Genomic DNA, 213,928 nt, shown 5'->3' with positions numbered 1-213,928 from the left:
CTCTCTCTCTCTCTGTGACTATCATAAATTAAAAAAAAAAATGCAATAATAAATATTGCAAACATTTATCAGTTTTAATTTCTAACATGGTAAATATCAATAGACATAACCCCCAGAAATAATAGCCCTGTGGGGTCCTTCATAATTTTAAGAATGTGAAGGCTTAAGAGCTGCTGCTTTTTGTCTATATGTATGTCCCAGGCACAAGAAAATCATTCATTCATTCATTCATTCATTCACCGTGTCACAGTAAAAACTGAAATACACGTCACTGTCGGGAGAAAGTAACGTGAAACTGAAGCCCCCTGGGAGTCAGCCAGAGGAAAGGAGAGGGAACAGTGTGTTTGGACAGAGGGAACTGTGCATGCAGAGAGGAAGGTAGGAGGTGGTTGTTGATGGGGTTGAAGTGAGAATGAGTAGTTAATTTGCTGTCCTCATGGGCCAGGCACTGATGCTCACCCATCTGCACGGAAACCTGCCTAGGGTGAGGTGGCCACTGGGCAAATGGTCACTCAACTCTAAACTGTGCTAAATGCAGGGCACCTGCTGGCTCAGTGGTTGAGCATCTGCCTTCTGCTCAGGGCGTGATCCTGGAGTCCCAGGATCCAGTCCCTCATCAGGCTCCCGGCAGGGAGCCTGCTTCTCCCTCTGCCTGTGTCTCTGCCTCTCTCTGTGTGTCTCTCATGAATAAATAAATAAAATCTAAAAACAAAAAACAAAAAAACCTGTTAAATGCATCAGGGGAGAGGATGAAGGTGTGTGATTTAGGCTGGGGAAGAGTCGGGAGGCTTTTCTAGGAAGGTGATGGTAAAGCCCAGATCTGAGAGGGGAAGGAAAGAGTTGGGGAGGGAGCAGAGCGAAGAGTACTGGGGCAGAGGGAATAGCACGGGGGTGAGGGGGTGGGGGGTGGCTGTGAGACAGCCCTTGGGGCCTCAAGAAGTGCATAGGAGGCTGGCGTGGCTGGGACTGAATGGGGAGGGAAGTAGGGACAGGAGTAACGTCAGAGAGGTGAACAGGAACCAGTCACTGGGCCAGAGGGTGAGGATTTGGGCTTTATTCTCAGCCAATGGGGAGATTTGGAAGAGTCCTGAGCTGAGGAGGGACAGGATCCGACCTCAGAGCTAACAGGTTCCCTCTGATCAACGGTAGGAGGAAAGAGGAAAGACGAGGAAGGACGAGGTGGGAACTGGAAGCCCAGGGACTTCCAAGTGCAGGTGAGAGACGGTGGCAGCCCCAGCCCGCTAACTGGCAGTGGGCGCCGAGGGGAACAAGTGGCTGCAGGACAATCACAGGCGTCTGTGAGGACGTGGGGAGGTCGGAGCCCTCACACAGCTGGTGGAAACCATGCAGTCGCTTTAGACGGTGGTCTGGCGGCGCCTCAACAGTGAAATCAGAATTCCTCCGAGGTCCAGCAAGGCCCCTGCTGGGTATCCACCCGTGGGCGGTGACAACACACGTCCACACAAGCACCTGTGCCTGCGTGTTCCCAGCAGCACGATTCGATTCGGAGCAGCCTGAACCCAAATGTCCATCAGCTGAGAGGCGGGCGGAGGAAGCTCGGTAGATCCAGAAGATGGAGCATCTTCCAGCCACACAAGGGGGTGAATTTGTGATGGGCGCCACTACAGGAAGGAACGTGGAAACCTCTGTGCCCAGTGAAAGAGGCCAGACACCAATGGCCACTTCTTGTAGGATTCCATTTATTTTTATTTTTTTTTAAAGATTTTATGTATTTATTCGTGAGAGACACAGAGAGAGGCAGAGACACAGGCAGAGGGAGAAGCAGGCTCTCCATGGGGAGCACAATGTGGGACTTGATCCCAGGACCCCCGGACCACACCCTGAGCAGAAGGTAGATGCTCAATCACGAGCCACCCAGGCGTCCCAAGGACTTTGATTTGTTCACTGCTATACCCTCAGTGCCTAGCCCAGTGCTGGGTGCAAGAAGATCTTAATACATACTTATTGGATGAATGTCTTTTTTTTTTTTTAAGTTTATTTATCTAAGTAATCTCTACACCAACGTGGGACTCGAACTCATGACCCTGAGATCAAGAGTTACATGGTCTCTAACTGAGCCACCCAGGCACCCTTAGGATTCCATTTAGAGGAAAATGTCCAGAATAGCCAAATCTGATAGAAAGTAAGTTAGGGGTTGCCTTGGGGTGAGAGGAACTAAAGGATTTCTCACTGGGGATGGTGAGCGCAGGCTAAAATTGATGATGGTGGTGATGGTTGCACAACCTGCTGAATCTACTAAAACCCACTGAATTTACTGTGTGTTTTTTTTTTAAGATTTTATTTATTCATTCATGAGAGACACGGAGAGAGAGAGAGGCGCAGAGACACAGGCAGAGGGAGAAGCAGGCTCCACACAGGTAGCCTGACATGGGACTCGATCCCGGGACTCCAGGATCACGTCCTGGGCCGAAGGCAGATGCTTAACCGCTGAGCCACCCAGAAATCCCCGTGAGCCACCCAGGGATCCCCTGAATTTACTGTTTAAGGGGGCCGGTCGTGTGGTGAGTGAATTCTATCTCAATCCAGCTGTTGAAAAACTGGGCAGGAGACTGTACCATCTTGGTAATGGTTCGGGCGCAGGGCCTGAGGGAGAAGGAAGTGTCTACATGGCTCAGACAACTGGATAGATGGATGGAGCTTCTGCCGACATCATTGGTACAAAGCACTTCACACATCTCTTGGTTAGTAGGAAGTGCTCACCAAATGTCAATTATTATTGCTGCAATCATGGAGATCCTGTTGAAACTTGAATCAGATCCCGTCCCTCCTCTGCTCAGAACCCTTCCATGGCTCCCACTCACTCAGAGTAAAAGCAAAGTCTTCACACTGGTCCTCAACTCCCTCCATTCCCTCTGAACCTCAGGTCCTACTCTCTTTGCACATCTCATGTACTCTGGCCAGATGAACTTCCAGGGGCCTCCCATATTCTACGTCAGTCCTACCCCAGGGCCTTTGCACTTGCTGTTCCCTCTTCCCTGCTATCCGCTGGTCTCCTCCTTCACCTCCTTTCAGTTTGTGCTCAAATGTCACCTCCTCAGGAAGCCCTCCCTGACCACCTTATTAATAACTGCATCCTCTTCATCTTATCTGTGGAATCCCTCTTTCTTTCTCCTTCACCATTTGACCCACTAGATCTTTGATTCTTTGCTTTGGTTATTGTCATCTCTCCCAGTAGAGCCCCATGGGGGCAGGGGACCCATCTTTCCTGTTCCCTGCTCTTTTCCTATTGCCTGCTAGAGTTTCTGGCACAATAAATAACTGCCAAAGAAAGAAAAGAATTCGAGGTCATTTCCTGTTGATGCATTTGCTGCTGGATTAAAGCCACGGCCCCTGCCCAGCCACTCGAGAGTCACCCACTCGGCGCTGCGCCAGGGTTTCTGAAAGAGAAGCTTCAGGAGAGGGTGGTATTTGGGCTCAGGTGTAACAGGAGCAGGGGCGAGGCTGAGAATGGGGTGGGAAATCGAGAAGGGAGGGCATTCCAGGCCGAGGGGATAGAGTGCACAAAGGTCTGGAGGTGTGAGACAGCTTGAAACATTTAGGAGACTTCCACCCGCCCCACCCACTGCTTCCCCCAGGTCAGTGGCTCGCACCCAAACCTCACAGTCATTGTCAAATCCTGCCTTTTTCTCACACCCCCACACCCGATCCGTCAGCTGGCTCTGCTTTCAAAATATTCCCAGAGCCTGACCACCTCTCACCACCTCTGCTCCTACCATCACAGTTTGCTAGGACTGGTGCAGTAGCCTGCCTAGGGGCCTCCTTCCTCTGGCCCCAGGCACGTACACAGTGTCTTCTTGCTACAGCAGCCAGGAAAGCCTGCTAATGCCTAAGTCAGGTCACGTCCCCCTCTGCTCCCAACTGTCCTAGAGCTCGCATCCCACTCAGAGTAAAAGCCCTTTGGCTCCTAACCCCACGGCCCCTAACCCAAGGCCCTAAATGGTCTGCCCCTCAATAGTTCTCTGCTCTCATCTTTGGCCTGGTTCCCCTCCCTCCCCTCCTCCAGCCACACAGGCCTCGTTCCTGTTCCTTGAATCACAGAGTGTAAGTAGGAAACTGCCCCAGGGCTTTTGCACTGGCTCTTTTTCTCTAGGGAATGTCCTTTCCCTAGATCTCCACTTGGCTGAGCTCCTTGCTTCAGCTCTGCCCACGTGTGACCTTCCTGGAGGGCATCCCTACCCAGCCACCAAAGCTGCAGCCCCAATTCTGGCCTTCTCCAAACCTTGGCCTTTTTTTTTTTTTTTCCACCGTGCATAGCTCTGCCTGGTTTCAGGCTGCACATTTGTTTATGGAACCCATTAGGGCAGGGTCTTCGCTTATCTTGTTTCCAGCTCTCGCCCTGATGTCTGTGTGCAGGAGGTGCTCAGGAATTGTGTGTGGTGATTGGAGGGTGATCCTGGGGTGACAAGGGGAAGGGCCCAAGCAGGCAGCAGGAGTGAGGTTGCCAGGAGGTCTTGTCTGCTGAGCCAAGTGGCTGAGCATCCATGGGGTGGGGAGGGGCCCTTGCCCAGGGTGACCAGGATCTGGCATACAGCTGCCTCCTCCTTTTTGGAATCAGAGGGCCACAGGGCTGTGAGGGACTCAGGGAGGGATATTCCATGAGCCACTATGCTGCCTCAAGCCAAATTTACCCCCTCCTTCCCTCATCCATTTACTCATTCTGCGACTACAGGCCTCCATCCCAGCAAGCCAGTTGGTGGGGACACAGGAAAGAAGCAGCAAGGAAAGCAGTATTACTGCCACTATTTTACTTCATTTAAAAAAAAATATTTTGTTTATTTATGTGAGAGAGAGATAGGGAGAGTAGAGGGGAAGGGGCAGAGGCAGAGGGAGAAGCAGGCTCTCCACTGAGTAGGGAGCTCAATGCTGGGCTCAATTCCAGGACCCCGGCATCATGACCTGAGCTGAAGGCAGACACTCAACTGACTAAACTACCCAGGCACCCAGCTTGAGTGTTTCTACCAAGCTGACCACTCACCAGGCCTTAGATGTTGTCCTAAAAGCCCTCAAAGGCAGGTATTGTTATCAGCCCATTTTACACAAGAGAAAACAGAGGCTCAGAGAGCTCATGAACCTGGCCCACAGCCACAAACACAGGAAGAGACAGGGCTGGGGCTTGACCCTAGGCCTGAAGGCGGTGCACCCATGGGCTATGCCACCAAATCCAGACATGCCTGCTGGATTTTATCTAGCAAGAGAGAGAGAGATTTGTGTGGGTTTGTCTATAGAATCTGAAGCCACACCTCCACTTCCCAGGTCCTCTCTCTGTCATTTGTCTTTGACTATCATTGATGTAAAAGCCAAAAAAATTGGAAGCTACCTCAATGATCATTGGTAGGGAGTGGGGCTCCTGGCATGGAGCCTGCTTCTCCCTCTGCCTGTGTCTCTGCCTCTCTTTCTCTCTCTCTCTCTGTATCTCTCATGAATAAATAAATAAAATCTTTTTTAAAAATGAGAAGGAGCTGTGGACTGACAGAAAGAGTTCTAAGATGTATTGTCAACTGAAAAACCCAAGTTACAGAACATTTAGTGCAGTGTGATGCTATTTATAAAAGAAAAAAACAACAGAACATTTAGTGCAGTGTGATGCTATTTATAAAAGAAAAAAACAACAGAACATTTAGTGCAGTGTGATGCTATTTATAAAAGAAAAAAACAACAACAAAAGATTGCAACAAGAATCCAAAGCTACTTTTTGAGGCACATACATAGACATGCTGAGAAAAAAAGTATTCAAGGATATAAAACAAACAAAGAAATTTGGGGATGGGCATGAAATGTGAGGCCTGTATCATTTGAATTTTGTCTTCTGTTCTGGTATATGTAACCCACTCAAGTTTCCCCATCTTTCTTGACATATAACTGGTATACAAAAACTTCACATAATGTGTACAATTTGGTAAGTTTGAACATACATATAGACTCATGTTACCATCACTACAGTCCAGGTCATAATATCATCACCTCCAAGGCTTTCCTCATGTCCCTTTATGTATGTGGTTTGTCTTTGTTTTTATTTTTATTTTTAAAATATTTTATTTATTTATTCATGAGGGACACACACAGAGAGAGAGAGAGAGAGAGAGAGAGAGAGAGAGGCAGAGACACAGGCAGACGGAGAAGCAGGCTCCATGCAGGGAACCCGATGCGGGACTCAATCCTGGGACTCCAGGATCACACCCTGGACTAAAGGGAGGTGCTCAACTGCTTAGCCACCCAGGGATCCCCTCTTTGTTTTTATTTTTATTTTTATTTCTATTTGTGTTTTTGTGGTGAGGATACTTAACAAAAGATCTACACTTTTATCAAAATTGTAAATACACAATACCATATTGTCAACTACAAGTACTATGTTGTACAATAGATATCCGGAACATTTTAAAGAGGGAAGTGTTCATACACACTGTGTTTAGATAGATAGATAGAGAAATAGATGATAGATAGATAGATAGATAGATAGATAGATAGATGATAGATAGATAGAGAGATAGATGATAGATAGATAGAGAGAGAGATAGATGATAGATAGATAGATAGATAGATAGAGAGATAGATGATAGATAGATAGATAGATAGATGATAGATATATAGATAGAGAGATAGATGATAGATAGAGAGATAGATGATAGATAGATAGATAGATAGATAGAGAGATAGATGATAGATAGATAGATAGATAGATAGATAGATAGATAGATAGATAGATTTTAGTCTTATTTATTTGAGAGAGAGTGAGAGCAAGAGATATCACAGAGGAAGAGGGAAGAAGCAGACTCCCTGCTGAGCAGAGATCTCTGATGTGGCCTCCATCCCAGGATCCCAAGATCATGACCTGAGCCAAAAACAGATGCTTAACTAATAAGCCACCCAGGTGCTCCTATTTCTCTATATTTTTATTGTCAATTTAAAAACTTAGATAATGCAAAAAATAAATAAATAAAAAATAAATACTTAGATAACGCTTAGGATGCAAACAAAAGTTTATGCCAGTGTTGTGGACAGAGGTGGGAGCAAATGTTTCTACCAGAGCAGGAGTTGTGCATCATTAAGGGAAACAGAGAAGATGACACTTGGGCTTTGAGGAGGCCAGGTATTTCTCAGGTGGATATGAAGACAGATGGGAGGGCTTTCCAGAATGAGAGCTCAACAGATATGAAGGCAAGGAGGTGTGAGAGGTCAGGGAGCAGTTTGGAGCATCCAGAGTACAAGACACAGGTATGTGCGTGTGCCTTGTGTGGAGTGAGGGGGTAATGAGCCAGAGCCACAGCTACCCATTAGAAATTGGGTAGCTACTGGTAGCCCAGAAAGAGCAGTGGCTTAAATAAGATGGAAGCTTATTTCACACTCACATTAAAGAAGTCTGGAAGGCAACGGTCTGGGGATGTTGTGGGGAGTCCGCAGAGCCATCAGAACCAACGTCTAACTTTCTGCTCCACTGTCTTATGTATGTGGCCTCCCACCTCCATCCACTGTACACACCAGGCAAGCAGGGGCTGTGTTGGTTTTGACTGTAATCGTCTCCCCAGAAACTAGCTCAATAAATATTTGTTGAACAAATGAATGACATATGCCAGAACTGTTGTTTATAAGATAACACCTCATCTACCCTCCTTGAAGTTTTCATGCCTGAACTCACCAACCTTGGGCTCAAGGGTTCTTAGTGTGGGGTCCAAAGACCCACTGAAGGTTTGTAGATCAAATTTACGGAGTCCACAAACTTGGACAAGAAAAAAGAATTACATCCTTCTCTTTAGGAAGCTCCTGCTGAAATCTAGCATTTTTGTGAAAGATTGTATTTCCCAAAGATGACCTCAAAGGTACCTCCCATTTCACAAGCTCTTCCAGAACTTTCTGCTGCCCCTTCCCTATTGGGAGACAAACTCTGTGTCCTACCCTTGAACCTGGGTGACTACCTCAGTCATCAGAGCTCAAAGGAAGGGATGCCATGCAATTTCTGAAGCTAGATGATAAAGGTGCCGGGCACTCTGCCTTGCTCTCTTGGGGCAATCTCTTAGAATTCAGCCTCTACTGTGAGGAAGCCCAAGGGTATCTGGGGAGGCTCACATGAAGAGGACCTGAGGACCCCTAACCCCCACCCCCATCTGAGCTGCTAGCCAACAGCCTGTGCCAACTTGCCAGCCACGTGAGAGAGCCATCTTGAAAATGGGCCCCCCCCAGTTTCTGGAAGAGTTGTCACATGGTTCGATGATGAGCTGTCTCCATTGAGCACCATCTAAGGGGCAGATTCAAGAGCAAAATAAATGATCACTATTTGTTCTTGTTGTTTTGATCGCTATTGTTTTGAGCTCTGAGTTTTGCAGGGGCTTGTTACGCAGCAGCGGATAACATACAATTGCAAATGTAGGAAACAAGTCACAGTACCAAGGTACCTGGGTGGCTCAGGGGTTGAGACTCTGCCTTTGGCTCAGGTCGTGATCCTGGGGTCCTGGGATCCAGTCCTGCATCAGGTTCCCTGCAGGGAGCCTGCATCTCCCTCTGCCTATGTCTCTGCTTCTCTCTGTGTGTCTCTCATGAAAAAATAAATAAAATATTTTAAAAAAAAGAATAAATAGTCAAGAAAAGGTATATTCTTGTAGAGTAGGTTAGCAAATTATGGCCCACTGGCCAAACTCAGCCCATTGCTTGTTATTATAAATAAAGATTTATTGGAACACAGCCATGCCTATTCATTTACGCATTGTCTATGGCTCCCTTTGCACTACAACAGCAGAGGTGAGTAGTTGTGACAGAGACCATGTGACCGCAAAGCCTCAAATATTCATCTGGCCCTTTACAGTAAAAAACTTCATCTGCCCGTACCTAGATTGTCAGGTGACCCTTAGGTGGGCTTGTTAGTGCCCTAGAACTGCCATCAGTCACTTAGTTATTTAAATTTAATGCAATTGTGTAGGAGAGGACACAGACATGAACGCTAGGCGGTGGAGGTTATTGGGGGTGTCTCAGAGGTTGCCTGTTGCTATCTGGGATCCATATCACAAGTGGTTAAAATAACTGATTATCACCCAGCCCCATTTGTCTGTGACACTCGACGTAGCTTCCAAAGTTGTGGTGGAAATGTTCCCCACTGGCTGATGACAGCCTCAAGGGGACCATGCTGCTCTGCTGCTGGTGAACTTGGTGCCATTTATACATCTGTCCAGGCATCCCCAGGTCACTGTCTGGCTTCATGCTTGTGTGTTTGTACATCTGCTTTTAATTTAAATGAGACCAAGAGGCTACGGTCTGAATGCAAGAATAAAAAGGTGTGGGTTTTGTTGTACAATTTAGCATAAAGGAAAAAGAGGAGTATCAGTGCTGATGATCCTCCACTGACTTGACAAAGCATCTTGTAAGTATGCCTTTTAGTAATCCAGAGCTGGCAATTAAAATATGATTACCAGATATGAGGAGTCATGGGCATGATTAGCTTGGCAAGGACACTGCAGGGCATAAAAGCCAGGATTCTTTTTGTTTCTTGATCAGGGTGCTGGATAATTGGTGTGTCCACTTAGAATTAATTCACCATGCTGTCCACTACTGAACCATGTTCTCTTTTCTATGTACATTGTAGCCTAATTAAAAACTTTAAAAAAGGGATGCCTGGGTGGCTCAGTGGTTGAGCGTCTGCCTTCAGCTCAGGGTGTGATCAAGTCCCACATCGGGCTCCCTGCGTGGAGCCTGCTTCTCCTTCTGCCTGTGTCTCTGCCTCTGTGTGTGTGTGTGTCTCATGAATAAATAAATAAAATCTTAAAAAAAAAAAAAAACCTTAAAAAAAGTTACTGTTGCCAGGGAAGCAAATTATCAAACAAGATAACTTGTATCTCAGGCTTTTTAGGAACAAAATTGCCCAGTGAGGAGGAGCCTGGGCTGCCTGTGTTTGAATCCCAGCTGTGCCACCAAAGCTATGTGGCTTTGGGAGAGTTGCTTAACCTCTATGCACCTCGACTTGTATCTATGAAGTGAAGGGGACACCAACCCGGCAAAATTGCCTGAGATAAAGAGGGTAAGACATTTAGTAGAATCATTGTCACGGAGCAGATGTTCAATACAGGATACCACCATTGTTTTTGCCCTAGGTGTGATGAAGTGTGAAGAAATAGAAAATGCTGAGCGTGGGGGAAGGGAGGGAAAAAAGGGAATAGGATATGAAGCACTGCTATGCTGATAAAAATGGGCTAAGGATGGAAACCGGTAAGTCAAAAGGCAGGACTATGGTGGATTACAAACTTGTGATAACACGTTTATTTTCATTGTGAGCTCTCTTAAAGGTACGTATCGCTCTCTGAGATGCCCTAGTCCAGTTATTTATTAATTTGTTGGCTGCCCATCACCCCTTTCCACACCCCCTAGAACATGAGTCTATTTTGTTTCCCTGCATCTAGAGCAGAGCTAGCCATGCAGCAGGTGCTCAATAACTATTTTTTAGCTCATTGAGTGGGTATATAATATATATTATATGTATATTATGTATAGATTATATATATATATAAATATATGAAAACAAGACTCAACCATTCACTTATGCATGAGCAAAGCTCTAATAGAATGATAGCATTCAATGATAGCAAAATCTGGGGACACAGATCCTGCCATACCGCGCTTATTATGAACGCATGGAGATTATTTCAATCTTTCTAGAAGCTGACCTGGCACTCTTATCCAGTATTCCATTCCTGGGACTCTCTTCTAGGAAAATAACATAAGATCTACCCAAAAGTTTAAGCACAAAGATTTTTCCTCTTGCATTATTTGTAACAGCCTTTTTTTTTTTTTTTTTGGATATAACACAATTTCCACAGAATTGGATATAACACATTTATAAGAATAAACTTTATAGGCTGTGTAAATTATGAAACAGTATTGTTATGGAATATCATGCACTCATTTTAAATGAAATGGGAAAATGTTTTTATGTTATATTAAGTAAAAATAAGCAGGATACAGAAGTGCTGTATAATATGCTTCTGTTTCCATTCTGTTTGAATGGAAAACCATTCATAATTTTTATTTTTTATTTTTTTAAAGATTTTATTTATTTATTCATGATAGACATAGAGAGAGAGAGAGGCAGACACAGGCAGAGAGAGAAGCAGGATCCATGCAGGGAGCCCAACGTGGGACTCGATCCCTGGACTCCAGAATCATGCCCTGGGCCGAAGGCAGGCACTAAACCGCTGAGCCACCCAGGGATTCCCCCCATTCATAATTTTTAAACTATTGGAAAAGGCTATAGAAAAAAATGGCGGCAGGAATGCCTAGGTGGCTCGGAGGTTTAGCGCCTGCCTTTGGCCCAGGATGTGATCCTGGAGACCCGGGATCGAGTCCCACGTTGGGCTCCCTGCATGGAGCCTGCTTCTCCCTCTGCCTGTGTCTCTGCCTCTCTCTCTCTCTCTCTCTCTCTCTCTCTCTTTCTCTCTCTCTGTGCGTGTGTGTGTGTCTCTCATGAATAAATAAATAAAATCTTAAAACACACACACACACACACACACAAAAACAAAAAAACAAGGGGCAGCCCCGGTGACGCAGCGGTTTAGCGCCGCCTTCAGCCCAGGGTGTGATCCTGAAGACCACGGATGAGTCCCATGTCAGGCTCCCTGCATGGAGCCTGCTTCTCCCTCTGCCTGTGTCTCTGCCTCTCTCTGTCTCTCTCTCTGCGTGTGTGTGTGTCTCTATAAATAAATAAATAAATAATCTTTTTTTAAAATTAAAAAATAAATTTAAAAAAGCAAATTTCAGAAAGAATGCTAAGCACAAACAAAATTATCCCAGTGAAAACTTGGGAATGAACCAAATGGCCAACAACAGGATATCGGGAAGTGAATTATAATCTACCCATAGACTCTTAAGCAGGCATTAAAAGTTGTGTTTATGAAGAGCTTGAAGCACCACGGCAAATGCTTATTATGCTTAAAATAATGTGTAAAACAGTGAGATATGAAAACGACATATGCAGTATTATCCTGCTAGAGAGGACTAGCAGTGTGTGTGTGTGTGTGTGTGTGTGTGTGTGTGTGTAGTCCATATTATATATATGTGTGTATATAAAAGTACTATATATAGTATATTTTATATATATACACAGATAACATAAAGAGGATTATATATACTGAGGATTATATATACTGTGGATTATATATGTATATATAATATGTACATTTATATATATATATACATATATATATGAAATTGGAGACAAGAAGAGAATGCTAATAACACAGTTTTACAAAGATAAAGCCTGGAAATGAATGCGTCTCAGTGGGCTGCCTGGGTGGCTCAGCCAGCTGGGCATCTGCCTTTAGCTCAGTCATGGGCCTGGGGTCCTGGGATCGAGCCCCACATCTGACTCCCCGCTCAGCAGAGAATCTGCTTCTGCCTCTGCTCTTCCTCCTACTCATGCTCTGTCTTTCTATCTCTATCTCAAATAAATAAATAAAATCTTTAAAAAATAAAAAATAAATGTGTCTCAGTGTGTTACTCCTGGTTATTTCTTGATGGAGGACCAGACCCCTAGAGGTTAATCCTGCCCCTTCAACTTCATAGAAGAAGTGCCCTTGGCCACTCAACCCCTTTCCTGGGGACCCGCTCTTTTCTATTGGATGTGTCCCCTTGCAGGTTTCATCCCTATATATTTCCCATACATTTGAACCTTCACAAACATAGACTTCTGCAGATTTTTTTCATCTAAGCATCGCATGATGTAGAAAAAGATGTTAGGTTTTGAAGCCAAAGGCCAAGAAAGAATTCTTGAGACATCTCTGATACAAAAAGGTGGTTTTATTAAAGCAGGGGGACAGGACCAGTGGGTAGAAGGAGCACCCTGGGGTCATGAGCAGTGGCCCATTACATACTGTCAGTCTGGGAGGGGGTTAGGGACAGCACAGCCTCCCAAGCATTTGGAAGCAAGGTTTCCAGGACCTTAAGGGGACTAGCTGTTGTTGGGAAAGGGTCATTTATAACTGTCTAATAAAACCTGAGTCATGAGACCCTTCAGATGTAGATCGGTGGGTCATACGCTTGGGGGATGATCGTCAACAGGTATCTTAGGGTGTTTAGAGATAAAGGAAACTTTTTTTTTTGAAGATTTTAATTATTTATTCATGAGAGACACCAAGAGAGACACAAAGGCATAGGCAGTGGGACTTGATCCCAGGACCCCAGGATCACCACCTGAGCCAAAGGTGGATGCTCAACCACTGAGCCACCCAGGTGCCCCGATAAAGGAGATTTATAAAGGAATTTTTATTTTATTTTAATTTTTAAAATTTTATTTATTTATTCATGAGAGACACACACACAGAGAGGCAGAGACACAGGCGGAGGGAGAAGCAGGCTCCATGCAGGGAGCCCGACATGGGACTCGACCCCGGGACTCCAGGATCACGCCCTGGGCCAAAGGCAGATGCTAAACCACTGAACCACCCAGGATGCCCTATAAAGGAATTTTTATATGTTAAAGTAGACTTACAGGATCCTGAGAGTTGGGCTAAGATAGACTTTTGCCCTTAGCAAAGTATGAACATCGAGTTCCTAGAGGAAGATCACTCTGCCTGTTTCAAGGACTTGCCAATGGGCTGTGGGTAGTAAGGAAATTTCATAAATTCCCTTCTGCCTCTGTTTCCCACATCATCGGACATTGTGCTGTATGAATTGTACCCTCACTTGCTTTTGTTCAGACGCCTCCCAGGGCTGACTCTATCACTAGCACCTGCTTTGCTTTTTGAATCACATGCCATGCCACACTCACAAAGTCCTGGCTTATTTAATCATTTTCTTACTGATAGCATCTGGATCATTTCCAATCTTCTGCCATGATAAGAATACGGTGATGAGCATCCCTGAAAGTCCTGCCTGGGGTTCTGTGCCCATGCTTCTCTGGGGGAGATCCAGAAAAGTTGGCATTCTGAAGGAAGAGAGCACATATTTAAATGTTAACAGACCCTGCCACATGGCCCTCCATGACCACTGAGCTCTCTTCCTCCTCCACAATTGTTGGGTGTTCCATTTTGAGGCTGTGTTTGCATGAACACGAAAATAAGGTGTGATTTCTTTTTTTTTTTTAATTTTATGTATTTAGTCATGAGAGACACAGAGAGACAGAGACAAAGGCAGAGGGAGAAGCAGGCTCCCTGCAGGGAGTCTGATGTGGGACTCGATCCCAGGACCCCGGGATCACACCTTGAGCCAAAGGCAGATGCTCAACCGTTGAGCCACCCACGTGTCCCTAAGGTGTGAATTCTAAGGATGCAACTTGCACCCCATTTTTCTGGAAATCAAGTTGGGACAGCCCTGGTCTGATAGACTAAATGCCTCTGTCCCCCCTCTGGCGAGCCCCTGGTGTGTTAAGGGTGACCTGGTCTTGTCTTGGGATTCCCACCTGCAGGTCTGAGGATGAGGATACAGGTCACTGATGCCCTGTTCCTCCATCCTGCCAGGGACTCTATGCAGTGAGAGACACCGAGTGGAGTTTTGGGAATCTGAGACAAGACTGGAACTGTGTCTCTAGGTTCCAGAACCATAGTCCCTTGATTTTACTGAAGAGGAGCAAAAAATAGGTGAGGGGACAGGGTCCCTGATGCCAGAGGCTTGGAGCGTCACAATTAACTGTGGCTTGTCCCATCCCAGGCATGTCCCTATCGCTGGTTTCCTCCTTCTCATTCAACGCTGAAATAGACCAACTGTATTAGTTTCCTACAGCTGCTGCAACAAGTTGCCACAAACTAAGTGACTTAAAACAACACACATTTATTCTCTTAGAGTTCTGGAGCCGGGAAGTCTGAAATGAGTCTTAGGGTGTTAAATGGAGGTGGGCGGGTTCCCACTACAGGCTCTGGGGAAGAATCCATTTCCTTGACTCTTGCAGCTTCTAGGACAATCACTGTTTCTGTCTTCACCACACCACCCCCTCCTCTTCTGTGTGTGTCAAGTCTACCTGTGCCTCCCTCTTACAAGGACCCTTGTGATTATGTTGAACCCCCTGGATAATCCAGGATAATCTCTATCTCGAGATCCTTAGTTTAACCACACCTGCAAAGTCCCTTTTGCTATGCAAGAGAACACATTTATAAGCATATTAATCACTTAAATATGTTTTTGTATCTTGTGTTGACATTTTGGGGTGCCTTACAGATCCCCCCACCGAGGCTTGCTCACCCTTAAAGATAACAACCTGTCTACTAGCATATCTTCCAGATGCAAACCCACCAACCCTGAGCCCATAGCCCCCAAAACACCCTCTTTAGCCAACCGTCACACTGATCCACTATTTCCCCTGCCTAAGATCACCCAGAACCAGGAACCAGGTGACTAGAGACCACTCCTGTATCCCAAAGCCCACCAGAATTGGAAGAACTTAGCCAATCCTAAACTGTTCAGCCTGCCCTGTCTTGCCTTCCCTGAATAAATCCCAGTAAAGGCTTTGGCTTAGGCTTCCCGCTGCACCTGGACCCTCTGGACCTCGCCCCATGCTCCTCTTCATCTGGCTGTTCAGCTGGATCATTTATAAAATCCTTTGCGATGAACGGATACATACAAGAAAAGGGTTTCCCTGAGGTCTGTGAGAGGCCATAGCAAGTTATCGAACCTAAGGAGACAGGCGAGGGAAGCTTCGGTTTGTAGCTGGTTGAGCTACAGGTGATAGACCTGGGGACCTGGGAGTGGCATCTGAAGTGGGGGGCCAGTCTTGAGGGGAGGGACTGAGCCCTTGATCTGTGGTGTCTGTGGTGACTCCAGGTGGTTAGTGTCAGAACTGAATTGAAGTGTTGGACACCCAGCTGGTGTCCCTCCAGAGAGACGGGGAATTGGTGGGTACAGGGAGAGGAGAGGATAGCCCACACCTCTGGTGTGTCAGCGTGCTGTAAGTAGAGAAAGTTTTCCTTTATCTTCTTTATCCCACATCTTATTTTTTATTGATTGATTTTTAAAGATTTTGGATTTTTAAATAATCTTTACACCCAATGTGAGGCTCGAACCCACAACCCCAAGATTGAGAGTCACCTGCTCTACCAACTGATCTAGCCAGGCGCCCTTCACCCACATTTTATTTTATTATTATTTTTTAAAGATTTTTATTTATTTATTTGACAGAGAGAGAGAGTGAGACAGAGAGTAGCTGGGAAAGAGCCGGAGGAAGAGAGAGAAGCAGACTCTGCTGAGCAGGGAGCCTGATGGGGGCTCTATCCCAGGACCCTGAGATCATGACCTGAGCCAAAGGCAGATGCATAAGACTGAACCGCCCAGGCGCTCCTCACCCATATTTTAATATAAAATATTTCAAATGTGCAGAAAAATCAAAAGGATTAGACACTGAGTGCCCCACACCACTCAACCCTTAGGTTCAGTGTAGAATGTTTCATTCTGTTTGCTTTATGGTCCATCTGTCCATCCATTTGTTAAATTGAGATACAATTGACATCTAACATTGTGTAAGCTGAAGGTGTACCTGTGCATTGATTTGCTTCATCTTTATCTAACACCTCTATCATGTCACATTATTATCATTTCTTTTTCATGGTAAGTACAATAAAAATCTAGTCTCTTAGCAACTTTGAAGTTTGTAGCACAGTGTGATGCTTAAAAAGAAAAAAGTACCAGGCTCAATTTTTAAAGTACACAGGTCATTGAATGGTTTTTATTTATTGATTTACGGCTTTACTGAGACAATAAACAATAAACTATACATGTTTGAAAGTGCACAATTTGGTAAGTTTTGACCTATGTGTACCCCTGTGAAGCCGTGATTGCTCCATATCCTTAGTCTTTTGTTTGTTTTATTCATTTCTTATTTTTAAAATTTTAAAAAGATTTTATTTATTTATTCACGAGAGACACACGGAGAGAGGCAGAGACACAGGCAGAGGAAGAAGCAGGCTCCATGCAGGGAGTACAATGTGGGACTTGATTCTGAGTCTCCAGGATCAAGCTCAGGGCCGAAGGTAGGTGCTAAACCGCTAAGCCACCCAGGCGTCCCTTTTAAAAAATTTTAAAAAATATTTTATTTATTTATTCATGAGAGATACAGAGAGAGAGACAGAGACATAGGCAGAGGGAGGAGGCTCCCTGCTGGGAGTTTGATACGGGACTTGATCCCAGGACCCCGGAAACAAGGCTGAGCCACCCAGGCATCCCTAAGATTTTTTTTTTTAATTTTTATTTATGATAGTCACAGAGAGAGAGAGAGGCAGAGACACAGGCAGAGGGAGAAGCAAGCTCCATGCACCGGGAGCCCGACGTGGGATTCGATCCCGGGTCTCCAGGACCGCGCCCTGGGCCAAAGGCAGGCGCCAAACCGCTGCGCCACCCAGGGATCCCCTTAAGATTTTATTTTTAAGCGATTTCCACACCTAACGCAGGACTCAAACTCACGACTGGGAGATCAAGAGTCACATGCTCTTCCCACCAGGCCAGCCAGGCGCCCCACGCATATTTCTTATTAGAAACTACAACATCACAGTAGGCATCTAATCTTTTGATTCATTTAAGTGAGTTGCAGAAAGCAGCGCATTTCACCCCAAGCCTTCAGCAAGTATATCATTCACTCCGCTCAGTGTTTGTTCACAGTTGTAGCTTTTTAAATGGGGTGAAGTTTACATGGTGTGAAATGCAAAAGTCTTAATTCAGACAGTCTTGAGAAATGCATAACTCATGCGGCCCTTCCCTTTAGCTGCTCCCCATCTGAGGAGCTGAAGAGCCTGGTGCGGTGTCCTGAGTGGAATGCCCCATCTTCTGGATTCATCCCTTTCTCTGTGGATTCCCTTAGCTTGGACTACCCACCTGCCTCCGTGTTTCCCAAAAATTGGAAGATATGTCTTCAGGAGGTCTTCTCTCCTGGGCACTGCTGACATTTGTGACCGGATGGCTCTGTCGTGAGCCCCCTTGTGTGCTGTGGGATGTTGAGCCCCATCTTGGCTTCCACCCACTATTCCCAGTAGAATCTCCAACCCCTCAGTAGGAGTCCCTGGTAGTGAAGCAAGTGGACACTATCCCTCCTCCAGGGACCATCAAGCAACAGAGACAGTCTGTTACACCTGGACATCCCCCCCACCCCCAGGGGTTCCGACTTCCTTGACCTAGGGATTGGCTTTAAAAAGCCCCCCAAAGGGATTCTGATGGGCAGCTAGGATGACAATTGGCGACCCCAAGCCACTGTTAATTAAGCATTTATTGTGGGCCAGGCAATGTGCAAACCTTTTTTTCTTTGAGGGGCGACTGGCTGATTCAGCCAGTGGAGCATGTGATGCTTAATCTCCCGGGTTGTGAGTTTGAGCCCCACGTTGGGGATACAGATGACTTTAAAAAGTAATTTACATGTTTTAAAAATTAAACAAAAGGTGGCTCAGTGGTTGAGCCACTGCCTTTGGCTCAGGTTGTGATCCCAGGGTCCTGGGATCGAGTCCCGCATTGGGTTCCCCACAGGGAGCCTGCTTCTCTTTCTGCCTATGTCTCTGCCTCTCTCTCTGTGTCTCCCATGCATAAATAAATAAATCTTAAAAAAATTAAAATTAAACACACACACACACACACACACGCACACACCCATGCAATCTTTTCTTCTTCTAGCCAAGCTGACGCTGGGTTCAAATCCATGCTGGACAAGTCACATTAGCTTTCCATGCCTCAGTTCCTTCATCTGTCAAAAATGGGGATGATGATAATGGTGCAGGCCATCTAAGGTCATCACGAGGATTAAGTGAGCAGCTGTGCAGCTCTCTGGGCAGCGTGTGGGGCACTGAGTGCTACGTAAGTGTTTGACAAATACAATAAAACTATGACTAGATCTCTTGGTATGACTAGAGTATCCCTAGGGTTGTGTTTGTGCATTGTGCAAGGTGTGTCAGTTTCCCTGGGCTGGGAGGGAGCCTGAGGAGCAGTCCTGGGTCCCAGAGGAAAACTGGGATCGCATCCAGCTCTTGCCATCCTTCCATTCTGCCCATTGGCAGGCAGGGTCTCACCTCCTACCTTTTGCTTTTTTGTTCCTGCTGACCCTTCTGCCCTTCCTTCCCTCACCCTCTTCAACAGCTTGCTCAGATTGTCACCACCTCGGGTTAAAATTGCAATTCAGGGGCGCCTGGCTGACTCAGTCAGTGGAACACGCCACGCTTGATCTCGGGGTCATGAATTTGAACCCCACGTTGGGTGTGGAGGTTACTTTTTAAAAAAAAAATGCAATTTAACTCAAGGCCGAGTCCCCGTCTCCTCATACTTCACCCTGCCTACTTTCCTCCCTGGCACAATCTTTGCATGTTTATCTGGAAAACTCCCTGGAGGGCAGCCACATGCCACGATGAAGGCAATGTGATGATACACAAATACTTTAACAAATTCACTCAAGGAAGAAGGTTCTTTTTCTAACTGACACAGAGGCACTGTATAGACCACCAGCTCCCCCCTCAAACCCTCTGCTCCAAACACAGTGGCCTCTTCCACGTGGCCATCACATGAGGCACACTCCTACCACAGGTCTTTGCATGGGCTCTTCTCTCCACCACACTCCCCCAGAGGTAGCCACCCAGCTAGCTCCCTTCCTCCTTCGGGCCTCTGCAGAACCTCACCTCCTCTGAGAGGCCAGCCCTGACCACCTGCCTAAGACAGCCCCTGGTCCGTGTTCCTCCTCCTCCTCCTCCTCTCCTCCTCCTCCTCCTCCTCCTCCTCCTCCTCCTCCTCCTCCTCCTCCTTCTTCTTCTTCTTCTTCTTCTTCTTCTTCTTCTTCTTCTTCTTCTTCTTCTTCTTCTTCTTGATTTTATTTATTTATTCATGAGAGACACAGAGAGAGGGAGGCAGAGACACAGGCAGAGGGAGAAGCAGGCTCCATGCAGGGAGCCCAATGTGGGACTCGATCCTGGGTCTCCAGGATCAGGCCCTGGGCTGGAGGCAGCGCTAAACCGCTGAGTCACCTGGGGATCCCCTCCAGCGTCTTCTTCTGACTTAAGTTTTTTCCTAATGTTTCTCACTCCTTGCCATTTATATAATTTTTAGCTGCTCCTTATCCTCCTTCCCTAGTACAGCAGTTCCTTATTGCTGCTGTAGCAAAAGACAATAGATCTAGTGGTTTAAAACAACACAAATTGGGGTGCCTGGATGGCTCAGTGGTTGGGCATCTGCCTTTGGCTCAGGTTGTGATCCCAGGGTCCTTGGATCGAGTCCCGCATCGGGCTCCCTCTGCCTATGTCTCTGCCTCTCTGTATGTCTCATGAATAAATAAATAAAATCTAAAAAACATAAATAAAATAGAAAATAAAACAACACAAATTTATTATCTTGAAGTTCTGGAGATCAGAAATCCAAAGTAGTTGTTACTAAGCTGAAAGCAAAATGTGTCCAGGGCTGTGTTTCTGCTAGAAGCTGCAGAGGCTGATTTGTTTCTGTGCCTTTTCCAGGTCCTAGAGGCACCTGCATCGCTTGGCTCACGGCCCCTTCCTCCATCTCCACAACTAGCAGCGGAACATCTCAAAATCTCTCTCTGACTCTGACCCTCTTGCTTCCCTCTTTCACTTGCTAGGACCCTTGTGATGACATCAAACCCTCCCAAAGAACCCAGGGTCATCCTCCCCATCTGAATACCCTTAACTTGATCACCTCTGCAAAGTCCCTTATGCTGTGTGAGGTCACGTATCTGTCCTGGGATTGAGGGTGTGGAGTCATCACTGAGCCCACCATGACGCGTTCTCGGGTTTGGTTCACCACTCTACCCCTGGCACCTAGGACAGTGCTTGGCATGGAACAGGCACTCCGTAGGAGTTGCTGAATGAACCAATGGAACACAATAGCAGGAAGGACAGGATAGATGCTTGGTGGAGCAGGTTTTGGGGGACGGAGGGCCAGAGAGGAAGTGTCATCCGCAGAAGGAAGTGGAGGCGCCGCCCCTTGCCCAAGGCAGGAGGATGATGGAAGGAGCAGGGATGAGAGGGATGAGCAGGACAGGTCTGGCAGGCGAGAGGATGAAGCAGCAATTGGGGCATCCTGTTCTCCTACATGAGCCCGCCTCCCACCCACCTACTCACAGCCCTGGGCCTCGGGCTGGGCTCAGGTCTTCCTGGAGTCACCGCAGGGAAGGGGGGGGTCACAGGGATGCCCAACTGGCACAGCTGGTTTGGCTGGTCCTGGCATCTTGGCAGTGGAGAGCCCTGGGGACAGGTGAGGATGTTGCTGGGAGCACCTGAGAGGATTGGGAGACGCAGGTGCCTGTGGAGCCGACACTCCCATATCCAATACCCCCACCCCAGAAGGCTCTGTGTGTCCCAGCCCTGGGGGCTAAACTCCCATGCCCAATCTCCTCCCAGATCAAGGACTCCAGGCCTCCAGCCCCTCAGACCCAGGGCCAGGGACTTTAATATTTTTTAAAAGATTTTATTTATTTATCCATGAGAGACACACACATAGAGACGCAGAGACACAGGCAGAGGGAGAAGCAGGCTTCTTGAGGGGAGCCTGATACGGGACTCGATCCTGACCCCAGTATCACGACCTGAGTTGAAGGCAGATGCTCAACCACTGAGCCACCCAGGTGCCCAGAGTCAGGGACTTTAGTGCCTCCTCCGTCAGACCCAGGAGTCCAGGCCCCCAAGCCTTGGGCTCTCACACATTGTCATCACCCGGCTTGACCTCTGGGGGTCCCGGATCTCTGCACACCTGGGCCCCTTCACTTTTGTGGTCGGGCAGCCAGGAAAGACTGCTTCTCAGCGCCCCCTCCCCGCCAGCGGCCCCCTGTCCCCCGCCAGCTCCAGGCCCCTGCCGGACCGGGTGTGGCCGCCCCCACCCAGCGCAGCCCCGGCCCCGCCCCAGGAGCAGGTGGGCGGGGCGCCTGGGTGAGTGTGCGGGGTGGGGCCGGGCCTGCAGTATCGGCCCTGGGGCAGGCTCCTCCACCGGGATGGAGTAATCGGGGTGGAGAGCAGAGAGTGAGGTTTCTGCAACGCTGCACACCCCGAGATGGACCCACTGATTAGAGGGGAAAGCTGGTGGGAGGGCACAGGCTGCCTTTGAGGTGTCAGCTGTCCTCCGCCCACCCCACCCTGTGTGATGTCTTCTTCTCCCTCTCAAAGGGCCCATCCAGAGCCGTGGGGCCAAAGGCATCCCTGGCCCTGGCCCACCCATTCCCTAGGTCCAGGTGTATAGGTGTCCCAGTTTCGTGTCTGTCTAGGTCACGGGAGTCCTAGCCTCCAGCACCCTCCTCCCTCAGACGCAGAAGTCCGGGACCCCCAGCTCCAGTCCTGTCCCCCTCGGTGCCTCATTCAGAGTCTATTCCTGACTCCAGGATCTGGAAGCCCTGCCCCCAGCCTCCGCCCTCTTGGGAACCCAGCCTCTAAGCAGCCAGAGCTGGTCTGGTCCTCAGCTCTCCCAGAATTCCTGGCAATTACTAGCTTTTAATGGAAAGGTCAGGCTCTGGAGGTGACAATGGCCCCGATTCTGTGGAAACGTGCCCTCATGACCCAGTGACCTCCCTTTGCCCATGTCTGAGCTCCAAGAGCAAAGTGGCACAACCTGGGGCTTCCCGGGGCCCCAGTGGAGGCCTGGGGAAACACCAAGGAATTAATATGTGGGGTGGGGAGGGGGGGCAGCCCAGAACAGGGAGGGCACGTTTAAGACCTTCCTTGATGTCTGAGGCCTCAGGGGCTCCCGCTCATGGTCAGTGGTGCACACTGGTGACACGTGTCCATCCTGGGGGTGGGGGGTTGCTGTCGAGGCAGAGGGGGCATGTCCTAGCCAGCCTAGCATATCCTTACATAGCACTGGTCCCTGCTACCCTGAAGCCCCAGGGATAGGTATGAGCTTCCACCCCAGGGCCCAGAGGTACCCCCCTTGGTCCCCAGATGCTTCCTCCTTGGACAAGAAACGTCCCTTCTGGGTGTCTCTCCAGCATCTGGCCCTTTGTCCTGCTCACCTGGAGAGTTTCCCCTAGTGGGGCACCCTTGTCCCCGGAAAGCCATCCCTGACCCCCCCCAAGAGGCCCAGTATCTGCAGGCAGGACACCAACCAGACCGCATTTGCCCCAGGACAGCGGAGTCAAGTCGGCTAGTATGCTAGCCACGCGTGTTATTTTAAACCTTCTAGTAGCCACATTAAAAAAAAAAAAAAAAGGCAAAGAGAAATCGATAAGATTAATTTGAGGAATACGTTTTACATGACCCATCATATCTGAAAAATCATTGTTTCAACATGTAATCGATATAAAGATCACTGCAGAGATATTCTGCATGTTTTATCTCAATTGCAATGCTCGGCTTCGAAGGGTTAGATTGGAATGTAATCTTACCAACACATTAATGTTGCATTTAAGAGGAAAGTATTTGATGCTGTTTCTGTTTTTAAAGTTACATGTAAGTTAATTAAAATTCAATGTAACTGAAAATGTTCACTTTCTCGGTCACCCAAGCCACATTTCTAGTGCCCAATAGCCGCATGTGGAAGGTGGCTCCAGCACTGACAGTGCAGCTTTAAGCCATGTTTACTTACCTGTCTTGTTTGTAGATGCAATGTCAGGTCCCACAGAGGCGGCCCCCCTGAAATGTTAGTTGAAGGGATGAAGGCTGGATGGTTGGAGGATGGGTGATGAATGGATGGAGGGATGAAGCATGGATGGTCGGAGGATGGATTGATGGATGTATGTTTGGGGGTTGGGTAAATGGATGGAGAGATGATGGATGGATGGTTGAAGAATGGATAGATGGATGGGTGTTTTGGGGATGGATGACGAATGGATGGAGGGATGATGGATAGATGGTTGGAGGATGAGTGATAAATGGATGGAGGGATGAAGGGATGGATGGTCGGAGGATGGATTGATGGATGGATGTTTGGAGGTTGGATGATGAATGGATGGAGGATGTTGGATGGGTGGTTGGAGGATGGATAGATAGTTGGGGATGGATGATGAATGGTTGGAGGAATGATGGATGGATGGTTGGAGGCTAGATGGAGGGATGATGGATAATCCTCACTCCTCCCAGGGACCACCAGCTGACACTGGCTTTTCCACTTTCTTCTTCCCACCCCCACCTCCAACTATCTTTCCTGTCCCTCATACACCTTGGCCCCCCAGATCCACGGTGGTGGGGTCAGTGATTCCCATTACTGTCCCTTCCCTCCTGTCATTGGGTAAGAAGCCACTCTGTCTTCCAGTTGCCCTTGCCACCTCCTCGAGATCCTGGGTCCATCGCCCTCCACAACCAGGCCTTGCATCTCCCCATCCCCACTCCCATCTTTTGAAGAGATTCAAAAGTTTCTCCAGGCACCACCATCACCAGTTGCTCACTCCCCATCACCCCATGATGATTCACTCACAGCATTTACTGAGCAGCCCATAAGTCCCAGCAACTTTTCCAGGCGTTTCCTTTGGGATACAAAAGGGGACAAACATAACAAGCCCTGTCTTTGTAGGGTTGACAGTCCAATGAGGAGAAAAACAGTCAGCATTTAGGATAAAGTAAGACATTGAGGATGTAAAACATTTAGGATATCAGAAGGGAATGAGTGCTATGGAATAAAGAAAAAAAATAAGGTTAGAGACCTTGATGGGAGAGGTCAGGGAGGAGAAGCAGGGCCAACTCTGGTGAAGAGAGGCCCTGAAGCATCCAACTCTTTGGGAAAGAGCACACCAGCCAGGGAAATGGCAAGTGCAAAGGCCCTGAGGTGCAAACATTTCTATATCTCCGGGCTACCTTGTCTAGCTGGTCTCTTGGCCTCTCAGGCACAGCCTCCAGGTCCTCCTTCTCCCATCAGCATTCTCCTCTAAATTCTCCCTGGGTTTTCCCAGATGTCCTTGCCCCCCAAGGAGAACTCCCCAAATTTCCTTTCCAGTCTCCTTCAAGGATCTGAGTGTTCTGGTCCCCTTAGATTCTCCTTCTCCTCTGGAACATGAGGGTGGCACAGGTAGGTGGGCTTCTCTGGCTCTGACAGTGCTGTGGGGGGACCTGGTGACAGGGTTCAGGGGAGGTTCCCATGGGAGGGGCAGGACAGGATTGTCACCTCCTCAGAGCCAGAAACAGTCATTAAAGGCAGAGCAGCCGAGCCCAGAGGGCCAGGAAAGTGTCCCAGCTCAGCCCCCTCTCCCCCTAACATCAGGGGAGTCCATCAGCCCCAGACAGGGAGAGCTCACCCTCTCGATTTCCCCCACTCCCTTCGAGGGACCCCTTTGCACAGATGGGCACATCGAGGCTAAGTCTGAAAGTAGCCAAGGTAAGATTCAAACTAATCGGGGCGGGGTGGGGGGGTTGGGGGAGGCTCCACAAACCACAGCACATAGTCCTGGGCCTTTGGGTAGATGAACTGGGGGGGGGGGTGCATTGGCCCAGGACGTTTGTCTCCTGCCCGCCAACAGAATGAAAGTAGGTAACGCTGTGTGACCCTGGGCAGCTCATCCCACCTCTCTGAGCTCCCTTTGTGCATCTGCTATGTGAGTCTGACATGCCCTATCCCTCCCACTGTGCAACAACACATGGCCAGGAAATAAATTTTATTTTATTTTATTTTTTTAAAGATTTTATGTATTTATTTGAGATAGAGAGAGAGAGAGAAAGAGCACACAAGCAAGGGGAGAAGGGCAGAGGCAGAGGGAGCCGACTCCCCACTGAGCAGGGAGCCCAATGTGGGGCTCATCCCAGGACTCCGGGATCATGGCCTGAGCTGAAGGCAGACGCTTAACCCACTGAACCACCAGGTGCCCCTTGGGAATCAAATTTTAAATGACAGTAATTTTTTTAAAAGATTTTATTTATTTATTCATAAGAGACACAGAGAGAGAGGCAGAGACACAAACAGAGGGAGAAGCCTGATGCGGGACTTGATCCCAGGACCCAGGGATCACGACCTGAGGCAAAGGCAGATGCTCAACCACGGAGCCACCCAGGCGCCCCAGTAGTTTTGTATTTATTCATCCAACAAAAATTTCTCTGGAACATACCAGAAAAATGACAAAAAGTTTCTAGGAAGATGCCACCAAACTGTCATCGGTGGTTCTCTCCGTGGATAGAAGGGGGGATTATGGGGATCTTTGTTTTCTATCTGCACTTACCTGCTCAGACATTTCCTCCTCCTCCCCTTTTTTAAAACAGGGTGCCCATATTCCTTCTGTGCTATAAAGATAAGTCGTCTCAGGTGAGAAAATTGGGCTTCGTGGCCAGATTCCAGGTGTCTGAGGGATCAGGAGACCAGCAATTGGGAAGAGGACTGGGGGTTGGACAAGCAGAGTGAGGTGTGGCCAGGGAATGGAAGTCCCAGGATACATGGAATACAGGCAGGAGGCCAGACCATCAGGCCACCACCACTTGGGACTGGAGGGAGGGGAGGGACAGCTCTGGGAAGGACTAGAAGCAGGGAGGCCTGGGGTGAGGCTGGGGGGAGGCAGAGAGAGGAGGCCTAGGGGGACAGGCAGGGTGAGGGCATGGGATGGAGAGTCCCAGGAGGGGAGGGGGAAAGGGGCAGTGCCTGGGGGTGACCCAGGGACCCATGATGGGGCCATCCCCGAGATGGCAACACAAGAGGATGGAAGATTCAGGGGAGCCACTGAGCTCCCACTCCAGCTGGGCATGGTGTGCTTGTCTGAACTGCCTTGAGGTGGGGGGCGGGCAGGGTGCTGAGGCCCCTCGGGAGGGGCATCCTTCTGGGTCCAGGGCTTCCAGAAGCTCCTGGAGAAGAAAGGTTGAGGTCCGAAGGGCACCACCCAGGGGCCTACAGACATTCAGGCCTAGGGCTGCTTACAGGGGAGGGCTATTCACCCCCACATTCCAGATGGAGAGACTGAGGCTCAAGAGGGCACGTGCCTGCATCAAGGTCATGCGCTGAGCAAGGGCTGGGGACCTGCTGGCCCCTGGGTGTGAGGGAGCAGAGAGGAGGGGGGCTCCAGCTGCCTGGGTCCGGGGGAGTGGATGAGGCCTTCCCAGAGGTGGACCAGCAAGGGGCCCATTTATCTCTGGAGGGAGAAATTGCAGGTCCCAGGGGCCAGGAGACCAGGAGAGAGTAATGCTGGGTGGAGGGTGCTGGGACTGTCCTGAAGCAGAGCTGGCACAGCCTGGTGACACCCTCAGCCCCAGAGCCCCAGCGCCCCCGGGAGGCTGGTCTCCATCACACAGCAATCAGAATTCAACCCCCATGCACCCTGGTTCCTGGGTGAGAGACGGACCCACACACTACAGCCTGGGCGGGGGTGGGGAGGCCGGTGGGGAGACCCTCCTGGCAGAGCATAAGCCACTGGGGGTCAGAGATCATCTAAGCAGCTCGCTGTGTGACCCGGGACAGTCCACCTGCCCTCTCTGGGCCTCCACTTGCTCATCTGAAAAGGCAGCCACGGGGAGGGGGGCTCGCCAAGGCTGTCGAGGACAGGGGAGGCCACAGACTCCGGGGGCAGACAGATCGGGCTGGGATCTGCTTTGGGCTGCGTGATCACGCTCAAGGCACTTTCCCTCTCGGCCTCAGTTTCCTCATCGGGAAAGCGGGTACAATAAAGGTGTCTGACTCATCCCCAGGAACAAAGGGGTCACACTCAGGAGGTGGGGAGTGCTGTGCCCTGACCTCTCTCTCCTGTGAGGACTGATGAAGCCAGGGCCCGTCCTCCTGTCCTCCAAGCCCCCTGGGGACGCAGCCTCGGCTTGGGCCCCAGATGCACCCCAGCCCTACCCACCCTGCTCCCCCATCCTCCCGCGAACACAGCAGGTGGTTCTAGCAGGATCCCAGCACTTCGAGCAGCGCCTGGCAGACCCGAGGCACTCAATAAATATTTCTTGAATGAATAGATGAGCGCGTGAGTGAATGAACTCTCTGAGATGAGATTAGCTTTCTGTCACATTGGCAAACTGAGACTCCAGGTGGGTATGGCCAGAACCACTAGCCTGGAAGGTTCCAGTACGGAGCTGGAGTTGCCCCCTGGACTCTGGCCCACAGCCACTGGGGAGATTCCTGAGATGTGCCCATCAGCCCTCCTCCCCTTCCCACCCTCGGAGAAGGGTGGCTCCCTCCCAGCCTCTCCCGCTGTTGGAGGCGTGGGTAGCAGCTGGGAGAACCGGCTGGGTGCTGCCCCTCCCCTTGGGCGCGGAGGTAGGCACCTGGCGGGCTCCTCGGGTGGCAGACGCCGCGGCACATAGCTGGCCCCCGTGCCTCCTGCTCCTGAGCGTCCTCCCATCCCTGCCCTCACCGGCCCGCCATGGACGGGCCCGCCGAGCCCCGGATCCCGGCCCTGTGGGACTCGCACGAAAACAACATCTCGGAAATCAGGTGAGGCCCGGGCCTGGGCACCAGCCAGGAGATCCCCCCTCCTCCTCCTCCTCCTCCTCCTCCCTGTCCCCGGAGGAGGTGGCCTGCAGGAAGAGCCATGAGCCTCTGCATTGGTGGCCTCCAGCCTCCTGCTGCCTCAAACTTGACCCAGACCAGGACCTGGCTGGCTTGTGCTCTGGGTGCAGGTCCCTCCTGGAAGGGAGTGGGGCACGAGGCTGTGCTGAGTGACTTGCTGGGATGCCTGAGGTGTCCCCGACTGTCGCGGGGTCTTGGTTTCTCTGTCTTCCAAAGGCATCTTCCTGATAAAGGGCTGGATGAGGGCAGGAGTCGGGCTCACAGTAACTGCTCAGGAAACATAAGGGCCTGGGGGCCCCTTTTCTTGCTGGATGCCCCAGAGCACCCCCAGATGGGGATGCTTTCCCTCTCAAGGGCTCGGAATGTGATGCCTGCTGTGTTGGCAGGAGGATGGGGGAGCAGGGGTGGGCAGGGCTGGGGTGCAGCTGGGGCCCAAGCCGAGGCTGCATCCCCCGGGGGCTTGGAGGACAGGAGGACAGGCCCTGGCTTCATCAGTCCTCACAGGAGAGAGAGGTCAGGGCACAGCACTCCCCACCTCCTGAGCGTGACCCCTTTGTTCCTGGGGATGAGTCAGACACCTTTATTGTACCCGCTTTCCCGATGAGGAAACTGAGGCCGAGAGGGAAAGTGCCCTGAGTGTGATCACGCAGCCCAAAGCAGATCCCAGCCTGATCTGTCTGCCCCCGGAGTCTGTGGCCTCCCCTGTCCTCGACAGCCTTGGCGAGCCCCCCTCCCCGTGGCTGCCTTTTCAGATGAGCAAGTGGAGGCCCAGAGAGGGCGGGTGGCCTGCCCTGGGTCACACAGCGAGCTGCTTAGATGATCTCTGACCCCCAGTGGCTTATGCTCTGCCAGGAGGGTCTCCCCACCGGCCTCCCCACCCCCGCCCAGGCTGTAGTGTGTGGGTCCGTCTCTCACCCAGGAACCAGGGTGCATGGGGGTTGAATTCTGATTGCTGTGTGATGGAGACCAGCCTCCCGGGGGCGCTGGGGCTCTGGGGCTGAGGGTGTCACCAGGCTGTGCCAGCTCTGCTTCAGGACAGTCCCAGCACCCTCCACCCAGCATTACTCTCTCCTGGTCTCCTGGCCCCTGGGACCTGCAATTTCTCCCTCCAGAGATAAATGGGCCCCTTGCTGGTCCACCTCTGGGAAGGCCTCATCCACTCCCCCGGACCCAGGCAGCTGGAGCCCCCCTCCTCTCTGCTCCCTCACACCCAGGGGCCAGCAGGTCCCCAGCCCTTGCTCAGCGCATGACCTTGATGCAGGCACGTGCCCTCTTGAGCCTCAGTCTCTCCATCTGGAATGTGGGGGTGAATAGCCCTCCCCTGTAAGCAGCCCTAGGCCTGAATGTCTGTAGGCCCCTGGGTGGTGCCCTTCGGACCTCAACCTTTCTTCTCCAGGAGCTTCTGGAAGCCCTGGACCCAGAAGGATGCCCCTCCGGAGGGGCCTCAGCACCCTGCCCGCCCCCCACCTCAAGGCAGCTCAGACAAGCACACCATGCCCAGCTGGAGTGGGAGCTCAGTGGCTCCCCTGAATCTTCCATCCTCTTGAGTTGCCATCTCGGGGATGGCCCCATCATGGGTCCCCGGGTCACCCCCAGGCACTGCCCCTTTCCCCCTCCCCTCCTGGGACTCTCCATCCCATGCCCTCACCCTGCCTGTCCCCCTAGGCCTCCTCTCTCTGCCTCCCCCCAGCCTCACCGCAGCCTCCCTGTTTCTAGTCCTTCCCAGAGCTGTCCCTCCCCTCCCTCTAGTCCCAAGTGGTGGTGGCCTGATGGTCTGGCCTCCTGCCTGTATTCCATGTATCCTGGGACTTCCATTCCTGGGTCACACCTCACTGTTCTCTGCCCCAGTGCCTTTGCATAGTCATTTCCTCCGTGAGGATTCCCAGAGAAGTCTTTTCTAATATCCAAATCTACGTCTGGGTCAGGTTCCTTCTGTGGCTCACTAGCACCCATGGTGATGGTTTGTTTCTAGAACCTTTTGAGACAGAGATTTCTTTGTTCCAGACCAATCTTACTCTGGAGGAGAAGCCCATAATAGAGTTCAAGACAGAGCTGCTCTGGTTTAAAACGGGAGTGGGGCTGAGGTCCCGCCGCTCACCCTGCTGCATCTGTGGGAGCACTTGTCTTCCCACAGTCCCCACCTTCCTCAATGCCAGGGCCCCACCTGGTTGCCTCCACACCCACTGCAGCCTGGATCTCACACCTTGGGGCCTGTGCCTGCGAACATTCCTCTGCCTGGGATGACCTCTCTCCCTCTTCTGGCAAACTCCCTCTCGCAAAATGCCAGATTCTTGTGGGTCCCTGAGCACACTTCCAGCTTCAGACTCATCCCACACACCAAACGGGGGACTATTCACCAACAGGGACAGAGTCAGGCCACCTTGGGGCCCTGAGGAGTCTCTGAGAATGATGTCAAGGAATGAATGGAGATTAGGCAAGCCGGGAGCCAGGGCTTGCAGGATGAGTCAGGGCTGGAAGGCAGGTGAGCAAGGGCAGGGCAGGCAGGGAGAGGGGAGCGGAGGGGACCAGGGGCCAGTGGGAAATTCTCACAGGGACCAGTATTAGGCACAGCCACATGTGTGACTCTTAATGTCCAGCCAAAGAATTCGCAGGATATCTTCTGCAGCCTCGTTCCACTTTTTACACTCCCCCTTCCCCCCCCCCCCCCCCCCCCGCAGCAAACAAGAAAAGCTCATGTATTGCTTTGAGGATACAGGCACACAGGACAAAACTCTCTTGAGCAAACCAAGAGACTGGCAAGGATTGCACTGAGTTAGCGGTTGCAGGGAGGAGGAACCAGAGACGCCCGCAAGACACGGGCGAATGTTCTCGTTCCTCGTTCGCGGGGCTCGTGATGCATCATGCTTTATGAATTTTGTGCATGTTCCCCGGTAGCCGTGCATGTATCCACTGTACAAACGGGGGAGGGTAAGGGCAGAAACAAAATTTGAAAAGGGAAACATGAAGAGCAGGAGGCAGGCGGGACAGGGACAGTCGTGTTCAGAGCCCCTGGTGGCGGTGGAGGCTGTGGGGAGGCAGGCCCAGGCGACATTGATACACCGCCCCCCACCCCCCCGCCCCGTGCTCCTTTCTCCTGTGCTTGTGGGTTGCCTCGTAGCAACTGTCTGAGATTTACCAGCACAAATGATTAGCTATTGTCACCCTGTTTGCAGCTGAGATGGTTGAGGCCCAGAGAATTTGAGGGACTTGCCCAAGGTCACACCACTGAGCAAGTGGGGCGCAGCCAGGATTTGAACGAGGGCTGCCTGACTCGGGGGCCCTGGCTGGGGGTGCGCGAGGGGAGGGAGGGGAGGTAGCTCCAGCCCGACTGGAAGGCTTTGTAGGTAGTCTGGGCTTTGCTGCATTTCCTAGAGGGTCTGCATGCTGGGTTGCGCCACCACCGGCCCCTGAGAGACAGAGACAGAGAGACAGAGACAGAGAGAGACAGAGAGAGTCGAGGCCAGAGGAAGCCAAGCAGGCATTTGGACCTGCGGTTGCCACCCCTCCCTGCCTCCCTCTAATCTTGGAGAACCTCCTGCAAGGCCCGGTCTCATCTCCGCCTGTTTATGGCTGAGGTCTCTCTCCAGCCCTGCTTTTACAACACGGGCCCCTTCCTTCCTTGGGGAGGGCTGAGCCACTCAAAGGTTTTATTGGCTAGAGCCCTGCCAGTCACAGAGCTGCTGCTTTGCCCAAAGAAAAGGGGGGGCGCTAATAAAAAGGTTCTAAGAAATAAACAAATAATAAGACATTGGACCTCCTCGCCTGGGTGGAATTTGGGCTGGGAGAGGGGAGAAACTCTGGGCTGCCTGCTAGTAAATAAAGTGCCTTGGGAGATGCTTACAGCCACCCCCTCCCCAGTGACCCAGGTTTGCAGAGCCAAGGGGCAAGGGGCAGGTCACATGTTCTTTCGGGGGTCTTGGGAGTGGGGAGGTGGGATGTGTGCCTGGAGGTCCTACAAAGGGCCTGTGGAGTGGGAATATCCAGGAACCACTTGGAAAGAACTGAGCAGTGCAGTTGGCTGGAGAGAGGCTCTGGGAGGGAGAGTGGCACCTGGCGGACCCTCTAGTAGCATCGAATGCCAGGGCAAGAAGGGAGCCGCTGATGCTGCTGGGGAGGCCTGGATCAGAAGCCAGATGTTGGGACCAGTCCCCACCCCCCCGCCCAGACTTTGCCACTGTGGCAAGAATGCCTGAGTCACAAAGGTCGAAGGTCGCAAGCAGGCAACCCTGGGCTAAGATCTTGCCCACATCGTTCGCTGGCTGGGACCCGGGGGGGCAGACAGAGGTGCCAGGAGCCACGAGTCTGTGAAATGGGTGCAGTAGGTGATGCCTGGGAACGGGCCAGACCTGGCGCTCTCTGCTGAGTCAGGGTTTGTGAGGTCTTTCCTGCTTCCTTCTCCAAATCCCGTGATCCCTCCTGAGCCAGGAACTCAGGTGCCAGGAAGGGTGGGGACGGGGTGAAGAATGGTGATAATTAGAACCTTCCTGAGCATTCGGCATGCACCAGGCTCCTCCAGGGCTTTGCGTGGATTAGCTCCTTGGATCCTCAAAACAGCCCTGGGAGGCTGCCCAGGTTAGGGTTCCTGTTCCAGATGGACACACTGAGGCCTGGAGAGGACCACACATCTGAGATGTGCTCCAAGGAGCTCGTTCTAAACCCCATAGACAGGGGTGCCTGGGTGGCTCAGTTGGTTAAGCGTCTGCCTTCAGCTCAGGTCATGAGCCCCGGGTCCTGGGATTGAGTCCTGTATGGGGCTCCCTGCTCAGTGGGAGTCTGCTTCTCCTTCTCCCTTTGCCGCTCCCCCTGCTTGTGCTCTCTCGCTCTCTCTCTCTCTCTTTCTTTCTCAAATAAATAAAAATCTTAAAAAAAAAAAAAAAAACACCCTTAGAGAAAGGGATCAGACAGGGCCTCAAACTGCAATACAGGGCTGTCCCTCTGCAGCCATCACCTTCACAAGGAGCTTGTCACTCACATGGGACCAGTGAGTCTGTGGTCTGTCCATCCTCCCGACCAACGCTGTCCCCCAGATGCACACTGTGAGCCCCTTGGGTAAACATTTTCTAACGGCCACATTAAAAAAAGAGAGAGAAAAAAAAAAGAGAGACAGCAAAAGACACAGGCAAAAAATCATTTTAATCAAAGATTTTATTTAACCTGCTATTTGTGAAATATTCCTATTTCCACTTGTAACCAATAGAAAAATTATCAATGAAACATTTTCCATTCTTGGTACGCGAAGCCGCTGTGACCGAGTGGGTTTTTTCTTCAATGAGACACCACCTTCCATCAGGAAGGCTTGATCTGCATCTAGATCTCATGGCCTCACAGCTCAAAAAGTCAATTCCCAGGCTTGAGTTGTTCCAAACCTGCCTACAAAGTGTTCCAGTGGCTGGAACTGAGTGTCAGGTTACAGCTGAAACCAATAATAAGCAAATTCAATTAAAATTGCCTCCTGTTGCTACGGCTACATTTTGAGGGCTCACTGGCCACACGGGGCCAGCAGCTGTCATCTGGGGCGGTGCAAAATGGACTCTTCCATCATTCTGGGGAGTTCTGTTGGCTGGTATGGCTCCAGGCTGTGAGTGACCCAAGGGCCAGGGGAGGTAGAGTAGGAGCTTAATAAATGCACGTTGGAAGGGAGAGAGAGAGAGGAAGCATTAGAGAGAAAGGAAAGTCAGGAAGGGTGCCTGGGTGGCTCAGTGGGTTAAGCATCTGCCTTCAACTCATGATTTTAGGGTCCTGGGATCAAGCCCCAGGTCCGGCTCCCTGCTCAGTGGGAAGCGTGCTGCCCCCCTCTGCATGCTGCTTCCCTTGCTTCCCTGCTCTCTCTCTCTCTCTCTCTGTGTGTGTGTGTCAAGTAAATAAAATCTTTAAAAAGAGAGAGAGAGAGAGAGAGAAAAGTCACAAAGAGCCTCAGGCTAAAGGCACACGCAGAGATCTGAGGTGTGGTGGAGCATAGCGTATGCAGGGAACAAGGAGAACCGGGTGGTGGGAACGGAACAGCACTGGCCGCGCTGGCACGGGGGCCTCGGAGGAGTGGGGGCCCACGGGGGCACAAGGAATCTGCTGGCCTTTGACAGACAAAGCCTGGGGCCTCAGTACAAAGAAAGAACTCAGAATTTGAAGAGAGTGATTAATTTCTTTAGCTAAGCTTTCCTCCAGGACTATGATTATTATGAAAGTAATACATTGAAGTAATGTAGCTCAAATGTTTTTTAAAAGTTTTTTCAAAGTTTGTGTGGATTGGAAATGCGCAGGAATTACCAGTGAGGGTGGGGGCAGGGGAAGAAAGGAGGGAAGGGAATTTACCCCGTCAGAACTTAAACTGCACAGTTACTATAGTCCAAACAGTATGACTCTCACCCTGTGACCGAGCAATTCCAACCTCTGGTTATTTGCCCAAGGAAATGAGAATGTAGGGTGACACAAACACCTGGGTGATTGCAGCGGCTTTAGGCATCCTAGCCTGATCTGGAAAGAGCCATGAACAGGGGAGTGGATACGCACACTGTGATTTATTCACACAGTGGAATTCGACTCAGCCGCAAAAAGGAAAAAAACTCTAATATACACACGAACACCTGTGAATGTCAAGAATGTTATGCTGAGCAAAAGAAGCCAGATGCCAGGGTGCATTCTATAAGATAAGAGTTCTAGAACAACCAAGACCAGGGGGATCCCTGGGTGGCTCAGCAGTTTAGTGCTTGCCTTTGGCCCATGACGTGATCCTGGGGATCCAGGATCAAGTCCTGCATGGGGCTCCCTGCATGGAGCCTGCTTCTCCCTCTGCCTATGTCTCTGCCTCTCTCTCTGTCTCTCTCTCTCTGTGTCTCTCATGAATAAATAAATAAAATATTAAAAAAAAATAGAACACCTAAGACCAGACAACTCCATTTCTGGGGGGCATTCGGGACAGAGGTCACCTCCCCGGCAAGGGCGGGGACAGATAACGAGGAGGCACCAGGAAACTTTCTGGGGGCGCTGGGCTCTTCTGTATCTTGACAGGAGTTCGGATTGCAGGAGGAGATGCGCTTGTCAAAACTCACTTAAGATGAATACAGCTCTTCAAAAGGAAAATAATTTTAAAAGGATGCAAGTGGGATATCTTGCAGCTATTTTTAAACAGAATGAGACGGCTGTGGATTGACCTAAAAAATAAGCAAGGTGCAGAGTAAGGTGCAAGGTATGAAATCAATATTTTTTAGAAGGAAGAGGGGAAGAGGGAGAGGAGGAGGGGGTGGAGGAGAGGGAGGAGGAAGGGGGTGTAGGAGGGGGGAGGAGGGAGAAGGGGATAAGGAGGAGGGGGAGGAGGGGGGAGGAGAAGAGGAATCGGAGCACTCTCACTGTGAACATTTGCATGTGCTTCTATAAGCAGTTAGCTTACTCACCAAACTGGTAGTACTGGGATCCCCTAGGGCTGGCATGGCATTGTTGGAAGAGACCATTAACTTATTAATAAACCCAGATGATCAAAAGATACAGAGATATGATCCAAGAATTTGTTATTTTCCTAATTAGATTTTCTAAAGAGAAAGAAAAAATACGCATGCGCCCTACTAAGGAAGTCTGGGAGACTTAAACATCCTCCCACTCGAGGTGCTGAAAGCAGTAGAAATTCATTGAGGGCTCATATCCCAGCCATTAAGTATTTTGAGTCATGTGGCCACGTGTTTGAGGGCCCGGGCTCTTCCACGGGTGGCTCCCACATCGCCCCCCCAGACATCTCTGGTCCCACCTGCTGAAAGCAGGGGGTGAGCACAGTCACTGCCACTGTGCTTGCAATTCAGAATTCAAGGGGCGCCTGGGGGGGGGCTCAGTGATTGAGCACCTGCCTTAGGCTCAGGTCTTAATCCCAGGGTCCTGGGATCGAGTCCCACATCGGGCTCCCTGCAGGAAGCCTGCTTCTCCCTCTCTCTGCCTCTCTCTGTGTGTCTCTCATGAATAAATAAACTAAAATCTTTTTAAAAATTCAGAACTCAAGACGTAGGGGGTCATGAAATGCAGAATTCTAGTCTCCCAACTACCCCAGACCCATCCCTGGAGTTAACCACTTTTAAGGGTTACCTGCCAGAAATTTGTCTTCATGGGTGTACCTCATCTCAGTTCTCTCTTTTGAAAACAGAATCAAGGTACTACTTTATGCCTTTTAACCTTTTGTAATATCTGGGACATCTTGACAAATAAATGCCACCTCCTTATCCCTCCAGTCTTTCAATGTGAAAATGTCAAAACATATTTAAAAAAACCTTGGAAGAATTATCCACGAACATCCCTGTGCCTACCACCACTAAAATTTTATTATATATGCCTTAGCATGTATGTCTGCATCCATCCTCATTTGTGATACGTTTTCAAAGTAAGCTGCAGACACCAGAACATTGCATCATAAACATTCCCCTGTTTATGGGATTTTCTTTTCTTTCTTTCTTTTTTCTTTTGTGTGTGTGTGTGTGGGGGGGGGTAAGATTTTGTTTAAGACAGTGAGCAACCAAGAGCACAAGTAGGGGGCAGAGGGCAGAAGGCAGAGGGAGAGCTGAGCAGGGAGCCCAACACAGGGCTCGACCCTAGGACCCTGAGACTATGACCAGAGCCCAAGGCAGGCGCCTAACCCGCTGAGCCACCCAGGTGCCCCTGGGATTACCTTTTAATAGAGGATATATAGACACAGTATAGTGCACAAATCTGAAGTGCACTGGGTTTGAGAAATACACCTGTGACCCCCATCCCTCTCAATAAATAAACACCTCCTTATGAATGGTGGGATTCCAATATTTATGAGGCCCTGATGTATTTATCTAGTCCTGTGTTGTTTCAAGTCTTGTAAATGATCCTGTAGTAAACATCCCGGTATATAGTGAATTGGGCACGTCCTCAAGGCCACCTGTCTATTCCATACATTTCTAGGGATCCCATTATTTGTACCTCCAACAGACAGAATGGAGGAGCCAGGCACTGATTCTTGGAGGCGGGACACAGGGGGACAATTTCCGCTGCCTCCTCACTCCCCAACTAGTGGGGCTGACTGATTATAAGATGTCAATGGCCAGGGGCACCTGCGTGGCTCACTCGGTTAAATGTCTGCCTTCAGCTCAGGTCACGATCTCAGGGTCCTGGGCTCAAGTCCCGAGTGGGGCTCCCTGCCCATCTGGGAGCCTGCTTCTCCCTCTCCCTCTGCCTGCCGCTCCCTGTTTGTGCTCTTTCTCCCTCTCTGTCAAATAAATAAATAAAATCTTTTTTTAAAAAAGTGAATAACCAAAGAAATTCGTTACCAAGTATTAAAAGGGCTGCAAAAGAAGCAAACAGGATGCGGAGATGAGTAACAATGCAGACACAGGGGGTGTCTCCCGCTTTAGCGGAGGTGGTCTCCATAATTAAAATGTTGCCAAGTGATCTCCCAAAGAGGTTACTCTAATTGCTCTCCTGCCAAGAGCCAGCAAGTGAAAAGAGCCTGTTTGTCTGTACTCTGGCCAAGGCATGAGTCATCCCCCTTGGAGATGGAGCGGCCCAGAGATGGGGATGCTGGCCCAGATGGGCTGTGAGCGGAATTTCAGGAGGTGAGGAGAGGTCCTCCCGGCACCGAGAACCACCCAGACGGAGGCATGGGGTGGCTGGACCGGACGCTGCACAGTGTGTCCTGGGAATGAGGCACACTGAACCCAGCACAGGCCCAGGGACTCTTGGCACTGTTCCCTAGAGGGAGGCAGGTTGACCACAGGCACCCGGCGTGAGTCAGCAGGATGGCCCAGTTGGGCTGCTAAGAGACGTCCTGCAGCCTCATCACATTCCAGAAGGATAGGGCCGCTCACAGGGAGGGGGCATTCCAGCCCCCTGCAGACCCCAAAATCCCTGCAGCTGATCCTGTCACCTCCTTTGCACACACACACCTTCCCTAGCCTCCTTCAGGTCACCTCTTCAGAGGACCCTCCCTTAAAACCCACACCCTCCCCCAGATGCTCCCTATCCACCCCCCCTCCGACCCTGCTCTGTTTTTCCCCCATCACCATCCACATACCACGTTTAAAATGTTTGGGATTCAGGGGTGCCTGGCTGGCTCAGTTGGTGGTACATGCGATGACTCTTGATCCCAGACTTGTGAGTTCGAGCTCCATGTCGAGTGTAGAGATTAGTTAAAAACACATCTTTAAAGAACACACTCGCACACACATGAAAACATTTGGGGTTCATTTTTGTCCTTTGAAACACAAACTGCAATAGGGTTTTTGATCACTTAGTTTTGCTGTTCTGTCTCCCAGCGCCTGGCACATAGTAGGAGCTCAGTAAATATTTGTGGGCTGAATGAATCAATTTGCCCCATCTCAGGCAAAAAGGCCTAAAGCTCCCAGGGTTAGAGAGCTCTCCTTGGACATATGTCCCTAGAAAAGACGTCCCTATAGCCTCTGCCACTGCTTATTCTTTAAATGAGACCAGAGAGGGCTTGTAGGTGGCCTCAGGTCACAAAGCAAATCCAAGGCAGGCCTGTAACCTAGGCAAGCGTCACTTCTCTGCACATCCCTGGGCAGCCCAGAGGCTCTCTGGCCAACAGGATGTTTTGTTATAATCATAGCTAATGAGCATTAAGCATGTATTTGAAAATCACACAGTAAAGTTGATGGGGGGGGGAGTGCAGAGTTTTATGAATTTTAGCACATGTGTAGATTGGTGTAACCATCACCACCATTAGAGCAGTTCCCATCATCCCTCTGTGGTCAGGCCCCCTCATCCCTGACTGCCCCCCCAACCGTGGATCTAGTCCTAGTCTCTGTCCATCCAGCTTTGTCTTACCGAAAATGTTATGTTCCCTATTGTAGCTGCAACAAATGACCACATGCCAAGTGGCCTCAAACTACACAAATCCATGTCCGTACCCTTGTGGAGGTCAGAAGCCTGAAATCGGTGTCAATGAGCTAAGATCTAAGTGGCAGCAGGGCCACATCCCTCCCGGAGGGTGTCGGGAGAATCGGGTCCTCCTGTGCCTTCCTAGAAGCTCCTAGAAGCTGCCTGTGTTCCTTGGCTTGTGGCTCCTTTGTCTCCAAAGCCAGGGGCTTGCATCTTCCAAACTCTCTGTTCTCTGACCTCTGCTCCTGTAATCACAGCTCCTGTCGTCCCCCCTCCTTCTCAGAAGGACCTTTGTGATTAAATTTAGGGCCACCCGCTAATCTCCCCATCTCAAAATTCTTACCATAATCAGAGCCCCAAAAAATCCCCTTTTGCAGTGTTACATACTCACAGGCTCTGGGGATTGGGAAGTGGATGTCTGTCGGGGCCAACGTCATATGGATAGGATTTTTTTTCAAAGATTTTATTTATTTATTCATGAGAGACACAGAGAGGGAGGCGGAGATATAGGCAGAGGGAGAAGCAGGCTCCATGCAGGGAGCCCGATGGGGGACTCGATCCCGGGGCCCCAGGATCACGCCCTGAGCTGAAGGCAGACTCTCAGCCACTGAGCCACCCAGGCACCCGGACGGTTGGGATTACACAGATTGTGGCTTCCCAAGTCCGGCTTCTCTCGCTCAGCGTTGCGCCTTCGAGATGCATCCATGTGATTGGAGGTCTCAGGGATTTGTTTCTCATCCTGGTGGAGTAGTGTCACGTGGTGTGGATGCACCATTGTTTTACCTGCTCACTGAGGGATTTCTGGAGTGTTCCCGGTTTGGGGCGGTGACGAACAGTTGCTATCAACATGTGAGTACAGATGTTTGTGTGAACATGAGCATTCACTGCTCTTGGGTGAACACGCAGGACGGAGAGAGACTCTGGTTTAAAATCTGCTCATATGAAGATAATTCAGGGGCACCTGGGTAGTGCGGTCGGTTGAACATCCTACTCTTGGTTTCGGGTCAGGGGATGATCTCTGGGTGGTGAGATCGAGCCCTGTGTCAGGCTCCACGCTCAGCACAGAACCAGCTTGGGATTCTCTCTCTCCCTCTGCCCCCACCACTGCTGGCTCTTTCTCTGAAATAAATAAATAAATCTAAAAAATATATATATAATATATTAATATATATAAAATATTATATATTTATAATATATAATTATAATATATAATTAATATATAATATAATATTATATATTAATATCTATAATATTAATATATATATTAAATACTCCATGCCCCAGGGGAGGGAGGTGGAGACAGACTCAAAGAGGTTACATGAGGTTTCTGAGGGCAAACCTATGTCTCCTTGACCACCCCCCACAACCCCTGCCCAGAAAGGAGCACCCTTGGGGAGAGCCGAATGCAGGGGCCCAGAGGCACTACCCCCGTGGCCCTGGGGGTTAGGGGTCACACTGCGAGGTCACACTGCTTGGGTTCAAATCCCAGCTCTGCCCTCTGTGTGTGTGTGTGTCAGCTGACTTTGCCTCTCTGTGACTTCATTTTGCATTTGTACCAGGGGCTGGTACTACCAGCCACCTCCTGGGTTGTTGAGGGAATGAATGAATTCGGGCACATAACATAGTGGGGAGTACTGTGCCCAGTGGTGGCTCTCAGCATTCATTTGATTTCTTCCGCAAATACTGATCGGAGATCTTCCAGTGTTTTGGATGCATTGGCAATTGAGATGGAAAATAAATAAATAAATAAATAAATAAATAAATAAATAGAATCCCTGGTCTCACGGAGCTTACATGCAACCGGAGAAGGAAGGCAATAAACAAAGAAATAGTAAGCCGTGAGAGCAGCTCAGAAGGGCCCAGGGCGTTTGGGTAAACAAAGCAGGGTGAGCGGCTGGGGCAGCGAGGGCTCAAGTATAAATAGGGTGTCGGGTGAGGCCTCACCAACACGATGCAGAAGTGATGTCGGAGCAAAGGCAGGAGGTGAGGGTGTTAATCACAGGCCCCGAATGGAAGACAGAGAGAATAGTCAGTGCAAAGGCCCTGTGGCAGGCCTCGGCCCGAAGGGTTGGAGGACCAGCGAGGAGACCAGTATGAGGAGCCCAGCGGAGTAAGCAATGGGAGAGAGTGAAAATTAAGGCAGGCGGGTCAGGGAGGGGGGATCAGGGCGGAGTTTTCAGGGCCTGGTATTCACAGTGAAGACTTTGCTTTTCATCTGGGTGAGACAGATGGATTTTGAGCCTAGGAGAGACAAGAGCCTACTAGTTTCTCAGAGTGCGGAGAACGGCCCCTAGGGTGCAGGGGTGGAAGCAGGGAGATAAGCAAGGAGCTGACAGCAAAGTCCAGACCCAAGTTCCCTCAAGGGAGGCCTTCCTACCCTCCTTACCCTGAGGCCCAGAGAGGTTAAGCCATATATTCAAGGTCATGGAGCTCATTGGTAGCAGAGCTGGAGTTCAAATCGGAGTTCAAATCGAAGTCTACCCAACCTCCGCCTGCCTTCTTTCCCCACTGTGGACTGGGCTGCCTCTGGAGGTGGTGACAGAGGCCCCACCACCAGGGGATCTGAACTGGGGATGGATTTGTTTATTGCACACCTGTCGTGTGCCAGGCACTAGATATAAGACACTGAACGTTACAGACACACCGTGCCCTAGCAGCAGAGGAAGGGGTGGAAGTGCGTGGACAGGTGCTTCCTGAGATCTCCTAGCAAGACTGCTGTGTGACCTTAGGAAAATATATTAACCTCTCTGGACCTCCACTTCTGGCATGAAGCAGTGCTCTCCATATCCATTTCATGGATTTCTGGGGAAAGTCTGATAATCTATGGCCTCGGTGTAGAATTTCTTTATGGGTGGCTCCCCTGTACCTCCTCCCCTGCGGGGACCAGAGGGGAAGTCAGACATGGTCTTTCAGGTCTGAGGAGGCCAGAGGAATGGGTAGGTCCAGGCTACAAAGGGCTTTGAGTTCTGGGCTGAGGGGCTGTGACCATGTGCAGGGTGGACAGGTGGGAGGAACTGGAGGCCGTGAGATGCAGGGGTGGCTGGCTGGAGGGCCCCAAGGGCAAGGAGGAGACCAGAGCTGGATGGAGGCAGTGGGGACATAGTAGGAGAGGGCCAGGGCCTGGTGCATCATGGGGTAGGAGGCTGGAGGATCCATGCATTGGGCTAGCCTTAGAGCCTCACATCCTGGGGTGTCCCCAGCAGTGCTGGCCAGGCCAGGCATCTTCTAGGAGCCTAAGTATGTCCTCAGCCAGGTGCCCCTCTCATCGGCCGGAGCGTGGCCTGCTGCTCCTCCTGCTGCTCCTCCTGCTGCTCCTCCTGCTGCCGGACTCCAACCCGGCTCACTCGTCCTCTTCATTCCTCTGCTCCAGTCGAGCGATAGCTAAATGCCAGGCTCAAGATACGGGGTGGGAACAGACCAGGCTTGTCACCCAGGGAGAGGAAAGTCACCCTGGGGCCAGATTCAATTTACGAGGTGGGGAGTGAAGGCACAGAGCACCTGTTTCAGGACACACAGTGAGATTCAGCCGAGCAGGAATTGGGTGGGGGCTCCCCGGCCTCCACACTCAAGCACAGATGAGCGCAGGGCACTGCATTCCTGGCAGGAGGATGAGCAGATACAAAGGCCTGGAGGTGGGAATAGCGCTCAGGGCACTGGGGAGCTTTGGCTGGCATGTGTGCGTGGGCGAGACATGGGAAAGGCGGTTCCCGGACTGAAACTCCCTACGGGGCTAGGGTTCAAATCTCAGCTCTGCCTGGACCTTGCAGTGTGTGTGGCCTGGGCCAGATCACTCCCCCTTCCTTCCAGGCTCCCATCTGTTGCATTGGCAGGTGCAGGGAGATCCCAGCCTCACTGCCTTCACGCCTCGATTGGTTATTTATTTATTTATTTATTTATTTTTAATTTTATGTATTTATTCATGAGAGACACAGAGAGAGAGAGGCAGAGAACAGGCAGAAGGAGAGGCAGGCTCCCTGCAGGGATCCCGACGTGGGACTCGATCCCGGGTCTCCAGGATCACACCCTGGGCTGAAGGCGGCGCTAAACCGCTGAGCCACCCGGTCTGCCCTGGATTGGTTATTTAATGAGCAACTGGTTATCCTGGGTTCGGAGGGCACAGTGGTAAGGGTTGGGCACTGCTGGCCTGGAAGGGGGCAGGCCATGGGCATCACTATAGGGCCAGGCAGGGGATTCTGAAGTGCTGGGGCTGAGAATGGCAGGTAAAAGGACATCACAAAAACTCTGACTTTCCCCCACTTTCTTGGTCAATGCGTCCACTCACTCTCACATGCGTGCATTCATTGACCAGGAGCCAGGCGCTCAATATAGATGATTCCTTTTAATCCTCAGGTAGGACTAAAACCCCGAGGTAGAGATTACTATCACCCTCATGTGACAGATAAGGAAACTGAGATGAGGAGACGCGAGATCCGCTGCCTAAAGCTCAGAGAGATCCAAGACCCAGGCACTTGGCGGCCAGTCTAATGGGAACCCATGGCCTCCAAGCGCTCCCTCCCTGGGCTAATCTGCCTGGCAACCAGTGACATCACTAATTCCACACCCGCACGTCATCACTGAAGAGTGAAGTCACTACAGGGGGCTGAGGGCTTGCTGTGTGCCAAATGGGGTGCTAAGCAGCCCCTCCTCTGGCTGCCCGCTGTTGCCTCTATTAATGTGTATAATAACAATAACTGTAGGGGCGCCTGGCTGGCTCAGTGCAATCAACAGTATGCGACGCTTGATCTCGGGGTTCTGAGTTCGAGCCCCACGCTGGGTGTAGAGATTACTTAAAAATAAAATCTAAAACAACCCCAAAACAATCATTGTAGCCCAAATTTACTGAATGCAGAATATGAACCGGGCTCCATTTGAATCAATTTTAGGTCTGTCGACACACTACACTCTGCAACTACCCTTCTTTATTTTTTTTCAGATTTTTAAAATTCTTTTTAAGATTTTATTTATGTATTTATTCATGAGAGACACAGAAAGAGAGAGAGAGGCAGAGACACAGGCAGAGGGAGAAGCAGGCTCCATGCAGGGAGCCCGAAGTGGGACTCGATCCTGAGTCCAGGATCACACCCTGGGCTGAAGGCGGTGCTAAGCCACTGAGCCACCGGGGCTGCCAACTACCCTTCTTTAAAAAGAAAAAAAATTAGCAGACATTTATATGGTGGTTACTGCATGCCAGGCACGGTTCAAGTACTTTTTAGGTGTTCCCAGTAACCTTAGGTAATGATTCTTACTACCCCCATTTTATGGATAAAAAACTGAGGAGGCACAGAGAGGTCGATGGATTTGCCCAAAGCCACACAGCCGTTGGGACACAGAATTCAAATCCATATATTTTGGCTTCAGAGTCTATGCCCTTTAATCAAGACTCTCCCACTTCTCCCGCTTCTCCCGTCTCTCTTTCACCGTTGAAGAAACTGAGGCACGGGGAGATGAAGTATCAGGTCTCAGCTCGATTAGGAAGTGCCTCGCCTGTACCACCGTGGTTACTTGGGGCCTCAAAGCCTCCTCCCACAACCTGTGAGGTGACCAACCCTCCCTCCCTCCTCCGGTCAGGACAAAGGAGCCTTTGCCAGCAGGCCAGGGCCCACATGCCAGCCCCTTTCTGGCGCTTCGGGACACTGCCCCCAGGAGACCCTGGCTGGCTGAGCCTCCCCTGAGCTCCCCAGAGCCCTCCTGTGACCCCAGGCAGAGCACACACAGTTCTCTAGCTGCTGTTGCTGCTGTTCCTGCTTCTTCTTCTTCTTCTTCTTCTTCTTCTTCTTCTTCTTCTTCTTTTAAGATTTTAATTTGTTTATTCATGAGACACACACAGAGAGAAATAGAGACACAGGCAGAGGGAGAAGCAGGCTCCATGCAGGAAGCCTGATGCAGGACTCGATCCCAGGACCCTGGGCTCAACCACTGAGCCACCCAGGCATCCCAGAAACAGTTGTTTTAGTGGGAAGGTTTTTGGGTTTTCTCTCCTTTAATGCTTTATCCATTCATTCACTGAATATTTTGTAAAGGTAAAACTCACAGGAGTGCTGTCCACCGAGCTTTGGTCAATAACTCAAGGAATTTTGCAAAGTAGGCACACCATGTAACCAGCCCGCACCCCACAGTCCCCCAACCTGTCCAAAGGATAACTGCCGGCCCGCCTTCTAGAACCTTCTAGCACCCTCTGGCACCTTTCCTGTACTTGAACTTCCCATAATTGAAATCACGGGGCCTGGACCCTCTTGTGGCCCGTCTTTAACTCCACAGTGTGTTTCTGAGTTTCATCTGTGTGGTCCCCGACCCTCTTCAGATAACAGAATATTTGTAAGAGCCTCCTCAGCATCCCAAAGTGAAACCCACAGACAATATAACCTACTTACACACATACTTTTTTTTTTCCCAGTTTAATGAGTTGTCCTCGGTGTACTATAAGGAGACACAAATGGAAAGTAGCGCAGCGTGGCGGCTCAGAATGGGCGGATCGAATTCTGTGGGGCCTGAAGCTTGCACCCCAGTGATGGGGTTCTCCTTAAGGAGAAGAAGCAATGTGTTTGACTCCAGCCCTAGGCAGAGGGGATGTTTACTTAGGATGAGAAAGGAAATTATAGCAACTTGCCTCATTTTCAAAGCTCACAAACCCTCCAAACATTCCAGAAAAATGACACAGCCTAGCTTCTGGCTTCCTACACTTCAGACCTGCGTCTCCTCCTCCACCGCATACTTTCCATGCCAGGTGCCCTAGGACAAGTGATGCTGTGATGTGACTTCTGCGAATTCCTGCAGCCAGCCAGCTAGCAGGAATGCCGCTGTGCATGGACAGGTGTGACCACAGACCTCATAAATCGCCCGAGGAAGCTCAGTAAAATATCTCTCCACCTCCACTTCACCCCAGCCAGGTCCCCCCGGTACCCACCCCCTCTCACGCCAGGGGCAGGAGATCCCTGGGGGGAGGCCATGATAGAAGGATACAACAGAGGGACCCCTGGGTGGCTCAGCGGTAAAGTGCCCGCCCTCAGCTTAGGGTATGATCCTGGAGTCCCGGGATCGAGTCCCACATCCCACATGCATGGAGCCTGCTTCTCCTTCTGCCTATGTCTCTGCCTCTCCCTCTTTGTGTCTCTCATAAACAAATAAATAAAAAATTTTAAAAAAAAGGATACAGCAGATTGAATGGATTGCTCTTAAAACATCTCACTTTGGAAAATTTTACTTGCGTGTATGGCTTTGTCAGCCCACTGGGGGGGTTGGGAAAGGCAGCTCACATGAGCTTGGGCTTGAAACTTAAGACTATTTCAGCTTCAGGACTCTTGGCTGGCTCTGTTGGTAGAGCTCACGACTCTTGATCTTAGGGTTTGAGTTCAAACCCCACGTTGGGTGTAGAGATTACTTAAAATCTAAGATTTTATTTATTCTTTATGAGAGAGAGTCAGAGACACAGGCAGAGGGAGAAGTAGGCTTCCTGCAGGGAGCCCGATGTGGGAACTCGATCCCAGGACTCTGGGATCACGACCTGAGCCGAAGGCAGATGCCCAACCGCTGAGCCACCCAGCTGTTCCACTTAAAAATAAAATCTTAAAAAACAACAATACAAAACTGTTTCAGCTTCATGGTGACACCTGGACTGTGTTTCATGGGTGGGCTCTGCCACACATGACTTCTGTGGCTTCCATTTCCTTGTAGGTAAAATGGGGTGTTGACTTAGCCTCTTCCTCAAGAGTTGGGGTAATGAGAAGAAAGCATGTAGCCCCTCTTTGCAGATGTGAAGTGCTCCGTGTCCCACCAGCTGTGTGGCTTTGGGAAAGTCACTCGACCTCTCTGTGCCTCGCTTTCTTCATTCATAAAAGGGGGCTAATAATCATTGCTACCTTATAGGATTGTTGTGGGGTTTTGGTAAACCGTTCCCACCTTGCAGATGAAGAAATGAGACTCAGGGAAAGTTTGTTGCCGGGGATCCACCAGCAAGTGGGGGTGACCCTCACCCATCTCCTTGCTCATTCCCACCCTGAGCTTCCTCTGCCCCGCCCATGCACCCTCCGGGGCTGACTCCTGTCCTCACCTCCTCCCCAGTCCTCACGGTGTCTCCCCCACACTCCTACAGCCAGAAGTTGTCAGGCGAATACTTCAGGTACAAGGGCATCCCCTTCCCGGTCGGCATCTACTCACCCGAGAGCATCCGCATGGTAGAGAACGCTGATGTGCAGGATGACGACATCTTCATCATCACCTACCCCAAGTCAGGTACCTGTTGGGCAGGGCGGCTGGGGTGGTGGCCACAGAGCCTGAGAAAGGCTGACCCAGGGGAAAGGAAGCAGAAAGAACCGGGGGTGGGGGGGAGGCTCGAAGGGTGATGGGGCCCGGTGTCTGCATCTGCTCAGAACCTGGGTGAGCTTGGCCTTTGCACCCTCCCCTCTGCCCAGTGTCACTCCTTCCTCCCCACAGGTGGGCTCCCTGACCTCCCTACTAAAGCAGCGTCCCCGTCCTGTCCCTCCCCATCCCCCTAACTGGCCTCTACATGTCTTCACAGCACCTGTCCCCACCAGCCACCATGGTGTGTTTTCGTTTGTTGATTTATTCTCTGGTTTCCCCCCACTAGCGCGTGAGCCCTTTGAGGGCAGCTAGGTTAGCGTGTCCGGATCACCACTGCATTCTTTGAGTGTAAAACAGTGCCTGGCACATAATAAGTATTCAGTAAATATTTGCAGAAGGAAGGAGGTGGGGAGGGAGGGAGGAAGGGATGCTCTTCATTTTTTCCATTCCGTCACTGAAATGCCACTTATAGATCATCTGCCATGTGTGGAGAGACAGCTGTGGATAAGGGAGACATTTGCCAGTTTCTTGGGAGAGACAGACTTTATCTCAATATGCAATCACCTATGTTACTATATAATTAGAGTTGGGGTTGGTGGGTGCCCCCAAGGAAAGGTGCTGAGAGCATCGAATGTAGGTAACAAGAGGTCTGGGGGATGGGCGCAGGTTTCATGGGGGACAAGATGTCCATGTCAAGACCTGGAAGCTGCAGAAGGCTTTGAGTGGGAAAGTGTGTCCCGCACAGAGGAGCGGCACGTGCAAAAGCCCTGGGGTCGGGGAGGCTTGGTGGGGGTTGAAGGAACAACCAAGTGAGGTTGGGCCTAAGGCTGGGGGCACACGGGCTGATGAAGCATCCCTTAGGAGCCAAGGTAAGGCTCTTGTGGTGACTTTACTCAAAGTCCCTCAGGGAGCTTATAGCGGCGAGAGAAGGGGCAGATTTCTACAATGATGGGGACTGACCACTTTATTTCTTTTTCAAAACATTTTTGAAAGTTTTCAAAATATGATACGTGCCCTTTTCAGCATAGAGTTCTGTGAGGGCTATTTTGGGGGATATAATTCACATGCCACACGATTTACCCACTTTAAAGCATACGATTGTGTGGTAGTAGCGCGTTCAGGGTTGTGCAGCCATCACCACAATCCATTTTAGAACGTTGTCACGAGGGGATCCCTGGGTGGCTCAGCGGTTTAGTGCCTGCCTTTGGCCCAGGGCGCGATCCTGGAGTCCTGGGATCGAGTCCCACATCAGGCTCTCGGCATGGAGCCTGCTTCTCCTTCCTCCTGTGTCTTTGTCTCTCTCTTTGTCTCTCTCTCTCTCTCTGTCTCGCATAAATAAATAAATAAATCTTAAAAAAAAAAAAAAAAGAACGTTTTCACCATCCCAACAAGAAACCCTGTGCCCATTAGCCATCACTGCCCAAACCCCACATCCCCGACCCCAAGCCTTAAGGGAACCATTAATCTGTTTTCTGACTTTATGGATTTGCCTATTCTGGGCCTTTCGTATAAATGGAACCCTGTAAGACGTGGTCTTTTGCGTCTGGCTTCCTTCACTTAGCATGTCGTATTGGGGACCATGTTGTAGCACGCATCGATGCTTCTCTCCCTTTTCGGGCCAAATACCGCTCCGTGGTAGGGCATACTATTTTTTTTTTCTGCTTATTCATTTATCAGTTGATAAACACTCAAGTTGCCTGCACTCTTTGATGTCATGGGCAATGTTTCTAGGAACATTGGCATACTGTACGTGGACATATGTTTTTATTTCCCTCCAAGTTCTGAGCTTTGAGAGATACATCCAGTCATATAACCACCATCGCAACCAAGATACAGAACAGTTCCATCACCCCCAAATCCCTTTACACCTTTTCGTGGTCAGCTGCTTCCTCACCCCCAGCCCCACCTCCACAACCATTGCTGTGTGCGACCCCTAGAATTTTGCCTTTTCCAGAATATCACAGAAATGGACTCATGCCATGTGTAGCCTTTGAGATTGACTTCTTTCACTCAGCATAATATACGTTAGATTCACCCAAGCTGGGTTGTTTGTATGCGTGTGTTTTAAGATTTTATTTGTTTATTCATGAGAGACACAGAGAGAGAGGCAAAGACATAGGCAGAGGGAGAAGCAGGCTCCCCAAGGAGAGCCCAGTGTGGGACTTGATCCCAGGACCCTGTGATCATGACCTGAGCTGAAGGCAGATGCTCAACCACTGAGCCACCCAGGCGTCTCATGTTTTTTGTGTTTTTTTTATTTTTGTTTTGTTTTTCACTGCTGAAGAGCATTCCACCCTATGGATGGACCGTGGTTTATCCACTCATCTGTCAAAAGACATTTTAGTTGTTTTCAGATTGGGTGGGTATGAATGCAGCTGCTATGAAGCTTTGCATGCAAGTCCATGCATGGAAACAGGTTTTCATTTTTCTTGGAGAAATACTTAGAAGTGAGGTTGCTGAGTCTACGGGAAGTATGTTTGCTTAACTTTTTGAGAAACGGCCAAGCTCTTTTCCAAAGTGGCTTTACCATTTTGTGTCCTTACCAGCTACACAGGTGAGCTTGCCAACTAAGTGTTCCATGCCAACACTTGATATTGACAGGGTCTGTAGTAGTAGTAGTAGTAGTAGTTGCTGTTGTTGTTGATGATGATTTGTTTTTTTTAAGCCTTTCTAACAGGTATGCATCGATATCTTACTGTGGTCTTGATTTGCATTTCCCTGGTATCCAATGACCTAGAGCATCTTTCTATATGCTCATTGGCTATCACGTATCTTCTCTGGTAAAGCATCTGTTCAAGTCTTTTCCCCATTTTTTTTAAAGATTTTTTAAAAAATTTTATTTATTTATGATAGTCACACAGAGAGAGAGAGAGAGAGAGGCAGAGACACAGGCAGAGGGAGAAGCAGGCTCCATGCACCGGGAGCCCGACGTGGGATTCGATCCCGGGTCTCCAGGATCGCGCCCTGGGCCAAAGGCAGGCGCCAAACCGCTGTGCCACCCAGGGATCCCTGCGCCACCCAGGGATCCCTTTTTCCCCATTTTAAAATTAAAATAATTTGTTTTCTCATTATTGAGTTTCGAGAATTTTTTTTAAGTAGACTCCAGCCCAATGTGGGACTTAAACTCATGACCCTGAGATCAAAAGTTGGATGCTCTACCGACTGAGTCAGCCAAGGGCCCTGAGAGTTCTTAATATAATCTGAGAAAAACCCTTTATCAGATATGCCTTTTGCAAATACTTTATCCCCCTCCCCATCTGTGACTTACCTCTTTGGTGTCTTCTCAAAGCAGAAGTTTCTAATTTTGATGAAATCAAGTTTGTCCATGTGTTCTTGAATGGGTCAGATTTTGATGTCATAGCTAAGAAATATTTGGAATGTCTTTTGTGTTTCCCTGTAGAAATTTTATAGTTTTAGATTTTATGCTTAAATCTATTATCTATTTTAAGATAATTTTAGAATATGGGATGAGGTGTGGACTGAGGTTCTTTGCCCACGGATGTCCAACTGGTCCAGCTTCTTTCTTTAATTTGATATGTATTAATTTTTTTCTTAAGAAGTCATGCATTCATAGTTCAAAAGCTCGAGAGGGATGAAGGGTTTGTACCGGAAGATCTCTCTCCCTTCCTGTAGACACCAAAAGCCCCTGTGCATCCTCTCAGAATTTGCACGTACAGAGCAGAAATGTGCATAAATGTATTTTCACTTTTCCCCATCAAAGTTAACACACTAACCACACCATTCTGTAATGTGGTTTTATTTGTATTTTTGCTTTCTTTTCTCTTGTATTTTTTAGAGGGGTAGGGGCAGAGGGAGAGGGCAGGAGGAAATCATAAGTCCCCAATATGGGGCTGGATCCCACCACCCCGAGATCATGACCTGAGCCAAAATCAAGAGTCAGATGCTTAACTGACTGAGCCATTCATTCAGGTGCCCCTCTTTTTCCTGGTATTTTGACATCATCCCATCTTCAGACTGTAGACAAAGGACTTCCTTGTTTGTTTATTTGTCTGTTTGCAGTTCCATAGTATTCCATAATGTTGGAATTCTTGTTTAGGGCAGCCCGGGTGGCTTCAGCAGTTTAGCGCCGCCTTCAGCCCAGGGCGTGATCCCGGATCGAGTCCCACATCAGGCTCCCTGCATGGAGCCTGCTTCTCCCTCTGCCTGTGTCTCTGCCTCTTTCTGTCTCTCTCATGAATAAATAAATAAAATCTTAAAAAAAAAAGGAATTCTTGTTTAAGCAGTTCCTTAATAAATTAGTATTTAACCAGTATTTACTGGTTTTCAACCTTTTGCCTTTATGCATAATGTAAGCTTTGTACACCATGCAAGCTTTGTACACAACGTTGCATCTGGCGCAAAAGGATTTGCACACAAATGCATTTATCTGTAGAAAAAACTCCTAGATGTGGAACTGGTTGGTCAAAGGGTCTGTGAACAGGCGATTTTGATGGCCATAGCCAAATTTCCCTTCGCCAAAGTTGTAGAAATCTGTGCCGTGAACAGCAGGCTTTGTCCAGAAGAGCTTTGAGACCGACGGTGATGGGCGCGCAACAACCTGAATGCGCTTCAGGCCACTGAACTGTACCCTTTAAAAATGGCTACATTGGGGATCCCTGGGTGGCGCAGCGGTTTAGCGCCTGCCTTTGGCCCAGGGCGCGATCCTGGAGACCCGGGATCGAATCCCACGTCGGGCTCCCGGTGCATGGAACCTGCTTCTCCCTCTGCCTGTGTCTCTGCCTCTCTCTCTCTCTCTCTCTCTGACTATCATAAATAAAAAAAATAAAAATAAAATAAAATAAAAATGGCTACATTGGTAAGTTTTACATTATGTGGGGTTTACCACACACCCACAAAAAAAATGGATGAACTAGTCACAGAGGATTAAACCACCAAGGGGGGGATGGTTGGGTGGCTGCCTTTGGTTCGAGTCATGATCCCGGGATCTGAGATCCAGTCCCACATTGGGCTCCGGGGAGGAGCCTGCTTTTCTCTCTGCCTGTGTCTTTGTCTCTCTTTCTCTCTCCGTGTCTCTCATGAATAAATAAATAAATCTTAAAAAAAAAAAAACCACCAAGGGGTAAGGAGAAACCCCAATGGATACAGGAAGAGCCAACACAGGGATCCACCAATCATTCCCCCGGAGCAGAAGCAGAGGCCCAAGGAAATCTGCTGGGGGCGCAGGGGCTCTGGGCGTCCATGGCACTGCCACCGCCGGCCACTGTCCATCACAGGACCCAGCTAGGAGGAGCACCCAGGAGCCAGGAAGAGAACCCCATCCTCCTGCAGGGCTCCTCCCACGCCCTCTACCGGCAGAGTTTGCCAGTGCGCTAGGCGCGGGAGGAGAAACGTTCGCAGGGTCGGGCTCTAATATCGCAGAACAGGGCAACCGAGAGTGGTGAGAGTGGTTCAGAGGCCAGAGGCAGTACCTTAAGAACGGGGACAGGGTTACTGTTAGAATCCAGGGATATAGGGGCGCCCGACTGGCTCACTTGGTGGAACGTGTGACTTGATCTCAGGGTCGTGGGTTCAAGTCCCATGTTGGTCGCAGAGATTACTTAAAAACAGACAAACAGGGCACCTGGGTGGCTCAGTAGGTGAGCCTCTGCCTTGGGTTCAGGTCATGATCCCAGGACCCTGCATCGGGCACCCTGCATCGGGCCCCCCGCTGGGAGCTTGCTTCTCCCTCTGCCTGTGTCTCTGCCTCTCTCTGTATCTCTCGTGAATAAATAAGATCTTTAAAAAATAATAATAATAAAATAAATAAAAGCAGACAACAACAAAACAGACAATCCAAGGCAATAGAATACTCCTAAAGGTGATTGTTAGCATTATTATTATTATTGCTATTATTATTTCTCATCTGACTTGCCTATACTGTAGTCACCTGTAATTCAGACCTGAGAACGAGGTCCCTGACAAGGTCCCTTCCTGCTACATGACATTTGTGGCTTCCCACAGCCATCAAAGGGTTACTTCTGAGAAGGGACAGTGAAAGGAGCTGAGACCTTTAAGTCCAGACGCCTGGATTTAATTCCAGCTTCCTGTATGTATTAACAGAATGCTTCTGCCTCATACATAAGCCTCGGAATCCCAGACATGGAGCCTACTAGAAGCTTATTTATCGTTCCTTTAAACTCCAGTTGGTGCAAGATGCATGGAGGGAAGTGGGGAGAAATCCACGCAGTCTCAAGCATTCTGGCTCTTTTCATCTTATGGCTCTGCCATCCCCGGGAGCCCCAGTTTCCAATGGCGTCCCCACATCCAGCCAGCAGAGAGGGAAGGGGGGGCATGTGGGAGGTGTTTATGGGCCAGGCCTGGAAATGGCTGCACATCGCTGCCACCTGCACTTACTTGGCCAGAACTCAGTCACATGGCCCCACATGTAGCTGCAGGGGAGGCTAGAAAAATGTGGTCCCCTCAATATTCCTGGTAGGGAAATGAAAAGGGGTCGGGTGGACGGCAAGCCAGTCTCTGCCTCACGCCACTTCCCAGCTTCTCCACCTTGGCCACCAGAGTCTGTTTCTTTGAGCCTTGAGTTCCTGCTCTGAAATGCAGGATAAGCAGCCCCAGCTTCTCCACTGGCCCAGGAGGCATCTGTGCAGCCAAATATGTAGCAAATTGTGCAAATAATGCACCGTGAGAAATGCAACTCTGCTTCCTTCTGTCCTCCCCTCCGCCCCACCCCCATCTTTGATTAATTTGCCCAATATCATCCGGACAGGCACCAACTGGATGATCGAGATCCTCAGCTTAATCCTAAAGGACGGGGACCCATCCTGGATCCGCTCAGTGCCCATCTGGAAGCGGGCACCCTGGTGTGAGACTATCATGGGTGCCTTCAGCCTCTCGGACCAGCCCAGGCCCCGCCTCATGAGTTCCCACCTCCCCATCCAGCTCTTCACCAAAGCCTTCTTCAACTCGAAAGCGAAGGTGGGAGAGGAGGGAGGGGTATCGGGGTGGAGGAGAGCATAGGTAAAGGATGGATGCAGCACATACTTCTTGAATACCTACTATGTGCTGCCTGGCCCTGATCGAGAACAGTAGTAAATAATGTTCTCGCTCACACAGCAATGCCTGTGGGTAACAGGCAGAGGATAGATAAGGAGAATCTTCAATAGGCCAAGATGATAAGTTCACAGCAGAAAGGAGCAGAGCGTGGGGATGTCTGGGGGAAGAACATTCCAGGCACAAGGAAGAGCAGGTGCAAAGGCCCTGGGGGTGGGGGTGGCATGCCTGAAGCTGGTAAGGAAGCCTGTGTGGCCAGAGCCAACTGAACGAGAGGAAGAGGAGTAGAGATGAGGTCAGGGAGGTAACAGGGTCCAAACTGTGCAGGGCTGCGTGGGCTGTGGTGGGAACTTTGCTTGTACCGCAGGGAGAAGGAAGAGCCAGGGCAGAGCTCAGAGCAGAGAACCAGGTGCCGACTGAGGGTCTCACGGGCGCCCTCTGGAGGGAAGGCGGGGAACAGACACGGGGGGGGGGTGAGGACAGAGTCCAGGTGGGAGGTGACGGTGGCCCAGACCAGGGTGGTGGCCACGCCGGTGAAGGAAAAGGACTGAGTTTGGGGTGTATTTCGAAGGTGGAACCAGTAATAGGATTTGCTGACAGATTGGGTGTGGGTGTCAGACAGATGAGTCAAGGGTGACTCCTCGGCGTTTGGCTTAAGCAGCTTGGGAGGATGTGGCTGCTGTCACCTCGGATGGGGGGACGGCAGGGGAGGCTCGGGGGAAGATGGGAGCTCTGTTGTGGCCGATGGACCTCCGGGGGGAGGTTGCCAGTGGGCAGTGAGATAACTGAATCAGGACTTGATGCAATGGCTCTGGGCTGGGCATGCAAATCTATAATTGGCGGGTGGGTACAGAGAAGGGGAGTAATTAAAGCCAGGCGACTGGTGGGATCACCAAGGAAGTGAGTGGCTGGCCGCAGACCTGGGAAAGGAGACAGTTGCCAGTGAAGGACGCATCCGATGGGGCTGGAGGGGGCTCGGTTGTGAAACATGAAGCTGATAAACAGAGTGGAACCAGGTGACCAGGGCCTTGAATGCCAGGCCCAGGGGCTGGGACTCTTCCCCAGAGCGCTGGAGAGTCGAGGAGGATGGGGTGAGCTCTGGGTGTAGAAGGACCCTCTGGGGCCATGTGGAGGTTGGGAGGCTGGGAAGGAGGCTGAGGTGAGGAATCAGACAGGAACGGATCAGCTGGGGCCTTGGCTATGGGACTAGGAAGGAGGCTCAATGCCTCTCACTCCGATCTCCTGCATCCTGAGCCCTACTCCTTCCTCCTCCAGTGTTTATTCCCTGAAGCCAAACTGTCACTCTGTCTGGTCCAGGAACAGTCCTTCTGTCCTCCTAGAATGTGTTTGCATCCTCTGGGATGAGGGGAGCTGAGCTAAGCTTAGAGGGGCAGTCCCCCAAGAAGTCTACCCTGAGTCCTTCCTGCAGAGGGCTCAGAAGAGAGAAGGCCTGGGGGCAGCATGCAGTCTTTGGGGCTGGGGTCCTGCCCGTGTCTGACCCCTTCTCACTTCTCCCCGACACCCACACGCACAGGTGATCTACATGGGCCGGAACCCCCGGGACGTGGTGGTCTCGCTCTATCATTACTCCAAGATTGCTGGGCAGTTGAAAGACCCCGGCACGCCTGACCAGTTCCTGCAGAACTTTCTCAAAGGCGAAGGTGAGGACTGGGAGCCAAGTGAGGTGGGGAGGGCGCCCTTTGGGTTTCCAGGCAGGAAGGGGGCGGAGGAGGGACATGGAGGAGAGAGAGGCAGAGACACAGGGCATGACTCACAGTGAAGGAGACAGGAGCACAAGAGAGCAAGAGATAGCACCAGACACGACGATGGGGAGAAAGAACCAGAGAGACAGAGACACAGAGCAAGCAGGAGACAGAGGGAAACAGAGACAGACAGACACAGAGACAGATACAGAGAGACAGAGAAGGAGAGAAATAAAAAGAGAGACAGAGATGCAGAGAAGGGACAGAAACAGAGAGATGGGGAGACAAGGATTCTTGGGGTGCCAGGTGTGGGGGCGTGGGGGAGGCGTCCAGCTCTGAGGGACCAGGCAGAGGGCTACATGGGGCTAGTGAGGCCCCCCGCCAAACCCCAGCGGGGGTGCTCCTGCTGCCCGGCCCTCATCCACCTGCCCCTCCGCCCGCAGTGCAGTTTGGCTCCTGGTTCGACCACATTAAGGGCTGGATTCGGATGCAGGGCAAAGAGAACTTCCTGTTTATCACCTACGAGGAGCTGCACCAGGTGATTCCTCCCACCCCACTCCAGCCCCCCCCCACCCCTCCTCGCACCCACTTCCCTTCCCACAAGGCCTGCTCTGTGACCCTGACGCACCAGGTACTGGGGCAAAGCAGTGAACGGAGCAGAGTCCTGAGCTGGAGAGGGGCGCAGACAGATAAATAAAATAGATGGCAGCTTGGAGAGCAGAGCTAAGGAGAAAAGGCAAGCGGAGGAGGAGGAATGTGTGCGGAATGCAATTTTTAAATGGGGTGGTCGGGGAGGGGTGCCTCTGGGAGAGAAGATAACACTTAAGCAAAGATCTGAAGGAGAAGAAGGAGCCATGGAGGTATGGGGGGGAGGGGGGAGCCTGGGGCAGAGGGAACCAACTGCCTGTGCAAAGGCCCTGAGGTGAGAGCCTGCTTGATGTGTTCCTAGGGGAGCAAAGAAGCCCCGTGGCCAGAGCCATCTGAGTTGGGGAGGGGGTGGGAAATGTGGGCAGAGAGGGGGCAGGAGGCACAGGCAGGACCTTGACTTTTCTCTGAGGAGGTGGAAGCCAGGGGTGGGCCCCGAGCAGGGGAGGTGATGGGATAGATGAAGTCATGCGAAACGCTGGCGCGTAGGAAGTGAGCTTCAATGATGGTTGTGACCTGAAAGCCAGAGGGGAGCAGAGGAAAGAAACAGCCTTTGGAATTAGATGGGGATCCTGTCTGGACCCCATCAAATGTCCCTGGAGCAGGCACTTGGGATAAAAAAAAATGCCTTCTGGCTGGGGCAGTCAGGGAGAGCTCCCTGGAAGAGGGTGCCATGCGGAATGCCCACTGCTCTGCTCGGCTGCTGGGACGGTGCTGCAGGCTTCTAGGGGAACAAGTCACAGTGAATATAACCAACCATTCTAGATTTGTTATTTTTTAGCAAACACTTTAAAATTTTTATTCATTCATGCATTCATTCATTCATTCATTCGAGACAGAGAGAGAGAGCAAGAGAGCACACATGCACAAGTGAGGGGAGGGGCAGAGAGAGAAGGAGAGGCAGACTATCTACTGAGCAGGAGGCTGATGCAGGGCTCGATCCCAGGCCCCAGGACCCTTGAATCATGACCTGAGCAGGCGCTGAAACAACGGAGCCACCCAGGAGCTCCATTCTAGATTCTTTTTTTTTTTTTTTTTAAGATTTTATTTATTTATTCATGAGAGACACACACAGAGAGAGAGGCAGAGACACAGGCAGAGGGAGAAGCAGGCTCCATGCAGGGAGCCCCATATGGGACTCGATCCCGGGTCTCCAGGATCGCGCCCTGGGCTAAAGGTGACGCTAAACCGCTGAGCCACCCGGGCTGACCCCCTTTTTAGATTCTTAACAAAGATGTTCCCAGAGGCTGGGTACCCAACAAGCTCCCATTAGATGCTCCAACACTAAGCTCCCCAGACATGCTTTCTTCTTGTAGGTGCGTTTCAGGTATGTTTTGTATTCTTTCTCCCACTCACTCTGGAGTGGGAAACACCTGAATTTTTGTGTCCAATAAAACTTGGGGCACCTGGGTGGCTCAGTCAGTTGGACATCCGACTCTTGATCTCAGCTCAGGTCTTGATCTCAGGGTTGTGAGTTAGAACCCCACTTTGGGGTCCATGCTGGGTGTGGAGTCTACTTAAAAAAAACCCTAAAATCTCTCAAAGCCTCAGACATCCCATCCCCCCCCCTTTTTTTTAATGATAGACAGAGAGAGAGAAAGAGGCAGAGACACAGGCAGAGGAAGGAGCAGGTTCCATGACGCGAGCCCGATGCGGGACGCAATCCTGGGACTCCAGGATCACACTCTGGGCCAAAGGCAGGCGCTAAACCGCTGAGCCACCCAGGGATCCCCAACATCCCATCCTTAAAATGGGTGGGAAAACCTGGACTCACGGGGTTGCCACAATACCTGACACTGGCATATTATTACCATCTGACAAGGAATGCCACCATGTTAATATAGTGTGTAAACTAAAAGTTATTAGGTTCCAAGCAAGTGCTTATCTGATCAGTAGTAACAATAGCAGCAAATGTCCCCTGAGGGTAACAGAGGCCATGCACCAAATACTGCACATGGCTTATCACATTTAATCCTCACCCAGTATGGACAGGTGAGTTACCTGTTAGAGCGAACCACATAAAATTGCCAGCATTTGGCCAGTTTTGGTCCACAAAATAGGAACATTTTATATGGTTCACCCCAAAACTATTATTACCCTTATTTTATAGAGGAGGAGCCTCAGGATTTGTGACCTAGAGAGAGTTGACAATCTGCCTGGGCTTTTTTTTCCCCCACCCTGGTAAATCTTTTGATGTTAGAAGATCCAGAAAAGATTTTGGCATTACCACACCGCAACCGCCCCCCCCCCACACACACACACACTTTTTTTTTTTCATCTAGCTTTATTCTCCAAACCAAAAACTGGGCCATGCGGCCTGACAGAGCTTCTGGGCTGCCCCTGGGTGTGAGGAACTGCCAACATGTTAGAATTTCTGGGACACGCCAGTGGTTCAAGTTGATAAAGGGATGGAGGGTTATGAAACCAGGAATGACCTGGAAAATCGGAGCGGTGAGCTTGGTGGAGCTGACCAGAAGGCTGATTGCATTTCAGGGAAGGCAGTGAGATAGAGGGGGGTGGGGAGGGTGGGGCTTCAGGCACTCGAATCTGAGCTCCTCCCTCGCTGTGTGACCCTGGACAAGTGTCTTCCCCTCTCTGAGCCTCCATTTACGGATTGGGGTAATGACGCCCCTCTGTGGGACAACTGGCACGCTTGGCACAAATACACATGAGGGGCTTGGACCAGAGCTTGGCACACAGTAGGTGTTCAATCCCCAGGGACTTGAACCATCGTTGTCAGGAGGGGGTTGATATTTGAAGTGCATCTGGTTGGGGAAGTCTGCCAGGTGGAGGAGGGCGGCACAGGGCATTCTTGGTAGCCCCACGCCAAGGTGCAGGGAGGGAAGTGTAGGGAATGGTAAGTTCTGGAAAGATAGGATGAGGGAGGCCAGACCACTTCTGTCCTTGAAAGCAAGGCCTGGGGGGCTGGGACTCCCGTCCCTGGGGCACCAGGGAGCCACAGGAGGGCTGGGAGCAGAGAGGAGTAGGGTCAGTTCTGGGTGTGGGGGCCTGGAGGCAGGGAGGCCAGGGAGGAGGCTGGAGCTAAGGTCCATAGGAAAAGGACAAGAGCTGACCAGTGCTAGGGCTGAGAGCCCAGAGGAGGGGACGAACAGAGAGAGACTGACAGGGGTTTGGGGGCAGGGGGAGAAGGAAGGGGGAGGCTAGTCTGTGGGTCTGGCCTGGGACTGAGTCAAGGAGGCCGCTGTGGTGGGGTGGGGACCTGGGAAAGGTGCAGATCTGCGGCCCAGACAGGCTGATTCCACCTCTAACCCGAGTGAGGGTGATTCTGCAGAAGATTCACAGGGAGCACCCCCCAGACCTCACGAGGGGCGTCATGTAATATGTGGGGTGTACACTCCAACTAACCTCTGCCCCTTGCAGTGACCTCCGCCCGGCCTCTGCCCTTTCCCTCCCACCCATGGAAGCTTCCAAACCCCCAACCTGCAAAAGCCATAGCCCAACCCCAGGGCTTGGAGGTGGGGAAACGGAGGCAAAGAAGCTGAGTCACCCAGACAGGTCTGCGTTGGGACTCAGCCAGCCAGATTCTGGCTCTGGCTGATGCTCCTTCCTTGCCCCCGGGGGTCCCCCACCCCACCCCCCACCTGGCCTCCCTGACCCCCCTCCTCTGCCTGCAGGATCTCCACGGCTCCGTGCAGCGCGTGTGCGAGTTTCTGGGCCGGCCGCTGGGTGAGGAGGCGCTGGGTTCCGTGGTGGCGCACTCAGCTTTCGGTGCTATGAAGGCCAACGCCATGTCCAACTTCACCCTCCTGCCCCCCACCCTGCTGGACCAGCGCCGTGGTGCCTTCCTCCGGAAAGGTGCGGGGGTTCTGGGGTTCCAGGCCACACTCGGGCCACCACCTGGCTGTGCAGCTTGGGTGACTTATGTAGCCTCTCTGGGCCTCAGTTTCCCTGGCTGAAACACGCGGTTGTTCCAAACAGAACTGCCTTCACAGAGTCACTGTGGTCCTAGGCACACAGCAGGCGCTTAGCACTGCCACCCGGGCAGCTCCAAAGGGGGAACAAAATGCCCGCATGCACTGCCATGGCCAGCACTAGGAGGCTATGTGGGGTCTCCTCGAACCTTTTTTTATTTTTATTTTATTTATTCATGAGAGACACACAGAAAGAGGCAGAGACACAGGCAGAGGGAGAAGGCTCCCCTTGGGGATCCTGATGCGGGACTCAGTCCCAGGACCCCAGGATCATGACCTGAGCCAAAGGCAGACCCTCAACTGCTGAGCCAACCACCCAGGCGTCCCTTCTTAAACCTTTCTTAGCATCAAGTTTCACCCCAGAAATATTCAAGTATTAGATTATGGGGTGAGGGTGGGAGTGCGTTAGCTTCCATTCCTTCCAGAATACCACACATCTAGCAGCTTCACACAATCCACATTTATTATTCTTTTACAGCTCTGGTCAGAAGTTTCAAATTAGTGTCACTGGGTTAAAACCAAAGAGTCAGAAGGACTGTTCCTTCCGGAGGCTCTGGGGGGTGGAATATATTCGTTGCCTTTTGGGTTTCTAGTGCCATGTGCATTGCCTGGTTCGTGGCTCCCATTTGTCCCCAAAGCGCCGTTGGAGTAAAAGTCCCTTTTGCTGTGTAAGGTCACATAGTCACAAGTTCTTTTAAAGACTAGGACATGACCTCTGGAGCGGGGGTGATTATTCAGCCTACATGGGGAGCCCCCCAGACCTCACAAGACGTGTTATATACTATGTTGGGTGTACACTCAAGACTCAAAATACCACAATCCAAATGCCATTGGCCCCAGGATTCCAGGTAAGGGGTGGTGCCCCAGGTGGGCATGGGGCTCACTTCACCCCATGACAAAGTGAGAAATGAGAGGCTCAGAGGGATCCCCGCACCTGCCGGGGTACACGGAAGGGGGCAGAGTTCATTGTGCCCTTTGCCTGCTAGGCTGCTGCGAGGGTTATGGAGTGAACCCCATGAATCCAGGGCAGCCCTTTGGCATGTTCCCTGGCACCGGGTGTGGGAAAGCATTCATTCCCACTGTCAGAGCCATAATGGAGGTAGTGTAGCGTGTGGCAGGAGCCCTGGGGTGAGGAAGCCCTGTTCTAGCCAGGGAGGTTAGGGACGGGTCATAGTGACACGGTCACACAGGTGGCACTGAGGCAGGAATGCAGGATGGGGAGGTGGATGTTCTGGGTGGACAGATTTAAGGGGCCAAGTGGGTAAATTAGAGAAAGGTAACAGGTCTACTGGAGGTTCAGGTAGGGGAGGGGGGGGCCTAGGGAAGAAGGGGGGAAAATGATGCCCAGGGGTCTGGCCAGGTGACTGGGGACAGAAGCGGCCACCATTGGCGGTGAAGCGGCAACACAGAGATGAAGGGGGGGTGGGGAGGTGCTTCTGGGCAAGCCTGGAGGTGGGAAAGGGGGGCGGGGAATGCTCCGCTGTTCCTCACCTGGCCGTCCCCCCCCCTTTTCCCCCCAGGGGTGTGCGGTGACTGGAAGAACCACTTCACGGTGGCGCAGAGCGAAGCCTTCGACCGCGTCTACCGGGAGCAGATGCGGGGGATGCCCACCTTCCCCTGGGACGTCCCCGAGGACGCCAGCCCGGACCCCGATCCCAGCCCCAGCCCCCCCCAGGCTGGATCCGAGCCCCTCCACCCGTGACGCTGAGAATAAACGCTTCGCTCCTGCCCCGACTCGGATGCGCTCTGGAGGTGGCTGGCGTGGGCGGCCGGCAGGGGGCGCGCGAGGGAGGCGGCGGCCGGGGTGGGGACCCGCACCCAGGGCCCCGGAGGGGACGAGGTCTTCTTCCCCGCTGCGCACACCAGTGGGGTGGATGACTGCAGGGAGGCAAGCGCCGGGCACCTGACCCCCACCCCCCAGGCCAGGGGTGCTGTGGCCGCGGAGGAGGGGGCGGGGACTGCGTTCCTGGGTCCTCTACTAGGCTGTGCAAATGCAAGATTCTGGCATAAAGCAGCTTTATTCTGAGCAGAGGTAAAGGGAGCCCCAACAGCTCACCCCTTAGCACCCACAAAACAGTCCCAGCGCCCATAGCCCTGATCCATTACCCAGCAAGTGTGTTATTCAGGTTATTCAGCCCCAGTCCCTGGATGGGATTCCGTCTGCTTCTCTGCCAAGCTGTTTACCCACAGCTCCTGAGCATGGTGGGTGCTGGAAGCTCCCCCACTTTGTCCCAGGGACGCCCCACCTTCACCCCGCACAATGCCGGCACCGGGGCCACTCAGCCAGGCCTGTCCTCAGAGGAGTTCTGACCTGGCCCCAGTAGGATATGCACTCTTCTAGGATTCCAGCTAGTCGAGACTTTCTGCCCGTTTTCTAAGCTGTGACACTGGCATCTAGAGCGAGCACTGGGCCTGCCCAAGTTCTAGAACAAAGAGAAAAAAAAAATCCCTTCCACTTTCCAGAGACCCAGGCCAGAAGCCTTGTCCAAGTCACCGCATGGAGGCAGGGGGCTTGGAGCTGCCAGTCAACAGGCAGGCTCAGTGACGTTTCGGCTCCGGTCAGCGAGGCCCCCTGAGTCCTGCCTGGGCACCCCGATCTGGCTGCTGGACTCCTCGGGGTTCCAGGAGTTTGGAGGCAGCATCTTCACCAAACCTCCTTCTGGTTGGGGACAGATAGCGCAGGCGGCGAGCTGGGAGGAGGGGCAGGGGGCCGCTCCAGGGCTGGGACCGGCCCACAGGACGGGGTTCTATCTCCCCCCGGGGAGCCCCTCCGGTGCCCCGCTGCCTCATCAGGGCCTTGGCCGGGGTGTCCTTGGAGCCCCAAGACATCTTGAGCTGCAAAGGGTAAGTAAGAAAGAAAGGTGAGAGAAGGCTCCGGGGCCTGAGTCCCTGGAAAGGGGTGTGTGTGTGTGTGTGTGTGTGTGTGTGTGTGTGTGTGTGTGTGTGAAACTGTCAGGGAAGGTGAGAAGCCTCCAGAATGGGGAAGGGAAGTGAACTAAGAGGCCTGGTGCCCCCGACCCCCAGGAGGCCAGCTGCTGTGTTCCCCCTGCAGCTTTGCAGTTGGGGAGGAACAGGAAGCTGCCAACAGCTGCCCCAGGGGGGAGCAAATATTTGCCAAAGGAGGTGATGGTGGGTGAGGGTGGCTCTGGACAGGGGTGGAGGTGAGGACCTTGCCCCCACCCTGCCCAACCCCCTCTCCCCTGGACTGGAATCAAGGGAAGAGATTCCTGGGACATTTCTCCCTCACCCTTGGAAACAGATCCATGACCTGTTCCCATTTAGCTGATGGGAAACTGAGCCTGAGAGGGGCACGACCCCCAGAGCAGCTGCACCCCGGGTCTGCTGGCATGAGGGCGAGTCTGCCCACTTGTCCCACAGGGCTCTTTGCTCTCGCCCTTGCGGCAGCCCACTTTACAGCTGAGGGCACTGAGGCTCCATCCAGGGCCCCAGAGGATTAAGGCAGGCTTTGTGGGAACCCCAGGGTCTCAGCAGCTGAGGGGAGGGGCAGAGACCCCTCCCCAACACGCTGACAACACTTGAATCCAGGAAGCCAGAGGCAGAGCATTTTAAAAGCTGCCCTGGGGAGGGGGGTGGGGTGGGGCGTGGGGGTGGGGTGGGGGGCACCTGGGTGGCTCAGTGGTTGAGCATCTGCCTTTGGCTCAGGTGTGATCCTGGGGTCCTGGGATCAAGTCCCACATTGGGCTCCCCGCGGGGAGCCTGCTTCTCCCTCTGCCTCTCTCTCTCTCTCTCTCTCTTTTTTCTTTTTTTTTAAGATTTATTTATTTATTTATTTATTTATTTATTTGCCTCTCTCTCTCTCTCTGTCTCTCATGAATAAATAAATAAATCTTTAAAAAATTAAATAAATAAATAAATAAATAATAAATAATAAATAAATAAAAAATAATAGCTGCCCCAGGGAGGCCACTGGGGCTGAGTTCCAATCGCTCCCTCATGACTCAGTCTCCCAAAACTGAAACGGGTGGGCGGATGAAATGGTTGAGCTGTAATAACATCCACCTCAGAAGGTCATGGCAAAGGTCCACTTTCACCACCTCTGTGAAAGCGCCTGCAGGTGGCACAGTACCCACAGAGAGATGGTTGTTTTGACCTTGGACAAGTCACTTGACCTCTCTGAACCTCTTTTCCATCTCTAACCATGAGCCTGAGCAGAGTATCACCTCACTGACCTGGGATGAGGGTCTCATGAAATAAATATAAATATATCCCACCGTGGGGACTTATCGCAGTGCTTATCAATATTCTACTTCAACCTCCCCTCGCTGACTCCTCCTTCCCACCACACCGAGACTGCGGACATTGCTGCACCCATTAGCTGGATGAGAACACCGAGGGTTCAGAGAAGGCACATCTCTGCCCGGCTCTCACTGGTCAGGCCAGGATTTGCACCCACGGGGGCTCACGGGGTCCCTGGCCCAAGCCACTCAGAGTGCCTCTGCCCAACACACAGTAGGGCTGCAGGAAAGGGTCCCTGGGATCGTGAACTCAAGTGGGCACTTTCCCCGCACCCCCCCGTACCCCAGCTCTGGTCTGGGGCCTGGCACATAGTCAGCTCTCAGCTGCCCCATCCTCTTCCAGCTATTGTTTTGCTCAGGCCGGCCACCAGGTCTCACCTCGCTGTCACCATCACTGGAGCCCGACAGCTGGGACAGGCGGCTCAGGTCCCATAGAGAGCGGCTGGGCCGGGCCGGGGGGCCGCTGGGGGCCCGGGCACGCTGGACACTCCTCAGGATGTCACTCAGCGCCGGCCCTGGGGTGGCCGGGGTCTCCTGCCTGTCACCCTCAAATACTCGGCAGGCAGCCAAGCGTTGGGCCAACGGGCCGTCGGGTGGCGGCGGGGACATGGGGGCCACAGAGCGGCGGCGGACCACACGGTGGGGGTTGGGAGCCAGCTGCAGCCCCCCCACGGTGCTGACGAAGGGGCCCAGGGTGGGTGCAGGCGGGAGCGGCCAGGAGGCCGCATAGAGTGTCCGGAACTCTCGGCTGAAGGCATCGGCAATCTCACCGGTCAGCAGGGTCACCAGGCCGCGATGCAGGCGTGAGTCACTCCATGTGAAGCTGGGGGGCACGCAGGGAGGGGTCAGATCTCTGTGCAGCCGGAGGGGGGGGCGCCCCAGCCTGGACACTATTACTGATCCCCCACTTGGTCCCAGGGCAGGCTGTGTGACCTTAGGCAAGTCCTACAACCTCTCTGGCTTTAACACCCGCCAGCACCACCACCACCCCGGAGAATGGGAACAGCCCACGCACCTACCCAGAGGGTTGATGTGACAAGAGTTAAGCTACTTTAAGTACCATCTGGAAGCTGGCCTGAGCTTAAACCTGGACTCTGCCCCATCCCCAGCAAAGGAGGCACCAGTGCCTCAGTTTCCCTCTCTGAGAGGTAGGATTAGTTTGCTGACCCCCACGAGGCCTGCTGCTTTGACTGTGCCTGCCTCAGTTTGCTCATCTGCAATATGGAGCAAAGAAGTAGGAAGATTGGAAGGAGCAAACAAAGGGTTGAGCTCCCTGCGTGGTGCCCCGCTGGCTGTGGTGCGCAGTGCTCCTAGGGTCCTTGTCGTCAGTGTCATCACAGTGGTGGTATTTAAAGCATCCAGCATGAGTCTTGGCACACAACAGGTGCTCGGTAAATGCCCTCTTGGGAATTAAATGAATCTGGATTCTAATCCCAGCTCTGGGGACCTTGGCCATGGCACCTTCCCTTCCTGAGCCTTGGTTTACCCATCTGAAAAACGGGCTCCCCACTGGTTGTGCACTTCTGCAGGCTCAGCGCCCAGAGGACCGATGAGTCAGTGACCAGGAGAGCGAGCGTTGGTCCGATCGTCCTTACCTTGGTGGAGTGGCAGTGTCCTCAGGCCCTGGCAGGTTGGTGGGCCCGTCTGCCCGCAGATTGTGACACCCCTCCCCCCACCTGTGACCTCACCCCTGGAGGGGCCAGTGGGAGCCCTGAGGGGTCTGTGAGGTCACCCCATTCCGCTCCATATAGACTCCCATCAGGTAGTGGCCGCTGGCTTGTCTCCGTCCTGGGGAAGCTTCTGAGACCCGAGGACTCTCAAGCAGTGGTCACAACGGAGTTCCCAAGAGGGACGCGGAGCGTTGGGACCCAAGGACCCTCCAAGCGCTGACCCTGGGAGGCCAGACCAGGGGCAAAAGTCTCGTAGGCCTCAGGAGCGTCATTCAGCAGTTCCGGGAGGCCCAGGAAGCCCACGGCCTGGCTTGGGCACCGTCACCGCCGCCAGGCCACCATGGTCCTCGGCTGGCTGCTGCTTCTGGCAATGGCTCTGCCCCCGGGCACCACAGGCGCCAAGGACTGTGTGTTCTGTGAGCTGACCGATTCCAAGCAGTGTCCCGGCATCCACATGCAGTGTGGCGACGATGAGGACTGCTTCACAGGCCATGGCGTGGCCCCAGGCCTCGGCCCTATCATCAACAAAGGTTGCCTGCTGTCCACTTCTTGCGGCCATGAGGAGCCGGTCACCTACATGGGTGTCACCTACACGCTTACCACCACGTGCTGCTACGGCCACATGTGTAACAGGGCCCCCAGTCCCGCCAGATGGGAGGGGCGGGCCGCAGGCCTGGCGCTGGGTGTGCTGCTGCTGCTGCTTCCACGTTTGCTGTGACCAACCTGAAGGGCAGGACATGGGACTGGTGTCCCGGCTCCGCTGCTCCCCGAGTCCCCTGCCTCCACCCCTTCTCCCCATTAAATGGCCAGAGGCCCTGGACAACCTCTTGTGGCCCCGGCTTCATCCATTCTAGGGCTGTCCACCCGGAGCCCAGTGCTCGGCGAAGCATCCTCAGGCCTGATTCAGTGGTGGGGAGCCATGCTCGGTGGGTTTGGCTGTACCCCTACTGTATTTCATTGGTTCTAAGACGCGTATCTTTTCACATTTCGATCAGGATGCTTCTTTTCATTGGTGGCACCTCAGAGTCGATGAAATATGGTTAAAACGAACAATGACAATAATAAATGACAGCTGATGTTTACGGAGCACTGCTTATGTTACATGCCAGGGCACCGTGATCTCGCTGAATCCCCAAGCAAAGCCAGGAAGGTAAATGCTTTCCAGGGCAGCCCAGTCTCTGCAGTAGCGATTCTCCAAATGGGGTCCCCGGATCGTCCGGGAGTTAGCTAGGGATGCCAATTCTCAGACCCCATCCCCAGCCAGCTGAATGGGGGCAGAGGGCGGGTGGTGCAGAGAGGCTCCCAAAGTCTGTGTTTTTAACGGGTCCTCCAGGTGATTCTGATGCAGGCAGGCCCGAGATGGAAAACCACCAGTGGGGAGCACTGGTAAAAATAGGGCACCTCTGCCCCCCTCCAAGGGACAGTGGCAATGTCTGCAGACACTTTTGGTTGCCATAATAGGGGAAGGGGGGTCGCTACTGACATCTACAAGGTGGAGACCAGAGAATTGGGTGCAGCTTCCTACGACCTGTATCATCCCATCCTGTAGAAGGGGAAGTGAAGCACAGAGAGGTGAAGTCAGTTGCCCAAAGTCACACAGCTAGTAGCCAGCAGAGCTACAGTTCAAAGCCAGGAAAAGAGACCCCAACATCCAGGCACCCCACACCCTCCCCCACTGTGACCCTATGAGGCAGGTGCTGTTATTATTCACACTTTCCAGATGGGGAAAGTGAGGCGCAGAGCAGGGAAGGCACCGGCCCAGAGTCAAGGTTGGTCAGACCCCAGAGAAAGGAGAGGAGGGATGTGGGCCACCGGGTCATTTGCATACCAACTCTTCTATTTTTTTAGAGATGCTCAGAGAGGTGGAGTTAACTCAAGGCAGAGCTAGGACTCCAATCCATGTCCTCCTGGTTCTGAAACCCACACACAAATTCTGTTTCCCAGATAAGGGGCAAAGACACAGGGTCAAAGAGATGACTCTCCTCCTCCCCGCAGGCAGGCCTGGCTCCACCCCAAGGAGGTTCGGCCCGATGGTACCTCCTCTACCAGTGAGAGGGAGGGCTTAGACCCGTTTCACAGACCAGGAAAGAGATGCTGGTAAGGGGGATGCCAATTGCTCCCCGTGGGTTGGGGACAGACGCTGGGAGGTGTGGTGAGGGGCAGGCGCACCTGTAGGATCCGGAGATGACCCTGTGGCCGTCCAGCAGCACAAACTTCTCTCGCACGTTGCCGCTTACCTGCTGTCGCCAGCGGCTCTGGAAACTGCAGCCCCGCACAACACGGATATCTAGGTTCTGGAGTGGAGGGGGCACACCGTAGCTCAGGCCAACCCCATGCACCTCCGCCCATTGCCCAGGGCTTGGGTGTCCCTCCAGGCTGGTTAGGAAAGGTCTGTCCCAGCTTCCCCAGAGCCACCAATATTGGTCTCTCTTGGAAATACCCCTAACTCAAAGGGACCCCGTGGGAAGATCCACCTTTAATTCCCCCAATGCCAGGGGCATCAGATCTCAGAGGACCCTCTAGGCTGGCATCTACCTTGATGAGCTAGGACGCAGTGGAAGGGCCTGCCCCCACTGGCCCCAGTGTCAGGGGAATGGGGACTTGGGTCCCTCCTGCCAGGCTCCTACCTCAGTGGCCCAGGGGTTCACTCCCAGCTGGTGGGCCAGGGTCAGGAAGGCAGGCAGTTGCTGGTGGTCCAGGAGGAGGTAGACAGGCACCCAGCGGCGTGTGGCAGCATTTACCAGGTCCAAAAGCAGGTCTGGGTCAGTGAAGATGTCCATGACCACGGCCACTAGCTGGGGGGTGTGGGTAGAGGGGCTGTGGATAGAGCCCGGAGACCTGGGGGGGCATCCAGGGGGTGGAGCCCTGGGAGTGAGGGACTCTGAGGGTAGGAGTTTAAAGGCCCGGCCTTGATGGGGTGTTCAGGGGGCGCTGCGAGAGAGACCCCCAGACACAGACTATTGCTCAATACGGCGCCTACATGTGAAAGAGGCAGACTGTCCTTCCTGGAGACCAAGGCCTCTGCTGCTGGAAAACTCATCATGATGACGTCTGCACCGGCAAGTGGCGTCCCGTGAGCTGTGACACTATGTGGTGGCCCTGCTCCAGGGCTCAGTGGGCCAGATGCCCTGGCAGGGCAATGTGGGCAACTGCACAGCTGGGCACTTGGGGGTGCCATGGATACCAGGGCGGGGGGGAGGATGACCTGCTCAGCCACCCAGGGGAGCTCTGGGGACTCAGGGGCTGAGGGCCTGGGTCTTACAGGCAGAAAAATGCAGCAGTGATGACTCTTGACCCACTGGCCAGACAGCCTTGGTTCAAATCCCCACTTGGCCACTTACCATTGAGAGACTTAAGCTCCTGTGCCTCAGTTTCCCCAACTCTCCTCAATTGGTATAATAAGTACCAACCTCACAGGACCCTCTTAACAATTATAAATGTTAAGTCATGTAGAGCACTTAGCGTGGGAGCTGGCAGGCATAAAGCTGTTATATAAAGAACAGGGCACCTGGGAGGCTCAGGGGTTGAGCATCTATCTGCCTTTGGCCCAGGTCATGATCCCAGGGTCTTGGGATGGAGCCCCATGTCGGGCTCCCTGTTGGGGGCCTGCTTCTCCCTCTGTCTATGTCTCTGCCTTTCTGTGTCTCTCATGAATAAATAAAATCTTTAAAAAAAAAAAAAAAAGATAGAACAGGCTATCCAGGGGGCCATAGGGGAGACATCTGGGCCCTCTATGGGAGGAAGGATGGAGACACTTACCCTAGTGGTAGGGTGGGGTGCTGGGGGGTAGATGATTCGGTCCAAGGGGCATGGATGCCTAGGGGGACCCAGGCCTTGGAGAGAGGGTGAGGATGAGGCTGGGGGATGTGGACACCTGTGTCCCCCCTCCTGAGAGGTGTCCCAGGAGGGCATGGGTGAGATCCCCAGGCCTCAGGGGATGCACCACTCCCAGGTCCGGGAGCTGGCATGCGAGGATGTCTGGGTCTGGGGAATGGACACCGGGCCCCTGAGACCCCCACCTTGCAGGCGGCCTGGATTTCCTGGCGCACCAGCTCCTTGAGGGGCGGGTGGCCCTCGTCGGGTGGCTGGGTATACAGCTGTGCCCGGGTGATTCCCTTCCAGGTCGGGTCCTCCGGCCAGCCCAACCGCAGCGTGGGCACCTGCTCCTCTGACTGTCCGGGCCAGTAAGTCAGGCTGCCGGAGTCCCCATCGGTGGCAGTGGCTCCCTCTGCTGCCCTGCCGGGTGGCTGCTTGCATGTGGTCCAGTTCTCAGCGGCCGCCGCCAGGCTCCGGAGCTCTTCCCCGCTCAGGAAGGGCCGCAGCCCCTCGCGCTGCACACAGGCCTGGAACGCCTCTTCGCCCTTGCTCAGCAGAGCCTCAAGAGCCAGGCGCTGGCCCTCGGAATACAGGAAGCTGGGGCTGGCCTCAGTCAAGGGCAGCCCCTCGGGCCCTGACCCCACTCCTTCCAGCGCTGCCAGCTGGGAGGCTGCCATTGGGCTGCTTAGGTGGGAGGACCGTGCAGCTGGGTGTCTGAAGGTTTGGCCGTCTCTGGGGGACTGACCATCTGGGGTGTGGGTGGGGGTCTCCTGCCAAGCAGAGTCTATGCAGCGGTGCCAAGGCTTCCAGGGCAGCTCTGTGAGTGGCACCCTGTGTCCCTGGATCACCGTCGTGACAATCAGACTGCTTAGGGTGTGGGCTGCTCAGACTGACCACCCACCTGCCTCCAGCCACCACTGTGGCAGGCTGGCCATCTGATGGTCAGGCTGACCACCTGACACCGTCCCCAGCTGTGTGACCCATGAGCTGCTCCTCTGTGCTCCCACCACACGACAATTTCCAGTCTCCTGGCCACTCAATAACCCCAACTGACCCGTTTGCTGGTTCAGTCTTGGTCAGGCTGAGGGCCTGGCTGTCCTGGTCAAAGGTCCGGCTGACTGCCCGACCATCTCCAGGCAACAGCAACAGGCTGTCTGCCTGTCGCCTACCACCCAAATGTCCCTAACCAAAGGCAAAGTGGACTGCCTATCTGTCCCCGACCTATAGCACATCTAACTGGCCCTCCCCAGCCATCTTTTGGATCATTTGGCAAACATCGATTGCTTCCAACTAACAATGTCACTATCTGACCACCCGGTGGAGCACCCAGATGGGTCCAGCAGAATGTTCTTCCTGACGACTGGTGGCTAGCTCACCCCACCGGCTCTCACTGATTGACCATCCCAGGCATTTCCCCTTTGGACCTGCTCTCTGCTTGGGAATGGGCTCCAGCCCTAAGTCTGGGCATCACCCTCCCCCAGCCAGGGAATGAGGTCTCAGTCTCTGTGGACTGGGGACTCTGCTCCTGGGCTTTCACACCCACTTGGGCTGCTACAGTGGAGGATACACTCAACAGGAGCTTTCGTCACCATGGAAGTGGCAACAGCCCATCTCACTGGAGGGCATGACCAGCCAGTTGCTTGGATTGGCTGCCCGTCTCCCAGCCAGAATGGTCTTGGGCTGCCCTCTGATCTGTGCTGATCCCTGGCCAAGCTGACCTGTCTGGGTTCCTGCCTGAATCCACCTATCTCTTGCTAGCTGACTGTCCACCTATTCTTGGCCAAGGACCACCCTTTGAGGCTTCTGACCCAATCTCTGGACACTGGACCCCCGATTCCTGCAAACCAGCAGCCCTTCCTTCCAATCACACACCCAGACGCTTCCTTCCTGCACACCACAGCGACAGGGGCTACGAAGAGGAATAAAACCAGGACTCCCTCTCACCCCATCCAGCTCCCCCAACGTGTCCAAATCCCCATCCCTCCTTGTCTTGCCTTTTCGGAGGTCAGAATAGGGGCCTGGAGACCTCCTGCATTTATTTCTGCCGTTCTTCCGGCCGTCTGGCCTCATTCATCAGGTTTTAGCCTGGGATCCGGGGAACCCAGCCCCTTATGTAAACAGAGGAGGGCCCACAGCAGATCCTGGGAAAGGCCCTCGAGTGCCGGTAGGGGAAGGCGCTAGCCCAGGGCACACACTCACTGCCCCAGGGCCCAATGGCCCGCCAGATTCAGCTTTTTGAAAGGGCTAACAACTCACCTGTTCCCACATACCCCTCCCCCACTGCGGGCCCGCCCCCTCCTGCACTTCCCGGTCCACACACCGCCCACTGTCCCCAGCCCGGAGGAGCAGGTGTGGCTAATCCGGGGAATTGAGCAGCTGCGGAAACACCTGTCATCCGGCCCACTAGGGGGGCGGGGCTTTGGCCGTAGTGGGCCCGTAAGGGTCCAACAGCACAGGATCGACAGGCACGAGTCGGAACCGCCAGAGGGCGCCTTCAGGTAGAGCTGACTCCGCCCTCCGCTGGGGGAAGGTCCCGTCCCAGGCTGGTCTCCAAGGAGATGGGCACCGCGTCCTGTCCTACTCCCCAACTCACCCTAAGGCTCCAATCCGCTCTCGTCGTCTCCCGCCCCCCCCACCACAGTAATACACAGAGGACCATCAGCATTCAAAATCTTTTTAATAATAAGGCAGGATCTGGGGTTAGTTTTTGTAGCCTCGGCTGGCCCTGCGGCCTCTGGCACGCTCGAACTTCCGGCCCTTGGATCTCACGTAGGGTCTGCGGGGAGGGAGAAGAAGGTGAGAGTATGCCTCTCAGGGGCAAGGATAGGGCCTGCCTGCTCTAATAGACCAGCAGGGGGACATCAAAAGGGAAGGGGGGGGGCAGCCCGGGTGGCTCAGTGGTTTAGCGCCACCTTCAGCCCAGGCCTGCTCCTGGAAATCCCTGCATGGAGCCTACTTCTCCCTCTGCCTGTGTCTCTGCCTCTCTCTCTCTGTGTCTCTCATGAATAAATAAAATCTTAAAAAAAGGAGGGGGGTAAGGGGGGGTGACACCTAGTAGACTGCTGGAAAAGCCAGGCAAGGGCACTGAGCACCTGCGCTTGGCAAGTATTGATGCGAACTGCCCCAAAGTGGGGTAAGACATAGGCTCCACCTGGGAGATGCAGCCTCAGGCCCTGAACACTGCACTTACAGGGCTGGCTATGCAGAGATCTCAGCAAAAGGGAATAATAGCTTTAAGCCACGTCTTGAGGAAAAGCAGGTAAGATGAGGGGAGGAGTTCTAGGGGGCTGAGGCTGGACTGGTGTGAGGAACAGAAGAGGCTGGAAGTGTGCCCAAGGCCCAGATCCACAGGGTGGGGTCCAGGGGAAAACCAGGTACAGATGGCAAGGCTGGGCATACTCACTTGGTGTGGCTGTGTGGGGTTCCTGGGGCCTTGCCAAAGTGTCTGTACACCTCTCGGCCCTTGCGTGGACCTGGGAAGGGGAAGATGGGTTCAGGTAGGGACCAAGCTCCCCGAAGTCGCCACAGGAGCCACTAAACACTCACCAGAGAGTAAGACAGTGCCACAACCCTTAGGGGAGTCCAGGGCCAACTGATCGAAGGTGAGGATCTTGCCTCCAGCTTTGAGGATGCGGCTCCGGGCACGGCTACTCACGCGCAGTGCACACACCTAGGGAACACACGGGACAGATGTGGTCAGACCCCATGCATGGCCACCCAAGGGCTGCTGGGCCTTCCTCTTCATGGCCCTGGTCCAGCAGAGGCACCCAGCTGCTTGCGGAGACTAGTGACACCACTGTTACAGAGAGCTTCTCGACCTGATGATAGCTAATTTATGTCCAAGACCACCTTTAAGGCTGCAACAACTTCAAGTTACTACAGATAAGAAAATGGAGATTTTTTTTTTTTTTTAAAGATTTGAGAGCGGCACGCCTGAGAGAGAGCACAAGCAAGGGGAAAGGCAAAGGGAGAGGGAGAGGTAGAAGCAGGCTCCCCACTGAGCTGGGAGCCTGACACAGGGCCGGATCCCAGGACCCTGAGATCATGACCTGAGCCGAAGGCAGACACTTAACAAACTGAGCCACCCAAGCGCCCCGGAAATGGAAATATTAAAGAGACCCATGACTTTGTCCACAGGCCACAGACTGGCAGAGAAATCTAGACTTGAAGCTAACCTGTAAATTCAAGAACCAGCACCGACAACAGAGAGGGACCCAGAAGGGGCTGGGGGCTGCCTGGGGACACCCAGCATCACTAATGCAAAGGACAATCCCCCTTCAGCCCTAAAAGCCATGCAGACAGGGAGGTGCGATGCCTGCCTCACCCAGAGAAGAGACCAGGAATGCATCACAAGCCTCAAGGCACCCCGACAGAGGGTCATCAGCAGTGAGCAAGGATGAGCCAGGTCAGCAGACTCTACTGCAAGTCTGGGCTCTGGCCCACCCACCACACTCCTGAGCCCCCTCCACATACCTTCAGCTTGGGCACCTCCTGGACACGCACATCATCCGTTATGGTTCCTACAACCACAGCTGTTTTGTTTTCCCGGCCAGGCAGTTTCATCTTTCGGATCTTTGGGAGAAGGATTAATTCCACATTAAGGAAGTTCCTTCTGGCATTTCACTCCAACCTCACCGCTTCAGGCATCCCAAGGCCTGAGACAGCTGGGCCCCAAAGGGGTTGAACCCACCCATGCCACAAGCTTTTCAATCAGCATAGGCTGAACCTCCAGTCCAGGTGGGAAAAACACCAGAGACAAAATGCAGACCTTTCAACAGATCTCTCCTTCAGGAGAGCTTATGACACCTGAGACCAGTGTCATGTGACAGCAGGCCACCTGAAGCCACTACAACCACCCCAACTTCACGACAACAAGATGAGCCCAAGCTGCTCAAATACCCACTGCTGCTTAACTACAAGCCCCAGGGTCAAGGGTTGGAGCTCTGCACACACCAAGGGGTGAAGGAAACCAGCTGATGGCCAGGCTCTGAGCGCCCCCAACCTTGCCCCAAGCCAGGCTCTAAGACACAATCCAGTCACCCACGGAATCAGCTCCTCACCATCCGGGAAAGGGACAGAGGTGGCCGGTTGGTGCGACTCATGAACAACCTCTTCAACACAACCTGGTTAAAGGTAGAGTTGGTTCGTCTGGCCAGAAACCTGTACAGCTGTAGGTCAGAGAAAAGTCAGAATAGAAACCCAGGGTAGGTAGCCCACACCATTCTTCCAACCTTCAACTTAACAAAAAACCGGTTTGGGCTGCCAAGGTTTTTATGGCTTCCCATCCCCCGGCCCCCCCAATTCCCCTCCCCACTCCCCAGCTGTATAAGCCCTGAGGCTGAGGACACTGAACCTCCAGGAGCCCTGGGCAGAACCACAGACAGGAGCCTGCCCTGCAGGCCCCTGAAGAAGCCCGATACTAGAAAGGAGGTTCTAGAAGCTGCAGTTCTAGGTGGCACCTAAGGGGCTCCGGCCTCAACCTCACCTTGACCAAGAGTCTCAGGTAGATGTCCTGGCTCTTGGGCTCCTTGCGCCGAACCTTTCGGTCCTTGTTGTGGCGGATGTCGACTCCCTGCAGAGATAAGAATAGACCGTAGGCCCAACTCTCTCTGGCAGCTCACCCCCAGAACTCTTCCTCTCTGAGAAAGAGAGAGGGCCTCATTTGTTGAAGAGACAACAAATCCCAAGTCCACCCTTAGAAGACCTGGGACTCCAACAACCCCAACATATGAAAAGTATTAAATCCACACACAAAACCTTCAGCACATGGCACCTTAAAAAGCTTTAACAGGACTTACAACCACTAACAAATTTTAATTCTTCAGAAGCTGTATTTTTTTAAAAAATGTTATTTGACAAAGAAAGAGAGAGCACAAGAGAGAGAAGCAGACTCCTCATTGAGGAGGGAGCCCTGATGGGGCTCAACCTGGGGCTCCATCCAAGGACCCCAGCATCACGACCTGAGCCAAAGGCAGATGATTAACCAACTGAGCCACCCAGGCATCCCCCCAAAGTGGTATTTTTCAAAAACATGACCCAAGGGCAGACTCTACCTAATAATACAGCAAAGAACCTTTGTTAGGAACTTACTCCACACAGAACCAGTACTAGAATCTCCCATGCACTACCTCCTTGAATCCAACAGCCCGAGGAGACAAGTTTGCCCTCTTCAGCTAAGAAAACTGAAGGAAGCCACAACTTCCACCACTTCCGGCTGCTGTCCTGAGATTCCTTAACAGGCCGTGTCAGGCGCTGTAGAGAACTACATGGCTATTCGTAGCTCCTTTCCTCCAGCACTTCAGTATGCAAGATCTCCGATGTGTAGCTTCTACAGCTTCTTCCCAAACTCGCGTCTCTGACGCATGATTACTGTGTTCCCAATGCACAGACGAAGAAACTGGGGTTACAGGCGGGGAAAGCCAAGACTGAAGGCTGGACAGGGAGCTGAGACTTCAGAGGTCCGCCTGGCCGCAAAAGCCGGGCATCGGACGGTGGAGACCTCCCTCACCCCCAGAACCCAAGGTTCCAGGTCGGGGGAGTGACAGGTCCAGGTAGGGGAGGCAAAGATAAGAGACCAAGCGCGGACGTGAGGTTAGCACCCGGGTCCGAATCCCGGCTCTGCCACTTCTTTGCAATGTGGCGAAGAACGCAATGTGCAACGTGGCCCCGGTCACAACGTTTAACTTCCTTGCACTTCAATTGGGTTATCTGCTCAACTGGAACTAGACTAATAAAAGGGGACGAGAGTGGCCATAGGCTGATAGAACTGACCCACCCTTGGTCTTCGAATCCACCAAAACAGTCCCCTCACTGCGGGAGTCGCCCCCTTCGAACCCCCCCGACATCCCTGCTCCCCTCCAGCACTCCCCCAGCCCAAAACCGCGGCGGATGGCGGCGGATAATCGAGCCCGGAGCGCCTCAAAGCACGCTCACCATGATGGCGCCTCCTGCTCAGCCAGGTCCGGAAAGAGAGAACAGTGCCGGAGGGGGCGGGGAAAGCCTTCAGCGAGGGGCGCTTGTGTGACGTCACGCCGGCGCGACGCGGCGCTCTACTCGAGTCGGGCCTCTCTATGGCGAATCGCAGAGCGTCCGAATGGGCGATTCCGGAATAAGTGGAGGAACCACCACCCACGGAGAACAGCGCTGCGTCAAGGGTGGAGGGGCGGCGACCACGTCGGGGGCCTCTCTGGCCCTTCCTAGTTCTCGATAGTCTTCCGGAAGAAAGGGAATTGGCAGCGAGAGAGATGTGCGGCGCTAGGAGGTCGCGTCGCACGGTGACGCTCTGGCCCGACGCCGACGGCCTCTCCGTGGCTCCTTGGAGGACCCGGCGGGCCGAGTATTGGAGGTGAGGAGGCGGAGCTGGCAGGGCCTGTCAGGACCTCGGGAAACCACTAACCCCACGCTTCAGGCGTTTCCTTATCGGGCTCACCTCTCTTATCTCGTGCGGTGCTTCCCAGGCGCCGCCGCAGCTCGGGAAGTCCTACTTGAGATCTAACCCGAGATCTTCTTGCTGCAGCCCAGTCTATAGCATCCTGTATTTCCAATTTTTATATTCCTCTCCTCCCCCTGCCCATTCTCTGAGCCCCGCCTCAGCCTCTACCCCTTGGGGGCCGCTTTTCCCTGCCGGAGATTCGAGTGGCCCCGCGGGCTCCGTGTCAGGGCTTTACACGGTACTGGAATGCCAAGGAGGCACACCGAAGCCCCAGCCTTAGGGTTTGGGGGTGGAGAGGGAATGGTTAAAAGGCTCCTGAAAGAGAAGGGAAGACCTGGGGGATAAAGATTCAGAGGGAAGGAGGACTGGAGGCCCAGAGCGGGAGTGGACAGAGACGCGAGGGATGCCCCCCAACCCCCGCCGGAGATGGAGACCCAGGGCACGACAGGGAGACCTAGAAAGAGAGGGAACCTGGAGATTCGGGTGATAAGCACTGACATAGAAAGATGGTGAGATGGGGGTCTTGTCAGCTGTATCCAGATCCCAAACCCGGCCATGCTAATTACTAACAAGAGCGTGACCTTGGGCAAGTCATTTAATCTCTGTGTGCCTTACTTTCCTTATCTGCCAAAAGGGGATAACAGGCTTGACACTTGTTTTCCAGCATTACATAAGTTAGTAAGGGTGCTTTGAACAATGCTTTGCACATAAAGTGCTCAAAACAAGGTAGCCTCCGCTCCTGTTGTTTTAGCCCTTCTTGGGTAGGACCAGATGGACTGGCCAGGGCAGTGACGAAGCTGACCTGTCCCCTCTTTTCTCCTTCCTCAGAGAAGCCCTGCCCCTTTGGCCTCCAGCACATCCAGCCGGGCCTGCAGCCTTCCCCTGATGCTGCTACTTACTCACCTGTCCTCCACAGAGCCAAAGGCTGGGCCCGACTGTGAGGCCTGACTCCTTGCCCATACGGCCCTCCCACGGCCTCCCGCCCAGGACCAGTGTCCTGCTCATGCCAGAGCACAGCAGAGGGCCAGCAGATGAATGGACGCCTTGAAGCAGAGGAGCAGCGGAATCAGGTAAGGGTCCATCGAAAGCTAAGATCACTGCACCACGGGACACAGTTTCCTCCTCCTCTCTTCCCTTGCCTTGGTGACTTGGTCTCTGTCTCTGAATCCCAGCCTCTTTGCCCGCCTTTCTCCCAAATGTAAGGTGTGCATTTCCCTGTTTTCTCCCGTCTTCCTGGGTTTCTGTCCCCACTCCCACCCCCACCCCCTGCTCTGGGTCTTTCTTTGGCATATATTATTCGGTGCTGTTGTACATTGTTTGACGATCAAAGAACTTCCACCAGTCATCCCTTTCTAGCAAATACTGTCCCTGTCTCCTCCTGAATGTATCTCTTTACGGTTCTGTTTCTTGCTCTCCAGATATTATTCTTGCCTTGCTTTCTTTGCACTTTACCGTGTCTTTGCCTCTCTCTGTCTCTCTCTGCCCACATTTTTGCATTCTCTTGGGCTCACTTCCTCTTAGCCTCTGCTCCTCCAGCATTGTCTTCCTTCCCTACCCCTGCCTTGAAGTCCCTCCAGATACCGTTCCTCCCCATCTTGCTCCTTGTTTCTGTTTTGCCATGTTACTGGGTCATTCACTGGGCAGATGTCCATGTCATGCTGCCTCCACTCTGGGTTGAGTCCAAGGTAAATAGTTGGTGAATTAATGAGCCTCTCCTCCCCAGTTTTCCTGTCAGAAATATCTGTCCCTGTGTCTGTGTCCATCATTTTCTGGGTTTTCTTGAATCCTTAACCTTGCATATTCTCAATTCTATTGTCTTTGTGTCTTTGCATACGTATCTCTGTTTTTCTTAGGGCTTTCTATAACTATCCAAAAAACAGGCAGCACTCTCTCTAAGTCTCTTACTGCCTCTGATTCTGCTTTTCTGGGTCTCTTTTACTAACTCCCTTTGCATAGCTCTGGGCCTTGGTTACCTGTGTTAGGGTCAGTATCTGCAGGTGATGATCTCCTCCCTCCTGCTTCTTCTCTTTCAAAAACTCAATGGATCGGGCCCACCTACCGCCTGCCCTCCACAAAGATGGCGTCAGCGGCGCTGGCTTGTGGGGTCGTGACGCCGCCTCTGCTGCTCGTGTGCCCTCACTTACTATGGCAGCTGATCTCGCGAAGCGCGTTGCCCCGCCCAGTTCTCAAGCTCTCCCTCGGCTGGCCCCTGCGCCACGCTCGCGAGCTGCTGGCCCCGCCCCCCGCGCGCCCTCACTGGCGCGGCTCAGGCCGGCCGCGCAGCCATTGGCTGAGCGGACTCACACCCTCCCCCTCCCCCCGGGTCTGATGGGGGCGGTTGGTGCTGACTTGAGGGGCCGCCTGGAGGAGGACTTGGCGTGTGAGGAGGGTGCGGGGGTAGGGTCAGGGACCCGAGTCTGGGGGACCGCGGGACCAAGAGGAACGGAGACGCAGGCCGGGACTGGGGTACCAGGGGTGTGGGATGGAGATGGAGAACCAGAACCGGGACTGAGGGATCCAGGAATGGAAACCCAGGTCTGGGACTGGGTTCTGGAAATGGGATGGGGATGGAGGACCGGGACCCGAGGAACCGGAGACAGAGACTCAGGCCTATGGACTGGGAGCGGTGGGGAGGGGGATCTTTGGCGAACCAGGCCCAGTTCTGGGGGACCAGGCCAGAGACTTGCGGACCTAGGGGACAGAGCCTCAGGCCCAGGACTGGAGGAGATCTAGGACTCTATCTAAGCCTGATTCCAGCTCAGGGATGGGGGCGCTGCTCAGTGCAAGTTTAGGGGCGGGGCCGAGGGAGCTGCCCAGGGCAGGGGGCAGAGGTGACTCCCGAGGGTGAGTCCACAGATGGAGGTGCGTCTGGGGCAGCTCTAGGCCGGGGAAGGTGAGGGGCAGGACTGGCAGGCAGCTGGGTGGGCGGGGCGGTGGGGAACAAAGGTGAGCAGGGAGGAGGCAGAAGCTGGGCAGAGGGCAGGGGGATGGCCTCTGGGGAGGGGACCTCAGGCCCGGCTCCCATCCCCTCCCTGGAGAGCAGGCGGCCAGACGCCCAGGTCAGTGCTCCGGGTCCAGTGTCGGCCCCTGTCCCTTGCAGGCGCCTGCATGCGGCTCCTTTAGCTCTGTGACTCCTTAGTTCCTTTCATCCTATCCCTTTCTTGGTCTCTCCAGCTGTCTACACCTCCTCCCTCCTGCCCCTCCTCTCTGTTCAGTCCTTTGTCTTCCTGACCCTCAGAGGACCTTCTGGCGCCCCTAAACTCTTACTCTCCTGAGTATCTCTCATCATCCTGGGTTTCATCTCATCAAAGCTGTTGTCTCCTTTTTGAGTTTTTCTGGCTCTTAGACTCCATCCTTCTCTTTCTTTGTGTCTGGGTGTCTCTCTGGTGTCACTTTCTCCATCTGGAGATGACCTCCCATGTGTGTGTGTGTGTGTGTGTGTGTGTGTGTGTTGTGTTCTTGGTCTTTCCATATTTCCACCATCCAGATCTCCTCTGCCTCATTCTCCTCTGAAGCCCTAATTATCCAACACACTGTATATTTTACTAATTTCTTTTGTTTCTCTGTCCTCCCATGAGAATACAAACTCTACAAAGGCAGGGATTTTTTTGTCTTTTTTGTTCTCTGCTGTCTTTGCTGGTCCTGGTACTGTGATTGGCACGTAGAAGGTCCTGAGTGATTATTTGGGGAATAAATGAATGAACGTTTGCATGCCTGGCTGTCCACCCTCCAGGATGCTGGCCTTCCTATACAAAAGACTTATACCCTGTGTCCCCAGGATCTCCCCACACTCGTCTGAGCCTTCTGTCTCTGACACTCCCATCTCGCCTGTCACCACCCCTCGTTATCTCCTGTCCACTGGCCCTGCCCCTGCTTTTCTCTACCTGCCGCAGGGGTCCTGGACTCTGACTCCTGCCCTCCTCCCTCCCCACAGAGGCCAGACCAGGAGCTGACCTGGAGCTGGGGCCACAGGCCTAGAAGCGCCCTGGACAGGGCCGAGGCCATGGCCCCCCCACCGCCGCCACCATTGGCCGCCAGCACCCCGCTCCTGCATGGCGAGTTTGGCTCCTACCCAGCCCGCGGCTCCCGCTTCGCCCTCACTCTCACACCACAGGCCCTGCACATACAGCGGCTGCGTCCGAAGCCTGAAGCCCGGCCCCGGGGCGGCTTGGTCCTGTTGGCCGAGGTGTCTGGCTGCTGCACCCTTCGGAGCCGCAGCCTCTCAGACTCAGCAGCCTACTTCTGCATCTACACCTACCCGCAGGGCCGGCGCGGGGGCCGGCTTGGGGGCCGGCGCAGAGCCCCTCGCACCTTTCGGGCCGACGGGGCAGCCACCTACGAGGAGAACCGCGCTGAGGCCCAGCGCTGGGCCACTGCCCTCATGTGTCTGCTCCGTGGAGTGCCACTGCCTGGGGATGGGGGTGAGGCACTATGCAGCCACTCTGTCCTAGGGCCACCTTGGTGTCTCTGTGGATTTTCCTCTGTGGACATCTCTGTCTCTACTGTGTGTTTGTCTGTGATGTGTCTCTCTTGGTCTGTACTGAAAGAGTGATATACACACAGGGATGGGCTACAGAAGGAAGAAAAACCACAGGCAGAGAAAAATGATTTGTGTCTGCTCTCATAGATTTTTGTCTGTGTCCCCTCCCCCCTTCCATGGGCCCTGACCACAGATGAGTCAGAGGCTCCCTGTCTGGTGAGAGCAGCAGACAGACATGATTAGTCACCACCCAGAGTGACAGGCACTCAGAGGTCCCCTAGGGCGTCCCAGGATCCCAGAGGTGGCACCTAATCCAGCTTCTTGGCCGGGGCGGGGGGGATGGGGGCGGTGGGCAGAGAAGGCTTTGGGGGCAGAGGCTCCCCCACTCAGGCTCCTCAGTTGTCACAGGAAGGTAAAAGTTCAAGGGTCCCCATCTGGTGAGCCTCCCTTGGTCTTCCAGGATCCTGCTGGCTGGCTGGGGGCCCTAAGGGATGGTGATAATGAGGGAGCCTTGCACAGTGGAGTAACCTGATTCTGAATTCCAGGTGTTTGAGAATAAAGTGGAAACCACAGCTCTCCTTCCTCCTCCCACACGGGGGTCCAAAGGGCATTGGGATTAGATACCCAAGCCCTGCCTTGGTCTCTGGCCCCTGGGAGGGAGGGGCGGGGCTGCACACCTGAGCCCCAACGCCTGAAGGCTAGGAGGAAAAAAAAACCCTGTGAATTCCCAGCAGGCCCCAGTGCCAGCCCCCCACCAGCTCCATTAGGGGCTGTTTGCAGTTGCTGCTCTGAGGTGAGGAGCCTGGGTCGGTGGCCTCTATACTCCTTGCCCTCTCTTTGCAGAAATAACCCCTGAGCTTCTGCCAAGGCCACCTCGATTGCTCCTACTGGTCAATCCCTTCGGGGGGCGGGGTCTGGCCTGGCAGTGGTGTAAGAACCACGTGCTGCCCATGATCTCTGAAGCCGGGCTGTCCTTCAACCTCATCCAGACAGGTAAGTTCCAGGTCAAGATGGAAGGAGGGGATAGGGGGGTGGGGCAGTGAGGGGCTAGGACTCCTGAGTTCTGAGTCTTGGGGAGTGGTGGTGGGGCAGAGGGGAACAGCCTGGCTCACCTGCTGTTTCCCCACATTAGAACGGCAGAACCACGCCCGGGAGCTGGTTCAGGGACTGAACCTGAGTGAATGGGACGGCATCGTGACAGTCTCAGGAGACGGGCTGCTGTTTGAGGTAGGGCAGGGGCAACCTGCCTATCCTGGGGGACTCTGGAGGCTGGCACTGGGACCAGGACCCAGGTGGCTGGTGTCCCGCCCTGCAGGTGCTGAACGGGCTCCTAGGCCGCCCTGATTGGGAAGAAGCTGTGAAGACACCTGTGGGCATTCTCCCCTGTGGCTCAGGCAATGCCCTGGCTGGAGCTGTGAACCAGCATGGGGGGTAGGTGGGAGTCCCTTCTCGGGGAACCTGGTACTGTAAGGGGAAGGGTGAGCCCTCCTGCTACGTGGCACTTCTGTCCCCACATGTCCCCCAGGCAGTCTGCAGTCCCACATTCCAGTCCAAGTGGATCTGTCTTGACTGGGATGCTCCCCACACCGCACCCCCCTCCCCGTTTTGCCTATCCGTTTCCAGCTATATCCCTAGTACCTAGAACTGTGCCTGGCACACAGGTGGCAAAATGCTTATAGATGAAAGAACTGACAGGGAACCTGGCTTGGTAAGAAGGGTCCATTCGGAGGTGGCCAAATTGCTGTGGGTGGGCCCCAGACCGTGGGCGGCCTGGTCCCCTTGCTGTCTGCAGCCCCACCTTTCCGTGTCTTCTGCCACCTTGCACTGTGTCTCTCACGTGACCCCGTTTACTCTTTCCCACTGTGTCCATCCGTCTCTGGCTATGAAGGTTTGAACCTGCCCTGGGTGTCGACCTGCTGCTCAACTGCTCACTGCTCCTCTGCCGGGGTGGCAGCCGCCCGCTGGACCTGCTCTCTGTGACACTGGCCTCGGGTTCCCGCTGTTTCTCCTTCCTGTCCGTGGCCTGGGGCTTCGTGTCAGATGTGGACATCCAGAGCGAGCGCTTCAGGGCCCTGGGCAGTGCCCGCTTCACACTGGGCACGGTGCTGGGCCTTGCCAACCTGCACACATACCGCGGACGCCTCTCCTACCTCCCTGCCACTGTGGAACCTGCCTCACCCACCCCTGCTCACGGCCTGCCCCGTGCCAAGTCAGAGCTGACTCTGGCCCCAGCCCCGGCCCCAGCCCCACCCGTAGCACACTCACCCCTGCATCGCTCGGTATCTGACCTGCCCCTGCCACTGCCCATGCCCCAGCCTGCCCTGACCTCCCCTGGCTCACCTGAGCCCCTGCCCATCCTGTCTCTCAACGGTGGGGGCCCAGAGTTGGCCGGGGACTGGGGTGGGGCTGGGGATGCCCCACTGTCCCCAGACCCACTGCTGCCCTCACCACCTAGCTCCCCTAAGGCAGCTTTATTGTCCCCCATCACTGAGGGGGTTCCAGAAATGCCAGCCTCCTCTGGGCTCCCACCTCCCAACCCTGATGCCCCGGAAGCGATCTCTACTGGGGGCCCACCTGACCACCTGCTCCCTCCTCTGGGCACCCCACTCCCCCCAGGCTGGGTAACGTTGGAGGGGGACTTTGTGCTTATGTTGGCCATCTCACCCAGCCACCTGGGGGCTGACCTGGTGGCAGCACCCCACGCGCGCTTTGACGACGGCCTGGTGCACCTGTGCTGGGTGCGGGGTGGCATCTCGCGGGCTGCGCTGCTGCGCCTTTTTCTGGCCATGGAGCGAGGGAGCCACTTCAACCTGGGCTGTCCGCAGCTGGGCTATGCCGCGGCCCGTGCCTTCCGCCTCGAGCCTCTCACGCCTCGGGGCGTGCTCACTGTGGACGGAGAGCAGGTGGAGTATGGGCCACTGCAGGCGCAGATGCATCCAGGCCTGGGTACACTGCTCACCGGGCCTCCAGGCTGCCCAGCTCGGGAGCCTTGAACCTCTCAAAGCTTGCAGCCCGCCAGGGGCGGGGCCTACATTCCAAGGAGGCGGAGCCTGACCTAGGGGCGGAGGCCTAGTTGCTAGGAGTTAGGACGAAGGCCCCACACGCAGGGACCCGTCTCAGGATTGTGCCCGCTCCCAAGGGACCATAGATAATGTTGGTTGGAGTGTGGCCCGAATTCCTGGGGGTCGGGGTCATCCCGATCACCGACAAATGGGCCGGCCCCGAGGGTAGTGCCTGACCAATGAGGGCGGGACTCGGTCTAGACCCTCGCTTCTGGCTCTTGGGAGGCCAGGTCCGCTGAGGGCGGAGGCTGCCTTACGCGCTGTCCGATGACGGGCCCTGGCATGTACGGGCTGGGGAAGCCTTAGTTAATTGGCCAGTCAGGACCCGGGACTCGCCCTATCCACTCCGGTGCCTCCACTTAACTGGCCAATCAGCCCAGGAGGGGCAGGTTCCCCGGGGCCGACGCTCGGTTTTGCACTAATGTCCCTCCACCTCCCCCCCGCACCAGTGGGGGCGGGGAAACTCGTTTCTCTTGTCTTCTGTCTCTTGTGCGTCCCCTGACCCCAATCTTCAAAGCAATTGAAAAGGTCTATGCAATAAAGGCAGTCGCTTCATTCCTCTCAGACCGTCGCCCCTTCTGCATCTGGCAGCCCGTGGGAGGGGATCCAATTCTGGCCGCTTCCAGTGGCTCCTGCCTTTTATGGACCAAAGCCCAGACCTGCCCACAGACCGCGGCCAGCGTGACCCAATGGCCTTGAACTGGGGCCAGGGAGCTGCCTCCTCCCCCACAACAGCTGGCTCTGGGGTTCTCAAGATTTATTCAGGACGCGTTAACGGAGGCGGTGGGAGGATGGGGTCCCCGAAGTGGCAGGGGCACACACACAGGACCCTCCCCGCCCCCGCGAGGGAGGGGGGAAGCTCGCTTTTTCTTAAAAATATAAATGTATTTATCTGCATCATCACGTTCCTGGGGCACTCAGCTGGCCGGCCTGTGGGCCACAGGGTGGGGAGGGAAGAGGGCGTCAGGGCACAAGTCTGAGCGAGGCTGCCTGGCAGGGATGGGGGACGGCCTCACAGGGATCCGTGCTGGGCCTGGTAGCGGGACAGCACGGCACGGTAGTGGGACAGCTCTTGGCGCACAGCCACCACTTCCTGCCTCAGCAGGGCGTTCTCCTTCTCCAGGAAGGCCGCCCGTACCGAGATCTGGTTCTCCTTGAGCCGCCGGGCATCTCGGGACCTCTTGGCTGCCTCGTTATTCTTGTACCGTCGGCTCCAATACTTCTCGTCCTGAGGGTAGGGTTTGAGAAAGCACTAAGGACCAGAGGGGCCAGGAGAAGCAGCTTTCCTTGTGCCTTCAAGGACCAGGCAGCATCGAAGAGACCCCCCCGTGGGTGTGCTTCTTGCCCAGCACTGGGTACCAAAAGATACCAGGTCTTTCCTAGGATGGGTACCCAAGGGTCTGGTTGCCAAGGAGAGCAGGCCCCTGGCAACAACTAAGGTGAGAGACAGTTCTCCCCACTTCAAGCAACTGGGCTTCAAGTCTCCACTGTGCAAACAAACCCCACCACTCCTGGCTTGACAAGGACCTACAGTTAGCTCCTGGTTGCTAAGGATGCTTGTTCCCTAGCAACAGGGCCTGCAGGGTCTGAGGGCTTTTCCCAGGAAAAAGGCACCACTCTTTGCACCACCTTCTCAGATCCTGGTTGCTAAGGAAAGCTTAGGATCCCTAGCAATGGGGTTTTGGGTCCCACAAATCCAGGGCTGGGGCCCTTTGACCTGGTTGTCAAGGTAACTTCATCCTTCTTCAGCAAACAAAAGTAAGGTCTAAGTGGTCCCAATAACTGCAGCCAGTCTCTGACCCTCTGGCCTTGAATAGAAGCCAAACAGCTGCCTTCTCCCCAACAGCCTGGGTTGCTAGAAGAGCTGTCCCTTAGCAAAAGGGCCTATCCTGAGACCTCCCTAGACCATTACCCTTAGGTTCCCCAGTCGTAGAATTTGGCTGTGGAGGAGGACCACTCCTTAGTAACAAGGACCACCCAGAGCTCCAACAGATGCTCTCCTCCCACCCCCATTTCACAAAAGCCTAGTTCTTGCTTACTAGGGTAAATCGAGTCCCGGCCCTGTGACAGGAGACACCACTGGTCTAGACTGGGTTGACAAGCCAGTCCTCAGTGTTTCGGGTAGCTGTGTCTTACACAAGGGCATGGTGAAGTCTGGTGAGAGAACCCCTGGCACCCCTTACTTGGGGAGACCCCAGAGCTGGCAAAGGCAGGATGCCAGAAAGATGTGGTTACAGCTCCAAATCAGAATGTGGCTCTGGCTGCTAGAGAGAACTTGAGGCCTCTCACCAATGAGAAACAAGGCCCAGAGGGGCTGGCAAAGTCTGCATCCTACATAGATGCAAGCACCAGGAAAGATGCCCCAAATCAGAGATCAAAAGATCAATCCCAGCCTGACAAGTGGCTCAAAAGAAACAGACCGATACCATGCTGCTAAGGGATGCTGTCCTTGGCAACAGGGCCTGGTCAAAGCTCCAAGCCTATACTGGTGGGTCCAAGCAGGGCTGGCTGAGTCTGCATCCCCCAGTGATACCATCTTTGTAAATCTCAAGCCCAAACCTCGGCCCCCTCAAGCCCATGGTTATGGACATCTCATTCGTGGCTGTAGGTTAAGAGAACCTGAGAGCTAACCAAAGTGAGAAGCCCAGGCTTGTCTGTGAGGAAAGGGCCATCCCTGGCTAAGGGACCTATAAAGGCCACGCCTTGATCCTACATCTGGCAGTGCTTACCTTCTGCTCTTCTGGCACCTGGATCTTCCGGGCCTTCTTCATGATGGGCTGGGGCTTAAGTTCCTCCTCTGAGAAGCGATGTCTCCGAGGGTCAAAGGTCTCATGGCCAGGAATGCTTGATAGGGCTAAATCGGCCGGGTCTGGTTCAAATGTCATCAGCACCTCCACGGTGTCTGGGTCCACGGGGCTGGGTGTGTCCCGAGAGGTCAGGCCTTGGGGAAACAGAATGTGCCACCTGAATGTGGATTTATTGAGAGAGGGGGTGTTTCACAGAGGCTACCCCCTACTCTTTTCTACCACAAGAAAGGCCCTTATGAAGCCTACCACAAAGCCCACCAGAGATCAACCTCTCTAATATAAAATACGAAGGTTCTCTAAGCTACAAAGGTGCTTAGACATCAAGGAACCAATTCCGTTTTTACAAATAGGGACACGGGCCCAATTATAACTGACCTACCCTAAATAACAGAGGAGCCTGGTCTAAACCTCAGGCCTTCAGATTGGCAGTGTTACTGCTTTCTCATTATCTAGCCTGAATCCTGCTTACTGAATCCATGACCAAAGCCTAGACCCCAGGCTGTTCAGGAAAAAGAAATCCAGTGCACTGAAAAGATTTCAGGTGAGCCGTGTAAGAGCTCCTGGCCCTGAAGAGTTAGGGAAGAAAGCAGAAACGACTGAGGCTTGGGGGAAGTTGGTTCAAGAGAAGGGACAGGGATGGCCTGTGCCTTTAAGAGCGAGCAAGCCGGGGCCAGCTGAGGACACAGGTTCAGGGCCTGTCACGTGCGGGTGCCTGCTTTCCCGCCCCGCCCCCCCCTGCCGCCACGGGCGCCCTCTAGTTCTCCAGGCCCCGCCCCCCCGCGTGACCGCGCGTGCGCGAAGCGAGAAGCAAGGAGGAGGGAGGGGAGGACTCACGTGGCGCGGGAATGTGCGGCGGGGAAGGGAAGGGCCCTGCTTCTGGCCTAAGGCCGCGCCAGGGGCTGGTGTGTCCAGGAATTCCCGAACCTGCAGTCCGCCCTTGGAGACCCCCAAGTGCCCGAGGGAGCACACTTTTCCTTCTGCCCCCTGGGGTCTCAGCTCAAACCTCTCCACCTCCAAAGATACAGGCCCTCCTGCTCTCTGGGGAACATGCTGAGAAACGGTCCCCTTGACCTTCTCCCTCACCACTGGGATATACATGATTCTGGGATCCCAGGCCCCTCCTCTCCCAGGAACATAGGAGGCTCGCGGTCGTCGCCCCAACGGAAGACCCAGCTTGAAGATCCCCAACCTTCTAGATTCCTTGTAGAGGACTCGGGGACCCCGGGTCCTAGCTCTTCTCCGCTGGAGGACCCAGCAACTAGGGCTGCCAGTCTCTTAGATCCCAGTGAAATAAGTCTGAGCCCAGACCTTGCTTTCTTCCCTGTAGAGGGCCTAGGGGTTACAGTTCTTCCCCAATCCACCGATTCCAGGCCCAGATTCTGGAGTGCAGTTCACTCCCCAGTAATCGAGTGTCCCCACCCTCTGTCCCCACGTTCCACAGAAAAGTCCACACTACCGCCCCACTGGGCAGATTTCCTGTAATTTGGGATCCCAAGGCCCCCATCTCCAATGGATCCAGGAGACCCAGTCCCTGACGCATTAGGAGACAGAGAATCCAGACTCCTCTCCCAGCATCTCTCGCGCCTAGAGGCCCCAGAAATTGGGCGCACAACCCCAGCCCCACGCTCCCGGCCCCAAGTGCTGTACAGCCCCGCCCCTAAAGCCCAAGCCCCGCCCCACCAGGGCCCTGCCCCGCCCCCGCCGTCGCACCTGCGCGGTGGCCGCCCGCGGCCCCGAGGGCAGCCCGGGTGGGGGCGTGCCCCGGGGAGGAACGAGGGGAAGCTGAGCCGCAGGAACCGGGCCCCGGGGAGGGTGCGGGCGTGCGCACGGGCGAGGGCGCCGGTGATGGGCCGCCGGGCGGCGGCGGGCTGGGCGGGAGCCCGTGCTCCAGCAAGAACGCGTCCAGGTCCACGTACTCCACGTCGCCGAACGGCAGCGTCCGCTCCCACAGCAGCGGCGCCAACAGACCCGGGCCTGGCGGGGCCCCCGGGCGCCCCCGCGGGGACCCGCCGCCCACCGCCGCCCCAGCTGGGGCATCCGCCGGGCCCGCCGTCTCCAGGCCTGGCCCGGGGACCGTGGCTGTTGGCGGAGCCGCCTTGCGCTCCTTTTCCTTCAGGAGACCTGCGGGGTGGGAAGGAAGAGATGGAGAAGAGACCCCCGAGACAGAGAGACACGAAGAAAGGGGAGATAGAGACCCACACGGCGGAGATCCAGAGCAAGACGGACAAGCGGGGGAGAGGCAGAGATAAGAGTGGGAAGGCAAGGACCCCAAAAGAAGAGACAGAGACTCAAGAGAGGGAAAGAGACCCAGAGAGAGAAAGCACAGAAAGGGGCGCCAGAGAGAGAGACGGGTACCGAGATTCAGAAAGAGTGGAGGATAGAGACCCAGACAAGGAGAGGACACAGACCAGGGAAGGGATAGAGACACAGAAGGGGGACGGAAGTTCAGACAGAGGTAGGTGGAGGGTTGGGCAGGTGAGACTTCTCTGTAGTCTAACCCCCTTGCTCACAGGAATCTCTTCTCCCCACCCCCACACTATGTAAGGGGCAGGAAGGGGCTCTATTCCTGGGGCACATTCCTCATCCCTAGACTCCATGTGACCCCAGGAGGCCCCGCCCAAGCCCGTGTCACTACCGTGTGAGCATCCGACACACCCCCTCCCTCCTCCCTGGACCCCAGGGGTCCAGACTCTCAGAATCCAGAGGAAGCGGGGGCTGGAGCCCAGACTCCTGTGTCCTCGGAAAAGAGGACTTTGGGGGTACTCCTTGGGTCTTCCTGGTGGACGGGCTTGAGCGCCTGTACTTTTGGATCCTGGGTGCTGAGGGACTTAGGGGCCTGAACACCTTTGTAATCGGGTAGATGACGGGTAAAGGATGGACTCTCCGCTCGTAGGAGGGAGCCACCCGTCCCCCACCCCCCCAACACTTGAATCCCTAAGGGAGTAGGGTGTCCGGGGTTGGGATAGATGGGGGCTAGAACTCACAGCTGGCTGGCTCTTTGGGTTTGCTGGTCCCCTGCAGAAGGCTCCGCAGCCCAAGCAGCGCTCCCCCGCCAGGGGGGGCCCCGGCTGGGCCGCCCAGCAGCAGGGAAGCCGGGGCCCTGTCGCTCACCGGCCGCGCCATCACCGGGCACCTGCCCGCAGGCTCACGGGCTCATGGAGAGGCGAAGAGCTGGCTTGCCAGTCAGCGGCACACTCCTGTGGTTCGGGCGAGTGCCTACCCAGGGGCGGGCGAGCGGAGCTTGCAAGCCTCCAGTATCCAGAACACTGCAAATCCTAGGGGTGACGGGGATTTGCAGTCCTCGGTGCAGAAACGTGCAACTCAAGAGGGTCCCAGGAGATCATGCAGTCCGAGTGAGAGGCTTGATCAAAACCAGGCAGCCGGCTCTTTGCTACTCAGAGTTCAAGGGGACACCAGGCGCTCCTTCTACAAGGTGGGCGAGCCTGGCTCTTGCAAAATCTGCAGCTCTCTCAGCGGAAGGCGCTTTGCAATCTGCACCAAGAGGTGTGCGCGGAGGGCGGGGGAGGGGGCAAGAGGAGGCGGCCGCCTTGAGGCGTGGCCAACGCAAACTTCTTTCGCGGAAAAAAAAAAAAAAGCCAAACCAAAACACCCGACGCCACAGCGCGCACCCCTCCCCTCGGCCCCCGCCAGCCTCTTGGGCTAAGCACCCCAGCCGCGTGCCTCCCTCCGGCTGAAAGCGCGGGCCAATCGCGTCCTGACCCTTCGAGACGCACGGCCAATGGGACCCCCGGATCCTCCAGGGCTCGGGAGGGCGCGTGAGGGGCTCAGGGCGTGAAGTGGCGGTGCCTTTAGGTGAGAGGCGGGACCCTGACCTACATTTGCCCAATGGGAGACTGCACTGGGGGCGGGACCCTGACCCAGTTCGGGCCAATGAGGCAGGCGGGAGGGGGAAGCACATGGCTCCGCGCGTGCTGCCGGGCGGGGAGGGCAGTTGGGGGAGTGAAAAGAGGTGCCGCTTAAAGGAGCCGCCAACCGAAATGTCGGTTTTGGGAAACAGGAAGCCGAAACACCGAGCGGGGCGGTTTAGGAAGAGGGAGACTGGTTTCTAGAAGCAGGCTGCTGTTCTTCAGTACCCATGTTTCCCCGCCGCGCCTAGAATCAGACCACTAAGAAACAGGAAGTATTCTGTCCCTTTAATAGCTTTGTTTTGGGGGTAACTCCCCTCCCCGTGTGGGGAGACTTGGAGAGGATGGGCGCAATCCTCGACGGGGAGTCTCAGCGACCATGGGGGGCACCATCCACTGTAAGACAGACGACACCGAGCGGAGCGTTAGTTTAGGGCTCCCTGCAGGGGGTTTGCAGGGAGGCGGGGGCTGGGCCGCGGTAGGCTCTACCACGGGGAGGCTGCGGAGGGGGAACCCGGAAGGTACCAAGTCGAGAAGTTGGGGGAAACGGGTCAGGTTCTGGACCCGCGCTGGGTTTAACCAGCAGGAGGCAGCAGGAGGGTCGAATGGGGACGTCCAGCTTCAGCATCACACGGAACTGCATGAAGGTATTCATGGGGGTGGGGGTAGGGGTCAGGGCCAAACGCCGCAGAGAAGCTAGAGTGGTGGCCCAGAGATCGCTGGGTCGAACCGCACAGGCTAGGCCGTGGAGAGGGAAGGGGGTTGTACCACGTTGATTTTCAGGAAGGGGGTGTGTGTCGGGTTATGGAACAGCTTGAGATCGTACCACATGGAAACCGGGAACGGATCCGGGCTGTACCACTTTGGAAAACCCTAGTAATGGAAAGCACGGCCCGTGGGGCGGGAGGAGCCAGGGATCTCGGGTTATATACCAAGTTGCAAGTTGCAAGTTGCAAGCGGTGAAGAGGGACAAATCACGGACCAGCTACGGTCTGTGGCGGGGAGGTGGACTGTACCATGTTGACACAAACGTAGAAGGGAGAGCGAGTGCGAGATCAGGAGGCTGGACCTTACAGAAACGGCAAAGGGGTGGGCAGGACTATATCATATTGAGAAAAGAAGGGGAGACACAGAGGCGGGTTAGACCAAGACGTGCGGGGGTGGTGGTGGTGGTGGTGGAGACTGGAGCATACCATGCAGGCGGTAGTTGGGGCCTCGGCAGCGCCTCTCGGGGTGCCGGGGGTCCCTGTTGCCCCTCAGTGCCCTGTGGGCCAAGGGCTGCAGGGGCCGGCCGTTACCGCTGAGGCTCTGGAAGATCTGGGACGGAGGATTCTGGCTCAGGAGTCTCAGGGAGTGCATCTACCGCGGAAGGGAGTGGGAAACTGAGAGTGAATCACGAAGGGTCCTAGCGAATCGTCAGAGAGGCGGCCCCGCCCCTGGAGCGGGTGGGCGGGGTCTTACTTGGCCCCAGCCCACCCCAAAGGTTGTGTGAGCCTCCTAGCTATCAGATTTGGAAGGAGGAAGGAGGGTAGGTAGGGCCTAGGGGGGAATGCCCAGGCCAGGGAATGGGTTAGCCGGGCTGGAGGGGGCAGACAGCGGGTCACCTGGAGGGAGGTGATATTGAGGGCCCGGTCAATGAGGATCCAGGTGACAGTCTCTGAGCAGGGCGGGGTGCTGAGTGACCCCTGGTAAGTGATGAAGCCAAAGGATTCGGGGAACAGGAGCTCCAGGCTCAGGTCTTGAAGAAAGTAGGCATCATCTGCGGGAATAATGGGCTAGAGTGAATAGTAAGACCCCTCCTGACCTCCTCTCCTCTGCACACACTGCTCCTCCTACCCTCCCACCCCCACCACCCCACCCCACCCCACCCCACCCCACCCCACCCCCCACAGCCCCAATGCACCAGGGACTTACTCTTGTAGGAGATGCGGGTGATGGTGTCACGGTTAAGGAGGCGGCTGAGGAAGGGGTTTGAGTTGCCAGCCACCTGTGTGGCGGTACAAGGTGAGGAGGTAGGAATCCAGAAGTCCAGGACCCCAATTCCTTCCTCCCCCAGGACCTCCCCCAGACCCAATTCCAGGCACCCAGCCACTTCCTCCCTCCCAATCTTGCCTGGGCTCACATTGACAAAGAGGCTGAGAATGGCCAGGCCATTGGGGCCCCTGGAGGCAGCGCTGAGGTTCCCATAGAGTTCTTGGTTGAAGTGGATGAGCTGCACCTGCAAGGGGAGCACAGAGTGGGGTCCCCCAGCAGAAAGGGAGGAGAGAAGGGGTGCAGCTCTGGGACCTTGGGGTCCCAAGTCAGATTAAAGATTAGTGCTTGGGGGGCAGTTCTGTGAAAGAGGAGGGGGTGAGACATGAAGAGAAAGGTGAGGTGGGAGGAAGTGGATCAACTCAGGGTGAGGTCAAGGGTCAGAGGCCAGTGGCCACCACCTCAGCAGAGAAACCCTGGTGGTTGATCTGGTGTTCAGAGCCAGCTCCGTCACGTGCTCCAAATAGCAGTCGCAGTTCACTGAGTCGGTGGCTATAGAGGAGGGGACCCCCAGACACATTGACCACGGGCCGGGGCGCAGGCAGGAAGGAGACATGGCGGCCGGTGTTGTACAGTGTTCCCCGGAGCTGCAGGAGAGGTGGAAGCCGTCACTGGGTCAAAGAGAGATCTTTTCCCTCCTGTGTCATACTGGTACATTTCCTGCTTCCAACAATTATTTAATAATTCAGCATAATTTGAACACCAATGACTTTCCGGGCTCTGTTCTAGCCCATATAGGTGCTCAATATCGGTGAATTTATTCGACTAACAAATATTTATTGAGCTGCTACTGTGTGCCATGGATGCCAGGAAGAGAGCAATGAACAAGTAGACAAAAACCCCAGGCCTCGTGATACTTGTGTCCTAATGGAGCAGAGGGCAGACAATAAATAATGAATCATATAAGAAACTGCTTAATTAATTACATCTTATGCTTATGCGGGGAAGAACTGAGAGCTCTGAGAAAGCATGATGGGAAACCCAGCCTTGATTGGGGTGTGGGTTGGTAGGGTGAGGAGAGGCCTTGGTGAGAAAGTGATGTTTGAGTGGAGACCTAAAGGATAAGTAGGAATTCGTTGCAAAGAGCAGGGAGAAGGGCCTTCCAGGAAGAGGAAACAGCAAGTGCAAGGGCCCTGAGGTAACCTGTTTCAGTAGTAGTGAAGGGGCCAGTGGAACCAGTACCTGGTGAGCAAAGGGGAGGTGATAGGAGCCAGATGGTCCACGGCCTTGTGGGCAATGATGGGATGTTTTGTATTTTTATTTAAATAATTGTATATATCTATATATCTCACACCTAGCACAGTGCCGGGCATGTGGTACTTGCTGTATAACTGTTTGCTAGCGTTACTTATCCTAATAGGTTTTTGAGCAGGAGAGTGGTGTGATCTGATTTGTGCTTTTAAACATCTCTCTGGCTGTGGGGTAGAGAATGGATTGCAGTAGGCAGAGAACCAGGCCAGCTAGCAAGCTATGGCACCAGTCCAGATGCAAGGTGATGGTGGGGGCAGCAGAGAAGACACAAACTGAAAAGATCTAAATGATATTTAGCAGGGAGACTAAAAAGGGCCCAGACTAGCCATGGGAATGAGGGCAAGAACAGGTTGGGAATAGCTCCCTGGCTTTTGGTGGGGGCAGCTGAATGAAGAGTGGTCCCAGCTCTTAAAGGAAATGGTATTGCAAAGTGGGCAAGAGCATGGATGCTAGGACCACACCGCGTGGGTTTGAATCCCAGTGCTGGCACTCTAGCTGTGTGACCTCAGACAAGTACCGCAATCTCTCTGTGCCACAGTTTCTGCATCCTTAAAATAAAGTGAATAATCGCATTCACCTCATGGGGTGGTTGGGAGAATTAGCAAGATTATCAAGATTATCAAGCTTTTAAAACTGCACCTGGCACGGGGAACAGTCTGTGTTACCATTGCTTTTACCACATGGGAAAAACGAGGGAGCCATGTTTGGGGGAGGGAAGAACAGGTGATCCCTTTTAGAGTCTAAGCAGCCTCCTTTCCACCCAGTGTGCACCCCTCCTTGCCCTAGGCGGGCCAGCCACCTCAACACCCCCCCCCCCCCCCCCCCTCATGCCCACCCCTAGGGGATTCGGTGACCCCTCCCACCAGGCGCCTTACCTTCTCTCCCCCAGTGCTCAGTCTCAGTGGAGGCAGAAAGGGGTCGTAAAGGACCCTCTTCAGCTCCACATCCACGGGGCTCTGTCGCTTCCCCACAGCACACAGACTCCAGGCTGCATTCACTAGGCCCCAGAAGGGAGGCCCTGGAGGCAGGAGTAGGGCAGGGAGGAAAGGGAGTCAGAAACAGGGACTGGATCCCCAAACTGGGAACCCCTGAAAAGGCTGTGTTTTGGGGTCCCGGATCTCAGGAGAGGAAGGGCAGGGGATGGGGACTCCTGGGTCTGAGGGAGGAGGGGGCTGGGATCCAGAATCTTGGGCCATAGAAGATCTTGAAGGAGTTTCCAAAGACCATCTAGCACCCTCCTTGCTCAAATCTGTCTTCAATTAAGTCATTGGGAAAAAGGAACTACAACTCCCAGCAGGCCTGAGGACAGCCAGCCTACCCATCCGCTGCCTGCCTGCGTCAGAGCCCATGGGAGTTGTAGTTCTTTCCGTCTCCCTTGTCCCACAGCTGGATAATGAATGTATTGGGAAGAGGAGTTGCAAGAGAGGGCTGGCCAAGGCTGGGGACCCGGCCACGGAACCTCTGGTTGCCAGCAGCAGCCAGTCCTACCTGCCTATTTCCCTGCAAACCGGCACTCACACTCTCTTGCTCCCCCACACTCCTTCTTTCCACTCACTCCCACTCACTACTTGAAATGCGCATAAATAATGTCCCATGGTGAGCCGCTGGGGTTCACAGGCTGGGCCCCACTGTGGAGGGAGGGAGGAAGAAAGGAAGGGGCTGGGACTCTTGGGTCTGAGGAAGGAGGCACCCGACAGCCCCGACTCCTGGGTCCCCACCCTGGCTGCACCTGGCACGAAGTTTCCCTGGAGATTATCCTTGTAGCTCCACCAGTCCTCAGGGTCAGGTGCAGGTCCAATGTGAGCTGGGGAGAGAGCAGCCTGAACCCCTCTCCTTGGCACCCAACCCCCACCGCTCCCTCAGGAGTTCCTGCCCCAACCACCCCCCCACCCCAGGCCTTACCTGCCGCCCCCAGTGCGGCCCAGAGTACCAGCGCTCGAGGGGCGCTCAGACGAGCGGCAGCCCCCATCCTGGGGAGGTCTCTGAGCGACTCCTTCCCAATGTCCTGGCCACCCCCCTGTCTCAGCTCCTCCTAACCCCCTCTGTGGGACCCTCTCCTTCCAGGACTTCCAGCCTGCCTCTCCTCCCTACAGGGAGTCCCGTTCCCCAAACACTGAGGCAGCGGGGACGGAGACCCCCCCCAGATCTGCTCTCTGTGCCTTTCCTCCTTTCGCTCCTGGTTTCTCCAACCTTCCAATCTCCCTCTACCTCTGGATCTTCCTACTCCTCTCTCTGCCTCCTGCTTCTCCCCGGGGTTACCTCCTGGCTTCTAATCCACACCCCCTCTTCTCTCTCTTTTCTCCCAGCTCCCCTGAGCCACCTAACCCCATGTCTCCATCCTGCTTCTCTCTCCTCCTCTCGGTCTCCCTCGTCTCCAGCTTCTTTCTCGCCCAGTCTCCCCACCTCCTCCTCTTCTGCCTCTCCTGTTTCTCGTCTCTCTCTTCCTTCGTCCCTGCTCCCTCCTCCCCCTCCCTCTCTGATCTCTCTCTGGGTGTTATTTAATTTTTTTGTCGTTGTTGTTGGGGGGGAGGGCGGGTGATCTCACAGCAGCAAACACTCCTCGGACTGGTGTGTGTGTGTGTGTGTGTGTGTGTGTGTGTGTGTGTGTGTGTGTGTGTGTGTAGGGGGTGCCCAGGGGGCAGGATGGAGGGGTCGCTAGGAGCTGATCCCCAGCTTCCAGCTGTGCCGGGTCCAGGGGCGTGGGGGTGGGGATGGGGGTGGGAGGTGGCCCGGACACCTGGGGCCCGAAGCTGGCAGTTCCCATCCTCCGCAGAAGGGGGAAGGGGGGGCGCTTAAGGTGGAGCTGGGAGAGTCCTCCGAAGTCTCGGTGCTCGGGGCCGCGGGCGCCGGAGGATCCGGGGTCCCCCAGCTCGTGGGGACTCGGGTTGGAACCTGCACCGGGGCCTGCAGCCCCCGCCAAAGGCTCCAGTGGGCCTCGGCTGGGGGCTGCCTTAACCGGGCCGAGGGATCCCCCTGGGAGACCGGGGTGCGGTGCGCGCAGCTGACCAGGAGGGGGAGGCAGAGACCTGGAGAGGGACCGAGCGCCGGGAGGAGGAGCCGGGGAGGCCCAGGCGAGAGCCGGAGGTGAGGTCGGAGAACTGCAGAGGCTTAGCATGGAAAGGAAGCCTGAGATGGATACGGGGTGACATGGAGGGAGGGAGCCTGCTGGAGATGGGGGGTAGGGAAAGGGGGAGAAGGAGAGAGACACAGAGACACACACACAGAGATACAGGTAGAGTGAGAAAGAAATATATATACTGATGGAGGCGGAGAGAACTACAGAGACACACACTTAAGCCATAGCAGCAAAGACACCCACCCAGCTGGTCAGAGATGGAAGAACAAGCTGGCAGGCAAGGGGGGTGGGGGTGGGAGTGGAGAGAGACAGAAGCCCAAAAGAGATCCAAAGACAGAGAGAGACAGCAAATGCCAAAGAGAGAGACAGAGAAAGAGGCAGACACACACACACACACACACACACACACACACACACACACACACACACACGCCCACCTCTGAGTAGAGTTGCTCATGCAGAGAAAGGTCACCAGAGAGGGGCAGATGGCAGAGACCCCAGACCCAAAGAGAGGGAGGGAGGCCCAGAAACAGACCAAGTGACATCAAGGCAGAGAGTAGAGTCAGGAAGACAGGCATTCAGATAGAGAATTGGGAACAGACATTCAGAGGCCCTAGAGATGGAGGGGACAGAGACACACAAAGAGAATCAGAAATGGAGAGAGAGGGGATCCCTGGGTGGCTCATCGGTTTAGTGCCTGCCTTTGGCCCAGGGCAGGATCCTGGAGTCCCTGGATGGAGTCCTGCATCGAGCTCTTGGCATGGAGCCTGCTTCTCCCTCTGCCTGTGTCTCTGCCTCTCTCTCTCTCTCTCTCTCTCTGTCTATCATAAATAAATAAATAAATTCTTAAAAAAAAAAAAAAGAAATGGAGACTGAGAAAACACAAGAAAGGTAATTTGTTACTTAGCCATTGCCGCATAGCAAATTACCCCAAAACTCAGTGGCTTTGAGAAACAAACAGGTGTCTAAGGATTTGGAGTTTGGGAGTGGCTTAGCTGGGGTGTTCGGCTTGGGGCCTCTCATGAGGGTCCAGTTGGGCCCTAGGCCAGGGTGCAGTCATCTGAAGGTTCAGCTGGGGGTGGGTAGTCACTTCTGAGCTGACCTACGTGATGGTCACTAGGAAGCCTCAGCTCCTCGTCACTGTGCCTCTCTTGAGGCCTATAGGGGCACTGGTGTGACCTCACAGTATGGCTGCTGACTTCCCCAGAGTGACTGGTTAGAGAGAGAGAGAGAGATGTCTTGTATGACCTAATCTCCAAAGTCACACACTGTCACTTCTGTTTTATTCTTTTCCTCAGAAGTGAGTCACTAAGTATAGCTCACAGTCAAAGGGAAAGCCATTAGGCTCCTCCTCTTGAAGAGAAGAGTTATCAGATAATTTGTGGGCTTGTTTTAAAACCATCACAGGTGGGGAGGGGGTCTGGGGGGCGCAGTCAGTCGAGCACCCTACTCTTGGTTTCTGCTAGGGTCATGATCTCAGGGTCTTGGGATCAAGCCCCCCATTGAGCCCCGTGTTGGGGTCCATGCTCAGTGGAAAGTCATCTTGGGATTCTCTCTCTCTGTTTCTCCCTCGCCCATGTCCCCTTCCCCCACCATGCTCTCTCTCTCAAATAAATAAATAAATATGAAAAAAATCAAGATTTTACCTTTTTTAAAAGATTTTATTTATTTATTCATGAGAGACACACAGAGAGAGGCAGAGACATAGGCAGAGAGAGAAGCAGGCTCCCTTCAGAAAGCCTGATGCAGATCCCAGGACCTTGGGATCACAACCTGGGCTGAAGGCAGATGCTCAACCACTGAGCCACCCAGGTGCCCCTCCAGATTTTACTTTTTTAAAAAAATCACAGTTGGGGGAGAAGAGGGAGACAGAACAATGGGGAGAAATGAACCCTTACAGACCCATGATGCTTATAGGTCAGTGGGACATTTATTCAGAAATGCAGTAACATTTGGAGAGGGAGGCACCATGGAAACAGGAAAAAGAGGCCAGACAAAGAAAACAGCAGCAATAACATCATTATGATCATTATTAATTACAGTAATAAGAGCCGGCACGTAAACCACCCAGTATATACCAGGCAAAGTTGGAGCACTCTCTGTGAACTCACGCATGTCATCTTCTGATGAGGGAGAGACTGTTATCCGGTTTTACAGATGAGGAAACCAAGTGTCAGAGGGCATAGGTGACCTGCCCAGAGTTCTACAGGAAGTGGTGGGGCAAGGGAGGAAAACAGAGCAAAGAGGGATGAGAGAAAACATGATGGAGGCATCTGTGAGGAGAAGTGGGGAGCATATTGAGGAAGTGGTGGAGGGACCCCACTCTGGTGGAGAAATAAATCAGGAAGAAAGGGCACCGTCCTGATCAGTATTTTCTAGGTGCCAGGTGCTCTATAGACTTTTGCTTCAACCATCAAAGTGGCCCCAGGAGGTGGTGGGGTTAGGATGAGCCCCATTATACAGATAGAACACTGAGGCTGGACAGAGATGGAAGTGACTCATCCAAACCCCCCCAAAAGGTGCCCAGAACCTGAGTAGGACCTAATCTAGAAAAAAAAAAAAAAAGGTCTTTGCAGGTGTAGCTGAGGTATGACCATGAAATCGGATCATCCTGCACTCAGTATCTGGCTTGTCCAATGAGAAGCGACCTTATGAGAGAAAGGCGGAGGGGGATTCGAGATGACAATGTGACGACAGAGGCAGAGACTGGCTGGCGTGATTCAGCCACAAGCCAAGGAACACCAGGAGCCACCAGAAGCTGTGAGATGCAGGGAAGGATCCTCTCCTGGAGTCTTCAGAGGGACTGTGACCCTGCTGACACCTCGACTTGGGACTTCTGGCCTCCAGAACTGTGAGAGAATCAGTTTCTGTTGTTCTTAAGCCACGCAGTTTGTGGTCATTGTTAAGGGCAGCCAACCCCTGAGGTGGGGAGAGATAACGAGAAAGACCTGGAACTTTTTAGAGACTGGTGACAATGAAGGAGCCCGAGATACCAGTAGGGAGAGATTGACAAGACTGACTGGAATAGCAGGTTCCGGGCAGCCCCAGTGGCTCAGTGGTTTAGCGCCACCTTCAGCCCAGGGCGTGATCCTGGAGACCTGATCCAGTCCCACCTCGGGCTCCCTGCATGGAGCCTGCTTTTCCCTCTACCTGTGTCTCTGCCTGCCCCCCCCCCCCTCTCTGTGTGTGTCTCTATGAATAAATAAAATTAAAAATCTTAAAAAAAAAAAAAAGGAATAGCAGGTTCTACCTATAAGTTGGCTCTCCTCCTCCAGGAATCCAGGAAGCCTTCTCTGACAACCCCATGCCCCCAGCCGGGGTCAATGCCTGCTGTGCACATTCCCCATGCCCTGTGCTATCTCCATTAGAGCCTAGATCCCATTCCCTAATGTCCCCGTGTCCCGTGTGTCCTCCCTCAAGGGCCCAGGCCTGACCCATCTCTGGGTCCCCAGCATCATTCCCCACAGGGCACAAGGAATCCTCAGGAGAGAAATCAAACACAATTTAATAAGATGAGGCTCCTGGTGTCTCTCCCCAGAGACTCTGGCCCCCTCCTGTATGCTTGGGAGACAACTGGATTTCCCACAAGGCCCAGCTTGTGGGCCTCACCTCCTCCAGAAAGTCTTCTCTGATCTAACAGGTGAGGCCCCATGCTGGGTCTATTATTACACATCACACCAGATGTGACTGTACATAGGTTTGTCCCCTACCACACCCTCCCAGCCTGGGAGCCCCTGCAGGGCAAGTCCTGGGTCTGACTCAGGTCTCAATCCTGGCATTTCCCAGGGAGATCTCAGGAGAATATGGGGTTTTTTTGTTTTGTTTTGGGGGTTTGTTTTTTTCTTTTTTTAAAGATTTTATTTATTTATGAGAGACACGGGGAGAGAGAGAGAGAGAGAGAGAGAGGCAGAAACACAGGCAGAGGGAGAAGCAGGCTCCATGCAGGGAGCCTGATGTGGGACTCGATCCTGGGTCTCCAGGATCACGCCCTGGGCTGAAGGCAGCGCTAAATCGCTGAGCCATCAGGCCTGCCCTGTTTTCTTTTCTTTTAAGTATGCTCAATGTCCATCGTGGACCCAGGGCGGAGCTCGAACTCATGACCCGAGATCAACACCTGAGCTAAGATGAGGAGTCGGACCCTTGAATAACTTGAGAACCCTTGAGACACCAGGAGTATGTGTTGAATAAACAAATGAGTGAATGAATTCAAAATAAAGAGGGCAGCTCGGGTGGCTCGGCAGTTTAGTGCCGCCTTCAGCCCAGGGCCTGACCCTGGAGACCTGGGATCGAGTTCTGCGTCGGGCTCCCTGCGTGGAGCCTGCCTTTCTCTCTCTCTCTCTGTGTCTCTCATGAATGAATGAATAAAAATCTTTAAAAAAGAAAAAAAAAGAGAGAGAGAGAGAAACTCCGGAGCACCTGGGTGTCTCAGTGATTGAGCGTCTGCCTTCGGCTCAGGTCGTGACCCCGGGGTCCGGTCCTGGGATTGAATCTCACATGGGGTCCCCCAAGGGAGCCTGCTTCTCCTTCTGCCTGTGTCTCTGCCTCTCTCTGTGTGTCTCTCATGAATAAATAAATAAAATCTTAAAAAAAAAAAAAAAAAACAGACTCCAGTATTCAGAAATGGTTGAGAAAAAAATTTTTTTGCATGAGGGTTAAGAGGAAGTCTTCTGGGTGGAAGAGACATTCTCCTAACTCTTTTTTAAGATTTTATTTATTTGAGAGAGAGAGTGCATGTGAGAGAGAACACGAGTAGGGGGGAAGAGGAGGGGGAGAAGCAGACTTCCCGCTGAGCAGGGAGCTCAACATGGGACTTGATCTCAGGGTCCTGAGATCATGACCTGAGCCAAAGACAGATGCTTAAGTGGCTGAGCCACCCAGGAGCCCTCTAACTTTTTCTGTCCCCATAGCCAGGGCCCCAGCTCAAAACTTATCTTTTCCCCCCCGCTGACCTTCCCCTCCCAGACTCTCCTCCCCCTGCAGTGTACCCTTCACAGATCCCAGAGTTTATCCTGCCTCGGCTCTAGCCACAGCAGTCCCACTGATGCCCAGGGTCCCTGGACGGAGCACCCACCCCTTGTTCGTTCTTTCTTTCTTTCTTTCTTTCTTTCTTTCTTTCTTTCTTTCTTTTTTTCTTTCTTTTTTTAAAGATTTTATTTATTCATTCATGGAAGACAGAGAGAGAGAGAGAGGCAGAGACACAGACAGAGGGAGAAGCAGGCTCCATGCAGGGAGCCCGATGTGGGACTCAATCCCCGGGTCTCCAGGATCACGCCCTAGGCCAAAGGCAGACGCTCAACCGCTGAGCCACCCAGGCGTCCATCCTTGCTCTTTTTTATGGTCACCAAATCCTTCATCTGTTCTTCAAGACCTACCTCGAATGTTACTTTCCCTAAAATGTTTCCTGATCTCCAGCTAGGTTCATGGCCCTCTCTGGGCTCTCCCAGTAAACTGAGCCACCTCAGTGATTGACTGTGGGGTGGTTGTGGGTTTTTTTAAGTTTTAAAAATTTATTTAGATAATCTCTGCACCCCATGTGGGACTGGAATTCAGAACCCCAAGGTCAAGAGTTGCATGCTGTTTGGACTTAGCCTGCCAGCCCCACATCACTGTTTTTTTCTCACAGAGGACTGACCCACCCTCTCCATTGTCCAGAGATCTCCCATGGCTCCCCAGTGCTCCCTAGGAGAAACACACAGGTCCTCAGCCTGGCCTTAGAGGCCTCACATGCCTTGACTACCACCAATCCCCAGCCTCATTGCTCTTCTCTTACCATACCAGGCCCTTGGGCTTCCAGACCTTTGCACAAACTGTTGCCTTTGCTGTTTTCTTTCCCTCTTCTCTGCTGGGAAAATTCTTACCCAGGCTCTTATGTACAACAGGAGTCTGCTCTTTCAGAAAGCCATCGGTGGTGGTGAGGTGGGCAGGAGCCTCCTCTGAGCTCTAGAAGCCACCTGTGTTGCCCCCATTATAGCACACAGACAGACTGGGCTCGATGCCCAGAGGAGGAGGGAATGGCCAGGCCGGAGGTGGGTCCCAGATGTGGATTTCATGCCTATTTGTCACGGTTGCTGGGAACAAAGTTTGGGTCATGGGGAACATATGGGGCTTGTCCTGCTCCTCACTTTCATCTTTTTCCTCCCTGGCCCCTGGGTGGGAGGCAGCAGGACCAGGGCTCTCCAGGCCTGGGTGGTTCCCACAGCCCCTCTTCACCTCCTCACCTTGAGAGCAGGGAGCAAGCTGCTGTCAACTTCCACTCCCTTGGGGAACCCAGCAAACTCTGCAGATATGTATTCTCGATTTCTGGACTTGTCTCTCCTGGGGGGAGGTGTAGCCACCAGACACTTAAATAATAACAAATTCAAATGGCTCTTCCTCTGTGCCAGGCACTGTTCTAAGCCCGTTAAACCACATAGTAACTCTTTTAATCCTCATAATATGTCCTGTGAAGTGCCTGGCTGGCTTAGTCAGTGGAATATGCTACTCTTGGTCTCAGGGTTGTGGGTTTGAGTCCCGTGTTGGGTATAGAGATTGCTTAAAAATAAAATCTTAAAATAATAATAATAATAATAATAATAATATGCCCTGGAAGTTACTTCCTATCATCATTATTATCATCCCAATTTTACAGATGAGAGAACTGAGGGATACGGAGAAATTTGACCCCAAGCTGCCTGGCTTCTGAGTTTATGCGATTCATGAAAATGGTCTCTAGAGCAGTGCTGTCCAATAGAACTTTCTGCAATGGTGGACATGTTCTATATCTGCTCTGTCCAGTGTGCTGGCCACCAGCCACTTGAATTGTGGCTAATGCAACTGAGGAACCGAATTTTATGTTTTATTTCATTTTAATTGCTTTAAACTTAAATAGCACAATGTGGCTAGTGGCAACCATATCAGACAGCTTCGCTCTATAGAACCAATGCCAGCTGCTTGCTGTGTGACAGTCACTAAGATTCCTTGTCTCTCTGAGCCAGTTTCTTTCTTCATGGAAGAGATGGCTAAGAATGCTGGCCAAACCCAAACAAACCTGGGTTTGAATCTCTTCCCTCACCTCAAGGTGCAGTCTCCCAGGAGCCTCAATTTCTTTTGTATAAGGGGATAATAAGACCAGCCTATTAATTCAACAAATCCTTGAGTACCTATTAAGTCCTAGGGGTTGTGTTTACAGCATGGGACAAAACAGACACAAAGGCACGGTCAGGACAGTAGGAGGCGGAATGGAATGTCAAGGCCATACTACTTTGAATCTCAGCCTCTCTCTTCCAGGAAATGGGAAAAGGCTGCTCTGCCTAGCACTTCATGATGTCATAGAATACTCTGGGCCCTGATGGGCTGAGGGCCTAGCATAAAGCCAGGTTGGCTAATTTTCCTAAATTTCCTTACTTTTAACTTGATACCAAAACACCCTATTTAGCTGGATCCAAGACCACACAGCATCAAAGGTTGTACTTCCCCCTTGTCTTGCAGCTTAGGTGTGGTATCACCAAATTCTGGCCAGTGAGATAAGAACAGGCGGATTCTGTAGCAGTTTTTGGAAAAGATCGCCCTAAATCAGCTGTGCAGACTTTTGGGCTTTTCTCTTTTCCTTCTTCCATCCTGCTGCATTCTAAGGATGTTGGAGAGGAAAGGTAGGTTTCCACTGGCTTGACTACATCCAGACCTCTTTTATGCAAAAGAGAAATCAATTTCTTTTCTTTTCTTTCTTCCTTTCTTTCTTTCTTTCTTTCTTTCTTTCTTTCTTTCTTTCTTTCTTTCTTGAATTAAATTTCTATCTTGCTTAACCCCACTATTATTTGAGGTTTACCATAACTCCTAATAATACAGATGCTTGAGGGACCAGTTCAGGTTCAGTCAGACTGCAAGTTAGACATTTTTGTTTTGTTTAGTTTGTTTAATTTTTATTTAAATTCCTATTAGTTAACAGACAGTGTAAAATTAATTTCAGGTAGGTTAGGCCATTTTTTGATCTGGTTTCTGAACAAGTACTTATTGACCATATACTATGTACCATGCACCTTCGTAGGGATGAGGGTGCCTTCGAACAAATCAAAATCCCTGCTCCTGTGGAGTTCATGTTCTAGTGGAAGAGACAGAAATAGTAACCAAAAAGACAAATATTTATTGTCACTTGATGGTAAGTACTAAGAAGAAGGATAAAGGAGGACAAATGAATGAAAAAGATTTTTTTTTTTTGCAGAATCTACTTAAACCTAGTGTTTAATTTTAATGTACCATTCTGTTTACCCAACCCAATATGTAATGTTGCTATCATCTTTCCAGATAAGATAGCTTGAAATGCTCTTTAAGATTCTCAAATTAAGGGGATCCCTGGGTGGTGCAGCAGTTTGGCGCCTGCCTTTGGCCCAGGGCGCTATCCTGGAGACCCAGGATCGAGTCCCACGTCGGGCTCCCGGTGCATGGAGCCTGCTTCTCCCTCTGCCTGTGTCTCTGCCTCTCTCTCTCCGCCCCCTCCCCATCTCTCATGAATAAATTAAAAAATCTTAAAAAAAAAAAAAGATTCTCAAATTAAGGGGCACTGGGTGGCTCAGTGGTTGAGCATCTGCCTTTGGCTCAGGCCATGAACCCAGGGTCCTGGGATCAAGTCCTGCATCAGGCTCCCTGCAGGGAGCCTGTTTCTCCCTCTGCCTATGTCTCTGCCTCTCTCTGTGTGTCTCATAAATAAATAAATAAAACCTTAAAAAAAAAAATGGTTAAGGACTTTACGATGTGGAGATTTTTCTGGATTATTTGGGTGAGCCCCATCTGATTGCATGGGTCTTTATTTGATTTTTTTAAAGATTTTATTTACTTATTCATGAGAGACACAGAGGGAGGCAGAGACACAGGCGGAGGGAGAAGCAGGCTCCCTGCAGGGAGCCTGATGTGAGACTCAATCCCAGGACCCCAGGATCATGCACCGCTGAGCCACTCAGGCATCCTGATCTGATGGGTCTCTAAAAGCAGAAAACCTTTCCCAGCAGGAGGATAAAAGGTGTGAGGACAGAAAAAAGAGGCAGGAGGGGCACCTGGGTTAGTCAGTTAAGCATCTGATTCTTGATTTCAGCTCAGGTCATGATCTCAGGGTCCTGGAATCGAGCCCCGTGTCAGGTTCCATGCTCAAGCAGAGTCTGCTTGTCCCTCTCCCTCTGCTCCTCCCCCACTCACTCTCTCATAAATAAATAAATAAATAAATAAATAAATAAATAAATAAATAAATAAAAATAAGATCTAAAAAAACTGCAATATAATAAATTTGTATTGTTTTCAGCTCCTGAGATTGTGGCAATCTGTTATGGCAGCAATAAGAAAATGATTACACGGTTCTTCTCTCTTCCCAGGCACATGACAGAATTCTACTTCCCCACCATCATGCTATTAGGTGAAACCATGTGAGTATTCCTGACCAACGAGCTATGAATGTAAGTGCTGGAGTCATTCCTGGGCCAAAGCATTTATTTCTTGTGTGAGACCAAGACAGCTCTCTCCCTGCTGCAGTGATCAAGATGCCATGGATTGCATTTGGTGCAATGATAAGATGGTAGATGTCTCTCAGCTGGAGTCCTTGAATGACTCTGTGGGAAACCATCCCTTGCTGACTTGGATGAGACACATACACGACCAAGAAATCAACTTTCATTTATCATTCCAACAGAGCTAGGTAAACTGAGTAATGGAAGGTCTCAATGGAGTGTGGGCACTAGCTTGCTGTTATATGAGAAAGTACATCCTAGGGAGAGAGAATAGCAAGTTCAAAGGCCCTGGGACAAGTGTGCTTGATTTTTAAAAGAACAGGAAGGAGGTCAGTGTGGCTGAAGAGCTGTGAATGAGGGGGAGTCGTAGGAGGTGAAGTCAGTTATGTGGTGGAAGTACATCATGTAGGGCTCTGTAGGGCAGGGCAAGGACTTTGGATTTTATTCTGAAAGAGATAGGAAGCCATTCAAGAGTTTTGGCATAATAGGATCATGATCTGACTTGGGTTTTAAAGCCAACATCCTGGTTCTATATGAAGAAAACTATAAGGGGGTGAAGGGAAAACCAGTATGGAGACTACTGTAAAAATCCAAGAGAACAATAGTGGTGGCTTGGACTGAGTAGTAGCAGTGGACATGGTAAAAATGCTTGAATTATGAACATATGGAGTTGGTGGAGTGTACAGGATTTGCTGATGGACAGGACATGCAGGTGGAGCAGTGAGGCAAATGCCTCACTAAACTGGCTTTTTTTTTTTTTTTAAGATTTTATTTATTTATTCATAGAGACCCAGAGAGAAAGAGAGAGGCAGAGACACAGGCAGAGGGAGAAGCAGGCTCCATGCAGGGAGCCTGACATGGGACTCCATCCCGGGTCTCCAGGATCATACCCCGGGCTGCAGGCGGTGCCAAACCGCTGCGCCACCGGGGCTGCCCTAAACTGGCTTTAAGAGAGAATGGAGAGCAGCCTGGGTGGCTCAGTGGTTTAGCACAGCCTTTAGCCCAGGGTGGGATCCTGGGGATCAGGGATTGAGTCCCACATCAGGCTCCCTGCATGGAGCCTGCCTCTCCCTCTGCCTGTGTCTCTGCCTCTCTCTCAGTCTCTCATGAATAAATAAATAAAATCTCTAAAAGAGAGAGAGAGAATGGAAAAAGACAAGATAAAACATACAGTTTTCCTGATACAGAACACTTCTTAGAAAATCCCTTAAAGGGGATCCCTGGGTGGCTCAGCGGTTTGGTGCCTGCCTTTGGCCCAGGGCATGATCCTGGAGACCCGGGATTGAGTCCTATGTCGGGCTCCCTGCGTGGAGCCTGCTTCTCCCTCTGCCTATGTCTCTGCCTCTCTCTCTCTCTCTCTCTCTCTCTCTCTCTCTCTCTCTGTGTCCCTCATGAATAAATAAATAAAATATTTTTTTAAAAAAGAAAATCCCTTAAAGGGATGCCTGCGTAGCTCATCAGTCTGCCTTTGGCTCGGGGTGTGATCCTGGGGTCCCTGGATCAAGTCCCACATTGGGCTCCCTGCATGGAGCCTGCTTCTCCCTCTGCCAATGTCTCTGCATCTCTCTCTCTCTGTGTGTGTGCTCTCATGAATAAATAAATAGAATCTAAAAAAAGAAAATCCCTTAAAGAGGGGTGCCTGGGTGACTCAGTTGGTTGAGCATCTACCTCCTGGTTTTGGCTCAGGTCATGATCTCAGGTTCGTGAGATAGAGCCCTGAGTTGGGCTCTGCCCGCAGCACAGAGTCTGCTTGAAATTCTCACTCTCCCTCCTTCTCTGCTCCCCTCCCCACTCTGTCTCTCTTTCAAATAAATAAAATCTTAAAAAAGAAAGAAAGAAAGAAAGAAAGAAAGAAAGAAAGAAAGAAAGAAAGAAAGAAAGCCCCTTAAAGACTCCTAACTCCTGCTTCAGGGATGCCCCCACCCTGGACCCACCTGGAAGCCAAAACAAGTTTCCCAGATATAGGGTATTATTGGTGGCTTGGGGCTTAAACAATCACCTCCTGGAGGCTGGAACCTGCCTTTTTCAGTCTCACAAGGAGCATACAAAGAACCTTGGGTGGAGGGCCTTTCTCTTTTCCTAGTAACTTAGGACATCAGGGCCTATTCCTGGCTCTCCATTGGCTGAGAGGCCCACTTTCCTCTCAGGGAAGGAACAGGATCGCTCTCCAGGCCCAAAGTCCTATCCGTTCCTCTGAGAATCCCTCCAAGTCCTCCCTCAATGACTCTCCTGCAAAGATCACCCAAATCTGAAATGCTGTGGTCCATTGCAGCTACAGGGGGCAGAGGTCAGGGTGGCAAGGAAGGTCCTAGGCCATGACAACCTTCCATGCCATAGTACTTACTGCTCCTTGGGTTTTTTAGCTCCATCCCTCTGGCCTGTAAGTACCCAGCTCTCGGGTGGGAGTAGCATTCTGCTTAGCACCAAGAGATGCCATACCACTCTGTGGCTCCCCGTTGGCTATTCTTGCAGGAAAGTGTTTAGGCTGCACTTCAAGACCAGCTGAACCTCGGTCAGAACCCTCTAGATATTCATTCCAAGTCCCTTTATTCCTTTCTCGGAGACTATCCGAGGACCCACCAGGAACACAACGTTCCGAGGCACCTGGGTGGCTCAGCAGTTGAGCATCTGCCTTTGGCTCAGGGTGTGATCCCGGGGTCCTGGGATCCAGTCCCACATCAGACTCCCTGCAGGGAGCCTGCTTCTCCCTCTGCCTATGTCTCTGCCTCTCTCTGTGTGTCTCATGAATAAATACATAAAATCTTAAAAACATTGGAACGCCTGGCTGGCTCAGCGGTGGAGCGTCAGCCTTTGGCCCCGGGGCATGATCTCGGGGTTCCAGGATTGAGTCCTGCATCGGGCTCTCTGCATGGAGCCTGCCTGTGTCTCTGCCTCTCTCTCTCTGTGCCTCACATGAATAAATAAATAAAATCTTTTAAAAATGTATTAAAAACAATATCAACAACAACACAAAATTCCTACAGGTGGAGCTTTCTGGAAATATGGCACCGCGGCCCTTTCCTTTGGCGCGTTTCCCGCCTTTTCTATCCGCCCGCCCTCCTACTGGCTTCTGGCCAATCACCAGGCAACACAAATCTGACGGGCACCGCAGTGACGTCATCCCAGCTCTGCGGCTGGATTAGGCATTTGGCCCGGGAGCAAAGCCGTCTTTTGGCTGTAGGTTTTCTACCTTTGCCCCTCAACATATGAGTGTTCTGTAGCCGAAACTCCCCCAAGATTTAATTCTTTATTTAGGGGCCTAGCCGCACAGTCCGCAGCCCAAACGCCTGGCGGCCCAAAGTCCCGCTGGCGGTTCGCGGCCTTTGGCCGGTCCCTCCGGCCGGCGCAGCGCGGGCGCGTGCCGGTGACATCACAGGCTCCACGGCGCCTGATTGGCTCGCTCAGGGACGCGCCGTCGTCGAACTGGAAGGCTCAGCGCAAGCTCGCGTCTGTTCCTCCGGCGGCGGTGGAGTTCGCCCAGGTCCCGCTGTGGTGCTCGGGTCCGGGCTTGGGGCGGGGGGCCGCAGGCCGCGGCAGCCCCCCGCGCGCTCCTCCAGCTGCAGCCGCCGAAGAGGCCGGGCCCAGCGTGGCCTCCAGGGCAGCGCGAGGCCGTGGCGGTCGAGGACCAGGCGCGCAGGATCGGGGCCGCCGGCCGCGCTGCCCAGCAGCAGGTAGTCGGTGTCGGGCTGAAGGCGCAAGCAGCCGCAGGCCAGGTCGGCGCGGGGCACCCAGGCGTCCTGGCTGCCGTGGCGCACCGGCCGCGCCCGCTGCTTGTAGACGGCCAGGACGCGCACGGCCAGCCGCTGCCAGGCCTGGCCCGCTGCCTCCGACGCCAGCACCTGCGCGCGGAGAACTGCGGGGAGGGTTGTGGTCAGGCCCGGGCTGGGGGAGCCTCTGGGGTCGCGCGGGGTCAGTCCCGCCCGGTGGGGAGGGGGACAGGACCCAGGGGTGGGCTCCCAAGGTACCCTCAGGGAGGAGTCCTTGAACGTTTCAGGGTGAGAGGTGGGGGGGGGGGAGGGTCCTGGCCCTGTGTCGTGAGTAGTGGAGCCTGCTGGAGGAGACATGGTCAAGGCAAGGAGGGGCAAGGCTTCTGGAGCGTGAGATGGGGTTCCAGGATTGTCATTAGGAAGGGTGGGGTGATGGAGGTCTCCTTCTTGGGAGGGGTGGCCGAACAGAGAGAGGAACCTAGGACTGTGGGACGCTTTGGTTGGGGTTTATACTGGGAGCAGCAGATGCCAGAATGACTTAAAGTGTGGGGAGGGATAACCAGGGGACCCTCCAGTGGGTGTGGCTGGGAACAAGGCAGAAAAGGTGGGTCCAGGGTCTCAAATATGGCACAGTCAAGAGACATTGAAGCAGAGCCCTTGGAAAAGGATATTGGCTCTGGGATGAATTTTGGGAGCCAGAAGGAGGTCAGAACTTAGGACCTGAGAATTGAGGTCATAGTGATGGTGATTCAGAAAACATGTACTCTCTGAAGGGCTGAGGTGAGATGTGTTAGGGGCAGGACTCTTGCTCGCAAGCTAAGTCTATGGGGTGGAAGATCCCTCTGCGAGGCAGGATGAAAAGTTTCCATTTTCCGAATCCTAGGACCCGGTGGCCAGATGGTGGATCCTCAGGGAAGAGAGGCCTGGGATCTTACACCATAGAGGGAAATCACAGGCTGGTATGGATTCAAGGGCTGGGCTGAACTCCTGAGTATCTAAGAGATCTGAGTTACCCGAGGTCGTAGGCCCTGATGTCATGGGGCTGGTGTGGACTGGTGTAAACTGATGGATTAGGGAACTTTGAGGTGAGCCTCTGTGGGAGTGGGGCTAAGCTTCAGAATCTGGGACCCTGATGGGAGGCAAGAAGTATCTTAAGATAGGCAGGACCCTCCATTCAACCAGCATCTCTTTCTCCTTCCATCCCCAGGAGGCCCCCTCTCTCCCTCAGAGCTGTCCATCCGAAGGAGAGAGTGACACCCCGCAAGGCCAAGAACATGGGGAAAGAGGAGATATGGGAACATAGGGAACACCCCCACTCCGTGCCCCTGCCCCCATCTGGTCCTAGAATCAGGAAGGGTTATTGAAAGTCCCCCTTTCCATTTAAGATGAGAAAGCTAAACGTGGAGAAGGAGGCAATCATCAGAACACCTTGAGTAACCCACCGGCCTTTTTTCTCCCCAGCACTCACCGTAGTCCTGCTGGCAGTATCTCCGAAGGCTCATATGTACCCTGGTGTCCGAGACATTGCAGTAGTTTTGACACTGAGGGTCTGGGGAGGGTTAGGCCATCTGCAGTGGGCTCCCGAGGCCTGGACCTCAGCGGTCTGCTCCTGCCCATCCCCCTCATTCCATCTTGATGGACAGCTGGGGTGGCCCACCCCCGGACCCCTTGGGACTGGGCTCAGTGGGCCACCCTGTATCTCCATCTGGGGGTCCAAGCAGCCCATCCCTAATCCCTCTTGGTGCCAGGGTTCTCCACACCAGCCTTACCAGAGCTGTAAGCACCAGGGGTAGTAACAAGGGGTGTTGTTGCCTCTGGAATTCCTGTGAGAGACCAAAGGAGAAATTTAACTTTTGCCCCTCCCCCACTTCCAACAGGAATCCAAGCATCCAGACCCTGTGTCTATTCCCTTAAAGCCCGAGTATGAGCACCCTTTGCCCTCCTCCCCCAGGACCTGGAGTTGGTCCCTAGTCCCTTCCTTTTTTTTTTTTTTTTTAAGATTCTATTTATTTATTTGTTTGTTTGTTTTAAATTTTATTTATTTATTCATGAGAGACAGAGAGGCAGGCTCCATGCAGGGAGCCTGATGTGGGACTCGATCCTGGGTCTCCAGGATCACACTCTGGGCTTAAGACAGGTGCCAAACCGCTGAGCCAGCCAGGCGTCCCAAGATTTTATTTATTTATTCGTGAGAGACACACAGATAGGCAGAGACACAGGTAGAGGGAGAAGCAGGCTCCCTATGGAGCTGGATGCGGGACTGATCTCAGGACCCTGGGATCAAGCCCTAAGCCAAAGGAAGCACTCAATCACTGAGCCACCCAGGCGTCCCCTTAGTTCCATCTTCCTTCAGATCCAGAAGCGTAGACCCGCAGCCCCCTTCTCCCTCAGACACAGGAGTCTAGGCCCCTAGATTCCCCTTCCCAAGACTAAGGAGATTGGGATTTGAGTTCTCTCCTCCCCCAAAGGCCCAGAGTATGACTTCCAGCCTCTAGCTTCCATCTCCCAGGGACCCAGCCCTGAGCATCCTTGCCCACTGGGATCTGGGATGTCCGCTTCCCATCCCACTTAGGACTTGCAGCCCTGACCGTCATGACTCACGCTGGCAGGGCATCCAAGGAGAGCGGCTCTGCTGGTAGCCCGGACCACAGCGGTTGCATGTGAGGCCAGTGACCCCTAACTTACAGGAACACTGCCCACTGGTCTGGTTGCAGATGCCCCCTGTGGCCCCGATTGGGTGACACTGGCAGGCTACATGAGGAGAGGAGCTGGGTATCAGTGGTGGCATGGGGCCCCAGAGGCGCCCTTCCCAGTCACCCGGCCCCTCCTCCCTCTGCCCAGGAGTCTGGCCTTGCTAGGCCCTTTCCTCCTAGGTCAGGCACTCACCCCTACAGGCCTTGCGGCTGGTGATGGGCTGGCCGGGGTCCCTCCAGAAGCCCGGCTGGCAGTAGTGGCAGTGCCTCCCAGCCGTGTGGTGGCGGCACAGCTCACAAACGCCCCCACTCCGGCCACCAGACAGTCTGAAGAGCTCAGAGTTGAACCTGCAGCGTCGGGCATGCTGGTTGCAAGAGCAGGCTAGAGACAGGACAGGGGCAGACACGTCAGGCTCCAGGGTCCAGCCTTCTGTTCCCAGTCCCGAGCTTTCTCCCCACTGCCCTCAGGAGAGGAAACAAAGCATAGATGCAATGAGATTGCCTGGGGGTTTGCGGGTCAGCCCAGGCCCCAGAACCTCTTCGTCCTCATCTTTAAGCTGGGTGCACTGGACCAGAGTGGGTACGCACGAGGGGCCCAGCAGACCTCTGAACATGTCTGTGGAACTGGGGGCTTAGGAGTGGCCACTCCAGGTGTGGGCGGCGGGGTCAGCCCCCCTAACCTGTCCACTCCTCACTGTGCTTCTTGGGCAAGTGACTTCTTTCTGTAGCTGGGTCTCCCCGGCTATAAAATGGCAGTACAGTGCCCACTTTGTGAGGTTTAAAGGAAACCAAAAGGATATAAATTGCTTGACCTAGGGCTTGACACAGCACGCCTTTGCCTGCCGAGAGCTGTGCGCCCAGCACCTCGCCTTAAGTGCTCAGCGCCTCTCATTCTCAAAGCAGTTCCCTGAGGCTTGTACTGTCATCAGCCCCATTTTACAGATGGGAAAACAGGTGGAGAGAGGCCAAGTCATCTGCCCAAAGTAATGCAGCTGAGGGGAAGTCAGTGGCAGGATCAGAACCCAGGGCTTCTGACTCCAGAGCCTGTGCCTTGGCATCCAGTCTAGTGTGGTCCACAGCTCACGTGAGGATTCTGTGCAGTGTACGTATGTGTGTGTTTCTGGGGGGAGCTGATCAGTGAGGCAGTGGCTCTCAGACCTTACCACTCCTCAGAGTTACTGGGAAATGTTAAAAAGAAACTGCAGGGCAGCCTGGCTCAGCGGTTTAGCACCACCTTCAGCCCAGGGCATGACTCTGGAGACCTGGGATGGAGTCCCACGTCTGGCTCCCTGCATGGAGCCTGCTTCTCCCTCTGCCTGTGTCTCTGTCTCTCTCTGTGTCTCTCATGAATAAATAAAGTCTTAAAAAAAAAAAAACTGCAATGGGGGTGTCTGGGTGGCTCAGTCGGTTACACATCTGCCTTCTACTCTGGTGACTCAGGTCATGATCCCAGGGTCCTAGGATAGAGCCCTGTGTTCTCAGGGATCCCTGTTCAGCAAGGAGTCTGCTTCTCTGCCTCTCCCTCTGCTCATGCTCTTGCTTGCTTGCTTACTCTCTCTCAAATAAATAAATAAAACCTTAAAAAATAAAAAAAGAAACTACACAGCTTCCAGGACCCACCCCCAGGGCTTCAGCTGGGCCCATGAATCTATTTCTAGCAAGCGTTCTGAGCAAGATGCTGATGGAGGGGGTCCGTGGACCATACTTGGGAGAGATTTAAGGAGTTTTTGATTCTCGAGGGGTTTGAGAGGCCTGGGCTGGCAGGTCCCGAGAACACAGAACAGCAGCAGGAAGGTCAGGACACTGAGGCAGCTGTGTGTTCTCAGAAAAATGACTTGCTTCCCTAAACCTTGGTTTCCTCCCGTGCAGTGGGGATCTCAGTCCCTCTCCCAGGGCTGTCATGGGCCTTAAGAGGTGCCTCTTAAGAGATATTCTTCAGATTATCAGTGGGAAGAATCATGCGTTGGGCTCTTTCTGACCTGAGGGTGATCACTTCACCTCCCCTCTGTCTGGAAGACTCTAGTGGTGGGAAGGGGTTCAGACCACCATGCCTGTAAAGCCAGCAGCTCTGCCATAGGACCTAGTCCCACCCTCTCCACCCAGACCCTGCTTCATCACAACACTGTTGGCTTCTTACCCAGGTTCAGAGGCCAGTGCCATGCTCAGCCTGGGGCCGTGTGGTGATCCTCAGAGGGACGGCCTCCTCAGCTCCCAGGCCCCATCCAGGCTCAGGATGAATCCCTTCCCACCCCGAGGCAATGTGAGTCTCCCCTTCTCCCCCCGCCCCTGCAGGGGCCTCAGATCTGGCTGGTGGGAATAGACTAGAGGTGGCGGGGGCAAAGGGTCTAGGAATAGACCCTGGTACAGATGAGGACAGAGTGGGGAGCCAAGGACGGTGGGATGGGCTGTAAGTTACTCCACGTGACATTGCAGGAAGAAAGAGAAGAGGAATGGGGCAAAGAATTGGAGGGTTGAGAGAGAGGAGGGGTGTGTTGTGTGTGTATCTGTTGGTAGAGCAGATATGTCTCCCAGGGCTGCAGGAGCAGTGGGGAAGGGCCCAGACTCCAGAAGCTTCAGGTCTGGAAACACCATGGAGGGGAAAGGGTGTGGAGTGGGCCTGGGGAGCCCTGGTCTAGCTGGATGGACCGGTGGATCGCCCATTATCTGGAAAAGTCTGTCTCCCTAAGTCCAGTCCCAGCCCTGCAGTTTGTTGGCCCTTAGGGCAGGTGGGTACATGCCCTCAGGGCCCCTCCTTTCATCTGGGGAATGGTAATGTGGCAGTCGCACAGCAAGCTCTTCTTTGGGGCCAGGTACCATATTAAGCTTTATTCCAAGGACCTTATACATAGTGACCCATTGGACTTTCACTACAGCCTGTAAAAGAAATACTGTCATTGTCCCCAGTTTACAAGCAAGGAAGTGGAGGCACAGAGAGGTCAAGTCACTTGCCTGTGGTCACATAGCTGGGAAGCAGAGGAGCTGGGACTTGAGCCCAGGCTGGCTTGCTGCTGAGCCCATGTGCCTGTCTGCCACCCTAGAGCACGTAGCATGATGGCACCTGATAGGCAGGAGGGACAAGCCAAGACCCAGAGCTGACACTTTGTAGCTATGTGTCTTTGTGCAAGGGACCTCTCGCCTCTAGACTCAGTCTCCTCATCTATAAAATGGACCTGATGACAAAACCTGCCTGGTACATAGCTGGTGATTGGTGATGTCCTTAGTGAGTAAATATGTCCCCCATATTGTTGACTTGATGAGTCAGGAAAGGTCCAGCTGCCCAGTTCCCCAGAATCATTTAGGAAATGTTATTCATAGCAGCAGCAGCAGCATAGAAATGGCGTGTGGGGCAGAAACTGGAGCCCCTTACTGGGCAGCTGGAAGTCGGGGTAGCAGGGACTGGGGCAGGCAGGTGGGAGGCTGTGGGGGAGGCAGAGAGGGGACTGGCTCAGGAAGCAAGGTGAAGCCAGGAGCAAGCTGCTGTAGGGAGGGAGAGGGACCAGGGACCGGCTGCTAGAGAGTCAGGGAGCACGGATGGGGGGGGTGAGGGCAGGAGGGGGCACCCAGGACTCACGCAGGCAAGGGTGGGGGTGCCAGGGCGTGGCAGGCCGCCAGGGCCAGTCTCGATGGGATGGGCGGCAGCTCTCACACCCTGGGCCTGTGGTGTGGTGGCGGCAGCGGCATCGGGGGGGCCGGGCACGGGCGGCACAGCGGGCTGCGTGGCCATGGCACTGGCAGCGGCCCCTCACTCCGGCTGCCGCCAGCCCTGCCCGGCCCCCAAACTCCACGCGGAGGTGACTGACTACCACGCTGGACTTCGGGCCTGGTGGGGCCCGGAACGTCACCTTCTCAGGGCCCCCCAAGGCCCCAGGCCAGGCAGGTCTGCGCCACAGCGATCTCCAGGGACCTCCGCTGGCCCAGGCAGCAGACAGGACCAGGGCTGGGGATCCTGGAGTGCAGAAGCGCAGGCTGACGGACGTCAGGAGAAAGGGGCCGCCCAGGGCCAGGGTTAGGCTGCCATTGCAGGTGGCCCGGGGACTGAGGTCTGCCCCCAGGGAGAGGGCGCAGGCCTGGGGACAGGAGGCTGCCGTGCCAGTCAGCTGGGTCACTGGTGGGAGGCAGAAGCGGGGGCGGCCACTTGGATGGTAACATGGGTCAGCGGTGGCCTGGCTTAGGAGGAGCCAGAGGGCAAAGATCACAGGCATGGTCCCAGCAGAGCAAGCACCTGGAGAGGAGAGGAGTGACCAGGCTGAGGGCCTCAGGCTGCCCTCGTGGGTCAGCCTCCCCCCACAGGCTCTGGGGGGGAACCCTGGCATTCCATCCCTAGCCCTGCCCAAGCCCCCTCCCTGGCTGCTTCTAAGCGAGGAAAATAGTTCCATCTGGGGAGAATTACTGTTTACATAACCCAGAGGGAAAAGAACGCAAGCAAAATTGAGAATTTTGCCTGAACTAATCTGCAGCTTAACACCCTAGAGCTATCGTTGGTGTCAGTGTGGAGGGGCAGGGGGCCCTGGGGAGAGGGCCAGGGGTGCAGGCGGATGGGGAAACCCAGACAGGCCACAAGGGTGGGGGTGCTTAGAAGCAGATGAAGCTCCAAGACAAAGTAACAAAGAGGAACAGAGGCACCCACAGCAAAGACAGAGGGGAGGGAACGCAAGTCTTCGGAAAGGGCCAGGTGCAGAAAAGGAACCATGGGGATGGGGGAAGCTGGAGCCCAGACGGAGGGGGCACCCAGATCCACAGGGAGTGGGTGGAGGGGGAATGGAGTCCCAGGAAGCCTGGGGCCAGGACAGACAGACAGGCAGACCTGTGGGCTCAGAGACACCCAGGGAGCAAGAGATCAGACAGCCTGCCTGCCTGGCCTGGCCAGTGGGAAGGTGGAGGCGGGGAGGGGAAGTGGGGGCGGGGCAGGGCGGGGGATCAGAAGCCTGTGGCCAGGCCCCTGGCCCACGAGGATCAGAGCGGAGGCCCTTTCCCACGTGGGGCCCTAACCTTGTTCTCCACACCCAGGGCACGGAGGGGGATTAGCGCCAAACAACCCCGCCAGCCTCCTCCACTGCCACCCACCCCAGCCTCCACCCAGCCTTAACCCTTTCCCACCCAGGAAACAAGCCTCACCCTCAGAAGTGTGCTGAGGATGAGGAGCTAGAGCGGGGGGGTCACCCAGGGACTAGAAACCTGGGTCACTCTGGAGCTGGAGCATGGGGTTAGGAGAGCAGATGCGAGCCCCCTCAGAATTCAGGGTTGGGAGGACCCCAGACTTGGATTTCTGAGGACTTTCTGATCACTGCAGCCCTCCCTACTCCTACCTGCCATCCTAGGCCTCCCGATCTGCAGAGCAGAGCCCCCACATTCTCTACCCACCCTAAGGTCCTCAGATTAGAAGGGGGAACAGTTATGGGGGGTGTCGGGTGCTGCCTAGGGGGAGGGGTGGGGGAGGCAGGGCAGAGCCAGACATGGGGGGGTGGTGGCTGAAGTCCAGACTCTGGGATGGCAGGGGTGAAGAAGGACTAGGGGCTGAAATCCGCCCCCCCACCCCCTGTTTTCCCCTTCCAGGGCAGCCCCTACTGAGGAACTTCCTCAGGTCTGGTGCCCTTGGAACCTTTCTGGGCCCCACTGACCATGCCCCTGGCTTGCTCCTGGCCCAGAAGTCTTGTGAGGCATCTGGGGGTGCAGGTGGGGTCACATCCACCCCAGCCTGATCTCACAGCCCCCGCCATATCCCAACTGTGGTTGCCATGTGCGGAGACCACCTCCCCCTGCCCCAGAGGACAGGCATCAGCCTCCACCCCTCCCTATGAGCCTGGCGCCATTTTGCACACTTGCGGCCGCGGGCATTTGCCCTGTCTTCTTAGCGCCAGCTTCATTAAGAACCTAGCCCCCATCTCCTACCTCGCCTTCCTTGCCTGGGCGGTTCGTGGGGTACCATTTTCTGGCCCATTGCACCTGGACAGCCAGGCCGCAAGTCCCCTGGTGTTCCTGGAGGATCCAGAAGCCAGCCCCTGCCCATCTGGGAACCCAGATGTCCAGCCTCCAGCCCCTATCCCTCTTGGGAGCCGGAGTCCACTCCCACCCCCTTTAAGGAGCAGAGTCTAACTGTGCTCCTACCAGACCCATAGTTAGGCCCCCATGCCTGGGCGGTGAGGAGGTCCATCTGGGACCCAGGCTCCTTTTCTCTGGCTTTTTTGCATGCATCCCACCCCTTTGCCCCTGACGTTGGCCAAACCTGTGCCCAAGAAGAGAGGGTCCTCTGCAGCTAGCTCCTCATGTGTTCTTCCCTCTCGCAGGAGCTTGGCTGCGGGGCGGCAGCGTGGGCTCTCAGGAGTGAGTGCCTGAGTGCCGGAGTGGCTGTTGTCAGGCCCCAGGCTAGTGGGGGTTCTGGGCGGGAGCTCAGAGCAGAGCCCGCAGAATCCAACACCACCACCGCTCCCCCCCACCCCCGCCCCAGTCCCCTCGCCAACCGCAGCCACTTTCTCCCCGCAGGGACCCCAGCCAGCCACGCCACCCAGGACTCTGTGGGATGTGAGGGATGTCGCCCCAGGGGGGCCCGAAACCAGGCAGCCCGGAGCACGCTGGCCCAGGAGGCTAAAGACAGGTAGGATGGGACAGCAGACTGTGGCCCCACGGGCTTCAGACCCTTGTCCCACTGATTCCCCACAGCTCAGCTCACCATGTGGTGCTGCAATCCTTGATCCATGGATCTTTGATCCTTCAATCCAGATCCATTGGGTTGGGAAGGGGCTGACTTGCCAGGTGACTATCAGGGCCTCTCTCCACACTGAGGCAGGACCCCCAGCTGGCACCTCCTTCCCTCTGGAACCTTCTGTCAGCTGTGGGTAAATTCAGCATTGAGGTGAGTTACTTCACACTCTAAATATCTGTGCTTTTGGAAGGATCTGGGCAGCCACCAGGAAACCCAAAGACTTGGGCCACTTTCTAAGACAGCAGGGAGGGAGGTGAGGAGAGGAGAATCGCCAGACCTCCCTCATCCTGCTTTGGAAGGAGAGGGCAGGGACCCCAAGGGGGACAGAGCCCAAAGCCAGCCTCCCCATGGCCAGTTCCTACAAGGCCTCAACACTTCAGTCACGAAATTTTCATGCAAATGTGACTGTCAACTATTACAGAGCTAATGGTTTTGACTAGAAAAATAAAGCTTTCTATCACTTCCTGCTGAGAAAAGCAAGAGTCTCAGGAGGATGGGGCACAGATATTTGCCTGCCTGTGGTTTTGAATGTGTTTATTGAGGGGCCCCATGGACCCGACCCTGACAGGGATTTGAGTGTCAAATCTGTTGGGAGCCTGCCCTGAGGTCTGGAGGGCACAGCCAGGGCAGTCTCTGATTCTGGGTCTGGGGAACCCCCATGAACCACCCTAGAGAGGCCAGCCAGGGTGGGAGCCAGGACGAGGACATCGGATTTGAAATTAGGCTGTGAGGAGGAATTGGCTGCAAGAGAAGGGGTTTCGGGGTGGAGACACCCCCAAATCAGAGGGGGCATACCAGTTCTAGGGACAGGCAGTGTGAGCTACAGGGTAACGCTGTGGAATATTCACCACAAGCATCCATCCAGCAAGTGCGCCCCGAGTCCCTCCTGTGTCCACAACCCCTGCCCTTGCCAGACTTACAATCTGGAGAGGAGAGATCACTACAGGAAAGTATTAAATAATTCTGTTCTAGAGAATGGCAGAAGGTAACAAGTGCTTGGGAGCAAAAGCAAGCAGGGAAGTGGGGTGGTAGTCTGCAGGGGACATTTGTTTGGGCTGAGACCTGAAAGCAGTGAGGGCAGCACCCCCCCCCCCATCATCAGGACCCAAGCGACTGGGGTAGAGAGAATCTGGGGTAGAGAGGATGGCCAGTGCAAAGGCCAGCCTGGCCGCCTGAGAAAATTCGAGGTTTAGGTCTCTGATTTATTCTGATTTATTTTGCTTTACTTTTCTCCCCACCCGGTTGGGAACAAGCAGTTTCTTAAGCAAATGTGACCTGGAGGGAAGCTTTCTTCCTCACTTTTGTTTTTAATAGCCTGAGCTGCATGAGGTGTTTAGCACTTTGAGGGGGTGGGGTGGGGGGAGGGTAGAAGCAACGTAAGCCTGGAGGAAAGAATTCTCTAAGTTGGGAAGGAGGCTTGTTTGTTTGTTTGTTTGTTTGTTTTTGGATAAGAGTTCCTCAAGTACTGGGCACCTTGTCCCTCACATGGCCCCAGAGAGGAGGCAGGACCTCCCTGGGGCACAGCTATGTGGTAGCTCAGCAGTGTGGGACCCACAGCTCTGGGCTTACAGAGAGATCTTTTATCCCTACCTTGGTAGTCCAGAAGAGACAGGCGCCACGAGGCAGAGCAGATCATACTCCATGTATAACGACTGAGAGCCTGCGTCTGAGTGCTCTCCTTCAGGAAGACTAGAAAAATCCAGGACAGTAATGGAGAACAGATTCCTGAGCCACACTGCCTGGGTTCAAAATCCACGCTCTACCTCTTTCCTGGCTGTGTGACCTAAGGCAGCTTTCTTAACCTCTCTGTGCCTGAGTGTCCTCATCTATTAAACGAGCGAGCATAACAATCTGCCTTCCTCCTGGGAGGGCATGAGGTCTAGATGAGCAAAGACAGCCCTGCAGTCTCATAATGGAACCTCCCTGGACCAGACGTGTTCCAGAACCTGTGCATCGGAACTGTAGTGGGATGTGGGGTCTGGGCAGTATCCCATAATCAGATGTTACCGTTTCTGCAGCAAAACGTGGGCATCTCAGGAAGTCAGTCTACAAGTCACTTTGGGCCACATTTTTGTCTCCAAATGAGTTCAGTTGAGGTTGAAGTTGGCCACCAGTTGTTGGGAAGGTGATGGATAAGGAATCGCAGGTGGGCAAGCAAGCACTGGGGCCAGTGCCTGGTGCACCCAGGGACCACAGAAGCAGTACCCCTGATGCAGTCTTTCTCCGACTTTCAAATTGTTCAGGCCGACAGAAAGCCAGGAGAGGGAGCTCTTGAGACTCAAGGACCAGGGCTGCTGGATTCCCAGAGCCCAGAGGAACATGAAAACTTGGGGTGCCTTATTCAGATTGATTGATAATTTCTAGCTGGTGAGAGCAGAGCATTAAACCAAGTGCAGCCCCCCCCCTTTTCATTAAAACATGTAAACTCTACTCCCAACATGGGGCTCAAACTCATAACCCCAAGGTCAAGAGCTGTCTGCTTTCCTGACGGAGCCAGCTGGCTGAAGCGCAGGCCCTTTTGAGTGTGGGCCGCGTACAACTGCTCGGGTCATGCACCATGGAGGTGGCCCTGGGTGGTGGGTGCCTTTGTCCTGAGCTGCTGCTTCCTCCCCAGTAGCCCAGGCTCCAGTCCCTGCTCAGCTCCCCTGCTCTGTCTTTGGAACCTGGCGCACCCCTCAGGCTGGCTTGGAGCGAAGCTGGAGTCTTCCCTGGGCAGGACCTGAGCTGAGCAGGCCATGTGTTAAGGATTGGGGCAGAGTTGTCACCAGCCCCATGAGAAGAGGGGCTCATTCTTTGAAACTCCGGCAGTAGTCTGGGTATTGCTCGGACACCCCAGTGGAGGGAGTGTGATGTCATACTCAGCCCTCCTGCGGAAGAGCCAGCTGACCTTGCTGGGGACCCACATTGAACAAGAAACATTTGAGGAGGGCCCAGGAGTATTCAGACTTCCCAAAGGGTCAGATTAATAAATAAAGTGAGGAGCCCTAGAATATTGGAGAGGGAGTAGAGGGGGGGCTGGCAGAGGGAGAGAGATGGGGAGCCTGGACAGGGGTGGAACAGAAGCCAGAGGATGAAAAGTGGGGGCCCCAGCACTCCAGTGCTTCCTTCTGCACGGGCTCCTGAGCCGTAGCCCCTGGAATGGCCACAGAGAAACCACAGGTGGAGGGGAGAGTAAAAAGCGGGTCAGGACACGCTGGACACCACTCGACTCGCTTGGCTTAGTTGAGTGAGGGAACCAATGATTTGGGGGTGAATGTGACTCGGGTGCTACCGAGCCATCACTCGTGACTGCGTCCTCTGTCCTCCCTGCAGCCCTGATGGGATTCCGGGCCACTTGCCCTTCCTTCTCTACCATCTACTTCCTCTTCATCATCTTCGTGGTGTCCACCATCTTCCACTGCCACCAGCGCCTGGCTCTGGTGCCCACCCCCTGGGCCTATTCAGGCCGTGTGGTCCTGCTCCCCAGATACCTGCCCCGGGGGGGCGTGTTCACCATCAACTCCAAGGGCCGCCTGGGGAACCAGATGGGTGAGTACGCCACCCTGTACGCCCTGGCCAAGATGAACGGGCGGCCGGCCTTCATCCCGGCCGAGATGCACAGCACGCTGGCCCCCATCTTCAGAATCACCCTCCCCGTCCTGCATGGCACCACGGCCAGCAGCATCCCGTGGCAGAACTACCACCTGAACGACTGGATGGAGGAGGAGTACCGCCACATCCCGGGGGAGTACGTGCGCCTCACCGGCTACCCCTGCTCCTGGACCTTCTACCACCACGTCCGCGATGAGATCTTGCGGGAGTTCACCCTGCACGACCACGTGAGGGAGGAGGCTCAGAAGTTTCTGCAGGGCCTGCAGGTGAGCGGAAGACAGCCGGGCACCTTCGTGGGGGTCCACGTGCGCCGGGGGGACTACGTGCAGGTCATGCCAAACGTGTGGAAGGGTGTGCTGGCTGACCGGGGCTACCTGCGCCAGGCCCTGGACTGGTTCCGGGCCCGCTACCATGCTCCCCTCTTCGTGATCACCAGTGACGACATGTCCTGGTGTCGGCAGAACATTAACGGCTCCCTCCGCGACGTGGTGTTCGCGGGCAATGGCCTTCAGGGCTCCCCCACCAGGGACTTTGCGCTGCTCACGCAGTGTAACCACAGCATCATCACGGTGGGCACCTTCGGGATCTGGGCAGCCTACCTCGCGGGTGGGGCCACTGTCTACCTGGCCAATTTCACCCTGCCCGGCTCCCCCCTCCAGTGGATCTTTAAGCCGCAGGCAGCCTTCCTGCCCGAGTGGGTGGGCATCGCGGCCGACCTTGGGCAGGCCAGAGAGAATGGCCTCTAGCCCCTCGAGGTCACGCATCTCTTCTTCCCCCTCGGCCGACAGGCGTTTCCCTGGCACCACCAGGCATCTCCAAGCCACCATGCTTTCCAGCTGAGGGACCTCAGACAAGTCACTTAATTTCTCGGGGCCTTAGGTGCCACCTGCAGAGTGAAAGTAACACAGAGCTTACCTCAGCAGTCCTGCAGCAAGTTCATTTAGTGTCCTCAGGAACACATCATGGCTCTGGGTTTGCTTGGCAGTTGGACCATTGGTACTAAACAAACCATGCAAGGGCACCCCTGCAGCAGAGGCCCTGGCAGCGAATTTGCAGGCTGCATACCCAGCCTCTTCTAGCACACCTTGTCTCCTTCCCCAGTCGCTGCAAGCCAGCCTTGAGAAAGAACTAGAAGATCTAATCTCATCTCTCCATTTTATGGGTGGAAAAGCCACGCTCAACCCACAGTGCGCTTTCCCTGGTGAGGGCAGTGGCTCTGGCTGCTGCTCTGGCTCTGCAAGTGGTGCCTGAAACCACGAGGAAACTACCCCCAGAAAACGAACCTGCCTGCTGCATGCTCCTTGGCCATGACCAGGCAGGTGTATGGCATGCCCTGAACTTTCTGGTTGCCTTAAGAAACCTAATTTTTGCCCTCTCCTTGTCTGCAGCTTCTGGAGTGTAAGTCCAGATGTCTTGCTCTTGCCTCCTGAGAGGGTTTGGTGAAGCTGTGCCTGCCGTCAAGTACAAGGGAGCCAGGTGTCTTGGGCAGCAAAGAATTCAGGCTTTAGGTTTCATAAGGCCTTAGCATGAAAGGGAGGGAACCCAGAGTTTGAGGGGATGAATCTCAGGGAAGTACTCTAAGTGGGGAGGTGAGGGCCCTGGACATGGGTGTGGATGGGGGGTGGGGGCCTCACAGTGCTGGCCGGAATCCAGCAGGACCCCACACCACTTGGCCTGCAGCAGCAAAGCCGCCAATGTTCTAGAAGCGGCGGGCAGACCTCAGGAGGCCCCAGACAGGAGCACAGCCATGCCAGCCTCCACCTGCAGACAGACGTCCTCACTCTCGGCACTGCCTGTGCCCCGGGCACACTCTGAGAAACCCCCCGTGTAGAGAGAAGTTGGATTAAGTGGTCACAATACGGGTTTTCCTGTGTTCAGTGCATTCAGAAGTATGGAGATACCGGTACATTTATCCGTGTAATACTCCTTTTTGAATATTAAAAAAAAATCTTGATCTCATCCCTTTCCTGTTGTAAATTCATTCCAAATGTCTTAATTACGTGAATGCCCATTTCCTGGCATGCCTGAGGTTGAGCACAGGTGTCCTCACCTATCAATAATATATCCCCAGAGTCTTTTGACCCCAGTATACTTCCTTAAGTCCCATCATGGTCTGGGGCCTAGGGTAGGGGGATGCTAGGGAAAGTAAGAGGGGTCTGGGAGGAAGGGGAGGGGGCCTCTGTGTGAGCTATCCCCAGCTGCTTAGCAAATGACTCCCAAACCTAGTGGCTTAAAATAACTGCAGCAATTTATTACCTCTTACGGTTAGTATGGGTCAGGGATTCGGGTGTGGTTTAGCTGGGTGGTTCTGCTTGCCTTACTTATCCAGGGAGGTTGCTGTCGGGTAGGTGTAGGCAAGGGCTGGTCCCTCTGAAGGCTTTCTGGGGAGCTGGGGGGTCCCACTTCGAGGGCTGGAAGCTCTGCTGACTCTGGGCTCTTTTTTAATTTTATTTTATTTTTGGGGGATCCCGGGTGGCTCAGCGGTTTGGCGCCTGCTTCAGCCCAGGGCATGATCCTGGAGTCCTGGGATCGAGTCTCACGTCGGGCTTCTAGCATGGAGCCTGCTTCTCCCTGTGCCTGTGCCTCTCTCTGTGCGTCTCTCATGAATAAATAGATCTTAAAAAAATAATTTAAAAAATATTTGTATTCATTTATTCATGAGAGACGCACAGAGAGAGGCAGACACACAGGCAGAGGGAGAAACAGGCTCCCGGGCAGCCCCAGTGGCTCAGCGGTTTAGCGCTGCCTTCGGCCCAGGGCATGATCCTGGAGACCTGGGATCAAGTCCCACATCAGGCTCTGCATGGAACCTGCTTCTCCCTCTGCTATGTCTCTGCCTCTCTCTCTCTCTCTCTGTCTCTCATAAATAAATAAAATCTTAAAAAAAGAAAAAAAAGAAGCAGGCTCCCTGCAAGGAGCCCAATGCAGGACTCGATTCCAGGACCCCAGGATCATGACCTGATCCAAAGGCAGATACTCAAAAAAAAAAAAAAAAAAAAAAAAAACCCACAAAGGCAGACACTCAACTACTGAGCCACCCAGGTGTCCCTCATTTTTTTTTTTTTTAAGATTCTAGGGATCCCTGGGTGTCTCAGCAGTTTAGTGCCTGCCTTTGGCCCAGGGCATGATCCTGGAGTCCCAGGATCGAGTCCCACATCGGGCTACTTGCATGGAGCCTGCTTCTCCCTCTGCCTGTGTTTTTGCCTCTCTCTCTGTGTCTCTCTCTCATGAATAAATAAATAAAATCTTTAAAAAAAAAATAAAGATTCTATTTATTTGACAGAGCGCATAAGCAGGGGGAGAGGGAGAGGAAGAAGCAGACTCCTTGCTGAGCAGGGAGCCCGATGTGGAGCTCCATCCCAGGACCCTGGGATTATGACCTGAGCAGAAGGCAGCCACCCTTAACCCTCCTCTGAGCCACTCAGGCGCCCCCCTCGTTTTAATTTAATTGCATCTCTGAAGATCCTGTCTCCAAATAAGGTCATATTCTGGGGTCCTGGGAGTTAGTACTTAAACATTTGCACTTTTGTGGGGGACATAGCCTGTAACACTGGCCGCCATGGGGCTCCCAGCCCTCTGCCCTAGAATCACACAGGTTTTACTTCCCTTCTATTTCTCCCCTACAGGATCATTTACCTGAGCAGGGTCTTTTCCCAAATTGCCCCTTTTGGAGAGACTCCAGCCAGAAGGGTACAGGAAGCCGAGCCAAGACCTCTGGCCCTCTACCACCTGCCACAGTATCAAAGTACAGAAGCAGGGATCCTTGGGTGGCGCAGCGGTTTGGCGCCTGCCTTTGGCCCAGGGCGTGATCCTGGAGACCCGGGATCGAATCCCACATCAGGCTCCCGGTGCATGGAGCCTGCTTCTCCCTCTGCCTGTGTCTCTGCCTCTCTCTCGCTCTCTCTGACTATCATAAAAATTAAAAAAAGTACAGAAGCAAATGGCAACCATGTCTCACACTTCAATAAAATAATCCAGTGCCAGGTCCCTCCGCACAGCCCCTCCAAATCTCCTCTCCAACTTTCCCTGCTCTGCTTCTCTCAGCCCTGGGAGGCTGTCTGATAGCATCTGCCGTGGACTGGACGTTTGTGTCCCCCCAAAATTCATGTGTTGAAGCCCTAACCTCCCAATGTGCTGGTGCTGGTATCTGAAGGTGGGACCTCCGGAAGTGATTAGGGCGGGGGTGGGGGGAGCCCTTGGTGAACACAATTGGTGTCCTTGTAAGAGATGTCAGAGATGATCTTTCTCTGCCCTCTGATGCAAATCACAAGTGGGCTCTCACCAGGCAACCCAATCAACAGGCAAACCTTCAGCTTCTCAGCTGTCGGGAAGAATGCAGTGTTGGAGCACCCAGCCTGTGGCAGCCCCACTCTATCACTGTTTCCATGGGCTCCCCGCCCCAAGGCTCCTGCTGACTCAGGGCAGTGGGATCACAGTCCAGAAATCAGAGGAGGCGAGCGAAGCTGGGAGTGTTTATTCTCTCTTGCTTCACCTGCCCACACCTCGTAAGCCGTCCTATTAGACTCCTCTCCAGGTGCCTCCATATGAGGGTTCCCTCTCTTGCTGGGACCCTGAGCGATGCCCCCCTGCCCTGGGATTTTGGTATCACACAAAAGAAATCCCCGCATGGACACGGCTCCAGTGCCTTGAAATCCCTCAGCTTAGCATGAGGACATGCTCTCGGTCAGAATCAAGTTGATTCTGAAGATAATGAAGAGAGGTGATATTGCCTGCGGACTTCACTCAGGGGGCAAAGATGAAACCCAGGAGCAGCCACAGGGCCAGTTCCCACAGGCAGGGGCGGGGGTAGCGGTGGGGGGGGTGGGCAGCACCAGCTTCCCACCTGTCTCTTCTCGCACATCCTGGGCATGATGTAGGCACCAGGGGAGGATTCATAAGATCCATCCTCCCAGCCACCCTCCCACGTTATCTCCTGGGGTGGGTCCCCCCCACCCAGGAAGGGGCCCTGCTACCCAGAACAGGCCTGCGGGGTTCCGGGAGCTGGGTGGAGTAGTAGTGCAATAAGATTCTATTTAGTTCTGTTTAATCTCAAGGCAAAGGGAACCCAGCTCTGCTCTCTCTCTCATGAATAAATAAAATCTCAAAAAAAAAAAAAAGGCTTGAAGTTTGCAGTGTGCCCCTTGTTACAGCAGCCCTGGGAAACCGATACAGTGTTTCATGCCTGTTTATTGAATGGCTTGAACAAGCACTGGAGCAGTTCAAGCATTGAACTTAGCACAGCAGCAGATTAGAGACACAAGCTGCCTTGGCCCCGGCCCTGAGTTCCTGGTCAGATCAGGGAATCCAGTGGCCAGTGAGGGGTAAACACCAGGTGTAAGTCAAGCAAGGTGTGACCTGGTTGAATGTGGAAAGCCATAGAGGCTAGAGAGGCATGCCACAGGGGTGACCTAGCACCCACATCCTTGCTTGTGGCTTGTAAGTCCCCCGAAACCCTCAGAGGCCAGAGAGCTCTTTCCAGGAGAAACTGAGGCTTGTCGACCAGATGCCTCTACCTGAATTGAGCCAACCTGGCTGGGGGCTCTGGGCACCTTGGGTCACGACCAGGCTTTGAGCCCAACCAGAAGTGGATTCCCCATATGGTACCATCCCCTCTGGCAACCTTGGACTTGAATGCAAGGAGCCAGGGCAGTGGGGTTTGCTGAATAAGCCTCATTTCTCAGCACAGCTGATGCTCGTGACATTGTCAGTGGAACTAGTCAAAAGTTCCAGATCAGGCCACTTCGTTATGGCCACGGAAAGTAAAGCCTCAGCTCCCTAAGCCCAACATGGAATATGCTTCTCGAAGTGGCTCAGAAAGGACCCATGTAAGCGCACCTGCTCTGGCCACAGACTGTGGCTGTCAGGCTCCTGTACTCGCTCGCTGTGTGACCCTGGGCAAGTGACTTTCCCTCTCTGAGAATTTAAGAAAAAAAAAGGAAATGTCCAGAAAAGGCAAGCCCTTAGGGATAGAAAGACTGGTGGTCATCCGGCTAGTGAGCGCTTACGGGTCCAGGCTTGCTTTTGGGGAGGGACAAATATGTTCACAATGATTGTGGCGATGAGTGTGCAGAGCTCTGCAGCCACCCTGGTTTATAAGCCACTGATCTGCAGGCCACTACAAACCGTCAAAGTATTATTTAAGTGATTTGTGTATTTTATATTTTATAGTATGTGAATTATATCCCAGTCAAGCTGTTATAAAAAATAAACCATACCTGGCACATTGGCACGTGGCGTGGGTGCTATCACCGCACACAAAACGAAGGGTGCTCTTGTGTGTGGGCGCTGGGGCAGGGACCCGTGGATTTCTGCCTTTGCATGAGGGCATGCTGGTGGTGGTTGAAAGTGGGGGGGAAGGCAGGTTTGAGACCATCAGGGAAATTGTAATGTGGGTATTATGTGATATTCAGAGATTATTTCATTTTAGCGCTAGCCACAGCATGGTGCTTGCTATATACTTTTAAATATTCTTATCAGTCCAAGCAACACGAAATGTGTACAGATTGAGCAAGAAGGCAAAGGACAGAGCAAGCCAGACTGGCAACAAGTTGGAAATGGAGCCAGAGGTGTGTGGGGTTTGGTTGTACCATGCTGTCTACTTTTGTGGGTGCTGCTGAATTCAAATTCCATAATACATTTTATTTTTTTTTATTTATTTTTTAAAATTTTTTTATTTATTTATGATAGTCACACAGAGAGAGAGAGAGAGAGGCAGAGACACAGGCAGAGGGAGAAGCAGGCTCCATGCTTCCCCACGTCCGGGAGCCTGACGTGGGATTCGATCCCGGGTCTCTAGGATCACACCCTGGGCCAAAGGCAGACGCCAAACCGCTGCGCCACCCAGGGATCCCCCATAATACATTTTAAAGAAATTCACCAGAGTCCCTTTTTGTGCCCAGGGACTAGGTTAGGGGTGGCCTGGCCCTGGTTTCCACTCCAGAGGGCTCCCAGTCTCATGGCAGAGGCCACAGGTAACCTTAATGGTGGGGGCTGCTCAGAGCTCTCAGGGGGAGGCTGGAAGCAGGTTTGAAGTAGTCCTTTAAGGGGGCACCTGGGTGGCTCAGCAGTCTTTGGCTCAGGGTGTGATCCTGGGGTCCTGGGATCGAGTCCCAAATTGAGTCCCATATCAGGCTCCCCAAAGGAAGCCTGCTTCTCCCTCTGCCTCTATCTGTGCCCCTCATGAGTAAATAAATAAAATCTAAAAAGAAAGAGAAAGAAAGAAAAAGAAGAAAGAAAGAAAGGAAGAAAGGAAGAAAGAAAGAAGAAAGAAAGAAAGAAAGAAAGAAAGAAAGAAAGAAAGAAAGAAAGAAAGGAGAAGAAAGAAAGAAAAAGAAAGAAAGAAAGAAAGAAAAAGAAAGAAAGAAAGAAAGAAAGAAAGAAAGAAAGAAAGAAAGAAAGAAAGAAAAGAAAGAAAGAAAGAAAAATTTACATGGAGCATCTCCTGACTGATGCAGAGCCTGTGGATGGCAGGACTTGGGGGACCTCCAGTGTTTCACCCTCCACTCTGCAGCGCCCATGTGATCGCTGTGAGCATCCCCCCCATGCTCCCACGTATGACCCTGGGCCCCTCTAACCCCATGGTTAATAAGCAAAACATTTCCTGGACTCAGCTACTCATAAACAAGTTGGTTTTTTCGTTTGTTTTGTTTTGTTTTTTTACCTACATACAGGTCTGGCAAAATATTCCAAAATCATGAGGGTACAGGATAGTTCTTTTTTTTTTTTTAAGATTTTATTTATTTATTCATGAGAGACACACAGAGAGGCAGAGACACAGGCAGAGGGAGAAGCAGGCTCCATGCAGGGAGCCCGACGTGGGACTGGATCCCGGGTCTCCAGGATCACGCCCTGGGCTGAAGGCGGCGCTAAACCGCTGAGCCCCCCCGGCTGCCCATGGGATAAATTAGGTAACAATTCTTCCTTCCGGCATACCGTGTAATATGTACAGCCCCCACCAAAACACACCCTATCATATACACATAGAGGCTGGTGTGCTTATCAGCTTCACTTACATCTCATGGGCGTGATCGCAGGAGTTGGAGTTCTTTTTTTTCTTTTTTTAAAGATTTTATTTATTTGAGAGAGAGAGAATGAGATCATGAACAGGTGGGGAGGGGTAGAGGGAGAAGCAGACTCCCCGCTGAGCAGGGAACCTGATGCAGGGCTCCATCCCAGGACCCTGGGACCAGGACCTGACCCAAAGGACTGGTAGCCAGGAGGTGGAGTTCTGAAAATCTGTTCCTTCCTTCTATCCTCTCTCCTTCCCCTTCCTTCCTTCCTTCTTTTTTTAAATATTTTATTTATTCATGAGAGAGAGAGAGAGAGAGGCAGAGACACAGGCAGAGGGAGCAGCAGGCTCCATGGGGCCCAACGTGGGACTCGATCCCAGGTCTCCAGGATCACGCCCTGGACTGAAGGCGGGCGTTTAAACCGCTGAGCCACCCAGGCTGCCCCCTTCCTTCTTTCCACAAATATGTATAGAGCACCTGCCATCTGCCAGGAAACATTCTAGAGGGTGGGGACCGAGGAGGGAGTGAAATGGACACATTTCCTGCTCTCAGGGACGTGTCAGTTTAATGGGAGGTGTTTCATTAGCTAATGCTGTGTAACAAGCCACCCCAAAATGTAATGGCTTTCAGCGCAGAATTGCTGATTTCCCACAATGATGTGAATCGACTGGGTGGTTCTTTCCATGTGGTGTGTGAGGTCTCTCAGGCAGCTACACAGCAAGGAGCTTGGTGGGGACGGCCAGGCATCCTCTCTCCTGCAGGACAGGCTGGACTTCCTCTGAGCATGTTGGCCAGAAGCCAAGAAGACATGGACCAGCGTTCATGGAGATGCAACAAGTGTTTCAACCGGCCCTTGTTTACAGTCAGTACCCATTACAGAGGAGGCTAGAGTCACTGTCACTGGTGACTAGTGATTGTCCACTTCCTGGGAAAAAAGGGGGGGGGTGGAGCTTTGGGTTCAGGATGAAATCCCAGCTCTGCCACTTATAGGCTGTGTGGCTTTGGGCAAGCAGCTGCACTTTTCTGGGCCTCAGCTGATAGTGACCACCTCCTTCGATTGGAAGGATTAAGTAAGTTATGGTTGTTGATATTCTACAGCCATAAATAACATTGCCAGGGTTCCTGCCTTCAGAGGGCCTATAGTCATTCCAGATATTGTTTTTATTTTTTAAATTTATTTTTATATTTTTAAAGACTTTTTTTTTTAGTTTTTTTTTAAGATTTTATTTATTTATTCATGAGACACACACAGAGGCAGAGACACACACCAGCAGAGGATAGAAGCAGGCTCCCCACAGGCAGCCCGATGAGGAGACTGGATCCCAGGACCCTGGGGATCACGCCATGAGCTGAAGGCAGACACTCAACCACTGAGCCACCCAGGCGTCCCCAGATGTTGTTTTTATCTTTTTTTTTTTAAGTTTTTATTTATTTATTCATGAGAGACACAGGCAGAGGGAGAAGCAGGCTCCATGCAAGGAGCCCGATGCAGGACTCGATCCCAGGACCTCAGGATCATGCCCTGAGCCAAAGGCAGACATTCAACTGCTGAGCCACCCAGGCGTCCCTGTCCTCCTGTTTTCTGAGAGCTGGCCATCACCCTGAGAGGCTTGTTTAGATTCAGATTCCTCTTCTGCAGTGAAGATGTGGAGTGTGAGATTCAGAGGCGGTGCAGCGAGCCTCCTGTCGCCTCACTCGGGGGCCCAGGAGTTGCTGCTTGTACCCTCTTTCAGTGTTAGGATTGTTGGGAGCTCTGGAGGTGCCGCAAAATTCCTCCTTGATCTGACATTTGATTTTGGCAGCGGCAGACAGGCATAGGCTGTCCCTCTAATGTACTGTTAGGGGATTCTCATTTCCTGAGAATCTTTTGTAAGATAAGGGAAAGTGAGAGGAGCTGGTATTTGCCAGGTGTTTTCCAAGATTCTGGCTTGTCTGGTTTCAATCTCCAGCTTCTCGGACTTTCTAGCTGTGTGACCTGGTGCCATCATTCCTGCCTGTGCCCTGGTATCTCCACTCGGTACCGCAGCGCTGCTCAGAGGGTCGCTGCTGAGTGTCCACCTCACCGAATTTTGAAGATGGGCCGAGGCTGCTAGGCACGGAAATGCTAGTTGTTGCCAAAATCAATAAAAGTAGGACCCTGAGGGGGCCCAAGTCTGGAAGAGCCTGGCCCAGGGGGACAGAGTCCTCCTCTCCCTCCTCCCCCTCCTCCTCCCCCCTCCTCCTCCCCCTCCTCCCCCTCCTCCCCCCTCCTCCTCTCCCTCCTCCCCCCTCCTCCTCTCCCTCCTCCCCCCTCCTCCTCTCCCTCCTCCCCCTCTCCCTCCTCCCCCCACCCTCCTCCTCGGGTCGGCCTCTTAGGCCTGTGTCCCAACAGTCACGTGGGGGAGGGAGGAGTGGCTCGGGGCACACCTGGCCGCAGAAGCCCAGCCTCCCACCTCCCCGCGGCGCCCCGAGCCAGGTAGGTCCTGGGCGGGGTCTTCCGGATTCGGTGCTGGGCGGTTCTGATTTTTGAGCGTAGAGTCGTCCTCAGGGGAGGGAGCACCCCGATCTACTCGCAGAGCAACCTCGCCGTCAGCTCCCCATTCCCGCAGCCGGAACCAGGTGAGAGACGGCGAGGAGGGGGCGCCGGGGGGCGGGGGGGGGCTCTCCACGACCCCCGAGGGCGCGCGCGCGTGCGCCGGGGACTGGAGCTGGGACCCGCTTGAACTCCGGGATCCCCTCTGGGATGCCCCCGCCCCGGGGCTCCAGGAGCAGAGGGCCATCCGTCACAGCCCACCACCCCTGCCCCTAGCCCCTCAGCCGCCGCCCCCCGCTGGGCTCCCCTCCCCTCCCCTTCCCTCCGGGCCGAACTGGTACCTGAGGTCCCGGCCTCCCCTATCACCCCCGCGGTCCCCTCCCCCGCCCCAGGCAGCCACCTCCCTCCCTCCTGTCGCCAGTTTCCTGGAACCTACCTGAGAATCACTTTGCACACCAAAGGCCAGGGGCAGGGCCTGTTGGACTCGAGTTTCCTGTTTGCTTCTCGGGGTCTGCTCCCCTACCTCCGGGACAGACGTAGGATTCAACCACAGGACTCAGGGGTCTTCAGAGGCCCCCCGACCTCCAGGTGCCCTAGGGCCCCCCGGGCCCCCTGGCTCCAGAGTCCCCCCTTCCGTTCCAGTCCTGAGAATCAAGTTGGCGGCTTCAGAGTGGTGGCCTCACATTTGTGCCCGGAGCTCTTGCCCCAAGACCTTCTTACTGTGTGAATCCCGGGTTGGAGGGAAGGACGGGACACACCTGCAGTGCTCAGAGCAGTAGGGAGGGGACTGAGCTGGGTGATCTGAGATTACCTGGAGGAGAGGCTGGGAAGAGGGAGGGAGGGGATCTCAGAGGGGGGGGCACGGGGATACACACCAGACACCCAAATTATAGGGTGTGACCCCTGGGCCTGGGGACGTGGGAGAGGGTTATTTCTTGGTGGCAAAGGGATGGGAAGCCGTGGGAAGGCTTTAAGCTGAAGAGGGGGCCAGGCCAGCTCTGGGGGTAGGGGACAGATGGGGTGTGGGGATGCAAGGAGCCCTGGACCAGGCTCCAGAGGGGAGGGGACAGGACAGAGGGGATGAGGCTTGGCCTGGGATCTGAGACAGAGTTTATTTTTATTTTTTTTTAAGATTTTATTTATTTATTCATAGACACAGAGAGAGAGAGAGAGGCAGTGATACAGGCAGAGGGAGAAGCAGGCTCCATGCAGGGAGCCCGATGTGGGACTCCATCCCGGGTCTCCAGGATCACACCCCAGGCTGCAGGTGGCACCAAACCGCTGCGCCACCAGAGCTGCCCTGAGACAGAGTTTAAAAGAAATAATGGGCCGATATGGGTGGCCCCGTTTTTCCAAGGGACCTGCAAGCTGGGCTCCTCTTTTGAAAATGGGGCCCCCTTTCTATTCTGTCCTCCTGCGAGTGCCTGAGGGACCCCTGCCAAGGGACTCGATCTTGCCCCTCCCTCCTCGGCTGCCCGGAAGTGCCCTATGCAGCTGTGGGGAATGAGGAAAGGAGGTGGGCTTCCGGATCTCCAGGACTAGGGGGAGATCCCACTCACTCCAAGCAGCAAAGCTTTCCAGACTCCCAGCTCTTGGTTGCTGGCTGTGGCATCCTCCCAATCTCCTTGTGCCCCCTCTGTGCCCCAGCCCTGGCCTTTCCCCACGCTTGTCCCCCAGACCCCTCTCTGATGAGTCTGAGCCTCACTTTGCCTTTGCTTTCAAATAGGCATGTCTACACCGAGCTGCAGGCCTGGCCCATGCTCTTAAGCATTCACTTCAGATTTCCTAATCCCTATTGTGCCCACACAGCCTTGGGAAGAGGTATTATTATCCCCAATTTTTGGATAACAGCACTCAGAGGGAAAGGCCCTCAGTCAAGGTCCTGCAGCCAATATGAGGCTAATGGCTGCCCCCTGGCCCCGCTGAGCTTCTCTCCAGATCTGCCCCCACTCCCAGACACTGGGTTTCCTTTGTCCTGTGAGCCTCCCTGCCTCCTCTCCCACAGCCTTGCTCAAGGACAGGGGGTCAAAATCTGCAGGTGCTTCCCTTAGGCCCCTCAGCAGTGAACCGTCCCTCTTCCTGAGTGAGGAAGGAGGGAACCACCAAGAAAGCTGAGAGACGCTGTTCTAATACATTCTGCCTTTCTAACCCAAGCAAAACTAGCCTTATTGTCTGTCTGTCTGCTGTAAGCAGATTTCAAGGGGATATTCAGGGCCAGCCCAGAGATTAAGAGGTTTGATTGTGAAGATCTTCCTTCCAAAATTCATCACTTCACTTGGTGCCAGGAAATGGATTCAAAACCAAAAAGGGATGGGCACCTGGGTGGCTCAGTCGTTTAAGGGTCTGCTTTCGGCTCAGGTCATGATTCAGGGGGTCCTGGGATGGAGTCCCACATAGTCAGGCCTCCCGGCTAAGCGGGAAGTCAGCCTCTCCCTCTCCTTCTGCACCCCTACCCTCTCAAGTGGTCTCTCTCTCTCTCTCTCAAATAAATAACATCTTTAAAAAGAGAGAGAGGAAGTCAAGGCAGGGAGACTTTGGCAGACACTTGCTATAAGGAGGAAAAGCAACAGCTGGAGCCTGACTGGGTCTTTTCCTTTCTTTTCTTTCTTTTCTTTCTTTCTTTCTTTCTTTCTTTCTTTCTTTCTTTCTTTCTTTCTTTCTTTCTTCTTTTTCTTTTTTTTTAAGATTTAATTTATTTATTCATGAGAGACACACACAGAGAGAGAAGCAGAGACCCAGGCAGAGGGAGAAGCAGGCTCCATGAAGGGAGCCTGACGCGGGACTCGATCCTGGGTCTCCAGGATCATGCCCTGGGCTGAAGGCGGCGCTACCCGGGCTGCCCGTGACTGGGTTTTGACAGGTGGAGACAGACCCACATTCCTTCTGCATACATTTCCTAAGTGCCTACTATGTGTAGAGCCCCATGTCTGGGGGCTGAAGGGGATACCAAGGGAGTAAGACCGACACTGTCCTTTTACAGAGCTGTGTGTGTGATCAGGACACTGGGACTGAATGATCCCCACAGGGACTCATTGGGAGACACAGAATTGAGACAACACAGGGGCCAGAGCTGGACTGAGTGCACGAAGATCCATCCTGCCTGCCTTGTTTCTCTCTCCCTCTCTTTTTTTAAAGATTTTATTTATTTATTCATGAGAGACACACACAGAGAGGCAGAGACACAGGCAGAGGGAGAAGCAGGCTCCATACAGGGAGCCCAATGCGAGACTCGATCCCAGGACTCCGGGATCACGCCCTGAGCCGAAGGCACACTCTCAACCACTGAGCCATCCAGGCATCCTAAGATTTTATTTATCTGACAGAGAGAGAACAAGCAAGGGGAGCAGTGGAGGGAGAGGGAGAAGCAGGCTCCACTGAGCAGGGAGTGGATGCAGGGCTCCATCCCAGGACCCCAAGATCATGACCTGAGCTGAAGGCAGACCCTTAAACGACGGAGCCACCCCTCTCCCTCTCTTCTCTCTCACTGTCTCTCCTGTGGTTTTTCTATTCCTGTTTGTCTCTCCTCCTGCTCTCTCTCTCTGGTTCTGTCCCTTTCTGTCTAGTTCCCTCTCTTTATCTTTTCCTGTCTCTTTTTCCATCAATCGCCTCCCTCCTCCCTTCCTTCCTCCCTCCCTCCATCCTTCTGCCTTCCCATAAGCATTCCCCTTGGCCCCTTTGTCCCACATCCTGTGCTTGGCAAATTCGGAACTAGACAGAGGAGCCAAGTCTACTCTGTGCCCTTCAAATGCTCATGGTCTCATTGGAGAAAGGAAGAGAGAAACATCTAGAAGAAGTGGGAAGAGCATACAAGGCCACTCCACAGGGAGCCTTCCCTCCTCCTCCCTTGGGTGTCCCCTCTCCCCACTTCCTCCTGCTTCCCAGTCTCCAGAGAGGTCCTTCTATTCAGAGTCAGGGCAGGGTCTTGAAGACCCCTGTTGGGATCTGGACAGGAATGTATGTTGCAAGTGGCCTTGAAACAGGAACCAAGAAGCCATCAGGGACACAGTGATATTTTCCATCTCTCCCTCAGTATCCTCTTTCTTTCTATTCTCAGGGTCGAATTCACTGTACTCATGGATTTTTCTGGTCCACCTTAGATATGGTTTACCATGGCTGCACATGGGCTCTAACAGTCCCTTTAGTTGCCAAGACTACACTCCACCAGCTGGTTGGCTGGTGCCAACCAACCACCCTCTCTGTGCTTCTTACTTCAAATTCCCAAGGGAGAGAATCTACTTGATACAGATTAGCCTCTTGAACCACCACCATGCTCACACATCATGAACTGACAATAAATAGACCAGCCTTGGACCAATATCTTATGATACACTGTGGGCTGTGTTTTAGTTTTTTTTATAAAGACACCGATCCTATCGGATTAGAATCTACCTTAGGATGACCTTGTTTTAACTTGGTCACTTCTGTAAAGATGTGTCTCCCAATAACGTCATATTCTGTAGCATCAGGAGTTAGGATTCCAATATACCTTTTGTAGAAAGACACGATCCAACAAATAACACACAAAGTCTGTGGGTTGGATGAGCAAAAATGTACTATCTTTTTTTTTTTTTTTTTTTTTTTTTTTTTTTTTTTTTTTTAAAATGTACTATCTTAATACAATCCATCCCTTGATTGCCATCACACATATGTTTTATCTCATACCCTCAACTCCATTAAAAAAAAAAAAAATCAAACATTAACTAGTAGAATCACACATAGTCACCCACTCCACAGAGGGACAATCCTCAAAGTCAGCTTGATCCAGCATATCTACATCTGATGGTATGGGGCTACATTCTATGACCTAAATGCTAGATGTGGCCATTACTGACACACCCAATATGAAAAGTGGAAAGCCACTGGTCGCTGGCCCAGAGCCCACACAGGACAACGCTCTTTGTTTTGTGTATGATAATATTAAAAAGTATTGTTTTTGTCCTCCAGCCAGGTAGTTTTAATCCTCAGAAAGGTGAAGTTACTCACACAGAATCACTATAGCTAATGAGTGTGGAGCCTGGAATCAACAGCCTGCGACCAGAGCGTGTGCACTTAGCCACTGAGCTGAGTCCTCTCAGTCACTGAGTGAAGCACATTCCATATTGGGCTTCTGGAACAGAGGCTTTACTTTCAGTGGTGATGAGGAAGGAATCTGGAACTTTTGACTAGTAAGACTGAGAATCTCCTGAGCATCAGCTGAACTGTACAGTGAATTTTATTCAGCAAATCCAACCTCCCTGGCTCCTTTCATTCAAGTTGAAGGGAGCTGGAGGAGATTGTACCACCCAGGAGTTCATTTCTGGTTAGGCTCAACATCTGGTGATGACCCAGGGGCCCAGACCCCCACCTGAGTTGGTTCAACTCAAATCTAGGCATCTAGTTGACAAGCCTGAATTTCTTCCAGAAAGATAATGCATGTGATCTTAATGGGTTATGAGGGCGGCAGTGACTTAGAAACAGGGATATTGCTATATTAAGTCCTGTGCCAACTTTTATCAGCTATAATTAATCATAAAGCACCATACCTGCATAGCTTCTGGCAGCTTCCCAGGTTGAAAGAGGTCACATACTGCTTGATTTAGCCCTGGTGTTCTTCTTAATGACCACTTGGTTCAGTATTTTGACCAGGAACACAAGCCCTGGACCAAGTCAACCAGAAGCATTTCATCTCTAATCTACCTTTGTGCAGAGCCTCCAGGATATGCTTTGATTAAAGCCTGCTCATGAGGAAAAGTTTTAAAAGGAATGGGTGGGGGGCAGCCCGGGTGGCTCAGCGGTTTAGCACCACGTCAGGCTCCCTGCATGGAGCCTGCTTCTCCCTCTGCCGCTCTCTCTCTCTCTCGCTCGCTCTCTCTCATTAATAAATAAATAAAATCTTAAAAAAAAAAAAAAAAAGAATGGGTGGGAACCTTGGGCAGCCTGGGTGGCTCAGTAGTTTAGTGCCGCCTTCGGCCTAGGGCCTGATCCTGGAGACCTGGGATCAAGTCCCATGTTGGGCTCCCGTCATGGAGCTTGCTTCTCTCTCTGCCTTTGTCTCTGCCTCTCTCTTTGTCTTTCTGTGTCTCATGAATAAATAAATAAATAATCTTAAAAAAAAAAAAAAGAATGGGTGGTACCCTCATATTTACAGGGAAGGAAGAGGGAAGTCTGTGAAAGAACTGGGGAAGCAGAAGTGTCTCATTCCTTTGACTCCTCTCATATATCCCCATTCTCATTATTCTAATTCCAAAGTTGATCAGTGGCCAAACCTGGACTTTTACTCTGGCTACATGGTCCAGGTGTTGTTCCAGCCTAGACTGCAGAATGACATCAATAATTTATGGATGCAATCTTCAGCAATAATAAAGTGTTAACTGTGATCATCCTAAGCAATGCTTGTTCTGTTTGTCCCTACTGGCTTTTAGGGACATAATGGGGGAGACAGAACCAATTCATCCCCTGCTTTTTTTTACTTTCAACTGTCTTGCTTATCCTCAACAACCATATCTTCAAGGCCTTTTGGGGCCTTTGTTCCAGGGGTCTCAAGAAGGAACTTAATTAACTACTTCACTCTACAAATCACTGGTCCAAGTTTTATGTCCTGGAATGGGGAATCTTCAATGCCCCCTACTTCGTATGATACTACAGTAAATGCTGTGTTCTCAGAAGGTCTGTTCAAAGCAACCACCCCACTCCTGGAACTTATTTCTGTTGCAACCAAAGTTGAAAAGAATAGGTTGTATACTTGTTTGAATATAAAGAAAATTTTCTCTGGGTTTTCTTGGTCAGTTCTCTTAAGTTTCTGCACATCTCTTCAAGCATCTCCTAGTTACTGACTGCCTCTGCTTCAGGCTGCATCTGACATGTCGCAGCCACTCCAACCTCTACTTTCTCAGCATCACCTGCTAATATTTGGTCTTTGTCCCTAGTTCTGGCACATGACTCATAAAATCCTTGGCATTTCGTGAGTGATAGGGTGATAGGAGTGTCTTTTGTCCTGATGAGGTGACTCTTCACAGGCCCCTAAAAAGCTTCAGGATCTGATTATCAGAAAGACCAAGCTTGATGAAGAGATTAGAACTTTCAGGGCAGCCTGGGTGGCTCAGTGGTTTAGCGCCACCTTCAGCCCAGGGTGTGATCCTGGACACCTGGGATTGAGTCCCATGTTGGGTTCCCAGCATGGAACCTGCTTCTCCCTCTGCCTGTGTCTCTGCCTCTCTCTCTCTCTCTCTCTCTCTCTCTCTCTCTCATAAATAAATAAAATCATATATATATATATATATATATATATATATATATATATATATATATATATATATATAAGGAACTTTCATCTCCAGCTCCCAACCTCTGGGGAGGGTAGAAGGACTGAAGATTAAGTTAATCACCAGTGACCAATAATTTAATCAATCATGTCTACATAATGAAGCCTCCATAAAACCCCTTAAGTGGGTTTCAGAGAGCCTCTGAGTTGGTAACATACCCATGAGCCAGGAAGGTGCTCTACCTCAACTCCATGGGGACAGAAGCTCCTTCTGGATCTTACCCTATTGTACTTTTTCTGGTTATTTGTTTCTCTTATAATAAACTGGTAAATGTAAGTAAAGTGCCTTCCCGAATTCTGTGAGCCATTATAGCAAATTATCAAACCTAAGGAGCGGGTCATTGGAGCCCCCAATTTATAATATTAGTCAGAAGTATGAATGGCTTAGGACTTGCAGTTGGTGTGTGAAGTGGTGCTGAACTCTTTAACTTGTTGGATCTGGGCAGCCCCGGTGGCGCAGTGGTTTAGCGCCGCCTGCAGCCTGGGGTGTGATCCTGGAGATCCAGAATCAAGTCCCACATTGGGCTCCTTGCATGGAGCCTGCTTCTCCCTCTGCCTGTGTCTCTGCCTCTCTCTCTCTCTCTCTCTCTCTCTCTGTGTGTGTGTCTCATGAATAAATAAATAAAATCTTAAAAAAAAAACCTTTCCTTTAAAAAAAATAACTTGTTGGATCTGATACTAAATCTAAGTGGGCAATGTCAAAATTGAATTGAATTGAATTGTTGAATTCAACTGGATGTTAGGCACCCAGTTGTCTGAGAGGAGGAAAACAAACTCTCACCTGCCAATTGCCTTATGACCTTTTAGTAACAATATTCAAGAGAGAATTGGCCAACTCATCTTTTAGAGCCAACCTACAACTTATCATAACCAAAAAATGGGAAAGCCACTGTGGAGACCAGTGCTTATCGCAGGTCCAGCTGGCTATGGCCAGAAGGGTAGGCAGGTCAAGTGGTGGAATTGTGATGGGTTGGGCAATTTCCCTTCAAAGGGAATATAGATAGGCAGGGCATACAAAGATGGACACCTCTAGAAACAGGATTCCCAAGTAAATAGTAGGTTTGTACACTTGTACTCCCTATATATAGGCACCCATGGATGTATATTCAGGCTATAAACACCCACATTCAAACATACATTGTATATATACATAATATATAAGTATGCGTGTGTGTATATATATACACGCACACTGTGTATAGAGTACACACTAGTACACCATATATACACATTCACACAATACAATGTACACGTCCATTCTATGTACACAAATTCACACACACCCATATGTGTATACAAAGTACAGGTACCCATATGCACACTCATACAATGCACGTGCCATGTGTGAATACACACAATACTTATCTACATATGCAAACTGGAACATCTGAACCCAATGTAAACACATCCCCATAGCATACACTCTAGAGACATACCTGCACACTTGTACCTGAGTATTCACACCCCTTTACACACAGAGTAAAGCCACCTGCGCAGACAACCACAAAATATCTGCACATTGACACACCGCCCCGGGGCCTCCATCCCCCGAGCTAACATTCCCTGCTCTCCCTTCCTTGACAGCCATGCTCAGCAGTCAGGTGTCTTTCTTCCCCATGGTCCACTTCATCCTCTTTGTCTTCACGGCTTCCACTATATTTCACCTTCAGCAGCGGCTAGCGAAGATTCAGCCCACGTGGGAGTTTGAGACACTGGTTTTGGCGCCGACAGAAAGCTCCACGAGCCCCCCGCTCAGGGGAATGTGGACGATCAATGCAATTGGCCGCCTGGGGAACCAGATGGGTGAGTACGCCACCCTGTACGCCCTGGCCAAGATGAACGGGCGGCAGGCCTTCATCCCGGCCGAGATGCACAGCACGCTGGCCCCCATCTTCAGAATCACCCTCCCCGTCCTGCAGGACACCACGGCCAGCAGCATCCCGTGGCAGAACTACCACCTGAACGACTGGATGGAGGAGGAGTACCGCCACATCCCGGGGGAGTACGTGCGCCTCACCGGCTACCCCTGCTCCTGGACCTTCTACCACCACCTCCGCAATGAGATCTTGCGGGAGTTCACCCTGCACGACCACGTGCGGGAGGAAGCTCAGAAGTTTCTGCGGGGCCTGCAGGTGAACGGAAGACAGCCGGGCACCTTCGTGGGGGTCCACGTGCGCCGGGGTGACTACGTGCAGGTCATGCCAGACGTGTGGAAGGGCGTGGTTGCCGACCAGCGGTACCTAGAGCAGGCTCTGGACTGGTTCCGGACTCGCTACAACTCTCCCATCTTTGTGGTCAGCAGCAATGGCATGGCCTGGTGTCGGGAGAACATCAACTCCTCCCGCGGTGATGTGGTGTTCGCGGGCAATGGCATCGAGAGCTCACCAGCCAAGGATTTTGCATTGCTTACCCAGTGCAACCACACCGTCATGACCATTGGGACATTCGGGATCTGGGCTGCCTACCTTGCCGGTGGAGAGACCATCTACCTGGCCAATTACACGCTGCCCGACTCCCCCTTCCTCAAAATCTTTAAGCCAGAGGCAGCCTTCCTGCCCGAGTGGGTGGGCATCGCAGCTGACCTCTCCCCACTACTCAAGCACTGATGTTAGCCGCGCTTGGCACCTCCTCCTTTGCTGGTATTGTTACATGTACCAGGACACTACCCACTGGCATCATAATGCTTTGGGCAGCAAGTAACAGAAGTCACAACTGACTTGTTTAAATAACATATTTATTTTTTTTGTTTGGTTTTTGTTTGTTTGTTTGTTTGTTTTTTGTTTTTTTGTGACTCTGCTGGGACCTGAACTAAATAACATATTTATGTGTTTTACACAAGACTGGAGGCAGTGCACCTCTGGGGTTAGTTAAGTCAGCCGCCAAGCAGTGTCATTGGTGACTCCAGTTCCATCCAGGTTGTTCAACTGCCATCAGCTCTCAGACCAGCTGGCTCCCTCATGGTCCAGAAGAGCTGCCACATAGCCAGGTGTCACATGCAAACAATCTCTTCATGAAGCAACAACAACAAAAAAGGTTCATTCTTGCATCCCTTTAGAAGAGTGAGGGAAAGATTCCAAAGCCCTCCAGCAACTGCCTCCCACACATACATATCTCATTGACTGGAAGTGTCTCACATGCCCACATTACCCATTATAAGCCAAAGTGAATAAGACCCTGGCATTGGCTCAGCTTCAGATCATAAATCTTTGCCCCCTTCAGCTAGGGAGTTGACCACCTTCTCTGAAATATATGGAGGTTTGCAGGAAAGAAATGGGTGCTCCTCACAAGGAAAATGGTGCAGTACAAAACAGAAGCCTTAAATTGTGCAGGTTGTTCACTACACAAAGGCAACTGACCAAGGAGGCAAGTGAGGCTCAAGTAGAGCCAACAGCCTACTCTCCAAGCCATGTGTCCTTAGGACTGTGTCCACCCAGGGGGCTCACTGTTTTCTAGTTAGCCTGCCCAGACCTGGGACCATTTCAGCAACTTTTTTTTTTTAATTTTTTTTTTTAAAGATTTTATTTATTTATTCTTGAGAGATAGAAGGAGAGACAGAGCCAGAGACACAGGCAGAGGGAGAAGCAGGCTCCATGCACCGGGAGCCCGACGCGGGACTCGATCCCGGGTCTCCAGGATCGCGCCCTGGGCCAAAGGCAGGCGCCAAACCGCTGTGCCACCCAGGGATCCCCCATTTCAGCAACTTTTATAAGAGCACCGCCCTACCGGCAAGTATCTTGTGTACATCTAAGACCACCCGCCCCACTTCTGCAATGCTGGCTTCCTAGGGCCTAGGATGGTTCCTGGTGAGAACTCAGAGACCAGCATGGCTCAGTGAACTTGAAGAGAGTCCATTTGTTCTTTGTAAACGTTTGTTGTGGTGAATGTAACCAACAGGATCTCTGCTAGCAAAGGTTGGGTTAACAAAATATAGCAGCTTACAATGACAGCCGTTTCTTATTTCCCACAATCCTATGGGTCAGTTGAGTGGCTTTCTGCTCCATGCAGTGTTGACTGATGCCTCATGCAGGTGCATTTTTGTGGAGTTCAAGTGGAGCATCTTGATCTCCTGCATGTGGCCTGTCCTGCAGGATAGCTTGGACTTTTGCACCACATGCTTTCTTTCATCTTGCTTACTGGAACACTCAATCATTAGCATCATGTAAGAAGCCACCATGCTATGAGGAGGCCCAACCCCACTCAGAGGCCATGGGAGGGTGCTACAATTAACAGTCTTAGCGAGGTCGACTTCAAATCATTCAGTGTAGGCATCAGATATGATTCTATGGGTCATTCAAGTCAGCCTTGAATGGTTCCTGATGACATGTTGCAGAGAGAAGTCCTAACCTGATTCCTGATTCATTAATTCTGTGAGCATAACAATATGATTGCTCTATGCTGTGAAGTTTGGGGATATCTGTGATACAGCCATAGATACACTAAGTCAATTATTCTCTATTATTTGCAGACACTTTCATGATTTTGGCATGAACTAAAACATGAACTTCTCCACCTGACTTGAGATCCCACGTGCAAAGGCCCTGTGGCAGGGGGAATCTAGTGCTACATGAGAGTGGAACAAGGCCAGTGTGGCTGGAACACACGTAGGAGAGAATGTAGGAGAGAAGTTAACAGGGTTGACCATGAAAGGCATTGCGGACCATGGCAAGGGCTTTGGGTTTTATTCTAAGACCAAGGGGAAGCCATTAGAGGGTCTAAATTAGGGGAGTAACACAGTCGGATTTGCTATGTGGACTACTCTGGCTGCTATGTGGAGGAAGGGCTATAGGGATAAGAGTGGAGGCAGAACCAGGGAGAGGGCTACTGTAACATTCCTAGTGAAAAGTGGCGGTGGGCCAAGGAGGTAATGGTAGAAGCTTAGAGGTCTCATTTCAAGGGCTCAACAGAGACTCCTAATACCTCTCTGCCAGTGTCACAATCCTTAAAGAGACAATCCAGATGCCCCAATCAGATGGATGTTTGAGTCAACCATTCACCATGGGCCAATTATCTGAGGGCATCCGGAAGGTCACATAATACAACATGGCCACCATGTTTGTAAGGAAGTTGGTCTGATAACAAGGTAATAAAAGAACATAAGGACTGGGAAGATGCTCCGAAAATGATTATATGGGGAAAAAGTTTTGCCATTCACATTTCAGTGGCTGAAGCAAATCAAGTGGTCACACTCAATTTCAAGAACAACCCATCCACATACCCCAGAATATTTGTGCTCCAGTGACTACCTTATGTCTTGCAAGCCTCCACCATCTTTCCACATGGTTCTTTTTTCTATCTCTTCATTTTTTTAAAAAAAGATTTTATTAATTTATTCATGAGAGACACATACACACAGAGAGACAGAGACACAGAGGGAGAAGCAGGCTCCATGCAGGGAGCCTGATGTGGGACCCGATCCCGGGACTCCAGGATCACGCCCTGGGCCAAAGGCAGGCATGAAACCACTGAGCCACCCAGGGATCCCCCTGGAATCTCTTTCTGTTGGCTTAGTACCCATGGAATGGGGTGCCACAGATAGGTTTCTCCCTCAATAATTCTATTTAACTCAAATTTCCAGTCTGATTTTAATTTTTAAAAAATTGTTTAAAGTAGGCTCCATGCCCAACATGGGGCTTGAACTTATGACCCTGAGAACGAGTCACATGCTCTACCCACTGAGCCAGCCAGGTGCCCCCAGTCTGTTTTTATACAGCTAGAATGGGTAATGGTTGCTGGACCAGATTCTGTTATGTAAAAATAAATAAATAGGGGTGCCTGGGTGGCTTAGTCTTTAAGCATCTGCCTTTGGCTCAGGTCATGATCCCAGAGGCCTGGGATCAAGCCCTGCATCAGGCTCCCTGCTCAGTAGAGAGTTTGCTTCTCCCTTTCTCTCTCTCTCTGCCTCTCCCCCTGCTTGTGCTCACATGCTCTGTCTCTCTCAAATAAAGTCTTTAAATAAGTCCTTAATTAATTTGCTTAAAAATCTGGCATTCTCTCAGTGTACATTGTAAATGTACTGGGGGAAGGCACATTTTACATGCTGGTAAATTAAAACAACATCATGGTTGTCATTTCCAAAGATGGCCATGACAATATGTCCCCTCAATTTCAACCACCCAAATCTTTCCCTGCCCCTCTCCATCTCAGTAAATGGCACTATTTACTTCAACCAAAAACGTAACTTACTCTTGATTCTTCCTTTCACATTCCATCCAGCAGCAATTTCTGTCAGCTTTACCTTCAGAACTTACCCTGAATCAGACCTTCTTTCCTTCATCTATCATCACTACTCTATCCAAGTCACCACCATCTTTGCCTGGACACCTACAAAAGTCTCTTTTTTTTTTTTAATTTTTATTTATTTATGTATGATAGTCACAGAGAGAGAGAGAGGCAGAGACACAGGCATAGGGAGAAGCAGGCTCCATGCACCGGGAGCCCGACGTGGGATTCGATCCCGAGTCTCCAGGATCGCGCCCTGGGCCAAAGGCAGGCGCTAAACCGCTGCGCCACCCAGGGATCCCCAAAAGTCTCTTTTAAAACAAACTAAGGAGGGCATCCCCGGTGGCTCAGTGGTTTAGCGCCAGCTTCAGCCCCGGGGCATGATCCTGGAGACCCAGGATAGAGTCCCATGTTGGGCTCCCTGCATGGAGTCTACTTGCTTCTCCCTCTGCTTCTCTCTCTCTCTGTGTGTGTCTCTCATGAATAAATAAATAAAATTTAAAAAAATAAAACAAACTAAGGGGCGCTTGGGTGGCTTAGTTGGTTAAGTGTCCAACTCTTGATTTCTCAGGTCATGATCTCAGAGTCATGTGATCATGCCCTGGGTTGGGCTCCTTCAGAGAGGAGGATGCTTCTCTCTCCCTCTGCCCCTCCCCCCAACTCATGCTCTCTCTTTCTCTCTCTCTAAAATAAATAAATCTTAAAAGAAAAAAAAAAAAAACACTAACTAAACTGGGGCACCTGACTGGCTCAGATGGTAGAGCATCCAACTCTTGACCTTGGAGTCGAGTTCAAGCCTACTTAAAAAATAAAGTGTGTGTGTGTGAGAGAGAGAGAGACAGATTCTGTATCACGATAAGAAACCTATGATGTAAAGAGTATATTTGAAGATATGCCTTGAAGGATGAATTCAACTGAGTTTCACTGCTACCAAGCAATGATGATGGACCAGTGGAGTCATGGCAGAAGTGAGGCAAAAAGACCAGTGAGATCTCCAGATTTAAAGATTTACCATAAAGCTAATGTCACTGTGACAAAGTTGTACTGGCATAAAAGATAGACAAATGGGCTCCAATGAAGAGTTCAGAAATAGACCACATATATATGATATGGTCACTTGATTTATGACAAAAATATCAAGAGTTCAGTGGAAGGATGAACGAGCTTCTCAATAAATGGAAGCAATCCAATATCCACATGGAAAAAGTGAACTTGACCCTTTCCTCACACGATTCACAAACATTAATTCAAGATGGATCACAGACCAAAACGTGAAAACTAAAAGCCTAATTCTAGAATAAAACATGGGAGAAAGGTTCATGACATTGAGATAAGCAAAGGTTTCTTTCCTTTCTTTTCTTTCTCCTTCCTTCCTTCCTTCCTTCCTTCCTTCCTTCCTTCCTTCCTTCCTTCCTTCCTTCTTTTTTATGATTCCCCCTTCAGGGGGATTTCCTTTTTTTTTTTTAAGTGACCTCTATAGTCAACATGGGGCTTGAACTCACAATCACCAGATCAGACACCCCAGAGTCTCACATACAGCTGAGCCAGCCAGGCACCTTAGTTTCTTAACTAATACACACACACACATACAAAAACAAAAAAAAAACCAGTAGCCACAGAAAAACTAATAAAAAACTAATAAAAACTAATAAACTGGACATCTTCCTAGAGAGCCCTCACTAATTCCTGGCTCTTAACTGCATGGTCACAAGATACCTGATTCATAATCTAGTGTAGAATTTTATTTGGGGTCCAGTGAACACACCAATGTCATCTGTCTCCTATTCTGTATCTTGCATCCTCCATGACATCATACCATCTCCATTCTCCAGATTTTCCTTTTTTTTTTTTTTCCATTCTCAAGATTTTCTAAAATCAATTGCAGACAGAGTAAAACTAATCTGGTCCATATGCTTCAGATATTTATGATCTTATTTTTTAAAAGATTTTATTGATTTATTTGACAGAGAGCACAAGTAGATAGAGCAGCAGGCAGAGAGAGAAAAGCAGGCTCCCCACTAAGCAGAGAGCCTAATGTTGGGCTCGATCCCACTGAGTCATCCAGGCACCCCAGCTATTTATTATCTTAAAGATACATTGTTATATATTATAAGCCATCAGGGGCCTGAGCTGGGAGAGGGCAATAATATTTCATAAAGAACTTGAGGCTGGTTTGTCTGCTTAGAGTGGCACCTGTTATGAACTGAACTGTGTCTCCCAAAAGGGATTATGTTGAAGTCCTGACTCCCAGGACCTGTGAATATAATTTATTTGGAAGTGGGATTTGTGTAAATGTAGCCAAGATAAGGTCAGTTTAGGGTGGATCCTAATGCAAAATGATTGTACTTAGGAAAAGGGGATATTTGGGCATACAACCTGAAAGAGACACAGAAGGAACATACCATGTGAAGGTAGAGATCAGAGTGACTCATATCTATAAGCCAAAGAATGCCAACAATTTCTCCAGCAAACCACCAGGAGCTAGGAAAGAAGCAGGGAGCAAAATCCCCCTCACGGCCCTCAGGGAAATGACCCTGCTTGACATCTGATTATATCAGATTTCTGGCCTCAGGACTTTGAGACAATCAATTTCTGTTGTTGAAGCCACTGAGTTCGGGGTGCTTTGCTACAGTGGCCCTGGAAACCACTGTAGCACCTAAGAAAGTAGGGAAGGGGAGAGTTGTTTCTGGTGGCTTTGTGGAGTTTCTTCACTTAACCAAACTCTGTAGAATGCTAGCTGCTGCTTTTCTGTTCGTTTTCATTTAAATTATGTTCAAGTACTGGCACTCCCTAGGGTTCTGTCCCTGGCCCCTTGTTCTCCCCGGAGAATTTCATGGTTTCATATACTGTATATAAAGGGACTCCCATGTTTTTATTTTAGGGCCAGAAACTTCTTTTTAGACCAAAAAACAAACAAGTTAAGCAATAGAATAACTACTGTAAATATTCCAAAAGGAAAGAGTGCTGAGGAGGACAGATTCTAGCAGATGTTTTAAAATAATGTTAACCCTCAATAAATAGGGGCACCTGAGTGGCTCAGTTGGTTGAGCGTCTGCCTTCGGCTTGGGTCGTGATCCCGGGGGGATCCTGGGATGGAGCCCCTTGTGGGGCCCCAGGCTCAGCCGGGCATATGCTTCTCCCTCTGCCCTGCCCCCTGCTCCTGCTCTCGCTCACTTGTGTTCTCATTTAAATTATTAAATAAATAAATAAATAAAGTCTTTAAAAAAATCCTCAATAAATAAAAACAATGTGATCCTAGCATATGGAAAATCAAGTCACTGCCTAGAAATGTCAGAAATAGACAGAAACCCATTTGGTAATTTAACATATGTTGACGGTAGCACTGCAAAGTAGTGGCGAAAAGATGGATTCTTAACAAATAACGAGCCATCTGGGGGGGAAAAAGCAAGCCTTTAAAAGAAAAACAACATAAATTTAAACCTTAAATGCTTTTTTTGTAGGGTTTTTTAAATTAAATTTTTATTTAAGTCATCTCTACGGCGTTTGGACTCACCATCCATTATCAAGAGTCGCATGCTCCACCGACTGAGCCAACCAGGCGCCTTTTACTAAACCTTAACTTTAAAATCAATTAATCTGGGCAGCGCCGGTGGCTCAGCGGTTTAGCGCCCCCTTCAGCCCAGAGTGTGATCCAGGAGACCCAGGATAGAGTCCCACGTCGGGCTCCTTGCATGGAGCCTGCTTCTCCCTCTGCCTCTCTCTCTCTTTCTCTCTCTCTCTCATGAATAAATAAATAAAATCTTTAAAAATAAAATCAATAAATATAAAGTTTATTCATCTTTTTTATTTCTTGCAAATATGGAATTAAGCAAACTTCAGCAAGTTGCTTTTCCTTTATTAGTCTTTTATGCAGTAAACATCTTTCCGGATCTCTTTGGTAGTTTGCAAGAGATTCCATCGTAGACATTGATTATGATATATACATACTCCAACTAAAGGTATTTTTGTGGTTCCTCTTTTTTTTTTTTCTACTACAAATAATGCTACGGAGAATGTCCTTGTATTCATCACTATTGGCTATAGTGCAGGAAATCTTTTTTTTCTTTTAAGATTTTATTTTTTTATTCATGAGAGAGACACAGAGAGAGGCAGAGACATAGGCAGAGGGAGATGCAGGCTCCCTGCAGGGAGCCCGATGTGGGACTCGATCCTGGACCCCAGGATCATGACCTGAGCCGAAGGCAGATGCTCAACCACTGAGCCACCCAGGTGCCCCTAGTGTGGGAAATCTTTATACATACATGAGAATATTTTCTTTGGAGAGCACCTGGGCTGACTACTCAGTCTCCAGCTCCTCCCAAGGTCAAGCTGACACCATGGGGCCAAAGGGCTCCACCATGGGTCCCCCTGGGGCATAGACAATCCGGTGTAGCCCAAGGCCCCAAGGAAACAAAATGCTCCTATCAGCCAAAATAGTCCAAGAGCTCCAGAGGTTATGTCCTGGGAGCCGGTCAAGGGTTGGTCCTTTCTTTGGAATGTGCAGGGTTTGAGCACTCCAAGACTGTTGAGTTAACCCCTTACTGTATACCCAGGATGCTGTCAGGATCCAGAATCACGGAGAAAGCCTCTCTCTCCCCAGTGCAGTTATGTTGACTCTCACTTTCACTTTTGTTGGCAGATTCCTACCTTTCTTTTTTTTTTTGATTCCTACCTTTCTTTACCCTTTTACCATCTCTGGATGTGTCTAAACAAAACAGTGTAGTTCCGCCTGGTCTTTATGTTCTAGCTTTACTGAAATAAAATTTCTTTTTTTTTTTTTTAAGATTGTATTTATTTATTCATGAGAGACACAGAGAGAGAAGCAGAGACACAGGCAGAGGGAGAAGCAGGCTCCCTGCGGCGACCCTGATGTGGGACTCGATCCTAGAACCCTGGGATCACACCTTGAGCCAAAGGCAGATGCCCAACTGCTGAGCCACCCAGGTGCCCTGAAAATACAATTTCTAAACAATATTCACCCACTTCACAGCCGCACTGATCATGACAGCCCAAACCACGCAGCAACTCAAGCGTATGAAGGGATAAACAAAATGAGGCAGATCCATACAATGGAATATTATTCAGCTGTGAAAAGCAAAGTGCCGACAACTGCTACAACCCGTAGCAGCATGAAAACATCATGCTGCGTGGAAGAAGCCACATACAATGGGCCACATATAATCTCATTTATAGGAAACGTCAGAGTAGGCAAATCCATAGAGACTACTGATCAGTGGAAGCCGAGGGGGAGGGAAGAGAGGTTTGAGGAAAAAAATGGGCAGTGATTGCTAATGGGTATGGAGTTTCTTTCAATGGTGATGAAAATGCTCTCCTAATTTTTAAAGAATCATCATGTTTCTCTCATTTCTCATCATGTTTCTGAGATTCCTCTACATTCTTGCAGGAATCAATCACTTCCAGTCTTTTCACTGCTGAGAAGTACTCCACTGTGCAGATGTGCCACGGGTCGTCAATCTGTGTCTTTATTTGATGTGTACTCAGGTTATTTCCAGTTTGAGGCTATAGTGAATAATGCTGTTATCAACACTGGTGTATAAATCTCTGTGTAAACATAGGTTATTAGGGCACCTGGCTGGCTCAGTGGTTGAGCGTCTGCGTTTGGCTCAGGGCATGATCCTGAAGTCCTGGGATCCAGACTTGCGTCGGGCTCCTGGTAGGGAGCCTACTTCTCCCTCTGCCTGTGTCTCTGCCTCTCTCTGTGTGTCTCTCATGAATAAATAAATACAAGCTAAAAACAAACAAACAAAAAACAAAACAACAACAAAACCCCACAAGTTATCATTTCTCTTGAGAAAATACATAGGAGTGAGGCCTTCTATGAGGGCAGAGAGGAGAAACGGCTTGTCTGGGGTCCCCTGCCAGGTAAGGGCTGGGCTCAAAGTCTGAACGCAGGTTTGGCACCACACATGGGTGCAGCCATGCAACAGAGGAGTGGAAGTCAATCCATTCCAGGGGTCAATGACAACTGCTACAACCAAATAAGGACTTGTCCTATGCCAGGCATGGTTCTAAGTGATCTGCATACATTAACTCATTTATTTCTCAGTCAACCCCAAGGAGAAAGAACTAGTGCTCTTGTCCCCATCATAAAGATGAGAATACTAAGGCCAGGGAGGTTAAATTGGTTGCTATAGGCCACGTAGAGTGATGGAGAGATGAGTCCACCTAGATCGATCTGGCCCCAGAGATGAAACTCTCAGCCACTGTGGCACCTGCCCCTGCATCATCCACTCCTGGGGGTGTTTCCCAGAGAAATCCTTTCATGCTCTGTACAGGGCTGTGCTCGATGATGATGATGGTGGTGGTGGTGATGGATGGTGATGGTCTTGGGATGGCTGGTGGAGTTGGATGCTAGGGGGTCAGCCCCCCAAGGTGTGCGTAGAGGGAAAATAGGTGGAGGTAAAATGCCGAATGGAAGTCAGTGATTGGAAGCAGCAGACTAGGTATGTGGTAACACAGACAGGGAGGGAGGGAGGAACAGAAAGGGGAAGGGGAGGAGGAGAAAGAGAAAAACGAATAAAATATATTTTCCAGTCTACTCAATGTATCCTTCTCGAGAATACGTCTATGAAATGAATTGAAAATTTGGGTAATTTGTCAAATATATTCTAGGTCTTTCTCATGTGTCTGCTGAGCTCAGGGGATGGCAACATGGCACTGGGGCTCCCCTGGGGCTCCTCTCCCCATCTTCCTGTGCCTCCACTGTGGTCCAGACCTTGGGGGGCAACCCAGCCCTCTCCCTGGGGGCAGGAGGGAGCAACCGGAATGTCTGGAGAAGGGTTGGGTGACAGATGGTGGGGAATGTAGGGTCCAAGCTCTTCTGTCTCTGGGTTCAAACGTGCACACTCGACCCAAGACCCAAGCCTGTGCGTGTCTTTCAAATCTCCATCTAGCAGAGAATTCCTTACCCGCTCTCCGCTGGCCCTGACTCCCTTTGGGATTGCCCTCCTCTGGACACAGGAGAGATGGGGACAGAGAGTCACAAGCTCAGAGTCAGGCAGAGATGGAGATAGACCGAGGCCCCACCACACCCCTTCCTAATCTTTCCAGGGCTGATGGCGCCCCTTGAGCACCAATTTTCAGCTTGACAAGAAGGCCCCCACAGGCCCCAGCTGCCACAGGCCTCCAGCCCCAAATTCTGCACAGTCTTGACCTCACAAGGTTCCCCCAGGCCACTCCTCTGACCACCCTGTCTGTTCCTCATGGCTTCTGGTACTTTCTAGGAGTTACAGCCCCTTTGCTGTGAAAACACTCATCACCCTACACTGGAACTCTATTTGTGCAAATGTCTGAGCTTCACCAGAGCAGAGACCGAGGCTCTATTTCTTCAACTCCAAGGGCACAAGCTGGACTCATGAACCTGACTTAAAGTGCCTCTCCAACACCTTTCATCTGTGTGGCACTGGGCACAGTGCTCCCCACACCTCTGGTCTTCTACAATCTCATGGGCAAAGTGAGGATGACAAATCCTACCCGATTGCCTTTGCCTCGTGATAAAGTGCTCTTGTTCCCTTGCCTGTTCTGTTGTGAACCTCTAATGCCCGCCAGGGTTTACAACATCGGGGACCTAGAATAATCATGGATCAGCAGCTAATAATGGTGATTCACATTTGCCAGCATGTCTCCCATGCCAGGTCCAGCTCATAGGAAGTCTCAGTGAGTACAGTATTTCATCCACACTGGGCATGGAGCCTACTTTACTTTTTTTTTTTTTTTTTTTATGATAGTCACAGAGAGAGAGAGAGAGAGAGAGAGAGGCAGAGACACAGGCAGAGGGAGAAGCAGGCTCCATGTATCGGGAGCCCGACATGGGATTCGATCCCGGGTCTCCAGGATCGCGCCCTGGGTCAAAGGCAGGCGCTAAACCGCTGCGCCACCCAGGGATCCCTGGAGCCTACTTTAAAAAAAAAAAAAAAGTTTGTTATTCTTACAGATCCCCAAAGAAGGGGGTGTGTCAAGCACTTGAGGGAAGTGCCCAGGTCCTCAGGAGGCCGAAGGTGAAGGTGGAGCTCTGGGCAAGAGACTATTGTGGTTTCTCAGGGAAGGAACAGGGGAGGCAGGGTAAGTGGGCTGGGTCTGGGGTGTCGGGGTTGTCCCTAGATGTCTGGAATGTGGTCCTGGGGTGCACAGGACTTGAACTCATGACCCTGAGATGGAGACTTGAGCTGAGATCACAAGTCAGGCACTAGACTCATAACCAACTGAGCCACCCAGGCATCCCAACAAAGGATCTTTTCAATCTGATCCTTGGCTTCCCCACACCTGAATAACAATAAAACCTACATTTTGCAAGACTTTGCTGCTAATGGCCTACTCTGGGACCTTCTTCCCAGGACTGCTGTGGGGTTCAAGGTACCTGGGAGTCTATATCCCCCTCTGTCCTCATGACCCATGGCCCAAAACTGATGAGGAGAGGGGGGATAGTGGAGTCTCCAATGACCATGCCCCCAACGTTCATACACCAGCATAGTCCCCTCCCATAATCAGCCAGCCTGACTTGAATTAGCCAATGGAATGTGTTGAAGGTGACACTGGGCCATTTCTGTGCTCAGTCTTTATGAGACTGGCAGCTTCTGTGTCCCCCACGAATAATACTCACTTTGGAGGACCCTGAGCTACCATGTAGGGAGTCCAGGTACCCTGCTGGAGAGACCACGTGGAGAGGGGGGGCGCTGAGGCCACTCAGAGATAAACAGGAGTCCAGATGTCCTGCAGCCAAGCTGACTCCAGCCTACTTGCCATTCCTGGCAAGGTGCTAGACATGTCTGAGCCATCTTGGATTTTCCAGCCCAGTTGGACCCTAAAATGGCTACAGCCCGGGTCATATGGTGCCTCAGAATTGCCTTGCTGAGCCAGTCAGCCCATGAAATTGTGAGTGATCACAAACAGTTATTATTTTAAGGCTCTAACTTTGGGGTCGCCTGGGGGGCTCAGTGGTTGAGTGTCTGCCTTCAGCTCAGGTTGTGATCCTAGGGTCCTGGGATCGAGTCCTGCATAGGGCTCCCCCCAGGGAGCCTACTTCTCCTTCTGCCTATGTCTCTGCCTCTCTCTCTGTGTCTCTCATGAATAAATAAATAAAATCTAAAATAAAAGAAAGAGAAAAATGACTCTAACTTTGGGGGAAGCTTGTTATTTTCAGCAATAGAAAACCCAAACAGGGATCTCCATCTGCCTCAAAAGCCTAGCTCCCTTTGCCTCAGGGCAGGAAAGTCTGCAACTTAATTTATCCTCCAGAGCTCCCCACAGGATCTCGGAGAGATTGGGACCTCACCTGAAGTTATACGCTTGCTAGTCTTCCCCTTCACTGTCCGGTTTCCTCTGCTCCTTTTTGGTTTCTCCTTGGAGCATTTCTTTAGAAAATCATGGGCATGTGATTTTTGTCTCGGGCTCTGCTTCCAAGAGAATCTGACCTCAGACATAGCAGCGCTTCTGATATTCTCTCTTCCAACCAGAAGCCAAGGCTCTGGCTCCCTATTCTCCCTCTCCACTCTTCTCTGCCCCTCTCGTACATCCAAAAAACACAGACCAGACCACCTTCCAGACTCCCATCTAGTTGGTGGCATGGGAGAGAAGAAGGTGGGAACAAAGACATCCAAGAGGTCTCCGAAGGAAGCAGCAAGCAGCTTGTTTGCCCTGGCCAGCAGCAAGTGACACCTCCCTGCCCCCAACCACACAGCTACCGAGGGGATCATATGGAGGTCAGGCAGGCAAGAGTCAGGCGGTTGGCATGTCAGCAGCAGTTCAGGGGCCAAGTGGGGAGGAGAGTCATCTCTGATTCTGTGTCGGTGGTGGGAGGGGCTCTGCCGGTTGTCCCAACCTCTCCCTGGGAAGTCTGTCTCTGTGACCTTCCTACCCCCACCAGCTGTCCGTCCCTGGAAACCCCAGAATCCATCACCATGGATCCTCCAGCAGGTCCCACAGCCGCTTGCCACTGGAGTCCGATAAGTCAGCAGAGAAGATGCTGGGGGCCGGGGGGCCACAGCCTAGCAGGGGACCCCCACTCAGAGCCTCCAGCCAGTCCAAGGAGTCTGTGGGGCCCCTGGGAGAGAGGGACGGGGAGTTTGTGGGGGATGGGAGTGAGGAAGAGAAGACAGATGAGAGGCCTTCAGAGTCCGGGGAGGGGGACAGCACGTCGAAGGAGCCGGGGAAGTCCAGGGGAATGGGGGGCAGTGGGTCTGCAGGAAAAGGAATGGAGTGTGAGCTTAGGAAGGCAGAGACCCGCACCTCACTCCGTTATTCCTCGTTTCCAGAAATCTAAGTCCCCAGCCCACTCCTCCCTGCAACCCAAGACTTCAGACCCCAACCCCTTCCTCTCTTGGACTAGAAGTCCAGAATCTCAATCTAGAAGTTCGACTCTTACCCTCAGGCTCCACTTGATCCTCCAGGATGTCATCAATGCCGCGGTTCGGAAGCAACTGCGGACGGGCAGAAGCTGCGTGAGCCAGGATCCCGCCCCATCCTGACCGAGACCCCTTGCCCGCCCCCACGCACCTGCGCCCGGCGGATGGCTTCCTGCAGCTCCTCCTCCAGTGTCAGGGCCGCTGCGGCCGGTGCTGAGGAAGGGGTCGGTGCCGGAGCCGCAGCCGCAGCCGCAGCCGCAGCGGGAGCGGGAGCCGGAGCCGGAGCCGGAGCCGGAGCCGGAGCCGGAGCGGGAGCCGGAGAAGTAGTCGCAGGGTTTTCCGCGGTACGTGCAGCAGGCGGAGCGCAAGAATTTGGGCTCGGCTTGAGCTAGAACCGCACAGAGGAGCTCCCATAAGCCACGCCCACCGGGCGCAACCCCACCCCTCGCCACCTGTGGCTCCGCCCCTTGGCCCCTTCCCGGCCCGCCCTCGGTACCGCCCTGTATTCTCATTGGCTTCTCTTCCCTTGGATCCTCCCATTTTGCTCTTAACCACGCCCCCCCACATCCCATTGGCTAGTCTTCTTTCGACTTCCCGCCCCGTCCCGCTTTGTCTTCTCCTCACTGGTCCACACGCGCGTAGCCCCGCCCTCACCGAGCCCTGCCGCCGGACGGCTCCCAGAGCCTTGGGCCTGAGGCGCGGCCAGGGAGCACCCACGGGACCGTCCTCGCGCCGCGGCTTCGGCCGCTCGCGGGGCAGGGCGCCGCCGCGCATGCGCTCCAGGAGCATCGACTTAGTCCCAGACACCGGGAGGCCCTGCAGGCGCAGCTGCTGCCGGAGCTCTGAGACCTGGGCGGGTGGGGGGGAGAGGCCTTGCTGGGAGGGCTCCGGGGCGCAGGCAGGAGCTGGGGATAGACATTTGGAAGCCGCGAGGGGAGGCACTGGGGAGCCGGGCTCCTGGGTCCCTGATGGCGCAGAGGCTGCGGGGTTAGACTTATGGGTACCCACCGAGGGGAGGGCCAGCCTGGGATGTTACCCCCCATGCTCGCTCACCGTCAGCTCCTCCAGTTTAAGGGTCTGAAGTTCCAGCTTGTGTGGAGGGGGTGAGGGGCGGGGGACTCCAGGTGGGGAGGGAGTGAGGGCAGTGGGCTTCATCCTGGCGGTAGTCGTGGGGGAGGGGAACCGCGGTTAGAGGGGGAGGAGAGAGGCAGGGCGTCCCCAGGTTCTCAAACGCGGCAGGGGCTTGTGAAAAGGAAGGAGAAGGTCCAGACCCCTGGGTCTCCGAAGAGGCTAATTCCTGTGCACAGGACAGGAGGAACCAGAGGCTGTCTTCTAGGGGAGGGACGGGTTGGGGGCTGGAGTCCCCCTGCTCTTGGACTCGGTTTGAGGGAGGAGGGTGCACCGGGGTCTGAATTTCCCCCCAGAGAACAAAAACAGGGATCATACCTGGGAGGTGGCTGCTGTGAGTTTGTCCCTTCCCACAGAGGTGGTCCAGGGGGACCCAGGGCCAACTCTTTGGCCGGGGGGTCTACCCTGGACCCTTGTCTCCGCCCTGGGGGTATGTACTGGTGATATGTCAAGTTCCCCTTTGCCTTGGGCTTTCTCCAGTGTTGGGAGATCTTGGGAGACTCCTGAAAAAGCAGGTGTGATGTCATATGGAGCTTCAGCTCCGTCCCCACTCTCCTGCCCCAGAGCCTCATGCAAAATATGGTGTCAGCTTGCCACCACCATTAAAAGGAGCAGAAAGGGCAGCAGCAAGGAGGACCAATGCTAGACTCTCCGGGGTACTCCTCACTCGATGGAGACTCACCTTCAGGGACCTCCAAGTGCCGTATTCTGATTCAGGGAGCAGGTCCCCAGGGCTGAGGAGGAAAGGGGTGAGGCCCGAGGGCGAGACTGGGGCCGGGGCTCTGGGGGCCAGAGCGGGGCCTGTGGTTGAGACCCACGGGTCTGGATCCAAGACTGGAGAGGTGGTGAAGGACCCTGAGAGGCCTGTAGACAGCAAGCCAGGCAGACAGGAGCAAGGTTGTGTGGGAAGGAGGGCCCTGGAGGCCTCAGCCCATCACTGCCGCCCCCCCCCCCCCATGTGGGAGGGCAGGCCCAGGGAGGGAAACCCCAGTGGTAGCAGCTGAGTGCCCAGGCTCCTGGATCTCAGGGCAAAGGTTCCAGCCTTTTCTATTCTCAAGAAAGGCAGGAATTGGGGCATCTGGGTGGCTCAGTGGTTGAGCATCTGCCTTTCGCTCAGGTCGTGATCCTGGGGGTCCTGGGATCAAGTCCCCAATCAGGCTCCCCACAGGGAGCCTGCTTCTCCCTCTGCCTGTGACCCTGCCTCTGTGTGTGTGTGTCTCTCATGAATAAATAAATAAAATCTTAAAAAAGAAAAAAAAAAAAAGGCAGGGATTGTCCTTAGTCACCTAGGGGTGTGGTAGCTAAGGATCACAGATTTGGGGTGAGGGGAGTTTTGCTGGGACAGGGATGGGGCCAGCATTCCTGGTTCTTGAGGAGAGAGAGAAGCTGAAAGCCACATCCTGAGATTCTTTATGTGTGCCAAGTGTGGAGTCTGGGATGCCTGTCTTCTCCAAAGAAACAGGATCTGGATTCATGCATTTTATTGGAGTGAGAGAAGTCACAGAGCAGCATGCAGAGCTTTTAGGGGTGGGGTGGCGAGGGACCCATACTCTTGGGTTCTCGGGAAAGGACAGGCTAGGATTTCAGTGTATCCCTGGCATAGGGACTGAGGCTCAGGAACCAGTGTGGGATATCTTGTAGCTGCCCTCCCGGGTACCCCAGGGGTATCAGGCCTCCATCCCCCTCCCTGTCGGGGCCCCACACTTACTTGGGTCCTGATACCGCCTGTGGATCCGAAGCTGGAGCACTATGGAGGAAGGAGGGAGGTGGGAGGAGAAAGGCGGGAAGGGAGTGTCCAGGAGCCTGGCCTGGCAGGCGGTGTGAGCTGCAGTTGTTGGCAGGACACGCGTGCCCAGCCCCCTTACACACCCAATGCAGGCGGGTGGGCCAGCAGCCTGTTCCCTTTCCCGGGCCTCCCGCCTGCTCCTTGCTCCCTGCCAGAGCTGTTCTGGGACTAGGAGCCAGCCAGTGTGCAGGCAGGAGGCTAGCCCTGCCCCCCAGCTCCACCTGCCCCCTGCCCCCAGCTCCACCTGCCCCCTTCCGCAGCGTGTGCCCACCCCACCCAAGGCACGATCCTCATCTTGGCAGCCGCACCCATTTGTACTTCACCTCTTCTTGTCCACGTGCTCCAGTGCCCACGAGCCTGCTCCCTTCTGTGTGCCCCTGGGCCTCCCTGCACTCACCCTCTCTGCACACACTTCCTTGGGCTCTCCTTCTGGCACCTATGGCACTTTTATGCACTTGTACCCTTTGACACACTTCATCCTTGGCTCACTCTGCCTTGGCACCCACTCGGCCACCTTGACACTAATTTGCACATTCAGGATTTGGCTTCCAGTTCTGGAGTGGGGTTCTCTCTTTGCACATTTCGCATGCATTCTCTGGCACACTTTGCTCTTTGCTCACTGGTGTCTTTGCACCGATCCAGCCACGTGAGCATCCTTGTTTGCACACTCACATGCCCTTCAGGGACTGACATCCAGTGCCACTCACTTGCACGCTCTCAGTCCACCTTAGGACCTAAAATACAACCTTTGACACATCCAAGGTTTGGTAGCTCACTGGCCCCTCACCAGCACTCCCATATTGCTCACACCAAAATCCCCACACTGCAAACTCCTCCATTTTGCACACAGATCAATTTAGGCCCCTGTTCCTTGGCAGTACCTGATTCTCCACCTTAGCCACCCACTCCTCTCTGTATACAGGAACATTGCATTATTGGCCATTTGCACACTCACAGAGCCACCAAAATGGAACCCATTTGTTGGGGCCTCTTTTATACACAAGTGACCTTTTGCACAGAAAACACCTGCCTTGTGGGCCCCATGACCCCCTCCCTCTGCCTCACCCACCATACACACTGCCAGAGTTAAGAGCATTTGATCCCAGGACCCCAAAAGACCCCTTCCCTACATGCAGAGAGAAGCCTCTCACCAGATCTGAACTTGGAGCGAATGATTTGGGAGCGCTGAGAGGAAGTTGCGAGAGTCATTGCCAAGGCTGGGATGGAGACCTGGACTGAGGGGAGGACAGGGCCCCCACCGGAGGCAGGGTCAGAGTGGAGGTCAGGAGGCTGTCCCTGCGTGTGAAGGCAGCAGGGAAAGGGCCTCAGAGGCTTAGGAATAGGAGAGGCCTTGAGCCATAACTTCTGGATCCTGAAGAAGGAAGGGCTGGGAGAGGGGACTCCTGACTTTGAGGGCCCCAATTCCTGGAGCCTGGAGGAGGAAAGATTGGGATCTATGAAAGGAGACCCCTGGGCCTGTGAAAGGAGAGGAAGGAAAAGGGGCTGAAGGGACAGAGCTCAACACTCCGAAGGGGCTAGAATCCAACACCCTTGATCAAGAGGGGAGAGCTACCTGGTAGGTTCCTGGGGAATGGAAGGGTCTCTGCCACCTGCATTTAAGAAGGGAGTGGGTGGGTGGGTGGCAGCCACCCTGGTCTGTGAGGAAGGGACTGGGACCAGAGAGGTGCAGAGGAGTTAAGGTGGGCTCCCCCCACCCCTCATCCCAGGGGCTTCTCACCAGGTGGGCTCAGCGCAGCGGTGCTCTGGAGCGGGTTGAGTCCCTGGTCTAGGCTGGAGGCCTCAGGCTCCGCCCCACCAGCTGGGAGCGCCTAGGACGCCCCTTTCGAGGGCGTGCCTGGGGCCTGAGGACGAGGCGCGGGGTTGGGGGGCGGACAGGAGCCCCGCCTGGGACCCTGAGAAGGGGCGGGAGCACAAGCTGGGAGGGACTGGGGCGGGGCGAACGTCGGGGTTCCCTGGGTCGCTCCTCCTCCGCGTCCTGGGGCCTCGGGGTCGGGCGGGGCAGCCACCCGCGGACTGACAGTAGCAGGTGCCTGGAGAGGGGCTCCGAGTGAGCAGCGGGAGCAGGTGGTCGCGACCCGGCCCTGCGGGCAGGTGCCACCTGTCGCTTATTTTTTCCCTGACGCAGCAGCAGGGTCAGATTTAGGGGAGTGGAAAGTTCAAACTGGAGCCCCGGACTCCTGAGTCTGAGGGAGGAGGGGACTTGGGGACCCGGACTCCCGGGTCTGAGGGAGGAGTGGGTTGGGGGCCCGGACTTCCTGATGTGGAAAACGAGGGTTGCCAGAACAAGGACAAGAGGTGTTGGGATTCCGCAGGGTGCCCGACAGGCCGAAATGTGCAGATGGGTTCTGGGAACCCAGACTCCTGGGTCTGAGGGAGAGGAGGGTTGGACTATGGCCTCTGGGGTCGAAGGGAGAGAAGTCTGGTCCCCACTGGCAGGACTGAGGGCCTGATATTTGGCAGAGAGAGCTTAGAGCTCTGTCCTGAAATGCGTGGGAGGCCCCAGGGCTCCGGGTTTGGATTACAAGCCGCAGGGCAAGCTGAGGCCGAAGCTATAAATACCTCCTCGGACTGGGCAAGAACCCAACGCTCTAGTCGAGGACCATGGTGCTGTAATCCGCAGAAAGTCATCATCACCAGCGTTCCCGAGTCTTAACAAGTGAGGCGTTGCCAATACGACAGATACCTTTATTGCTCCTTGCGCTCACTTCCCAAGCCCATTTTCCCACTGTCCCATCCTCTACTGCCCGAAAACTCAAACTCCCGGCATCCCACGCGGGGAAAGAACTACAACTCCCAGAGAGCTCGGAGCTCAGGCGGGCTCCAGGGAGTGGAAGCCGAAGAATTTTCAAGGTTCGCGCGCTTGTTCGTTATTGGTTTTCAAGGAGGCGTGGCCGCGGGAGGCCCGTGGCGGTGATTGGCCGGCAGTTCCTGCTGCTCAAGATCCCAGAGAAGGCGGCGGAGCCTGCGCAGTTCACGGTGCAGAGCGTCGTCCGTCACAGGACCCGTGAGGCGCAGGCGCGAGCTGCCCAAGGGCAGGATGAGGGGAGGATGGGAAGAGAAGCTTTCGAAGATGTCCCCTAGGAAATCGAAGAAGAGTCAAATTCTGAAAATGGGCGAGGGGTAGCAGTGTTGGGGGAGAAGCTGCGCATGCCCGAGGGAAAAACTTCAACTCCCAGCAATTCCTGGAGCAGGATCCACTCAAACACGACTCTTGGGAGTCCCCAGGCATCATGGGAGTTGTAGTTCACACAAAGAAAGGCCACCGTTGCCCGGGAAACGGGCGAGGTATTGGGTTCTTGGGTCTGAGAAAGGAAGGTCTGGGAGCTTAGTTTTACGGATTCCTTAGAGTGGAGGGGTCCGGAACCCGAATTACTGGGCGGGGAGGGCAGCTTGTCGGGGAAGAGGCTGAGGGCCCGAACTTTGGGGAAAAAAGGAGAGATGGAGCTTGAACTCTTGTACCCTGGGGGAGGGGTAGTTAGGGTCCATCACTTAGATCTTGAAGGAGGAGAGAGTTAAAGGTATATAATCCTGGGTCAGAAAGAGGAAGGGGTTGGGGCTATAAATTCCTGGGTCCTGAGGACAAAAAAAAAAAAAAAAAAGCTGACAGCCCCAGTGCCTCTGTCTCCATCTCTCCTCACCTGTGTCCACAGCATCTCGCTCTGCAGGGGGAGGATCCCAGGCAGGTGGTGGCCCACGACCAGGACCCAGCTGGTAGTGGCTGAGCAGATGGTGGAGCTGAGCAGGGGTCAGAGTGGGGTGGTCAGTTCGTAGGCTGCTCCATGAAGCCTGGTGGGAAGATCATGTGAGAAATATGGGGTCATTATGGGGCAGCTGAGAAATCCTAAATGGAAGGCCCTCCATAAAGGGCATGGATGTAATGGGTAGATGGTTGTGTCTGTGCGATATCTTCCGGACATTGTGAGGCCAGGCTGTCACCAAAGTGATGGTGGGAAAAGGCATGCTCTCAGCTTTTTTTTTTTTTTTTTCCATGCTCTCAGCTTTAAAAAAAAAAAGTGATTTGCTTCAGCATAAATGAAGATCCAGGAGTTGGGTGTGGGGTGAAGAAGAAACAAAATGGGCCATTCGTTTGTATTATTATTTTTTTAAAGATTTTACTTAGAGACCCACACAGAAAGGCAGAGACACAGGCAGAGAGAGAAGCAGGCTCCCCGTGGGGAGCCCGATGTAAGACTCAGTCCCAGGACCCCTGAATCACGACCTGAGCCAAAGGCAGATGCTCAACCACAGAGCCATCCAGGTGCCCCCATTAGTTTGTATGATTTAAGCTGATGTTGTGTACCTAGAGGTTCATTACTATATTGTGGCTATTTTTTTGTTTCTGAACAATTCTACACCTGAGATGACATTTGAATCATCAGTGGGTTGAAAACCAGAGACTCTGGACTCAGATTGCCTGGGCTCAAAAATCCCAGCTTCACTACTCATTACCTTCTAGCAAGCCACGGTACCTCAGTCTCTTCATCTGTCAACTGGGTGTGGGCAGGACTAGGAACTACGTAATGGCATAGTTTTGAGGAGGATTCAATATGGCAAGATCATTAAGTAGTTAGGACACTGCCTAGTGCTTATTAAATGTTCTGTTAAAGTTTGATAAATATAAATAAATGAAATTGAGTAACTTATCCTACCTGATTTTCAGCTTCCTTGTCTGAAAAGAATTTTCAGTTAATAACCTATTTCATGAGGCTTAGTCAACATTCAATGAGAAGTGCTAAACAGGGGCGCCTGGATGGCTTAGTCCATTAAGCATCTGCCTTCGGCTCAAGTCATGATCTCAGGGTCCTGGGAACAAGCCCTGCATGAGACTTCCCTGCTCAGTGGGGAGTCTACTTTTCCCTCTCCCTCTGCTGCTCCCCCTGTTTGTTCTCTCTCTCTCTCTTTTCCCCTCATAAATAAAATCTTAAAAATTAAAAAAAAGTACTAAACAGTGTCTGGCATGTAGTTTATGTGCAACGAATGTTTTAACTATCACATTCCCTGGTCTCATAGCAAACTTTCTGAATCAGCACGTCTGAGGGAGGGGGCCTTGGAAACTATTATTAGCAAGTAGCCCAGGATTCAGATGCAGTTTGGACACTTGGGGCTGGCTTCCTTTAACCGTCAATGCCGCACCCAGTGTCAGAGCCAGGGCAGGGGATAACATGAAGTCCAAGGTGAGGTCCAAGGGTAAGCTAAATAGAGGATGTCAGAGGTCAGGGATCAGGAGTCACCTTAAGCAGAGAAGTGCGGGGCACACAGAGCAGGTTCACAGCTATGGAGAGTTTCCGGAAGAATTCAGTGGCAATGTCACCCAGCCCGGCCCCCTGCAGCCAGTCCAAGACAAGGTCCAAGTTGGTTCGGATTTGGACAGCTCGGGACCATTGATAGAAAGGCCGGCCTTGACCTGTAGGGAAGGGCATGAGGGGCAATTGGTTTGCAGACTCTGCCCTCCTCCCTCCCAAACCCTTCCCATCCTTCAGCTTGGGATCTGGAGCTTGCTCGCCTGAGTCCCTAAACATGAGGACTGATCCTGTGGGCGTGGTGTCTGAATTGATACCGGTCTTAGGGGTTGCCCGTCCTTTCCTCCCTGCCCCTTCCCCAGTCTGACCCTCACCTCGTTCCATCAGTGAGTTGAGAAGGGATGCATTGGAGAAGAAGAACAAGTAACCGAAAGTCTGAGACACGAGGTCCGGGTGCAGCTCACACTGGCTGGTCAGTTCCAGGGCTGCCTGGAACACGCCCAGGGTTGGTCTCAACCCTGGAGGCATGGCCCCCAGCTCTGCGCCAGGCCCTGGCAGCTCTGCCCCAGCTGTAAAAGGGTTACTATCCAGGAGAGCAGGCAGTGTTGAATACAGAGTCTAAGAAGACACAGAGATGCAAACAGGTGATTGGATTACAACCTCCCGGAAGTTCAGGGTGATAGAACTTCTGGAAATTACAGTCCTTTCTACACATGACACTCTACAGGTCTCTATGAGGAAATCCCTACTTTCCAGGTGGGTTTCTAGCATTCATCAGGGCCAGAACACCTCAGGTCTTAAGAAAGCCTCCAGGAGTTTCTTGGGTATTTTAATGACTACTTCTGGTGCTTTACAGGGCTCAGAGTTCTCAACAGAGACAGCTCACGGAGGACAAAAGGATACTGAACAAAGAGGCCCCCTTCAGTCAAAGAATTATTTATCCAGAGCTCCCGAAGGAAAGAAAAAGAATGAAGAGTCAGGAAGTGGGAGTGGCATGGCGGTAAGCCAGTGGAAAGTGAAGGACAGGAAATGAAGTCAGAGCCGAAGAAATATAGCCACACTTGGCAGGGATAGACAGGAAGTGAAGCCTTGGAGGAACAGGGTTCACAAATCAAGGCGGCTTATGGAACAGAAAGACTGTACCCAAAGATTCCTTTTCCTTTCACCGATATGGACTCAGGTCCACTGGAAGCCTGAAACCCTACGAATTCCAAGAAGCCGTCTTAAGGTCAAGGGTAGTGGAAGACTGGGACAGATAGCAGGTCCTGCAGGACTAGACTCCAGGGAGAAGATCTGTGACTCAGAAAAGGGAGTGAATTCAGAGCTGTAGGATGTGAAATCAGCAAACACAGGAAGGGAAGCTGGATTCAAGAGGACCTTTAGTTTAAACGACAGTGTCCGGCACTGTTTGATCCCCCATCTATCTATCTAACCACCTAAGAAATTTGCCAGTGGACTTAGAAAACAGGAGCTTAAAAAAAATGATAGAGGTGATATAACCAGATGGTAAAGTTAGCTGGCCAAGAGGGGACAGTTGGAGAGACAGGAAGAAAAGCTGGGAAGGCAGGAAGAAATGCAGGCTCAAACAGGAAGTGGTTCCAACACAGCAAAGTGCTGCAGTGACTGGGAAGTGATGTCAGAGAAGCAGGGAATCTCACAAGGTCAAATAGGAAGTGACATCGGAGTGATGTAATTCAAACTGGAAGTCAGAAGGTTATGTGTCAACAGGAAGCAGGGGACAAGACCAACCTTGGTGAGGTAGTAGACAGACTGCTGAAAGGTACACATGATGACCTCATCCAGGAGGGCCATGGCCTCATCACATAATTCCAAGTCATTGCAGAGCTGTGGGTCTGAGGACAGACCTGGGGATGAGAGAGAGACCAGAGGCTGACAGGCAGGAGCCCAAGTCCCCAAGTAGAGGGAATGACAGGGGGCTTGGGAAGCCTAGGCTTGGGTCAGAGCTCACCCTCCTGGTCAGCCTCCTTCTCCATCTCCAGCACTTTCTCCTGCACAAAGCTCAGCAGTTCCGTGGTGTTCGCCATCCACAGCATGAGTGGCCGCAGCTCTACCGACACAGCCTCCGGAGTTAAGGGCACCTCGGGGACTCCTTCTGGGTGGCTGGAGAAGGAGAAAAAGAACCTATGATCCTAGCCCAACCCCCACCGTAGTATCTGAACCCCGAGATCTGAGTCTAATTGGGTACTGAGGCCAATCCTCATTGAGTGCCAAGGAAGAGCAGCAACCTGTACTAAGATATGAATGGAGTAACACAGAACTGGCTTTAAATCCCCACACCCCTTCATCCCTAGACCCTTCTCCCCAGAATTTGTCTTACTTCTCTGGCTGACGGTCTCCAATTTCCTTAATTTTTTCCTGTAGAACAGTAAGATCAGAGTCAAGGTGAGGGTGCGTGGGTAGAGGCCTATGAGTTAATACCCTGGTTTTTCTAGAAGCACCTTTTTGATAGTGACTCTCCCCACTCAAATGGACTCTAACCCTCAAGCTTCAGAATGGTCTCTCCTCTTCTTACCATTTAAAACACAAACTCCCATGATTGTGAGTGGTCTGTCTCCCTCAGCTCCATTCAAATAGTTTCTTCCTACCCCCAAGACACTTCCTTAACCTTTTCTTTAATAAGCCCTGCTCAGGGGGATGGAACCTGGGATTTCTCCCAGGCACTTCCATCTTTAGGTCCCACTGATTTGTTCTCTCTTGCCTCCAAGAAATGGTCTCACCCACTACTGCTCAAAGCATCAGGCCCCATGGGCTGCCTGCCTCACCTCCCACAGTGGTCTCTCCTGACTTCTCATCCAAGGGATCTCATCCAACAAGATCTCTCTCCCGATCTCCCAGAACGGTTTCTCCCATCATCCCAGAGGGGCAAAGGTGGTATTTCACTGCCTTCTCTTCTAGTACCGTTGGTGAATCCATAGGGCCCAGCATCCCATGAGACCCCTTGCTTCATGGCCCAAGCCCCTCTTGAAGCATCACGGAAGAGGCAGTTTCATCCTGCCCCACTACGGCTGAAAGGTGGTGAGGGGTGGCTAGGGAAAGAATCTGGGGCTCCGAGGGGCCTGGACTGCGGTGGGAGGACTCACCCAGACAGCCTCCTTAATGAGTCGGGCCAGGCGGCCCAGCAGGCGCGGCAGGTGGCCCAGCTCCAGCTCTCGGGCTGAATGCTGCACGCACAGCGCCAGCAGGGTGGCAGGCCCCAGCGGTGGCAGGTCCCCAGCGCCCGCGGCGGCAGCACGCACGATCTCGCCCAGCAGCGCCTCTTCTTCGCGCGGCCGAAAGCGCAGCACGGGCTCCCGGCCGTCCAGGTAGGCCGCCAGCGCCTCGCCCCGCTCCTGCAGGCCCCGGCCGCATAGGCGGCAAGAGAAGGCCCACCCTGGACCCGGCGGGGCGGTCCCCGGGCGGGCGGGCAGCCAGGGCGGCCGCGCAGGCCCAGAGCCCCCAGTGCGGGGGTCCTTGTACATGAAGAGGAAGTGCTCGCCCAGCCCCAGCAGGTCGCCAGGGTGCAGCTCGGCCTCCCGCAGCAGGAGGCACCCGTTATGCGTGACTGGGGCCCCCCGGGATGGGCGCACCATGGCTGGGGGCTCAGGGCCCGCACGCACCGTGCAGTGCCGTGGCAGGATGTCAGGGGCATTGAGAAAGGTGTCCACGTATGGGGCGGGGGACCCACCACGGGCTGAGGAGTTCCCCCCGCGGCCGAAGACGTGCTGCTCCCGTGTCATCACATACACCACGAAGTCCTAGAGGGAAAGTGAAGACACAGTAGAGACACATCTCCATGAGGAATGGATGCTTCTAAAGAAGACCTTTGCCACAATCCACTCTCCCATCAACCACCTCCCTCAGGATGAACACTTCCAAGGAGATCTCCTGGGATCCCAAAGGACTCACCAATTACCTCCACCCAAGCATGAGTGGACTTTTCAAAGGCACTTCCTGTGACCAACTGACCCATAAAACTCATCTTGAAGACCAGCTGCTTATAAGGAAACCCCTTTCTTGACATGGGCTCTATAATTCCTCTCCCTCAAATTATTGATGATTTCCAGGAGACTTTTCTCCAGTGAGATGGAGAAAAGTGAGATGGAGACTTCCATCTCACCTCCTCTGAATGGATTGTTACAGGCAATCCCTTCCCACAGTGTACTCTCCCACAACATCCAGCTCAAAGAATAGGTGCTTCCAAGAACACCACACCCACATCGCTAAAATGGACTGTCCCATTACCCTCAAAGAATGGAACTTTCCAAGGAAATCTTTCTCTTAGAACTTAGGAACTCAAAAAAAAAAAAAAAAAAAGAACTTAGGAACTCTCCCATTTCCCTACCTTTGGCCCCATTTGCCTGACATTCTACCCCCATGATGGAGACTACCAAAGATGTTTCCCCTTCCAATAATAGCTTTTCTGAATATTAAAAAAAAAAAAAAAAAAAGGATGGATATCTTTAAAGAGACTCCTCCTTTGAACAAAGGTTTCTTCCACCCCATGAGTATATACATCTGGGGAGACCCCCTTTCTACAATGGACTCTTATTTTTTCCCACTCAATGCTGAACTCACTTCCAAGGAGACACTATACTACAATGGACTCATCTACCACCTTCACTCCCATGATAGAGGATTCTAAAGATACTCTCCTCTCCATCAGTGGATGCTTTCAATTTTCCCATCCTAAAGAAGAACATCTCCATGGAGATCTTCATATAGTAGTTCTTCTAGCAACTCCACCTTATACATAGATGTTTTCAAGGAGACCCTCTTCTTATAATGAAGTGTCTCATTTCATCCACCAAATGAAGAGGTGCATTCCAGAAGACCTCTTCCTAAAAGACTCTTCCATTTCCAACCTATAAAAATGGAAGACCTCAGTCTGATCCCCTTCCTAAAATACATTCTCTGTTCTCTATTCATGTCTAAGAGAATAATAATCCTCATATTCATAAATCCCCTTCCTACACTGAACTCTCCCAATTCCTTCACCCCATGGAAGGACATTTCCAAAGAGACTCCTTCCTACAATGTATTTGTTCATCTGTCTCTAGGAAATGGACCTTTTCAGTCTTACCACCTTCTGAAGGTAGAATTTCCTGTTTTCTATCCCTGTTTGAAGCAGTGGAATGATCCAAAATACATGAACCCCTTCTCTAAAATTGCTTAACCCAAGAGGGGAGGCTTCCACAGTGCCTGCAATGAACTCTCAGGTTATAGCCAGCCACTCATGAATAAATGACTACAAGTAAATTTCTCTTTCTAAGAGATTCACCTCTTACTCTTGATCCCAAGGAAAGAAGACCTCCAATGAAGCCTCTTTCTTAGAAAGGAATTTCTCATGAACCTCACTCGAAAGAGTGGATGTTTCCAATGTTTTCCCCTCTTCCCATACTAGACTCTCCTATACTCCCAGAAGAGATTCTTCCAACTTGACTACCTTCCCAGAATAGACCCTCCTATTCTCCAACCTTGCCTGGAGAAATGGGCTGTTATAATATATGCAAACTCCTGCCTAGAATGAACTTGCCCAGTCCCCTTGCCCCAACAAGGAGGAATTAATTCTTCCATGCAAGCCCTGCTCTCAAGAGTCTTCCCCTCTCACTCACACACACAGCTAGGCCTCCTAACCCAAGTGGATCACTCTCTGACAACACGAGACTATTCACTGAGCTCTACCAGTAGGCTTTCCCAATGATTCTCAAAAGTATCTGTTGAACTTGGCTGTACCACTGTTACCCAAAGTCAAACAATACCATAAAAATGATTCTCCCAATTATCACACTCGTGAAAATGAATATTTCCAAAGATACATTACGTTCCTTTTTTTCATACATTACGTTTCTATTAATATAATAATTTCCCTCTAACCCACGAGTAATTTTCTACTAACTTCTAATGTTTTCTCTCTCCTTTGCTCTCTGACACTCAAATAAATTTTTTTAAATATTTTATTTATTTATTAATGAGAGACACAGAGAGACAGAGACACAGACAGTGGGAGAAGCAGGCTCCATGCAGGGAGCCCCATGTGGGACTGGATCCTGGGACTCCAGGATCACGCCCTGGGCTGAAGGGAACACTAAACCGCTGAGCCACCCAGGGATCCCCTCAAACAAGTTCTTCTATCATCACCCAAATATATAAAATAGAAGTATCGAGACACCTGGGTGGCTCAGCAGTTGAGCACCTGCCTTCGGCCCAGGGCATGATCCTGGAGTCCTGGGATCAAGTCCCACATCAGGCTCCCTGCATGGAACCTGCTTCTCCCTCTGCCTAGTTCTCTGCCTTTCTCTCTGTGTCTCATGAATAAATAAACAAAATCTAAAAAAAAAAAAAAAAAAAAAAGTCCAAGGAACAAAATATTATCAAATAAATAAATAAATAAATAAATAAATAAATAAATAAATAAAATAGAAGTATTGGTCTCACCTACCCCCATCAGCAATAGTCAAATTGGTCCAGTGTAAACTAGTTCCTTTAAGAAATGGATTGGTCCACTCCTTCCAAGAAAATATAGGCTTACCCAGAACAAGAACCCATGCATCAGCCAAATTATCTTCCTCCCAAACAAGATAGACTCTTCTATTACTCCTCATCAAGAAATAGACCCTTACAAGGACATCCTTATTTTACAATAGGCTGTCACTTTCACCCCTTGACAAAGACAGCTTTCCGGGATCCCTGGGTGGCGCAGGGTTTGGCGCCTGCCTTTGGCCCAGGGCGCGATCCTGGAGACCCGGGATCGAATCCCACATCGGGCTCCCGGTGCATGGAGCCTGCTTCTCCCTCCACCTGTGTCTCTGCCTCTCTTTCTCTCTCTGTGACTATCATAAATTAAAAAAAAAAAAAATCAAATCCTTTAAAAAAAAAAAAAAGACAGCTTTCCCCCAGTTTTTTTTTTAATTTTTTTTTTTTTTTTTTTTTTTTTTTTTTTTTATGATAGTCACAGAGAGAGAGAGAGAGAGAGGCAGAGACATAGGCAGAGGGAGAAGCAGGCTCCATGCACCGGGAGCCTGATGTGGGATTCGATCCCGGGTCTCCAGGATCACGCCCTGGGCCAAAGGCAAGCGCCAAACCACTGCGCCACCCAGGGATCCCTTTCCCCCAGTTTTGTGTGAAATCTGCCATTCCCTACTTGTTCCTCCAGCGAGATCTTTTTCAGCCATCAACCTCCACCGCTAGCTACCACCACCCCCATCCTCCATCTCTGACAATGACATCTCCTACCCTGGAACCTCGCTGGGACCACACCTTCCGGCATTCGGCATTCCTGAGACTGCCCCATCCAAAGAATAATGGGAGTTGTAATTTGGTCGCTGGGCAAACGGAGCGTAGAGCAATAGGTCTCTCCCGGTAGGCCAGGGTGCGCTCACCTGGGCGTCCTGGTAGCCCTGGAGCAGCAGGAAGTAGGGACGGTTGCTGGGGGCCTGGATGAGGCACTGGGTCAACTGATCGAAGTCGCCAGGGTCTGCGGGTCCGATCTGGGCATCGGCTGCCCCTGGGGCCATGCTAAGTGCCTGCTGCCTGCGCTCCTGCTGCCGCCGCCGCCGTCCCTGCAGGCTGAGCTCCGACACGCTGCGCCGCAGGGACAGGTTTTCCGAGCGTTCTTTGCCCCCAGACCCAGCAGGGGGCCCCGAGCCGGACCCCGGGCCAGGACTGGCCAGGGCCGCCCCGCCGGAAGCCGCCCGGGAACGGTTCTTTTGTGGCCGCCACGAGGGGGCGCCCGTGCCTGCGGGGGAGAGACAGAAGGATGAGGCAGAGACTAAAAGGAGACGGAGACAGACAGGCTCAGAGATTTGGAGATTATAGAACCAAGAATTGACTACAGAGAAGTGAGGAGGCTTCCCACCTTTAGGTTTTTGCATATGCTGTTCCCTCTGCCTGAAACACATTTTCTGCCTGACTTCTACCCACCTGACAGTTTTCAGCTCAAAAATGAATTGATTCTTTTAATTGGGGGGGAGGGGACCTACTGTGTGCGGAGCACTGTTCTAGGCACTAGGGACTTGGCAGTGAACAGAGAAGACTGTCCTCCAGGAGACAGAAACCACCTCCTCCCGAGCACCCTTCCCTGACATTCCAAGCTGCAGCAGAGAAGGGCACAACTGGACACACCGGGCTTTGCCTGGACCTAACAGGGCCCTGGCACATAGTGGGGGGTTAGTGGAAATGAGCCAAAGGAATGAACTGAGGTGTTTCTCACTAGGCTGTGAAATCTAGGAGGGTGGGAACCTCACCTGTCCTGGGCTCACTGTATTCCACCAGGGCCCTAAATAATGTGTGGCCCACAGTAGGCGCTCAACAAATGCTTTGTAAAAAGAGAGAGAGAGAGAGAGAGAGAGAGAGAGAGAACAATGGTAATAATTGCCATCCTTTATTAGGCAACTACTATGTGCCAAGCCTTGTGCTAAAGCCATTTTATACATGATCTCATTCCACCTTCACCTCGGGTTTTGCTCAGTTTAACCAGTAAAGGACATACTGGAATCCAAGCCAGAGTTCAAAGCTCCTGAGTTAACTGCTACAACACTCTATCTCCCAAAGGGAGACTCAGAAACAGAAAAGCGTTAGAAGGCTCCCTGGGCGGCCCCTATCCCGGAGCCAGGCCCCATTCCTGCCAGGCCCTGCTCTGCACTTACTATTTCACACATGGCATCACCTCCTGTTCCCGGCCGGCCTTCTCAAATACCAGGCCAGCATGTAAGCATGACCTTCCTTGGCCTCTACGAATACTCTTCCTCTTCATTTCCCTTGAGCCACCCTCAAATCTCCCACTCTGCAGCCAACTTAGCCTAGGGCCACCTGCTCCAAGGCCAGGTGCCCCGAGGCTTTGCCCATTCCTAGGCCCTGATCAAGTAGCCCATTTCTTCACTCTCCAGGTCTCTTCCCTTTATACACTTAATCTACACAGGCCCTGGGATCCCTGGGTGGCTCAGCGGTTTGGCGCCTGCCTTCAGCCCAGGGGGTGATCCCGGAGTCTGGGGATCGAGTCCCACCTTGGGGTCCCTGCAGGGAGCCTGCTTCTCCCTCCTCCTGTCTCTCTCTCTCTCTCTCTCTCTCTGTCTCTTATGAATGAATAAATAAATAAAATCTTTTTTAAAAAATTTACACAGGCCCTGTTCCTCTCGAACCCCTTCAACCTATTGTTCTTAGAGGCCTCCAGACAGAGGGGCCAGCGCCACCATTCCACCTGTCTCGCTCCAGGTTACTCTATTCCGCAGGCCCCGCCCCAGCATCACACGCCCCGCCCATCGGCCTTGCCAGTCTCGCTGAGCCGGGTCCTGCTCCAGGCCCATTCTCTGCTCCACCTGGCGCTATAGGTCCCTCCCAGTCCCTTCTCTCCCGCGGACTCGCTTCCAGCCTACCACCGGCCTCCCCAGCCCCATAGATCCTTCCCCGCCCCCGCGCCCCCGCTCCCAAGCCCCGCCCCACCTCTCGAGGCCCCGCCTCCAGAACAGGCCCCGCCCATCCCGCAAAGCCCCGCCCCTCAGCGTCCGGCGGGGTTCGGCTCACCGTCGCTGTCTGCCGCCCCGAAGGCCTCCTGCTCCAGGCGGCGCGCCTCCTCGCGGCCGCGCAGCTCGAAACGCCGCGCCCAGCCGGGCCGCGCTCGCCACAGCTCCTGCACCAGCAGCGGACGCTCCGAGTCGCCCAGCACGCGCAGGTGCTCCGCCCGCCACTCGCCGCCGCCCACGCCGCCCGCCGCGGGCCGGCCCAGCGCGTCGCACAGCGCGAAGGCGTCCACGCAGCTGCTCTCGCCCGGGCCGCCCCCGGGGCTGCCCGACAGCCCGTAGCGCTCCAGCGCCTCGGCCACCAGCTCGCGTGCCGTGGAGCGCGCAGTGGCCAGCACGCTCTTGTAGTTGGCGCCCGACGCCAGCCCGGCGCCGAAGATCTTGAGGACCCCGGGGGGCGCCGTGGCGCGGGCGGCTAGCGGGGGCTCGGGGGCCACGCCCGCCGCTAGCTCCGGCAGCTTCTTCTCGCTGGCCCAGCGCTGGGCGCCCCCCGGAGTCCCGGGGCCTCCCGCGCCGCCGGACCCCGTGGCCCCGGTCCCCGAGCCCCGAAAGAGCTGGGAGATGCGCTTGGCGCGACTCCCGGAGGCTCCCCCGGCCGCCTTGACCGCGCCCACTCTCCGCAACTCCACGTGCGGTGGCGGCGGGGGCAGAGGCTCGCTGCTGCGGCTCCCCGTGTCCGAAGACGACGACCTGGGAGCGCGCCGGGGAGTGGAGAGGCGGGGAAAGCCCCAGGCAGACAGGCAGAGGCCGGAGTAGATGGTGGAGAAGGAGAGGGGTAGGCAAAGACCGAGATGGAGGGGACAGAGACCCAGGGAGAAAGGAATTGGGGGGCAGAGACCCAGAGAGCAACAGAGACCCATTGAGAGGGGACAGAAAACGAGAGAAAGAGGGACAGAGACCCACAGAAGGGCGAGAGATGAAGGGGGTGGGGGTGGGGGTGGGGGGCGACAGAGATGGGGTTGGGCAGAGGCCAGAGGCAAAGAGAGAGAGAGAAATAAATAAATAAAGGCGAGTCCCACAGAAGGAAATTCCAAGAGGTAAGCAGGGAGAGGAGGAAGGAAGGTGAATCAAACCCCTATCCCGGGGTCCCCATCCCCTTGTCCATCCAGCCTAAGCCCATCTATAGAGCCGGCACTCCCCAACACCGGGTCTAGGAGCATTGCTGCCCACTTGTCTCCTCCTGCCTGCCAGTTCACTTGCCCATTCAGGACAGGAACTGGAAGCCAATCCTTGGAGCCCCTGGCATTACCCAGTGCAGAGACTGGGTGATAAACAGGGACAACTGGGAGGTAGATGGGGCAGGGGCAAGAGTCTCAAGGAGGTGGGCACTCACTTAACAGAGGCAGCACTGGGCCAGCGCCGCCCCAGCTTGGCCAGCTGCTTCCTGGGAGAATTGATCCACAGGCCCACAGGGAGATGGAGCTTCCCGAAGCGGGGGCTTCCGCCCTCCTTCCGTTCACCAGATAGCATGGCCCTAAGGAAGGGTGGGTAAGACCCGACTCCTGAGGCCCAGAGTGGTGGAGCTGGGATGGAGGGGGACCCGGACTCCTTGGTCAGAGAGAGAGGGGCTGGGGCTCAGACTCCTGAGTCGGAGTGCAGGAGAAGGATGGGAGCGGGAACTCCTGGGCGCTAGGCTGGGAGATGACTGGGGACTGGCTCCCAGGTCTGAGGGAGGAGGGGTCTGGACTCCTGGGTCCCTGGCTCTTACCCTGCTTCAGGTCCCAGCAGCACCCCGGGGCCTTGGCTCCGTTGGCCCTGGTTGGTTCCTGACCTCGCTGCTCCTGTTCAGCCTTTGCCTCTGCCCCAGCTCCCAGCACTGGGTGGGGGACAGGAAAAGGCAAGAGGAAACCCGGCAGGAAGAGCGGGGAGGGGGCGTCCTGTGAGAGGACTGGGCCTGGGGGAGGAGATGTGGGGAGGGCTGGCCTTTCCCCGCTCCTTGATTCTGGAATTAGTCTCAGCCAGTTGGCCCTTCCAGGACTCAGGGAGCTGGGTTCCAGCCCCTCCTCTCTCTCACAGGAGACCATCCCCAGACCCAGACTTCTCCTCTAGGGAAACCAAAAGTTAGGATCAGATGGGAGGAATGAGTCAGATATTTAGACCACCAGATAAATCTTTTACTGGAGCTTTGATGCCGAGAGTTTTCCCTTTGAAACACTGGGCTTCGGGGCAGCCTGGGGCTTCCGGGCACTCTGGGGCTTCTGGGCACCCTGGGGCTCCCGCCCACCCTGCGACTCCAGGGCAGCCTGGGGCTCCATAGCAGTCTGGGCCTGCTGAGCAGCCTCCTTCTGGTTGGTCCTCCAAGCCTTTATGTAATTGATCACCTTCCCAGGTCGAAAGCAAAGGATCCTGGGGGAGGGTGGGGTGCAAATAGCGAAACCAGATTAGGTCCTGAGTGAGAGACACCCCTCCCATCCTCCCTATATTTGATCCTATTCTAGTAGTGACCCAAGCTGAGCCCACCTAGGTAAGCCCCACCCTGTTCTGTAGGCCCTGTCCCCAAGGGAAGTACAGCTCTCAGGGTTCCCCAGTTCCCAGACCCCCTCCGGCGGTAGGAAGTTGGAGGTCCCTCCCCTTGCTCCAAGCCCTGCCTTCTTCAGAGGGCGGCTCACGCGGTCACAAAGGCGATTAACAGCACTAGTAAGCCCCAGAGCAGCAGTCCTATCAGACGGCCTCTCAGAATGTCCTCGGACTTCGGACACTCTGACGGATTAGCCAGGGCGGTTGGGAAGAGCAGAGAGAGATCCCAGTCCGTAGAGAATTCGTACTCTGTGGTAGCAGTAGTAGTAGTGGTTGGTGACGACCACACGGCTCCACCGGCTCTTTGGGGCAGCACTGATAGAGAGGAAAGGAGTCCTGGGAGGGCACGAAGGTCCCGCCATGGCCAAGGCAAGCCCTCTCCACTCCAACTCGCCCCAAGACCCAGGTCTCTTCCAGGAGAGCAGCGCGTCCCTAACTGCGTGAATCTCTGTCCGGCAGCGGTAGGGCCACAGGGTGCGAAGCCACACCCTCGTGGCCTGAAACCACACCCCAACAGGAGGTTAAGCGCCGCAGGCCCGCGCCCTGAAGCCGACTCCCCCCAACCCCAGGACCCTGAATCTCACACTTCTGTCAACTCCCCAGCACTGACCTCTGACATGAAAATGCGTGACCCCGGCCCGGGAGGTTTTCATATTGGCCAACTCGCAGCGGTAGGTACCTGCATCTTCTAATCTCACCATGGTCTTGGTCAGGGTGGGCTCTTTCCCCACGGACAGCAGCAAGCTGTTGCTCCCTAAAACCTAGACCCAAGCTCAAGGGGTCACAGAGGCCTGGAGAATTCAGGGTTTCGGGTTGTACAGGGGTGAGATAATCACGGGGTCTCAATGGGGGGTAGGTATACTGGGGCAGGGCATAGGGTCTCCGGGGATCAGAAGCAGCAAAATCTGGTAGACCATGGGCCATAGGGATTGTAGATGCAAGCCTCTGGATACAAAGATCAGGGGGCCCACACAAGCCTGATGGACTCGGGGTTCAAGGGTTACAGGAGTTAGTGGGTCCCACCCTGTAAAATGTGTAATTGTTCACGCCTGCAGAGATTCGATGCCAGCTGAGCTCACAATCCAGGACCAGGTCTTCCAGTTCATGGACCACGACTTCGTGCACTGGGGATAGGGAGTTACTGTGGGATGCTCCCTCCTAACTCGCTCCTACTTGGTCTCGGCCAGCTCCAGCCCCCGCCCCCTCCAGTCAGTCCCTCCTCTGGCTCCGCCCCTCTTTGCGTCGACCCCTCCTGCTGGTCCCAGCTCGCTCACCTCCGCAATCGATGGGCTTTCGACAAGTGTGTATTCTCTTCAAGCAGTTATGGCACCAGATCAGAGTCTGCAACATCTGACCTGAAGGGGCAGCATCAACGCTGTATTCGCCCTGAGAGGCGAGGCTAAAAGGAGAGGGCAGGGCCAAGGGCAGGGGCGGGGTCAGGTGCCCAAGTCCCTGGGAGGTCAGCCCAAGGGGCGGGGCTACGAGGAAGCCCGGCAGAAAGAGGGATCCAACCCGACTCGGTGAAGAGCGCAAATAGAATAGGACCCGCTCCCCCGTGAGTCCGTAGCGCCGAAGGAATATTGGAGACCAGGAACCTCTCAGAAGTGGAAAATTAAGAAACATCGAGACCCCAAGGGGGAGGTTCATAACCGGGCGACGATGAGGGATAGAGGACCAGCTCCTATAATCCGGACTCACCACATTTGTTGGGACAAAAACCTGCCTCAGAAGAAAGAAAGAAAGAAAAAAAGATGATCAGATTTCTAAGTTAAAAGAGATGAGGGGGGCGAAGGACTAGGTTGGGGTTTGGGCTCTTGGGTTTGAGAGAGGAAGGTGCCTGGATCCCTGGGTCCCCAGGAAGGTGTCTGGATCCCTGGGTCCGAGGACAGAGTTGCAAGAACTGAGGGGCTGGAGACGGGGACTGTGGGACTTTTGAAGAAAGGGGCTGTGGTCCCTGACAGACTCCCATCTTCCCTCACCCTTTTTTTGGAACTGGGTTATAGTTGTCAGAATGGAAGCTTTTTGCTTGATTAACATCCAGAATATCTGACTCAGGAAAGCCTCACCTGGGAAGGAACAGGGGTGACACAGAGTGCTTCCTCTCTCCCTCACCCATCCCAGGAGTGAGGTACAGGAAGTTTGTTTCTGTCAGAAGAGCCTGGCATTCCACTTGGTGTCTTCTCAGGGAGGGACAATGAAATTCAATGACTGCTTAACATAATGCTGGGCCACTGAGCTAAGCGACAGCTGGCATGAAGGCATTATTTTGATCTTCATTTAGAAATGACAAAGCTGTGAAATCCCTCACTCAGGCCCACACAGGAGATGACAGAGCTGGAATTCGAACCTAGGCAGTTTGGCTCCAGAGCCACTACCAGACCAGCTGTCACCAACTATTACTTTTCTGGAAGATTCTGGAGCCCCTCCTCCCGGGCCCCTCTGTGCATTTACCTTGTTCTTCAGAGTTTGTGATACGTTTCAAATTCTTCAGAAAATCCATGGATAACTTTTTCAGTGTGGGGGAATCTGGAGGAGGGGAGGGAGAAGGGGAGATAGAACTCCAGATTCAAGCCTTTCTGGCTCATTGGCTCACCTAGTCTTAGAAACTACAATACCCATGGGGCTACTGGGCAAGGCTAGGACTGGTAAAGGGATTGCCTGACCGTTGCCTTCTGGGAGTTGTAGTTTTTCACATAAAATTGCAGGCTAAGGGGGAGGGAAACACGGCATTTGCTAGCCCGGGGTAAACCGGGAATCTGCATCTTGGCCTTCTCCATTCCGAACCCAGTAGACTCTGGCTCCAGTCCTTCCCACCCTGGCCCCACACCCAGCAATCCTAGCCTCAGACCAGACCCCTCCTTTCCCAGGACTCAGGATTTCCACGCTCTTCCCTGCCCTCACCGACAACCCCTAAATGTTGATCATTTAAATCTGGGATTTTCCTGAAATCCTTCAGCAGATATTTTATCCTGTCCAACACGCCTTGCAGTTCCTGACCCCGACTCGGCAGGTACTCCATCTCAAAGTGGTATAGCGCCTCCACGACCTTTGCATCGCAAGTGACACAGCCCCGGGCAGGAAGCAGGCAGCCGGCCAGCGCCGCCACCAGGAGGGGAAGTTGCGGACTCATTGCGGCCAGAGCGCTCAGTCCGCGCAGAGCTTGGGGGAGGGTCCTCTCACCCTAAACGTTCACGCTAGGAAGAAGAAAGGGAAGCGTTAGACTCGAAGCTCTTCCCCGAGACCAAGACCCCCAAAATATTTGCAGGGCGCACACTTCTCGGTTAGGAAACCGGGGAGTCCGGAGATCCGGTGCACCGTTAACAACCGCTCTCCGATCTTGGCCTCGACTGTTGCACCCTCAAATACTAGGGTTCGCTGAAGAGCCGAATCCGGGCTGAGGGCTTTTAGGACAAGCAGGGCCCGTCCTTCCAACTCTGATATTTTCCCGCGACTAAAATTAAGGATTTTGGGGGGAGAGGGTGAGGTTGGTCGCGTGATTTGGAGAGCTTTTTGAATGGAGTCAAAGTCACCGTTCGCCCCGATCTACAAGGAGTTTCCACAGCTTCCAGCTTCTAGCTTCCCACTTGGGGCCGCAACTTCCCAGAAGATGCTCCCTGGGAGTTTCCTTGGCCCCGCCCCACAAGCCCAACGCTGAGTCTCATTAGACCGTAACAAAGGGAGGCTCCGCCTACCGTTCCGTGATATCACAGAGACCGCTGTCTTTTCAGACCAGAACTTTCCTAGCGTCTACCGAAAGGAAAAGTATTTTGCCCCCTCCGGCTTCTACAGCCAAGGAAAGGGCTTCTGGTCGTCAGCTTCCTCCCGTCCTTGAGCCCCCGGACCCAGGCTTCCGGCAAAGTGCACAGGGCCTTTTGCAAACCTGGCTTGGAGCCACGACCCTGAGAGAAGCGGCCCGTTCTAGCCCTCAGACTACGACTCCCAGGAAGCCCTGGGGCTCTCCCTAGCCGATTACTCTGGCCGCCCCGAGGACTAGATGGGAAATGTAGTTTCAAAATTGCGCACTTCAGACTCCTGGGTGGCTCAGGGCGCGATCCTGGAGTTTCAGGATCCAGTCCCACTTCGGGCTTCCCGTGTGGAGCCTGCTTCTCCCTCTGCCTATATCTATACCTCTCTCTCTGTCTCATGAATAAATAAATAAAATCTATAAATAAATAAATAAATAAAAGAAAAATTGCCCACTTTGTTCACTCCTCCCTCTACCTTCTCTCCCTGGCCCAAGGGGCTTGATGCCAGGGTTCCAGAGGAAAGAGGCCTAGAACCAGTACTGAGAAACTGGGGCCCTATGGATCCAGCAGGTCTCTCCTTTTCTGCATAATTGAAACAGGCCACCAGAAAAACAAGCACCAGGGTTCACATAACTCTGAGAACCAGAGGCTGCCAGACCAGAGCAGGACAATACTCCTGCTCTGACATGAATAATGAGTCCCTGGCAGTTCTGCACTTTGCCTCCTCCTCCTCCTACACACACACACACACACACACACGACTCCAAAAAATCTGCAGACAGAAGTTGGCGATGTGGACTTTTAATTCATACCTCCCTCTCTTCAACCTTGGCAGCTGAATAGGGAGTGATCCCTCCAAACTCCTTGAGATGACTGAAAAGGGGCTTGAATTCTTCTGGTTAGATAGGGGATGCGATCACGGTTGTCTATAATAAAGCTAGCTATCCCCACCGCCTTCAAAAAGCCTCAAGGGGTTCCTGGAAGCTGAGTCCAGAATCCCATCCTCCTTTGCCAGACCCTGTGCTCTTTCCTGCCTGGGTTTGAGGCCAGCCCCGACTCTGCAAACCTTCAGATCCTTTCAAACTCGAAGCCAGATTTAGTTCTGGTTTTTTTTTTTTTTTTTTTTTTTTTTTTTTGTTGGAAGAGATTTATTACTGTTAGCTTTGCCGTTAATCAGTCCATTTACTCCATGGCTGGGATGGACTCCATTTGTTTCCCTCTCCGTAGAATTGAACTGCATCTGAAGGGCTGCCATGCTGAGTCCTAACTCAGGGCTGTTCACCTGCTGGATCTCAGATGGTTTCTTTGAAGCCAACTCAAGCCTCTAGCCAGATTTGGTTCTGTGAAATGGGGGCGGGGGTGGGGGGAGCGACACAATCTTAGAGGTTTGCAGAAAAGCCCAAGGAAACAGTCATGCTGGCTGAATTCCAGAAAACTGATTGCATCACCACCCCGCTGCTCCCACCCACCCTCACCCTACTGCCCCCGCAGCCCAGCCACAGACGTAGAGGAGGAAATTTTCAACTTTCATAACTGGGAGAGGCGACCTAGTGTGGTGCTTGTCTTTGGCAGCTTTTGATCTTAAAAAAAAGTGTTCCTATATTTCTGGAAAACTCTGCTCCAGGAGCTTTCAGCAGCCGTCCCCTTTCCCCACCTCGCATGTTTTCAGCCTATCTGCTCAAAGTCTTTGTCCTTTTTTTCAGGGGCTGAAAGGTGGGACAGATTTTGGATCTGGTCACAGCTACAGATAGTTTTTCTTCCACCAATCTTTCTGGCAGTGGCTGAGGTGTTGCACTTCTGATTGTACCTTCCTGAGATTCTCCTGGAATTCCAGAACCCCATTCCCTCTGGAAGAGCCCTGCAGAATTCTTCACTGGCACCAGAATTGGCCCTCTCTAGAATGACTCCAGAAGCATAGCCAGGGAGTTGGTGAGTGCTTGCTCTAGAATACCCACAAATTCCCTCAGTCCTGAGGCCTGAACCTCTCTTTTAGAAAAGACCAGGGGCAACATTAGAAGGGGGAGTTCCCTGTTCTTGGGGTACAGCCATCTAGAAGTACTCTAGATATGGGTTGGGAAGAACAGGTAGGCATTGCCTTCTAGAACTGACATGAGCCTCCCTGGACACTGCCAACCATCAGGAAAAGATCTTCTGCTGGTTCTAGAATGTCCAGGCAGCTACAGAAAGCCGTCCTTTCTCTCAGAGTCTAGCCAGCTAGAATTACTCTAGAAGTGGATGCCCACCTGCTGCAGGACTACCACAAGCTTCTCCAAAAGCTCCCAGGCCTCTGAAGATGCATAAATGCCGGCACAAGCATGATCAGCTATTCCAGAAAGTCTCCCTGCTGTTTACTCAAGGCCCCACCAATGACTGGACTGCGGACAAGTTTGCATTAATGCCCACCCACTCAGGCAGGAAGGCGGCCTCAGGCTTAAAGATCTTCAGGAAGTTGGAGTCCGGCAGGGTGAAGTTGGCCAGGTAGACAGTGTCTCCACCGGCCAGGTAGGCAGCCCAGAAGCCAAAGGTCCCAATGGTCATGATGGTGTGGTTGCACTGGGTGAGCAACGCAAAGTCCTTCCCAGGTGAACCCTCCTGCCCATCGCCAGCAAAGATCACATCCCCAAGGGAGGTGTCGATGTTCTCGCGGCACCACTCCATGCCATTGCTGGCGACCACAAAGATGGGGGCTTCATGGCGTGCCCGGAACCAGTCCATAGCCTGCTGGAGGTAAGCACGATCGCCCACCACACCTTTCCAGCGATGGGGCATGACTTGCAGATAGTCCCCACGGCGCACGTGGACACCCACAAAGGTCCGGGGACGGTCCCCGGAGTGGCCCAAGCGGAGCTGACTCAGTAGATGCTGGGCCTCCTGCCGCAGATGATCGTGCAGGGTGAACTCCCTGCGGATCTGTTCGCGGAGATGGTGGAAGAAGGTCCAGGAGCAGGGGAAGCCCGTGAGCTTCAGGAAGGGATCCTTCAAGTGGGCATAGTCCTCTGACATCCAGTCATGCAGCTGCAACTCCCGCCACGGCATGTGGCTGTCCACCTCGGGCGCCAGCACTGGCAGGGTGATGCGGAACACGGGGGCGAGGGCGGCGTGCATGGCAGGCAGGATGAAGGCCTGGCGACGGTTGAGCTGGGCCAGGGCGAGCAGAGTGGCATACTGCCCCATCTGGTTGCCAAAGCGGCCATCTGGGGAGATCGTCCAGGTTCCAGAGAGAGAGGCCAGGTGCTTGAAACAGGGAAAGGAGGTGTTGGGGCTCAACGGCGTGCCTGACAGGCAGAAGATGGCCACAGGGGATGTCATGAGGCGGCGGTCTGGACACAGGGCAGTCAAGTCTAGGCCACCATGAAAGAGGTCTTGGTGGATGTGGAGGAAGAAGACGGCTGAAAGAACACAGACTAGCAGGAAGGTCAGGCACAGCTGCCGTCGGCTGGGGGCCCACATGGCTGCATGGAGGAAAGGGGAGTTAGCAGGTCCTCAGGTCCTCAGGGGCCTGAGGACAAATATCAAGGAGCAGAGGCCAGACAGAAGGAGGATACTAGGGATTCAGGCTCCTGGGTCTGAGGGAAGGCGGATCAGGGTCCTGGGTCTGAGGGTGGAGAAGCAGGGTCCAGGAATTTCAGGGGATGGGGATGGGGAACAGTGCTTTCCGAGAGCAGTGGTCTAGGATCCAGCATCTCATCACCACATCTTGGAATCTGGCTCTCCCAGCGGGTGAGGCCCACTGAAGCTGGGCAGTGCTCCACCCACTTCTTTCTCCAGTGTACCTGGGGGGGGGGGAGGCCAGCAGACTCCACCGTGGAGGTGACAGTAAGAGACAGCCAAGCAGCACAGGAGAGGCAGGAGGCCCAGGCTGGATGAGGGATCTTGGCTCCTGGAGGAGCAGCAGTTGGGGGTGGGGTGGAGACCTCTGGGGTCCTAAGAGGTTCGATGTTGGGGGCGCGCCTCCTCCTGGGACTAAAGGCCCGGGTTCCTGGGTCGGAGGCATCCGCTGGTCCCACTCACCTGCGCTCCTGGCGGATGGCAGATCCACAGTCGGCTTGGCGAGGCTGGAGCGCGGCGACCGCAAGTGCAGCCCACATCCGGCCGCCCCCGGAACCCCGACCTCCAGGGCCCAAGGCTCGGCAGCCCTCCCCTCCAAGCCGCCTCCCCCGACTGGCTCCGAGGGCTCGGGGAGAAAAGGAAGGAGATGGGCGCGGTTCCGAGGCTCGCAGCCTCCGCCCCTCACGGGCTGGGCAGGTAAGTCGGAGGCGGAGCCCCGCCCCTGCCCTGGAGCCCCAGGCTCGCGGTGGGGCGGGGGAGCCCCCGCCCCCTGCTTTGCCCAGACCCGGGGACCCGCGCCCAGCTCCCTCCTCCACGGCCGCGGCCAGCCGGAGGGCTCTCCGGGGCCGGCCTTCCTGGCCTCAGCAGCCGCATCCTTCGCTGGACGTGAACGTCTGGAGCTCAGCCGCGAAGCTGGACGCAGATGCTCGGGTCCATCGACTTCTCCCCCTTCGCCGGTGGCCGGGCTCACGGTCTGCCCGGGGGGCCTGGATGGAGTCTGGCCACGCCCGGGCCGCTAGCGAGCCTGCCCCGGGCGGGAAGGAAGATCCTCCGGCTCGCCTCGTCCGCCCGGTGCGGGTGAGGAACCTGCTCGCCAGGCCGCTCCGGGAGCGGGTGGAAAACCTCCTCCAGCTCTCAGGGTCGCCGACTGGGAGCCTCTGGGCCGAAGGTGTCCCCGGGCTCACCGTGGCCTGTGATCCCCCATTGTCAGCACCCGGCACCTGCAGATTCCAGATTCGCGGCTCCCCGCCCCCCCGCGGCTCCCCCCGCCCCGCCTCTCCTACTGAGGGGATGCAGGATCTGGCGCCCGACGGCCCCTTTCTAGACCGGCGCCTCCCCGGGCCAGCCTCTCCCGGAGCAAGGAAGGGGCGATTTACCTTCCCGGCCTCCCGCGGAGGCTGGGGCCCCGGGTTGGGGTTCCAAGGCCTGGTTCTGCTGTACACCTGAGGCCCTTCCCATTGTACGGTGGCTACAGACACACACACACACACACACACACACACACACACCACCCCTTCCACCCCCGCTGGAACAGGGTGACCAAGGTCATTCAATAAATCAAATCCAGGAATTTGACTTCACTCTCCAGAAATTTGACCATAGTGTGTCCAGACCCAGGAGTCCAGCCCCCAGGCCTCTGTATCCCTCCTGAGACCCCAGGCTTTCCACCCCAACCCCCTCCTCAGACCAACATGCCTTCCTGGCTCAGACACAGGTTTAGTTTCCAGAAAACTGCCCACCCTCTCATTCCCTTTGGGCTCTAGCCTGTGCTTCCCCCTCAAGATCCAGGCTTGGCTACCAAAGCTGAGTCAGAGACTCTCACCCTCCCCTCTCCCCCAGGCTATTTTGAGAGCACCTTTCTGGGCCTGGGGGGTAGGTAGCTTCTCTGGTGAAAGAAACACCAGGATTGCATCAGGGAGGAGAGAGAGGCAGGGACTTTTGGTGCAGGAAGAGTGTCTGGACTGGAGTTGGTGAGGTTGAGGTCAGGATGCCCACGTCCCTGCAGAGGACGCTTTAGTGATGTGGCATTCGCTGCCTTCCTGATGATCAAGGAATGTCCCCCAGTGACCCTTCAGAAACCTAGAAATTCAGGTAGGATCAGGAAGGGCTGCTTATGGGACACAGTATTTGTCCACCAGGGAGGCAGATTTCCAGGCCCCCAGCCCTCTCCTCCCTCAAGCCCCAGCCCCATTCACCCAGGTCCCCATTCCTCAGACTCAGGAGTCCAGGCCCCACCTGGAAGGACCCCCTGATTGCATCATCCACTCAGGCTGATCTGGCCACGGTGGAATCCCAGTTCCTGCCAAGTGGGTCAAATATCATGGGTCAGGTGTGGGGAAGGTGATTGGGCGGGTCTGTCTGGATATAAATTTTGGAGCTTCTGCATCCATTCTAAGAGACCTGGGTATTCTGTTCAGCTGTGAATCCACGTGCCAGAGGACCCCCGGAGTTCAGGCTAAGCAGCGATCCTTTGAATCTGCTCTCCCAGACGACCAGGATCTGAAACAGAATCTATACGGTTCAGTTCTTCAAAACCCAGACTCCAGAGCTCGCCTGAGGACGTGAGCCATTGATGGGCTGGGCCGAGGCCGGGTTCGAGCACCTGGGACTGTGGGTCCCTGTGCTGGCTGTGCTTTTGCTGGAAGCCTGCCGGGCACATCCGATCCCTGACTCCAGCCCCCTCCTACAATTTGGAGGCCAAGTTCGGCAGCGGTACCTCTACACCGACGATGCCCAGGAGACAGAGGCCCACCTAGAGATTAGGGCCGATGGCACAGTGGTGGGGGCTGCCCACCGGAGCCCTGAAAGTAAGTGTGTAGGACAGGGCCTGGTTCTGAGGGAGGAGGGGCTGGGGGCCCGGACCCCTGGGCCTGAGGGAGAAGGGGGCTGAGGCACTGCTGTCCTGAGTCTGAGGGAGGAGGGTCTTGGGCAGAGGCCCTCTGAGCCCCTGACACTTTCTCCCCTTAGGTCTTCTGGAGCTGAAAGCCCTAAAGCCAGGGGTCATTCAAATCTTGGGAGTCAAAACATCCAGGTTCCTGTGCCAGGGCCCAGATGGGACACTATATGGCTCGGTGAGTTTCCAGAATCCCCACCTACCCCCCTTGTGCTCCATCCTTCCTCCTATCAGCCTTGCCATCTGAGGGACCACATCTTGCATCTGTGGCCTGGGCCAGCCTTGATTCTGTGCTTTGTATGTGGCCCCAACATGCCACCACCTTTGCGTGTGGGAGCTGACCTTGTCCATGTTTACAAGAAGAGGAAACTGAGGCTTGGACAGGGACATGCTGGCTCTGAGTCACGAGGCCTGTGAATGATAGAGTAGCCTGAGAGGCTGAGTCTTGTGACTTATAACCCCTGGTGGCCACATGGGCTCCTACATGGCCGGTTCCTGCTGGGCACAGGGTCGCTCAGAGAACCCGTGGCCTCTAAAACAACCATGACCCCTTGGGCAGAAGCCAGACACCCCTGTCTGGACTCAGAGAGCCTAGACTGGTCCCTGGGCTGGAAGATTTCTCTCTGTGAAGTTGGGGACAGGGGTGAAGGAGGAGCCTGCTTCTGTTGTTTGTGTCCTGGAGGGGGGCTGGGACCTGGACTCTGGATCTGAGGGAGGAGGGGCTCCCCCAGCTCCCTAGGAGTGTCTGGACTCCTGAATCCTGTTGGAGGAGAGCACTCTGTGGTCTGAAAGAAGAGAGAGCTGGGGGCCCGGACCCCTGGGTCTGAGGGAGGAGGCACTGGGGACAGGACTTCTGGGTCTGAGGGGGGAGGAAGAGGCTGGGCACCCGGCCACCTAGACCCTGCAGTAGGATGTCCCGTCTCATACCTCTAATCTCCATTCTTGTTTCCTCAGCTCCATTTCGACCCTGTGGCCTGCAGTTTCCGAGAACTGCTTCTTGAGGATGGGTACAACATCTACCACTCCGAGACCCTTGGTCTCCCACTTCGCCTGCGCCCCCACAACTCCGCATACCGGGACTTGGCCCCCCGCGGGCCTGCCCGCTTCCTGCCACTGCCAGGCATGCTTCCAGCACCCCCAGAGCCTCCAGGGATCCTGGCCCCGGAGCCTCCTGACGTGGGCTCCTCGGACCCTCTGAGCATGGTGGGGCCTTCACAGGGCCGGAGTCCCAGCTATGCTTCCTAAAGCCACGGGCTTTTTGTTATGGGGTCTCCTCTTTATTTATTGGGTTATTTATCTTATTTATTTTTTTTATTTTTCTTACTTGGGATAATAAAGAATCTGAGAGGAGGATCAGAGTGAGCACGTGTGAATGTTTGATGGAGGAGATGGGATCTGCTTCCTTGTCTCCCACAGACCCCAAGAACCTCTGCCCCCATTGCTGAAAGGCAGTGGAAAGGTCCCAGCCTCCCTCTGGGCCTCAGTTTTCTGCTCTGCTTAGGTGTCCCCAGGGGCTCTGGATTGTCCCTGCCCTTTGACAGGAGAAGACTTCTTAATCTCCCACCTCTCCTCTGCCCACCCCCAATCTGGAGCTTGTGTTGTGGAACTGTTGTTTCTGAGGTCTCTCAGTGACAGGGGAACGTTTAAACAATGACACCGTAGACCTACAGCCTCATGGGACGTGTAGTTTTCTGGGTCCACTTAGCATGAATAATAGGATGACATCTTGTTCCTCAGGCCTGGGGCAAGGACTCTTGGATCCTAAGGGTATAACATGCTAGGTGGGACTCTTGGGTCCTGAGGAATCAGAAAGCTGGACATCTGGATACCTAGGTCCCAGGAGAACAAGGGAAAAGGAACCTGGAACCCCGGCAGCCCCGGTGGTGCAGCAGTAGGGTGCTGCCTGCGGCCTAAGGTCCTAGAGACCGGGGATCGAGTCCCATGTCAGCCTCCCTGCATGGAGCCTGCTTCTTCCTCTGCCTGTGTCTCTGCATCTCTCTCTCTGTTATTCTCAAGAATAAATAAATAAAATCTTAAAAAAGAAAGGTTAAATTCCTTTAAAAAAAAAAAAAAAAAGGAACCTGGAACCCTGGTCCGAGGAAGGACAGGAGGGGAGTCCTGGTTCTCAGAGCACTTTAGGATCTAAATGCATCCATCCATGTGCTTATGGACTCAGGAGTGTAATGACTGCCTCAGACTCCAGTTCCAGTGAATGAGTGAATTGCCTGTTCTCCCCCCGCTTCCCACAATTTAGATTTCCACATTGCTCCTTGAGTTATTTTCTGGTTGGGAAAGATGAAAGGACAGACATACAGACGACACTTCCCCAGAATTCATGGTCAGCACCTGTTGGGTCCAGGAGTCTGGTTGACTACCGCAGCATCTCAAGAGTTGTGGTCTTGGGCCCTTCATTTTATTTTATTTTTAAAATATGTTATTTATTTATTCATGGGAGACACACAGAGAGGGGCAGAAACACAGGCAGAGGGAGAAGCAGGCTCCACACAGGGAACCCGATACGGGAGTTGATCCCAGGACCCCAGGATCAGGATCTGGGCCAAAGGCAGACGCTCAACCACTGAGCCATCCAGGCGTCCAGATGGGCTCTTTTTTTTTAATTCCCATGTTCAAAGAGAGGAACTTAAAAAAAAATTTTTTTTTTTTTAATCACAAATGAGAGGAACCATCTCAGTGGAAGAGTGATATAAGCACAGGTCCCAGTGGACCATGGGAGGGACTCAGTGCCCAGAGGAAATGAAGGTCCCATCTTGTGGAAAGTGCGGTTTCCCACTCTGATGGCACTAGGCTGGCTCAGGCGGGAGGAAATTGTCGTGGCCAGAAGCAGAAGCTGATATGCCACAAAACCCACTTGGAAAGAGTGGTTTCATTCCCGAGGGGACTCCATGTGAGATGTAGGCTCCTCCTCAGTGGAGTCCACCTGCCTCAAGAAAGTCTCCCTGGTGTGGAGGGGGCAGGAAGAAGCACTGGGCACTGCCCTGATCCCTCTCCTGTGCACCCGATTAAGTCCCTGATTAACCCTTGATTAACTCCCTGGCCACAGGCTTGGAGAACTCGGCCCTACAGGGGAAAGGAAGAGGTTCTAGAGGAGGGAGCTGTGTGATAGAGACCCAGAGACAAGTGGGCGGGGGACAGATAGAGATCCAGAGAGAAATCCAGAGGGAGGATGTAAGAGACCCAGACATAGAAGACCAGAGACTCAGGTAGAGGGAGGTCAGAGACTCAGGAGGAGGAGAGAGACAAAGATGGGAGAGAGAGGCACAGACATCCAGAGAGAGAGGGCAGAAACAGGGAAACCAGACGGGAAACCTGCAAAAGGTGTTGAATAAGCACCTGTCACTCCACCTGAGGATTTTAACTCCCAATTGCGTTGTGTCTCCTCCTTTCCGGTAGAAGCAGGTTAGCATCTCCTTCCCCGGAGAGCCCCCCACCCCGCCCCGGGTTGCTGCCGGAGGGCGTGAGTGATCTCCCTGAAGCTCTGCCCCATGGTCTCTCACTCCTTTTTTTTTTTTTTTTTAAAGATTTTATTTATTTATTCATGAGAGACACAGAGAGAGAGAGAGGCAGAGACACAGGCAGAGGGAGAAGCAGGCTCCCTGTGGGGAACCTGATGGGGGACTCAATCCCAGGACTCCGGGATCACGAGCTGAGCCGAAGGCAGATACTCAACCACTGAGCCCCCCAGGCCCCCTCTAACTCCTTCTGGACTCCATTCTAGCTGGTCCCACAGGGTGAGGTGCAAAGTGTGGACAGGGAGGAGCCGCAAAGTACACCAAAAGCACTTCTGGATCTCGCCCTTGATGTGGCAGTGACCTGAGGGAGCCAGTCGGGGAAGAGACCCCAGGAGATGCATTTATTGGTAGAGATCCCAGCCCCTGGTGCTAGCTCCAGGGGCTGGGGGTGCCCCTTGTTTGCTCTTTGGCTGGCTGGAAGCTGGCCCCCAAGTGTTCTACACTTGAGATACTGTAGAGAGGCCATTCTCAAAGGGTGGTCCTGGACCAGTCACATCACTGCCTGGGAATTTGCTAGAAATGCACATTCTGACCCCAGACTTCTGGAATCAAAAAATTCTGGGGGCATCGGCAAACTCACAGACAGAAAAATCAGCTCAAAAAAAGAAAAAAGAAAAAAAAAAGAAAGAAAGAAAGAAAGAAAAAATCAGCTCAGTGTTTTCCCCCCAAGGGCAGGAGGGTGGAATGGGAGCATATTACTTTTCCGGGGCTGCCAGAACAAAGTACCACAAACCAAGTGGCTTCAAACAACAGAGATTTACTCTCTCACGGTTCTAGGGCTTAGAAGCCTGAACCCAAGGTGTTGGCAGCGCGGTGCTCTCTCTAAAGGCTCAAGGGGAGGAGGCTTCTTTGCTCCTTCCCAGCTGCTGGCGGTCGCTGGCAATCTTTGGTGTCCCTTGGCTTATAGACATGTCACTCCAATTTCTGTCTCCATCTTTATATGGCCTTTCCACCAAATGTCTGTCTGTGTCTGTCTGTGTCTAAATTACCCTCTTAAGAGGACACCACTCATGTCAGATTTAAGACCTGGTCTAATCTGGTAGGATCTCATTTTAATTTGTTTACATCTACAAAGACCTTATTTCCAAATAAAGCCATAGTCACAGGTTCTAGGCAACGTGAATTTCCAGGCGATGCTCTAGAATCACTGCACACCTCTGCAGCTGGCTACACTGGTGTGGTCTTGCTCACAGGTAAGTGCATTTAGGAGGAGCATGGACCAGGGTAGTTCTCCTGGGCACAGGGTTCTTGAAATTCACTCTTGGCTCATTCCAGGTGGTATTTAAAAATATAAATTGGGGCTCAGTTGCATAAATGTCTGCTCAGGTCATGATCTTGGGGTCCTGGGAAGGAGCCCCACCTGTCTTCAGGCTCCTTGCTCAGCTGGGAGCCTGCTTCTCCCTCTCCCTCTGCCCTGCACCCCTCCTCATGCTCTCTATCTCGCTCTCACTCTTGCTTTCTTTCTCAAATTTTTAAAAATGTTTAATATATATATTATATATATATAAATATTCAAGCCCCACATTAGATGTAGAGACTATTTAAAATCTTTAAGGGGCTCCTGGGTGGCTCAGTGGTTGAATGACTGCCTTTAGCTCACGTCTGACCATGGGGTCCTGGGATCTAGTCCTGCACTGGGCTCCCTGCATGGAGCCTGCTTCTCCCTCTGCCTATGTCTCTGCCTCTCTGTGTCCCTCATGAATAAGTAAATAAAATCTTTATAAAACATCTTTTTGGGGGATCCCTGGGTGGCTCAGTGGTTTGGCACCTGCCTTTGGCCCAGGGTGCGATCCTAGAGTCCTGGGATCGAGTACCACATCGGGCTCCCGGCATGGAGCCTGCTTCTCCCTCCTCCTGTGTCTCTGCCTCTCTCTCTCTATCATAAATAATAAATAAATAAATCTTTTTAAAAAACCTTTTCTTGGGACGCCTGGGTGGCTCAGTGGTTGAGCATCTGCCTTTGGCTCAGGGTGTGATCCTGGAGTCCCTGGATCAAGTCCCGCATCGGGCTCCCTGCATGGAGCTTGCTTCTCCCTCTGCCTGTCTCTGCCTCTCTCTGTGTGTCTCTCATGAATAAATAAATAAAATCTTAAAAAAAAAAACACAACCTTTTCTTAGAAGGTGTATATATATATTTTTAATATGAAATATAATAAAATATAAATATATTTTAAATATATATTTTCTCAGTTTATCAACCTCTCCAAAATTTTGCAAACAGATCTACCTTTGTTTCTTCCCCTACCAGTACCGGAACCTTTTCTCTCCTTTACCCCCAGAGGTCCTGCCAAAATCTTCCATTCATTTTCTTTTTTTTTTTTTTTAATTAATTAATTTATTTATTTATGATAGTCACAGAGAGAGAGAGAGAGGCAGAGACACAGGCAGAGGGAGAAGCAGGCTCCATGCACCGGGAACCTGATGTGGGATTGGATCCAGGGTCTCCAGGATAGCGCCCTGGACCAAAGATCCAGGGTCTCCAGGATAGCGCCCTGGACCAAAGGCCGGTGCCAAACCGCTGCGCCACGCAGGGATCCCCTTCCATTCATTTTCACAAGAATAGAGCTTAGCCCAACCACTCAGAAGAAAGGATAATTATGTAACCTGATAGAGGTGCTCATTATTGCCACAATGGGAATCCTATTACAGTATGTAAATGTATCCAATGAACATCTTACACACTTTGAATCTATACAATGTTATATGTCAAATATATTTCAACAGTAACAGTTTTTAAAGCATGGAGCTTGGGCAGCCCTGGTGGCTCAGCGGTTTAGCACCACCTTCAGCCCAGGGCTGATCCTGGAGACCTGGGATCGAGTCCCACATCGGGCTCCCTGCATGGAGCCTGCTTCTCCCTCTGCCTGTGTCTCTGCCTCTGCCCCTGCTCATTTTCTCTCTCTCTCTCTCTCTCTCTCTCTCTCTCTCTCTCTCTCTCTCTCTGTATCTCTCATGAATAAATAAATGAAATCTTAAAAAAAATAAAGCATGGAGCTTTGTCCTTTCAAAGGAGAGATTCTGGGGGCGCCCAGATGACTCAGTCTGTTAAGTCCACCTTCAGCTCAGGTCAGGATCTCAGGGTCCTGGGATTGAGCCCCAGGTCTTCGGGCTCCCTGCTCAGCGGGAAGTCTGCTTCTCCCTCTGCCTCTGTCTCTGCCTCTGCCCCTGCTCATTGTCTCTCTCTCTCTCTCTCTCTCTCTCTTTCAGAACTATGGGATCTCAGAGGACCCAGACACCCACCCCAGCATCTTCCAACCTTCCCACGCACCCTCTGACACCCCCTACTAGTTGGAGCTGTGAACCCACACACACATACACACCCAAGGTTTGAAGGTTGCTGTTTTAGTTGCTCCCACCAAGTCCTGGGCTGTGAAGACAACCTCTCCTTTAGGGGTGGGGGCTGGGCGTAAACTTCCAGGCTTGCTAGCTTCCTTTTCTTCCTGTATGGGTACTGGCTCGGCCCCACTCACTTGTATTTAGGGGCTCCATGGGGCATAAATGTCAGCTGGTTTTGTGCAAGATGTTGTTTGGGAGCTTTTGCTATCCTAGTTGCTCTGCCCAGATTTGTTTCTGTCGTTGTTTTGGGGAGGATGGGGTGGAGGGATGGAGGCAGAGGTAGAGGTGGGGAAGTTTAAGAAACCATGCTACCCAACCTGAATCTAATCTCGAGGAGACATCAAACATTTTCCAATCAGGAGACTTTCTTTCTGCAAAACAACTGGTCTTGACCCTCCAAAAAAGTCAAGGTCAAGAAAGAGAAAGACAGAGGAAGTGTTCCTATTTATGGGCCCCAGAGGCAGTCCTTTGAGCAATCAGGTGACATCCCGGTTGTGAGTAACACACTTGATGAAATTTGAATGAGTTCTGTTCATTACATAGGAGTAATGGATCCATGTGAAATTTTCTGACTTGGATCATTGCGTTGCGGTTATTAAAGAGAATGTCCTTGTTCTTGGCAAATACACACTGGAGTATCTAAGGACATGGGCACGGTATCTACAGTGTTTTCTCAAATGCCTCTGGAAATGTAAATATGTAATAATATAGAGAGATAGCAACCGGATGATAAGGCAAAAGGGTGGGTGGCAGGGAACAGCAAGAACTGAGGAGCCTGGTAATGCATAGATGGAGCACTTTGCCTGAGTCTTGAAACTTTTCTGTAGGGACGCCTGGGTGGCTCAGGGGTTGAGCGTCTGCCTTTGGCTGAGATTGGGATCCTGGGATCCTGGGATCGAGTCCCAGATCAGGCTCTTTGCAGGAAGCCTGCCTCTCCCTCTGCCTGTGTCTCTGCCTCTCTGTGTGTCTCTCATGAATAAATCCATAAAATCTAAAGAAAAGAAAAGAAAAGAAAGAAAAGAAAAGAAAAGAAAAGAAAAGAAAGAAAAGAAAAGAAAAGAAAAGAAAAGAAAAGAAAAGAAAAGAAAAGAAAAGAAAAGAAAAGAAAAGAAAAGAAACTTCTGTAAGTTCAAAATTATATTAGATAAGAGCTTCCTCTGCAGGGCCGGGGGGGTTGGGGGGATCCACACTGCGCCCCGTTGTTATCTTGTCTCTTTCCGAACATCCTTCTAAATGTATGAGCTTATAAAAAGACAGAGAAATTTCCAGACCCCCTTCCCTCACACAAAAGAAGAAAAAGGAAAAAAAGAAGAAAAGGAAGGAAGGAAGGAGGGAGGGAAGAGGAAATGGAAAGGTGACAGGAGAGAGAAGAGAAAGAGAGTGAAGAGGCAAACAGGAAGCAGTGGAATCAGAGTGCAGTGGGAACTGAGCAGGAACTTCCTGGAACCTGCAGACATGGTGATGGGGATGCGTGTGTGTAAAGGTGAAGCTCAGAGGCCAGATCGACAGTGAAAGCCTGGTGTTTAAAATCCCACCAACCAGGGGTGGCTGGCTGTCTCAGTCTGAAGACCACATGACTCTTGATCTTGGGGTCATGAGTTCGAGCCCCACGATGGGTGCAGAGATGATATAAACCAAATAGACAAACTTCAAAAATAGAAATAAAGAAAAAAATGAAAGAAAGAAGAAAGAAAGAAGAAAGAAAGAAAGAAAGAAAGAAAGAAAGAAAGAAAGAAAGAAGAAAGGAAGGAAGGAAGGAAAGAAGGAAGGAAGGAAGGAAAGAAGGAAGGAAGGAAGGAAGGAAGGAAGGAAGGAAGGAAGGAAGGAAGGAAGGAAGGAAAAAAGACACCTGGGTGGCTCAGTGGTTGAGCACCTGCCTTCAGCCTAGAGTGTGACCTGGGATCCTGGGATCCTGGGATCGAGTCCCGCAGCAGACTCCCCGCAGGGAGTCTGCTTCTCCCTCTGCCTATGTCTCTGCCTCTCTCTGTGTGTGTCTCATAAATAGGTAAATAAAGTCTTAAAATAAATAAATAAATACCCCACTGCCACAAATCACCAAATTGCGCTAAATAGACTTCAAGGAGATTTTCCTACTTCTTCTGGGGCTCTGGTGGAGAAAAAGTGACTCTCTGTTGAAAAATGTGTGACCACCCAACCAATCTCATATGGAATGGGCTTGAAATCAAGCTGGGTGGTTGAGGTACCCACAAGCTGAGAAATTAACGGAGTAGCAGTTGGGCTGCCATGTCCCAGGGCTTCTGCCAAAGCAAAGGCAAAGCTTCCCTAGAGACACATTGCCTAGATGTGCCTGTCTCTAGATGTCTAGAGACATCAGATCTCGAGGAGGAAGTGATGAGCTCACAATCCAAAGTCACGTAGCCGAGCAGGGAACTAGGGACACGGATCATCTGCCAGCAAGTACATCGAACAGCAGGACCAGACAGCCTTGTCTTCTTGCCTGTTCCTACCCTGCAATAATTTTATTTTTTAAAAGATTTTATTTTGGGGATGCCTGGGTGGCTCAGCGGTTAAGCATCTGCCTTTTGGCTCAGGGCATGATTCCAGAGTCCCGGGATGGAGTCCCACAACGGGCTCCCTGCATGGAGCCTGCTTCTCCCTCTGCCTGTGTCTCTGCCTCTCTCTCTCTTTCTCTGTGTCTCTCATGAATAAATAGATAAAATATTTTTTAAAAAGCAATTGTTAGTTTCACTCTTAAATAAATAAATGTTAGTTTCACTATTTAAAAAAAAAGATTTTATTTTGGGGGCACCTGGGTGGCTCAACCGGTTGGGAGTCTGCCTTCAGCTCAGGTCATGATCTAAGGTTCTTGGGATTGAGCCCTGGGTCAGGCTCCCTGCTCAGAGTGGAACCTTTTCTCCCTCTCCTCTACTCATTCTCTTTCTCTCTCAAATAAAATAAAATAAAATAAAATAAAATAAAATAAAATAAAATAAAAAGATTTTATTTTGAAGTCTTCTCTACATCCAACATGGGGCTCGAATTCACAACCCAGTGGTTGAGAGTCAAATGCTCCACCAGCTGAGCCAGCCAGGCGCCGCGCAGGTGCCACAACCCAGCAATAACTTTAGATTGTAAAGCTGTCAAAGAAAAATGGTTGTTTGAAATCTTTTTTTTTCATTATGATCATGTAGACACAACAGAAAATTTATTCTTTTAACGGTTTTTAAGTCTCCAGTTTAGCAGCATTGAGTGTATTCACATTATGGTGGACCCAGTCCCTGGAACGTTTTCATCTCCTAAAACTGAATATGTGTATCCATTAAACAATTCCCCATCCCCTCCTGCCAGGCCCTGGCCCCACCATCTGTTTCCTCTTTCTATGAATTTTATTACTTTAGGTATATAAGTGCAATCATAGAGTTTTGGTTTTTTTTTTTTTAAGATTTTATTTATTGGGATCCCTGGTGGCACAGTAGTTTGGTGCCTGCCTTTGGCCCAGGGTGCGATCCTGGAGACCCGGGATCGAATCCCACGTTGGGCTCCCGGTGCATGGAGCCTGCTTCTCCCTCTGCTTGTGTCTCTGCCTCTCTCTCTCTCTCTCTGTGTGTGACTATCATAAATAAATTAATTAATTTTAAAAAAAGATTTTATTTATTTATTCATGAGAGACACAGAGAGAGAGAAGGCTCCCTGCAGGAAGCCTGATACAGAACTCGATCCCAGGACCCCGGGATCATGAACTGAGCCAAAGGCAAATGCTCAACCACTGAGCCACCCAGATGTCCTCATAGAGTATTTTTGTGTGTGAATGACTTACTTCACCCAATATCATATTTCCAAAGTTCATCCGTGTTGCAGATGAACTGTTACTGTTTATGGGTGAACAGTATTCCACAGTAGGGATAGACCACATTTTTGTTCATCTAGGTACCCATCCATGGGCAATTGGCTTTCACCTTTCAGCTATTGTGGAAAAAGCTGTGATGAACACATGTCTACAAATATCTCTCCAAAACCCTGGTTTCATTCTTTGAAGTATACACTCAGAATTGCATTGCTGGATGGTAATTTCGTTTTTCATATTTTGAGGAGCTGCCTGTCATGGTTAATTGTATGGGTCAACTTGATTGAGCTAAAGAATATTCAGAGAGGTAGTAAACATTACGTCTCGATGTATCTTTGATGGTATTTCTGGAAGAGATTAGCATTTGATTCAGGAAACTAAGATATCCACCCTCGTCAAAATGAGCAGATGTCATAGAAAGCTGTATAGATACACATACATCCCTAATCAGATATATGATTTGCAAATATTTTCTCTCATCCTATAGGTTGAGCTGTCAACTGTGATGCACAAAGTTTTTCATTTGAATTCAGTCCCATTTTTTTCTTTTTAAATTTATTTTATTATTTTTTAAAGATTTTATTTATTTATTCATGAGAGACACACAGAGAGGCAGAGATACAGGCAGAGGGAGAAGCAGGCTCCATGCAGGGAGCCTGATGTGGGACTCGGTCCTGGGATTCCAGGATCACAACCTGAGCCAGAAGGCAGATGTTTAACTGCTGAGCCATGCAGGCATCTCTCAGTCCCATTTTTTTTCTATTTTTACTCTTGTTGCCTGCGTTTTTGCTGTAATATCCGAGAAATCATTGCCAAAGCCAACATCACAACGTGTCCTCTCCACCCCCCAGCCAACATACACGTGTTTTCTTCTATGAGCTTTTTGGTTTTGGTCTTTACGTTTAAGTAGCTGATTTAATCTGAGTTAATTTTAGCATATGGCATTAGGTAAGGGTCCAACTTCATTCTTTGGCATGTGGATATCCAGTTTCCCCGGCATCATTTGTTGAGAACTGTGGTGAGATCTTTTCATGTCACAAAAGCTTTTATGGATGGACACAAATATTCACAACTATTTGTTTCTTTGGTAATGATTAATAAATTTTTAAGCAACCCACTTTCCTCTAAACATTAGCTGACTACTTTCACAGCTACAAATAGCAAGCTATGCATTTCACAATTTTAGATTTTTCCAAACATTTGAACATTGCAAACATAAATCAGTGAACTTCACAAGCCTGGTATTTCAGATTCCCTTAAATGAGTGAAGTGCCTCGAAGAGGAGACAAACAATAACACAACCTTTTTTTTTTTTAATCTCATAATCTCTTTTTTAAAAATTTTATTTATTTATTCATGAGAGACACAGAGAGAGAGAGGGGCAGAGACACAGGCAGAGGGAGAAGCAGGCTCCATGCAGGGAACCCAATGTGGGACTCGATCCCTGGACTCCAGGATCACGCCCTGAGCCAAAGGCAGCCGCTAAACCACTGAGTCATCCAGGCATCCCCAATAACACAATCTTGATCATATTTTTTGCAAGTCAAATATACCAGATTCTTCCAAATGCCTTAAATATCTCAAGGACAGACAGATAGGAGTGTAGTGATTAGCAAAGCAATCAGTTTCTTTACATTAAACTGGTTACAAAAGTGCCCATGTTATGGATATTCTATTCTGATCAAGATTTTGATTTCACAGTCCTGATACTTCCTCTTACTTGTGATTTTTGTTACCTTATAGGTAGGCTTCACTCATCCATAAGCTGAGGTTAACAGTTTGAAGGTTGAAGATTCATTCCTAGGACATGAGCACCGCTATCTTCCAAATTAATTCCCACCAAGCCCAAATTCCATGACAGTTAGACTTTGTCACAATCACACAGATGAAAAAATCGATTTTGGGGGCGCCTGGGTGACTCAGTCATTTAAGTGGCTAACTCTTGATTTCAGCTCAGGTTGTGATCTCAGGATGATGAGTCCCAAGTTGAGTTCCACCCTTAGAGTTGGCTTGGGATTCTCTCTCCCCCTCTGTCCCTCTTTCTCTCTTTCCCTAAAATAAATAAATCTTTAAAAAAAAAAGAGAGAGAGAGAGAGAGAGAAGGAGGGGCACCTGGGTGGCTTAGTTAAGCATCTGCCTTGGGCTCAGGTCATGATCTCGGGGTCCTGGGATCCAGCCCCTCATCAGGCTCCCTACTCCGTGGGGAGTCTGCTTCTCCCTCTCCCCTTGCTTGTCTTCTCTCTCTCTCTTTCAAATAAATAAATAAAATCTTTAAAAACATAAAAATAAAAAAAGACCAAGCAGGTTTGAAAAGAACCAACTAGAACTTCTAGCGAGAATGAAACACACACAGAAATGAAATAGTCATTGAAACAAAACTCTCACGGGAAGAGTCAAACAGCAGATTAGAAAGAGCAAAAGGGGAGAAACTGGAAGGTGGAAGTCAGTATGTTACTGAGAGAGAGAAATGGATGGAAAATTGAAGAAGAGACATGGAAGGTAGAATAAAAAGTTCCAATGGGCTTCTGGAAGAACATACAGTGATGAAGGGGGGAGGTGAAGATCAAGAAGAAAACAGCTGAGCACTTCCAGAATTCATGGATGCAGGAAACACATGTCCTGGGCAGGGTGAGAAGTGATGCATACCTAGACATATAGTCTAGTGAGTCTGCAGAATACTGAAAGCAAAGAGAAGACAGCTTCTAAAAATATTTTTAAAGATTTTCTTTTTTATTTGAGAGAGAGAGAAAGGGAAAGAGAGAGAGCACAAGCCAGGAGAGGCAGAGGGAGAGGGAAAAGCAGACTCCCACCAGCAGAGAGCCCAATGCTGAGCTCGATCCCAGGACCCTGAGATCATGACCTGAGCTGAAGGCAGATGCTTAACTGATCAAGCCACCCAGGCGCCCCTCTTTCTATTTTTTTTAAAGATTTTATTTATTTATTCATAGAGACACACACACAGAGAGAGAGAGAGAGAGAGAGAGGCAGAGACACAGGCAGAGGGAGAAGCAGGCTCCATGCAGGGAGCCCAACGTGGGACTTGATTCTGGGTGTCCAGGATCACACCTCAGGCTGCAGGTGGCGCTAAACCCGCTGCGCCAGGGGGGCTGCCCTCTATTTTGTTTTTAATTAAGTAAGCACTATGCCCAATGTGGGGCTTGAACTCATGACCCTGGGATCATGAGTCACATGCTCCACCGACTGAGCCAGCCAGGCACCCCAAAAGTTTTTTTTCTAAATAGTTACTGATGATAACATGTAAGACAGGTGGCAGATGATCAGAGTTAAAATGTTCCAGAATCTTTTTAGTGTTCAGTAGTATGATGGAGATGTTAATTATATTTAGATTTTATTACCTTAAAGGTGTATGTTTAACTTTGAAGGGTTGACCCCTAAGAGAATTTCCACCAGTAGAGGAAAAGGAATAAAGAATACTCAACCAATCCAATAGAAAGAAAAAAAGTAGGGGATCCCTGGGTGGCGCAGCGGTTTGGCGCCTGCCTTTGGCCCAGGGCGCGATCCCGGAGACCCGGGATCGAATCCCACGTCGGGCTCCCGGTGCATGGAGCCTGCTTCTCCCTCTGCCTGTGTCTCTGCCTCTCTCTCTCTCTCTCTCTGTGACTATCATAAATAAATAAAAATTTAAAAAAAGAAAGAAAGAAAAAAAGTAGAAAGATTAAAAAAAAAAAAAAAAAGCACAGGGCGCCTGAGTGGCTAAGCCGCTAAGCATCTGCCTTCAGCTCAGGTCATGATCCCAGGATCCTGGGATTGAGTCCCACATGGTTCTCCTGCTTCCTGCTTCTCCCTCTGCCTCGCTCTTTCTCATGAATAAATAAATAAAATCTTAAAAAGAAAAAAAAAACATAAATAAAAGAGAACAAACAGAGATTACAAAAGGAAATGGTAGGGCTGCCTTACTGACTTAGTAGTAAAGCAGATGCCTCTTGATCTTGGGGTCATGAGTTCAAACCCCATGTTGTGGGTAGAGATTACTTAAAAAGGAAAAAGAAGGGATGCCTGGGTAACTCAGCAGTTAAGCGTCCGCCTTCAGCCCAGGGCGTGATCCTGGAGACCGGGGATCCAGTCCCGCATCGGGCTCCCTGCATGGAGCCTGCTTCTCCCTCTGCCTGTGTCTCTGCCTCTCTTTGTGTGTCTCTCATGAGAAAATAAATAAAATTTTTAAAAAAACAAAACTTAAAAAAAATAAAGAAAAAGGTGTAACTCAATACAGCTTTTCAGGTAACGAAAGATTTCAATCTCCAGATGAAAAGGGTATAGTCTAAGGGGAGTCTACTGACACCAACTCTTTTAGGGTTGATATTCCCAATTCCAGTGAGATAGGGGACCCCACACACACACACACACAAATCAAGCAATTCTTGGACATCAGCAGGGTGTCCAACTCAATTGTGACAGCTACCTACCCAGAGGCAGCATCAGATTCCTCAGGTTCAGATGGCCCTCCACCTTCCAGATGGCCCTCCACCCTCCATAAGCCTCAGGCTACGCTTCTGACCCTCCTGCAAACCCACTGCAGGTTGGATGTTCAGGCAACCTCTTCTGCGATGCTTTTAATTTGCTAGAGTGGCTCAGGGAAACACATTAATCAGTTTATTAAAGGATATGGAGCAACAGCCAGATGAAGAGATACTTAGGGTGAGGTCTGGGGGAAAAGTGTGGAGCTTCCATGCCTGCTTCCAGGTGTGCCACTCTCTCCCAGACCTCTATTTGTGCTCACCAGCCCAGAACTCTCCAGACCCAGTCCTTTTGGTTCCTCTGGAGGTTTGACTGCAAAGTCATGATTGACTAAGTCATTGGCCATTGCCTGACTCAACCTCCTTTCTTCCCCAACCACTGGGGGAGCAGGGTGAGAATGAGAGTTCTATTCCTTCATTCACATGTTTTGTTTTTTAATTTATTCATTTATTTATGAGAGATGGAGAGAGAGAGAGAGAGAGAGAGGCAGAGACACAGGCAGAGGGAGAAGCAGGCTCCGTGCAGGGAGCCCTACGTGGGACTCCATCCCGGGTCTCCAGGATCACATCCTGGGGCGAAGGCAGGCGCTAAACCTCTGAGCCACCCAGGGATCCCCAACCTATCTCCATTTGGTGGCTACTTGAGCTGTTTCCAATCTCTTGCCACATCAAAGCATGTTACAGGGATCCCTGGGTGGCGCAGCGGTTTGGCGCCTGCCTTCGGCCCAGGGCGCGATCCTGGAGACGCGGGATCGAATCCCACGTCGGGCTCCCAGTGCATGGAGCCTGCTTCTCCCTCTGCTTGTGTCTCTGCCTCTCTTTCTCTCTGTGTGACTATCATAAATTAAAAAAAAAAAAAAAAAAAAAAAAGCATGTTACAATGAATGACCTTGCAAATACTTCACTTGGTATGTATATAGATCACTTGTAAGCTAAATCCCCCAAAATAAAGGGCTGGACCAAAGCATACATTTGCAACATTATATCTACTTCTTGGCCAGTTGCCCTCTATAAATGTAGCACAGTTTCTGTTCTCACCTATAATCTCTGTATTCCTTTTTCTTACAGAGTGTTATCAGGCTTCAGGATTTTTGTCAATCTGCTATAGGGAAAGAAATAGTATAGAGGCGTGGCCTTTATTCACACTTCTCCTTTTGTCAATGGAGCTCACCATCTGTTCATAGATTTACAAGCCATTTGAAATTACTCCTCATGGAAATATATGTATCTGTACAAATATTGTGACAGTCAAGAAAGGAAAACCTCACCAGGATGGAATTGATAGGTCAGCAGGGGGGAGTGCTCAGGCCTTACCATTTGTCCTCCATTGCAGACCCAAATGGAACAGATGCACCCTGCAAGTCCACACTACTTTATTTTTTTTTTTAAGATTTTATTTATTTATTCATGAGAGACACAAAGAGAGAAGCAGAGGGATCCCTGGGTGGCGCAGCGGTTTAGCGCTTGCCTTTGGCCCAGGGCGCGATCCTGGGGGCCTCGGGATCGAATCCCACGTTGGGCTCCCGGTGCATGGAGCCTGCTTCTCCCTCTGCCTGTGTCTCTGCCTCTCTCTCTCTCTCTCTCTCTCTCTCTCTCTCTGTGACTATCATAAATAAATAAAAATTAAAAAAAAAAAAAACAACTTAAAAAAAAAAGAGAGCGAGGCAGAGACAGGCAGAGGGAGAAGCAGGCTCCATGCAGGAAGCCTGACATCGGGACTCTATCCTGGGTCCAAGGCAGCGTTAAACCGCTGAGCCACCCAGGCTGCCCAAGTCCACACTACTTTAGCTACTACTTTACTACCCAGGGGGAGGAAGATTTTCTCCTCCCACCAACTCCCACTCCCATCCTCACCCCCAATCCCCACCATAGACTAGCCAATGAGCAACAGTCACAACTCAGCCAACAAGATGCCAGTATACTTCAGACTTTAAATTTACTCTAATGGGGACCCCTGGGTGGCTCAGAGCCTGATTCCAGGGTCCTGGGATGGAGTCCCTCTGCCTCTCTGTGTCTCTCATGAATAAATAAATAAAATCTTTAAAAACAAACAATTCTTAGGTACCCTCAAATAAACCCATTTCTGGTGCTAAAATAATTGGCAATTTTATTTTTAAGGTTATATAGGTATCATATATATTTATATATTATATATGACTTTTACACATTCTATATAATATGTCTGTTATATATTATATATATATTATATATATGACTTCCATAGTTTTTTCTGTATTAGAAATTAAGCCCCCCCCCCAAAAAAAAGAAATTAAGCCTATGATTATGAGTTGCAAATATTTCTCCCTATTTGTCATTAATCTTTTGAGTTTGCTTAAGATGTTTTGCTTGCCAGGCATAATCTGTTCTTTAAAGAATAATACTTTTTCTTGTGACACCTGGCTGGCTCAGTTGGAAGATCATGCGACTCTTGATCTCGGGACTGTGGGTTTGAGCCCCACGTTGGGTACAGATACTACTTAAAAATGAAATCTTAAAAAATTTTTTTTCTTAACTTTGAAACAATCACAAACATATAGAAATTGTGGAAGCTCAGTATAAGCAACATTTATTTTCCAGAACTATCTGAGTGTACCCCCTTGAAGCTCCGCCAACACACTTAGAACATGTTTGAGCATGTATTTCCTAGAGTCATTCTCCCACAGGATCACAGCACAGCCATCATGGTATTTCTGGGTGCCTGGGTGGCTCACCAGTTGAGTGTCTGGCTTTGGCTTGGGTCATGATCATGATCCTGGGGTTCTGGGATCAAGTCTTGCATTGGGTTCCCCACAGGGAGTCTGCTTCTCCCTTTGCCTATGTCTCTGCCTCTCTCTCTGGGTCTCTCATGAATAAAGAAATAAAACATTTAAAAGAATAACACAGTCCTTCTAGAAGCTTCATTCAAGCATTGCCAGTTGTCGCAACAATACCTTTACAACAGAAACTGTGAAGTTGAGGATCTGCATTGCTTCAGCTGTCAGGTTTCCCAGGGAAGATTAGTTCCTCAATCTCCCCTGATTTACATGACCTTGACGGTTTTTGGAGATTACAGGCCAATTACTTTGTAATCTGATCTTCAGTGTGTTTCCTGTTTTCTCACGGTCACATTCTTCAGGACCAAAACTATTGATGTGATGTCTTTTTTCTCATCGTGTTTCATGGGGCTTCCATTTCTCAGTGACTCATAATATTCATTTGGCCACATGATTAAGGTGGCATTGGCCAGTCTTATCCATTGTAAAATTTTTCTTCCTCTGTAATTTTTCTTTTTTATTTATTAATTTAAAAAAAAGATTTATTTATTCATGAGAAACAGAGAGAGAGAGGCAGAGACACAGGCAGAGGGAGAAGCAGGCTCCATGCAGGGAGCCCGATGCAGGACTCGATCCTGGGTCTCCAGGATCACGCCCTGGGCTGAAAGCAGCACTAAAACGCTAAGCCACCCAGGATGCCCTGTAATTTTTCTTTTTTAAAATAATCCCTATGCCCAACAACAGGGCTCAAACTCAGGACCCCGAGATCAGGAGTTGCACACTCCACCATCTGAGCCAGCTAGGTGCCCCTCTTCCTCTGTAATTAATGAGAATCTTAATTAGTGAGATACCTTGGAACTATACAAATACCCCATTCCTTATCAAACTTTCAAGTGCTCAGGGGGCTGTCAGCTTCTCCCTCTCCCTCTGACCCTCCTCCTGGATTGTGTCTTCCCTCTCTCAAATAGATAAAATCTTTAAAAGTAAACAAACAAACAGATAAATAAATAAATAAGACTTCCAAGTTATTAATTAATTTCTATCTGTGGTTTGCTATTTTTTTTTTTACCATGATTTATAATCAGGAATAAAATTACTATTGTTCTTTATTTCTGGTGGTGGTCATGGTCATCTTCCCCCCCCCCCCAAGATTTTATTTATTTATTTGAGAGAGAGAGAGCACAGGAGCAGGGGGAGGGACAGAACTGAGAGGGAGATGGTGATTCCACCCTGAGCAGGGAGCCTGATGTTGGGCTTGATCCCAGGACCCTGGGATCATGACCTGAGCTGAAGGCAGACACTGAACCCACTGAGCCACCCAGGTGTCCCCCTATAACTCAGCTTTAGAATGAGCCATTACTCCAAGGAACTCTTGGTCCTTTTCTTTTTCTTTTTTAAAATATTTTATTTATTCATGAGAGACACACAGAGAGGCAGAGACACAGGTGGAGGGAGGAGCAGGCTCCCAGGGAGCCTGATGTGGGACTCGATCCCAGACCCCAGGATTATGACCTGAGCTGAAGGCAGACGTTCAACCACTGTGCTACACAGAAGCCCCTATTTTTCTTTTTTAAATTTTATTTATTTATTTGAGAGAGAGAGGACGTAGCAGGGGGAGGAGTAGAGGGAGAGGGAGAGGAAGCAGGGAAAGACCTCAGGTGGACTCCACGCTGGGTGCAGACATTGCTTGAAAAAAGTAAAACCTTAAAAAAAGAAATAGACTTCTTTGATCAGTTTCCCCATATGTTACCCATCCCCTTCTCTGCCCTCACCCAAACCCTCAGCACCTACCTTGGAGCTCTGCTTCTGAATCACCTGGGCCCCCTCTCCCAGCAAAACCCCTTTGGGTGCCCCCCAGTGTGCTGAGCCCTCCCCACCCCACCAAGGTCATGACACCCCATTCTGGGCCACTGTTGCCCCCGAGCTGGCCTGGACTGCTCCACCCAAGGGCCTTGGGACATTTGTTCAAAAAGAAACAAAAAAGAAAGAAGAATGTTTGATCCCGTTCCCCCACATTTAAATGCATCGGTGTTTTCTTTTATGGCTCCTGGATTATGAGTCACAGTTTAAATGCTTTCTCCACACCCAGGTTAGAAAGGAAACTTTCCAATGTTTACTTCTCATTCTTTCATGGTTTCATATTTTACATTGAAATCTTTGAGCCATTTGGAGGCTATTCAGTGTATTATTATTATTTTTTTCCATTCCTTTCTTCTATTGAGTTGATGGGGTTTTCTTTTATCCCTGGTTTAAAATGATTAATTAATTAATTAATTAATTTTTAAAGACATATTTATTTATTTTAGAGATGAGGGAGGGGGGTGAGGGTTCAGAGGGACAGGGAGACAGAGAATTTTGAGCAGACTGCCCCCTGAGCCTGGATAAATAAAATCCTAAAATAAATAAACAAATAAATAAAAATTTAAAAAAATATATTGAAAATAAACTTCCACACCCTGTCCCATTGGGAATTAATCCCTGTTGAAGCAGTGTTAGCCACTGAGGCAGATAAACCCCGAAATATCCATGGATCAAACAGCTGACTTTTATTTCTCATTTAGGGGAAGTGAAATATGCAGACACAGAATGGCTGGGGATTGACCTGGGGCTTGAACCCACAACCCCAAAATCAAGTGTCTCAGGCTGCACCCACTGAGGCAGCCAGGCGTCCTTCTCAGGTGTGAACTAATAGAACCAGTGTAGAATGGCTTACCAGTATATGCTAAAGCTGGACGTATTCACCAGCTTTTTTCATAAAAGCCCCAAATTGGTCTTTCTTTAAAAAAATATTTATTTTTTTTCATGAGAGACACAGAGAAAGGCAGAGATACAGGCGGAGGGAGAAGCAGCCTCCCTGTGGGGGGCCCGATGCAGGACTCAATCCCAGGACCCTGGGATTATGACCTGAGCTGAAGGCAGCCGCCAAACCGCTGAGCCACCCAGGCATCCCAATGCTTTGCTTTTCGATGACATTTGCATTTATTGCATTTATATGGTGACTTTTGGAAAGGACCTAAGGGTGGGGGCTGGTTGCCAAGGGAATCAAACCTGTGGTTAGAGCGTTAAAACTTTCAATCCCATCTCCTGACAGCAGGGAAGGGAAGAGCAAGTGGAGGTTGAATTCATCACCAATGGCCAGTGGTTTAATCTGTCGTGCTGTGTAACGAAGCTGCCATAAAGCCCCAAAGGATGGGGTTCAGAGAGCTCCCCGGTAGAAGAGCTGCTGGAAATTTCGGGGAAGTGGCTGGAGAGAACATAGGAGCTGCATGCCCTTTCCCATCCTCATCTGGCTGTTCCTCGACTATAGCCTTTTATAATAAACCAGTAATCTAGTTAGTAACACATTTCTCTGGGTTCTGTGAGCCACTCTAGCAAATCAATCCAACCCAGGGAAGGCATTGTGGGAACCTCCGATCTGTAGCTTGTAGGAGCACAGGTGACAACCTGGAATTGAAACTGGTATCTGAAGTGGGGGCGGAGGGGGGTTGTGCAGAGAGCAGGCCTGTAGGGTGACGGAACCCCTAAACTGCAGGATTTGGGGTTCTCTTCAGATCAGTAGTGTTGGAAATTGAGTTAAACTCTAGGACACCCAGGTGGTGTCCGAGCATTGCTTGGTGGTGTTGCAAAACACATGGGGATTAGTGTCAGAATCACGGACCCAGATGTTCATTATCAGTGGATTGGTACTAAATTGAGGTACATTCGATGGGCAAACTAACCCCACCAAGCAGCATGAAAAAAATTTCACAAAGCAGCTTTACGGTAAAGAAGTCCTGTTTCGTTTCTCTTTCTCCTCTCACATTTGGCTGGTAGGGGTGTGATTTCATACAACCTGTCGGACCCGTTGGGTCTGACCTTCAAAATGCACCAGAATCCCATCACTCTTTGCTCCTCACAGCACCCCGCTCCTGCAGCCCCCACCCCCACCCCTCCCTGGACAGCTCCTGAGTCCTCCCAGCTGAAAGCTCCCTGCTTCCCTCCTCTCCTCCCTGTGTTCCCCACGCGGCCGCCAGGGGGCGCCCGTTCCCCTTTACGGAAGGTCGCCTTCCTATTCTGCGAGGAACTAACTCTTCGCTGGCTCCAGGCTCTTTCCTAGAAAGCCTCAGTGCCCACGAGGCTCTTAAGTATCTGGTCCCTTACCCGTGTGTCCTTACACCCCACTTTCTCCCCTTGTCTCGCCCACTCCGTTCCGGCCACACCTGCCTTACAGTTCCTGGAACACCAGGGCACCCTCTAGCCTCAGGTCCCTTGTCCTGGCTGTTCCCTCTGCTGGGAATGCTGTTCTCCCAGACACCCACGTGGCCCATCTCGCACCTGTTTCCCGTGACCAGTTGCCCCCGGGGAATTATCATTAATTTAAAAAGATTTTATTTACTTATTCATGGGAGACACACAGAGAGAAACATAGACAGAGGGAGAAGCAGGTTCTCTGTGGGGAGACGGATGTGGGACTCCATCCCGGGACTCCAGGATCACCACCTGAGCCAAAGGCAGATGCTCAACCACTGAGCAACCCAGGTGCCCCTGGAAATCGGGTTTAATGGCTGGAGGACCCAAGGTCTGTGTGTTTGGACTTCAGTGTGTGGGGCAATGACACACCTGGGCGTGAAGTGACTGCAACCTCTCCAAACGTCACACTTCCAGATAATCACAGCCAAAGGGAGGGAAGAAAAGAAGAGGCTGTCTTTCGGGATTTCTTTTATAAAGGGAAGGAAGCTTTCCCAGAGGCCTCCAGGCAAATTTCCCCATTGTGTCCATGATCTCCTCTTGAGCAATCATTGGCAAAAGGGAATGATAACCATGGCAATGGTTATCAACAAATCAGAATTTTGTCCCAAAGCTGATAACTGCTGGACAGGTCACAGACTGTGTTGCCTTAATCCACATGGGTTTCCCTCTAGTAATGGAGTCAGAGATAAAGTGACAAGCCCAAGCTTGACACACCGAGCAGGTAAGGGAAGCACATTCATATCTAGATCTCCAACCAAATAGATATGCCGGCGATGTGGAAAGCAAAGGTAAAAGAAAAATTAAACTTCCTTACTACTTACAGCCCACTGACAAGTCCTTGAAACAGGTAGAGTGATCTTCATCTAAGAACTGATGCTCAGGGACACCTGGGTGGCTCAGTGGTTGAGCCTCTGCCTTTGGCTCAGGGCATGATCCCAGAGTCCTGGGATCGAGTCCCACATCGGGCTCCCTGCATGGAGCCTGCTTCTCCCTCTGCCTGTGTCTCTGCCTCTCTCTGTGTCTCTCATGAATAAATTAAAAAAAAAAAAAAAACCTTAAAAAAAAAACCCCACTGATATTCATACTTTGCTAAGGGGAAAAGGCAATCTTAGCTCAACTCCCAGGATCCTGTAAGTCTACTTTTTTTTTTTTTAATGATTTTTACTTATTTATTCATGAGAGACAGAGAGAGAGAGGCAGAAACACAGGTAGAGGGAGAAGCAGCCTCCATGCAAGTAGCCTGACATGGGACTTGATCCTGGGTCTCCAGGATCATGCCCTGGACCAAATGCAGCGCTAAACCACTGAGCCACCCGGGCTGCCCTGTAAGTCTACTCTAATGTATAAAAATTCCCTCAGAGGGATGCCTGGGTGACTCAGCAGTTGGGTGGCTGCCTTTGGCTCAGAGCATAATCCTGAGATCGGGCTCCCGGTGCATGGAGCCTGCTTCTCCCTCTGCCTATGTCTCTGCCTCTCTCTCTCTCTCTCTTTCTGTGACTGTCATAAAAAAAAAAAAAAACCCTCTTGCTAGTTGCATCTGCCTGTCTGGGGTCTGAGTCTCTGGGGCCTCTACCGAGACACGTTGGCCCCCGTGAGCTAGGGTCCAACATAATGAGCTTCGGAAACGTCGTGATGAAATGGAGCACAACACCCAGCTTCCCCAGAAATACTTAAGGACAAGGAATTGAAGCCCACAGGACGTGAAATGAAATGTGGACCAGACTTTTATCGTGTCCGCCAAGACTCACTCAACCCTCTTCCACTGTGGGCGGGACTGCGGGCTGGTGCAGCTGCCCTGGAAACAGTGCCAAGGCTCCTCAGGAACTTACCGATAGAGCTGCCCTGCGACCGGCAGGTGCACGGCCTGGAGCTCACTCTGAAGATACAGATGCAATGAAACGCCAGGCGGGGCACGTGCGCCCCGATGTCCACAGCAGCCGAGTCCACAGTAGCCACACTGTGGGAGGAGCCTCGGTGCCTTCAGACAGGATCTACCACCATGATTTTGATAGGAATGACATTGAAACCGAGGGTGGCTTCAGGAACTGTGGACATTTTCACAAGAGGAGGCTTCCACCCCACGAACCCAGGACGGCCTCCCAGAGCCTGGTATGGCTCAGTGCACAAGTCTTGTGCTCCTTTCGTTCAGTCTCATTAAAAAAAGAAAAAAAAAAAAAAAAAAAAAAAAAAAAAAACTTGCCCTCCTGTTACTTAATTATAAATTAGATAGAACTGTGTCTTTTCTGCTTTGTCTTTTCAGTTTGCTATTCCTGCAGCCATATTGTATTCTGTGTCAAATAAAATCCAGTTGGATTCTAGAACAAAAAAAAAAAAAAAAAAAAAAAAAAAAAAAAAGGGATCCCTGGGTGGCGCAGCGGTTTAG

The 213,928-nt window shown here is 52.4% G+C and overlaps 14 protein-coding genes across 42 annotated transcripts; 6 read left to right on the top strand and 8 right to left on the bottom strand.

Annotated features, from left to right (window-relative positions):
* The first annotated feature begins 28,053 nt into the window (after positions 1 to 28,053).
* On the top strand, positions 28,054 to 62,440 carry SULT2B1 (sulfotransferase family 2B member 1). Its single transcript, XM_041745181.1, has 7 exons — positions 28,054 to 28,215; positions 47,216 to 47,355; positions 54,149 to 54,357; positions 55,967 to 56,093; positions 56,579 to 56,673; positions 60,416 to 60,596; positions 62,233 to 62,440. The coding sequence occupies exons 1-7, from the start codon at positions 28,145 to 28,147 to the stop codon at positions 62,412 to 62,414; spliced, it is 1,005 nt and encodes a 334-aa protein (XP_041601115.1). The 5' UTR covers positions 28,054 to 28,144; the 3' UTR covers positions 62,415 to 62,440.
* A 279-nt stretch (positions 62,441 to 62,719) lies between these two features.
* FAM83E (family with sequence similarity 83 member E) lies at positions 62,720 to 72,700 on the bottom strand. The gene is made up of 5 exons (XM_041737627.1): positions 70,658 to 72,700; positions 69,266 to 69,433; positions 68,808 to 68,932; positions 65,347 to 65,791; positions 62,720 to 63,547 (listed from the first exon to the last, which is right to left on the bottom strand). The coding sequence occupies exons 1-5, from the start codon at positions 71,129 to 71,131 to the stop codon at positions 63,272 to 63,274; spliced, it is 1,488 nt and encodes a 495-aa protein (XP_041593561.1). The 5' UTR covers positions 71,132 to 72,700; the 3' UTR covers positions 62,720 to 63,271.
* On the top strand, positions 65,790 to 68,666 carry SPACA4 (sperm acrosome associated 4). The gene has a single exon (XM_041737637.1). It carries the CDS (start codon positions 66,979 to 66,981, stop codon positions 67,354 to 67,356), a length of 378 nt encoding a protein of 125 aa, XP_041593571.1. The 5' UTR covers positions 65,790 to 66,978; the 3' UTR covers positions 67,357 to 68,666.
* A 414-nt stretch (positions 72,701 to 73,114) lies between the features above and the next one.
* On the bottom strand, positions 73,115 to 77,527 carry RPL18 (ribosomal protein L18). Its single transcript, XM_041742847.1, has 7 exons — positions 77,388 to 77,527; positions 75,940 to 76,026; positions 75,515 to 75,622; positions 74,928 to 75,026; positions 74,001 to 74,124; positions 73,858 to 73,927; positions 73,115 to 73,230 (listed from the first exon to the last, which is right to left on the bottom strand). Exons 1-7 carry the CDS (start codon positions 77,388 to 77,390, stop codon positions 73,155 to 73,157), a joined length of 567 nt encoding a protein of 188 aa, XP_041598781.1. The 5' UTR covers positions 77,391 to 77,527; the 3' UTR covers positions 73,115 to 73,154.
* A 54-nt stretch (positions 77,528 to 77,581) lies between these two features.
* Positions 77,582 to 85,992, top strand: SPHK2 (sphingosine kinase 2). Of its 6 annotated transcripts, none has more exons than XM_041742831.1 (7): positions 77,582 to 77,799; positions 78,803 to 78,956; positions 81,821 to 82,307; positions 83,210 to 83,359; positions 83,499 to 83,593; positions 83,682 to 83,797; positions 84,255 to 85,992. In XM_041742831.1, the coding sequence occupies exons 2-7, from the start codon at positions 78,918 to 78,920 to the stop codon at positions 85,357 to 85,359; spliced, it is 1,992 nt and encodes a 663-aa protein (XP_041598765.1). In that variant the 5' UTR covers positions 77,582 to 77,799; positions 78,803 to 78,917; the 3' UTR covers positions 85,360 to 85,992. The 6 variants fall into 6 exon arrangements, with proteins under 6 accessions (XP_041598765.1, XP_041598767.1, XP_041598770.1 ...); XM_041742833.1 differs by lacking the exon at positions 77,582 to 77,799 and adding an exon at positions 77,807 to 78,124; XM_041742835.1 differs by lacking the exons at positions 77,582 to 77,799; positions 78,803 to 78,956 and adding an exon at positions 80,216 to 80,266.
* A 178-nt stretch (positions 85,993 to 86,170) lies between these two features.
* LOC121484102 (D-box binding PAR bZIP transcription factor) lies at positions 86,171 to 92,001 on the bottom strand. The gene is made up of 4 exons (XM_041742846.1): positions 91,220 to 92,001; positions 89,946 to 90,356; positions 88,158 to 88,369; positions 86,171 to 86,656 (listed from the first exon to the last, which is right to left on the bottom strand). The coding sequence occupies exons 1-4, from the start codon at positions 91,356 to 91,358 to the stop codon at positions 86,441 to 86,443; spliced, it is 978 nt and encodes a 325-aa protein (XP_041598780.1). The 5' UTR covers positions 91,359 to 92,001; the 3' UTR covers positions 86,171 to 86,440.
* Positions 92,002 to 92,374: 373 nt separating this feature from the next.
* CA11 (carbonic anhydrase 11) lies at positions 92,375 to 97,841 on the bottom strand. The gene is made up of 9 exons (XM_041742845.1): positions 97,286 to 97,841; positions 97,113 to 97,187; positions 96,259 to 96,401; positions 94,534 to 94,719; positions 94,224 to 94,319; positions 94,016 to 94,088; positions 93,706 to 93,860; positions 93,295 to 93,460; positions 92,375 to 92,497 (listed from the first exon to the last, which is right to left on the bottom strand). Exons 1-9 carry the CDS (start codon positions 97,350 to 97,352, stop codon positions 92,472 to 92,474), a joined length of 987 nt encoding a protein of 328 aa, XP_041598779.1. The 5' UTR covers positions 97,353 to 97,841; the 3' UTR covers positions 92,375 to 92,471.
* LOC121484100 (galactoside 2-alpha-L-fucosyltransferase SEC1-like) lies at positions 92,506 to 126,491 on the top strand. 7 transcript variants are annotated; one of them, XM_041742838.1, is made up of 7 exons: positions 92,506 to 92,748; positions 101,026 to 101,310; positions 105,927 to 106,087; positions 107,798 to 107,848; positions 116,471 to 116,589; positions 120,810 to 120,921; positions 124,342 to 126,491. In XM_041742838.1, the coding sequence occupies exons 5-7, from the start codon at positions 116,488 to 116,490 to the stop codon at positions 125,364 to 125,366; spliced, it is 1,239 nt and encodes a 412-aa protein (XP_041598772.1). In that variant the 5' UTR covers positions 92,506 to 92,748; positions 101,026 to 101,310; positions 105,927 to 106,087; positions 107,798 to 107,848; positions 116,471 to 116,487; the 3' UTR covers positions 125,367 to 126,491. The 7 variants fall into 7 exon arrangements, with proteins under 7 accessions (XP_041598772.1, XP_041598771.1, XP_041598775.1 ...); XM_041742837.1 differs by lacking the exon at positions 105,927 to 106,087; XM_041742840.1 differs by lacking the exons at positions 92,506 to 92,748; positions 101,026 to 101,310 and adding an exon at positions 105,085 to 105,814.
* Positions 126,492 to 134,079: 7,588 nt separating this feature from the next.
* Positions 134,080 to 164,480, bottom strand: MAMSTR (MEF2 activating motif and SAP domain containing transcriptional regulator). Of its 8 annotated transcripts, none has more exons than XM_041745699.1 (10): positions 163,087 to 164,480; positions 161,858 to 161,896; positions 160,832 to 161,013; positions 160,468 to 160,652; positions 160,075 to 160,177; positions 159,676 to 159,870; positions 159,173 to 159,409; positions 159,042 to 159,096; positions 135,578 to 135,664; positions 134,080 to 134,718 (listed from the first exon to the last, which is right to left on the bottom strand). In XM_041745699.1, exons 1-9 carry the CDS (start codon positions 163,142 to 163,144, stop codon positions 135,585 to 135,587), a joined length of 1,134 nt encoding a protein of 377 aa, XP_041601633.1. In that variant the 5' UTR covers positions 163,145 to 164,480; the 3' UTR covers positions 134,080 to 134,718; positions 135,578 to 135,584. The 8 variants fall into 8 exon arrangements, 7 of the variants coding, with proteins under 7 accessions (XP_041601633.1, XP_041601632.1, XP_041601634.1 ...); XM_041745698.1 differs by having other exon boundaries at positions 134,080 to 134,715; XM_041745700.1 differs by lacking the exon at positions 134,080 to 134,718 and adding an exon at positions 135,062 to 135,174.
* FUT2 (fucosyltransferase 2) lies at positions 135,082 to 145,194 on the top strand. The gene is made up of 2 exons (XM_041745714.1): positions 135,082 to 135,227; positions 144,026 to 145,194. Exon 2 carries the CDS (start codon positions 144,028 to 144,030, stop codon positions 145,045 to 145,047), a length of 1,020 nt encoding a protein of 339 aa, XP_041601648.1. The 5' UTR covers positions 135,082 to 135,227; positions 144,026 to 144,027; the 3' UTR covers positions 145,048 to 145,194.
* Positions 164,481 to 164,627: 147 nt separating the features above from the next.
* RASIP1 (Ras interacting protein 1) lies at positions 164,628 to 178,731 on the bottom strand. Of its 2 annotated transcripts, none has more exons than XM_041745693.1 (12): positions 178,420 to 178,731; positions 178,045 to 178,185; positions 176,716 to 177,401; positions 174,576 to 174,931; positions 170,298 to 170,951; positions 169,535 to 169,572; positions 169,166 to 169,317; positions 168,946 to 169,061; positions 167,571 to 167,814; positions 167,188 to 167,360; positions 165,595 to 165,742; positions 164,628 to 165,033 (listed from the first exon to the last, which is right to left on the bottom strand). In XM_041745693.1, exons 2-12 carry the CDS (start codon positions 178,179 to 178,181, stop codon positions 164,834 to 164,836), a joined length of 2,904 nt encoding a protein of 967 aa, XP_041601627.1. In that variant the 5' UTR covers positions 178,182 to 178,185; positions 178,420 to 178,731; the 3' UTR covers positions 164,628 to 164,833. The 2 variants fall into 2 exon arrangements, with proteins under 2 accessions (XP_041601627.1, XP_041601628.1); XM_041745694.1 differs by having other exon boundaries at positions 168,946 to 169,049.
* Positions 178,732 to 178,803: 72 nt separating this feature from the next.
* Positions 178,804 to 185,331, bottom strand: IZUMO1 (izumo sperm-egg fusion 1). Of its 9 annotated transcripts, none has more exons than XM_041745704.1 (10): positions 185,218 to 185,331; positions 182,130 to 182,422; positions 181,680 to 181,754; positions 181,208 to 181,294; positions 180,927 to 180,947; positions 180,503 to 180,583; positions 180,252 to 180,352; positions 179,839 to 179,989; positions 179,321 to 179,543; positions 178,804 to 179,057 (listed from the first exon to the last, which is right to left on the bottom strand). In XM_041745704.1, the coding sequence occupies exons 2-10, from the start codon at positions 182,356 to 182,358 to the stop codon at positions 178,826 to 178,828; spliced, it is 1,200 nt and encodes a 399-aa protein (XP_041601638.1). In that variant the 5' UTR covers positions 182,359 to 182,422; positions 185,218 to 185,331; the 3' UTR covers positions 178,804 to 178,825. The 9 variants fall into 9 exon arrangements, with proteins under 9 accessions (XP_041601638.1, XP_041601642.1, XP_041601636.1 ...); XM_041745708.1 differs by lacking the exon at positions 185,218 to 185,331 and adding an exon at positions 182,921 to 183,327 and having other exon boundaries at positions 179,477 to 179,543; XM_041745702.1 differs by lacking the exon at positions 185,218 to 185,331 and adding an exon at positions 182,921 to 183,319.
* On the bottom strand, positions 183,760 to 187,995 carry FUT1 (fucosyltransferase 1 (H blood group)). 2 transcript variants are annotated; one of them, XM_041745713.1, is made up of 3 exons: positions 187,900 to 187,995; positions 186,986 to 187,547; positions 183,760 to 186,426 (listed from the first exon to the last, which is right to left on the bottom strand). In XM_041745713.1, exon 3 carries the CDS (start codon positions 186,422 to 186,424, stop codon positions 185,327 to 185,329), a length of 1,098 nt encoding a protein of 365 aa, XP_041601647.1. In that variant the 5' UTR covers positions 186,425 to 186,426; positions 186,986 to 187,547; positions 187,900 to 187,995; the 3' UTR covers positions 183,760 to 185,326. The 2 variants fall into 2 exon arrangements, with proteins under 2 accessions (XP_041601647.1, XP_041601645.1); XM_041745711.1 differs by having other exon boundaries at positions 186,986 to 187,995.
* A 930-nt stretch (positions 187,996 to 188,925) lies between these two features.
* FGF21 (fibroblast growth factor 21) lies at positions 188,926 to 191,365 on the top strand. Its single transcript, XM_041744617.1, has 3 exons — positions 188,926 to 189,330; positions 189,491 to 189,594; positions 190,371 to 191,365. Exons 1-3 carry the CDS (start codon positions 189,096 to 189,098, stop codon positions 190,659 to 190,661), a joined length of 630 nt encoding a protein of 209 aa, XP_041600551.1. The 5' UTR covers positions 188,926 to 189,095; the 3' UTR covers positions 190,662 to 191,365.
* Positions 191,366 to 213,928: the final 22,563 nt, after the last annotated feature.

The sequence above is a fragment of the Vulpes lagopus genome, chromosome 2 (genome assembly GCF_018345385.1).
Source record: "Vulpes lagopus strain Blue_001 chromosome 2, ASM1834538v1, whole genome shotgun sequence".
Taxonomy (NCBI): Eukaryota; Metazoa; Chordata; class Mammalia; order Carnivora; family Canidae; genus Vulpes; species Vulpes lagopus.
This window is presented reverse-complemented; position numbering and strand designations above follow the sequence as displayed.

What these genes read in the sequence shown, in the direction of transcription:
- SPHK2 (XM_041742830.1), top strand. Translation starts at nt 80,874, where the DNA reads ATGGCCTCTGGGGAGGGGACCTCAGGCCCGGCTCCCATCCCCTCCCTG. An exon ending in GCAGGCGGCCAGACGCCCAG is followed by an intron (nt 80,946 to 81,820) that starts GTCAGTGCTCCG and finishes CCCTCCCCACAG; the next exon opens with AGGCCAGACCAGGAGCTGAC. An exon ending in GCCACTGCCTGGGGATGGGG is followed by an intron (nt 82,308 to 83,209) that starts GTGAGGCACTAT and finishes CTCTCTTTGCAG; the next exon opens with AAATAACCCCTGAGCTTCTG.
- SPACA4 (XM_041737637.1), top strand. Translation starts at nt 66,979, where the DNA reads ATGGTCCTCGGCTGGCTGCTGCTTCTGGCAATGGCTCTGCCCCCGGGC.
- MAMSTR (XM_041745696.1), bottom strand. Translation starts at nt 163,144, where the DNA reads ATGACTCTCGCAACTTCCTCTCAGCGCTCCCAAATCATTCGCTCCAAG. An exon ending in TTAAACTGGAGGAGCTGACG is followed by an intron (nt 159,871 to 160,074) that starts GTGAGCGAGCAT and finishes CCACCCGCCCAG; the next exon opens with GTCTCAGAGCTCCGGCAGCA. An exon ending in AAGCCATCCGCCGGGCGCAG is followed by an intron (nt 159,097 to 159,172) that starts GTGCGTGGGGGC and finishes GCCCGTCCGCAG; the next exon opens with TTGCTTCCGAACCGCGGCAT.
- FUT1 (XM_041745711.1), bottom strand. Translation starts at nt 186,424, where the DNA reads ATGTGGGCCCCCAGCCGACGGCAGCTGTGCCTGACCTTCCTGCTAGTC.
- FUT2 (XM_041745714.1), top strand. Translation starts at nt 144,028, where the DNA reads ATGCTCAGCAGTCAGGTGTCTTTCTTCCCCATGGTCCACTTCATCCTC.
- LOC121484100 (XM_041742844.1), top strand. Translation starts at nt 116,488, where the DNA reads ATGCTCAGCCTGGGGCCGTGTGGTGATCCTCAGAGGGACGGCCTCCTC. An exon ending in CCTTCCCACCCCGAGGCAAT is followed by an intron (nt 116,590 to 120,809) that starts GTGAGTCTCCCC and finishes TTCTCCCCGCAG; the next exon opens with GGACCCCAGCCAGCCACGCC. An exon ending in GCCCAGGAGGCTAAAGACAG is followed by an intron (nt 120,922 to 124,341) that starts GTAGGATGGGAC and finishes TCCTCCCTGCAG; the next exon opens with CCCTGATGGGATTCCGGGCC.
- FAM83E (XM_041737627.1), bottom strand. Translation starts at nt 71,131, where the DNA reads ATGGCAGCCTCCCAGCTGGCAGCGCTGGAAGGAGTGGGGTCAGGGCCC. An exon ending in GTCATCTCCGGATCCTACAG is followed by an intron (nt 65,792 to 68,807) that starts GTGCGCCTGCCC and finishes CGTGCCCCCCAG; the next exon opens with CTTCACATGGAGTGACTCAC. An exon ending in CCAGTGATGGTGACAGCGAG is followed by an intron (nt 63,548 to 65,346) that starts GTGAGACCTGGT and finishes TACCCTTTGCAG; the next exon opens with CTCAAGATGTCTTGGGGCTC.
- FGF21 (XM_041744617.1), top strand. Translation starts at nt 189,096, where the DNA reads ATGGGCTGGGCCGAGGCCGGGTTCGAGCACCTGGGACTGTGGGTCCCT. An exon ending in TGCCCACCGGAGCCCTGAAA is followed by an intron (nt 189,331 to 189,490) that starts GTAAGTGTGTAG and finishes TTCTCCCCTTAG; the next exon opens with GTCTTCTGGAGCTGAAAGCC. An exon ending in ATGGGACACTATATGGCTCG is followed by an intron (nt 189,595 to 190,370) that starts GTGAGTTTCCAG and finishes TTGTTTCCTCAG; the next exon opens with CTCCATTTCGACCCTGTGGC.
- CA11 (XM_041742845.1), bottom strand. Translation starts at nt 97,352, where the DNA reads ATGGGGGCTGCCGCTCGTCTGAGCGCCCCTCGAGCGCTGGTACTCTGG. An exon ending in TGAGCACTGGGGGAGAGAAG is followed by an intron (nt 94,720 to 96,258) that starts GTAAGGCGCCTG and finishes CCTCTCCTGCAG; the next exon opens with CTCCGGGGAACACTGTACAA. An exon ending in TTCTCAGCCTCTTTGTCAAT is followed by an intron (nt 94,089 to 94,223) that starts GTGAGCCCAGGC and finishes ACCGCCACACAG; the next exon opens with GTGGCTGGCAACTCAAACCC.
- RPL18 (XM_041742847.1), bottom strand. An exon ending in TGGCACTGTCTTACTCTCTG is followed by an intron (nt 73,928 to 74,000) that starts GTGAGTGTTTAG and finishes TCCCCTTCCCAG; the next exon opens with GTCCACGCAAGGGCCGAGAG. An exon ending in ACCCCACACAGCCACACCAA is followed by an intron (nt 73,231 to 73,857) that starts GTGAGTATGCCC and finishes CCCTCCCCGCAG; the next exon opens with ACCCTACGTGAGATCCAAGG.
- SULT2B1 (XM_041745181.1), top strand. Translation starts at nt 28,145, where the DNA reads ATGGACGGGCCCGCCGAGCCCCGGATCCCGGCCCTGTGGGACTCGCAC. An exon ending in AACAACATCTCGGAAATCAG is followed by an intron (nt 28,216 to 47,215) that starts GTGAGGCCCGGG and finishes ACACTCCTACAG; the next exon opens with CCAGAAGTTGTCAGGCGAAT. An exon ending in TCTTCAACTCGAAAGCGAAG is followed by an intron (nt 54,358 to 55,966) that starts GTGGGAGAGGAG and finishes CCACACGCACAG; the next exon opens with GTGATCTACATGGGCCGGAA.
- IZUMO1 (XM_041745704.1), bottom strand. Translation starts at nt 182,358, where the DNA reads ATGAGTCCGCAACTTCCCCTCCTGGTGGCGGCGCTGGCCGGCTGCCTG. An exon ending in CACAAACTCTGAAGAACAAG is followed by an intron (nt 181,295 to 181,679) that starts GTAAATGCACAG and finishes GTTCCTTCCCAG; the next exon opens with GTGAGGCTTTCCTGAGTCAG. An exon ending in CACGCATTTTCATGTCAGAG is followed by an intron (nt 179,544 to 179,838) that starts GTCAGTGCTGGG and finishes CCTCTCTATCAG; the next exon opens with TGCTGCCCCAAAGAGCCGGT.
- RASIP1 (XM_041745693.1), bottom strand. Translation starts at nt 178,181, where the DNA reads ATGCTATCTGGTGAACGGAAGGAGGGCGGAAGCCCCCGCTTCGGGAAG. An exon ending in CCCAGTGCTGCCTCTGTTAA is followed by an intron (nt 177,402 to 178,044) that starts GTGAGTGCCCAC and finishes GCGCGCTCCCAG; the next exon opens with GTCGTCGTCTTCGGACACGG. An exon ending in CGGGGCGGCAGACAGCGACG is followed by an intron (nt 174,932 to 176,715) that starts GTGAGCCGAACC and finishes TCTCCCCCGCAG; the next exon opens with GCACGGGCGCCCCCTCGTGG.
- LOC121484102 (XM_041742846.1), bottom strand. Translation starts at nt 91,358, where the DNA reads ATGGCGCGGCCGGTGAGCGACAGGGCCCCGGCTTCCCTGCTGCTGGGC. An exon ending in ACCCAAAGAGCCAGCCAGCT is followed by an intron (nt 90,357 to 91,219) that starts GTGAGTTCTAGC and finishes CCCACCCCGCAG; the next exon opens with GTCTCCTGAAGGAAAAGGAG. An exon ending in AGGTGCCAGAAGAGCAGAAG is followed by an intron (nt 86,657 to 88,157) that starts GTAAGCACTGCC and finishes CCCTACCCTCAG; the next exon opens with GACGAGAAGTATTGGAGCCG.